This window comes from Mytilus trossulus, chromosome 1 (genome assembly GCF_036588685.1).
Source record: "Mytilus trossulus isolate FHL-02 chromosome 1, PNRI_Mtr1.1.1.hap1, whole genome shotgun sequence".
Lineage (NCBI taxonomy): Eukaryota > Metazoa > Mollusca > Bivalvia > Mytilida > Mytilidae > Mytilus > Mytilus trossulus.
Genome location: NC_086373.1, coordinates 62,348,935 through 62,614,855, shown reverse-complemented (window position 1 = coordinate 62,614,855; position 265,921 = coordinate 62,348,935). Strand labels below are relative to the sequence as shown.

The following is a 265,921-nucleotide window of genomic DNA, read 5'->3' as shown; positions in this document are numbered from 1 at the left end:
ATTATAATTTGTACAACATTACAATTTATACACAAGATATACATTTGTTTAAGAATTAGATAAACATTGTTTTTCATCAGTCATTCGTTTCATATGACTTTGAGGTTCATCAATTTCTACTCGATTTTGAATTTAAAGGAGCACTAGATGTCATAATCATTGTCACCGATTCTAATCAAATCCATATATTTGATTTATAACATTGTAAAACATTTATTCAAACTATTAAAAGTCTAAAATACACAACAGGACACGGGAATGAAAGAACGTATATTCGCTTCGTGTGTATTTCAATCTAAGTAATTATCGAGTTGACCAGTTACCTGATTAAGGATGATGTCTTGTGGATCGAATCAGTCGGGCGAATGGTTTGTTTTTCATGAATCAACGCTTATCCATTGTATCTATAACTTAAACTATTCTGATAATGTCTTTTCAAAATTAAAGCCTATTCTTAATTAGAAGGTATTGTAAGTGAGTTTAAATAACCATGTCATCGTGACAAACGATGCATTACAATAAATTATATATTAGAATTGAATAGTAAAAAAATGCAAATACATGTTTTACACAACACGTCTGCCCTTAAAGATTTTCATTTATCAGACATCTGAACATTATATGTTTTGACAAAATGAGACATATTTGATATAAATATTTCTAATAAAATTAAGAATGAAAATGGGGAATGTGTCAAAGCCGGGGACATCAACTTGACAAAAACCATATATAAAGCATGTGTCCGTAATTTCTAACAAGACTACTTATTCTAGGCACATCACGATTTTCTAGCATAAGAATTTTCGAATAAACAGATAAAATCATACAATATTGATTTATAAAACAAAAATGGACACCTATAATGTGAACATGTTCGTTTCAAACTTGTGAAAAAGCTAACAATTATACGATAATGAACGACAAAACTCTCTTTTATTAAACAAAATATTCACAATAATTTAAAAATAACAAGAAACAAAGAAGAAAAACTAGAGAATAGGGACAACTACAAAAAAATACCAGGATTCGAACCTAAGCCGACAAGTTCTAACTCATTGAGCATAACCATGAAACCTCGCGGCTACCAACTCATACTATGCGATTGCCTATTCTTGTATGTATATAAAGGTACAATCCATGTGTGTCTGTTGTACCGATGTATATCAAATATTCATTTATGTATATAAATTAGACAATTAAATCGTAACCAATTGGTAGCCAAGAGGTTTCGTCGATATGTTGATGTAAGTGACACTTAAGAGAATTCATGGACGGCTTCGACTCCCAGTGGAGTCATATAGAAATTACAAAAATTAAAGGCAAGTTTTTAAAATAATTCCATTACTGAACAGAAATCAGTTAATTTACCAATTCAACCTTAATGTAATTAGGCACACAAAGGAAACAAAAGAATATAAAATGGTGAGTCCATTTCAGCGACGAATTAAGGAAACGTTGATTCAAGAATCCACGGTAAATGAATAGGCTGACGTCACCGCAATGGTTTAACTTTGTTTCACCTTCAATGTTGACATTATTAGAACATACTCACCCCTTCTCGTCCAATGAAAAGTCAGTTTTTTGCCCTCTAATTTTCATAGTACAAGGTTTTCCATGCACTATGATATACTATACATGAACGACTTTTCATAGTCAGTTAATTATGAAAGTGAACTCTTAATAACTGCACTAATGAAGTGTACAACCACCTGAGGCATTTTCCCTTGGAAAAGAGCCTACTGATTAAGGATGAAAGAGCAAAGATTAAAACAAATTATTTAGAATTTTGCAAATTTACAAAAAAATTCTAATGATACACATAATAATAGAATAAACAAAAACAATGGGAGTAAGGATGTAGCTAAAATAACATCTATTTGTTATAAACTGGGCATTTGAGGGATTGTTTTTCTTTCAAGAAAACAATTCCAGACTGCTGATTTATAAAGCAAAGGATTTTTTTTATGGAGAAACACAATGCATATTAAGTTATCAATAAAAAAGAAAGCATTTGACGTTGAATGGTCTGAATTTAAATGCTTATACAGAGTTTTATATTTATAAAAAAAAACAAATTTCAAAAATGGGATTAATGTAACATTGTGTTGCTTTTTTAAAATAAAAAATCTCAAGATATATTAGCATTAAATTTTACCTGAAGCAAAAGAAAAACAATTTATCCATTAGGTCCTCACAAACTATATCAGCGCGATTTCATTCCATCCATTGAAATGATGATTACCTATGTTTTACATTTGGTTCATTATAAAACTTGAACTCTTTTTAAGGTTTGAATATTACAATGGGAAAGGCTAATTTTGTAAGGTCACTCGAAAGTGTAAATATGTTCTAAATTGGTCAGACAATACTTAGTCATGTTTTATGAATATTTGAGCCCTCGGCTTCGCCTTGGGCTTAAATCTTCATAAAACATGACCAAGTATTGTCTAACCTATAATTATCTTTTTAAAAATAACTTTACACATACGATTCACGTGATATCTATCTCAAGTTAAGGGGTTAAATTAAAGTTCACATTTATACAGACTCAATGAGGTCGAATTATTCACTCGCAAGTGAATAAGTCATAATCATTTTTTTTAATTTTTAGCTTATTTTGACAAAATTGAATTAAATAAGCTGCAAAAAGCGAATTATATTTTAACTATTTTCATTTCATTAATGATAGAGCAATTTAGATTATATCTCGTAGATAGTGCACCTTTAATATTGCACTTATTGATAAAAATGTCCAATGAGCAAAACTATACATTAGACCTTTATAATACTAGTATAAATTTTCATAAATATAACAAATTTAAAGAAACCAAAACGAAAAGGATAGGCACTGAGGGTTGCAAAGCAGTAGATGGAGAACACGTCATTCATGAAGCATATATCAATTATTCTGCTTATTGTGAATGAAACTAGCAAACAGAGATAGGCTCGATTATTGGTACATCAGGTTTGTGATTGGGCGTAATAACATCCTACATTCTTTATCAAAGAAGAGGGGTAAAGATACCGGAGGGACATTCAAACTATCCTTATCTTTATAGTCTTTGTTATCCTGTCATGTAAAGTTGTCCTTTTAGTGTTATATTTACTATAGCCATTTGTCCACCCACAATACCAGGTTCAACCCACATTTTTTCTTATAACGTCATGTTCCAAGTCCAGAAAATAGCAGTTGTTATCTTATAGTTCATTTCTGTGTCATTTCATTGTCGTTTGTGTTTTTGTTGCACTTCAGTGTTTCTGTTATTTCGTTGTTTTTCTCTTATATTTGATGTGTTTCCCTCGGTTTTAGTTTGTAACCCGAAATTTGTTTTCTCAATCGATTAATGACTTTTGAATAGCGGTATACTACTGTTTTCTTTTCTTTTTTTTATCAAGCTGTTGTTTAAAGATGAATTTTCTACAAAATAATTAAAATTAGTTCTCCGCACTTGCTGCTCATTTTCGTTCGGTTGTATGTCGCGCTTGGGACATACAAACAACCTAATCTAAATGAGGGACAAGTGCAGATCACTGATTTTGATTAGATTGTAGTTTTCAAATACATCTTTGTTACATCATAGTTATTATTTTTAAAAATATAGTATTTCAAGGTATCGTTGGATTTTTTAGAAAATGTATATATATTTTGTGCAATGTGTCTCATAAGCCAAATGATATGGCTGGGTATTGATTGTTCTATGTATGTTTTAATATTGTTGTATGATATGTATGTCAATCAATATGTGACACAATAATAAAATAAATTATTATTTTATTTTATTTTTTGTATTTTACAAGTAGGCTAGTTCGATCTTATGACAACTGGATATTTGCATGACACTGACTAAGGTTACATCGAAATGTAACTGTGTAACAATAATATAAGCAGGTGTTCCGCAGGGCGCAGCTTTATACGACCGTAATACAGCTCTTAATTTGGATTGTGATAAAAAAAAATGCAAACTATGAGTTTCTTACACAAGACCTTACAAAACTATTGCACATTATTGTGCTATTAAAGTTTTTTTTTGCAAAGGTTTGCGTTATATAACGCAAACATAGGAAGAAAAATAAAAAAATAAAAATGTGTGGCGCTAATACGCTATCGTACAACCCTCTACCTATAAGCAAATCAAAACAAACAGTACTTTAAGAACAACATACTAAAAGATGCAATCTTAATAATGTCATACAAGAATATCTTAAAACATTTTTTGATCGGTGGTACAACAGTTTGTCTATCCTGTTACCATTTTTAAAAGAAATTTGGGGTTATTTATTAATAAGAAAATGTTTAGATAAAATGTAAAGCTTGTTTTACGTAGCCAATTAGATGGTTTTTAAGAGAATAAACTTCTATATATATTCATTCTGTAAAATAATAGATTATTTGCCAATTTTCCAGGTTGTACTGAAAAATGCCCCTAAAAATTGGTTTTCAAAGGTTGTAAAAATTACCACCAGTAATGCAAGTCTAAGATAGCAATTTATATTGTTCGGCATTTTTTCAGCCTTTCAAACAAACCCAACCACAGGGGCTTGTTACAATTGCCGGGTTTACTATCCATACGAAACCAAAAAAAAACACTGTTTTTTAGGGTTTCGTATGGATAGTAAACCCGGCAATTGTAACAAGCCCCTGTGGTGTAATTAAACAAAATTGTTGGTAACAGCATAGACATGAAAAAAAGTACACTCTATTTAATTCACTAAATTTCTTGAAAATTTCTTTTCTCTACACTATCGTTGAAGAAACGAGGTGTTTTAAATGTAAAGATTACTATGCATTTTTGAAATCAACACTGACTGGTTCAATATTCAAAGGGAGAATAATTTAAAGGCTGATTTAAGTAGCGGTAACAGGATAGACATGTACGCTGATTGAATTTAGATTGTAGATAATTTGTTACATACAATGCTAAAATAGCTACGATTTTTCGTTAGAGTAATAATTAATAATTCAATCTTATCAAATTATATGTAAGTTGTATTTACTATTAATGTTCTGAATCACAAATCCGACAAGCTTTCATTAAAACCATTTCAACCAAAATTTCCATTAGAAATAAAAAAATGTAGCATGGGTGTACTGAAAATTTGACATTTTTTTTTAAAATGACCCATTTCTGAACAAGTCTAAATTGAAAACTACGTCCAAAATATGATTGCGTTGGATAAAAATCGCAATTTTTATACGTGTGCATGTAAAACAAATTTCGTAGTAGAAGGGTCCAACTACAGCTTAAACAACATTTTCCAAAAGACCAAAACAGTGAAAAAGTATATTTAAACAAAACGCATTTGACTAACAGGTCGAACAACTGATGCACTTAAACCCAGTTGACTGCCATTGGCGATTGTCAAATAAAATTGATCACAAGATGTAACAAACTGGATCTTAATATAAATTTAATACTAAACAGAAAACGATAAACTTGTGGCCAAGATGTTATGCCACAAACACAAGGTGTCAATATTTTTGTACACCACATCTAGATTTCGACAATATATGTCTCTTCAGTGATGTTAGGGATCGAAACGGTATTTGGAAGGCCATATAATTTACCCTCAATTTCAGATAGACTCTTGAATTTTAAGAGTAATTATTTCTGTATATATACAGAATTCGATTAACGTATATACGGAATTCGATTTACGTATACACAGAAATAATTATGTTTATACGTAAATAAGTATTTTGACCCTGATTCCGCGCCATAGGTTCCTTAACCAACCCTGCATTCCAGCAATTATTCTCTAATGTAACAATATTTTTTTTTATATATCATTGATCCATTTCCATCAAACCGTAACCAGTGCCTAATTTCATTGCCTTTATACCTAAGGCGCAAATACAAAATTTTAATACTGGTATCTATGATGAGTTTATATAAAACTATGTAAATGGTGTCATAGTCAGATTAATCATGATAGACGTACATGCCCATCTTAGTCTCGGTTATTGTATAGAAAGGTATATATGCCCCAAGCTCTTATTTTCATAGTATATACCTTTCTATACAATATCCAATTTAGCACATATTTACAACTTGATTAATCCTGTAATTAGTCTATTGATATGTTTTGGCTGACTGGATGTAGCTCATTTACGTAGTTTTGTAAATCTACTCACTGTAATATCATTATAAAATTGAATTTCAAAAGGCTTTTGACTTTAGAATGTAAAGAAGGTAGCTGCTGGTGTAAGTATATTCATTGATATAAAGCGTTGGTTTACTATACATGTACTTGGTAAGATGATATAATGAATTGACCAAGAGCAGACCATTCTTAAATTGCAGTGAAAGCTTTACATTCTTGAAAGCATTTTTTTAATTTCACATAAAACCTAAAACTATCTTGAAAATGATTTTGAATGAGTACAAACAGTTGGATCCCTCTCCCACATCTTTGGTTGGAACACCTTTTAAAAATGGCTGGATCTGCTCCTGGTATGTACCCATAGGTAGTCTAGTGTATGGAACGCCACGACTGCCTTATGTTAATAATCAGCATTATACGCAGTGTTCACAGCATTATATGAAGTGATCACAGCATTATATGTAGTGCTCACAACATTATATGAAGTGATCACAGCATTATATGCAGTGCTCACAGCATTATATGCAGTGTTCACAACATTATATTAAGTGCTCACAACATTATATTAAGTGTTCACAACATTATACGTTTTTTGTTGTATGATGAGATTGATGTATGATGAGATTTATGAATGATGAGATCATTCGGTAAACTTCGTTTTTTAGCGGAAATTACCGAATCCATAATTGGTAAATTACGGTAATGCCCAGCAAACAAATTTAAAAAGTTATTAAAATCATGTTATCATAAGGTAGCATACAATATTTAAAACTGATTGAAATAAGTAAGGAAAAGATGAAACTGAGAGGTGAATGATTGAAGTAGTTCTGTTCGTCGTAAGAAATACGAATGGCAAAATGTAAGTTAAATAATAAAAAGTTTATTTAATGAAATATCGTAGGAAAATTTGTATGATATATTCTCCAGTTCATTTCCTACTGAAGAAATTTAGCAAGGTGCCACTTTATAGTCCGTACTCAGTTTTAAAAAGCTTAATTACCTTTTAAATAAAACAGTCAGCTTTTTATAACACATAGGTGCCATATTACGCTAGCTTATATATATGTCATGATAGACGGTAATTTTTGGCATCGATTTTCAGAATTTGGCATTTTTAAATGAATAAGTATCTAACAGATATGGAAAATGTAGTTTAAAGCATTTCACTGTAGGTGTTAAACATAACTTTACATCAATTATTCCATTTTTTTACAAGCTTTTTAGCACGGCAAGTACTAAGATTGTCTTCTAAATATGATCAGCAGTCTTATATAGAAATTTATACTTTCATAGAAAAATTTACCCTTTCAAGACCCTGTTTAACATTTTCATTTAAAGTTATCAGCTCTTGTGAAAATTGAGTTTGTGGGGATGAATAAAACATTTACTACGTTTGTTCGTCAGTTTGCACGGTACATACATGTATATATATAAAAGTGGTATGCTTGCCAATGAAACAACTTTCCACAAGAGACAAAATGACATCACAGAAATTTAAAACAGCTAAACGGCCACAGTACGACCTTCAACAATGAGGAAAGCCCATACCGGATAGTCAGCTATAGAAGGCCCCGAAATGATAAACGAAAAATATTCCTAAGTTATGTACAAACAAACGATCGAAAAACTAACATGTATATAACACATTAATTAACAAACGACAACCACTGAAATAAAGGCTCCTCCTGACTTGGGACGGCCACATATATGCAAAATGTGGCGGGTTTTAACATGTTAGCGGGATGTTGGTATCCTCCCTCTAACCTGGGACAGTGGCGTAACAGAACAACATAAGAACGAACTATGAAAATCAGTTGTAAAAGGCTTGTTAGTTTTCTCGTTTGAATTGTTTTACATGGTCGTATCGGGGCCTTGTCTAGCTGACTATGTGGTATGGGCTTTGCTCATTATTGAAGGCCGTACAGTGACCTATAGTTGTTAATGTTTGTGTCATTTTGGTATTTTGTGGATAGTTGTCTCATTGGCAATCATACCACATCTTCTTTTTTATACTAACTCATTAGATGGGTACAAATATAAATACATATGATCTAACAAGAAAATAGAGTGAACGTGCATGTGGGCGGGTACTTGTATATCCCAACAATAAAAAGACACTATAAGTACTGATCTGAGAGTATATATAACTAATATAGTACCATGCTGTTGATTAAAAATAACATCACTCCAGACCCTTTTGTTTTCCACATAATTAATATTGCCAATTATTAAGAAGTTCCGGGTCGAATCGATACCAATAATATATTCATTATCTGTACGTTCCGCATCTGACAAGAGTATCACGAAACGCTGTATTTAAGATTTTGCTATATACACGGGTCGTAATCACAGGGTTGAAACTACTTAATTCAATCATTGTTACATTGTTCCCGATTGTAGTACTTTAATCAGTATGACTTTCTAAGATGACAATACGAATAATAAAAATCTGGACTTAAAATAAGGCGTATAGGTACAGCATGTACAGTTTTCAATTTGTTAGACGTAAAACAGCGAATCAAAGATTCAATTTTATTCATAACTCATAAAGGACAAAACTGTTGATTAAAAAATACTCCTTTCCAGAGACTTTTGTTTTCCAAACAAAATCAATAATACCAATATTAAATTGACAAGTTCCAGGTCGACGGGTTCAAACAGAAAGATGTTAAAAGCAGAGAAAACTTCATCTTATAATCGGCATGACTTTATCAGATGACAATACCAATACTAAAATAAGGCTTACGCATAGTTATATTCTTTAATTCAGTCACAGACCCGCGATATCACGGATGTGTTCTAGTAAATATATATACATATTAAGTTGTGAATATGGTAAAACTAATCCTCAAAATAAGTTTAAAATGCCCTGGTGTGGAATAAACTTGGGTTAAATTGATCATACTTCTTAATTTACTTATTTCAATCCGTTTTAAATATTGTATACTGCCTTAATGATCACATATATAATAATAACTGTTTAAATTTGTTTGCTGGGCATTAATTTACCTTAATTTACCAATTATGGATTCGGTAATTTCCGCTAAAAAACGAAGTTTACCGAATGATCTCATCATTCATAAATCTCATCATACATCAATCTCATCATACAACAAAAAACGTATAATGTTGTGAACACTTAATATAATGTTGTGAGCACTTAATATAATGTTGTGAGCACTTAATATAATGTTGTGAGCACTTAATATAATGTTGTGAGCACTTCATATAATGTTGTGAACACTGCATATAATGCTGTGAGCACTGCATATAATGCTGTGATCACTTCATATAATGTTGTGAGCACTACATATAATGCTGTGATCACTTCATATAATGCTGTGAACACTGCGTATAATGCTGTGAACACTGCGTATAATGCTGATTATTAACATAAGGCAGTAGTGGCGTTCCATACTAGTGGATTGTTTATATGCATGAAATATTTGTCACTGGACATTAGGCAACCAATTATCGACCAATTTATGACTAAATATATCAAATTACTTTATTAATAATTCTCCTTTAAAAGATTCATGGTCTACTCTTTTTGTGTACAAAGTAATTGCATGGAAGGTAAAGGATTACAAATTGTAGATTGAGTTGTACTTTAACCAAGGTATAAAACACCATAATTATTACTCTTTATTTTAATAAAAGACACTTTTTTAATAGTCAAAACAAAATTTAGATCAAAAGATTGATTAGTAGGATGCTAAAAATCTGTTTGAAAACTAATTACAATGTTTTAATTAAATGTGGAATACAGAATTTATTTCAAAATAGCCAGTAGCATTTTTTTGTTTAATATCGTGATTACAATACAATGGCCATTCATGCGTAGTTACTTAGTACACGGAAAAAGTATGTACAATGAAAATTAGAAGGCAAATTCAAGCAATTTGATTGGACGAGAAGTTGTAAGTATGTGCTAACAATCATTCCATTCACCAAACATAATTAATCAAGTATGTATAGTATCCGATTAACTAGGAAAATTACAAAAACTCAGCATTTACCAATGATCAACGAAATTGGGGTCAAGGTCATATGAACATATGCTTTGCCTTTTAACTTTTCCAGGTCAGTGCACAGGTTTGTCTGCACTCAGAGTAAATTTTGAGGTGAAAATCCGGCCATTTTAGCCAAAGGGTCCACATGAACCTTAAACAATCATTCTATACACCAAAGATAGCTGACCTACAGCTTAATAATAATATTGAAGAAATACTGTCCAAACCATATAAAATTAAACCATGAAATTGAAATGAAAGTAACTGGTTATATATGACACCTGTCAATCTAACATGTACAACTGTTCAATCAATCCATATACCTAATATAGCTGATCGTATGCTTATAGTATTTGAGAAACGGACTTGACCAAGTAACTTTGACCTTGATCCACGAAACAAGGTTGAGGCCAGTTCAACTTCAAACCTAACATGTAGACATTGCAAGATATCCATCTACCAATTATAGTCGTCCAGTTACTCACAACAAGCGAGTATTTGACTTGAACGAAAAATGCCAAGTCACTAATCTTGAAAATGGAGTTTAAGACAATGGACATGTGACAGACGAAAATGTTTTAACATAAAACTGTATCTGTATGCACGGCATGTAGCATCCATTTATTGTACCTTCTGATAAAAAGCTTAATACAAATAGCCGCGTAACGTTACTGCTGAATAGTAATACTACACCATCTGTAATATATTCTACTGTGGGTAAGGGAAATATTTGTTTAAATCTAAGAATCAAGACAGGATTAAATGAAAAATAATCAAGATTAGACATGCACTGGATGGAAAAGTATACTATGGTTTGCAATCAATAACTTTCCTGTTATCTAGTAGTCGAGAAGATAGTTTAGCATATCTACTCAAGAAATTCAAAAGAACCCTTTTTGATGGACTTGTAAACCACGCAAGGATCTTAAATAATTTTAAATTATAATTCCTTGAAACCAGGTGGATTTGAAGATATAACTCTTCCCAGACTTTGTCAATCTAAACATCAAGTTATTATAATGCAAATTTTCAATATAAATTACAAAATGATATCAAAGGAATACAATTCTTTACCCCAGTGGTTATCGTGACAAACGATGCATTACAATAAATAATATATTAGAAATGAATAGTAAAAAAATGCAAATACATGTTTTACACAACACGTCTGCCCTTATAGATTTTCATTTATCAGACATCTGAACATTATATGTTTTGACAAAATGAGACATATTTGATCTTAATATTTCTAATAAAATTGAGAATGAAAATGGGGAATGTGTCAAAGCCGGGGACATCAACTTGACAAAAACCATATATAAAGCATGTGTCCGTAATTTCTAACAAGACTTCTTATTCAAGGCACATCACGATTTTCTAGCATACGAATTTTCGAATAAACAGATAAAATCATACTATATTGATTTATAAAACAAAAATGGACACCTATAATGTAAACATTTTCGTTTCAAACTTGTGAAAAAGCTAACAATTATACGATAATGAACGACAAAACTCTCTTTTATTAAACAAAATATTCACAATAATTCAAAAATAACAAGAAACATAACAGGAAAACTAGAGAATAGGGACAACTACAAAAAAAATACCAGGATTCGAACCTAAGCCGACAAATTCTAACTCATTGAGCATAACCATGAAACCTCGCGGCTACCAACTCATACTATGCGATTGCCTATTCTTGTATGTATATAAAGGTACAATCCATGTGTGTCTGTTGTACCGATGTATATCAAATATTCATTTATGTATATAAATTAGACAATTAAATCGTAACCAATTGGTAGCCGAGAGGTTTCGTCGATATGCTGATGTAAGTGACACTTAAGAGAGTTCATGGACGGCTTCGGCTCCCAGTGGAGGCATATAGAAATTACAAAAATTAAAGGCAAGTTTTTAAAATAATTCCATTACTGAACAGAAATCAGTTAATTAACCAATTCAACCTTAATATAATTAGGCACACAAAGGAAACAAAAGAATATAAAATGGTGAGTCCATTTCAGCGACGAATTAAGGAAACGTTGATTCTAGAAAAAGAATCCACGGTAAATGAATAGGCTGACTTCACCACAATGGTTTAACTTTGTTTCACTTTCAATGTTGACATTCTTATCTTTTTAAAAATAACTTTACACATACGATTCACGTGATATCTATCTCAAGTTAAGGGGTTAAATTAAAGTTCACATGTATACAGACTCAATGAGGTCGAAATATTCACTCGCAAGTGAATAAATCATAATCATTTTTTTTTATTTTTAGCTTATTTTGACAAAATTGAATCAAACTAGCTGCAAAAAGCGAATTATATTTTAACTATTTTCATTTCATTAATGATAGAGCAAAATATATTATATCTCGTAGATAGTGCACCTTTAATATTGCACTTATTGATAAAAATGTCCAATGAGCAAAACTATACATTAGACCTTTATAATACTAGTATAAATTTTCATAAATATAACAAATTTAAAGAAACCAAAACGAAAAGGATAGGCACTGAGGGTTGCAAAACAGTAGATGGAGAACAAGTCATGCATGAAGCATATATCAATTATTCTGCTTATTGTGAATGAAACTAGCAAACAGAGATAGGCTCGATTATTGGTTAATCAGGTTTGTGATTGGGCGTAATAACATCCTACATTCTTTATCAAAGAAGAGGGGTAAAGATACCGGAGGGACATTCAAACTATCCTTATCTTTATATTCTTTGTTATCCTGTCATGTAAAGTTGTCCTTTTAGTGTTATATTTACTTATGCCATTTGTCCACCCACAATACCAGGTTCAACCCACATTTGTTCTTATAACGTCATGTTCCAAGTCCAGAAAATAGCAGTTGTTATCTTATAGTTCATTTTTGTGTCATTTCATTGTCGTTTGTGTTTTTGTTGCACTTCAGTGTTTCTGTTGTTTCGTTGTTTTTCTCTTATATTTGATGTGTTTCCCTCGGTTTTAGTTTGTAACCCGAAATTTGTTTTCTCAATCGATTAATGACTTTTGAATAGCGGTATACTACTGTTTTCTTTTCTTTTTTTTTATCAAGCTGTTGTTTAAAGATAAATTTTCTACAAACTAATTAAAATTAGTTCTCCGCACTTGCTGCTCATTTTCGTTCGGTTGTATGTCGCGCTTGGGACATACAAACAACCTAATCTAAATGAGGGACAAGTGCAGATCACTGATTTTGATTAGATTGTAGTTTTCAAATACATCTTTGTATTTTACAAGAAGGCTAGTTCGATCTTATGACAACTGGATATTTGCATGACACTGACTAAGTTTACATCGAAATGTAACTGTGTAACAATAATATAAGCAGGTGTTCCGCAGGGCGCAGCTTTATACGACCGTAATACAGCTCTTAATTTGGATTGTGATAAAAAAAAAATTGCAAACTATGAGTTTCTTACACAAGACCTTACAAAACTATTGCACATTATTGTGCTATTAAAGTGTTTTTTTGCAAAGGTTTGCGTTATATAACGCAAACATAGGAAGAAAAATAAAAAAATAAAAATGTGTGGCGCTAATACGCTATCGTACAACCCTCTACCTATAAGCAAATCAAAACAAACAGTACTTTAAGAACAACATACTAAAAGATGCAATCTTAATAATGTCATACAAGAATATCTTAAAAACATTTTTTGATCGGTGGTACAACAGTTTGTCTATCCTGTTACCATTTTCAAAAGAAATTTGGGGTTATTTATTAATAAGAAAATGTTTAGATAAAATGTAAAGCTTGTTTTACGTAGCCAATTAGATGGTTTTTAAGAGAATAAACTTCTATATATATTCATTCTGTAAAATAATAGATTATTTGCCAATTTTCCAGGTTGTACTGAAAAATGCCCCTAAAAATTGGTTTTCAAAGGTTGTAAAAATTACCACCAGTAATGCAAGTCTAAGATAGCAATTTATATTGTTCGGCATTTTTTCAGCCTTTCAAACAAACCCAACCACAGGGGCTTGTTACAATTGCCGGGTTTACTATCCATACGAAACCCAAAAAAAACACTGTTTTTTAGGGTTTCGTATGGATAGTAAACCCGGCAATTGTAACAAGCCCCTGTGGTGTAATTAAACAAAATTGTTGGTAACAGCATAGACATGAAAAAAGTACACTCTATTTAATTCACTAAATTTCTTGAAATTTCTTTTCTCTACACTGTCGTTGAAGAAACGAGGTGTTTTAAATGTAAAGATTACTATGCATTTTTGAAATCAACACTGACTGGTTCAATATTCAAAGGGAGAATAATTTAAAGGCTGATTTAAGTAGCGGTAACAGGATAGACATGAACCTCCCGTACGCTGATTGAATTTAGATTGTAGATAATTTGTTACATACAATGCTAAAATAGCTACGATTTTTCGTTAGAGTAATAATTAATAATTCAATCTTATCAAATTAGATGTAAGTTGTATTTACTATTAATGTTCTGAATCACAAATCCGACAAGCTTTCATTAAAACCATTTCAACCAAAATTTCCATTAGAAATTAAAAAAATGTAGCATGGGTGTACTGAAAATTTGACATTTTTTTTTAAATGACCCATTTCTGAACAAGTCTAAATTGAAAACTACGTTCAAAACTATGATTGCGTTGGATAAAAATCGCAATTTTTAAACGTGTGCATGTAAAACAAATTTCGTAGTAGAAGGGTCCAACTACAGCTTAAACAACATTTTCCAAAAGACCAAAAAAGTGAAAAAGTATATTTAAACAAAACGCATTTGACTAACAGGTCGAACAACTGATGCACTTAAACCCAGTTGACTGCCATTGGCGATTGTCAAATAAAATTGATCACAAGATGTAACAAACTGGATCTTAATATAAATTTAATACTAAACAGAAAACGATAAACTTGTGGCCAAGATGTTATGCCACAAACACAAGGTGTCAATATTTTTGTACACCACATCTAGATTTCGACAATATATGTCTCTTCAGTGATGTTAGGGATCGAAGCGGTATTTGGAAGGCCATATAATTTACCCTCAATTTCAGATAGACTCTTGAATTTTAAGAGTAATTATTTCTGTATATATACAGAATTCGATTAACGTATATACGGAATTCGATTTACGTATACACTGAAATAATTATGTTTATACGTAAATAAGTATTTTGACCCTGATTCCGCGCCATAGGTTCCTTAACCAACCCTGCATTCCAGCAATTATTCTCTAATGTAACAATATTTTTTTTTATATATCATTGATCCATTTCCATCAAACCGTAACCAGTGCCTAATTTCATTGCCTTTATACCTAAGGCGCAAATACAAAATTTTAATACTGGTATCTATGATGAGTTTATATAAAACTATGTAAATGGTGTCATAGTCAGATTAATCATGATAGACGTACATGCCCATCTTAGTCTCGGTTATTGTATAGAAAGGTATATATGCCCCAAGCTCTTATTTTCATAGTATATACCTTTCTATACAATATCCAATTTAGCACATATTTACAACTTGAGTAAACCTGTAATTAGTCTAATGATATGTTTTGGCTGACTGGATGTAGCTCATTTACGTAGTTTTGTAAATCTACTCACTGTAATATCATTATAAAATTGAATTTCAAAAGGCTTTTGACTTTAGAATGTAAAGAAGGTAGCTGCTGGTGTAAGTATATTCATTGATATAAAGCGTTGGTTTACTATACATGTACTTGGTAAGATGATATAATGAATTGACCAAGAGCAGACCATTCTTAATGGATGGAGAGTTGTCTCATTGGCACTCACACCACATCTTCCTATATCTATTAAATTGCAGTGAAAGCTTTACATTCTTGAAAGCATTTTTTTAATTTCACATAAAACCTAAAACTATCTTGAAAATGATTTTGAATGAGTACAAACAGTTGGATCCCTCTCCCACATCTTTGGTTGGAACACCTTTTAAAAATGGCTGGATCTGCTCCTAGTATGTACCCATAGGTAGTCTAGTGGATTGTTTATATGCATGAAATATTTGTCACTGGACATTAGGCAACCAATTATCGACCAATTCATGACTAAATATATCAAATTACTTTATTAATAATGCTCCTTCAAAAGATTCATGGTCTACTCTTTTTGTGTACAAAGTAATTGCATGGAAGGTAAAGGATTACAAATTGTAGATTGAGTTGTACTTTAACCAAGGTATAAAACACCATAATTATTACTCTTTATTTTAATAAAAGACACTTTTTTAATAGTCAAAAAAAAATTTAGATCAAAAGATTGATTAGTAGGATGCTAAAAATCTGTTTGAAAACTAATTACAATGTTTTAATTAAATGTGGAATACAGAATTTATTTCAAAATAGCCAGTAGCATTTTTTTGTTTAATATCGTGATTACAATACAAGGGCCATTCATGCGTAGTTACTTAGTACACGGAAAAAGTATGTACAATGAAAATTAGAAGGCAAATTCAAGCAATTTGATTGGACGAGAAGTTGTAAGTATGTGCTAACAATCATTCCATTCACCAAACATAATTAATCAAGTATGTATAGTATCCGATTAACTAGGAAAATTACAAAAACTCAGCATTTACCAATGATCAACGAAATTGGGATCAAGGTCATATGAACATATGCTTTGCCTTTTAACTTTTCCAGGTCAGTGCACAGGTTTGTCTGCACTCAGAGTAAATTTTGAGGTGAAAATCCGGCCATTTTAGCCAAAGGGTCCACATGAACCTTAAACAATCATTCTATACACCAAAGATAGCTGACCTACAGCTTAATAATAATATTGAAGAAATACTGTCCAAACCATATAAAATTAAACCATGAAATTGAAATGAAAGTAACTGGTTATATATGACACCTGTCAATCTAACATGTACAACTGTTCAATCAATCCATATACCTAATATAGCTGATCGTATGCTTATAGTATTTGAGAAACGGACTTGACCAAGTAACTTTGACCTTGATCCACGAAACAAGGTTGAGGCCAGTTCAACTTCAAACCTAACATGTAGACATTACAAGATATCCATCTACCAATTATAGTCGTCCAGTTACTCACAACAAGCGAGTATTTGACTTGAACGAAAAATGCCAAGTCACTAATCTTGAAAATGGAGTTTAAGACAATGGACATGTGACAGACGAAAATGTTTTAACATAAAACTGTATCTGTATGCACGGCATGTAGCATCCATTTATTGTACCTTCTGATAAAAAGCTTAATACAAATAGCCGCGTAACGTTACTGCTGAATAGTAATACTACACCATCTGTAATATATTCTACTGTGGGTAAGGGAAATATTTGTTTAAATCTAAGAATCAAGACAGGATTAAATGAAAAATAATCAAGATTAGACATGCACTGGATGGAAAAGTATACTATGGTTTGCAATCAATAACTTTCCTGTTATCTAGTAGTCGAGAAGATAGTTTAGCATATCTACTCAAGAAATTCAAAAGAACCCTTTTTGATGGACTTGTAAACCACGCAAGGATCTTAAATAATTTTAAATTATAATTCCTTGAAACCAGGTGGATTTGAAGATATAACTCTTCCCAGACTTTGTCAATCTAAACATCAAGTTATTATAATGCAAATTTTCAATATAAATTACAAAATGATATCAAAGGAATACAATTCTTTACCCCAGTGGTTATCGTGACAAACGATGCATTACAATAAATAATATATTAGAAATGAATAGTAAAAAAATGCAAATACATGTTTTACACAACACGTCTGCCCTTATAGATTTTCATTTATCAGACATCTGAACATTATATGTTTTGACAAAATGAGACATATTTGATCTTAATATTTCTAATAAAATTGAGAATGAAAATGGGGAATGTGTCAAAGCCGGGGACATCAACTTGACAAAAACCATATATAAAGCATGTGTCCGTAATTTCTAACAAGACTTCTTATTCAAGGCACATCACGATTTTCTAGCATACGAATTTTCGAATAAACAGATAAAATCATACTATATTGATTTATAAAACAAAAATGGACACCTATAATGTAAACATTTTCGTTTCAAACTTGTGAAAAAGCTAACAATTATACGATAATGAACGACAAAACTCTCTTTTATTAAACAAAATATTCACAATAATTCAAAAATAACAAGAAACATAACAGGAAAACTAGAGAATAGGGACAACTACAAAAAAAATACCAGGATTCGAACCTAAGCCGACAAATTCTAACTCATTGAGCATAACCATGAAACCTCGCGGCTACCAACTCATACTATGCGATTGCCTATTCTTGTATGTATATAAAGGTACAATCCATGTGTGTCTGTTGTACCGATGTATATCAAATATTCATTTATGTATATAAATTAGACAATTAAATCGTAACCAATTGGTAGCCGAGAGGTTTCGTCGATATGCTGATGTAAGTGACACTTAAGAGAGTTCATGGACGGCTTCGGCTCCCAGTGGAGGCATATAGAAATTACAAAAATTAAAGGCAAGTTTTTAAAATAATTCCATTACTGAACAGAAATCAGTTAATTAACCAATTCAACCTTAATATAATTAGGCACACAAAGGAAACAAAAGAATATAAAATGGTGAGTCCATTTCAGCGACGAATTAAGGAAACGTTGATTCTAGAAAAAGAATCCACGGTAAATGAATAGGCTGACTTCACCACAATGGTTTAACTTTGTTTCACTTTCAATGTTGACATTCTTATCTTTTTAAAAATAACTTTACACATACGATTCACGTGATATCTATCTCAAGTTAAGGGGTTAAATTAAAGTTCACATGTATACAGACTCAATGAGGTCGAAATATTCACTCGCAAGTGAATAAATCATAATCATTTTTTTTTATTTTTAGCTTATTTTGACAAAATTGAATCAAACTAGCTGCAAAAAGCGAATTATATTTTAACTATTTTCATTTCATTAATGATAGAGCAAAATATATTATATCTCGTAGATAGTGCACCTTTAATATTGCACTTATTGATAAAAATGTCCAATGAGCAAAACTATACATTAGACCTTTATAATACTAGTATAAATTTTCATAAATATAACAAATTTAAAGAAACCAAAACGAAAAGGATAGGCACTGAGGGTTGCAAAACAGTAGATGGAGAACAAGTCATGCATGAAGCATATATCAATTATTCTGCTTATTGTGAATGAAACTAGCAAACAGAGATAGGCTCGATTATTGGTTAATCAGGTTTGTGATTGGGCGTAATAACATCCTACATTCTTTATCAAAGAAGAGGGGTAAAGATACCGGAGGGACATTCAAACTATCCTTATCTTTATATTCTTTGTTATCCTGTCATGTAAAGTTGTCCTTTTAGTGTTATATTTACTTATGCCATTTGTCCACCCACAATACCAGGTTCAACCCACATTTGTTCTTATAACGTCATGTTCCAAGTCCAGAAAATAGCAGTTGTTATCTTATAGTTCATTTTTGTGTCATTTCATTGTCGTTTGTGTTTTTGTTGCACTTCAGTGTTTCTGTTGTTTCGTTGTTTTTCTCTTATATTTGATGTGTTTCCCTCGGTTTTAGTTTGTAACCCGAAATTTGTTTTCTCAATCGATTAATGACTTTTGAATAGCGGTATACTACTGTTTTCTTTTCTTTTTTTTTATCAAGCTGTTGTTTAAAGATAAATTTTCTACAAACTAATTAAAATTAGTTCTCCGCACTTGCTGCTCATTTTCGTTCGGTTGTATGTCGCGCTTGGGACATACAAACAACCTAATCTAAATGAGGGACAAGTGCAGATCACTGATTTTGATTAGATTGTAGTTTTCAAATACATCTTTGTATTTTACAAGAAGGCTAGTTCGATCTTATGACAACTGGATATTTGCATGACACTGACTAAGTTTACATCGAAATGTAACTGTGTAACAATAATATAAGCAGGTGTTCCGCAGGGCGCAGCTTTATACGACCGTAATACAGCTCTTAATTTGGATTGTGATAAAAAAAAAATTGCAAACTATGAGTTTCTTACACAAGACCTTACAAAACTATTGCACATTATTGTGCTATTAAAGTGTTTTTTTGCAAAGGTTTGCGTTATATAACGCAAACATAGGAAGAAAAATAAAAAAATAAAAATGTGTGGCGCTAATACGCTATCGTACAACCCTCTACCTATAAGCAAATCAAAACAAACAGTACTTTAAGAACAACATACTAAAAGATGCAATCTTAATAATGTCATACAAGAATATCTTAAAACATTTTTTGATTGGTGGTACAACAGTTTGTCTATCCTGTTACCATTTTCAAAAGAAATTTGGGGTTATTTATTAATAAGAAAATGTTTAGATAAAATGTAAAGCTTGTTTTACGTAGCCAATTAGATGGTTTTTAAGAGAATAAACTTCTATATATATTCATTCTGTAAAATAATAGATTATTTGCCAATTTTCCAGGTTGTACTGAAAAATGCCCCTAAAAATTGGTTTTCAAAGGTTGTAAAAATTACCACCAGTAATGCAAGTCTAAGATAGCAATTTATATTGTTCGGCATTTTTTCAGCCTTTCAAACAAACCCAACCACAGGGGCTTGTTACAATTGCCGGGTTTACTATCCATACGAAACCCAAAAAAAACACTGTTTTTTAGGGTTTCGTATGGATAGTAAACCCGGCAATTGTAACAAGCCCCTGTGGTGTAATTAAACAAAATTGTTGGTAACAGCATAGACATGAAAAAAGTACACTCTATTTAATTCACTAAATTTCTTGAAATTTCTTTTCTCTACACTGTCGTTGAAGAAACGAGGTGTTTTAAATGTAAAGATTACTATGCATTTTTGAAATCAACACTGACTGGTTCAATATTCAAAGGGAGAATAATTTAAAGGCTGATTTAAGTAGCGGTAACAGGATAGACATGAACCTCCCGTACGCTGATGGAATTTAGATTGTAGATAATTTGTTACATACAATGCTAAAATAGCTACGATTTTTCGTTAGAGTAATAATTAATAATTCAATCTTATCAAATTAGATGTAAGTTGTATTTACTATTAATGTTCTGAATCACAAATCCGACAAGCTTTCATTAAAACCATTTCAACCAAAATTTCCATTAGAAATAAAAAAAATGTAGCATGGGTGTACTGAAAATTTGACATTTTTTTTAAAATGACCCATTTCTGAACAAGTCTAAATTGAAAACTACGTTCAAAACTATGATTGCGTTGGATAAAAATCGCAATTTTTAAACGTGTGCATGTAAAACAAATTTCGTAGTAGAAGGGTCCAACTACAGCTTAAACAACATTTTCCAAAAGACCAAAAAAGTGAAAAAGTATATTTAAACAAAACGCATTTGACTAACAGGTCGAACAACTGATGCACTTAAACCCAGTTGACTGCCATTGGCGATTGTCAAATAAAATTGATCACAAGATGTAACAAACTGGATCTTAATATAAATTTAATACTAAACAGAAAACGATAAACTTGTGGCCAAGATGTTATGCCACAAACACAAGGTGTCAATATTTTTGTACACCACATCTAGATTTCGACAATATATGTCTCTTCAGTGATGTTAGGGATCGAAGCGGTATTTGGAAGGCCATATAATTTACCCTCAATTTCAGATAGACTCTTGAATTTTAAGAGTAATTATTTCTGTATATATACAGAATTCGATTAACGTATATACGGAATTCGATTTACGTATACACAGAAATAATTATGTTTATACGTAAATAAGTATTTTGACCCTGATTCCGCGCCATAGGTTCCTTAACCAACCCTGCATTCCAGCAATTATTCTCTAATGTAACAATATTTTTTTTTATATATCATTGATCCATTTCCATCAAACCGTAACCAGTGCCTAATTTCATTGCCTTTATACCTAAGGCGCAAATACAAAATTTTAATACTGGTATCTATGATGAGTTTATATAAAACTATGTAAATGGTGTCATAGTCAGATTAATCATGATAGACGTACATGCCCATCTTAGTCTCGGTTATTGTATAGAAAGGTATATATGCCCCAAGCTCTTATTTTCATAGTATATACCTTTCTATACAATATCCAATTTAGCACATATTTACAACTTGAGTAAACCTGTAATTAGTCTATTGATATGTTTTGGCTGACTGGATGTAGCTCATTTACGTAGTTTTGTAAATCTACTCACTGTAATATCATTATAAAACTGAATTTCAAAAGGCTTTTGACTTTAGAATGTAAAGAAGGTAGCTGCTGGTGTAAGTATATTCATTGATATAAAGCGTTGGTTTACTATACATGTACTTGGTAAGATGATATAATGAATTGACCAAGAGCAGACCATTCTTAAATTGCAGTGAAAGCTTTACATTCTTGAAAGCATTTTTTTAATTTCACATAAAACCTAAAACTATCTTGAAAATGATTTTGAATGAGTACAAACAGTTGGATCCCTCTCCCACATCTTTGGTTGGAACACCTTTTAAAAATGGCTGGATCTGCTCCTGGTATGTACCCATAGGTAGTCTAGTGGATTGTTTATATGCATGAAATATTTGTCACTGGACATTAGGCAACCAATTATCGACCAATTTATGACTAAATATATCAAATTACTTTATTAATAATTCTCCTTCAAAAGATTCATGGTCTACTCTTTTTGTGTACAAAGTAATTGCATGGAAGGTAAAGGATTACAAATTGTAGATTGAATTGTACTTTAACCAAGGTATAAAACACCATAATTATTACTCTTTATTTTAATAAAAGACACTTTTTTAATAGTCAAAACAAAATTTAGATCAACAGATTGATTAGTAGGATGCTAAAAATCTGTTTGAAAACTAATTACAATGTTTTAATTAAATGTGGAATACAGAATTTATTTCAAAATAGCCAGTAGCATTTTTTTGTTTAATATCGTGATTACAATACAATGGCCATTCATGCGTAGTTACTTAGTACACGGAAAAAGTATGTACAATGAAAATTAGAAGGCAAATTCAAGCAATTTGATTGGACGAGAAGTTGTAAGTATGTGCTAACAATCATTCCATTCACCAAACATAATTAATCAAGTATGTATAGTATCCGATTAACTAGGAAAATTACAAAAACTCAGCATTTACCAATGATCAACGAAATTGGGGTCAAGGTCATATGAACATATGCTTTGCCTTTAAACTTTTCCAGGTCAGTGCACAGGTTTGTCTGCACTCAGAGTAAATTTTGAGGTGAAAATCCGTCCATTTTAGCCAAAGGGTCCACATGAACCTTAAACAATCATTCTATACACCAAAGATAGCTGACCTACAGCTTAATAATAATATTGAAGAAATACTGTCCAAACCATATAAAATTAAACCATGAAATTGAAATGAAAGTAACTGGTTATATATGACACCTGTCAATCTAACATGTACAACTGTTCAATCAATCCATATACCTAATATAGCTGATCGTATGCTTATAGTATTTGAGAAACGGACTTGACCAAGTAACTTTGACCTTGATCCACGAAACAAGGTTGAGGCCAGTTCAACTTCAAACCTAACATGTAGACATTGCAAGATATCCATCTACCAATTATAGTCGTCCAGTTACTCACAACAAGCGAGTATTTGACTTGAACGAAAAATGCCAAGTCACTAATCTTGAAAATGGAGTTTAAGACAATGGACATGTGACAGACGAAAATGTTTTAACATAAAACTGTATCTGTATGCACGGCATGTAGCATCCATTTATTGTACCTTCTGATAAAAAGCTTAATACAAATAGCCGCGTAACGTTACTGCTGAATAGTAATACTACACCATCTGTAATATATTCTACTGTGGGTAAGGGAAATATTTGTTTAAATCTAAGAATCAAGACAGGATTAAATGAAAAATAATCAAGATTAGACATGCACTGGATGGAAAAGTATACTATGGTTTGCAATCAATAACTTTCCTGTTATCTAGTAGTCGAGAAGATAGTTTAGCATATCTACTCAAGAAATTCAAAAGAACCCTTTTTGATGGACTTGTAAACCACGCAAGGATCTTAAATAATTTTAAATTATAATTCCTTGAAACCAGGTGGATTTGAAGATATAACTCTTCCCAGACTTTGTCAATCTAAACATCAAGTTATTATAATGCAAATTTTCAATATAAATTACAAAATGATATCAAAGGAATACAATTCTTGCTAAAATAATAGACCAGGATCAAGACATTGCTGGTATAAATACATTTTCCATATTGAAGTTGCATTCAAAAATAGTTAAATGACACTGACGTTTGAACTTATCAGTTATTTCCATATTATTTTCATAACTAGAGTGCACACGCTGAAATTTCTCGCCTTCTTTACTAATCATTGATATTATGTTGATAGTCCTAAATATAAAGCTTTATTACAACTGTCACATAAACTTAACATTGACCAATGAACCATGAAAATGAGGTCAAGGTCAAATGAATCATGCCAGGCAGACATTTATAACTAACAATGCTTCCATACAACAAATATAGTTGACCTATTGCAATTCAAAGTGTAGATACTATTCTGTACGCTAACCGGAAGTCGCGATTTTCGAAGCGAGAACTTTTTGGATCACATTTTAAATTTGATGGATATACTGAATTAAACGGTAAGTTGATCATCTGAACATTGCTTAATGATTAAATCAGCTGACATCAATATTCTCAAATGGTTTAGAAATAAATTCAGCACATTCATTATTCGTATCTTTGCCTTAATCAAGAGATTTTCAAGTGCATCATTAAGGAAAACCAGTCGGTGAACATAAAAACAATCTTTTTAACCTCTTAATGTACAAATTAATGTATGAACCAGACTTAATTAACTAAATGAAGTAGATTTCAAGTGGGGGTAAAAGTTTCAACCAGATCTTTGAAGCCAGAAATAAGAAATTTACACTTGTTTGAATTTCTCACTGTACGATCAGTCTCGCTTGCAAATTTTGAAACTGTATGATCAGTCTTTATTTCACTGTATTCTAGTGGTGCTTTCAAAATTATATACGATACATTTACAGGTGGCATTTTTCTAAATAACACAAATATATTTCAATAAATTCACATCCTAAAAACTTATGAAACATATTTAGCTTGATAGGGTGTACTCGACTTACTACATTAAGTATAAGGATGTTTAAATATTGCTAAAATAAGAAGAAGGTTTGTTGTATATATAAGTTTTAGAAATATACTCTGTTATACTTAAAATTGTACAAACAAACATATTTAATTGTTATATAAAAATTCATGTATTTACACACATTCGAGGCCGAACTGGAGCCTTTAATTGATCACAGTTCCTTCACTTTGTTTTGGATGTAGAGCTGTCTCTTAGATGCTCAATTGTATTTCACTATCACATTTCTTCTCAACAGGTGACAACAGTTCCGAAGAAATATTACATTAAGTGTCAGTGATTCACATTGTGGAATTATGATTGCATTGTCCTTGTAAGGGAGTTCGCTTCTCAGTTTCAGAGTAATTAACTTTTCAAAGCACTAGTTTATATTGATAGGGGATTAATATAGGAATCCAAATAGCACAAAAAATATATAGGTCACCGTGCTTGTTTTCGATATATTAGCCGTTGAAATTTTTGCCGGAAAATGTTCTCTCTTGACTTTTCATAAAGCTTTATCATTAACAAGTTTATGTCCCTTAATACTATTTAAGTAATGACTGTAATATTTTTCTGTCTATGAAGAAATAACATAAAAAATATGGTGCACACTGAATAACGCGCGTTGCCAAATTTTGAAAACATAACAAGCGAGCTTCCTTAATTTCAGCAGGTATCAGTTTAAAGTTGTTTGTTCGGACATTTGTAAGACTTTCAACTTTAATTCTTTCGAATCATGAAAACTTGGCATTGGATTATCCTGAAAAAAAAATATATCTTTCGTTTACTTGAATGCATTACAGTATTTATATTGATTTGAATTTAACATGTACATTTTATAAATAATTTTCAAATAACAAAGTCAGTGGACTAAATATTAATGATGTGCCTCCCGTTCACCCCATCCCAACGTTTTCCTCAGGGTCGACTTATACCAACTTTTAGCCTGAATGTTTCTATAATGGGGCAGATATAAAAGAAAAATGAAGATAAAAAAACAGAGCCGACTCCCAAGGAAAATCAAAACAAGAGCCTTTCAGAAGACAGCAGTTCAGATTTTTTTTAATTTATTTATATCTTGGCAGTTGCATTTCAATCTTTCAAGAACCATCTTTCTTGAACTGTGAATGTGAAAATCATCAATATTATACCTGTTATCATCAGCAACAACATAATAAAGTCTGAACAGTTGTATGATTGAACGATTCAGGAGTTAACGCATGGACACGACTGGAAACACCATTTTTAAATCTTTCAAGAAGCATGCCTCATGATTAGAAACAGTGACCTCCATTTAGGCATCAGTAACGACAAATTAAACTAAAGGCCCTCAAGAGCCTGTGTCGCTCACCTGTTACTGTATTTACTGATGTCGGTCATCTTGGTTGGTAGGTGGGGTCATTAGACACTTTTTTTTAAAATAGATACCCTAGTAATGATTGTGGCATAGTTTGGTTAAATTTGGCCCATAGTTTTAGGAAAGAAGATTTTTGTACAAGTTATAACTAGAGGCTCTTAAGAGCCTGTGTCGCTCACCTTGGTCTATGTGAATATTAAACAAAGGACACAGATGGATTCGTGACAAAATTGTGTTTTGGTGATAGTGATGTGTTTGTAGATCTTACTTTACTAAACATTCTTGCTGCTTACAATTATCTGTATCTATAATGAACTTGGTCCAGTTAGTTTCAGTGGAAAATGAAAGTGAAAATCTACAAATTTTATGAAAATTGTTAAAAATTGACTATAAAGGGCAATAACTCCTTAGGGGGTCAATTGACCATTTTGGTCATATTGACTTATTTGTATATCTTACTTTGCTGAACTTTATTACTGTTTACAGTTTATCTCTATCTATAATAATATTCAATATATTAACCAAAAACAGCAAAATTTTCTTAAAATTACCAATTCAGGGGCAGCAACCTAACAACGGGTTGTCCGATTCATCTAAACATTTCAGGGCAGATAGAACTTGACCTGAATAACAATTTTACCCAGTCAGATTTGCTCTAAATGCTTTGGTTTTTGAGTCATAAGCCAAAAACTGCATTTTACCCATATGTTCTATTTTTAGCCATGGTGGCCATCTTGGATGGTTGGCCGGGTCACCGGACACATTTTTAAAACAAGATACCCCAATGATGATTATGGCCAAGTTTGGTTAAATTTGGCCTATTAGTTTCAGAGGAGAAGATTTTTCTAAAAAATTACTAAGATCTACGAAAAATGATTAAAAACTGACTATAAAGGGCAATAACTCCTAAAGGGGTCAACTGACCATTTCGGTCATGTGGACTCATTTGTAGATCTTACTTTGCTGAACATTATTGTTGTTCACAGTTTATCTCTATCTAAAATAATATAACCAATAATAGCAAAATTTCCTTAAAATTACCAATTCAGGGGCAGCAACAATTTTACCCAGTCAGATTTGCTCTAAATGCTTTGGTCTTTGAGATATAAGCCAAAAACTGCATTTCACCCCTATGTTCTATTTTTAGCCATGGCGGCCATCTTGGATGGTTGGCCGGGTCACCGGACACATTTTTTAAACTAGATACCCCAATGATGATTGTGGCCACGTTTGGTTAAATTTAGCCCAGTAGTTTCAGGAGAAGATTTTTGTAAAAGTTAACGACGACAGACGACGGACGACGACGGACGCCAAGTGATGAGAAAAGCCAGGTGAGCTAAAAAATGTTGTATGAGACAACTCTCAATCCAAGTCCCAATTTATTTTAAAATTTAAGTACAGCGGGTTTAACCGTTTTAATGGTCGCACCAAACCTTCAACAAACCAACCGATTTTTCTGTGGAAAATCCTGTTAATAAACAGCTGCGCCATAAGCGCATGATACGCCCGACGTCTTGTGTGGAAGTTTTATGCAATAATCATAAATAGTTTCTGAGAAAGTTTTAAGCAATAACCATATATTGTTTTTGGGACACGGCGGGACATGTGAAACCACCAACCCTGTTTTATTTTACAAAAAAATAAATATCACTAAAATGAAATTTTGAATCATCACCAAAAAGTATAAAGATCTTTAGATTAATATAACAAAGAAGTGTGTAAAGTTTTAAGCAATAATCATAAATTATTTTTGAGATACGGCGCGACATGTAAAAAAACCTCCCCTGTTTAACAAAATATTCAATAACTCCAAAATAAAGTTTTGAATCATCACCAAAAAGTATACAGATCTTTAGATTAATATAACAAAGAAGTGTGTAAAGTTTTAAGCAATAATCATAATTTTTTTTTTTGAGATATGGCACAACATGTAAAAAAAACCTCCCCCTCATTTACAAAATACTTAATAACTCAAAAAAAAAAAAAAAACACACTCCTGAATTAGTTACAAAGTGCCGTAAATCAAAAAGTTTAAATCTGATTTTCACCAAAAAGGATACAGATCATTTGACTATCATAAAAAACAACATTATTAAGTTTCATGAAATTTGGATAAGTCGTTCTCAAGTTATGGTGCGACATGTTTACGCCAGACAGACAGACAGACAGACGGACACCGGACATGTGTATACCATAATACGTCCCGTAAAAATTTTGACGTGCGTATAAAAAGGGTAAAAGTGTATAAGCTAAGTATTATTATTTTCACAAGTTGAAACGCAATTAATAAATGCCATCAGTACAATGACATATTTCGATTAACCCAGAAATCACTTTAAGTAAACTGATAAAATTCTTTTTATTTTAAAATCATTCGTTATTGATACATGTAATCATTTCTGTAAACTTACCCAAATTTTATCACATGAATTACCCCCCTCGACGGCGGACGGTGTAAATAGCCTTTAAAATGTAATAGCTCAACAGGTAACTGAAACGATGCACTATTTAATACAAAGTCCACAAGCTAATCATGCATTGCTTTTTAGGCATTTGATTTTAAATAAGACTGACGGAACAAAATACAATTATTTTGCCGTCTACAAAAATAATCAGACATATATTTGTATTGTCTGATGAAAAAAATTATACGTAATAGTTCCCTGGACAGTTCATAATATCACGTAGACACGTATATACCTTCAAATTGCCTTTGTTGATTTTTTTTAAAATCATGACTGGTCATAGTCAAAAAATCTGAAATCGCTTCTAGAATAGTCAGTTCTAGACTGATCGTACAGTAATTTATTTTGGGATCCTCAAGAAAAACATATTTTTTATGGGAAATACGAATATTCTACTTAAATACGAAAAAAATATTGAAACAGTATATATTTAACTGTAAACTGATGCAAATATTTGCAATTAAAGATTATTTGCTTTGCTCTACGAGAGCAAAATTGTCCATCGATTTCACTTTTTTCTATCAAGTTGATGTGATGCACACGTATATTCTATATTCTAATGCATGTTTTTGTACAGTTACTCATATTTGTGATGCTGTACATACCTCGAAGATGTTCAAAGCACTTTACAGATATAGGAGTTATCAAATGATGAGAAAAGTCACCCTAGGCAAAACCGTTCTGTTAGTCAGTTGGGAATCATTGCTTCAAAAATCAGGACTTCCGGTTAGCGTACAGAATAGTATCTACACTGTGAATTAGTTCACGACAAATAGAATAAAACACAAAAACTTCAACACTGAGTAAATGAACCGTGAAAATGAAGGTAAGACCTTCACGACTGACACATAGATCATAAAATATTTCCATACACAAATATAGTTGACCTATGGCATATATATACCGGTAGTATTAGATAAAACGACCAAAACTCAAAATCTTAACTGACCACTGAACTATAAAAATGAGGTCAAGGTAAGATGACATCCGACCACTATACATGTACACCTTACAATCATTCCATACAAATATAGATGTCCTAATGCATATAGTATCAGAAAAAAAGGCCAAACTCAAAAACTTAAGTACAACCACTGAACCATGAAAATGTGGTCAAGATCAGAAGACACCTGCTAGTTGGACATGTACATGCATACAGTCCTTCCATACACCGAATAAACTGGACAGTAGACCTATTGCTTATAGTATCTGAGATGGACTTGACCTTGTTCACTGATCCATAAAACGAGGACGAGGTCAAATGAAAACTGTCCGACAGGCACGAGGACCTTGCAAGGTACACACATACCAAATCTTGTTGTCCTATTACTTAAAATAAGAGAGAATTCAACATTACAAAAAAATCTGACCTTCTTTTTCAAGTGGTCGCTCAACCATGAAAATGAGGTCAAAGACATTGAACATGTGACTGACGGAAACTTCATAAAATATACAAACTATGAAGCATTCAGGTCTTCCACCTTCCAAGAAGTTAGCCAACGTCTCCGAATCACTATCCCTACGTCAAGCTTTCTGTAACAAAAGTTTCAGGCTCAACAAAAATCTGGAATCATGAGCAAGCTAAACATTTATTGTATGCTCAATCAGTGTTTAATGAAATTTTGCAATTGTGACACTACAGCATTCCACCTTAAAATAGAAATATCTTGCATTTGAAGCTTCTGCTATGCAAATTGTCTCATTGGGGATTACACTACTTCTCTTTGTTGTTATGTGTTTGAAATTCCATGTTACAAAGGTTAAAGTTTGATAAAACTACTAGCGATTCATTAAAAATGGATTTTATCTGCATCTTTTCCAATAAAAATGAGAGCGGTCTGCATAGCTACACCATTTATAAATTTAAGTTGCTTACACAGCAATCTAATTATTTAAGGACTTGTAACCATGGAATCTAATTTTGAATTTGTTCATCAACGTGTATAAACATTAACCACCCAATGCTCATACAAGGAATTGTGAATAAATATAAATTGTACATGCTTGCAGATTTACTGTGTTTACTTGCTGCCATAAATGTGTTATCCCTTTCCTTGAATGTCATACTGAGGATTGAGGAAACAAAAGAATGAAAATGACCACCCAAAGGCCACCAAGTGGGTTTTCAACGCAGCTTACAAATCCTGCACCTAAAGTTGGGCTTCAGCTGGCCCCTAAATAAAAATGTGTACTAGGTCAGTGAAAATGGATGTCATACTAAACTCCAAACATATTATAAATGAACTCGAATTAAAATACACACAAGACTAACAAAGTCCAGAAACTCAGGCTTTGGGACAGATGCAAACATGTGGCAGGGTTAAACTTGTTTTGATATCATTCTGCCTCCTATAACTCTAGCCATGGCATAAAGAAAGAAACACATAAATCAATAAAGTGTATAAAAATCTTCGAGAGCAGGCTCACATACCCCACATCGTCACTGGGCAAATAAAATCTCATCCAATTTAAAAGCTCGACTTAACATAAAATAGATAAATGGTAACAAATCCTAGTGGATATGCACATCTTCAAAGAATATCCTCATTAGCTACAAAGTTTCATGAAATTCTGTTCAGTGGTTTCCAAGATGCAACGACAAACTATTGCAGCAGTATATGTAGACAATAATTCTAATTTCAAAGGGGTATAATTCTAAAATAAAAGTTGAATCATGTTTTTCTGTCAATATGCACATCTACTTAGTACAATGCATGTCCTTATTATTTACATGGCTTCCTAAAATTTTGTTGCATAATGAAAAGAACAGGACCCACCGGTCAAAAACATTCACAACTTTGTTGCATGGAGTATCATGAAAAGGAATCCACAGTACATATGGCTTCCAAGGATCAAACCTAATATTTTTTCACACTAGGCATGATAGCACAAAAAAGGTTAAACAGAATTAAAATGTTGAATGATTTAATAAAACGTATAAGTAACAATAAGTATCACAAGGTTAAGAATTAATGAAATGTTCCTTAAATCATCAAAATTTGCCTTGCTTGTAAGCAGGTATACCATTACATATTGCACTATTTCTGATTTAGTTCATGAGATCTATCACAATTAACAACCATCTGACATAGTAGGATGCCACACAGACTTAAAAACATTACTTCATACAGACTAGAATTCATCACGATTAAGAAAGACTTACTGGCATATATCTTACAGTCAAAGAGAAAACCACATTACTATTCATGTAAACAAATAAGAACTGGATTTGATTAAGCACATGATTTACGGTAGCACTACTATAAAACAATAACAATAAAAAAACACCATTATCAAAATCAATTCTCATTAAGATGGAATTAAAAAATAAAACATAATATGAAAAAATGGTATAGTCTGATAAGGTTCTTTGAACTTCAAAAATAATGCCCGCTTTCTAATCAATGACAAAACTTCTTCCAGACAGGCCATTCAGGATTTCTACAACAATATCATTTGTGATCTTATAACAGGAGACCCATAGTGATAACCCAACAGAACAGATTCAGCTGTTCACTTGGTTATACTTTTTCCCTTCCACATATCCAGGACAAAATCCTATGTACAGTCTAGGAAGTCTCCAGATATTATGGCCTAATGGTTTGAGGCTGTGGCAAGACATGACCTGGTTTATAGTTCTACAGTTCTAGTCTTATACATTGTTCCTTGTGATCTTATTCAAACACCTCACTCTGTGCGACAACTGATTTTGATTTATATAGTACATTCCCACTACTAAGTCATATGGTATCAATCATTTACGTTAATGACCTTGTTTAATGAATAGTTGTGGCAACTTTTCAGATCAAGTCTGTTCTGGTAGTTGTACCCACTATAAGCTATATATTGAGAGTTGCTAGCTGATTTCTGATAATCATGATTAGGATTTTTAACAGTCAGTGTGCTGATACATAAATGGCATACTGCTCACTCTTCTATAACACAACTCCTGCTTCCTCGCAGGTAACAGCATTCATTCAAATATGAATGGAGTAAAATGATTAAAAAGAACGTGTTAAGGTTCTTCAAAGTATCTCATCGTCAAACAACTATTTACAACGTTTGGAATAACTGGCAGAATGTGATTAATCCCAGGATTCTTCATCATCACCTCCTCCAGAGTTGGCAGGTGCTCCACTGAAACCTCCATTAAATCCTCCTCCCGAATCTCCTGTGTGGTTGTCTCTAGTCTACAAATAGAATTTTGCATAATTTTAATAATAATTCTACGAGCTGAAAAAAACATTTATGACATTTTACACAATGGCAATTGATCTGTGATGGAAAATGTACTTTAGCAAAGTCAATCCTTTTGTAAGTCAGATGCCCTGTTCAGCATCCAATTCTAAGGATTTGACCTTCATAACAGTCAGTCAAATTTTTTTTTCTTGCTTCTGCAGAAAGTAACAGACCACTGGTAAAATCAATTCAAAATCCAGGAGTTATATTAACTTGACTGTTACTTAATGAATGGAGCTTTGTTTGAATCTAATTGATGTTCATCATGATATGTATAATGCTCTCAATAATAAAGAAGATTCATTTCTTGTTTTGTTCACGTAGGAATTCAAGAATTAGTCTAGTATTTTTTGCTTCTGCAGAAAGTAACGGACCACTGGTAAAATCATTTCAAAATCCAGGAATTATACTAACTTGACTGTTCCTTTATGAATGGAGGTTTGTTTGAATCTAATTGATGTTCAGGCCAAAAAAAAATATATGTCTGTTTCCTGCTGCCAAGGCAAATAAATCAGGGTCGGTAGGTGGGAATTTTTAATTTTTTTTTTTTTAAATTTCTTTTTGCACTCCCCGTCAGATTTACAGTTGGTTAAATGTCATGTTTGGTTAGGGTCCTGTACCCTAAAATCATTCTCTTTAAGGAAGCTTAAATTGAATAATTCTCCCAGTCCCGACATTTTTTAAACCTTAATTGTAGCACATTTGTGCTGGGAGCAGCCATTTTGATTGTTTGAGTATAGTAAAATACAGATCTGGATTGGACCGGAAACGATTTTCCCCCCGGAATTGAATAAAAAGATCTAGGGACGGGGGCTTTGAATCAGAGTCGGTCGGGAAACAGGAAACAGATATATTTTTTCTTGTGCTATATTTCACTAGGAGATTTATAAAATAAAGTATGCAAAATTTTCATATAATTACCCTTGGCTGGTCTTTTCTGATGTCCTTTCCACCAAATTTGCCTCCATAGTTAGAGAAGCCAGCAGTAGACTGACTAGATTTAGCATACTCCTCTAACCATAATGGGACTTCTTGTTGTGCCTGAAATATAAAATTGACTATTTTAGAGGATCAAAAAACATTTTCAGTTAGAGAATACCTGGTGGAAAAGATAATTTGCTAAGTTACTTACACAAGTATGTCATTTGGTCAGAAACTTTTAGCCTTTCTGACAAACCAAAGCTTGTCTGACAAGACTGAAGCTCAGATAAATAAGGAAATCCAAAATAAAATCAACGAAGACATAGCAATCATACCACATACTATTTATGTATTTAGACTGTTGTCTCCAAATAATGAAAAAAGACCCAAAAAAGACCCAAAAAAAACACATATTTTGGTACAAAAAATATCCCCAAAATATGCAAAACACCATTAGGCCCCAAATATATGCCTTAACTAGATTTTATAAATCATCGAAAAGAAAGAAAAAGTCCAATTCACTGGTTAAAATTTTAGAAAATTTAATTTCACAAAATCTGTAATAAATGACCAGCTGCTGTTAATTTTAATTTGCACATAGTTAACTTACATCTGCTAAGATCCGTAACAAAGCTTTTGCTATTCCACCATCTGAATCATCTGTATAGAAACTTGTAGATTTACCAACATTTCCACATCTACCTGTTCTGCCTATTCTATGTACATACTCATCTATAGATTGTGGAAGGTCATAGTTTATGACATGTTTAACAAGAGGAATGTCTAACCCTCTAGCTGCCACTGATGTAGCCACAAGAATGGGTGCTCTGCCAGTTTTAAAATCCCTCAGAGCTTCCTCCCTTTCCTGCTGCAAACGGTCACTGTAATGTAAACATGTGTTTATAAGAATATTTATATATTGACTAAGGCAGCAACTATCACCCACTTAATGATACATTGCAATACAAAGGTAACGATGAAATAAAATATTCAAAAATTTAGAATTTACACATGTAGTCTAATAGAAAAATAAGTACCATTATTCATGTTATTCAAAACCTGAGCAAGGGCAGTTTGCTATTAAATTAAACATGCCATTTGTTTACATACATAAAATACATAAAGCCAAGTCTGCTGTATACAAGAATATACAGATACGCTGTAAAAAGGTTGTTGAAAAAGAAATAAATCCGTAAACACGCCACACTGTATAGCATGGTTCTTGTTTGATATTGACTTGTCAAACATACAAATAAGCAAATTGATGTAAGATTTTCTTTTCCAAAAATCAGTTTAGTTTGTCTTTTCAGTTTATACTCCTTGAATAATTACATACCCATGTATACTTGTTGTTGGAAATCCAGACTGAGACAAGTAAGTAGCAAGGAAGTCAGCATTTCTTTTCTGTTCAACAAAAACAAGGGTTTTGTCTGTACCTAAAATAAAATATAATTGTTAGAATATTTGAATGATCTAGGAACTCCATTCGTCCCCGATACTCACAAAGGCTTCAACTGTGGATGTCAAGCAGCCTAGACTCATTGAATAATACAAGTTTATTGATGATCTTTATCAGTTCCTCAAGGGTAATGTATGATGATTTGTCCTTGTATCAAATTTAAATTCCTAAATGATAGATCTGCAAGCACTGCATAAACTATTAGAAAGGCCTAGTGGATTAACAGAATGTTTTACTACGTTAGCCTATGCAAAGTGTACAAAAACTGTTTTTATGTTAAAGGTTAAAGTATTTGGTTGAGGTAGTTTTTGATGAGGTTGAAGTCCAATCAACTTGAAACTTAGTATACATGTTCTTTATGATATGATCTTTCTAATTTTAGTTCCAAATTAGAGATTTTACCCCATTCTCACGGTCTACTGAAGATAGTAAATGATAGTCGAAAATGATTGGTCATCTGTGTACTGGGGACACATTCTTGTTTGAAAATATATTTACACCAATCTGGGGTTTTTTAACAATTAACACCTGTTGACCAAAAGTCACAAGACTTAAACAGTGTTGAACAATTGGTTTTTATTGTGATATAACATAGGCATTGTGACAAAGGAAAATTTATCGTCTTTATTTTTCTGATGTTATCCCCTTTTACTACAACACTGTTCAGAATATATTTCAATCAACTCCTATTTTTAAACGGTCTAGAATGGACATTATCTATTATACAAATGAATCATGTAAGACGGATGATTTTGCAAAGTATAAACAATTCAGCTATTAACTTTTATGACAGATTTAATCTTACCAGATTCAGACAATATATCACACAGCTTTTGACGTTTCTGATCACGGGGAACTTCATGCACATACTGTGCAACATCGGTACAAGCTCCACCAACTCTTCCAACAGTTAAAAACAAATAGTCATTTAAAAATTCAGCGGCTAGTCTCTGGATTTCTTCTGGGAAAGTTGCACTGAACATTAGAGTTTGTCTCTGTTCTTTTGGAGGTGCTCCTAATTCATGTACTATTTTTTTTATTTCTGGTCCAAAACCCATATCTAACATTCTATCAGCTTCATCCAAAATTAAATATTTTAGCTTTTCTAAACTGATCTGGAAAGAAGAAAATAACAGTCTTTAAAAATACCCTCTTGTTTAAAACAATATGTTCTTTATATCTGTTCATCATAGTTTTGTTTATTCAATTGGTATTAAAAATTAAACATTTGTAAATCTGTTGAAAAAATATTCAAAACTGATTATATCATCTGGTTTATTTTTTTTTACCTCAAACATTTTTCAAGTTGTATTGAACATTATCATCATACCTTACTTTTATACTAATGAATGCAATGTATATATTTGCATTTTGTTATGATTTTTTTATGAGGGCCTCGGGGAAAATTAGTTATAAGCGACCTGTGTAACCCTCTGAAAATAAAGTATTGCTGTTGTTGTTAATGTTTTCCAAGAGCAATAACTTCAATATATTTGTTTGTTCTTTATCTATAGATATTACCATAGGTAAACTTTATTCGACAGCAGAAAACCCTTCAGTAAAATAGTCATCTCTTATTAAAGTACCATAGCTTAATCTACTAAGCCATCAATAACATAAGATGACTGGCAAAGAATTTCTAACTCATAATACCTCTGCTAAAATTATCTAGTTAACAAAAAAATTGATGAGGGATGCATTTCAAAACTCATCACAGGGTATAAGCAAATGTAAACTCCAGCCATCTGAATAATAACAATTTTTACCTTTCCTTTACCAATCACATCAAGCAATCTACCAGGTGTACCAACTACTATATGTGCCCCCTGTTCTACATTCCTCAGTTGATGTCCAAGAGAGGTTCCTCCATATAATACTACAGGTCTTAACATTGTGCCATGGGTAAATCTTTTGGCATCTGTAAAGATTTGTACAGCCAATTCTCTAGTTGGAGCTACAACTAAAGCCTGTGGCTCCTGAACTACTGAGAATGAACTACCAGTCAGACCATTGTTCATCATTCCAGTTAAAACTGGCAGCAAGAAAGCAGCCTGCAAATAAAGACGACAGTTTCAAAGATCTTATATTACACAATGTATTATATTTCATTTAAATTTCTGAAAACTTATATTATGGACATCTTGAACAGAATATTTGTCAGAGTAAAGTCATACAAGTCAGGGTGATCCAAAGTAAAATTAAGTTGGTATGGTGTTGCCTTATGACCAATCCTTTCTCACAACTTAATTATTTTTCAATAAAAAAAAATTCTTCTTCACAGAATTTAAACATTCAATGAAAGTTCGCTTTTGTTTTCTCAATACATTAAAAGTATTCAGAAGAAATGAATTGGAATAACTATTTGAGGATACCCGCATCTCAATCTCAAGTGCTAATCATTTAAATGTTTTTCAAAAAGAAAATGCATGCATGTTGTGTAGTCAATAGCACCCAAAAGATTTTAATAGCTAAAATGTAAACTAGATGTGAAGCAATGATTTCCTTGGTAAACTAAGGATTGTTTATTGAAAATGTCTAATAACAAAATTATATTAACAGTGTAAAGGTGGGTAGTCAAAACACGCTGGATTCTAACAAGCAGATAGTCATCAAAATCACGATTTGCAAAGAAAAAATAGTAAGCATTATGTGTTCAAGTTGAACTTCATCTTGTACATACCGTTTTACCAGATCCTGTTTGAGCACATGCCATCAGATCTCTTCCAGACATTACTATTGGAATGGAATATTTTTGTACAGGTGTTGGTCTGTCATAGTTTGACTTTTTCACATTTTTAAGAAAGGTATCATACAATCCAGCATCATCAAAATTTGAGATTTTTTCAGGACAATTTGATCCTGTGACCTCAACTGGGATTTTTTCATATTTGTCAAAGTTTATGCCTGCGTGTATGGTTTTGAAAATTTCTGTTTCATCCTCAGATGGTGCAGGTGGGATATAAGGTGGTGGACGGTCCTTGTCTGAAACATAAATGCACACATAATTCAATTAGACATAATTCACATAACTAAATAATGAAACAGGATGTAACACTCTGCCCACATAAAGCAATGTCAGTCTACAAAACCCTTAATTAAATTAGGCTTGGAGGGATTTTGGGAAATAACCTCCAAACAGAAGGCATAAATATATATATATACAGTTCATTTTTTTCAAGTTAGGTATTAGTGATATTTCAGACACAAAAAATAGAGAGACATTCCTTTAGCAAACAAGACATAATATCCAAAACCCTAATAAAAATAGAAACAAGAGGCTGTCGGAGAGAAACATGATTTTCCTGCAGAGGTCAAACTCCAACAGTTGAGCAAGTATGAACAACATTTAAGCTTCAAACAGCTCTGAATTTTGATTGTGATTGAAAGTTTGATACATCGTAGGTTTTACACAAAATAAGCGTGGTTAAAGAACAGAAAGAAGACCCATGACCCACATTAAATAATTTTCCCCTTCCTACCCATATACATTTTAATGTAATAGCCTATAGTATTAACTCTCCTTCTGGTAACAGCACAAATTTTTTCTACATTTCTTAAATCAACCACACTAAGTAATATAATTGGGGACTGTGTCCATGAGACACAGATGATTCCTTCCATTTGCATATAACATAATAAAGGGACAGAAACAACTCAAAACCTTAAAAAGTGATGCTACCCATTTATGTACTTGAACTGAGTTTTTCAGGATTTTTACATTTGTAAAGGGGCATAACTCTAAAACAGTAAAAGTGGAGCCACCAAAATTCAAATTTTGTGTTTTGTGGTAATGAGCATGGTGTATAAATTTCATAACATCTGGTGGATGAAAACTAGCAAGAGAACAGAAAACAATTTTTAAGATGTACAGACAAGGGTAAAACTTAATGCTCCCGCCCACTACGACGGGGGCATTAAAATTATTTGTAGGCACAAAATTTACTTACCTAATGAAAGACCTTCTGCTTTAGGACAATCTCTGGCCATATGTCCTTCTTCATTACACTTAAAGCATGCATTTCCTACAATAAATTAGATAGCCTTTCAAATGTAAACATGACAAGAAACATGTGTAAAAATGATTACACCTCCATCTGAAATTCTTAAAAAAATATTGCACTGTACATGTTTCAACAATGGTTCTATTAAAACATACATGCTACCAACAACTTTTATAATGAACGAGCACTAAAGAGACAATTATAGAATTTCAGTTATTTCTTTAAAAATATTTGACATCACCTGGATACAATTATGTTTAAGTGAACAGTTCTTGAGAAAAATATAATGTTATATTGCTTTGGAAAGAGCAAAAATACTCAGTATAAAAAAATTAGCTAAAACTGTGCAGAACCAGACAAAGAGCATGATTTTTTTGATTTTTCAACAAACCAAGATGCACTAGCTACTAAGGCCAAATAAAAAAATATGTGTGGTTCCATTCACCCTGCCTACCCTACTTTTTAGTCATAATATTAGCCTACCCTAAAGATTTTTTTGTCATTTTCCTCTAAGCACTGTTAAAGTCAGAATGTTGCTCCCATAGACTCGATGTAAAAAAATAACATGAAATAAAAAAAAATATGCCTACCTACCTACCCCTACCCTATTTTTTTTTAGTGCAACTGGAACCACACATATTGTTTTATTTGGCCTATATAATACATCTTAATTTTAGAATCTTGCAGTATAATTCTTTTTAATTAACATCTGACAAAGCATTCAAAATAAGCTTACTTCTTATGACAAAACAATTTACAATACAAGTCCCTGGGTAGCGGAAAATATGTATGGAAGTTGAAATGTTCAATAATGAAACTTCAATACTGATGGGAAATGAACTCCCACTTAAAAATAAAATGAACAAATTTATTTCAGATCTGTTTACCCACCTTGATGTCGATCAGTAAAATTGTCAGTAGTTATGCAATGTTGTCAGTAATACTCTCGATGAGTGGCGCGAAGCGGCACAAACCATCTAGGGTGTGTGTGTTTGGGGGCATGCCCCCTCCCCGTCCATGAAATATACTTGATCACTATCATTTTGTGCTTTAAAGAGAGGCTATTCTCAGTCAAAAAAGCGCCTTTCAGACACCAATCGCCATAAAGTAACTATGATTTTTGTTTCAGATTGTTCAGAGAATCAATACTTTTATCATGATAAATCCGTATTGAGTAATTTCATTCAAAAATGCACGTAAAAAATGGACAAATTGTACATTTAAACACTTCTGCTTTCATCAATTTTCAAAATCATAGGATCTTGTTCTTTTATTTTATTATAATACCTTTACTATCCGAGTTGGGACAATCTCTGGCCATGTGACCACTTTCTTGACATTTGAAGCAGTTTCCACTTCTACCACCTCCACCACCTACAATAGTAACGTCATTAGGTTAATCGAATTATCGACAAGCAGCTGGTAAGCTGTTTCTACGTAATATGGCATTTAACACTTTACAATTGTTTTTTAACATCTTTAAAAAGACTTTTCAAACAATAATGAATTGATATAAAACACCTCACATTAGGTCTTAGATACACAGAAAAAAACATAATCTTTTGTTAATTTTACTTTACAAAACACTATCATTTCCCTCAAGCATGTCATAATTTGTTGAAATAATACTTTAAAAGATTTTAATCTCGAGTTCTTTTTTTAAAATTTTTTCATTGGGCTGCTATCTACTCATCAAACCAACATCTTTTTTGTTAACATTGACTGTATTCAAGGAAATAAAATACATAACTTGTTCAGCATTGGGACATTCTCTTGCCATGTGACCACTTTCATTACATTTGAAGCAGTTTCTACTGCCACCACCTCCTCCGCCTACAATACATGTACAGTTACAGTTCAGTTATAACTTAAGAGATTTTAATCTCGAGTTCTTTTTTTTAAATTTTTTCATTGGGCTGCTATCTACTCAACAAACCAACATCTTTTTTGTTAACATTGACTGTATTCAAGGAAATAGAATACATACCTTGTTCAGCATTGGGACATTCTCTTGCCATGTGACCACTTTCATTACATTTGAAGCAGTTTCTACTGCCACCACCTCCTCCGCCTACAATACATGTACAGTTACAGTTATAACTTAAGATTGAAAGTCAATAGCCTATTCAAATTGAAAAGTAAACATCCTAACCATTGAATTGGTAATCTGGGAATAGTAGTGAAAAAAAAAGCTGTGAAAAACTGAATAGATCAAGAATATGTCCATAAAACATAGATGCCCCCAGTCTGCGACGTTAAGCGGTAGCCCGAAGCCCCCGAGTCTAGTTTAAATAAGCTCGGACTAGTTAATGTACACTGCCGATAGTCCGACCAGTCTAGTGCATACATGTGTGCACTTTTTTAATCGTTACCGTCAGTTAACGCAGAATGGCACTCGACGCAATCAATATTAATAGACTGATACTCTCTTCCTTGCAAAAATTCCGTAAACCAGTTTTGACGGTCTCCCTAATAACCGATTGTTCAAAATTAAAAAAAAAGCGCGAAAACGGTCAGAACCACGTGTTTTGAAAATGTCAAATTTTGGTAATTATTGATTGATTTATGTTGCATAGACTTAATAAAATATATTCATAACAGAAAATAATAAAAACATTGAACATTAAAGTCATTTTTGCGTCGGAAGATATTAATTCGTAACTGCCCGCTTGACATCTTGTGTGTTTTAGACGGTTGGTTATTAGGACGACTTCAGTGACTGGTTACCGTTAATTTTATGAAGAAGTGGAACCAGTTTTGTTTTCTTTTCGGAAGTGTACACACATAATATTGTGGTCACAAACATCGCCTGATATACATGGCTTTACTGTCGGAAAGTGCGAGACCATGAAAGGCATAAAAAAGGCCGTCTCGCAAATCCGACCAAGTTACGGAGGCTAAAAAAAATACGAGGATTAACGGGTCCAAGAATTTATAACCCATTGGACGGACGGTCTTCCCTCAATCCCTGACCCTGGCTCCAGTACGAGAGTCTAGTTTAATATGTTGTGTACCTACTGTAAGGAGCAAGGAAAAGGAGGCAAATTTGTATCTGTATTTGTATTTGAACAGGAGTTGTTCAGCAAATTGAAAAATAATATGAAAAATCATGAAGAATAAAATTTTAACTGATTGATTTTTTTCTTTTCTTGGTCTTCATCAGAAAGGATGATCTCTTTAACTTCCAAAGTCAAATTTGAATGAGAAATTAATTTAAACAAAATGTGATGGCAAAGGGTTTATATCTACATGTACATGATGTATAAATTTGTTTTACATCTACGTCTTAAATTCTTGTCAACAGTTTTGAGAAGGTTTTTTTTTTATGGAAAGTCGAATTTTTTATTTTACATGGAGAAAAAACTCTATATTTTTGAAAAGTTATATACACTTCCAGATACGAAAATGTAACCTCAGAATGCAGGATTTTACATCTAATTTTCCAAAATTTTCATGGGGGGGGGCATGCCCCAAAACCCCCCTAGCGGGTTCGGATCACTTCGTAATCCTCAACCGGTGACACAGATTTTATTTGGTCTAGTACATATAAATTCGGGCTAGTAAATTTTTTTTTATACCAGCCCATAGGGCTAGTGCTTAAAATAGTTTTTGGCACAGACTGTGCCCCACTCCCAAATCATTTTCCTTGTTCAGTGGACAGTGAAATTAGGGTCAAAAATATAATTTGTCATTTAAATTAGAAAGATAATATCATAAGGAACATGTGAAGAGTTTCAATTTGATTGGACTTAACTTCATCAATAACTACCTTGACCAAAAACTTTAACATGAAGAGAGACATACTGACTCACAGACCAGAAACATAATGCTCCTGTACTATCATAAGTGGGACATACGAATGTTAAGATATAACTAGAGGCTCTTAAGTGTCGCTCACCTTGGTTTATGCGAATATTAAACAAAGGAAGCAGATGGATTCATGACAAAATTGTGTTTTGGTGATGGTGATGTGTTTGTAAATCTTACTGTAATAAACTGTCTTGCTGCTAACAATTATCTCTATCTATAATGAACTTGGCCCAGTAGTTTCAGTGGAAAATGTTAATTAAAATTTACCAATTTTATGAAGTGTTAAAAATTGACTATAAAGGACAATTACTCCTTAGGGGGTCAATTGACAATTTTGGTTATGTTGACTTATTTGTCAATCCTACTTTGCTGAACATTATTAAAGTTTACAGTTTATCTCTATCTATAATAATATTCAAGATAATAACAAAAAACAGCAAAATTTCCTTAAAATTACCAATTCAGGGGCAGCAACCCAACAAAGGGTTGTCCGATTCGTCTGAAAATTTCAGGGCAGATAGATCTTGACCTGATAAACAATTAAACCCCCTGTCAGATTTGCTCCTAAATGCTTTGGTTTTTGAGTTATAAGCCAAAAACTGCATTTTACCCCTATGTTCTATTTTTAGCCGTGGCGGCCATCTTGGTTCGTTGACCGGGTCACGCCACACATTTTTTAAACTAGGTACCCCAATAATGATTGTGGCCAAGTTTGGATTAATTTGGCCAAAAAGTTTCAGAGGAGAAGATTTTTGTAAAAGATAACTTAAGATTTACAAAAAATGGTTAAAAATTGACTATAAAGGGCAATAACTCCTAAAGGGGTCAACTGACCATTTCGGTCATGTTGACTTATTTGTTAATCTTACTTTGATGAACATTATTGCTGTTGACAGTTTATCTCTATCTATAATAATATTCAAGATAATAACCAAAAACAGCAAAATTTCCTTAAAATTACCAATTCAGGGGCAGCAACCCAACAAAGGATTGTTTGATTCGTCTGAAAATTTCAGGGCAGATAGATCTTGACCTGATAAACAATGAAACCCGAGTCAGATTTGCTCTAAATGCTTTGGTTTTTGAGTTATAAGCCAAAAACTGCATTTTACCCCTATGTTCTATTTTTAGCCGTGGCGGCCATCTTGGTTGGTTGACCGGGTCACGCCACACATTTTTTAAACTAAATACCCCAATTATGATTGTGGCCAAGTTTAGTGTAATTTGGCCCAGTAGTTTCAGAGGAGAAGATTTTTCTAAAAGCTAACAACGACGGACGCCAAGTGATGGGAAAAGCTCACTTGGCCCTTCGGGCCAGGTGAGCTAAAAAGAAATTTGCATAAGTATACACCAAGATAAATGCCCCATTGCCAAGTTCCCATTTTCAGGTATCCATGTGTTGATTTGAATTATAGTTGTGCAATACATTTTAAAAGTTTGCCTCACAATAAACATAAGCACTTAATTTTAAGATGATGTTAACCATGTGAACACAACTTCATGGCAAACTATCTGAAAAGAAAACTTTTAACACGACAGTCAGACAAAAAGTCAGAAGCACTGACCACAAATTTCAAGTGAAACTGTGAATTACTGCCCACTGATGACCCTAAAACAAAATTTTAGAAATCATTGTTGTGTTACTGTGTAGTTGAGAGAAAAATGGGACAAAAATTTCCAACTTCGCTATAATGTTTCAAATGATATTAGTGTTCAGTAAACAGTACTTGTTGAATGATGAATCTTTTTTAAAGCGGGGGTATAATAACACACATAACCATAGGCTGTGCAGTATTACCTTGTTCAGCACTCGGACATTCTCTCGACATGTGACCACTTTCACCACATTTGAAGCAGTTTCCTTTGCCTCCACCACCTGTAAAACAAATCATTTAATCTAAATTGTGTTGTTGAATTTTTTATGAAAGTATTATTTAATTTGGACTTAAATTGCATGGCCAATTTTTAAGAAGAAAAATAAAACGAACCATTCACATCTATTACCAGAGACACATGTCCTTAACAGTTCAAATAATGTAATTGACAATACCATTTGAGCCATTCTTCAAATCAAGGAAAGATATACGGTGGTGATCTAAGATGTTAATTCAGTAATTATTTTTTAATTTTAATTTAATTTTGCAAAAATTGCCACAGGGAAGGTTTTCACAATGAATAAGAACTTGCATTTACAAGTTTCACAACATTTATTATTGTGTATGTATGAACTATTATCTGAAATCACATTATTGTCTGTTCAACACTTGCCATAATAAATGCACCCCCAAATATCTGAATTAACCGTACAATTCACACTTAATATGACGAGACAAGAAAGTTTCCTTACCTGATCCTCCAAAGCCACCACCCCTACAAATAGAAAAAATATTTTGAAATCATATTTCAATTAAAAACATTTTTTGTTTAATACCACCAAAACCTTAAGTAAAAGGTTTAGGGCTGTTCCATAAAATCATACATGGGAGCGAGGATTTGATTTCAGGAAGAACAACTTTAAAATCTCAACGAATGGGGTCAACACATTTTTATTGTGAAGTAAAGAAAATCTATAGATGGACTCATGGATACATTTTGCTATGGTAGAGTCCCCTTGTTGTTTCGCAGTTCTATAAAACATAGTAAAACTGGGAAATTTTATAAGCACAAAACATTCCAATTCAAATGATATAAATTGTCCTTAAATTCAGGTTATATCATTATTTAACTGAATACAAGTGTATCCGTAAAACTGTTGTTGTTATCAAAATTAACTGATTTATAATATTACCTTGGTGGCTTGTCTCCTCCTCCGAATCCTGGAAAACAAAAATAGATATTCATGCTATTGTACTGAACATGGTCTTTTCTCAGTAATACCTGTTAAGTCGTTTCAATCCCAGCAAGTAACTCAAAATAAAATCTCCAATCCTTAATTTCATTTGAATTGAATATGCTGCCCCTCCAACTATGCATTTTGACTTAACATAATCAGACCTGAACTATTTCACCCCTTTTAAAAAACAAAATTGACTTGCAATACAATCTGTAAACTATTTAGAATCTTCCTGAATTGAAGACTGCATGAAAAGGTAATGTGTACAGATTTTAGGTTGAACATTGGTTTGAAACAAAAATTGAAATGCTGACTGACCCAATTTACTTCTGACAACTGATGTTACCATAAACAGACATCATTTTGGGGCTGAAGTTATTAAGACAGGTAAGCTTCAGTTCATTAAAATCGGAACTTGTTTAAATTTTTGAAATTGTACAACTGACTGAGCAATGCTTCTGATCATATGATCTAACATTCACGAAAGCATTTATTCTAACGAAAACATTTGTTATAACGTTTAAATATAAAATGTTCCTAATGAAAGTGCATACAAATCTTTTTTTAATAAATTATTATACTTGTTCCAGGAAACTTTTTCATGCAACACAAACATGCAGTCATTTTAGTATCAACTGCTTTTTACGTTTACCTCCTACTGTATAGGATATAAACCTACCTCCTCCAAATCCAGATCCTCCATCACCACCACCTCCTCCTCCCCCAAACCCCCCTTTGCTGCCAAATCCACCATCTCCTCCACTTTTATTTCCTCCAAATCCTCCTCCGCCACCGGAGGAACCAAATCCCCCACCACCATTTTGAGAACCAAAGCCACCAGGCTTTCCTCCAAAAGCAGGAGGTTTAGATATGCTCATTTCCTTTACTCCTTCTGTTGCATCAGAAAACCCATTTGTCTGTGGTTGCGTAGTAAAGCCCTCACGAAGAACTCCACGACCAAATCCTACATGACAGGAAGAGAAGACTTGATCAAACAAAAAAGCATTTTAACAAATAGTAGATGAATTGATTGATGGGTGCTTAATGCCCAGTGGCAAATATTTCATGCATGTTCAGGACGAGCACAAGTTAACAATAATTACAACAGGCAAGTCTTGTAAAAGAGGCCATTCGACATGATAGTTGGGGAAATTTTAACTGCCACTGGAAAATGTGTGTATAGGATAGGGACAGAAATTTTGACTTGTAACAGCCAACTTTAGAGTTGTTGCAAGGGTTCTCAACGTTCAAAGAGAGCAGCACTCTCTTTACACCAGGCTTAGGATTTAACTTCCCCATTCTGACCTGACGTGGCTGCAAACTTGTACATTCTGCACAACCAAACAGACGCTCCACTATGGCAAGTGTCGGAAAGGTGCAGGTTACCACATTTATATTCCCCCGTCAACCTTGGGGGTACTAGTAGACAGGGCTTGAAATTAGCAGGGGCCCACTCACCAATGGTCCCTGAAATTTAGTGTGGGCTACTCAAATGTCTGCTTTTCTTGTATAGAACTATATATAATGAGGACAACCATTTAAGAGGTGGGCTACTATGCCAAAATTTTAACTTCAATCCACAAGGACAGCCAATAAGTGGCAAAGTTTTACATACATCTATTATTGCAGCACCAAAAATAATTTAAACAAGCCGAGGTTTGAACATTCCAGTTGGTATTAAGGGAGCATTTACTGGTACAATCTTGGGATTTACAAGTCTGCATACATGTACATCTATGTATCTATGTATCTATCAAATTAATATTCTTTTTCCTTATTCATGTATGCTCTGTATGCCCCTTGTGGGCCCTTAATTGGAAATAAAATATGTTCTGTTCTGTACAATCCCAAAAACAAAATCAGTACTTTAGTGAATATTTAATTCATGGTTCATTGATACCAGAAAATTCACAATATTTTATCCCCTCCCAATCTACATCTATTCTATTTGAACTACTTCAATGGTTAGATATACATCCAATTTGCATGTTTAAAATGTACTTACCAGGTACAGGTGCTGATGTTGACCCTGGTGAGGTGGATCCTCTTCCAAACCTGGGAAATAATAGATCTGATATAAAATTTCAGAAGGCATTATAACAATAGCTTAGGTTTTTGACAGTAAAATTTAACTTGACAATTTTTTGTTTCACACACTTTCGAACAAGAATGTGTCCCAAGTACACGGATGCCCCACTCGCACTATGATTTTCTATGTTCAGTGGACCGTGAAATTGGGGTCAGAACTCTAATTTGACATAAAAATTAGAAAGATCATATCAAAAGGAACATATATACTAAGTTTCAGGTTGATTGGACTTCAACTTCATCAAAAACTACCTCGACCAAAAACTTTAACCTGAAACTGCACAGACCAGAAAACATAATGCCCCTCTACTATCATAGGTGGGGCATAAAAAAGGTATTAAATAATTAATGTATTATTATATTATATATATTTAACCAGTTAAGGCAGCAGGAAGACCTGCATTTTTAACAATTTTGCAAAAGAAATCCCCAATCCACACAAAAAGCCCGAGCTCATCTCATCTTTTTTTTAAATGATGTCAATCAGTTTTCAAAAATTATAGCACTATATCATATATGAATGCACAAGTAGATTATTGCAAAAACTTCACTTACCCACCACGCCCAAAACCTCCTTGAGCCTAAAATAAAGAAATAAATATTAGATATCATTTCAAATAATTTATATTTCTAGATATAAAATAGTGAAATTTAAAACATTGCTTTCAAAAGAATTCAGAAAAAAATATTAAAATCAAAGATCATTTAAAAACATTAAAAATTTTAAATTACAATCCAACAATCTCTTTAAGTGAACCTAAGCAGAAAGAATGCTAAGTGTTACATTATACAAGAAAGTTGAAAATAAATTGATTTACAAATTGGTTAGTACAAACTGTAGTTAGCAGTGTAGGATATCAAATAACATTTATTCAAGTAGTACTAGTTACTGGAAATCTCGTGCAACTTTCAAAATTAAAATAATAAACCAATGGATTTTCATGAATCTGACAATTTAATACTTGGATCTTTCCTTCTCTGCTTACATCAAATTTATTAGAAAATCACACAAATTGGACTATATAAATAGCTAAATGTGAAATAAAATATCTGAAAATAAGTTGCAAATTTTCCAGTCGATTGTACTACCTGAAAATACAACAATTAAAACAACATGCAAGTAAATTTCAAATTAAAACAGAACATCAATCATGCAAAATTAACTCATTGTAATAACCTGAACCATATAATCATCTACAAAAACACTTCCAATATACATTAATTTTGTACTTCTCATCACAAGTCCCCTGTAAATTCAATTATTTAAATTGTCCAAAGAAATTATTCCCTTCCGACACTTTCCTTTAGATTTTATTTTACATTAATCCGATTTACTTTCGCAATATATATATACAATAACATACTAAAATTTATATTACAACTGCCTTCTGATCTTTCCGTTTTAATTCTTTGCTGGAATTAATCTAGATATAATCAAGATATTTCTTCTGAATCTATGGTGCATTAAATGGTTTTAATCACTGTTCTTGTCTGCCCAAAATAGAATTTTAAAGTGTAGATGAGCAACCCAAAAATGTACCTTTTTCAAATGCTACAAGTTGTTCAATGCCCCAGATAATTTTCTTTTAATGTAGCTAGGGCATAGTTTTCCAGATCTATAATACAACAATTTCCAAAATAGAATTTTAGTGTCTGAAGCATTGGTCTGAAGCAACCAACCAAAAAGTTTATGATTTTCAGCGTCAAAGCAGTTATCTATAAAATCTAAAAGCAGATCAAGTCAGAGATGGAGCCGTTTGCTTAGCATCTTTCACATACTCCTTGGTCAATCATTTCTATTTTGTATATGCAGTGTGTTGGTATGTACATGGCAAGCATATACATTGGCTCTTCAATTATTTCAATAGGAATAATAGGCTTTGCACAGTTTTGCAATGCAAACATAATGAATTATTGGGGGAGGAAAACACAGGAGAACATCATAGAAACACAAGACACTTTGAGTCATGCAAGTTTCCCCATTTCTTTTCATTTACCCTTACATTTGAAAGATCTAATCCCAATACAATTTGGCTGCAATAAGGAGGAATTAGCCTTTTGTCCAATACCGTTACCATGAAAAAACTTGCAAGCTGAAGGTGTATATAACCCAACATTGTTTGATTAAAATTGATCAGTGAAGTTTTCCGCAATAGATCGACAGTCATCTCACAACTAGAACTTACAACCTATGCTGATGTGAGGCTGATCCTTCAAAGAGAATACATTGGCATAACTGCCTTAGCTTTCTGATAAAAAAATAGACAATGATTGACCAAGCAATATCTAGGTTTTCATCCTACCACTAAAACCTCACACCAAGAACAAACAAAATATGACTTCATCCATTAGATTTAAATGTTTAATGAAGTTTAAATTGAATAAATTAATGATGAAAATGATAGTTAGTAATGACTAGTATCGCACTACAGAAGACACTTAAAGCGAAAATAGAAATGATTTTGCACTGCATTCCAAACGACATTCATCGAATGCAAATACTTACACGGCCTTTAGTTGGTGGGATAACAATTTCATCGTCCCAGGACTCCATTGTACTGATTAAAGGTGTTTGTTAAAAACTAACTAAACATGCAAATTCATCGCACTTGTAAAATTTCATCAACCACGTGTAAATAAAAAATATGGTCACATGAATTTTAACAGTGAAAACAAACGAATGTTATAATTAGAACAGTGTAACATTTTCCTGCATGCCACTTGAAACTTTTAGAACAATATTATAGTACTTCTACTGCTGTCATTGTTAATATAAGTCAGTTTTCTTCTTTTTCAAACAGGGCTGTGTAGTCCCCTTCAACCCTTTCGTGTTCAGTCAGTTCCCTTGCCTTTTCTTCCCGCTCTGACTCATGCGCAGATTAACTTGTGTGAAGCGCCTCCTATGCTATTCTCTTCTGTTGCATGGTTACCTTCCATTTGCGGCACACCATAAACAGCTGAGTGTTTATTACTGAAATCATTGATCTTTATTGAAACAACACGTACGGTATTCATACTATACAAATCCTAGTTCATGTCAGTTAAAAGCTCATTAGAGCTAATGTTTGTCTATGTTTGTAAACATTGCCGACTCTAAATAAGCTTATTTATTATATACTTGCATGTAATTATAATGTATATTGTCATTCAGAAACTGAGGGGATAAAATTAACTTGTCATAATATACAACATATTTTACCTAAGATTGATGAAATCAGATCAAATTTTGAAAGTCTTGGAAAAACCCAAAAACCAGATATAATTGGCATGTGTGAAACGTTTTTAAATACGAAAAGATGTAAGCGGGATTCTAATAAGATAAATATATATCCCAGGGTGTAGAATTGAAAGAAAAGATATGGAAAATAAAAAAGGTGGGGGATGGATAGTTTACTTTGATAATGATATTAAATATGAAAGAATGGCATTATTAGAGAATGAAAACATAGAAACTGTATGGTTAAAGATTTTTCCAAAACACAAAGAATCATGTTTATTATGTTTTGTATACAGCCCCACCTAATAGTCAAACCTCTTGGTATACTTATTTTGAAAATGAAGTTGTAAATGGCTTATCTATAAATGATAATATATTGCTAATGGGCGATTTTAATATTGATTTTTTGAAGCCTCTTCCTTCTAAATGGTCAACTTTTATTACAACATATGGTCTTCATCAAATGGTGGTTGACCCTACTAGAGTTACTTCTTCTTGTGTCACTTTAATTGATCATATTTACAATACAAATCCAACAAGTCTTATCAATGTAATAGTACCATCATACGCCCCAGGTGATCATTATCCTGTTAGCTGTACTGTAAACAAATTTGCGAAGCTTATTAAAGATAAATCTGATTCACATTTTGAGATCAAATGCAGAAACTTCAAAACATTTAATGATGAAATGTTTTTACAAGATTTGTCAAATCAACCATTCGATATAATACAGGAAATCAATGATCCAAACGAAGCAATGGACATGTGGTATTACTTACTTGTCAATGTATTAGATAAACATGCACCTGTTGTTACTCGACGTGTAAAAAATAAATATCAACCTGAATGGTATATATACTAATGAAATTGGTAAATCAAAATTCCAAAGAGATTATTTTCACAAAAAGAAAGACACTGAAAATTACAAAAAATATAGGAATAAAACTAGTGAATTAACATGATTAATCCGTTCTGCAATAGCAACATATTTTATGGATGCAATAGATAACGATAAAAACTGTAAAATTCTTTGGAGGCATTTAAAGGATATGAATTCAACAACTAAACAGGAAATTGACATTTTAACACACGAAGGGAAAGTACTTATAAACAAAAATGATATTGCTAACTGCCTAAATGATCATTTTAGAACAGTAGGTGAGAAGCTTATTTCAAATCCTCACAAAATTTTTAAATCTGAGAAAATTAATAACTATGTCAATTCAAAAATAAATGATGATACTAAATTCTCATTATATACTGTCACAAATGACGAGGTTCTACAAGGTCTTAAAAATCTAGACACAACTAAATCAACTGGAACTGATGGAGTTGGACCAAAAATTTTAAAACTATCAAGGTCGATTGTAGCAAGCCCCCTTGCTCACATAATAAACCTTAGTTTATGTACAGGATTATTTCCTAACATATTAAAATCTGCTAAAGTTGCTCCCATATTTAAAGGAGGGGATAAAACAGACCCAAACAATTATCGACCCATTTCGATTTTACCCACTGTGTCCCGGCAAGTTATTTGAAAAGACTGTCTTTAAACAACTATATCTGTTCTTAACCACACACAAATTATTAATACAACAGCAGTCTGGGTTTAGAGAAAAACATTCTTGCCATACAGCACTCATTAAAATAATTGATAAATGGTTAGAAGAATTGGACAATGGAAATTTTACCGCCATTCTCTTTTTAGATTTTAAGAAGGCTTTTGATACGGTAAATCACAATATACTTTTATCAAAACTCAAATTATACAAATGTGATGACCACTCTGTAAAATGGTTTTCGTCGTACCTCTCTCAGAGAATGCAAAAAGTTAAGTTAGGAACCACTGAATCAGAATATCAAACTGTGACTTTTGGAGTTCCTCAAGGTTCTATACTTGGACCTTTATTGTTCCTCATTTATATAAACGACTTACCATTAACCTTAGAATATACAGAATCTGATCTATATGTTGATGACACAACTTTACATTTTTCATCTAAATCAATTGTAAATTTAAATATGTGTTTGAATAAAGACTTAGACCATGTTATTAAATGGTCTAAAGAAAATGATATGACGATAAATAGCAAGAAATCAAAATGTATGCTTGTTGGCTCAGACAGAAAACTGGTAAACTGTAATGAATGTTTATGTGTTTTATCACAAGATAATATCGCTTTAGATAATGTTGAAGTTGAAAAACTTCTCGGAATTCATATTGATAAAAACCTATCATGGTCAATTCAAATTGATAAAATATGCGAAACCATTTCAACCAGAATATATTTGTTAAAAAGGTTGAAACGTTATTTACCATTAAAGGGTCTTTTTTACAATAGCTATATATTACCCATTAATGACTACTGTTGTACAGTATGGGGTCTTACCACACACATTAATCTGGAGAGGATACATAAGCTCGAAAAACGTGCTGCAAGATTAGTTTTATCTGTTTCTTTAGATTTTCCATCATCAGTAATGTTTAAAAAACTTGCATGGATGACTATATTCACAAGGATACACTATTTTCAAGCTGTGTTAATGTTTAAGTGTATGAATGGTCTAGCACCTGACTATCTATCTATTAAATTTACTGTTTGTGCTGATCTTTATAATTATTGTCTGAGATCGACAACATCAGGACTTCTTCATGTACCAAGACCTAATTCTGATTTTTTTAAAAGAACATTTAAATATTCTGATCTAATTATCTGGAATAATTTACCAAATAATATTAAAGAAATAGATAATTTAGATACATTTAAGACCAACTGTTCAAACTATTTTCTAACTGAACAGAATAAAGATGCACGAAACTAATGCATATTTTCTTCTTCTACTGAATTCATATATGTGCTTATTCAATATCTAAGCTGCTATATTTAACTGTATTATGTATTTTATTTTGTATGTATTTTTGTCCGTTTTCTATTTGTATTTATAGTTTTTGAAGGCCTCATGGAAGATTATGTACATGATGTAATTGTTAAATGTGTTACCTTCGTTAAATAAAGAATTTTATTATTATTATTATTATTATTATTTATTAGTATAGATAGGGGTAATAGTCCATATCTGCCAACTGTTACTTTTCAGGGGATAAATGGGAATTTTGAAATAACAAATTTGTCCACAATTTATGGCAAAACAAACAATTTTACTATGGCTATGTTTATAAAAATATGAAGAAGCAGAAAAATAACGATTTAAATACATTTGTAGAACACCTTGAAGGTTTTCCAGACCATCTTGCGCACAATAAAAACCCCATGTGAATTTTGAAAAGTTGGCAGGTATGCAATACATTAAAAAAAAACTGGATTGTATACGAATGAATCTATAAAAAGTTGACATTTATATACAGTAATGAGTTAAGAGTTGTTTGTCCTCCTGATATATACATGTACATTCCTACAGTGGCGGATATATAATACGTTTGAGCCAGTGACAACTCTACAACAGATTTATCCTTATCAAACGGATCACCAGCAGTGATGGTGATACATGGCTGTGTACATTATGTATATACAACTCGTCTAAACATCAACCCAGCAATGTTAGATCTGTTAATTTGCTTTCGCCCCAGCCGGGATTCGAACCCATCCTACGGAGATATCGTGACACCAAATCGCCTGCACTGTAGCCGTTTCGCTAGACCACACGACTACCTGGGCTTCATAAAGAATAAAACTTTTCGGTGGCTTTCAACGTCAGTTTTAATATAGTGTCGTACTACAGTAAATGATATATAAGGCATGGAGATGGTTTTTTTTATAGATCACTCGGATAAATTATCTATAGTAAAGGATCCTACAAATTAATGTAAGATACAGTCACAGAAAATAATTATATTTATAAGTACGTCTGAGCATGGAAGTAATATTACCATGATTACTTCCATGGGTCTGAGCCAGTGACAACTCTATAACAGATGTATCCATCGGAATACCAGCAGTGATGGTGATACATGGCTGTGTACATTACGTATATACAACTCGTCTAAACATTAACCCAACAATAATAGATCAACCCGGCAATAATGTTATAGATATATATATATAGACTTGCCGACATATATATTACTAGAACACACCCGTGATCTCACGGGTCCGTGACTGAATTAAAGTATATAACTATGCGCAAGCCTTATTTTAGTATTAGTATTGTCATCTGATAAAGTCATGTCGATTATAAGATACACGGCAGTTTTCTCTGCTTTCAAATCTTTCTGTTTGAACCCGTCGAACTTGAACTTATCAATTATTGGTAATATTTATTATTTGGAAAACAATAGGTCCTGGAATGGAGTCAACAGCATTGTCTATATTAGTTATAAATAAAGTTAAATTCTTTGTTTCGCAGTTTTACGTCATGCCCACTAACAAATAGAAAACTGTACATATACGCCCTATTTTTAGTATTCGTATTGTTGTCTTAGAAAGTCTTACTGATTAAAATATTACAATAGGTAACAATTTGACAATTTAGTAGTGTCAACCTTGTGATTATGACCCGTATATATAGCATATTAATCCTGAAAACACCGTTTGGTGGTGCGCCTGTCAGATGCGGAACGTACAGATAAGGTAATAGGTAACAGGTGAATATACTGGGACTCGACCCGGTACTTCTTAATTATTGGCAATTTTAATTACGTTGAAAACAAAAGGGCCTGGAGTGGTGTAATTTTTAATCTACACCTTTGTACTATATTAGTTATATATAAAGTTGAATTCTGTGATTCGTCGTTTTTACGTGATGACGGCTGACAAATTGGACCTCGTAATTTTAGTATTGTAGATGGATATTGATAATTAACGTCACCCTTCTTCAATAATGCACATACAGTGGCTAAGTTGATTACAAGCTGTACAATATATTGTCACGTTTCTTTGAGAAATTGTTTTCCAAGTTTGTGACTCAATATGATCGGATGTTTATCAATAATCACCAATGCACCATGCTGTTCCGTTCTTAAAAGCCGTTTTTTCTTTGCTTGTCTTAATGATCCACGAGAGCCTGCCTGTCTAGCAAGATACGAATATCATCATAATCGCTATTAAAATCAAAGGTATTTACAAATCTGACCTGAAATTTTCAGATTAATCGGACATTCCGTTGTTAGGTTGCTGCCCCTTAATTGGTAATTTTAAGGAAATTTTGCTGTTTTTGGTTATTATCTTGAATATTATTATAGATAGACATAACCTGTAAACAGCAATAATGTTCAGCAAAGTAAGATCTACAAATAAGTCAACATGACCAAAATGGTCAGTTGACCCCTTTAGGGGTTATGTGGCCATACTCATCATTGGGGTATTTAGTATAAAAATGTGTCGGGTGACCCGACCAACAAACCAAGATGGCCACCATGACTAAAAATAGAACATAGGGGTAAAATGCAGTTTTTGGCTTATAACTCAAAAAACAAAGCATTTAGAGCAAATCTGACAGGATTTAGAATTGTTGATCAGGTCAACATCTAACTGCTCTGGAATTTTCAGATGAATCGGATAACCTGTTGTTAGGATGCTGCCCCTGAATTGGTAATTTTAAGGAAATTTTGCTGTTTTTTTGTTATTATCTTGAATATTATCATAGATAGAGATAAACTGTAAACAGCAATAATGTACAGCAAAGTAAGACCTAAAAATAAGTCAGCATGACCAAAATGGTCAATTGACCCCCTAAGGAGTTTTTACCCTTCATAGTCAATTTTTAACCATTTTCATAAAATTTGTAGATTTTCACTTACATTTTCCTCAGAAACTACTGGGCCAAGTTCATTATAGATAGAGATAATTGTAAGCAGCAAGAATGTTTAGTAAAGTAAGATGAACAAACACATCACCATCACCAAAACACAATTTTGTCATGAATCCATCGGTGTCCTTTGTTTAATATTCACATAGACCAAGGTGAGCGACACAGGCTCTTTAGAGCCTCTAGTTTGTTCTTGTGAACTATGATGTTTATACACCATCTTTTTTTGCGGGGATGGGCTCTTTTTTCATAATACATAATTTTTAACTTAAAAAACGAACAAGCACGAAATCGGATTTTTTTTTCAAGAAAAAAATTAAAGTTGAAGAAAATGTTTTGTATATAACCATAATCTCAAAAAGATACTTTGCCTAATTGCGGATCCATCATGGTCTGAACTAGTCTAGTTAACTTTACCAACATTTTTGCTTGTTTAGATCAAGGGAATTTAGATCTTCGAATAATATGATTCGGGATTTTGGAGAAAGGGATACCACCAACAAGACAGACTCAAGTTAATAGCTAAATTTTTAAAAAGTCTATATATTAACCATATACTTAGCTCAATGCAAGGGGATATGTAGTAAGACCATTGCAAAATTGGGACATCCGTTTGGTTTTTTGGAACGTATAAATTCGTAGCCATGTCTGATTACAGTGGGAAAGTTAAATCTGATGATTCATAAAGATGGCATATTTTAAAAAGGCTCATTAAGATTTAATGTATGTCACTTTGCAATATGACATCATTTGCTTTTTAGTTATATGTATGATTTGAAGTACTTTTGTCTTCTACCTTCTGAATACGAGTTAACATATGGAGATGTGGGTTGATTGACCAATGAGGCAGCTATCGACCATAGACCAAATCTAGGCATCGAGTAAAATCAGTTCAAAGTAAACTGATGTCATCTCGTCGAAATTTTTATGTACACCATCATTATTTGGTTGACAGTTGGACATTTGTCACAGTTAGCCAAAAATATAATATATATGTTCCACACTGCGATATCTGATATAGCCACGCTCATGATCCAGTTTTATTTATTGACTGGTGTGTATCTGTTAGTTTAGTCTTGACCTGTGACAAAGTGTAGTCTGCCTTCTTTAACTACATATAGTTCTTTTATTTTCCCACTGAGTATACTGTCTTTTTTATTACACTGAAATATCACCACTGTTCTCCATAGAAGATTTCATACAACACCACAGAAGAGAAAGCGATTAGTTTTAAAATTGCTTATCAAAATTGCGTGCAGCATTTTAAAAGAGACAAACAAATAGAAACCTTTTCTGCTCTCAAATGTTTTTAACAATTTAACGCAAACATACGCTCATTTAAGGCCAAAGAGCATGTATGTCACTTACGCTCCCCCATATATATCTGCAGTCGGAAGCACCAGCCAGTTGCAATCGACTTTAGATTTGTTACCAAAGCATTGTCACAAAACAGCAATATCTCAATGTTTTCTCTTTTCATTTTATTTTATTCGTGTCTGTTAACACATTCGTACTTTTAATACAAAGTAGATAGCTGCTAACAATCTACTGGCTCATCTTTTCACTCTATGGCAATATTCTGATTGAATAAGTGAAATGAAAATAAAGAAATACCGGCTTAAAATTCATCCACAGCAATTCCAGAGAATTCTAGTATAGTGACCTCAAAATCGTGTGCAAAACATTCCATAGATCTAAAGTGAAGATCAGATAAAGAGAGGCGAAAATACCAGAGGGACATTCAAACTCATAAGTCGAAAATAAACTGACAACGCCATGTCTAAATAAAAAAATCAACAGATCTAGACAAACAATACTACACAAAACATAAAATAGAAAAATAAAGAATAAGCAATTACGAACACTAAAAAAAAGTTCACATAAAAGAACTAGTAAAAACTCAGGAGATGTGATATGTTTGCTTATGAGCGATTTCATACAACTTTTCACCAAAGTCAGAATGAGACTGATTTAAGCAGCTATTGATCACCATACGGTCTTCGCCAAATTAGCAAAACCAATATCTTATATTCAGCTAGTAAATGTCACACCAACTCTTAAATGTGCAGATAATGTATACAACAAATGCCTCAGAAACACCAAGGATTTGTATAGAATCTAACTATACAAATCCTTGGAAACACATACAAACAGAGACAAGCTTGACAAATCTTAAACCATGAAATAAACAGACACAATCAGTCTGAGATGTACGTCATATACCGAAATATTGAAACGCATGTGTATGTGGATTGCAAAAATTGAATAGGCAAAACAAAGTGAGCATAAAACTGAAGAATTACAAATTATTAGAAAGAAATAGATATTCACACCATAACCTATGGAGAGAAACATTGAAAGATATAGTTGTCATTTTTGGTTTAATCAGCAGGAGAAATTTGCTGAGAGGTTTGAACCCTTGTATAAAAATTTCAACAAAACGTGGATCAAATTATAGAAATGTTAAAACTAAACTTGGAAGAAACAACAGGAAGAAGTATAGACCTAGTGAGCAGTTCCTGAATTTTTCAGAATGGTGCAAGCAAAAGTGAAGATGTTCCAGACCATATGAGTATTTGGACCATACGCGTATGGTCATGGCCATATGCGTATACTCAAAAGGTCCGACCATACGCGCATGGTCCGACCGTACGCATATGGTCGGACCGTATGCGTATAATTCTCGTTTGGTTTTTAACGGGCCGGACCATATGAGTATTTGGACCATATAGGTATATAAAAAAAAATTACATTATAAAAGTTTCAATAATAAAAAAAAACTTTATATAAAAAAAAACAATGATGGTTACATGACAATGTATTATTTTATAATTCAAATACTGCGTAAAAATTAAATATTGATGCCATAGTAAGTTTTCATTGCTAAAAACATTCTTGCGTGAAGCTTTTTTTTGTATTTTCAAGTCTAGGTTGTGTTCATTTACACTTTTTGTTTGCGAGTGAAAAGCTACCATTTTTGTAGTTGCGTACAGTGATACCGAGGTCTTGGGCCATTCCGATAGGTGTTTTTAAGAAGCTCTAGATCTCAAGTATCTTAACATGACTGCAATACACCATATTCACAAGACAACTTAAATAGACTATGTTAATTTTCAGTGAATTCTTGTGTAACAGTTCATTTAGAAATTTTTGGAATTATTCTTTTTAAGTCGACATATTGCCATTCCCGCGTATTAACAATCGGTAATGACCATTGGTAGTGACCATATAAAATATTTTTTTTATAGTTTTGACAAGTAAGTAAAATTAACTTTGTGAAACTTCTAATTTTTATTTAGCTTATCTTTTTATTATGATACTAGAACATACCCGTGATATCGCGGGTCCGTGACTGAATTAAAGTATATAACTATGCGTAAGCCTTATTTTAGTATTGGTATTATCATCTGATAAAAGTCGTGCCGATTATAAGATACAGTTTCTCCGCTTTCAAATCTTTCTGTTTGAACCTGTCGACCTAGAACTCTTCAATTATTGGTAATATTCAGGTCCTTGAATTGAGTATTTTTAATCAACAGCATTGTCCAATAAAGTTCAATTCTTTGATTCGCTGTTTTACGTCATGCCCGCTAACAAATTGAAAACTGTACCTATACGCCTTATTTCAAGTTAAGTCCACATTTTAAGTATTCGTATTGTTATCTTAGAAAGTCTTACTAATTAAAAAAACTACAATAGGGAACAATTTGACAATGATTGAATTTAGTTGTGTCGACCCTGTGATTATGACCCGTGTTTAAAGCAAAATCAAATACACCATTTGGTGGTGCGCCTGTCAGATGCGGAACGTACATATAAGGTTAAAGTTACAGGTGAATATACTAAATTGGTATCGGTATCGGATTCGACCCGGAACTTGTTACATTATTGGCAATATTAATTATCTGGAAAACAAAAGGGTCTGGAGTGGTGTAATTTTTAATCTATTCCATTGTACTTTATTAGTTATAAATAAAGTTGAATTCTTTGATTCATCGTTTTAACGTGATGCCGGCTGATAAATTGGACCTCGTAATTTTAGTATTATAGATGATAATAAATTTATCTCTATGATAGCGTCTTTTTAATGAACGGTCATACCATATGAAGAGTTTAGAAGTATTAAAAGTAAACTGTAACAGAGTGTTAATTACCCCGACCATATGAGTATATACTCATATGGTGATAACCATACGAGTATGGTCCAAATACTCATATGGTCCGGAACATATACACCACAGATAGACTGTGAACAGACTAATCATTGTGAAACTAATCCAAGAAGCAGAAAAGTGTTAAACGACATTGATTGGGTTTAAGCAGTAACATGGTCAACAAACACTTTGTCTCTAAAAAAATATACCTATGTCCCTAAACATATCACTTTAAGATTATTGATATTTTTTTCAGAGACTGTTGCTTGTGGCATTGGTGGTTAAATTGAGTGTCTTTCACAATATAGAAGTGTAAAATGGCAGAAACCAATTAGTCTAAATCTTTAATGAAAAATACAAAATTGAGAGAGGAATACAATTCATTTGTAAGACTTTTCATCTAAATGAAGAAAATTATGTCATTTTGTAATCCCGATTTCTTTGGTTGTGTTTTGTGAAAACACATTATAAAACTTGTTATCATACTTCATTTTTAAAACCTTTATTTTATAGTTGTCTTTATTTTCACACAAAATTGTGTTTTCCATCTGGGAATAGTCAATATATTATTATCTTTACAAAATCCGATAATTTTAATCATGTGCATCTTAAAATATAATTTGTTGTGACTGTAACTTACATTTTATTATAATTTTGATTATAGCATATACCATATAATAGAGAGTCTATATAATTAATATTGCTACATTACAGATTACATGATATTACCAGATATGAAGCATTTATACCATGCAATTCAATTACAAATTTGCATTATCCCATGTCTGACAGGGACATATGTAAAGAATGTAATAAGGTGGCATGTGCTTGTTATTATGATAATCTTTTTAATAATTGACTTAAATGGGACAAGTTCTAAATTTCTAATATTGTCAATAAAGAAACTGCTATTTGTATATCGCCGCGATATAGCCTTTTAGTGCTAATGCGGCGTAAAGCAACCAACAATCAATCAATCAGCTATTTGTATAATTGGCAGCTTACAATTCTTTCCTAAGGCAATTCATTTTAGCTTTAGTTGTGCTATTGAAAGATCAGAAGTTATGTAAAAAGGATGTGATCTGCAAATTAAAGACAAATATACAAATGACTCTTAATTGCTTTATTCACATAGTCTTTTAAGAAAAGGAAGTTGCATTTGCTAATCCCTATACTGAACACCTAAAGCCAAAAGATTCAAGAAAATTGGACTGCTTTCAAGGAAAATACAATTTACATATATTGGGTCTTAGAAGAACTTACTTTAATCAAGGAAACCCTGATAACTTAATTAATGTAAAAAGCCTAAGGTATGACACAATAACAAACAGTATTGGAATTGAATTCAAGAAAAAAAACCTAAAGTTTAGATATTAATTTTTGTTACTAACAAATTAATCATTTGTAAATGGCCAATGGAAAGAGAAAAGACTTGCAATTGGAGATAAGTAATATTGAACGAATTTGGTTTTATTCAATTTTTTGTCTTAAAAATATACATTGGTCCCAGTATTCTTTTGTGTTCAGTTAATATATCACCTAATATGAAAGCAATCTGAATAGACAATTCGAAACAGATATAAGTTAGTCATCAAGTTTCTATCTTTAATATAAATGATTTTAAATAGTGGCTGTTCTTAAAGTTCTAAGAGAAAGATGGACAAATTAATCAATGAATGATTTGTTTAAGAAAAAAAAAAATCAAATTTCAAATTTCCATGGAATGAATGACACAAAAATCAATAGCTATGCATTTGTCTAATGGGACAGGTCATTGAGTAAAACTTAGAATGGCCAGGTAAACACCAACTGATTCTGGGAAAGGGTATCATTTTCTTCCCAACAATATAAAATGATCACATATGATACAGTGATATGCTCTTACATCTTACTAAGATTCCGACAAAAGTAATAAAGAAAAATAAACACATCATTGATCCTACATATATATAAAACAGCATGACAACACAACTAAAACTTTCATACCTTGTTTGACTTTAAGTGATTATTATCCAGTACACTTTTCAAGGAAATAAGTCATAAGGGTTTAAAAATTTAATGACAGATATCTTTCAAGTAATATGAAATTAGAAAATGACTGACAAACATCTAAAAATATGGTATACTATAAAACTACAGATTCTTCATGATCATCACAGAGATTCAAACAATTTGAACTAGAGGCTCTAAAAACTTGTGTTGTTCACCTGTATCTTCAACAATAATAGCCACATAGGAGAGAAATTTGCAATAGTGTTTAGTCATTTGTTTTCCATCCAAACAAGTGTGCACATGCTGATATGTCACCCAGTGCTTTACTGACCATTGATTTATGTTGATAGTTCTCTGGCAGTTTTGATGTGACAAGACTGTAGATCTTGATGCTCTAAGATTTTCTCTATCTAAAGCGGCTTTCAAGATAATAGACAAACTTGCATTTACCCTTTTGTTATTGTTTGAGGTATGTCAAAATGTTGGTTGGAAGGCTGGGTTGTTTAACTTAATTTTAAAACTCAATGCTTCTTGTTTGGTTCTAATTAGGTCTTTCCACTTTTCGTGGAAAGACCTTTTGTTTTTCTTCTGATTATTTCTTTTTTTTTCTTCTGCCGTCTGAGATGCTTTTTTGTTTTACAACATATGGAATGGAGGTTTGGCCAATGATGTTGTACAGTAATGGGGATTTCAAAACTCACCCTGTGTAACCAAATACTTATTCTTATAGGAGTTATCTCCCCACGTCCCCTTTTTCTTGTTATCGCTATATCTCTAAAACCGTAAAAGATTTTAACAAACTGTTTTCCCCAAATTGTTCGTCTACTCTTAAGAATGATTTGTTTTATTTTGACTGAAGTAATCGGAAGACATCTTATGGCAGTTGTTTCCCTTTGAAAATTTAAGATAGAAGAATATGTTGGATAAATTCATAAGGTATAAGTCGTAGAGGCCTACAGTCTTTTGATATGAAGTCCTTGGTCCATTTAAAGGATATTGAGGTCAAAGGTCAAAGGTCAAGATCATGTTATAAATTTTGAATTTTGCTTGTTATCGTTATTCAAAAGAAACTGTTACAGTTAATGACATGATATGTTTGCAAAATTACTGTTTATAATAAGGCAAAACTTCATCATATTCAGTCGAAGGGTTTTGGTTAACCCTTATAGGAGTTTTCTCCCCTTATGTATTTGAAATCATTATTTCTCCACAACCATACAGGTGATTGACCTCGGACCTTCTATTTTGAGTTCACTGAACAATGACCTTGAAATTGAGGTCAAGGTCAAAGGTCAAGGTCATGTTATCAATTTTGATTTTTTTACATTATTCAAAAGAAACTGTTACAGTAAATGATATGATGTGTTTGCCAAATTTCTGTTTACAATAAGGCGCGACTTCAACCTATTTCAGTCAAAAAGTTTTGGTTAACCCTTATAGGAGTTTTCTACCCTTTTGTATTTGAAATCATTATTCCTCCACAACCATACGAGTGATTGACCTCGGGCTTTCCTATTTGAGTTCACTGACCTATGACCTTGAATTTGAGGTCAAGGTTGAAGGTCAAGGTCATATTCAAAATTTAGGAATTTGCTTGTAATCTATATTCAAAAGAAACTTGACAGTTAATGATATGATGTGTTAGCCAAATTACAGTTTACAATAAGGGGCAACTTCAACCCAATAAGGTCGAAGTGTTTTGGTCAACCCTTATAGGAGTTTTCTCCCCTTTTGTATTTGAAATCGGTATTTCTCCACAACCATGCAAGTGATTGACCTGGGGTCTTTTGATTTGAGGTCACTGACCTATGACCTTGCATTTGAGGTCAAGGTCAAAGGTCAACTTAACGTTCTAGATTTTGACCTTTGCTTTAAATTCTTTCTTGTTCATTATGAAACAATTGAGTCTTCTGGATATACCTATTAATCTTATTTTTTTATATCAGTTTGAGGTTCCAAATTACATCAACAAGGAGTTTTCTAACATCTTTTTTCTAAATTTCATTATTATCGAGGTGGAAAGACCTTCAATTGTTCTCTGAAGAATTGGTTTTTAATTAGCCCAGTAGTTTTATAGCAGAACTTTGTAAAATGTTTACAGATAAGGAACAAAGAATGCCTATGACCAGATGGGCTAAAAATGGAAAATCAAGTCACTATCACTTAAGGTTAAAGGCTATATTTTAGGCCCTTTTTTCTTTTTATTGTTCATTAAAAACTTATCTCTTGATATACTTCATCACATGCAACTATTAACTACCAGTGTTAAAAATACCAGTACAATAGATAAACTTCAAAAAGGACTGCATGAAATATTATTGAAGTAACTTATAATACCAATTCAGATATACTGTTTAAAGATTATCTTGGTTTCGTTTACTGATCAATCAGTCTAACCAATATATGTACATACCTTGACCTATAGTGGTTAACTTCTATACATTGTTTTTTTTTATGGAGAGTTGTCTCATTGGTACTCATACCATATCTTCCTATATCTATATAGATGTTTTTAAGAATTTGTTTATGGCATTAATCACAGTCTAATATAGATCATTACTTGATTTTTACATTTTCAGCAGTTAATAATTTTGATTAACTGGGCGGGTCACTACAAAAAACTGATTACAAATTTTCTAGTAACTAAACTTTAATAACGTAACTGTATTTGAGAATTTTAATATATAACATTTTTTCATGACATTTTTTTCTTCAATAAAACTTCATCTACTCTGTCTTTTGCAAGTGTGAATTGTCTGTAATGAAAATACACTAAAAATAGCACAAAATGAACACAAGAATAAGCTGAGACTAGAACTGGAAACAAGTCAGGAAGATGAACTGGTGGTTTTACTGTCAAACTCCCTATGGTTAAAACAGCCATTCCAAGTAATGATACTAAAAACTGAAATGGAAAAAAAAATCAAGGTAAATATTATTATTAGTTTACATTCACAATGTCATTCTGAATCAGGGATGGGGTTGATTACTTTGAAATGTAATCGATTACATTACAATTACTTTGCTTATTTTATGTAATGGATTACATTATGATTACACCCAATTTCAAATGTAATTGATTACATTAGATTACTTTTCTCCATTGTAATCATGATTACTTGTGATTACTTATGATTACATTGTATATTTTACTCAACATCAACAAACTAAATCTATAGAATTTTTTTAATATCATAAATATATACAAGTTAAGTAAAGTGATACTTGTACTGTTTGATAATGCAGCCATAAGTCCTTTATGCAATTGCAAATTTTTCATTGCATTTTATCATCAGCAGCATTTGAAAGGTTGAATCACTAAGTCTGCATCTATCTGGCCTAAAGAATTTTCCAGCAACACTTAAAAGTCGTTCAACTGGAGCAGAAGTAGCAGAAATTGTGAGATAAGTCTTTGCAAGTTTTGTCAGTATTGGGTATATCTCAGTATGGTCATTCCAGTACTTTAATGGATCACATGCATCATCACATGGCTCAAGAAGGTATTGCGAAATTTCCATTTTAACAATATCACCTGAGATATGCTTTTTCCTCCCCTTTGTTGGTGTCATGAAACTGAACAATCCTGTGTACCATCCTCAGATTTACTTTGAATGAAAATGTCTCTGTGCTTTCTCTGTAAAAGAAAACAAAAACATGGTTATTTATTTATTATTTATAAAAAGAATTAAACAGACAGTGACTAATTAATGATCAAGTACATTGTAGTCTTATTGTGTTTGACCTGAGGACATAATTGACATGTATACATGTTTTTACAGGTGTTAATCCCCATTTAAAATTTTATGACAATCAATAGGTGTAAGAAAAATGTGTTGTGTTAATTGCATTATTAAATAATGTTATGAATTGCTAATATTAATTGCATGCACAATTATATAACATATTTTAATATTGAACATTTAAAAAAAACATTTTGTGTAAACTAAAAATTGGAAGTATTTTCAAAGTTTATATAGATGTTTAAAGCAATGAAAACATAAAATATTGTAATATTTATAAAGTACAAATTGTAGACCTGATACCCTTGCTCTAAATTTTGGTCTCTCAAGAAATGATAATAATCATGATAATATTTCAACATTTCAATAATTATTTAAACTAACTTACCTTTAAATGTGTCACAAAGTTTGATGTTGTTTTGGCATTGCCAGAGATGTATGTTGGACAATATTTGCACTTTGCCTTCACAGTCCCAGAATTTGGTGCATGATCGGGAAACACAAAGTGTTTCAAAGCAGACATTTTATATAAATTTCAACATAACATCCAATTCAAAAATTAAAGATAAAAGCTTAGTTATAGACTTATAATATAAATAAAATCTTTCAACAAAGAAAATTTAAATATCCAATAAAAAGAGTGAAAATAACTAGTGAGTAGATTTCAATGCAAGAGTTAATACTAAGAAAATTCTAGTTTAAACCAGTGTGATCACTGAAGTATAGAAAATAAACATGTTTCACTTTTTTCTAATTAAATAGTTTAAATCTTAAATCAATCTCAAATCTTAACCATAGTTATACAAAACTTTTTCAAACAGTAATAAAGATCAATGACAATTGGACAATGTAAAACATTGTAAACCTAAGTTTAATGTGCAAGCATGATTTATTTTAAAAATAAATTATGTCTCTAAAATTTGTAATCATCAAGTAATCATATAAATGTAATCTAAAAGTAATCATGATTACACCTGTTTTTTGCAATGTAATCGATTACATTCCGATTACTTGTAATCAGAAAATGAATGATTACCGATTACATGTGATTACATGACAAAATGTAATCGATTACAGCTGATTACGATTACTGATTACGATTACCCCATGTCTGTTCTGAATTCTAAATAAATGTGATGCCTGCCCAACTTTTTGTGTGTCACACTTACCTCACACAGAGTTTTTTTTATGAAGAGTAAACATTTTTAATTCAGCTATGATTTTTTAGCATCTTTATATGTAATGACAAAGATGAATAAATGTATAAAATTTTAATACAAAAGCTGGTAAGTGTGGTTAAAGTCATTTCAATATATGGATTTGTGTGTATGTCATTTATTTCTATTTAAAATAAATGAGGAATGTGTCCATAGCTAGAATATACAGTTATAAAGGGATATAACTCAAGAACTGTAAAAGTGAAGCCAAATTTGAACTTAAACTGTCAGAGTTTAAGTCATATGAAACCTCAAAATAAAAAAAAATAAAGCATATGTCTTTTTAAAAACAAAATGGATAGTTTTTATTATTACATATACTTTTTCCTGAAAAAATTCTTTAATTTGTCCACATTCAGAAGAAGCTAACTTATTTTAATTGCTTGCTTCCAAGAATCAATTCGCCCAAATATTTTCTGTTTGAAAAGTGACCTTAGCGTGACTCTCCTCCTAAAAATCAGAGGATCACAATACAAATGGATCTGGCATTGAAATAAACCATTTATTCAAAAACCAGTTGTTGGCACGACACGGATTATGTTCTTCTCATATATGTTATGATGGTATGATACTAAACCCCTAACGGGAAGGATTGTGTCTGATGTTCATATGATGAAATCATAATCTCTCAGTCAGTTTAATTGAAGTCTGGAGCTGGCATGTCAGTTAACTGCTAGTAGTCTGTTGTTATTTATGTATTATTGTCATTTTGTTTATTTTCTTTGGTTACATCTTCTGACATCAGACTCAGACTTCTCTTGAACTGAATTTTAATGTGCGTATTGTTATGCGTTTACTTTTCTACATTGGCTAGAGGTATAGGGGGAGGGTTGAGATCTCACAAACATGTTTAACCCGCCGCATTTTTGCGCCTGTCCCAAGTCAGGAGCCTCTGGCCTTTGTTAGTCTTGTATTATTTTAATTTTAGTTTTTTGTGTACAATTTGGAAATTAGTATGGCGTTCATTATCACTGAATTAGTATATATTTGTTGAGGGGCCAGCTGAAGGACGCCTCCGGGTGTGGGAATTTCTCGCTACATTGAAGACCTGTTGGTGACCTTCTGCTATTGTTTTTTTCTATGGTCGGGTTCTTGTCTCTTTGACACATTCCCCATTTCCATTCTCAATTTTATTATTTGATTGTACATGTTTAAAAAGGACCTAAATATTCTACATATTTTGAAAGTTACACTCATGCATAGGAACTATTTTGTGTTAAATTTGTACTACTTTTTGGTGCATGCTTTCTGGGCGGGCCCAAATTAGTAGTGTTACACCATAAGTTTCATAACATTTGGTTGAGGCAAACTTAAGTAAGAGAACACGAAACAGTTTAGCATTTTTCCATTGGTAAAGGGGCATAACTCTAGAATCGTTAAAGTGATGCCACCAAAATTCTAACCCGATCTGTATTTATTATTAATAAGCATTGTGTATAAGTTTTATAACATTTGGTTGAGGCAAACTACCGGTAAAGTTAGAGAACGGAAACCAACTTTTGGACGTACGGACATATGGATGTACAGACGGACAAGGGTAAAACTTTATGCCCCCTCCGCTATGTCGGGGGCATAAAAACAAAATGTACATGCTATGAATGCAAATCATGTTTGATATAACTGTTCAATACTATCAAAGTTGATGAATATAATATGACTTGATGAATAATAAGAGTATGCTTTTTATTTTCTGTTTACTGTTAAACACAGATTTCAGAAAACTTTTCATACTGATACAGATCTAGATAATGAAAACTAGTTCATACTAGTGTGTACCTGTACCATGTCAGGCTACCTAGACCATTTATTTTTTGAGTCAGGTGTTGATGTTTGGTGTTGTCTGCTGTTATTTTCTAATTTTTTGGTAATAACTTTTGGTATAATTTCTGTTTAAATCATTATTTTTTTGTCAAGAAAAAGTGTAGATTGCATTTTGTTGTAATTTTAACATGCTGAAACTGTTCTGACCTTACCATTAATTTTTGTAGAGACTTTCTCCATCCAGTGTATTGCACCAGGTCATATAATGTGAATGATAAAATTAAATACAACAGTGAAGATCCAATAAAGGCTGTTGTCAAACCATCTTTTATAAGAAGTGGTAACATGCTGAAAAAGATATTTTTTTTGGTTATTATTGAGGTAATTATTTGAACTTTAAATACCAATTATGATGATGATGAATGGTTGTATAATATCCGGCTGCAAGTTAAATGCATCTTCATGACTAGAACAATTATAACAGGTTTTTGTGACAAAAATGTTGGTTATTGTTTTATTGATTTGAGGATGTACCGCTGGTGGTCGGGTGGGCGGCAACCAAATGTTGTCCATGCATTTACTCATGAACCTTTCAACCAAAGCTTTTAAACTGTTACTTTGTTGTTACTGTCAACAAAATGAAAGTCAAATTCAATAATGACGATTTTGACTTTTACTGTTCAGGAGTTATGGTTCTTGAAAGATTGAAAAATGGTGTTTCCGGGCGTGTCCATGCATTTACTCATGAACTGTTCAACTGAAGCTTTCAAATTTTAATATGTTGTTACTGATGACAAAACGGAGGTCAAGTTCAATAATGTTGACTTTGACTTTTACCGTTAAGGAGTTATGGTTCTTGAAGGATCGAAAAATGCCTTTCCATTCATGTTGTTACATTTACTCATGAACCATTCAACCTAAACTTTTCGAATTTTAATATGTTGATACTGATGACAAATGGAGGCCGAATTTGATATTGACGATTTTCACTTTCAGGGGTTGAAGTTATTAAACTTTGCTTAATGCTAGGAGCACAAAATCATGCTCAAAACATGAAATTCAACATTTTGATTGGTTGATTTTGGAGTATGAGTACAAAAAACTGACTCGAAAGTTTTATGACTTGCTTGAACCTTGGACCTGTTGCACTCAAGGCGAGCATGCCACCATAAGACCACAGAGATTCTTAAATTATATCAATAACTATAATAAGAAGACATGATGTAAATCATATATTATGACATCTACTTTTTTTGTATCATGATCATGTGTTCAAAAGGGGAGTTAAGTTAACAATTACTTTGCCCTAAAACTGTCCTTGCCTTGGTATCAATTCAAATCATTTTTTGGTTCCTCGAGTACTAATGACATGAAGGATTTATTTTCGTACAATTACCTGAATGTTGATAATATTCCAAACCATACACACCAAAATGGATCTTTATTTATCTGCAAACAAATAACTCTGAAAGTACACAAATATATTTATCATTTTAGATTTTACATCATTTACATATCATACTTATAACAAAATAATGATTTTTTTTAAGGTATCCTATTGAATTTGGTAGATAATATTTGAAATAGCAAACAAGAGAATATAAGCAGAAATGCTCTGCATTATTGATTATGAATAATTCTAATGCTCTGACTTTAAAATCAATCAACTTTATATTACAAGTCAAAAGTATTTTTAAGCACCTTTGTTGTAAGTGTACATGTTATAAAAAGCTTTATTTTTGGTATTCAGAGCCATCATTAATATCATCCATAGCAATATTTGTTTCAACAAGCTTGTTAAATAAGAATGACAATACTCACATTGCAGGAATTAATATACTTTTCTCATGGACTTGAAAAGAAAACAGGAAAAATACTAAAGATGAATTTATCTGCAAAAAAACAATGTAGAACTTTTGATATCTTGAAAAGAATAACAGTAAATAATCAATACTGTTCTAGCCATGTGCTTAATTGAATGTCAACAAATATAATGTGTTCAAGTTGAAATTTTCTTAACAGTGGTTTATTCATTATAGATAACAATGATTAATCAATCTAAACTTTCCTTTTGTGCTATTTAACCTTGTGGTCTAATATCATCAAGATCCAAACAATTATACTCAAGTTATTTAGTTTTCTATGTTGTTTTTTGTGCAAGTCTTATTTTAGCGATGGTGTTGTCAGTTTATTTTTGACTTATGAGTGTGCATGTCTTTGGTATCTTTCACCTCTCTTCTTTTGCCTGGAAACCAAATGGCTTTGGAAACTAACAATGATGCTGACAACAACCCCCCCCCACCCCATACCATTATACAACTGCAAATTTGTGTAGTTGTATATGTATAAAAAAAAATTCAAGCTACGGTGGAAGATCTAGTACACAAAAGGGTTAATTTCATATCACATCAACAGGTTTCTGCATATAAAATTTTGACTGGGTGGTTAAAACAGCCGTCTATGATTAAATTGCATTGCAAGCATAAGTAAACTTTAAAGAAATGACAATTTGACAACAACTGGCTTGGTGTTGCACTACTGTAAACCAATCAATTTTTGTGAGGGATTTATTTTTGAGACTTTGGCTAGAAGAAAATAACACGAATATAATTTGTTGCTAAAATTTAATACTTGGATCTTCCTTTGTCTTATTAAATCAAAAATATTTAACTATTGCAATATTAAATCAACGTGAATCGAGTTAGAAAGGGTAAAGCGCGGAACAAAGTATCCACTGAAATAAGTATATGATTTTAGAAATACAGACTAAGGATATATTAACAAGAAACATGATGATTACAAATGCATCAACATAAAATAATACTGATTAACTTTGATTTTACTGGCTTTATGCTCATTTAATCACTTTACCGTCTTGAGTTCATTTTCGGAAAATTTCTTTGATGACTATCATACTTTTCATGATTAATACTTACTAAAGCTAATTTAAATCTTTGAATACTAGGTCTTATTAACAGATCCAAAGATGATGGTAGTAACATTACTAATGTTGATACTAAACTAAAAGAAAAGAATGTTTCAAATTTAAAAAAAAAAAAATAGTTGATCTGTAAAACTAAAGGATGACACACATAAAACTAGTGCAAACAGAGAGTTTGAAAGCACTTGAAATCAACATACAATGTTTATGTGATGGACTGTAAAATTAAGGTCAGAAGACCTCAGATCAGGAGAGATTTTATCAACATTTTTTTTCTCATAATTTAACCATCTCATGCAAAAACCTTTGTTTTTTGTGTGTTTTTTTTTTGCAAAACTTTCAGGAATTTTTGGTTTCTTAATACGCTTTAACTTCATAATTTATTTGGACTTTTTAACTTTTTTATTTGAGCGTCACTGATGAGTCTTTTGTAGGCGAAACAAGTGTCTGGCGCAAATACAAAATTTCAATCCTGGTATCTATGATGAGTTTATTTTTCTTCAATCTTCCATTTGAATGTCATAACAATGTGTTGAAGTCTGTTTATTAGAATGAATAATTGAGAAGAATCTTTTTTGTTTTGTTTTACATTGTTGATTGTTCACTGCTCCTAGTTGAATTTCAAAATTGCAATGCTTACCTGTTTTCATCTTTGTATATAAATCCTTTCAAATAGTAACCTTTGCTTCTGTCAATTGGGCAAGTATTTTAAATAATATATAAAATATAATTACTACCTACCATAAAAGTATTATATGATCTGTTGTCAATAGATTTTTCAGCTTTATAACAAGTGACAGTGTACACCAGAAATTGGCAACTTTATCCTGATAAATATATGAAATAAAAACTTAGGTCTTTTTAAATTTATAGTCAATGACAATTCTGTCCTTTACAATAGTTAATGCTATTTCTTTCCTTCAAACTGAAAAATATTAAAATGCAAAAGTTCCATTTTATTCCTATTTTAAATCCTTATCTTTAGTTATAATTTTAGAAGAAAAAAAAGAATAACAATGTTTTTCTTGTCATTTTAGGAAGCTTTTATAAGTCACCTTTATCGTAAATTGATACATAAATATATTTGTATTAGAAATACAACCTACTTCATATAAACCTCTTGCAAAGGGAAATAATCTGTGTAATACTTGTATTGCTGATTCTACACTGGACAAAAATGGCAGCCAACACAGAACAAATGTTGTAATAACAGCCAATCCTATCTTAATTAATCTGAAAAATCTGTAAAAATAAAAGCTTTCTAAATATATTCATCCCCTAAATTACAGCAATTATTTTCTCTGTACAGTCATTTTCTCTGAAATAGTTGTTGTTGAAATTGAATGCAACAATAAAAAGAATAGCCACAAGAGTTTCAGTCAACTTCTCTTTGAAAATGAGACTCTATATTTCATATAAAATCTTCACTCTTTTCCATTGAAATTTTAATTTTCTTGTCTTATTATACATAATCAATAATTAATATTAAACTTACCCATTTTGATTCTTACTTCGGAAACAAATCCCAAGTAAATAACAAAAGAATGGAAGTGCATGGTAAAGTTCCATCTGTTTATAGTTCAAGGCCAAACAAAATGCAATTGATCCTAGGAGGTCACGACCTTGGCTCAAAAACAGAATCCCAAATAAGATTAAACCTAAACTTATGCAATTGTATCTGTTTTACAGTTAAGGATCTTGTTTCATGATATTTGGCTATACTTTTCTTTTTATTTTGTTATAATTTCTTAATACTGCAAAAATAAATATTTTAACCTGATTGAATATTATACAGGGTGTTTAGGCATAAAATGCACATTTTTTAACTTCAAAATTCAAATTGCCAGGCATGTTTTGATTAGAATACTTCAAACAAAACATTGTTTTTGCTTTGTTTGTTTAAGTTTCTGCCATGTTTTTTCTTGCAGAAGAAGGGCAAGAGACATGTCTGCCTGTTTTCTTATGAGTTAGTCTTTTGAGGTAGTCTTACTCATCAAGGAAGCCTTAAATACAAAGCAGGGTACATTCATGTTTTTATTACCCGTATATGTTGTAATAAAGGATACTGGAAATGACCATGGTCTATTAAAATCAATCCTGGATACATCAGTGTTAACATAGCTGCCTTTATCTGCAATGTAAAGAATTGTCACTCAACAATTTGGTTTAAAACGAAATCATTTAACAAATAAGATTAATCTTAAAAATTTTAATTCTTATGATCTTCAATTGCCATGATTACTTAAAAAATTGAACAATATTTTGTGATGGGCCAAAATGCAATCTTGTCTGCTAGTTGATTTTTTTTACACATAAGTTCTCTTTCCATTTCCATAGATAGATTCTAATTTCTTTGTTTTGGCAAAGTCTGTATACAAGCCTTTAAAAATATGAACTCCTTGAACAATTAAACTCGTTGTTTACCTGTACCCACCAATTCTGCAAAAATTGACATGGTATTCCAGAAAATAATGAATACACATTTTAAATTGCTTAATAATGTATAATTTTGTTGGTTTCATATAGCTGCATGTATAGTAATCCATTTAGCTTTACTGAATGGCACATTTTCATTACCATTTGAATCTCACCAATTTTCATCTGTTTAAAGATCAGAAATATCACTGGGAAAAATAAAACAACATCTGCAAAAAGCACTGAAAGAGAAATTTAAACAAAATGTAGTGAAAAAAATAAAATTTCCATGCTAATTATATAATGAATAAAAAAGACCACCAACATTATAAGAAAGGTAGTAAAATATAAAGAGATGTTACATACTGCTACGTTAAAACCAATGAATCAGATGTTGTTGCTTTGCTTTTTTTCATGAGATTATGTTTTAGTTTATACTTTTTTTTAATTTTCTGTCTGTATTTGACTGTAGTCTCCATAAATGTACAGTTCTTGTGACATTATTATCGGTATCCATAATACATGTAATAGATTTGTCTATTGTGATTTATTCACACACCAGCAACATTCCCTTGTCTTTGAACATGTATTCTCAACAACATAAATACAAGTTTATATACTTTACAGCCTACAAGACTTTCGGAATCTGGTGTTTTTAAGCTTGTGATCCGGGATTTTTTTTTTTCGAATTTCAGGTTAAATTTATGACCTCAGGATTTCATGTTTTTAAGCCCGGGAATTGGGATCAGGATCCCTCCTACACACACCCCTTTAGTAATTTTATGAGGAAATATATAATAATAATCATAAAGTGATGCAATGAAATTAATAATACATATAGATTTTGCTCCTCATGTTCTTGTAAGGTGTCAACCTGGACCAGACATCTAAATTGTTGAAGGCAACAAAGTGATTTGTAATTGTTCACATCTAGATGTTTGCCAATTGTCTCATTGGCAACCATATGAAACTCCTAATATTATATGTATTTTTTTTCTTTCTGTGTCTCTCATGCAATGGCAGTACCTTTTCCATTGCTATGTGTTGTATCAATACATGAATTGTCAAACTTTAAGTGACAGAAAAGGGTGAAAAATCCTTATCTCAAAACACAGAAAATGTTAAAGACGTTGACAGCTTTGTATTGGCCTCAACTTAATTTAAAACTAAAACTATCTGTAAATACATGTAATCTAAACAAAAGTTTCAATGTCACTAGACCATGACTGAGGGTGAGTGGCCAAGTAATTTCAATGGAAATGGGATGTGACAATGTTGATACACTGCATACATGTACCAAATATCATTGACCTTCTATAAATAGTTTTTGACTTACCTGTATATCTCATGAATAATTTGTGTTCATAACTCTCATATCCTCTTGAAGTATTCAACTTCACCCATTCTGGATTTATCTTATGTGATCTATGATAAAAAAAATATAACGTGAAAATGTGTTTCTCTATTAAACTGTTATAATTATCAATTTTTTAATCATACATGAATGAAAATGTAATGAAATACAGGTCTTTGAATACAGCATTCAAATAAAGGTATAAATTGATGTGCTATCAGTCCTTTTTGTGAAAAATATCTTTGTGCAAAATTCAAAACATTTAGAATGATGATTAATTACATAAATTCATGGATTAACAGTTTCAATATAATTAAGAAAAATGTTTAAATAATTATTAAAATATGATTTGCAATTAAAAAATAGGAAAAAAGTATACTTTATGTGTATTTGATATCAAAGTTATATTTGATACAACACGAAGATATATGTTTCAACTGAAGTAGCATAAACAAAATTTGTTGTCAAAACCCACAGCAAAACTTTTTTAAACTTCAGTCTTTAAAATTAAAGTCATCTGGTAGCTTTTTTTACAATTAATACAGTATTACGAATTGCTTAGACAAATCAAAACTGTGAAATTCATAGGCAACAAATCCAAATCAATTTACACTATCATAACATTTAAATATTGTAGCCCCTTTTTTTTTACATTACAATAAGTCGTTTAACTTACAAAAACCCACAAATCCAACTATGATAGGCTGTTAAAGGTGGATAATCAAGTCCCCAGTACATCAAATTATTCGCACTTGAATTGGTATACCTGCAATAAAAGGGATGAATATCAGTTATTTATTACATACAGTTTTTAAAACGCCAATTTTTTTCCAATCTAAAATATTTCCTAAGGATGGAAAAAAGAAGTTAAAAATGAAGAGAATATGGTTGCAGTTGGAAATAAATCAGGCATTAATTCAATTCCTCGTAGTTAATTACCAATAGTCCATTTACCAATTATTGATTCGATTCTGTTATTACACTTTTTTTAAACAAATTACTTTCCTTTTTCAATCTTAGAATGGTTCTATGCCATACAAAATTGGCTTTTGCCCACTCAAAGCATAATCAGTTGAAAATTTTTCACAAATTTTTATTGGAAAATAACTACTGGTATCAAAAGTACTTAGCTTAACAACAAATTTAATTTAATAATTAAGTGATTTGAAACACACATTAAACACAGATACATTTTGATCTTTCCACTAGCTATACATTGTCAATAAAAATTAATGTCAGTCCCTCCTAACATGCATAAGGGAGACAACCACAAATAAGGGATCTCTAATTACAGGAGCAATTATAGGAGCAAACAGACAGTGTGACTATTCATTTAGAGATTTCAGAGAGATTTGTCATTTAGGGACATTTTTATTGATGGATTATCTTACAAGGAAGCAAGCAAATATACAACAGCTTTCCTTAATGTAAACACATTTGATAGAAGATAAAGACTTTTTGTTGACTTTTACATGTCTTTTGTTGTTTTGTGTGTCTTTGGGTTTGTAGTCTCATGGAAATATCTCTAACGTCCCTTTATTCATTAGCTAAACAGTAATTACCATGATTGAACTGGTAAATTGTATGAAATTTCCATCCAATGCCTTTGTGCTTCATAGTCACCAAACATTGGTTTCTTTCCAGATCCTGTTGTGACAAGAAAAATAAATTGCTAATATTCATGATACATGTATTGTTCTTCAAAAAATTTATGATAACATATAATCTTTAAGGTTTCAGCTATAGCTATGGTAAACACTGTGTTTTATTTTCTATTTGTGATGCCAAACAATAGTATTTAACATGTTAAAGAGGGCTTCAAAAATGTATTCTTTCTTACTTTTTACACATTTTTTTTCCATGATCATGATTGAAGGCTATTCCAACAAATAATTAATTCATGTATTCATTTTTTCAAATTTCAGCTATATATGTATATACTACATAAACAGACTGTTAAGACAATACAATATAAATAATGAAAGAACCTAAATCATGTGTTGAGTGAGCAATATCATATATCCTATACCCAAAACATCAAGGAAAGAAAGCTTACATTATTTTATAGTAAAACTACATATTTCCTGTATAAGTAAGACAACATTGGTAAATCATTTCAATTAATGTATTTTCATCATTCAAAAACATAAAATCATCGAATCAAATATACTTTACAGTATTATTTTTCTTCCCTGTGAATACTACTGTCACTCTAATATAATTAAGAAATAATTCATGGGGGCTTGAATTTATCGTGATTTTACCACGGGTTGGCCCTTTATGACAAATATTTTACCCTGAGCGATAGCGAGGGGTAAAATATCGGCATAAAGGGACAACCCGTGGTAAAATCTAGATATATTCAAGCCCCCATGAATTATTTTGATTCTAATAGGACAAGTACGGCAATTCTTATGGATCGAAGCGCTCTAGCTGGAGGCAAATATTTGCCGTTCCCATAAATAAACGCACTATTAGATTGGCGTAAAAGAACGGAGCAAACAGAATTAGTGACATGCTTAAAGTATATAAACTATTAACAATAAGGTATTTAGATAGTTTTGGATGAATTTAAACATGATTATTTAATTATATGTTTTATATGTTTAAAAAAAATCGCTTATATCCCATTTTAGCATCGTTTGTTTACGTTTCTTTGTTGTGATGATTTTCTGTTTCACAAGCATTTATTTTCCCGTAAATTACTTATTTTCTGACGTCATTGTTCTATGACGTCGAGTCGCTCATTCATAAAAAAACATATGACGTGGGGGTACAATGGGAACAGCCCATGAAATATATTCATATTTTACCACGGGTGTGTACTCAAAGCGTTTGAAGGACATCATGTTAGAATCATAATCAATTTAACTATTGTCATTTAATTGTCTTATTTTGTATGCACCAATTTAATGTAAATGTGTTTGTGCTACTAAATATTGTCTATTGTTTTAATGATTGTAACATGAATCATTGCAAGTCAATAAAAGTATAATACAATTCATAGAGGGTTGAAATTCCCTTTATGTGTCAGCGAAAAACAATCATTATCAGCTACAGTTGCCATCAAATTGGTTATAATCTACCATGAACATATCCTTATTGTGATAAGTTGAAGGTCTCAAATAATTATCGTTATCATCATGATCATATTTCTGGGAAATTTTTTACATAATGGGTCAAATCAGTTGATTTCTGTATCATCTAAAAGAAAGTGTACATTTGATCATCTTGCTGCAAAAACTACAGTTCATATTATTTCGTTGGAAGAATTACTGTAAAAGGTACCCCCATTACGACACTCTGAAAAAGAAAATTGGCTCCTAGAATGGTGAAGTATTGTTGACCTAAAAATAGAATATGTATATAAAAGGCTGCTAAATATGAGGAGTAATATAAACAAAAATAATTAGAGGCAAAAATACCGTTCTTTGTATTTTCCTAACAAATTCATCGTAAAAAGAGATTTAGAAATTGGTAGATGTTTCGAATTATATCGGGTTTACCTGAGTATGTGTTCAAGGAAATGCACCATCTTATAAAAATAGCATATAAAGACACAATAGCAACATAAACTATATTATTCATTCTGTCGGGCACCTGCCACGAAATTTCCTCGGGGTCAAAGTTTTGCTTTTTTGAATGTGATAAAGTTACTTGTGTTAAACAGCGTGGTGATGCTGATTTGGGTTACACCGTTTGTATCTCTGTTTAAAAGATCTTCTTAAATGGATCCTTTATTTTATCAAACTCCATTTAACAATATCGTCTAGATATATGATTCGAAAGAACAAAAATTAAACAATTTCAATACAAGTTTTCAAATGCATATCATTTTGAATAGTTGATACGCAACAAAAATTACAAGGGGAGCAATTGATTATTTTTAACTAATTAAAAATGAAAATATCCCTCATTGTGCATGTCTGCGCATGTTGTTTTCTTGTAGCTTCCTGTTTACATTGACATCAATAATATTGGGAGAAAGATTAAAGAACTGAACAAGTCGGTTGGTTGTCAAGAATCAGATAAAAAAGTCATCTTCCTTTTTTGTGTGCAATGGATGCAAATTGAAAAGCTGATTGCTTTTCTTTTTTGTTTTTTCCTTCATAAAATAACTCTTAGCCTTAGGCGTAGTGCGAGTCGTTTCGGCCGGCACAAACCCGTTTAGTCCAAATAATTATGACATCTTGAAAGGCTATTATATTTTTTCTTTGATGTCTTACATCAAAAAAAGTGGTGTCAGAAAAAAAATAAAAAATAGCCTTCCAACACGTTAAAATTATTTGGAATAAAACCTGTTTGTCAAAATGTCGTTTCTGTCAAATACCAATTTGGCCATAGTCATTTTGGACCATTATAGATTTTTCTCTAAATTTTGGAGACTGTTTTACCCTGGGAACTGTATATCTAAAGGCAGTTCGAGATTACTCTGATGTCCAACAGCTGTTTTGCCAGACAAGCTGGGTCTGTGGATATTTGCCCACCCAAAATAGATGTGCAGCTTCATTATGACGTCTGGCAAGGCTATTTTAATTTTTTTCTGGGACGCCTTTGTACAACGTCATAATGCTGAAGCCATTTTTTAAGTTTGGAGCTTGAGAGCAAATTTTCAGGGAACTTTGACACCTAATTTTGACATTGCTGGTTAGAAATTTTTACGTAGTTACAAAGTCCTACCTTTTTTGTGCTTATTGATGTAAAATATTTCCAGAAATATAAATAAAAAGAATTAAATAAGATCCGATTCCATTTCAATGAAGTGGGGGAATATTTATTTTGTTTTGAAATGATTTCCACAATTACCAACGAAACTTCACTTCCGGTGAATATAAAATTTAAAATCCTCTAAATTTTAATGGATCCGAATTTCGGGATCATCGATTTACATTATTTGGAAATTTGATTCTGTCAAATCTTAAAGGATTTTAAATTTTATATTCATGTGAAGCGACGTTTACTTGGTAATTGTGGGAAATCATTTCCAAACAATATGAATATTCCCCCACTTGATTGCATGATTTATTACAACTTATGAATGGGTGTGTAAACATTGACTTCTAATCTATATGTTAGGTCTGTATCAAAAAGTTATTATGTAAACTACATGTACATGCTAATGAAGATAATTATATGAAAAAAAATAGAATTCCCGGATCCCGAAAGGATCATTTCTGAAGTCCGCAGCTAAAAAACACCAGATCCAGCAGTCTGGATAAAGGTCCATCCCCCTCTTTAAAGAATATTTCAAAATATTAGTTATTTGTTTAGTGTTAAGAATATTAATATCATATCCATATGAAATACATCCCCACAAGGATCCCCATTGACTCCAATATATATTTGTTTCAAACTACATGTACATTGATAGAGTAAGATATAGTATTATTCTAATTTTTTTATACAGAACTAGAATTCTCCAATATGTCACGCAGATCCAGTAGAAGTTCAACAATGGACCAAGGGGAATTTATCTTGGAATGTAAAGCAGCATACTTATCAATGTTTGATAGTATAAAAGAAAAGATAGAGTCACAGGATAGCTTATTAGAAGGTATCAAATGTTACGAATGAAATTAATTTCTAAAACAAAAATAGCTTCAAAAGGTAACATTAAAGAGGCAAACAAGTTATAAGGTGTAATACCATAAAATCATAGTACATCACATCCGTTTGCATACAAATTGTGTTGAAAAAAAAATATTCCCTTGGATTTTACAGTTGTGAATATTAATTTTACATAATTTCACTGAATTAAAACAAACCTGTATCATAAACATATATCTTGGGTGTTTCAAAGCACTATTATTTATTTATTCTGTGTTTCTATAGAATATTTTGTAATCTTAAGGTTACATGGTTACTTAAGCTTTTATACAGGTAAAAAAGAGGTGAAAATTCTGTTTATTGAATTCCAGTGGTGGTTATTTTCTTTATATATATGTTAGCGGCAATAAGTGAAATTAGGCATTAAGCTTAAATTCTAGGCAATAAGCTAACGCCTAGGCATTAAGTCTAATGCCTAAATGATGTTAGGCATTAGTCTTAAATCCTAGGATTTAAGCTTAAATCCTGAAAATTGTGTCCAGGCATTAAGCTTTATGCCTAAAGTATAAATGCGAGTAAATAAAAACATCTATTTAATTAAATAAAAATTATACATTTGTTACATAATAACATTACGAGAACTGAAGTTTAAAATGTCATATACTAGAAATAATATTACAGATAAAATATGTTTTTATATTAAAAGTCTTCAAATATTATATCAGTGATTGAAGAAGAAGGTTCCATATTTGGTTCTGCAATAGATTCTGCTATATCGGAGCATAGATGATTTTTCATTTTCGGTTACAAGTTGATCATTTACAGACTCTGTCTGGAGCTTAAGTAAGTCCTCTTCCTTTTCTAAGGTCATCAATATTTCTTTCAGAATTTGGTTTCTGATGTTAATCCAATTGTTGCACATTTACCAGATAAGGCTTCATAGGGGGACCGGACCGTCCAATGCCTTTGTTTAGAGCTGAATTCTTTTGAATGTGGACAAACTTGATACCAGTTGACCACCTTGTTGATTCATTGTCCTTCAGACATGCAGTTATCATGTCATGGATATCTCCATTTGATCGATCAATGCTACCCTGTGATTGGGGATGTCTCGGTTTACCATGAACGATAACAAGTTCTGGCCACATTAATATTTTAACTCAGATATGACCAAAGCAGTGAATTCCCGACAATTGTCACTTTGCCGTATATGGGGCGCACCAAAAATTGTAAAAATATCAATAAGATTAAAAGCCACCTCTGATGCACATTTTGAGGTAAGGGCTTTAATGTTACAAAATTTTGTAAATATAAAAAAGATGATGTGGTATGATTGCCAATGAGACAACTATCCACAAAAGACCAAAATGACACAAACATTAACATCTATAGGTCACCGTACGGCCTTCAACAATGAACAAAGCCCATACCACATAGTCAGCTATAAAAGGCCCTGATAAGACAATGTAAAACAATTCAAACGAGAAAACTAACAGCCTTTTTATGTAAAAATATGAACGAAACACATAAACAAACGACAACCACTGAATAACAGACTCAAGCTCCTGACTTGGGACAGGCACATACATAAATAAAGTGGCGGGGTTAAACATGTTAGCGGGATCCCAACCTTGCCCTAACCTGGGACAGTGGTATAAGAGTACAACATAAGAACTAACTATAAAAAATCAGTTGAAAAAGGCTTAACTCATCAGATAGACTAAAAATACAAGTTGACGTGCCCGGGACTTATACATCCCGACACAAAAAGACACAATTAACAGGTCTGAGAGTACTCGCAGTCATCTAGCTAGTTAAAAGCCACTAACAACTATGAACAATCATGCCTATAAGTGGTCCTGAAAAAACATAATAAATTCATAGTTTCCATCTGGGTTTGATTGAAAATCCATCAAATCAACTTGTCCTCTACTGTTAAAGTCTTTAGATAAAATGGGTTTCACTACAACTCCTTTCCCTAGATGTTTTTTTTTCATAATGCAATTTTCACAAAGTGACAGAAATTTTACTTATCCAATAAAATGGTGAGCAAAAAATCATATCTTAATTTTGTCTACTTTCGACCCGTTCAAACCAGCTTGACCAGTGAAGTGTAAACATTTTCAAATAATTATTATAAGTATTATATAGAATCTCCCTTTTTATATGGGATACAATCACTTTTTTAAATCATTTTTATTTGTTGTACTCCCACAAAAGATATGAGTTAATTCTATTTTAAATAAGAAAAGAACTAAAATTAGAAGATTATTCAGATACACATATATTAATATAAGGAATATCATGGTGTGTTCCCATTTCGCCTTAGTTGTGAATTCCAGGTAAAAAAGGTAAAAAAAATACTAAGGCCAGATGGGAATTGTACTAAGGCGAAATGTGAATTTAGATGAAAAAATTAAATAAACAAATTAAAGCTCTGTGTTTTTATAACAATATAAACATTAAGTAATTAGGGATTTGTGTCTCTTGGATTATTATTTTAACATTTATTTATAAAAAGACACTTTATGATTTAAAAAATTGTGATTTTAGAAGAAAAAAATCTATAATTAAACATTATTCAGTATCAATTGTATGAATTTCCCACTGTCTTCTTTAAATATATTACAGAAATTTTAAATAAAATAAATAAAATAATAAATATTGTTTTTAAAATTGTTTGAATTATATATAATAAAGATAATGCATGGTACTCTTTGACTTCTTAAAGCTTGGTCCAAATATTAATTTACAAATGATCAGGTCATTAGTTAGCTTTGTCTACATAATTACTGAATTTGAATGTGCATCAAGAAATGCAGTATCTCATGTCTTTCCAAACGCAGAACTCAAAGGTTGTTTGTTCCACTACGCAAAAGCAATATGGAAAAAGACACAGGAATATGGGCTTCAAACTCAGTATAAAGATGTCCCAGATGTCAACAAACTCGTCCGTCGTGCAGCAGCTTTACCATTACTGCCCTTAGATTGTGTGGAAGACTACTGGTTACATGCCTTGGAAAATGCACCACAGTCAGATGCTTGCACCAAATTAACAGACTATATAGTTCTGACATGGCTAGAGGGCAGATACCCACAACCAACCTGGAACCACCACCAAACAGAAGGACTCAGAACAAATAACCATTTAGAGGGCTGGCATAACAAGTTAAAAAAGAGAGTAAAAACTGCACATCCAAATATATTCGAAATCATCAATGTGTTAAAGAAAGAGCAAGCAGCTAACGAGGTAAAGAAGGTACAATATGCAGCAGGTGGCAAGATGCGGGGAAAAGCAAAGAAGTACATGGAACTAGAAGAAAGATTCGCAACTTTGAAGGAATCACTACACAATGGTACGAAAGACTATATTCAGTATGGTGATGCAGCATCATTCATCCTCAAACTTGGAAATTAGATGAACTTTGAACATTCAAATGTGTAAATTAGTGTCTTGTATTTCACAATATGAACTTTATGGAAATACTCATGTTTTATGTATTAGTGCTATTTCTTATGCTATTGTAATAACATTGTGCTTTGAATTCAGTGCTGATTGAAATAAAATATTTGTTTACGATAGTTTGATATTTGTCTTTATTTTTTCATTAAAATATGAAATATCCTTATCCAATTTGTCATCTCTACTAAGACTTTGTTTAAAAATATTATACATGAGTAAAAAAAAATACAATTTCAGAAAAAGAAGAACTAAAAATAACACATTTTTAAAAAGTGGGACACAAAATAGTAAACAAAGAACAAAAAAAATATATCTTTTAAATAGTATTTCAGGGTAATATTTGACATCAAAATAACAAATATCAACTAATTGCAATACAAACAAAACATAACTTAATTACAATGTTTACAGAAGCTCCCATTTCGCCTTAGTTAATTCTTGTTTACCTGAAAATTTGTACTAAGGCAAACTGGGATTAATTTTATATGTAAATTTTGACAGCTAAGGCGAAATGAGAATAAGCCAATATCATTAACCCTTTCCTCCATAATGACGCCATTTGACGCCACCCTCCTTACTCCATAATGACGCCTTTTGACGCCTGTGTAGGACCTCAGTTGAAACACTTTGACTACAAAGTGTCTGCAGTTGACTTAATAAAATTTGTATCCAATATGAAAAGAAATATCATAGGAATATCCGACTTAAATTTATTTGATGAAATAGTTGTTTTTCGCAATGCCTTGATACTTTAAAGCGTATGTTCAGCATTTTATCAAAAAAATCCTATGCGAATCAAGTATGCAAAAAAAAATTTCAATGGAGGAAAGGGTTAAGAAAATACTTTATTTCAAGAAAAATCACTAAAACACATAAATTCTAAAATTTCATTTATTGCCTTAAATCATGTTCGGCAATAGGATGAATAATCACCACCAAATTTCAGGTAATAAGCTTAATGCCTGGAAATTTCAGGCAATAACTTAATGCCTAGGCGTTAGCTTATTGCCTTGGATTTAAGCTTAATGCCTAATTTCACTTATTGCCGCTAACATATATACAATGAAATATTATGTCAAATTTTGCCTATAGTACTGGATATAGAATATAAATTGTACTCATACTAAGTAATTTTTTATTTGAAACAAAGATTAATTATGCACAATTTTTCGAATATTTCAAATTTTACAGAGACTAGTAGAGGAAAATAAATGGTGGAAAACACCCTATAACAACATTCAAACCTGCAAACTGTCAAAATTTATAGGTGACATGGAAATTCTTATGATTCTTTATGAAAATTTCGAAAAAAATTCTGTGAAATAAAACAGAAAACAGACAAACTCTTGCTTCATGTTGTTGACAGTTTTTTCAGGGAACTTCTTTTTATAGAACCATCTACCATTTATGTTGTATTCAGAGCATATCAAGCAGTGTTATAATAAATTAATATTTTTTTTTTATTATTTCAAAATATTTATACATTAAGGTGATACTAAATAAGTCAGTGGGAACACTGCCAATCTTAAACATGGTTATTTTCATGGTCAGGAATCAGGACTGACCCATGTTTTGTCAAGCTTTTAATTGCATTTATAAACCTTTTCAGCATTACAGCAAACTGGCAGAAACCCATCAGTGAAAGTATTGAAAAAGTATTGGACAAATGACATAGGTAAGTTCAAATTGGCTAAATATAATTATCATCCCTTTTAGTTTTGTACACCCATACTTTTAACTCAAGGGAATATGTGAATATGCACTTACAGATATCTATCACTTTGAATCACGTTATACAAGATCTTACTTCATATGATGATTTTTATTTTATTTTATATTTTTGGCCAAAATCATATCTAACAATACTTAAATTTCATATCAAAACTAACCTTAATGACTATGCTTTCAGTAAAAGAATTTCTTATATATTATGAAATGAAAAAGGACAGTTTTATTTACTCAGTATGTATGAACAAACATTCAGCTGAAGGACGCCTCCAGGTGTGGGAATTTCTCACTACATTGAAGACCTGTTGGTGACCTTCTGCCGTTGTTTTTTCTATGGTTGGGTTGATGTCTCCTTGACACATTCCCCATTTCCATTCTCAATTTTATTAATTTTTATTTTTATTTATTTTTATAAAGATGAGCTATCCTTTGATGACTTTGTTGATATCTGCAAAAAAGAGCCAGTTACTACGTCCGATGATTTAATGAAAGCATTCAGGAAAATTGACATCAATGGAGATGGTTATATTTCTCTGGAGGAATTACATAAAATTTTGACTTCAGTAAGATAATTTTCTTAAAAACATTGGTCGGTATATATGTAATTATGTACGTAGATTTAATACACTGAATAAATTTGCATTATAGATGTATTAAATTAGTTTTCTTTTTGTATGATAATTTGCTAATTATTTTAATTTGAACCATCAGAGAAAAATAGTAAAAACACACTTTTTATTGTTTAATATTATGACTTAAAATTTAGTAATTACATGTATTTTTGGCTGTAAAATTATTATAAAATACATAGAACAATAACTTAGATAGGAGTAAAGGAATGGAAAAAATATATGGTAAAATGAAACTGTGAGGTTATGATTTTTATTGAAATTTGAATGCAAATAAAACTCCATCAATCAAGGTAAATTATAGTAATTTTGGACACAGATTATTTTTTTTGTAAAAGTTCAAAAGAAAAGTCATAAAAAAGAGAATTTCACTTGTAGTTGTCTAGTTTTAACTTAAAGTAAGTATAGGAAAGACAAAATGTAAAGTATTTTATTGTTTTATTTTCAGAAAGGTGAAAAGAAAAGTAAAAGTGAAGTGAAAAAGATGATAGATGAAGTAGATGATAACAAAGATGGCAGACTGGATTATAAAGAGGTTAAAATTTAGAACAATTTGTTCCATTTCATTAGAACATGTGTCAGGCTGTTTTACTGATAAATATATCTTAATCAATGCCCTTGATAGAATACTGAAAAATCAAAATATTTATAAATTGGAGAAAACAAAAAAATCTCTACCCCATTATATTATAATTGCAATGACATAGCTATATAATTCCAATGGTCTTCAGGTTGTATATTTAAGAAGACTGCAGTTTGTTTTCTTTATTTTTACATTTAAGGGAAACTGTCTTTTAAAACCTTTCATCGGTAAATTGTGTTTGATTTCATTGACTGTCTGGTAGAATATTTATTTAAATCATTTAATATTTGATTATAAAAATCGTATACAAATTTCAGGAACCTGTTTTATGTTATTCTAAGGTAAAAAAAAATATAAAGAAATTCATAAGCATGTTATGTCTACATGTATGTCAGCTTTCACAGCAATGTTTTTCACACTGCCATACAACCGCTCTATTGGCAAGGTCATTTTTTACAGATGGGAAAGGAACCCTGGTGGGATAGCTCAGGCTTGTGTTTTTGTGTAGTAACATATTCCATTACACTAATAAGCTACAAATGTTTGCTGACCCTTTTTACTGTGAAATGGGGTTTCATTTAAATTATGATCTATTTTTATTCAAAGTAATATTTATAAATTGATGATCAGGGGCTTACAAGTTTATTTAAAGAAATGAATACTTTAAGGATCAGTTGAAAGGCAAACAAAATCAGGTTGTTTAGCCTTCACTATAAAACATTTATTTGTTCGTTCAATTATTCAGAGTTTGTTTTCTTAACAAAAGCTTTTTTTTAAATTAAGCCTCTATTTAAAATTCATTTGTCAAGATAAGCTTCAATTTTATCAATAAGTCATTAACCAAAAAAACAGGTCACTTTAATGTTAAGTTTTGGCCTATAATTGCTTTTTTTTGCTGGCAGGGATATATGTGATATAAATCATTTCATGCTAGTTTGGTCCTGCTTTTATAACTAATTAATATTCATCACTTTTTAAGTTTAGAAAAAGAGAGATAAACGATACCAAAGGGACATTCAAACTCATAAGTCAGAATTAAACTGACAACCCCCATGGCCAAAAATGAAAAAAAGCCTAACACACAGACAATAGTACACAAAACACAACATAGACAACTTAAGACTGAGCAACATGAACCCCACCAACATCTGGTAGTGATCTCGGTTGCTCTGGAAGGGAAAGCAGATCTTGCTCCACATGTGGCACCGGTGTATCATCACAAAGTATGTTAAACTTTCATTGTTTAATCCAGTACATGATATTTATTTTTGCTAAATAGATTTTGAAATATCACGAGCATTTATAACATGTAAATTGTTTTTAGTTCTTTTTGATCACTATTACACTTTTTTTAGTACTATTACAATAATGAATGATTCATTGTTTGTTGTTTGAAATATTGTCACATTTTATTTGATGAGCATAATAGAGTGAATGAAAAATCACTAGCAATATTGTTGTTATTCTGTCTGTTGGAATTTCTCGCTACATTGAAGACCTGTTGGTGACCTTCCGCTGTTGTTTTTTTTATGGTCGGGTTGTTGTCTCTTTGACACATTCCCCATTTCCATTCTCAATTTTATTTATAAATGTTGAATGTATAGAAAAGTATTAGAGTTAACCAAATGGGATGAAAAGCAAATACTGTTCATTTCTGCTAGACAATAAATGGTCACAGAATTTTCAAGGGAAATAATCTAATATTAGTATTGATAAATCTACTTGATAATTGTTTTATTGAATTATTAAGATAAACATTATCGTATGTACTTACATGTACAACTTAAAATTTTCAGTCATATATATTAATCTGCTGGGTTGAGATATTATAATTTTCAATTCAGACAGATTTTGGGTTACAGCTAAAAACAATATTTTAGCTAAAAATTACATGTCAGTCATATATATATTAATCTGCTGGGTTGAGATATTATAATTTTCAATTCAGACAGATTTTGGGTTACAGCTAAAACAATATTTTAGCTAAAAAGTACATGTCAGTCATATATATTAATCTGCTGGGTTGAGATATTATAATTTTCAATTCAGACAGATTTTGGGTTACAGCTAAAAACAATATTTTAGCTAAAAAGTACATGTCAGTCATATATATTAATCTGCTGGGTTGAGATATTATAATTTTCAATTCAAACAGATTTTGTGTTACAGCTAAAACAATATTTTAGCTAAAAAGTACATGTCAGTCATATATATTAATCTGCTGGGTTGAGATATTATAATTTTTAATTCAAACAGATTTTGGGTTACAACTAAAACAATACTTAAGCTAAAAAGTACGTATGATTCAAAATGGAAGCAGTGATATTTTTCTTTCAACATCCAAACATTGAATTCTTTTACTTTTTCCATGGCACACAAGTGGTAAACAAACAGTTGAGTTTTTTTTTTATAAAGCTGGTTTAAATATATATGTAATAAAATACTTAAAAAGAGGGACGAAAGATACAAGAGGACAGTCAAACTCATAGATTGAAATAAATGCCATGGATAAAAAATAAAAAGACGAACAGACAAATAAGAGTACACAAGAGACAACATGGAAAAACTAAAGACTAAGCATCATGAAGCCCAACAAAAACTGGGGTGAGCTCAGGTGCTCCGGAAGGGTAAGTATATCATGTGGCACCAGTCGTGTTGTTAAAGTTAGATGCTTGTTACATACAAAGGAGACATTAAAGAATGGAAAACAAATCTCGAACATCTGTATTTTTTGCTTGAAAAATCCAATAAGGAACCAAAAAATACATTATTGTAGTAAATACACCATTTTCTAAGACCTTTTAATGTTAAATGGGTTCATTAGAGAAATAATAAATGATGAATGAAAAAGACTGTGAATTGACTTTTTTATCGAGGTGACATTCAATTGAGGTAGATTTGGTAAGTAAAGATGAACACTAATAGATATAATATTTATTCTTATGTATTATATTTTCAGTTTTGCCAAATGGTCATGTCTACAACAGAAGAAAGCAAAAAAATGCAAAGGAAGATGATGGAAAGAAAAGAAAAAAAGAAAAGACAAGACATAGAAAGAAGAGGTAAGAAATAATTCACTCATATTTGATTGTTTTTTTTATGGATGTTTGTTGTCTTATTTATTTTAGAATTAATTTAGTTTCAGGTACATTTCCCTGAATGAATTTGAAAAGTGGAGTTAGATATTAGAAAAGGAATTTAAATTTTAAATTTTAAAACTAAAATGCTAAATATATTTTTAGAAGATATCTTTTTCAAACTCTGCACCTTAAACCTTATAAAACATTGGAAATTATGTTGAAATTGATTTTTTTTTTTTATTATATACTGGTAAATCACCGAAAGGAGAAAATCATATATAAGTTCTTTATTACTTTTAAAATCATATGATGTGTCTCATTTGTGTAAATCTTTCATAAATCGGCACTGAATTGTTCTAAAATTATATTGATTGACAAGGTTTGCAAAAATCAAATAATCAATTACCTGGAGCTCCATCAATAAAAATGGCCACCATGACGTAGCCAAGGTGCTGAAAGTTGGTTTTTAAAAGCAATAGCAAAGAAAAAAACAGTTGAAAGAGCATCTATGAGTATCTGAATGAGAATCCCTCATTTCTATATATATATATTTACCTATTGTTTATTTATTTTGCCCACTTCTCTCTATTCTTTATATTTTATCACCCCATTATTTACTATTCTTTATAATTTTTTCTAATTTTCTCCATTCTTTACTTTTTTGTCCATTACTCTCTATCCTGTAAACCCCATCCACACTCTCATCTCCCAATAATTGATACATAGAAGATAATATGGAAAGTAAAATGAAGTTATTTTCTATAGGTGATGTATCAGGATCGCAGGTTTCTGTAAGATCTGCAGCGTCTTCGGTAAAAAGTAAGATGGGTTATTCTCAAAATACTTTGTGTGAACCTTTTATTTCCTTTATTAACAAGTTGGTGGTCAAATGAACTGAGCTTATTGCTTAAATTTACTATATTTTAACAATTTATTTTTTAAAAACCCTCATGCTTGTTCCTAGTAGTCTCTTAATCCATCTATTCTACTCACTAAATTTATTCTTTGGCTTCTGCATTTTTTTTCCAGTATTTATCAAATTTTTCCTTCCAGCTATATATTTAAGTTTACAGGTGTATTGTATAACTATTAATTAATATGATATCTTTTAACAGTTTTGTGATTTTTAAATTTTTTTTATGATATAACTTATATATATTTTTTTTAAATTTCAATTCCATTTTTGGAAGAAAAGCATTTATCTGATGCTGTTTAAAAATGTGATTTTCAGTTCATCAAAATAATCTTGAAAAAAAACTTCTTTTTTTAATCTTTAAGATTGTTTTATGTAACATTTAACTTAGATGTGCTCTGAAAATAATTATAGCATGTGTTACTCTGGTTTTTAGCTCACCTGGCCCGAAGGGCCAAGTGAGCTTTTCCCATCACTTGGCGTCCGGCGTCCGTCGTCGTCGTCCGTCGTCGTTAGCTTTTAGAAAAATCTTCTCCTCTGAAACTACTGGGCCAAATTAAACCAAACTTGGCCACAATCATAATTGGAGTATCTAGTTTAGAAAAATGTGTGGCGTGACCCGGTCAACAAACCAAGATGGCCGCCACGGCTAAAAATAGAACATAGGGGTAAAATGCAGTTTTTGGCTTATAACTCAAAAACAAAAGCATTTAGAGCAAATCTGACATGGGGTTAAATTGTTTATCAGGTCAAGATCTATCTGCCCTGAAATTTTCAGACGAATCAGACAACCCTTTGTTGGGTTGCTGCCCCTGAATTGGTAATTTTAAGGAAATTTTGCTGTTTTTGGTTATTATCTTGAATATTATTATAGATAGAGATAAACTGTAAACAGCAATAATGTTCATCAAAGTAAGATTAACAAATAAGTCAACATGACCGAAATGGTCAGTTGACCCCTTTAGGAGTTATTGCCCTTTATAGTCAATTTTTTACCATTTTTCGTAAATCTAAGTTATCTTTTACAAAAATCTTCTCCTCTGAAACTTTTGAGCCAAATTAATCCAAACTTGGCCACAATCATAATTGGAGTATCTAGTTTAAAAAATGTGTGGCGTGACCCGGTCAACAAACCAAGATGGCCGCCATGGCTAAAAATAGAACATAGGGGTAAAATGCAGTTTTTGGCTTATAACTCAAAAACCAAAGCATTTAGAGCAAATCTGACATGGGGGTTTAATTGTTTATCAGGTCAAGATCTATCTGCCCTGAAATTTTCAGACGAATCAGACAACCCTTTGTTGGGTTGCTGCCCCTGAATTGGTAATTTTAAGGAAATTTTGCTGTTTTTGGTTATTATCTTGAATATTATTATAGATATAGATAAACTGTAAACAGCAATAATGTTCATCAAAGTAAGATTAACAAATAAGTCAACATGACCGAAATGGTCAGTTGACCCCTTTAGGAGTTATTGCCCTTTATAGTCAATTTTTTACCATTTTTCGTAAATCTAAGTTATCTTTTACAAAAATCTTCTCCTCTGAAACTTTTGAGCCAAATTAATCCAAACTTGGCCACAATCATTATTGGGGTATCTAGTTTAAAAAATGTGTGGCGTGAATCGGTCAACCAACCAAGAATGCCGCCATGGCTAAAAATAGAACATAGGGGTAAAATGCAGTTTTTGGCTTATAACTCAAAAACCAAAACATTTAGAGCAAATCTGACGGGGGTTTAATTGTTTATCAGGTCAAGATCTATCTGCCCTGATATTTTCAGACGAATCGGACAACCCTTTGTTGGGTTGCTGCCCCTGAATTGGTAATTTTAAGGAAATTTTGCTGTTTTTTGTTATTATCTTGAATATTATTATAGATAGAGATAAACTGTAAACATCAATAATGTTCAGCAAAGTAGGATTGACAAATAAGTCAACATAACCAAAATGGTCAATTGACCCCCTAAGGAGTAATTGTCCTTTATAGTCAATTTTTAACACTTTTCATAAAATTGGTAAATTTTTATTAACATTTTCCACTGAAACTACTGGGCCAAGTTCATTATAGATAGAGATAATTGTAAGCAGCAAGACAGTTTATTACAGTAAGATTTACAAACACATCACCATCACCAAAACACAATTTTGTCATGAATCCATCTGCTTCCTTTGTTTAATATTCACATAAACCAAGGTGAGCGACACAGGCTCTTAAGAGCCTCTAGTTATTGGATCTATTTTCATAATACATGTACATGTACATTTGTAAGCACTTGGCAACATGGTCTGTAATATGGTTTGTAGCTCACATGACTAAATGTAAGTTGTATTGTTCACTGCAGATCAAGAGAAAAGTGCTTCAAAAGCTAATGTTGAGTTTGGTAATGGAAGTAAGAGGTTTATCCTATAAATAGAAGTGATTTGGTGGCTTTTATGTTTGAATATATTTACATGCTGTTAAAGGAGAAAGAAACTTTAAATTTAAATTGCTACACATGTTTCCTAACTTTTTTTTCTTATTTGAATCTCCTGCCAGTGAAAAAGCAATGATCTTCTTGGTGTCTAATGATGTCATATTTTGCCATAGGAGCATTTAAAAAAATATGGGCAATAAGAGAACAAATAGTATTTAATCTTATTTCACATTAATTTTCTCTGACTTAGGTGTATCTAGGGGACTCTGGATGGGGCCTATAGGGCCTCCTATTATAGCAGTCAGTTGGCCCTTAAAAAAGTTCTGGATCCACCATAAAAAAACATATAGAACTTGCAGCAACATACAAAAAGTATTATGTTTTTTCAATGCAAAAAAGTAGCATTGAATTAGAAAAATATTATTTTCGTTGTGTAAGAAAAGAAATAAAAATATGAAAAATTTGCTTAATCTTATTTTACAACTTAAAAGATAAGAAAAGAGGCTATTTTCTCCCATTTAGGACATTTCTTAATTTTAAAAATAACTTATTGGTTTCTTTCTCCTTGAATTAAATGCTAAACGGCTTTAATATATGAAAGTTGAAACAATTTGAAAATAAGCAATTTTGATTACTGAATACTGGTATATTTTATTTGACTCCTTAAGGGCATACGATACAGTTTTGATCCTGTATTTACAAGTTCATAAAAATTTGCATTTAGGCTATTTATTACCTGATTAAATCAAATATGTTATAAAAAATATACCTTCATGTGCTACTTTTAGAGTAAAATAAGGTCGAAATTTTGTATATTTGCTCAAAATTCAGATTTGTGGCCGTAATTTCTCTTTCGAAAAAAAGACATAACTTTGTTGTTATAAAAGATAAACACAAACTTTCTTTTGTTAAATAATCGGCATATTCTGTATTTTATAAGTATCCTAAAAAATTATGCATTTTTTAATTCAGAATTAACTCATATTCATCAAATGTTTGTGAATTGAGGAAAATACGTCATTTTTTGCTGCATGTTTATCAAAATTAAAAAAAAAACTCTATTTACAGTTTTAAAAAATTTGGGTCACATAATCTCCCTGCAAAATGAAACAAATTGCTGTTTTGAAAAATAAGGGTCCATGAACTCGTTTTCAAATTAAATCAGTTTGAATGATAAAAATCAGTCGAAAAATGCATCTTTTCCCGATATGTCACAGTTTGACGTCGCGAAAATAACATTTTACATTAGCAACGTCATTACCAGTCCCCTGTAACTGTATCGTATGCCCTTAATATTTGTACAATATAGCAGAGTGTGAAAAAATTGGCTTGTTTAAACAAACTCAAATAGATATGCTTTGTTAGATTTTAATCAAATTTTTACAGATGATTAAAAATAATAGTTTGAGGAGATCTTTATTTTTTAAGCTTTGTCAGTGTTCTGGTTCCAAAGTGTTTCGGACTTACCTGGTCTTTATAAAGCTTGTTCAAATTAACAACAATGTAACTTGAATTTGCTATAAAGGATTCTAATAGGAATGTCGACCCAGATTTTACAGTTCATTGACCATGCAAATGTGTTAATGCAACCATGGTATATTCTTGTTTTTATTAAATTTGTCAATCTTATAGGTCAAACCTGAAGAATATAATTTTTTTGCAAGATTTCTTTTTGTTTGGTACTGTTTATAATAAATTGCTGCTACTGCTTAATCTTTGAGCGTGGTGGTGTCTCTCTATGCATCTGCTTGGCTTGATTGTCTGTTTGACAGATGACAGATATAATGTTCAAGTTGAATTATGTATGATAATACTAAATAGATAATAATATTGATAAATTTTGAAGACATAAAATAATAATTTGTAACCTAATCATCCTAATGGCAATGATTTACTTTGACTTTATCTTAATAATACATGGATTAACTTGTTATATGAAAGTAGCTAGGTTGGTTTGTGAGTATGAAAATGTAGGTAACAAGTAAAATGTAGAGGGAGGAGTGTTGTGATTATTGTTGTGAATTAGTAGTGGTTATACTGAGTATATTTGACACAGTGTGAGGAAGAGAACTGAAGGTTTGAAGCAACAGCTTATTTAGCTTTGTTAGATGCTTTTATTTTCTCCTGTTTCTGTTTAACTCTTCCAACATGCAGTTTTAATGTTAAATCTTTTTTTTTTGTATTTATTCATGCTAACTTTTTACATAGTAAGTTTTAAACTCATTATTTAAATCATTTGTTTACAACTCAATAGTAATTCAAATTTTAATTAATTTTTGTTGTTGTAAAAAGTGCATTTTTTTTTTTGTCTAGACAGATACATTTAAAGTTGGAGCAAGACATAGAAATACCATTTCCTACAGCAGTAGTTCTCAATATCTTATTATGTGTTAAAAATAAGAAAATAACATAGTTATAAATTAGATATACTTCATACCTTGCAAGATATATCTTCGTGTGGTAATTAAATTTCTAAATCTTATTTCATTTTATTTGTTTATTTTCACCTGTTCTCTTGTTAAGAAAAAGAAGCTAATAAGGAAAACAAAGACGAAGATGATGATGAAATTGATGAGGAATGTGTAACTGCAAGAAGTGGAAGTGCAAGGTCAGAAAGACCTAAACCCTCTCCTAGAAAATCAATGTCTGAGACCACAACAAGTCAGGCTCAAGATGTATCCCCCTCGAGAACATCACTTAGGGAGAAAACTGAAGATGTATCCGGTTCTAGAACCAGTCTACAGAGTAAAGATGATGTTTTACTGACGTCAAGAAGATCTTCACGTTCCCAAAATAAAGATTCATCAAGGAGTAAAAAGGAGAAAGACAGAGAAGGTTTATCTTCATCTAGATTATCAAACAGTCCAGATAAATTAATGGGTTCAAATTCAACCCTTCAAAATGTACCCGACGTAATCGGTTCTAATATTTCACTTACATCTGCTAGTGGTTTGATGGCTAAAAATCTCAGACAAAATGGTAAAGAGTTTGATTGTGATTTGTTGCTGTTATGATGTTTGTCACTTATACAGGTCTGGGATTTCCCAGAATGCATTTTGTTTTAATACACAAATGTAGATTTATTAATAACTTTTAGTTTTCATTGAAAATACTTTTGAATCATAAATTTAGTGAAATCCCAAGCCTGAGTTCACATCTGCATTTTCACCATCAATGCATGCCTTGTTTTGGAGCATACAAATGCGAGGGAATTTTCATATTCATCATCAAACAGAACTCATCTTAAATCAACATGATCATAAATTTGCTTGGTTTGCTTGATCAATCCAGCTGCTTTCCTCAGTAAAAGCCAGCCTGTTTGAGCTTACTTATATCAGGATTGTGAATGTTGGCCTTTATATATTCACTCTTTACATGTGGTATTTAACCAGATCTATTATATATATGTTTGTAAAAAGAAGCTTTGTAAAAATAAACAAATATATTATTATGGTTTTATATGGTATTGTGAATTTTTAATCATGCAGTGATATGCATAACATACCACCAGCTGCATACCACTAATATTATTTAATTTATTTAAACAATGAAAAACTTCTAATGAGTTTAATGTCCCCTTTTATCCTCTGCGTAAAGATCATGCAATGCCTATGTCAGGGATATGACAGTCATTTTCATTTTTCATGTATCAATTGATATGTATGAGCTCTACTGTTTTTGCCAGTGATTTCCACCAACTTCAGAGTTATGATTTTAGTTTAAGTTTTCTATACTCTATATTTATACCCCCGCTTTAAAAAAGAGTACCCCCGCTTTAAAAAAGAGGGGTATACTGTTTTACTTCTGTCTGTCCGTCAGTCAGTCCGTCCCATGAATATTTTTCGTCACACTTTTCTCAGGAACTGTAATACAAGGATTTCTGAAATTTGGTTTCAGGATTTATATAAGTCAGCTTTACCGTTTGATGCGTTTTCAGATTGATCACTTGAAAACTTCCTGTTTACCGAAAAACTTGCATATTTTTACACTTTTTATTTTTTCATCCAATTTTTTTCTCAGGAACTACAATACAAGGATTTCCGAAATTTGGTTACAGGGTTTATCTAAGTCAGCTATACCGTGTGATGCGTTTTCAGATTGATCACTTGAAAATTTCCTGTTTACCGAACACTTGTATGATTTTACACATGATAGCCAAGTTGAAAATTTTCGTCACACTTTTCTCAGGAACTACAATACAAGGATTTCTGAAATTTGGTTTCAGGATTTATATAAGTCAGCTATACCGTGTGATGTGTTTTCAGATTCATTATTCGACAACTTCCTGTTTACCGAACACTTGCATATTTTTACACTATTTATTTTTTTGCCGCATTTTTCTCAGGAACTACAATACAAGGATTTCTGAAATTTGGTTTCAGGGTTTATCTAAGTCAGCTCTACCGTGTGATGCGTTTTCAGATTGATCACTTGAAAACTTCCTGTTTACCGAACACTTGTATGATTTTACACATGATAGCCAAGTTGAAAATTTTCGTCACACTTTTCTCAAGAACTACAATACAAGGATTTCGAAATTTGGTTTCAGGATTTATATAAGTCAGCTATACCGTGTGATGCGTTTTCAGATTCATCACTCAACAACTTCCTGTTTACCAAACACTTGCATATTTTTACACTATTTATATTATCCACTTGCGGCTGGGGTATCATCAGTGAGCAGTAGCTCGCAGTTTCACTTGTTTACACTGGAATATTTTATGTTAAAGTTTTGAATTCATATCTGATATAAATTACTTATGGTTTTATATAAAAAAGTAGATTTTTTGCAATTAAAATTTTCTTACATTATGCAAACAATACTTTAACTTCAGTTACACGCATGTTTTATTTTTAGTTCCATGATAAAAAGAATAATTTAGAAAAAAATTGGAACAAAACTCAAACCTCACCCCAGAATCAGTTGATCTTTGTCAGGCCATTTAAATTTTTGCAAGTTGAACTGTCCCATGGAATTAATTGACAATAGCTATTGTTCTCTAGACTATATGGGGTTTATAAAAGACAGTCACATCATTGTATATGTGGGTTAAACTTGTTTTGTCTTCTCGTTTTAGGGTATGTTTGCACCATTGGTTTGTTGTTTGTAAACTTGGTTGTGGATGTTTTCTGTAGAAATCATGCATATTGTCTTGTAATGTGATGTCATTTATTCATGGCAATAAAAGCAAATGTGTTGCTAGTCTTATTGTAGAGTACAGAATTAATGTGAGGGACTATTGTCAGTTCTTGAGTATATGGGCCTACTTTGATTTGTTGTTGGTTGTTGACAACTTATTCAATGATTTGATCAAAATAAGACATAACTGGTAACCTTGAATCCATCAAAAGAATATTTGGTACTTTTGTTTGTAGGTTGAGCTTTAAATAAAAATGTACCAAATGTCTGTCAGGACAAATGTATCTTTAGTTTGACCATTGTTAATTTATAATACAAAAAGACCAACCTATTACAATAACACTTGATAAAAAATACCCCAAAATCACTAGGAGCATTAAATATTTTGGATTTTTGTAACCTTATTTTCATGCTTGCCATATTATTGATAAATGAGTACAATATTGGGGCTTGAAGATTACATTTTTACACAGTTGGATGCATTCAAGTTTTAATGGTAGTTTATTACTATATAATCAAACTGATTCTTCCCTTTACTTGATTTTGTAACAATTATAAATAAAGTTTCTACAATATTGTTGGTTGTATGCAATGATTTATTTGCATTACATGTATATCTTTAGTTAAACATAACCTGCATTGAAAATACTGAACACTTTATGTTAAACAATGTTCACATTTGTTTAGTTCACTTTATGTGTTTAGACAAATGTCAGATGTTAGTTAACAGTAGTAAAGTTACAAAAAACAGGCTATTATTTGAACTTTGAATTATTATTAATTATGGAATTTGAAAAATATCTTGTGCTTGATTTTTTTGATAAATTTCATGTTAATTTGGAATTATAATGATTTGAGCTGTTCATAACACTTTCCATAAAATGTATTTTGTATAGATTGTGTTGTGCGTGGCACAGTACATTCTATTGAAAATTTACTATCTTCTTTGTAATAGGAAGTGTTGTGCGCGGCATAGAACATTAAAGTACAGAATAAACATGGAATTTATTAAAAATTTCAAGCACAAGAAATTATACAAATTCCATAATTAAAAATAATTCCAAGTTCAAATAATAGCCTGTTATTAAAGTAGTATTGAGTGTTCTTGTGGGTATGACTACAAATAGATAAAATAAACTGTTATGATATTTATGTACTGTGGATGCATTTATTTTCAAGGATTGAGAAAAAAAGTTTTATTTGGAAAGCTGATGACTGTGTTTTCAACATATTCTGCAAAGTTGATATCAAATTTGTGTTTTTTGAACGCTTAAAATACCTAAAATTTTTATTTGTGAAAATTTAGTACAGCATTATTTATGAATAATAATAACTTTACAGGAAGTATAATTTGGCACTGTTAAATGTTATGGTACGTTTGGTGCCCTTCACTGAACACCACTTAACCTATTCTGAACAATTAACTTCCCATACCCTGGTGCACTAATATGGATATTTCATTTTCAGGAGAGATAAAATCATAACATGCTTTTTTTCTGTGTATATTTTTAAATGGAATGATATGATTTTATCTGAAAGGAGAAATAAATGGTTCTTGATCATGTGTGTTAAATTAATGGCTTAGCTTGCAAATTTTATTATTCCACTTGTTAACAACTTACAATTTTTTATGCCCCAACTACGATAGTAGAGGGGCATTATGTTTTCTGGTCTGTGCCTTCGTTCGTCCGTCCGTCTGTGCGTCCTTCCGTCTGTCCAGCTTCAGGTTAAAGTTTTTGGTCAAGGTAGTTTTTGATGAAGTTGAAGTCCAATCAACTTGAAACTTAGTATACATGTGCCCTATGATATGATCTTTCTAATTTAAATGGCAAATTAGAGTTTTGACCCCAATTTTACGGTTCACTGAACATAGAAAATGATAGTGCAAATTTCAGGTTTAAGTTTTTGGTCAAGGTAGTTTTTTATTAAATAGAAGTCCAATCAACTTGAAACTTAGTGTACATGTTCCCTTTGATAACATCATTCTAATTTTAATGCCAAATTAGAGAATTTATTCCAATTTCACGGTCCACTAAACATAGAAAATGATAGTGCGAGTGGGGCATCCATGTACTGTGGACACATTCTTGTTTTACACAAGTTTATAGTTGTCTCATGATAAAAAGATAAATGACTCCTTTCAAAACAAGCATTTATTCAAAAAAAATTAGTGCATCACACTTTTGATTAGCTGGCATTGCTCATTATTACTAAACAAAAAGTTTCATTTGAAGCAAAGGCTGATTAGTTCATTAACTTTGAGTTTTCCCCCTTAAGTGTCATAGCAATATATTTCAAATGATAAGTTTCACTGTTATGTTTTGAATATTTCTATATGAAGATATTTGAATTCTTTTAACTTATTTCAGCATGATCACCAGATGGATTAATTTGAAGAAAAATTTTAGAACATGATTTGATTTTGATTTGATTATATTTTTGTTCTTATTACTTATTTTGTTTACTTTTGTAAAAGAATTATTCATTTTGTTTTGTTGCAATAATTATTTAAGATTGAATGAAGAACAAGATTATAATTCTGTATGATTTGGTTTTCAGTTGGAACACCGGCAGGATCGAGAAAATCATCATTATTAAGTATTGGTACATATTGTTGTTCTTTTTGTGTGTTTTTGCACTTTGTTTGAAAGTTTTTGATGTGTTTGTTTGCTTTAGTTTTTCATCACAGGTTCTGGTTGCACTAACTTTATCTGTTATAACACTATTCAAGAGAACTGTTAGTTTATTTCTGTACATTTCTTTCACACATATTGTCTTAATACATTTATTTTATATTTTTGGGGGCGGTGAGTGAAAGGGTTAATTATAGCATGGCGCTGTTTCATAATGATTAACCAAACATCAAGAATACGTTTGTGTTTACCCACAAAGTTATTACCGACCTTGTAGAAGGAGTACTTCTCTAATTTTTACGTATTCATAATTTTTTTATTTAGTTAAATAAAATATGGATTTTGTTTTAGTTTTGTTCACAATCATATATTTCCATATTTTTTTTTATCACAGCTTTAATTTAGCTCACCCTCTTTAGATGTATTAAAAATCTATAAACAGAAATGAGCTTGCTTTTTTTCCTATTTTGCAAGCCACTTGTGTATTTGTTCACTACTGGAAATGAACTGTTTTCTGTCATGCATGGAATGCATTGTCTTCAACTTGTATTTTTTTCATTGATCATTTGACAAGTGAAATTATGCTATAGCTAAATATATTTAATTTATGTTTTTTTTTTATCAAAGATGATTTAAAAATGTTAAGAACATATTGTGATTTTTTTTATTTTGTATCTTCCATGGTTATTTTAATAATTTAGATTTTTCATTTTTGACAGAGATGAAGTCTAGTAAATAGAAATATTTAAAAAATAAAAAAAATAAAATTCAGAGACAATTTAAATTACATAAGTTAATTGAGCTATAGAAATATTTTTACAAATTTACTGATCTCTTGTGATAGACTAGGGAAAGAAGAAATTAATTTCATGGGAAAAATATTTTTAAATTACAATTTAATTGTATAAGAAAAAGAAGACAATTCATGAGATGTTACTTTTTTTTTTACCTTGTAACCCTCATTAACAGGTGAAGGAAGTCCCCCTATCCCTGCACAAAGAAAATCTTTATTGCACACTGCTTCTCCTTCAGATCCAGGTAAACAACTCTTCTATATTTGTTTTACAACACTAATCATGTAGTTTGCACTTTTTAATTTAAGGTGGAGATTTGTCTGTACAGAAAGGTTTCAAATGAACTAATTTCAGTTTTATTTCCCTTGTCACTTATTTTTGAGGGATAAGCAGTTGATTTTCCTATTTGACTTCCCAAATTGAAACATGCAGTTAACACTGACTGCTGATCATAGAGATGAATTAAACAAGGCTAAGATAAATAAATATTGGTCAGAAAAATCCTTTAACAATAAATTAAAAGTCTATCGGTCAATTTTAAAAGATGAAATTTTGTAATTTATAATATGAAGGAATTTGCACAATAAGACCTTCAGCATTAGGGTGTCAGTCAGACACAATATCTTTCTATGCAGGTTTGCTAGATTTGTGCTTAAACTGCAGCTCTATACAATAACATCAGACCAACCAAGTTATCCATTATATGAAATAAGCAGTCAAAACAATTGATAAAAAAATCGGAAAAAAATTTCTATGTGGTGATTTACGAGTGGGTCAGCAATTGCAATGGAAATTAGGCTTTTGAGCTGTTACTAACTATAATTAACCAATTTATGGTTTCAAATTTGTATTTACCCTTTAATAGGTCGTAGAGGTTATAAATAATAGTTGCAGCAATCTCATTCAGAATTTTGTGTATTCATTTGCCAGACTCATTATTTTACAATTTTAGAAACTTACTTATTTCAATATTTTCATGGTACATGACAGACCTGGGGTACAAATGTAATTGATATTAGCTGTTCTACATGTACCTACAATAGTATGAACCATCAGTACTTTCAAAAACTTACAGTTATAGTATATATTCTTTAATACATGTATTGTGATTCAGAGAGTAAATGCAAATTGATAAAGAAACATTTGTTGAAATTGCATATTGCAAACAATTTACACATTTTGTATATTTAAATTTGTGTCTAACATTAAATTAATATTCAAATGGTTTATATTTCTATTATGCATATACCAGTGATTTGTTTATTATCATGTGATTGTATTTTCAGATGATTTACCTAGACCATCTCCTAGAGTTAAGAAGGATAAAAGCAGACAAGGTTCTGCCTCAAGGGCTCATAAACTTGACGAACCTAAAAATCTAAGGGTAATTTATAATTTGAAAGTTATCAACCAGATTGTATTAAACTGCATAAATGAATAAGATGGAACTTTGAACCCCCTTTTTTTTGGACGATCAGTGAGTTGAATTGGGAAATTTGTTCAATTTGACATTTAGGTCATTTCTACTGCATCAAAATTGTTATTCAGTCAATATTTTAGAATCATAACTGACTATTACTTAACACAATTTTCTACACATCTGAATATTTTTTTAGGAATGGACACATACTAAAAGTAAGGGCAGCTTTTTCATGGAAGATGGAAGTTTGATATGTCATCAATATGATTTCAACCTTCCAGACGACAGTAAAATCTGGATTACTATACAGCCACAGAAAGGAAGTAGAGGTAAATTAGGCACCAATTGATTGACAAAATAATAAAACAAACATTGTTGTGATTATTCTAGCTATTTTAGTTTTATAATATAGTACTTGTGTTTCATTGGTTGATTTTGTGAAAATTTGCCCAAAAGGGAATGAAAAACTGTAAAGGGTATGTTAATAAAAGGAGGTATTGTTTCAGTTAGATGTTGGATGGTTGATTTTAAAAACCCATAAAAAAAAAATTCCTTAAATTATAATTTGGTATTTCAGATGCACTTTTCATCTACATTAGACCCATCAGTGATTCTTGAAACAAAGACGTAAAAAAAATAATCTAAAATTAAAGGATATGAGGGGTAAATATCAATGAGAAGGCAAACCAAAAATTAAATCTACAGGTCCTCAACAAGAGAAAGTTGTTTGTACCAAGTAAAGCTAATTCTAGAAACAAGTTTTCACGTATAATAATACTTCATAGTATAATAGTACTTCAAAAAAGAATTGATTCAATGACTGAGTCATAAAAAGGACAGTTCTTGGCTATGTTTGCTAGAGTGGAGCCATGAATGCATATTGTGAAACTATATACCAAACAATTACTAACGATTGTGAAAATCAAGTGTAAAAAAAAATCCTTGAAAAAAATCACAAATTGACAATATGTTGAATTTCTTTAAGGTCATTACAAAACTTTGGTTAATAAGTAATTTTTAGAAGATTAAAGTTAATACTTACAGATTATTTTAAAACACCATATTATATTGACATGTATATTTCAGGAATGGATAGCAGTCCTGTAGATACTTCTGTGTTTATATTGAGAGACAGACCAGATGAAGATGGTAACTTACTCGTAGCTTTTACAGAACACAGAGATTCCAGAGGAGTAAGTTATAAAAAAATAAAAAATCATTTGTATAATATGGTCAGTATTCTCTGGTGATATTTGATCAAATTAAGAGGAAACCATAGTTGAGTGTTGTAAACACTGTTTAAACTAAAATTGTAGCTACCAAACTACGTTTTAAAAGCCAATAATTGTTCTCTAATCATGAATTTAATTTTGAATGCCAGAGATAATAAGATAAGAGAAAAATATAGATTCATTTATTGACATGTACACTTTGAAACTGTAGTTGGTCATAAGACAAACCTGATGGATGCAACCATCAAATTTTTATTTCAATAGATATAAAAAGATGTGGTACGAGTGCCAACAAGACAATTCTCCATCCAAGTCACAATTTGTAAAAGTAAACCATTATAGGTCAAAGTACAGTCTTCAACACAGAGCCTTGGCTCGCACAGAACAGTAAGCTATAAAGGGCCCCAAATATGACTAGTGCTAAACCATTCAAACCAGAAACACAATTGTCTAATCTATATAAAAATGTGTAAAGAGAAATACTGATGAACCACATCGACAAACAACAACTACTGGACGTAAAATTCTTGACTTAGGACAGGTGCAAAAAATACAGTGGGTTTAAATGTTTAATAGGTACTAACCTTTACCAATATCTGAAACAATAGTGTAACATCACAACATAGAAAGACACACTATAAAATATCAATTGAAATGGCTTAACTCAATCAAAAGAAATATTAACACAAGTGAACATACACTGAAGGCATAAATTTGATCTATGACACAATGTAAATACAAAATCAATAAATTAAGTGGTGAATAAATAAAGGCAGCAGTAGGATACCGCTGAGAGATGTTAAACAATTTCAGAAAAACAACAATAACCTTTAACATAATGCCGCCAAATAGAAAAAGATATGCAGGTAAATGAAAATAATTTATTGTAAGGTATACAGTATAAATGTGTATTTTTGTCTGATGATAAATATTGAAAATTCTCAACCTATACATTTAATTTCCTAATTTTTTTTCTATTTAAAGAAATATGGTGTAAGCTGTGATTTGAGTGCTGGTAAATATTACATTATGCCATATACAACAGGCTGTAGATTTAAAAATCGAAAATCAGAATCAGGAAAGGAAGCTAAACTGGTATCCCAAGACAAAGGAGGCAAATATGTTATAACCAAATCTTTCAGGTTAGACGCTAGTCAAATAAAATTTATCTTCCGGTACTCTGATTTATTTATGTTGTTTCCTTTTTAGCTCACCTGGCATGAAGGGCCAAGTGAGCTTATGCCATCACTTGGCGTCTGTCGTCGTCCGTCGTCTGTCGTCGTCTGTTGTCGTCCATCGTTGTCTGTCGTCGTAAACTATTTCAAGAATCTTCTCCTCTGAAACTACTGGGCCAAATACTTCCAAACTTTAACTGAATGTTCCTTAGGGTATCTTGTTTATAAACTGTATCCGAAGTTTTGATCTTTTGACAAACATGGTCGCCATTGCTAAAAATAGAACATAGGGGTCAAATGCAGTTTTTGGCTTATAACTCAAAAACCAAAGCATTTAGAGCAAATCTGACAGTGGTAATATTGTTAATCAGGTCAAGATCTATCTGCCCTGAAATTTTCAGATGAATCAGACAATCCGTTGTTGGGTTGCTGCCCCTAAATTGGTAATTTTAAGGAAATTTTGCTGTTTTTGGTTATTATCTTGAATATTGTTATAGATAAAGATAAACTGTAAACAGCAATAATGTTCAGCAAAGTAAGATTTACAAATAAGTCAACATAATCGAAATGGTCAGTTGACCCCTTTCGGAGTTATTGCCCTTTATAGTAAATTTTTAACCATTTTTCGTAAATCTTAGTAATCTTTTACAAAAATCTTCTCCTCTGAAACTACTGGGCCAATTACTTCCAAACTTTAACTGAATGTTCCTTAGGGTATTTAGTTTATAAATTGTATCCGAAGTTTTGATCTATCAACAAACATGGTCGCCATTGCTAAAGATAGAACATAGGGGTCAAATGCAGTTTTTGGCTTATAACTCAAAAACCAAAGCATTTAGAGCAAATCTGACATGGGGGTAAAATTGTTTATCAGGTCAAGATCTATCTGCCTTGAAATTTTTAGATGAATCAGACAACCTGTTGTTGGGTTGCTGCCCCTGAATTGATAATTTTAAGGAAATTTTGCTGTTTTTGTTTATTATCTTGAATATTATTATAGATAGAGATAAACTGTAAACAGCAATAATGTTCAGCAAAGTAAGATCTACAAATAAGTCAAATTTGACCAAAATTGTCAATTGACCCCTTAAGGAGTTATTGCCCTTTAAAGACTTTTTTCACAATTGGTTCATCATGTTGACTTACTTTAAAAAATCTTCTCCTTTGAAACTGCTGTATCAATTTCAGCCAAACTTAGGCCAAATGAGTTTCAGAGTATCTAGTATAAATTTTATATTTTATTTCCTTGTATGTCAAGAATCAAAGCTCCTATGGCTAAAATAGAACATAGGAGAAAATGATTATTTTTTTTTGCTTTTGAAGAAAATAGGACGATCCAAAGAACATTTAAATAAATTGAAAAGCAAAAATAATCATTGATGAGAGATTTAACTAAAAGAAATAAGGTGAGCGATTCAGGCTCTTGAGAGCCTCTTGTTTTTATGCCCAAGCTAAGGCAGTACATGTACATCCCAATTTTTTTTCTGTTCTTTTACATTAATTTGCATCAAGCTAATGCTATAAAACTTATACACTATATTTATTACCAACAAACATGATGGCATCACTTTCACAGTTTTCAAATTATGTCCCTTTGAAAATTAAAATTTTCAGAATTTGTCATATATAAACAAGCTGGGGCATCTGTGTCCGTGGGACACATTCTTCATTTATCTTATCTAGATTCTAGAACTCGTAAGTAGCATTTGACAGTCAAAAGATCTATTTATCATCATTAAAAAAGAGGTATGAGTGTTGGTTCATATATATGTAGTTGATTTTTAGACTTTTAGCTTCTATTGACATGTGAAACTGTTTGTTGTAAATATTTTACAGAAATGTATACAAGATCATTTAAATGTACTAAAGTTTCTCTTTTGACCCCAACAACAAATCTATTTATTAATATTAAAAAGTGCCACTGTTTAGATATAGAAGCAACATTAATAATAATAATAATATTAATAATGGTTTCACTCAGATAAAAAAACAACATCTTATGATAATTTAAATACTTAATCTAACAATCATAACATGTTTCAAAACAATGTAACAACAAAAACATAGATATCATTTGATAATTTTGTTTTGACAAAATATTTAATTACATGTATCATCATCTATAATTGGCATTTGTAGGAAAGTGTTAGAAGACATATTTGACTACAGTGATTTAGATGGAAATGGATTTATGAGTAGAAAAGAATTTAACCTATTTAACATCAGAACAAGTGGTGAAGAAGTAGCTGACGAAGAATGGCAGGTTGTTGAAGGTAATTGTTATAAAGATTCACTTCATAATATTTTTCTATTAGTATTTGATGTATATAGCTATTTTAATTGCTTTTGAATCTTTTATCAGATTTTAGAAAAATGTAAATCATTAAAGCTAACAACTAGGAGTATAAACATATATATTAAATATTTCAAGATGAAAAATTAATTCCATAAAATCTGATCCATAATTTTGGGAAAATTTGGGACAAATTCAAAATTCTAGGGGAAAAAAGGGGAGTTGATTGTTAACGTTATAAATTGCTATAAATACATGAAGTTTATTTTGTTGTAACTAATCTTGGTTTCACTTGCATGAAGAACTATTTCTTGGTGTTTTGTAAACTTAAAATCTGTTCCACTCTTTCCTTAAAAACCCATTTATATTGGAAATTTATACATTATAGACAGGATAGATTTAGAAGATGGAGAGATAACAAAAGCAGGGTTCCTACAACTGAATGAATTGGAAGCTGAAGATTCTGAGGGTGATACTGAAGACTTATGGACCACACTTGTCAGTATGGGGTATAACAAACAGCTTGTCATGGACCAGGTATATTTTTTCTATAATATAATTTGCTGTTTTTTTTTATTCAATTGAATGAAAAATTAAACCAAATATTTTTTTAAGTGTTTGACATTATCCTGATAAATTGTTGCCATTCTGATTCCCAAATATTTTAAGTTGATTTAATATCTTTTGGTCAGATTACTTTCACTATCTAATATGAACACACAGAGTTCAACTCCTTACTCTGCTATATGTTGGAATGAGGATGAAAATGGCCAAAATCAAGCCAGAAAGCTCATTTAAAATGTTCCTTGGGTTACAGGGTTTCTTCTCATAATGACAAAATTAATGTAACAGATCATGTTCACTTGACTAAAGAAAAAACTGATATTGGTATTTTATTATGAAAAAGAAGACAAATTTTTCGAGTATTTGCAGGAAATTTAAGATAGAATTCTAGTCATTGATGTGTCCACTTGGGTTACTAAGGACTGACACTCAATTGTGTGAATGTCTCCCTTTTACCAACTCTAGATAAGCACCTGCTTCTCATTTGAGAAAATAATAATTTTTTCACTTTCCAGGCATGTCCCTTCCAACTTGATGTCTACACAGAGGATTGTGATGATGCTGAGTTAGATGTTGTGCGAGTAGACAGCTACCCAACATATCCAGGAGATCTCTCATTTGATGACATTATCAGCAAATCATTTATAAAACATGTAAGCTTACTTCCCTTGTTTAATTTTCATATACATAACACAACTGGCTTTGTCATTTGTTTGATATTTGCTTTGATTTGATACTTTTTAAAGTATCCTTTATTCAAAAAAGATTGAACTATAACTTCAAAACTTAAATGACTTTAAATAAGTAAGGTTTAGTTCTATAAACTTAAGTTTAACAACCTCTTACCAATACTTAACAGAGAATTTAACTACAATGTTTATTTATTTCATTTTCATTAATGATTTTGACATTTTATAAGATATTTTATTTTTTTATTTTATTTTGGAAAATGAAAAATCATGAAGCGTTTTCTGACTTCAGTATGTTAAAGTAACTGAGAACTTTGAACTGTAGTTATCTATATATATTATATATAACTTTTTATGCCAACCTACGATAGTAGAGAGGCATTATGTTTTCTGGTCTGTGCCTCCGTTCGTCCGTCCGTCTGTGCGTCCGTTCGTCCGTCCATCTGTGCGTCTGTTCGCTTCAGGTTAAAGTTTTTGGTCAAGGTAGTTTTTGAAGAAGTTGAAGTCTAATCAACTTGAAACTTAGTACACATGTTCCCTATGCTATGATCTTTCTAATTTTAATTCCAAATTAAAGTTTTGACCCTAATTTCACGGTCCACTGAACATAGAAAATGATAGTGCGAGTGGGGCATCCGTGTACTTGGGACACATTCTTGTTGTTATATATAATATAGATATACTTTATTGTAATAGAAGTTTATTTGTTTGTTTCAGGGTGAGATTTCAAGGGTAAAAGGAATGAAGGACCTTTGTATGTACACATACACAAATGATGGATGGGCAACATTAGTACTTGATAACAAGGTAAAATAAAATATTATGTTTAAATACACCAACATATTCATGTAACATTATTTATTTTCTGTATATTTTAGGATTTCAAGTAAAGAGGGAGGGTAGGAGGGGTCCTGATCCCGAAATCCCGAGCTTAGAAACATGAAATCTGAAATCCCGGGCTAAAAAAACACGAAATCCAGATGTCCCAAATTTGAAGAAAAAAAATCCCAGAGCCCGAAATTGCAATCCCGAATTCCCAGACTTAAAAACACCCAATCCTGGCGTCCTGATAAAGGTCCTATCCCCCTCAGTAAACATGTAGAAATCTTTATATACATGTACATACAGCTGTCATGGTAAAGGGATAATATAGTTGATTTTACAGCCTATCTTTATAATTCCAAGTTTAAAATACCAAAGTGAGTCTTATAAATACATCCATTACCTATAAATATACAACTTTTGCAATTTTGATTGACATGTTTAAAAAAAGTCTTCAAACATTGTGTACAATAGTAATAAAAAAACTTTTATTTTAATTTTAAATGAATTTATAAATTTCAGTCTCACACCAGAGTACGAGTTGAACTAGATTGTAGTCGAAGTGAAAATGTTACCAGCAATCACGACAGTTTACAGCGAACACTTAGAGTGGACCCAGGTTCAACAGTTGTAAGTTTTTTACCATTAGATTCGAATTTATTACTTTAAAACAACTTTTTGTGTTCACTAGCTTTCACAGGTAGAAAAATAACTTGAATATAAATTTTGGCAAACATGTAAAACTTAGATCTATTAATTCTTATTTATCTGAATCAAGTAAATTTGTAAATCATAAAATTAAACCGTGGTGAAGTGGGCTTGAAAGCACTAATCAGAAAGTATTTCAAGGAAAATTAGTTGGATAACAATAATTTAATTAAATTAAAGCTTCATGGAAAGTTTATAAGGCTAATTTTTAAAGAGTTAACTCCCTTATGTGTTCTGTATTCTTAAAAGTGGGTCTCATTCGGGTCTAAGGCTGAAGCAGGATTGACAATTTTTTGTGCCATGAAAATGAGAAATGAGGTCTTGTGGGACCTGGGAAATGACAAAAAAATGAGAATTGCTTACGTACATAGTGTAAGCGGGATAGGGAATCTGACAAAACAGTAAGCGGAATCTTGGATCGGAACCCCCCAATGAGATCTCCTTAAAATGGAATCAAGCTTAATGTGAGAATGCTATACTGTGTGATGTGTTTTTCCAACCATCACACATAAATCCCATTGTTCAATAATTTATAGAAGTTTTCTAAAGAATGTAAAAAAAGTGACATATGAAATGATTAATTGACTGGGGGTTGCTTAATGTCCAGTGGCAAATATTTCATGTATGTTCAGAACGAGAACAAGTTAACAATATATACAAGTGGTAGGTCTTGTAATAGAGGACAACTGAAAAGATGGTCTAGAAGTGGCATATGAAAGGTATGCAGTACTGAAAAAGTTTTCCTTTTCTATTTTTAGATTGCCTATCACCTGATGCCAGAAGACGATGATCGTGATTGGCAGGTGAAATGTACAGAGACAATACGTTGATAGTAGAAGATGTTTAGTAACATTTTAATATTTTCCGTCCTGTGATAATGTAGTTCAGTTTTGTATTTAAGAAATGTTGTTTATTGTAGAATGGTATAGAAAACAGGTGTAGAAATGAAATTTAGTACTTCGTACATGTATTATGAACGTAAAAAAATCAAAATATTTAGTCTAATTATTTACTGTAGAATGTGAAATAAATATCTCTATGAAAAGAGTTTTTTAACATTATAACATGTTATACAGATAGATTAAGACATATTGCTGTATTAGATTTTTATATTGCTTAAGCTTATGAGTACAATATATATTTTATGAGGTATAATATTCACCCGTATTCATGCAATAACCTTTTTATTGTACATGGACAAACTTAAAAAGTTTTTAAAAACATTGTTGTCTTTGATTTCTTCACTACTTTTAAAGTTTAATCGCAGTGGTGCAATATTATAAATTATTGAAAGCTAAATTGGGGTTACAATCTGCATGAAATATGTTGCTGTTATAGCATAAATTATTTTTCAGAGCAAGCATCTTTTTCAGCCCAATACTTTTAAACAAGATATTATTGATTGCATTTATTAATGCAATTATCAAATAGGGTCAAAAATTTATCAATGTTATAGCAGGATTTGCCAATTTTTTTTATCAGCACTTAGAATGCAAGTTATGATTAATCTGATATTTCGTTTTTTTAGCATTTATTACAAGGTTGCAAAAATGTCTGACAGAACAGACAGCACCAAAGTTTTCAGGCCATAATTAAAAAAAAAGAGCATTTTTAATGGCCAGTCAATAAAATTTCATATGTTAGATACATCAACCACTGCACTTCAATCCTCAATCTGTCGTATCATGAAACAATAAACTTTTAAGACTGGAGGAAATTATATAAATATCAAAGAACATGCATTCTCTCTGATTTCTTAATGTTTCAGTGTTGTTTTTTTTTATAGGTTGCATATGGTTTGTAAAAGATTTACATTATATTTATTACTCAAGCTTTTTGTATTCTGGAAATATGGAAAAGTTTCCCATAAAAATGTTGAACTTATTTTGTAGTTTGATTAGAGTAAATGTTGGAAAGTAGTTAGAGACCTTCCTATGATAATGACAGGAATGCTTATAAAAATGCTATTAATTGTAACATTTCTTGATAAAATTGGATAGGTATGTTCAAAATTTTCAGACAAAATGCAGCACTTTATCATTACATGCAGTTTTTAAGTATGCCTGCATATTATCATGAACAGATCTATTTTTAATAATATATTGAATCATGTAAACATTCCATTACTAATATTAGTGATCATAGAATAAATTATGATAATATTGCTTTGTTTTATTATTTCATTAACAGCTGTTTAGAGTTACTTTCTGATAGAAGTGAAATAAAATGTTTACAAACAAAAAGGAAATAACATATTTCTATAAATATAAATCAAATCACAACATTTAAGACTAAATAAAAGACAAAAAACCTAGAGGAATTCCCAAATTTAAGATTAAAGGTGTTGAGTTGCAATGTACCTAAACATTTTTTGCCAAAGTATAGTTACAGGATTATGACAAACTTGTGTACAAGTTGAGGTGATCCGAATAAGGCAGTATACAAAATAAACCCATCATGTAAATTGAGGGCTAACCTCCTATATATATTTTTTTTCATTTTAAGATTGTTTCAATGAAAACAGTTGAATGTACCCCATGCTTAAGATGTATGTTCCTATATTTTTATATTTTGTCCCTCCATACATCCCCAAGTTAGTTTCTGGTATTGCTTCCACCTATGCGGACCGTGCAAAATTCTCATGGGTAATCAAGGTTGTTAAAAACAAAAACTTGTCCCCCCCCCCCCCCCCCCCCCCCCCCCCCCCCCAAGTTGTGAAACTTGTACACAATCCTTATTCAGTTATTGTATTAAAATACAGATCAATTTCGAATTTAGGGGGCATCATCTATATATGTCCCTTTATAACCTGATCCGCAAGTGGGGGCATCATCAGTGTCCCATTCTCCATTTATTTTATTTTACTGTTAGTGTTTAAGTCAATTAAGTAGAAGACTTTTGTTTGATCCTCATGGTTTGGGTCAATTGAGGAATTTTATGTAGGTGGCAGATCTTTGATAGCCGGTTTAATTTATTTTCTCCAGACTGAGCTAGTAGGACATTAAATAGCAGTAATCTTTTGTTTGTCTTTTCTGTGTCTGGTGACTTTTTTTTTTACTTTGAAATGTCTGTATCAAAATTTTTCCCTTTTCTAACCTTGAGTTGTAGCATTTCACTGAACCAATCTTGTTGGGAGCATGAAAAGGTCAAATTGAATTTCTCCATCAGCTACTTGGCACTCCCTGTAAATTGATTTGGCATTTTAGCTCATTACACAAAATTCCTATTCACACTTAAAATAAACTGGAAGCAAAGAAACAGTGCTTTTATTGTAGTTCTTTATCTTATGTCACAGCGAGGCCTTCAAAGTTATAAATATAAGAAGATGTGGTATGATCTCCAATGAAACTTCTCTCCAGAATAGACCAAATGACACAGAAGTTAGTACCTATTTGTATGGCCTTACAACAATGATTAAAACCCATAACTGCATAGTCAGCTATAAAAGGCCTCAGACTTACAAATGTAACACATTTGAGCGAGAAAACTGCCTGATTTAGGTATAAATAAGGCAAATACTAGTACCATAGTTAGATGGATTGTATACAAACAATTATCTTACATCTGATGGTCCTAGACCTGAAACTTTCATGTTAATTTGAATCAACATCAGTAGAGCTGATGATCAACTTTATATAGAGGACCTAACAAATAATTGAATAATAAAGAAATCTTGCAGCACCCAAGATACAAAATTACAGAATCAGTTAGTGTTTTACATGGCCATTTAAACTTTTGCCAGCTGAAAATATACAAATGCTATTGTTTTCTGTGACTTATTAATTGAGCTAACTTTTTACAAAAGTGGCACCAACTCTTTCACAAGTACAATCTATCAAATATGGGACTTTTTAAAAGTGTCAACCTAAAAATTTCATTATGACTACATCTATGTTTATCCTTAGTGTATATAAACAGTACTAAGATGACAGGATTGATGTATCTTTAGTTTGTAGAACAATAGTGCACACGCTAAAATGTCTGGCCTTCTTTACTAATCATTGATTTTATACTGTGAGTCCTAAATATAAAGCTTTACTTCAACTAAATGTATCACATAAATTTAACATGATTCAAGAAAATGAGGTCAGGGTCATAACAACCAAACAAGAAATACATGTACACCATACAATCATTCATAAAATATTTCCATACACCAAATATAGTTAACCTATTGTATATAGTATTAGAAAAAAGCACCAAAACTCAACCAAATGCTCCACAGGGCGCAGCTTTATACGACCGCAGATGTTGAACCCTGAACAGTTGGGGCAAGTATGGACACAACATTCAAGCTGGATTCAGCTCTAAATTTGGATTGTGATTAAATAGTTGACACAGCATAGGTTTCTGACACAGAATGAATTTGGTACAATGAACTAAAAAAAAATGTTTTGCCTTTGAGCAATTCACTATGCTGTTGAATATTAATCCTCTCAAAAAAATGTTTGAAGAAATTTTCTTTTTATTTATGAAATTTCAAATGAGAAAAATTGAACCCCCCCCCCCCCCCAATTTTTTTTTTTACATCCCCATATCCTTTATTCCAAAACTGATCTCAATTCAAATTTCTAATGGAGTTTGCAACAATGATTACTCATTTAAATATATCATAAAATATTAAAATGTAAAAAATTGCTTGTTATCACTGAATGGTAAAGATTGTTTTAATTTATCAGTTGGCAGTAAAAGTGAATATACATTGTATATTGAAAAAAACAATGATTTAAGTTGATTCAACTACCTATTCTGGACAAAGAAAGATACCTCCAATTTAAATTATTGCTATTGCACAATATTGTGCAATTAGATATTTCTCGCTATTGCGTAATACTGTGCAATTGAAAATACTTGCTATTACACAATACTGTGCAATTTAAGATTTCTTGCTATTGCGCAATACTGTGCAATTGATAAATTTTTTGCTATTGCACAATACTGTGCAATTGAAGATTTCTTGTTATTGCTGAGGACTGTGCAATTGAAAATTTCTTGCTATTGCACAATACTTAATATAATAATTTTAGATCCTGATTTGGACCAACTTGAAAACTGGGCCCATAATCAAAAATCTAAGTACATGCTTGGATTCAGCATATCAAAGAACCCCAAGAATTCAATTTTTGTTAAAATCAAACTAAGTTTAATTATGGACCCTTTGGACTTTAATGTAGACCAATTTGAAAACAGGACCAAAATTTAAGAATCTACATACACAGTTAGATTTGGCATATCAAAGAACCCCATTTATTCATTTTTTGATGAAATCAAACAAAGTTTGATTTTGGACCCCATTTTTGACCAACTTGAAAACTGGGCCAATAATAAAAAATCTAAGAACATTTTTAGATTCAGCATATCAAAGAACCCCAAGGATTCAATTTTTGTCAAAATCAAACAAGTTTAATTTTGGACCCTTTGGACCTTAATCTAGACCAATTTGAAAACGGGACCAAAAATTAAAAATCTACATACACAGTTAGATTCGGCATATCAAAGAACCCCAATTATTCAATTTTTGATGAAATCAAACAAAAAGTTTAATTTTGGACCCTTTGGGCCCCTATTCCTAAACTGTTGGGACCAAAACTCCCAAAATTAATACCAACCTTCCTTTTATGGTCATAAACCTTGTGTTTAAATTTCATAGATTTCTATTTACTTATACTAAAGTTATGGTGCGAAAACCAAGAAATATGCTTATTTGGACCCTAATTCCTAAACTGTTAGGACCAAAACTCCCAAAATCAATACCAACCTTCCTTTTGTGGTCATAAACCTTGTGTTTAAATTTCATAGATTTCTATTTACTTATACTAAAGTTATGGTGCGAAAACCAAGAAAAATGCTTATTTGGACCCCTTTTTGGCCCCTTATTCCTAAACTGTAAGACCCAAAACTCCCAAAATCAATCCCAACCTTCCTTTTGTGGTCATAAACCTTGTGTAAAAATTTCATAGATTTCTATTTTCTTCAACTAAAGTTAATGTGCAAAAAACAAGAAAATGCTTATTTGGGCCCTTTTTGGCCCCTAATTCCTAAAATGTTGGGATAAAAACTCCCAAAATTAATCTCAACCTTCCTTTTGTGGTCATAAACCTTGTGTTTAAATTTCATATATTTCTATTCATTTTTACTAAAGTTAGAGTGCGAAAACTAAAAGTTTTCGGACGACGATGAAGCCAACGTGATAGCAATATACGACGAAAATTTTTTCAAATTATGTGGTCGTATAAAAACTTTACTGTGACCACTGAACCATGTCAAAGGGGTCGAGAACATTGGCCATGTGTCAGACAGAAAGTTTGTAACATGAGGCATCTATATATACAAAGTATGAAGCATCATGGTCTTCCACGTACTAAAATATAAAGCTTTAGAAGTTAGTTAACAACATTTCCAGATCACTATCCCTATGTGGAGCTTTCTGCAACAAAAAGTTGCAGGCTTGACAAAAAAAAACCTATTCTAATATTTACATTTTTATTGTCCGATAATCACAGAGATTTATACAATTCTTTCATTACATATTTTATATGTACACAAATGAATATAATAAATAACTTAAAATTATTTCTTATGATATCAACATCAGTATCTTTATATTAAAGTAATTAATTACACATATTAGATAAAATACTTAAGTTGTTCTATTTATTGTCAATATTGACAGTTAAAATCCTAGTCATTTTTTTGGGTAAATTTTTTTAATTAAATAAAAATCCTTCTTAAAAAAAATAATTGATGTTTAAAAATATAATCTGCAAACTGTAAACTGCAAACTGTAAGTTAACTTTGAATAAAAAAACTCATTTTATATACCTAATGACTTTCATGAACTTTCTGCCAATTAAACACCTACTTTTTCCATAATATCTTGTAATATTCTTCTATGAACACATATTTTAAGACAAATACATTATAATTTCTTGAACACATATATTGAGACAAATACACTCTTATTTCATGAACACATTTGGCTGTTTTCAAATTACAATGTTTATCAAACATTTGTCTTTTCTTTCAAAGCAAACAAAATGTCATCTTGACTGATGTTGAGTCGAACTCTCATTTGAAGGTCATGGCGGCCATGTTCTACTAATAGCAGTCGTATACTACCAAGTCTTGAACATATAGATGCTAGTTGTGAAGTTGTTGGTGGGGTTAAACCTACAAAATAAAATAAGGTTAGATCGAGTTGAAAGTTGCCTATAAAAAAGAAAAAGCTCTGATTACAAATGTATACCCACAAGCAATCCACATCTGAGTTACTGCTTTGGAGTTTAAGAGTATTTATACATACAAGCAGGAAATTCCCCTAAAAAATCAATTCAATTTAAAAATAAATTAATAAGGAGGTGCACAATGCTATGAAAGTATCAAGAAAATCCAGTCTATAGTTTAGGTATTACAGTTTAAAAGTCTGTATTTAGAAAAGCATTTTCGAAAAAGAACTCCTGTTAAGGCAAGTTCATGTGTGTTACACAGTGGTGTTCATCATATTTTCAACCTTTATATGTTCAATTAAAAGTTCAATACAACCCCTCCTTTTATTTGGTGTTTTCCTGAGATTTCAATTTGACCAAGCTATATCAATTTATTATAGTTTACCATAAATCATTTACCTTCAAATCTACATAGTGATATATGTTGTGTGTAAATTCTTGAAAATTCAGCTTCCTCTAACCCTGACCTTGTGAACTCGGCTACAATTGCTCTCAGGAACAGTTTCTCTTGGTTTGACAGTCCTCTGATATGAAAAAAAGAAACAATTTTTAAAAGTTTTGGAACAAAACTAAAATTTCTTTAGGATGAAAACAATTGTCATATTCTACTATGGCAATCAATTGAACACTTTTTACTTTATATAAACAGTAATGATAATATAACTAACTTTTCTTTGTCTGACAACAGAACCATCAGTGTTGACAATAATATGTGAAACCTCAGACTTATTTATTAAAGAATGAAAAATTAATTTCAAATTTACTAAGCAAATCAGATTCAAGTTTATTTCAAATTTACTAATACTTCATCTACTCAAATTGCAGATCAGATATATCAAATTTAAATTTGTGAGAAATTTTCCATGAAATATTTGAAATTAAGTAGAAAGAGACTTTAAATAATGTTGCTAACACAAACATCGTTTGGTCTCTGTCTGGAAAACTGTACTATTGGTAATCATACAACATCTTCTTATCTTAATAGATTACAATAAAGTGAAATATTCAATAATTTCTTAGTAACATGCAATAAAACAAACCTGATTGCAACAATTTTTGGAGAAGAGAACATTTCCTGAAGTGCAGCATCAACATGTGACATTCCAACTAAGATGTTGCTTTTCTTTGACGGAGACCTTTTTTCAGCTATCTCAGTAGATCTACGACAGATGTCCAGAGCTCTCCTAGCATCACCAGACACAGCCGCTACTTTCCTAGCAGCCAGCTGTATAGCATCTGAATCAAATGCTTTCAGCCCTTTCATTCTAGATACAACAATCTCCTGTAACTGTTTAAAAGTGTAGGGCTGGAATGTCATCCTTGTCAGTCCCTGAAACAGAATAAACATCTTATGATAATGACGGCTGTTCAACTTCCAGTGACAAATTAAATGCATAGAAAACATGTTAATATGCATGAGGAATAGACAATTTATTAAAAAAAAATTATGCACAATAAATTAAAGTCATAAGAAACGAGTGACCGGTGAAAAATAATGATCTTCCAATTCTTGAACCAATGCACACAAACATCATTAACTTAGTCTTCTGTGCACGAATTTATCAATTTTTTAGTGTAAATTTCGTATAATCATCAAATTTTTTTTCAATCGGTCAGTGTTGTTGTGAAAATATGGCATGTAATTAAAGTTCATGATTTGAAGCCGAAGTTTAACGATTGTCACCTGTTTGTCAATAATCGACAAAAAATCAACAAAAAGCATGGAAATTGAGCACGTGTTTAACATGTAAATTCAGATAATAGTTTATTTAGTACATACACACTTTAAATGTAAGTTGTAGATGGATTTCTATATGTACATCTTGATTCCAAAGGTCTATTATTTTTATGTTTCCCTTTTCCCTGTGTATTCTAAGTTTCATGATGCTAATAATGTAAAATTATCCATAACGCTACATTTCAAGTTGAAATATTAGGACCAATTCACTAATTAATTCAATACTGTTAACTAAGAAATTATTGCTATGTTTTTTGGTCGAAAAATGCACCAATATCAGGTTCTCAATATTACAAACTTGATTTAATAATATACGTATGGATTTTCCATGAAACAATTTTGAAATTGCATAAATAAAACCTAATCAAATAAAAACATAATGAAAATAAAAATCATTTTAACATTCTACTACTTGATTTTAATTTTCTCAAATAATACATACAATTCTACTGGCAACTCTTTTCATCATTATTCTCTCTGGTAAATCCATAGTATTGGCAACAGCTAGGACAACTAACCGAGCATGTCTCTGTGAGGGCCAGTCAAACAAATTATACATAACATCTTGTTTTCTTGTCCATAGCAGATCAAGCTGAAATAAAAAAGAAATATGGTTTTTGTGTAACCCTGTGTGTCAGATATAATTTCATATAAATGACAGAATTTCCTATGATAGATTGATTCAATCGGAAAATGGAAGTGAAGTCATTCTTAATGTAGTGGAATTTAAGACCTTTATATAGAAACTGTACATTTGTACATTATAACATCTGACAAAATAATACTTTGGTTGTAGTTATCATAGCCAGAAAAGAAATTTTAATAGGTTCATGATCCTATATCAGTAACTGATTCAAAACATTTACTGTCAATTCAGAAATTATTGCGAGGTTATTAACATGATTAAATAGGATTTTTCTCAAAATCGTAAAAATTAAAATCGCAATTATAATACATGCACGCAATAATTTTTGAATTTACAGTAATCACATTAGCTTTCAACATTAAATAAAGAATGATATTGTTCTAAACATCAAATAAAACCATCATGCAAAATATAAATATAAAGTAACATTGCACATTCATAATTTATAATTTTCGGTGGGCTGCTGTCTAATTAATTTTATCCCACATCTCTTATTTCATTAAAGCATAAAATAAGATAGATTTTCCAAACAAACCTCATCAGCCAACATAACAATGGTTTCTTTTCTTGGCCCAGGAGTTGTAAACTTTTTATTCAGTAAATCAGCAGCATGATCAGGAGTAGCTTTCTGTCCAGTCAATTGCTGGAAATTAAATTATAAAATGTAATCATGTAATATCCAGAAAGTTGCTAACTTGTGTGTTTGTTGCTTAATCTTTAATTGCATACATACAGTATTGTTTGTCAAGATGATAATCTTTGTATTTCTTAAAATCCTTTAGTAAATGTTCCACTCAATTTGTTATTTCCATAATCATGATAGTGTGCTATTTAAAAACTGATAAATTAACATACAAAAGATTCTAGAACATGCAAGTATCTTACAAAATGTTTTCCAATTGAGAGGTTTCATATCTATTTCAGCAAATTATATACACTGCTTTTGAGTAAATCTGCTTTTCTGAAAAATCTTTTTATTTGATGTTATGTTTGTGAAACAATAAGACTTATCCAATGAACTACTAGATATCTTAACTATATTTGAAAAGAAAAATGTAATGACTTGGAAAATACATAACTATTAAGTAGTGTACCTTAAGTATCTGCACATAAGCCTGTCTTGGTTCTGTTAATCTCATTCCATTTATAGATATGTACTTAAACTGGCTTAATTCTCCATCTTCATATGCCTTATTAAGGGCCCTAATCACCTCATGGACTGTAGCTGTTTTACCTGTTCCAGGTACACCAGATATGTACATACACCTGTAAAATAATCACAAAAGATACTCATCATACACATCTAATTCATGCCTTCTTTTTTTAATAGACCATGATGATGAAAGTTTTTAACGACCTAGACTGGTTATACAGTCTTCAACCACAGTCAACCAAAGACCATAGCATGCATAGTGACCAGTTGTTGTTTATACAGATTTTTAAGAAAATACCACTAGACAAGTAATTTGTGTGTATCTGTTTTTTCAAATGTACTGAAAAAGTAGAATTGACAATGCATGTGATCTATTATTATTGCAATATATTTTTTGGATGATTGCATTTCACAGAAGTTTATACAACTACAGACCACTATGACTAGTTGTTGTTTTATACAGATATTTTTTGAGAAAAATATCACTACAGAAGTAATTTATATACACTGAAATTCTCCATGCATGTGATCAAAATAGGTTTTATACACATTGTGTAGTAAAGTCAACAAATAACCTTACCCTCCAGTTCCATCTAATATTTTACTCTCTACAAAACTGAAAATATCTTCAAATTCCTTTTCTCTACATGGCAATGAATCGGGTACTGCTGACACATGTAACCTGTAAAACATATTTTCAATACATTTTTTTTCTTTCAGAAAACAAAATTTACTTTATTTGAATTACCTTAATTACATTGAATTTGAAATTTAATAAGAGTTTCCTTGTTGGGTTTATGCACTCAGCCTCCTACAGTATTTAGTACACATTTTTCCAAAACCTTTAGCTAAACAGTAAGTGTAGGTATATCTTAAAACATTTTTCAATGTTTGAACAAGATTAAAGTCAAACCTTTGTATCATTGTTACATTGTTCCTGGAAGATTTTTTTGTTTTAAGCAGATATCATATTTAACGTCATATGAAACGAGTGAGTGGTGAAAAATAATGTTTGTCCAATTCTTGAACCAATGCATGTATACATCATAAACTTAGTCCTCTGTGCCAATTTTATCATTATTTTCACAAATATATCATATAATCGTCAATTTTTTTCTCTCTTTTTGTTATGATTTAACAAATATGGCTGCTCATTAAATGCCGTGTTTTGAAGCCGAGTTTTACTGATTGTCACCTTATAGTAAACAAATCACAAAAAGCATGGGTATTGAGCACGTGTTTAACATATAATCAGATATTTGTTTATTTCAATGACAGATCCATGCGTATTGTCGTCACCTGATTTTTACGAGGAGGGTTACGCTTGGGTCACTATGCATACGGAAAATATGTCGGCGAATTACTTTTGGAAGCAAGCAATTAAAAATAAGTTAACTTCTTCTAAATGTGGACAAATTAAAGAATTTTCCTCAGAAAAAAAGTATATGTACATAAGTTGTATAATGACAACTATCCATTTAGTTATAAAAAACATATGCATATTTTTTTTTGAATTTGAGGTTTCTTATGACTTTAATGTTCACAATATATTAAAACAGTTTTAGAAACAAAAGTTCATTTCAGCCTGTACATGAATAATTGATCTATGATGTTATACTTTTTAAACATTGTTTATATTATTTTACAAAAGATCAGCATTTGCTTGAAATTCCATATTGGTATCATTTGAAATATAAGTCAATGTGTGTTAAGCAGGCAAAAATCAATGAATCAATAGAAATACAAGAAGTAATTTTTAATCTTGATCAGTAAAGACTTATTAAAGTTAATCCATTTACCTAGCTCTTGCCTCCTCCAATACACTTGTCGGTGACATCAATGGCCGAGATCTGCCAGGGATATGTGGAGTTACTTCACTTGCAGTAGATCTACGATTCTGTTAAAAACATAATATATTAATAAGATTTGGTTGAAAATTATATCAAATTCTTGTCCTTTGATGTTTAATTCATTTTTGAATTTACTGTGCATGCACCATAATTTTAATGACACAAATTTTCTGTGGGATATCAATCAATTTCTTAATATTTACACTTGATATTTACCTTCTTCACAAAGATTAGAAGTAAACAGTTTTTATTGATGACCAGTCTATAATACATAAAAATGCAGTCAGAAAATTACTTTGTTTGCCTAAAAATACAAATAAATCTATTTCTGGCGGCACAAACATTCAATACCATCCTGTCCAATTTATTTTAAGAAATAGCATCCATGTTAAAAATCTACATGTAAAATCAGTGTTTTAATGTGTACAACTGGAAGTAAAAATTATAACGTTTGCAATAGGAACAAGTTATTTTGATACTTGAAAAATTAGAAAATATCCGACAAATATTATTTTGCATAGAGATCTATGTTCAATAATGTGTCATTATGTAAACTTCAAGCAAACAAAAGTATGAATATTTATATACAGTAAAACTAAATACTTATAAAAATTAACTATGTCTTGTTAGCAAATACTCACTGGTGTTGATTTACTCTTTGATTTCTTCTTACTACTCCGTTGTTTGAGACTAGCATGGCTATCAGAGCCACTATCACTATAGCTATCAGGCATTGATTTACTTCTTGCATTCTTCTTATTACTTCCAAGTTGTTTGAGACTAGCAAGACTGTCATTGTCACTATCACTTTCATTTTCTATTACAAATACGTCATTAGAATCATTCAAACCAAAGTCCACTTTTCCTGTAGCCTCATTATAATCTATCTTCCTGAAAAAAAGCCATAAATAAAAATTAAATTATTTTTCCCTGTGATGTTTACCCCTATTAAATCATTATGAAATGCAATTTTTACCAAAATAGGTATATTTCAAAAACAAACAAATGATTGAAAAGTCAGAGAATGATGAGGTAAATGCATTTTTTTTTTTTTACTGAATTGGACTAGTTGAAAAGTGTTCTTTATTAAACTTTATTCTTCAGGACAAGTAACTTGCAGACAAATATGTAGAACAAGAGCAGCCAAAATTACTCAAAATATAGAAATTTTACAAAACAAACAAATGTATCTCAAGTAAAAATACCTTCTTTGTCGTAAACTCCTGTTTTGTTTTGGTGTGATATTCTTTATAAATGTTTCCCCTAGACTTCTTCTAGTTGTAACAGGCCTGTCTACACTTTCAGGAGTCTGATTACGGAATGAGATATATTGATCTTGAACTTTTCTCAATACTACTGTTGGCACAACCTTCTGTTTTTGTATTTTACTAACAGTCTTTGCTTTTGAATCTGCACTGGCAAATGAAACCGATCGTCTTTTTGGTTCAGTCCGACATTTCTTCAATGACAATGAACTTTCTCCTGAAGATGAACTTAGTTTTCTTTTAGGTGTTTTCAAAATTGCTGGACTTGATTTAGTAATTGGTTTAACAATCAAATTCTCATTTGAGGTCGAATTTTCATTTTGAATGTTACTATTAATAGAAAGTCGTGAAGATCTCCGTGTAGCACTAGATGTACTACTGGCATGACTAGTAGTACTACTAGTATCTGATATAAGTGACACTGTATCAAAAGCATCATCATCCATGAGAAATCTTGTGACATCCTCTCCCTTGAAACATGCATATTTATTTCCATAAGCTTTTGGGCTAATTAGTTCTGAAACAAATAATTTCAAATTAAGATTTTGACTAAATGTCATGCATATTTATTTCCATAAGCTTTTGGACTAACAAGTTCTGAAACAAATAATTTCAAATTAAGAGATTGAGAGCTTGACAAACTGTAATAACATTTGTTTGTTGATGAAAACAGTATTTCTTTTGTTTTAATTGTGTCAGACTGTTGGAACTCAACACTTTAATTGACATACCTTATTTGAGATCCTTCCCACTTTCTGTTGAATTACCAGACAGTATATTCATTCTCTCTTCTTTATTGTTCTTTAAATTGTTAACTGTCTTTTAGTCATTTTTCTGTCATGACATTATCAGTGTGTATTATCATTTTGCAAGTTTAATTATCCTTACAATATCTTTTATTTCTGTTTTAAAAAGACACACTGTAAACAGACTTTTTTTACCCAACCATGTTCAAGAAGGGCAAGAAGGACTTTTTTACCCAACCATGTTCAAGAAGGGCAAGAAGGACTTTTTTACCCAACCATGTTCAAGAAGGGCAAGAAGGACTTTTTTACCCAACCATGTTCAAGAAGGGCAAGAAGGACTTTTTTACCCAACCATGTTCAAGAAGGGCAAGAAGGACTTTTTTACCCAACCATGTTCAAGAAGGGCAAGAAGGACTTTTTTACCCAACCATGTTCAAGAAGGGCAAGAAGGACTTTTTTACCCAACCATGTTCAAGAAGGGCAAGAAGGACTTTTTTACCCAACCATGTTCAAGAAGGGCAAGAAGGACTTTTTTACCCAACCATGTTCAAGAAGGGCAAGAAGGACTTTTTTACCCAACCATGTTCAAGAAGGTTAGTTGATACATCTTAGTCTGCTAGTCGTGAAAGCATATCATATTTATATATACTTACTTTTTTCTACTTCTTTAACAGCAACAGACTGCAAAGGTTTTACTGGAGATGAGGATCTTTTATGTTCATTGTCATGAATGTTTATATTATTTAAACTTCTCCTTGAAAATGCTTTAACTATATTGTCACCTCCATTAATATGTGCAGGCATAGATTGTCTCCTTATCCTGCTATTGTCTTTTTCAGTTTTCTTTGGTTGTTTTAGAGGAATAAAATATTTTCCATTATATGATCTTGTTACATAAAATTTCATTTGTTCATTCTTTTTCTGACGACTGCTCACAGTTTTCATTTCCTCCACAGCTTTTGTTTCTATCTGCAATAATAAAAAAAACTACATCTAACACAGTACTTTTTTATGCTTTCCCTGAACAACTTTTAATGTCCTATGTAAATTAAAGAATAAATCTAATTAGTTATACCTAGGTCAGGAACCTGATGTTCAGTGGTTAATGTAGTTCATTATAAGTGTTTCTAATTCCTTTATGTAGATTATACCATTGGTTTTCCTGTCTGAATGGTTTTACACTAGTCAATTTTGGGGCCTTAATAGATTGCTGTTTGGTGTGAGCAACGGCTCTGTGTTAAAGACCATACTTTGACCTAACATGGTTCTTCAATTACAAATTGTGACTTAGATAGAGAGTTGTCTCATTGGCACTCATACCACATCTTCATATTTCTTCATGTGATATAGTCCCTTGTTCATTAACAACTTAAGCATACTTGCCTGACATTTTCCTAATATAGTTTCCGGATCAATCTCCTCGGGGATATTGGTTAAGTTCTTAAAAACTTCAAATTGATGAGCTTCAATTGTCGCTAGATGTGAATCAGGTAACTCTTCCCGTCTCCAGTACCAAGTAACCACTGCAACAACATCCTTCTTCTTTGACTTAGACTTGTATTCTGAAATATTAAGCAATTAATATAACACGCCTCAATGTTTATGTAGGGATTCATTTAAAAATTCTTCACTTGACCAGTAAATGTTCAGCAAGGTAATCTAGTAACCTTTTAGCATGTTTCAAATGAGTAAATGTTGATGAGTAAGACTTTGCATAAGGACATATCATTTGTCACTGCAATTCATTCTTCCAAATACCTGCCTTCCAGTTCAGGACTCTATAGGCAAATAAATTTAAAAAGATTCAGTTATGTATATAATACATGACATCTTATTTCTGAAAATAACAAATTGCTGAATAAATTCATCCCTGCAGTATTCTAAGTTATAAATTCAACTGATTATTTGCAATTAAATCAGTATGCCTATTAATTAATAGGCCCTTAAATCAGTTGTCAAGTTCATCAGTAGGCCATCATATTTGTTCCTGCTCCTCAATAGACCTTCAAATTTGTGTTTATATTTATCAAAAGGCCATTTAATCAGTGTTCATAATATCAATACATTACTTCATATTCCTACCCTTTTCAATGACATCTTTAATTTGTGCTGTAAAAGCAGTGTCTTTAGACTCCAAGTTTTCATTTCCATTTTCATCATTTGCAATCAAAACAAAATCACCCACTACGTACTGCTCATCATCTAGAGTAAATGATCTGTAAATATATACAACATAAAAACTCACAAATCTGTTAGACAAAATTGGTTTGGACCACCAAAACATTCAGATTCAGATACAGGATTTTGAAAAAGGAGGGTCCCCTAAACAAAGCCAATATTAACTAAAGCTGTCCTAAATTATTTTGATTATACATTAATCTTAAGTCAGCCACTAACTTTTTTTTTATAATATCCTTAACAAGACTTTTCAATAGAAAACTTTTTCATGAACTAATTTTGGAAATGACATCTCTCATATACTGTAACACTAGGACCAATCTATACTATTAAACGAGAAGATCTCATTTTGGGTGTCGCTTCTCTTCTTTCCACAATAAATTGATCAACACGCCTCTGTGTCCTATAGGTACAGTGCATAGTGCCATTTGTCATCCATTCATGATTATTCAGATTGAGTTATTTTTAGAGGAAAACGAGAAAAAAGGCATCCGGATATTGTCCTGTCATTGGACGAAATTTTAAGTCAGATTAGACTTCCGGTTTGCGTTTTTCTGTATACTTTGAACATATATATATACAAAGAATAAAGTGTATTTTCAAAATTCTATCAGCTATCATTTTCAAGTTTACTATCCGCGGCAGTCACAGAGTTTATTAAATGGAGAGGGTCTGTATGCTATATCAATGACCAATATGGATCGATAAGAAAACCTAGAATTGAAAGTAAACACACTATATTTATATAGAAATGAATGTTCATAATAAACAGATAAGCGCTAAAAATATTCTTGTGAACTTTTGATACCTTTTCTGAAATTCTCCAGTCATTAAATCTTCTCCCAATAATAATTACCCCCCTGTAAATTTGTACAACCAGAATACATTAAGTCAAAAATTGAAGGCAGCAGAAAAATATTAGTCAATAATCTAATAAAATTCCAATAGGCTATATGTATTTCTAAAATCATGTCTTTCCCTTAAAAATATTTATTTTAGCACACCCTTCTTGGCCTTCTGACATTTACCAGATAGAAGTTGTGCCTGTATTGCTGCAATTATATCAACACGATCAAAGTTCTGGAAATATAAAATCTCAATACACTTGCAACCAAAATGAGGGTAACCATCTAAGACCAAATAAAATAGTATGTGATGTTCCAGTTACATCTGTAAAAAAGTTAGGGTACAAATGTATGTAGGTAGGATGTTTTTTTTTTAATTTAAGTCTTTTTTTATACATTGAGTCTATGGAAGGTAACTGGAACCACACATTTTTTTTTTATTGGCCTAATTAAGATTTTAATTTCAAGAATATTTTGTGCGGTAAAACATAAAAAAAAAATTCAAAAAAATTCGCTCAACATGTGTTGGAAGTAACCATTACTACATTTACATCATGAGACAGATTCAATTACCTACCATATCTGGAAACTAGCTTATTGTACTTATTAAGATTGCTTGAAGTATTATTTCAAACAATTGAAGTGGCTAAATAGACATAAAAGTACAATTTAACATAGGCTTCACAATAAAAAGCCATGATTTTAATCATTTAGTAAAACAGCCAGTGGCAGTGGGTCTCATTTGGGGTCTAAGCCTGACGCAGGATTGCCGATTTTTTTGTGACACATGAAAGTCAAATTATTGTGCCGTGAAAACGGGAAATAAGGTCTTGCGGGACCCAGGAAAATGACAAAAAATTAGAATTGCTTACATACATAGTTTAAGTGGGATACGGGAATCTGACAAAACAGTAAGCAGGATCCAGGATCGGAACCCCCCCCCATGAGACCCTGTCGCAGGATCCAGGATTGGAACCCCCCAATGAGACCCTGTCGCAGATCCATAACTTTTTGTATTACCTGTATAATCAACCAAAATTTTCACATGAAAGGGGGAGTGACTGCCATCCCCCAGATGGATCCACCCACCTATGACAGCATATCAGCAATATGATTATTTTTTCTCCCTCTTTGTTTTATTGCCATATTGGTCAGATATTAATAGCATGACTGTTGGACGGAATGCCAGACAGTTAGAGTTTATAACAGATAATGTTGTTGGTATTTCTTTACATCTTTTGACATATTGTTGACATGTGTTTGTTTTTTGTGTGTCTTTTTAATTTTTTGTTATCATCTTAGATCTACAACTTTTATTGAGGATATTATTTTCTGTAGTGCACTAGTGCATGGTGTGTCAAAAACTAACTTATAATGTTTATATGAAGAGTGCCTCTTGTCCAATTCAAATTTTCCAGTCAAGCTAAGCCTTTTGATTTCTTTGCTGGGAAAATATTTCTTTACAGGCATCTTGTTTATCAATCAGCTGTTTCTCCAGAAATTTCCCGCCATACAGGCTATTCCAAGAAACTAAAAAATTCCACTCAATATAACTAAACGTGGGCTATATTTATAATTGGTGTATCAAAACTTGAACAAATAAATGGATTTATCTCTTTTGAACACTTTTTGAAGTTAAATTTTGATCTTTTTATAAGTTTTATCATTCGTGAGATATATTAAAAATAGACTATAACTATGCGCAGTTCTCTAGACTATTCAGTTCAGACCGAGAAAACCCAATAGCTTTCATTCAAGTCTTAGTTGCGTTTTAAATTACAAAGATTTATGAGTATCATTCATCATTACATTTGACATTGAATTATTCGTTTTGTGAAAGAAACACTGTTTTAGAAGCATTTTTTGCTTCTGAAATGGCTAATCGAACAGTTAAAGATGCACATTCCATTAAAGGAACAAACCCACAGTACCTTGTGGAGAAAATTATCCGTACTCGTATTTATGAGTGTAAATACTGGAAAGAAGAATGTTTTGCTCTTACAGGTAAACATTTAAAGAAAAAACTTAATGCCACTCGCACACACACACACACGATGAAAGCAATAACATGGTGTGATGTACACACAATGGAAGCCATAACATGGTACAATATTCTTTTTTTATATTTGATTACCAAAAACTTATATTGAGAGCATATCAGGTAGCACAGGGTAGGTCTTTTCACCATTGAAAACCACACATTTGGCGGATCCAGGGGGATCTGGGGGTTGAAACCCCCTCTTTTTGGGGGGCGATCAATGCATTTGAATGGGGATATGTAGTTGGAACCCCCCCCCCCCCCATGCGTCGGTGATAAATAGATTAAATAAATTCAACTTCTTAATCACTTTACAATATTATACGTAAAAAATTAAGAAGTATTGTGTAACACTGTCACTCTCTTATTTATTAGATTAAACCAACAGAAGGTTGAACTGTTTGATGTTATCAAGAAATTGATGTCCTGTAATGACAATTGTTGACATTCATAGTGGTACCGTGAATTGCAAGATTTACATGCCTTGTACTGCGTTCTTGGTGCAATTCTGTCTAATATTTGGTCTCTTAATCTCATCATCTGTTGAATTTAGAATATTTTCAGTCACATTTATAAAGATAAAAAAAGTAAATAAATATTAGGCAGGTTCTACCCACATGACCCCGTAGGTCTTGTAAAAGATAAAAACAAAAATCAGGGTGTGCGGTGGTGTAAAGACTTCTGGGTAGAATATGCCTATTTATCAATTTAGTTTTTTTTATCTTTATAAATGTTTTACATGTATGTATTTGTGTAACATATGTCCAGGCTGATATTCTTGTGATAATCTCAACAATGACAGCTTATTTACTTTTTAAAATGTTGTTGGATATCTTTCATTTGTCTATTTATGATTAATAATATATTATTATTTTTAAAGCGGAGTTAATGGTGGACAAAGCTATGGATTTAAAATTTGTAGGAGGTGTTTTTGGAGGAAACATCAAACCAACACCATTTCTATGTTTAATTCTAAAGATGTTACAGATACAGCCAGAGAAAGATATTGTGGTAGAATTCATCAGAAATGAAACTTTCAAGTATGTTCATATTACATTTTTGCCTTAATATTTTTACATGTACTTTGCAAGGAACACAATTTGTTTATTCAATATTGTTTTATCAGTTTATGGGAAAGGGGAATTGTTGGCCATTGAAGTGGTCTTAAAAGTTCATATACACTCAATACAGTGATCACTGGTATAAATAATGAGCATGTGGGTTTTGTGTTTACTTCTTATATAGAAAAAGAAAATATATACAAGATACATGTAAATTTTAAAGGCAATTTAAAATTCAGAGAGAAAACAGAAGAATAGTATTTTTTACTTTGGAAATTAGTATGACGTTCATTATACCTGAACTAGTATATATTTGTTAGGGGCCAGCTGAAAGACGCCTCAGGGTTCAGGAATTTCTCTCTACATTGAACCCTGTTAGTGACCTTCTGCTGTTGTTATTTCTATGGTCGGGTTGTTGTTTCTTTGACACATTCCCCATTTCCATTCTCAATTTTATTGTCAGATGCACAGAGCTTGTTATAATTACAATTTATATAATTTTTTTTTATAGATATGTCAGAGCATTAGGTGCCCTTTACATGAGATTAACTGGGACAGCTTTAGATTGTTACAAATACTTGGAACCTTTATATTATGACTACAGAAAAATAAAGAGACAGAATAGATCAGGAGGTACGACATACATTAATTGGCACCAGATCAGGAAAAAACATATTTGTTAGTGTTGAAATATTTTTTATAGACATGATTAATACCTATTACCCAGACAAAAATGGTAAAAAAACGAATAAAATAAGCAAATTAGATTTTAAGGCAATAATCTTACGTATATCTATTCAACTCCAACAAATTATATTAAATACTGGTACAAATGCACACTGTATAACAAATGAATGTTGTGTGTGCCCAATGGGTTGTCATTATCAGCATCAATAAAAGATGATTGACACTAATTTACAAAAATTCCTCATTGTTTTTGTCGAGCCTGCAACTTTTGTTGCAGAAAGCTCGACATAGGGATAGTGATCCCACAGCGGCGGTGTTAGCTAACTTCTTAAAAGCTTTATATTTTAGAAGATGGAAGACCTGGATGCTTAATACTTTGTATATAGATGCCTCATGTTACGAAGTTTCCGTCAGTCACATGTCAAATGTCCTTGACCTCATTTTCATGGTTCAGTGACCACTTGAAAAAAAGTTCAGATTTTTTGTAATGTTGAATTCTCTCTTATTATAACTAATAGGATAATTATATTTGGTATGTGCATACCTTGCAAGGTCCTCATGCCCCTCAGACAGATTTCACTTGACCTCGACCTCATTTTATGGATCAGTGAACAAGGTTAAGTTTTGATGGTCAAGTCCATATCTCAGATACTATAAGCTTCAAAAAATGTATAGGGCTAGTATATTCGGTGTATGGAAGGACTGTAAGGTGTACATGTCCAACTGGCAGGTGTCATCTGACCTTGACCTGATTTCCATGGTTCAGTGGTTATAGTTAAGTTTCTGTGTTTTGGTCTGTTTTCCTCATACTTTATGCAATAGATCTACTAATTTGTTGTATGGAATGATTGTAAGGTGTACATGTCTAGCGGGCAGATGTCATCTGACCTTGACCTTGTTTTCATGGTTGAGTGGTCAAAGTTTAAGTTTTTGAGTTTTGGTCTTTTTATCTAATACTACATGTACTATATGCCATAGGTCAACAATACTTGGTGTATAGAAATATTTTATGATCTATATGTCAGTCGTGCAGGTTTTATTTGACCTCAACCTCATTTTCAAGGTTCATTGCTCAGTGTTAAGTTTTTGTGGTTTGGTCTATTTTTCTTAAACTATAAGTAATAGGTCAACTATATTTGTTGTATGGAAGCATTGTTAGCTGCACATGTCTGCCTGGCATGGTTCATCTGACCTAGACCTCATTTCCATGGTTCATTGGTCTTTGTTTAGTTATCTTGGTTAATGTTAAGTTTATGTGACAGTTTTTAATAAAGCTTTATAATTAGGACTATCAACATAATATCAATGATTAGTAAAAAAGGCGAGACATTTCAGCGTGTACACTCTTGTTTTTATTAAAACATGAGCAAGATTGATGTTGTTCAAGTGGTTGAACCTATGGTCATATAAATCAATTATTGAACAATCCCTAATTGATGAATTGTATCACCCTAAATATGCATGAAATATTTGCAACTAGATGTTGAGCAAATATTAATAAATCTGTAAGTCAAATATTTTTGAATTAAATACATGCGTCACTATTGTGAATAATATCTATCACATTATGTATTTTGTAACTTTCAGAATTTGAGCTTGTTCACATGGATGAATTTATAGATGAATTGTTACATGAAGAAAGAGTTTGTGATATTATTCTTCCAAGAATACAGGTACATTTGTATTTTATTGTGTATTTTTGTATAAGTTTCAAATATAAATCTTTGCAATGAAGAAGAAAACATACTTTCCTTTTTTAATCAGGTTTATATAAATAACTGTTCTTTACAGACCATACCATTTATGTGACCCACAACATAGTGAAAGTGAGCATGGGTTGACAATGGATTTTTACTAGATTTTTTTAGCAGATTGTTTTTGTAGATTGACCATAGATGTAGAAATTTCAGGTTATATACAAACAGCAGATCAGCAATATATTGTTTCTTTACATTTTCGTTTTATTCATTTTTGTAAAATACTTTTCCAGCAATTTTATGATTTTTAAAGATATCAGAATATTCTTTAATTATTAACAACAATATGTAATGTTTTCATATTTCTCATAAGTTAACTAGATGTTTTAAATTAATTAAACTTGTAAATACTGTAACTGATGTGATTCTCTTTTTTCAGAAAAGAATGATATTGGAAGAGAACAATCAGATAGAGGCTCGAGTGAGTGCTGTTGAAGAAGACTTAGAAGAAATGGAAACATCTGATGAAGAAGAAGCCATGGTATTAAATTTCATATATCAAAATCAGCTATTCATTCATGCATGAGGGCATGGGAGGAACTTTATAAGAGACACACCACCTTAAAAATTACATTTGACTTTTGAAATTCTTCCAAATTTTAAAGGGAAACTTCGCAAAAAAATCAAAAAATTATATTATGTTCATTCTGTATAAAAATGCTTAAATTCATAGATATTAAAGTTTTATTCCGCTAGATAAGTGATCACCAACGATTTTAAATTTGGAGTATCAATTCTCTGCTATCCGCCATTTTGTCTTCTTTCCCGATTAATGAAACGATATGTCTATAAACCACAAAGAAGCAAAACTACAGTAACCGATGTAGTCGTAATTGCGTGTCGATATCTTGTCAATCGTACGTTTGTTTTATCCGACTAACTAACTTGATACGGAAAATATTCTTTAAATTACCATGGTCTGTTGTTTTTAAACTTGATATTGGAATAAGGTGAAAAGTCAAAGTTGAAATCATAAATAAGTGTTCCGTGAAAATTGTTTTCGAAAATCTAATTTGTTCATAATTCTTAAAAGTAATAAACTGTTTTCAAATAAATTTTGATCTTCCCTCTTCTGATCACCAGCATGGCTAAAGGTATTACTTCCAAAGGTATTGTGAGGGGTGTGCGGTGACACCTCCAGGTATTCAAGCGATTTCCTGTCGGGCTTGCAAGTTCACGCATCGTTTCACTTCTGCAGGTATTGATCAGTGTACACGGCTGATAACTTTTAACTTTCCATTTTGAACTATCAGATGTATAATATACAACTCTGTCTTACTTGTCATTACCAAACTCATACGCTTGTTTATAAATAACATTTCTGGTGTAAAGAATATTATTCATAAAAATATAAATAATACCAAAAAATAAGATTTGATGAAATTAAAATCTATTTAAATATTTTTTCCAAGGGTGAATTTGGGAAAATGTAATATATACTCATTGTCAAAAGTGAAGGTCAGATTGAAACATACCAGAAATATTGATTTAAATAAATGTACGCACTTGCCGACGATTCGTTTATACGACTGGATAGAAAGTTACGGAACTATAGCGCAATTTAAAATATATACATGTATAATACATTGAACATAAGAAAAAAACATATATTTTGAATAAATAGGGGTAAAAGTGTTGTAAATAGACTAGTCCACGTATGCCAACAGTATGTAATCATGAATGTCGATAGACTATTGTATACCAGAAGAAGAAGAGAACCAATTTGATTTAAATACAGGTGGATGTATAACTTTTGCTTTGGTTCATTGAAGTTGTGGACATAGATAAATCACAGATTTATATTTCAATAAGATTGTTCTCGAACAAAGGAAGGAATTCGTCATCATAATTGTTATATATGCCACTGGACGAACACTAATTATCCCAAAGGGATGTGAATATTTTGCTGGGAAACTTTTGAGTATCAAAGTTTCAAATTAATTTCGGGATTTATTATTTTTCTTGGTATTCAATAACAGAAAAAAGAATAAATTACTTGTCTGCTAAATAGGGGTATTCTTGTCAGATGTAAGACTTTTAGTTATATTTAAAAACAAGGGAATAATATTCTTGTCAGATGAAAGACTTTTAGTTATATTTAAAAAATAGGGAAATATGACATTTAATTGGTTCTGTCTTTTTTTAAACATCGTTAAAAAGATGTGTGTCTAAGGTGAACGCCACAAGAACCCTGTAATACTAGTACGAGAGTATAGCATGTAAACATTCCTTCTCAATAATATGGTTGTATTGGAAATCTTTTCATACAGATTGACAACTCATTGTCCAATATGCATGTAATATTTGCCACATGACGCCCATAGTTCTTTCTACCATCATCATCTTATACTTGATATTGCTGTCAACATCGATGATTCACACCCAAACAAAATGGGAGTAATGGACCTTCAGAGCTTCTCCGTGTTATACACTTGTGAAATATATAGACGAAATTTCTATATTGAAATGAATATACATCTCACAAACAGGATTTTCAAATAACGATTTTGAGTAATCACCTTACAAACCAATATAAACGTATGGCAAGATATAATCATGAAGGAATTTAGTTTTTGTCCGACACAAGAACTCATCACTATCATAAACGTATACGTATATATGCATACAATTTCAAATATCAAGAACAAGCGGTCGATGTCGATAGTCCGTTTTCTAACTGTTCGAGTTAGACATGTCACTTGTTCATTCTTGAAAGCCTTCATATTCCCCGTGTAACGATGGGAACTGTTTCTGATTGTGTTGACTCTAAATGCTTGTATGGTAATTCTGTCGTTTATCTGTACAAGCGGTTGCATTTCCTCTCCTTTCCTAACAAACAAACGAACGAAACGCTACTTGTCTGCTTTCTCTGGAGCTCATCCTTAATGGCTCATATACGTCAGGAAACTTACATATATACTAATAATGATTGTTTCAAGAACAACGATGTATGGACGGACTATTCTAAATTCGTCAAAATCAGTTATGCAGGACTAAAATATAACTTTTATTATAACTACTGTACTACTTATTTGGATTAATGACGGCTATCATGTTCAACATTGCACAAATATTATCATAGAATTAAAAAAAAAAATCCTCAAAAATCCTTAAAAAAAATAATGCCTTACCTAAGATAATTGGTATTTTTTCACAAAAAGTTTGTGTAAATGATTGTCAAATGATTTAATTATGTAAGAATAAAATGTTAAAAAGAAACTAAAAAAAAAATCATGTATGTTGTATTTTTTTGTCAATTAAAAACTTTAAAATTGCAATAGTTTTATTAGCATTTAAACAGCCAGATTTGAATACAAGTTAAGAAATTCCGGTAAAGTCAATGATATCAAACAGATGTACAATGGTATATCAAATTGGGTAATATTGCATTTAGTTTTTATTAAAGATTAAAACTACTATTTTTTACTTAATATTTGAATCTTTCCACCAATTGCCACTAAGAAAGTAATCAAAAATTGTTTCCTTTTATTTTTATACATTTTCGGATTTACGAATCTGAATTTTATTTTTAATTAATTTACACAATTTAATTATTGAATCTTTATTCTCATCGTGTATTAAATCTTAGTGTATTAACATCGTGACATCATACTCTTTCTAATCCTTTCTGTTTATCCTTTCCAAATAACAACATTTATACCTGTGTACGCTTGAACTCACACCTGCAGCTAAATAGCTACAAGGTAAACGAATTGACCTCAAGCTGAGAAATATACAGTGACCTTTACAAAATAATATACACACTCTGCTCACACATTAGTTGCATTGAAATGATTATCAAAACAATAACGGTAAATAGAACTGAAATATTTTCAGTTCAATATCAGTAAAAATATTCAATAAATATTTTAGGAATAAAATCTCAACAATAATTAATTAAATTTATTCAAAAACATTTACTAGAGATAATTTTATAGGAGTTTAATTCAATCAATACAAAACGGTATATGCATATTCATTTTCTTTCATTCTTATATTGTGGTTAATAACTATGACCATTCGTCAGCTGTGCGCTTTTAATTACGTATATTGTCGATAAACTATAAGAGTTAAACAGATTTTATTTTCCCCCAGAATTCAATAAATCAGGCTAATACGTCACGACCCACTCGAGAATTCAACCAAAAAAGTTACAAATACTTGATTTTCTCCGTTATTAGAAGGAATATAAATTTAAAACTTTGCAAATGTGTTTTTTATGTTAAGATGAACATAATTAGATGATAAGTAAAAAATCGCGGAATTTCCCTTTAAAGAAAATGCAACCAGTCTTAGTTAATTAGTTTGTGTGCCTCCCATCCACCCACAAAACAAATTTGGGAACAGCCCAGCAATATTTTTCAGAACTTCATTCATTATGGAACTTCACTGCATATAATGATTTTGGGAATTAATCTCTGTGTTTTTTTTCATTTTTCTGTAATCAAATTATAGTATATATTATTCTGCTTTTTTTCAACGTTTATTATATTTTTTGTGTAAACTACCATTTGAGCTATTTTGTCTTATTTTAGCATTGTATAAGGTCAAATTATGTTTTCTTTCAGCTATGATTAATTATAATCTCACATGTTTACATATTGAAATGTTTGTTATTGTATTTTCAGGAAGACAAAGATCAATCAGCAGACAAAAGAAAAAACTATAAAGATTTAGACAGACCTGATAGAGGGGCATCACCAAAATATCGACGAAGTCCATCTCCTTCCAGGTAATTGCTTGTCTAAAGCAGAGTGAAAGTTTTCATAATCCTGTCAGTTTTTTAGATTTTGAAAATAGTACTGAACTTCTTATTTTCTGCAATTTGCACCTTGTTAAAAAATTATCACTCATCTCAAATTATCATGTGAAGAGTAGATATATGGCTAATTTTGTCAAAAGAGGCTGTCAAAGCACACGAAAAACATATGTGTATATAATTTGTTGATACAGCTAACCCTAGTCTTGAATTTGTTCTCCATTTCTTGTTAAAAGACACATGTAGAGGTCATCAACCAATGAAAAGGTCCATGGTGAACAGACCAAAGGGGTTCCATAAGAAATTTTATTGAGAAAATTTAAACAAACATTAAATGCTTAAGTGAAGATTTAAAAGGTTGTATTCCATATTACACAATAAACAGTTGCATTTTAAAATATAATGCTAATCATTGCTCTAGAAACTCAACTGTGTTTATTTTAACAGGGAAAGAAACAGAAAACGATCTAGATCAAGAGACAGAGAAAAGAGAGGTATGTTTTATATGCGTTTTGTTTTATATTTTACATCAATACAAAACACATAAGTCAAAAACTGAATTCACATCACTTTGATACCCAGCTTGAACAAAGCAAAAAGTTTGAAATTAAGAGCACATGCTTGCCAGCTGCACATAACATAAGCCATCATCAACAATACAAGATCTACAAAAATTAGAATATAACTGAAAATAATGGAACTCTTATAGTTACTTACTTAAATGACTATATTAAGCACTGTTTTCCTTTACACAGACTATTCATTATATTATAATTATTTGGCTCAAATGTTTCTGAATCATATCACAAAATAAATTATCCATTCAGTCACAGCACACCTTTGCATGTTTCATCAAAGAACAGTGCTACAGCCTAACTTACAGCAATATAATAAAATGTTTGAATTAAATTTAATAATACACCTTGTCACTATTTGTTAGCCATTACTGGACTATGCAAAGGTTCCAGTAAAATTAGAAAATATCAGATACCACAATGGAAAGGTGATTGTATGACATTAAAAGTTCAACTGGTGAAGATTCTCAGGTCAAGTGGAACAGATTTCCAAATAGCTATAAGGTGTTTTCTATTAGAAGATATAAATATAAATGATATTTCTTTTAACTTTTATAACTCCTTACTTATAGTCCGAGATTACTCTGACGTCCATCGGCTGTTTTGCCAGACAAGCTGCCTTCGGACGTCAGATTAATCTCGGACTACTTACTTATTGAATTTCTTTTGTAGAACAAAGACACAGAGATGATGATGAAAGGTAATATATTTTGAAAATTGTATAACTCGTTAATGACTTTTTCACTTAAATTTATTCCCCCCCCCCCCCCCCCCCCCCCCCAAGTTAAAAAGAGATGTCTATTAGTTGTTTTGGATAAATCTCCTGTAAAAGGTGTCCATTTGGCTGTGAAGGATGTACATGTATAAATATGCAGACAAACCCAGTCAGAATGGGGATACACAATCAGATGCCTCTTTTTAGGACAGTGCTAAAAATTATGCGTGTTAAGGTGTCTAAGGATTGTCAGGGGTCTATAGATATGGTAACTATCTTGATTCAGGCAGTAATACCCAGGTGTTGGTTTGGCTAGAAGATATACAAATATGCAGCCACATGAGACATTAAATTTAATGCTCCGAGTTTGCAGAGTTCTACCCTCTCTTCATGTAGATGAACTCTTACAATAATTCTCTTAAGTTTAAGTAGACCTTTTGCAGGGCAAAATGTATGCCCTTTATCCTACACACCCTCTTTTTTCATTGGGAGTCTAAATTTCCAGCCCTAACTCCAGGTTTGAAGAACTAACCTTATGTAATTGTTTTAATATTGAATTGGGCCTTTTTGTGAATATGCATGAATTATTTGTTACTGGACATAAATTAACAACAATCAACCAAGTTGATATATAAAACTATTGTAAAATCTAAGACAGCTATTCTCTCAAAACCACAATTTATTTTAAATCTAATATTTTACAGTTTTCTTGTGTGTTTAAAATGTTGTTTTTAAATTTTATTATAGGAGAAAGAAAAGAAAGCACAGACATGAACACAAAGAAAAAGATAAAAGTAGAGACAGTGATCGACACAGAAGACATCATGGTAATGACAGACATCATCATAAACGCAATCTTGGTCCATCAAAGGACGAAATTAACATTGAAGAAGCAAATGAACTTAGAGCTAAACTAGGACTTGCTCCTCTTAAACCCTAGTTTTTAAAACTTGTATTGTATATGTATTATTTGTAATTAAATAAATGAATGATTTTATTCATTGATTCATTTTATTTATAGAAATAGAATACCATAAATAAATATACATAAATGATATTATTGGTATCTGCTGTTACAAAATTTACAAATTTCATATAATTTGAGGGGCAAACTTAGGTTATTGTGATAACCCAAACTTTTGCTAATTTTTGCTGTATCTAGGGGCATAATACAAGTAGAATTCCTGAAGTTTGAGCTGGCTCTGTAATAAGGTATCCTTAATAGTTATTCCAAATTTCAAATGATTGGTAGAGAAGTAGTTAGGTTATTGCTTGGAAAACAAAGTCATTTGCAATTTTCCACTTTTCAACTGGGTATTACTGTCGAGAACAATAGTGAAATTTGTAAAATTCTAATAGGATCTGTGTTTTGTTCCCCTGAACAACATTTAAAAATTTCAAATGATTGGTTAAGTCTGCTCAAAAGAAAGTCTGAAAAACAAAATATTTACAATTGTCCTACTCAAGGGGCATAACTCTGGAAGTACGAAGTGAAGTTGCATTACAAATGCGAATATGTTCATTAGTAAAACTATATAGTAGGGGCATACAAAATTGTGTACAGAGGCAACAACAGCACATATCACATGGTCCAGATAGCAAGACCTGTTCCAGCAACAAATGGTAGTCTTTGGTTATGTTTTCATGTCGTTTTTAATTTAAGGAAGATAGCAGATCTTTGTTTCTCTATTAAAAGAATTAAGAACTTTTTTACACTATGGCCAATTAAGAGATGGAGTTTTTTTTAATAGACATCTTGTCTATTGTTGAATAGCATATGCTGAAATTATTTTGTCCCTTTAAATTTCTGTCTCATTGATCTGATTCCAAAATCATCTTGTTTACTGTCTGTTTCATAAGACAGGAAAAATCCTACATCTTTGAATAAAGGTGTAAAAAAACCAATTCAAATGTTTCATTCTTTTTTATTTAAAATGAATTTCACAACATTAAATCAACAATATCTACCTATCTGGTAAAATATAAATATTACATTCATTTCCATCAAAATTAGTACATAATCTTCTGAACACATCCTTAATTTATTTTTGAGACATTGTGATTTAATCTTTCACTCTGATCAAACATTTTGTAGTAAAATAGCACTTTTCAGCAAACAATAAAATAGCACTTTCCTGCATACAATCTTATTTAAGTACAAAAAATGGCTGCAGTGCAATTCATTATGCAATGCACTATTCATTTTCTACTAAGTAGCAAAAAACCATGATAGAAAAAAGCATGATTTATTTACAGTATGGTCATTTTGGTATTTGCAGGGGTTTGTGATGCTTAATCTTTAGTTTTATGTTGTTGTTTTTTTTGGACAATTTTGTCTGTTCTACTGTTTTCTTTAAGCCATGGTGTCCATAATTCTTAGAATTGATGTGTTAGATGCCCTCTTTTTATCTTTGTTTATATATTCAATTTCCCCAAATTAAAAAATCTATGGATTTGTATCATGGAATCAATTAATAAATTCATGAAATTACCAATACAAAAACACGAAATGTTCTTTAAGTCTGGCCTTATATTAAGAAATTACTAATGTCAACAACTTATAGAATATTAGTCATTGTGAATTTGGGAAATGCTACATATACATAATGCTTTCAAAATAACAAATGCAATTTTTGTGTGACAATTTTCCTGGTACAATTGAAAAAAATAAAGAATTATGAGTTTACAAATTCTACGTAAGACAGCCTCATTTTATTGGCTATCTGAACTGAAAATATCACAGTATATCCAACTCATACAAAACATTTCTTAAATCTAAATGAAGAGATATCAAAATAAAATTAATCGTAGCAACATCTCTGACATGCTTGAATCAAAGAAAAAGTTTGCAATGCCTAATTTTTCACACCCTGTGTGTATTTGCACAATGCCTTTATTCACAGTTGGTTTAAAAGTAGTAGGACAAAATCTACTTGTTGAGTTTTTAAGTCTTTAATGTCAACTGTCTATATTTTGTGGTTACAAACAGTTATTTATTATTTACCAAATTTGTAGCATTCTCAAAAGAACAAGATCATATATTTGTTTTCCAAGAAACAATACTTGTAAACAAACAAAACATAACAAAAAATTTACCAACAAAACAAAGAATAATATAATTGACATAATTAACAAACTCTATGTTTTGTAAATACCTTGTCAGATTGCAAACTAAAACAATTTAATCAATCTTATTGTAAGTCATATGCATTATGCTTGATAAAATTTCACGGTAATTATTATGCTTAGAAATAAATAAATAAGAAAAAGGGAGTGAAATAAACTTTTAAATAGACACTAAATGAAATGCATTGTGTACCGGTAGTTCTAATGATCCAATGCCACTTTTGTTCCCCCTCTTTTTTTAAATGTAGTAAGAGCAGTGAGGAAATGACCTTATACACTAGCTGAACTATGAAGTGGGGTTTAAAATGCATACTTATTACTACACAACAGGACAAAAGATAGTGATTTGACATGACAATTTTTTTCACTTTTTTCTTGGTGCATTTTTTGTTATCCCAAAATTTGATCTTCCTTTAGGATCAATGTTACCAAAGGATTTTTTTCACCATTACATTTTAGTCACAAAATTAATGAAAACAAATTCCACAAGAAAATTTTCATGTTTACATTTATATTATTTTTTAAAACAAGCTTCAAATCACACACAATTAATTCTATTTGTCATTTTTCAAATCTTTACATCGCTTTTAAATACAAAGAATCTTGCTTGGTTGGTAAACAGATCAATAATTCTTTTATAAGAATTGGAGTTAAATTTAAAATGCAACTACTTCAATTGAAAAAATCCTTCTTCCTTTTGAACCTAAGATAGAACAATTTTGTACCTTCTTCTAGCTAGTACATGTACAAGTTATGAAATAAAGTGAGATACTTTAAAATAAAATACTTGATAAACAGAAGATTATACATTCTGTTATGAACGGCTGATCTGTTATTTTTTGGGTGATACATGCAAACTTAACAATATACATAAAATAAATCAACAAACAGATACATTTTTGTATTAAAAAATCCAAACATTACTATGTATACATCTTATATGTATGAGGACCTGGAATGCAGTGAAAAATCAGAACTGACAAGAAAAGCAAATAATAGACACTCAAAACTATACAATTTGATGAAGTTTATGTATGATATGTATATCTTGCTGTGAAAAAAAGGATGAGAAAAAAAATATTAATAACTGACTTAATGTAGCTACACAGTGTTGAATAAAACCAGATGACTAGTGGTAAAATATAATTAATAAATTACCATACCTTTCCAAAAATTAGACATAAACATAAAGAAATATACCAAAGTAACTGAAATGTTGTGAAATTTAGTTTAGCATTACACTTAGTGACTAAAAGTGAAGAATCATTAATACATCACCATAGGTTTTTGTAAATTTAACAGCAGTTACTCTAGCATGAAATAAAGGCCAAAGTGACCAAAATAGTTTTGAACACCTTTCATCTGTAGCAGAAGTTTATAGTGGTGAAAGATCAATGAAATATTATCATGCTTTATTTTTTTAAATTGAGCTTTTAATGCAAACTTAACCAAAGTCATATAAGCATTGTAACCAGTGGCAGTGACACAACAGTTGCAAAAAAAAAAGTATTTGAATAAAAAAAAAATAGGTCTCTGAAAAAATTTCAGTTTTGTATTGTTGGGTTGCTGTCCAACTGATGTATAACCAAACATCTTTTATTCATGTTGAATGAAAAACTTTGCCATATCAAAATGGTCAGACAGAAGAGTGTACATTTATATGCTTTGTTTCTTGCTACAGCTGGGCCTTAAAACCTTTTGTTCAATCACAGTTGTTTTGGCAATTAAAGTTAAGATGAAGCACCAAAAAGTTTATATATAAATAAATACAAATTCAATGGTAAAATAATATAAAATGGCAAGTTTAGCTTCAACATAAAGCTGTATTTTGTCAGGTAACGAAAGATAATAATACATACAGTGAAACCTATTTGAACTGAAAACCTGGATTACAGGTACTGTTTTACGTAAGGAACATTCACTATTTCTGATTCAATGGTCAGTTTAGACCAGTTTCAATTTTATTCAAGGTTTTGTTCAGACAGGTCTCACTATATATACTGTAAACCAACTTATTTTCGCGGATACTTTATTTCGCGTTTTACCCTTTCTTGACCACTTCGCGGCTATTTAATTTCGCGATTATCTGATTCAATTGATGAAGTTTATTAAGGAAAGATCAAAGATTGACATATTCGCGACGATTTATATTTGCGTTATTTTTCTACTCCTGAAAGTCGCGAAAATAAATCGCTCGCGAAAATAAGTTGGTTTACAGTATATATATATAAATATAAGTACGTCTGAGTCAGTGACAACTCTACAACAGATGTATCCATCGGATCGCCATCAATGATGGTGATACATGGCTGTGTACATAATGTATATACAACTCGTCTAAACATCAACCTGTTAGATTGATGTTTAGACGAGTTGTTACTTGTATATATATATATATATAATAGTTTGACTATAAATTCTACAAAACTATTCATATCACAGAATTTACTTTTTCTAGTTAGCGCAATATGATAATTTCATTTTGATAATTTCATTTTTTTTCAATATGATTTCTGTAAGTGCATTCCTTTCAACAAAATATGACATTCCAGTTTCCATCTCCACTCTAGTATGGACATGTAATTATGAATCATAACAAAATATGACATTCCAGTTTCCATCTCCACCCTAGTATGGAATGTAATTATGAATCATAATGAGTCAACATATCAACTTTTGTGAAATGATTCAATGGAGCACTTATCTGATATACAGCTGTATCAAACCCATAAAAGCACTAGAATGTTTCTGTAAAAGAAGCTATAACTAATGTACAGAAACAGCTTGGTGTTTGAATGACGACCTTGACATGACTGATGAGATACACAATGAGATCTTATGACCTTGACATGACTGGTGAGATACACAATGAGATCTATTGACCTTGACACATTCATCACGACACTGCTGTATTATGAATCTGTGGTGGTTGTAACTTTTTCAGTTCTTGTTTTAAGTTTTGAAACATTCTGGTTAGTCGACGATTGTCATGTTTGTCAACCCAACCTTGAACTTCCTGAAATGGGAAAATAATACATTTATTGTCAGACTATTATTAAATGATTGAGCCTGTTGTCTACACTGAATTTGAGATAAGGAAAACAATCAACTTTTAAGCCCAAGAATGAAAGGGAGAGAATGTTTCACATCTTCCCTTAGATTCATTACATGTAATAAAGGATGATAACCCACTAATGTCAAACGTTAAAAATAAATATTTTTCATTCAGAAGGAATTTCGTGTAAGAGGTCAACAGATTTTAGTTTTTACATTATATATATATCAAAAATTCACTATTTCCAACCAAAAGATTGTCTTCTGGACATTTTAAAAAGTACAGTACAATAATTTTTTTATGAACTTTGAAAATGAATATCTTAATCATCTTCAATTGTTACAATCTATACATTATGTTCTTTTAATGCATGCAATTCAATTTATATCAATACCATACCTTTATCATTTTATCTTTCTTCATATAAAAATGGGCTTTGATCACTTCTGAAAACTCTGGTGGTGGGTTCTGTAAATTTCCTATCATTGCATATTTTATATTGTTGTAGCAAACATCTGAAAAATAAAATAAAATATAATAGCAGTTTACCTCATGAATAAGTTAACAGTTACAAAAGGCATAGTGTTCTGTAAACAAGAGTCCAATTGCTTAAATATCTGACCTGTTTTACTTTTCATGATTGAATTCATGGTGGAAGTCTTAGAAAAATGTTTTACAACAAATATTGTCTTTTAAACTAGTCTTACTTTTCAAAATGGTTGAAAAACTAAAGCTTACCTAATAATTTTGACAAAATTTTATGGCAAAGAGTCCATAAAAGGGAAATTACCCCACACAAAAAGTATAAACTACAAACCTTCATTATATTCATCGCTGTGTTTCTGTCCTGCATCTGTGCCTATTTCTTGTTCAAAACCTGGTTCATTAAAGTAGGGATCAGGAACTAATATCAAAGACTGTATAGAAACCAGAATCTTCAATGTAAATACAAAGTTTTTTTTATCAATTCCCAAAGCCTTGTGAAAAAATAAAGTATTTCTCATCCCTCTTATCAGTTTTTTTATCATTGTTACATGTCCAGGAAATAATATTTTCTAATATAAATATCATTAAAGTACAGATTCCACGATATGTCTAATGAGTTTCATCCAGTTGCATTTTAAAATATTATATTTGGTCTGAGGAATTAACCAGATGCTCCGCAGGGCGTAGCTTTATACGACCGCAGAGGTTGAACCCTGAACGGTTGGGGCAAGTATGGACACAACATTCAAGCTGGATTCAGCTCTAAATTTGGATTGTGATTAAATAGTTGACACAGCATAGGTTTCTGACACAGAATGAATGTGTTCTAATGAAATTAAAATTTTTGTTTTCTCTTAGAGCAATTCACTATGCTGTTGAATATTATTCCTCTCAAAAAAAATGTTTGAAGAAATTTTCTTTTTATTTATGAAATTTCAAATGAGAAAATTGAACCCAATTTTTTTAATCACATCCCCCTTTCCCTTATTCCAAAACTAATCTCAATTAAAATTTCTAATGGAGTTTGCAACAATTACTACTCATTTAAATACATCATAAAATATTAAGATGTAAAAAAACTGCTTGTTATCACTGAATGGTAAAGATTATTTTAATTTATCAGTTGGTAGTAAAAAGTGAATATACATTGTATATTGTATATATAACAAGGATTTAAGTTGATTCTGGACAAAGAAAGATAACTCCAAATAAAAAAAATTCTTACAATTAGATATTTCTTGCTTACTATTCTGGACAAAGAAAGATAACTCTAATTAAAAACAAAATTGCTATTTCACAATATTTTGCAATAAGATATTTCTTGCCATTGCGCAATACTGTGCAATTGAAAAGACTTGCTATTGCACAAAACTTAATATAATAATTTTAGATCCTGATTTGGACCAACTTGAAAACTGGACCCAGAATCAAAAATCTAAGTACATGTTTGGATTCAGTATATCAAAGAACCCTAAGATTTCAATTTTTGTTAAAATCAAACTAAGTTTAATTTTGGACCCTTTGGACTTTAATGTAGACCAATTTGAAAACAAGACCATAAATGAGGAATCTACATACACAGTTAGATTTGGCATATCAAAGAACCCCATTTATTCAATTTTTGATGAAATCAAACAAAGTTTAATTTTGGACCCCGATTTGGACCAACTTGAAAACTAGGCTGATAATCAAGAATCTAAGTACATTTTTAGATTCAGCATATCAAAGAACCCAACCGATTAATTTTTTGTCAAAATCAAACGAAGTTTAATTTTGGACCCTTTGGACCTTAATGTAGACCAATTTGAAAACGGGACCAAAAGTTAAAAATCTACATACACAGTTAGATTCGGCATATCAAAGAACCCCAATTATTCAATTTTGATGAAATCAAACAAAGTTTAATTTTGGACCCTTTGGGCCCCTTATTCCTAAACTGTTGGGACCAAAACTCCCAAAATCATTACCAACCTTCCTTTTATGGTCATAAACCTTGTGTTTAAATTTCATAGATTTCTATTTACTTATACTAAAGTTATGGTGCGAAAACCAAGAAAAATGCTTATTTGGGTCCCTTTTTGGCTCCTAATTCCTAAACTGTTGGGACCTAAACTCCCAAAATCAATACCAACCTTCCTTTTGTGGTCATAAACATTGTGTTTAAATTTCATTATTTTCTATTTACTTAAACTAAAGTTATTGTGCGAAAACCAAGAATAATGCTTATTTGGGCCCTTTTTTGGCCCCTAATTCCTACATTATTGAAACCAATACTCCCAAAATCAATCCCAACCTTACTTTTGTGGTCATAAACCTTGTGTCAAAATTTCATAGATTTCTATTAACTTAAGCTAAAGTTATAGTGCGAAAACCAAGAAAATGCTTATTTGGGCCCTTTTTGGCCCCTAATTCCTAAAATGTTGGGACCAAAACTCCCAAAATCAATACCAACCTTCCTTTTGTGGTCATAAACCTTGTGATAAAATTTTATAGATTTATATTCACTTTTACTAAAGTTAGAGTGCGAAAACTAAAAGTATTCGGACGACGACAACGACGACGATGACGCCAACGTGATAGCAATATACGACGAAAATTTTTTCAAAATTTGCGGTCGTATAAAAAATATTTGGTACAGCCTTCATACATGTATCTATATCTTTATGTTTAAGTAGAAGTATTGAACTTTTTTGTTCAATTTGGGACACCACATTGTAGATATGAGACAATTAAATAAAAATGGATACTTTACCTGTAGAACAGTAGAGGTTTTTTCGTTCCACTGTTCCCCCTTCTGTCCCTCCCAAGTTCCAAGTAATGAAAGACACACTTTTCCACATCTGTAATATAAGAAATCAAAGAATCTTGGTATTAACTTGGTAAGTACAAACTATATTTTCTCTGGAAAATTTACAATTTTTACAAAATCTTTTTTTTACATGAATTTTCTATTGTACCATACAAATGTGCTCATGACTTTTATCTACCATGTAATAATGCAAAATTGTTAAGTTTATTCATAATGAATCCTTTCTTTTGAAGATTTTGACTTATTAGTAAATAACTCTAGCAAATATAATAACAAGATGGCATCAGGAATGACAGATATTTCAAAAGTTTTTTCTCTTATCAAAACTAATCAACTCATTCTATGATTGAATGTAGATGTTCATTTGTAGTTGAACATGTATAAGATGGTATATATTCCCAGTATCCATGCACATAAAAAATGCCTATTGTTGAGAAATTAACAGAAGTGAAACCACTCTGATATAAATAAATACCTGTTTTACTCTCTCTACTTACGCATACAAATTTGGGTTAAATCTGACTTTTCCACTTCCTGTTGTGTGAAGGTTAACTTGTGGAGGGCATCGTGGGTAGGCAGGAGGGAAATATATGTCAAACAGGAAACATCCACCAGAATAAGGGGTTCCTTCCGGCCTAAAAATGAGTGTATTAATTATAAGAAAATACTTAATGCATGAAATTATAGAAACCTTTTTATCACCCAAATAATTTTGTGTTTATTGTATTTAATGTATCAAAAGTTTCCAGTTTTATATAAGGAATCCAAAAAACTTTATTTTAAGCAGATTTTGCAATAAAATAAAACTAAATAAATGCTTTTGGTTTCTTATGGTTTTCTGTAGCGTTTAAAAAAAACTTTAATTTAACATTAAACTAGGAAATAATAAAAGGAAATATGGGCTATACGTCAATGAGAAAGCAACCCAACAAAAACAATCAAACTAAAGACTTACCCTGTAATTAATGCTCTCATGACTTACCCTGTAATTAATGCTCTCATCAAAGTTATCTTTTCATCATCCTACAATGGAGTAAATATAATTGATTATAATTACATTAGATGTATGTTTCATTATAATTCGTTATTCTGATTGGCTAACTGCACATCACTTGTTATTCCGTAAGCAATTGCATCAGACAATAACATTTATCATTCGTGATGACACGAGGTTCCACAATAAAGTGCACAGGTGAATTAAACAAAACTTGATAAAAATCGTGCTTTCATGATCCTAGCTAAAAAATGTAATTATAAGTATTGAATGCTTCTTTTTGTAACTTTATAGGGTTGTAAAAGCGTTGACCGTGCGTACATTTTTTGAATGAAGCGCTTCCACGCTTCATCAAAAATGTACTTCGGTCAACGCTTTTACACCCCAATAAATTTACAAAAAGAAGCATTCAATTCTTAAGTAAAATTTTGTTTATTAACATATAATTTTGTTTCAACTATTAGAATTTGTGGTTGTCCCCTTTTAACAAGTTAAAATCTCCAGAACTAGTATTCAATGAATATTAATGATTCCACAGTAAATAATATTTCTAATTGCCAAATTATTACTACACTGTATATGTAATTGTCAAAAAAGAAATTCAATAACAGCATGACAGATCTACTACATTTTTTATCAGATGAATAATGAATTTTATTAAATGAATGTGATCAAACAAACAATAACATCATCACTGAATGGTTTAAAGTGTAGAATGTTATTTATGGACAATTGTGTTTATAAATTAGAAGGGCTAAGGATGAATTCAATAAGTGCAGTGTATTGTATACTTACGGTTCTGACAAATATAGATGAAGAAAGATTAAGTGGTAAACTTGATGATAAAGATGTTAACTCCTGGGCTATTCTGAATATCTAAAATAAACAAAAAGTACTTCAAATTGCTTTTCCATCCTTCATCTATGAATAAATGAGATGCAGGGGGTACTTCAAGAAGACAGAAACCAAATCCAAATGCAAATAAACCCCAAAAAATCAGCTAGAGAGCAACAAATGACAGGTGTCTACATGGTATTTCAAGGTGTAAATAGTTCAGACTTTTTAAAGTTGTGAAAGAATTAAACCGAAAGAATCATAGTTTGCCATCAAAATGAAATTCAGCAAGAACTCTAAATAAATTGAGACAATAAACAACCATTGACAATATTCTTGACTTGGGACACACACATGAATATGTGGCAGGTCTAATAAATTTTTGCAAGCCTTCCCTTTTACATCTCAATCAGTAATCAAACAAGTGGTATAAAGAACTTTAAACAAAATTCAGTGCAAAACTAGCAATTAACCCCCATGCATTATATATGAATTTTCGAAGTATTAAACTCCCATTCGTAATAAATGACTTGAACATGAGTAGGTTAACCTACCTGTTTCTGTCCTCCAGCTTGATGTGACTTGTAAAGATTTGCATAATGGTGGCCAAGGTTCCCCTCCACTAAAAAAATTACATACCATAAATATTTACTTGTTCTTCCAACATTCGTATTAAGTGGTGGATTTTCAAATATTTCAGTCTCAATCATCAATGAGGACACATTCATTATTGAAATGCGCATCTAGTGCAGTTAAAATTGAAAATGTTAATGTTATTATTTTACATAATTAATACAGATGAAAATCATGAGAAAAGACGTCAGAACATTTTTATAATATGAACTTTATACTAGCGTTTTAGTTATTTAATATTAATCTGGATTGCCAAGTTAACATGTACTCAGATGAATTCATGCATCTTGAAAGCATTACACAAAATTGAATTTTATCAGCCATTCATCTTGAATCTAGCGGTACTATAATTGGTTTCCTTATGAAATAGCATGGACTCAAGAACATTCTTCTATGATTCTCGATTCTAGAAATTTGTCATATTTGTAATATTTTCCCTAGCAAATATAATTCTGACTTACATGGCAGATCTGAACTACCAAATTGCATGCTCTTTAGAACTTGTTTATATTGCACTTCTAATTCTGCATCCTGAAAAATAACACAAAAGTTATTTTTTTTGTAAGCATGATATGTGAAAGTCAAATTATTTTAAGTGAAATTAGATATAAAGTCAGGTGGGACAGGATCCTGACAAAACAATACGCAGGATCAGATCAGACCCCCTCAATTCTGCTAGTTTTCTATTCTATCAGTGAAATTTCCACTAATAGCAATACTTAATGAAAACATGGAGGAAAGAGTTAAAAGGTATAAAATTACCATGACTGAATGTCCTTTCAAATTTTTTTTTACATTTCTTAAATCAATAAAAATTTGAGAAATACTCACACATTTAGTATTAAGTACATCATAGGGAGGAATCTGTTCTCCATATATGGTGGGATCATTATCATTACTATTATTTCTGTTACCCAGTAAACTATTTCTCTCTAAGGTATCTGTAAATAGCATGAAATAGATATGTATTATTATGTAAGATACTGTGACATATATGTCTTTCAAATAAACAGAATGTGCTCATTATTGTATTCTTATGTAGAAATCTGTTAAGTAACAAGGAATAAAATTGAGAATGGAAATGGGGAATGTGTCAAAGAGACAACAACCCGACCAAATAAAAAAACAACAGAAGGTCACCAACAGGTCTTCAATGTAGCGAGAAATTCCCGCACCCGGAGGCGTCCTTCAGCTGGCCCCATAACAAATATAATGGTTTACTTTTTAAATTGTTATTTGGATGGAGAGTTGTCTCATTGGCACTCACACCACATCTTCCTATATCTATATACTAGTTCAGTGATAATGAACTCCATACTAATTTCCAAATTGTACACAAGAAACTAAAATTAAAATAATGTTTGTTTAAAAAAATAGAGGTCATTGTATTCACATATTTTAAATCTATTCTCTAGTAAACATATATCATATTTTCATAGTGTTGAATAAATATCATTATAGTTTACCCTACAACTACTTTTAACCATAACCTAAGACTGAGAGTATTTGTTTTGTTCATACATAAAACTCATTAAATATACAAGGCGTATAAATTTGCATGCCCGTCATGTGTTTCTTAAAATACTCATCAGTGATGCTCTAATACAAAAGTTAAAAAACAAATAAAGTATGCATAGCAACTTAACTTAAGTTGATTAATTACAACAGTGACATGCACTAATTGTCATTTTTTTTGCTATCTACATCTTTACTTTTAAAATTACTGGTAAGTACTTTATTTTACTTATCTTTTCATTTCTATGTCACTTTTCATTGTTCTTCAATCATGTCACCCCAAATTTACAGTAAAAAGTGCTGTTTTTTCTTTTCAATTTGTAAAACACTTTATAAAAGTTTAGTAGTACTTATTCATTTCTTACCTTTAACATTGTTAAATAACGAAACCATTTCCCTGAAACAACAATTGATAACTTCATTCAACAATGATTTTGTATGTTTGAAAGAGTTCTACACTGTCATACAAAATAATTTTATTCTCTTATTCTAAAGAAACTAAAGATGCACTGTACATATATGTCTATTTTATGGTTTCCATTTTTTGTCGTGAAGTATTTGTGTGCATTTGAACTTTTTAAGTATTAAAGTGTTACTTCCATTATACATTTTAATCTGTCTTTACAATGAATTACAATTCAGGTGGAAAATTAAAACAGAAAATTGCTACTTGCATTTGATTTTTATGTCAACATCTTGGTCCACCCTGTTTAAGGGTCACTTCATATTCTCAATCTTCAATTTTCTGTGTTCTGTTTTTAAGCGTTATGTTTTTTTCTATTGTGATGGTGTTGTCAGCTCATTCTTTTAACAAAATTTTGTATAACAATTTGTATAAAGATAAGTCTAATTATGATCACTGACATCAAAATCAGATTGACAAGCAGCAAATTATTTGAACATAAATACCTTGCAATTTTCTCTTCCTCCCCATCTGAATCAGAAGAGGAACTATGTGAACTACTCTCTCTACATCTACCGAAACATTTAGGTATGAGACCAAAGGCCGAGGTCTCTGGAGGATCATCCCATGATTTATGAGATGTTGGTATACTGCCATTACCAGCTTTACATAGATGCTTTAACATCATTGATGCCTGCAAAATCATTTAACATTTAAAATATTATAATTCCTATTGTATTTTTATCAACCCAGAAAACTGAATGCACTTTTAATTCTTTTTTGTTTTGTCCGGAGTAAGAATCAAAATGAAACAAATATATGTTACCTGATAAATCATATATTTAGAAATAAGGCTATTAAAATTTTAAAAAGAACACATATCAATGAATAAATATAGGTTCTACCACTGCATCGAGTGTAATACGATATTTATCCACTTGAGACAGTTAAATTTTCAAATTTCAAATTTAACTGTCGAGAGTGGATAAATATTGTATTACACGAGATTTGGTGGTGGAATCTGTTTCTTTAATGATTTTCTAATATTATGCAGGCAGACTTATTCCTTCTTTTCGAATGATCTGCACAAAGATGTGTTCTTTCTATGTGACGTCATCAGGCATGGTCGCCTTTTTCATGCCGTCACAATAGGAATTTTAGAGGAGAGCAAGAAAATTCGACATCATAATCGGATTTTAACCAATAAAGTACTGAGATCAAACGAACCACACGTTGATTAATTTTTTTTTTATACAATGGGTGCAGAAAGGGATAAATTGACGAAGAATTAGAGAAATACATTTATACCTTCTTTTCAAGTTGTTCCAGCAACTTGTAGACAGACAACTGTTGATTTGGTAAAGATACAAGTAATGGCAGTAACTGTTTCTGTCGAGCTGAAATATAGTATAAAAGATTTTAGTCTTAAATATATAAATAAATAAAATTGAGAATGAAAATGGAAATGGGGAATGTATCAAAGAGACAACAACCCGACCATAGAAAAAACAACAGCAGAAGGTCACCAACAGGTCTTCAATGTAACGAGAAATTCCCGCACCCGGAGGCGTCCTTCAGCTGGCCCCTAAACAAATATATATTAGTTCAGTAATAATGAACGCCATACTAATTTTCAAATTGTACACAAGAAACTAAAATTAAAATAATACAAGACTAACAAAGACCAGAGGTTCTGAATTGGGACAGGCACAAAAATGCAGTGGGGTTAAACATGTTAATGAGATCTCAACCCTCCCCTATACCTCTAGCCAATGTAGAAAAGTAAAAGCATAACAATACGTACATTTAAAATTCAATTCAAGAGAAGTCTGAGTCTGATGTCAGAAGATGTAACCAAAGAAAACATAATACCCCCGCTGCAAGTGGATAATATTAATTATCTAAAAATATGCAAGTGTTCAGTAAACAGGAAGTTGTCGAGTGATGAATCAGAAAACGCATCACACGGTATAGCTGACTTATATAAATCCTGAAACCAAATTTCAGAAATCCTTGTATTGTAGTTCCTGAGAAAAATGAGACAAAAATTTCAACTTGGCTATCATGTGTAAAATCATACAAGTGTTTGGTTAACAGGAAGTTGTCAAGTGATCAATCTGAAAACACATCACACGGTATAGCTGACTAAGATAAACCCTGAAACCAAATTTCAGAAATCCTTGTATTGTAGTTCCTGAGAAAAATGCGACGAAAAATATTCATGGGGCGGACGGACTGACTGATGGACTGACGGAAGGACAGACAGAGGTAAAACAGTATACCCCCCCTTTTTTAAAGCGGGGGTATAATAAACAAAATGACAATTATACATAAATAACAACAGACTACTAGCAGTTAAGCCAGCTCCAGACTTCAATTAAACTGATTGAAAGATTATGATTTCATCATATGAATATCAGGCACAATCCTTCCCGTTAGGGGTTTAGTATCATACCATCATAGCATATATGAGAAGAACATAACCCGTGTCATGCCAACAACTGTTTTTTGAATAAATGTGTTTAGTTCTGATGCAAAGACCCTATAAGTAAATCAATATTTACGCTAAAATATGCAAAAGGATAGATATAAATGCACCATTTGATTATAACTCACCTATTTCCTTTATTATATCTATTATCACTCTATAAACCTGCAAAAATAAACATATTGGGTTTTATATATCTTTGACTCTCTGAAGTTACATGATTTTTATTTTTTTATCCATAATCTTACATTAGAAATTGTATGAGAAGTGTCATGATAAGTGCAATTGTTTTCAGAATAAGGACGGATTTATTTCATGTAACATTAAAGACTCAAACAAGTTTCCAAGGCTTCATAAATTTTCTTTCTATTGTCTGACTGATATATTTTCTATCCCTTCAACATCCCCTCCCCTTTAACAGAAGCTTGTTTGAGCACATTAGTATTGAAGTCAATATGTTAATTTCATCATCAAACAAAGCACTTATAAACATACCATAGGACTCATTTGCTTTTTTCAAAAAGTTTTATAGTTTTAAAGTATTTCAAAACATAAAGTTTTTTCTTAACCACAGAAATTGAAAGCAAAGAAAGATACTGTAGATTCATTATTATTTCTTGGATACCAATTATACTGGGTTTCTAGCTTACAGGTGAACAAAAAATTTAAATGAAATACCATTTTCTATAGACTTTGTATGCCGAGATTGGCAAAACCATGAAATCTACTATCTAAAAAAAATTAAAATTTTCCATGATCCACAAAATAAATGAACCTTCAGTAACCAATATAATATAATCAATATCATACTTACAACTGAATGTCTACATATTTCTAAGAAGGAATCAGCTGTTAAATATTGCTAAAAAAAATAAATAACTCTGTTAAGGTGGTACCTAACACTACAGGGAGATAACTCTGTAAAATCAGCTAAACTTTTTAATTACATTGTGTTGTTAAAGGAATATTAAGCTTCTCAATGATCAAAATAAGTGTTTGTCAAACTGCTATATAACCAGTGTAATTTTTCTAATAAAATGGTTGGTTCAAATTTTTTGAAATTTTCATATTTTTTTTAAGGGTCAAAGTTAATACTTTGTCAAAATGTTATGACAATCAAACAAGCCAAATTAATTTTAGTGAAAATGTTGGGTACCACCTTAAATACAAAATCTCTATAATGAGATCATCAATGATTAAGTAGAAACAAAAAAAAAAGTCAAAATACAATTAAGTATTTTTTTTTTTAGTGCAAACATTACAGCAATTTTTTTCAAATTGTATACCCTTGGTACCAACATCTGCGTCGCCTTGTTTTTTATAAATGATTATTGAGAACAAACACAGTTCTGGCATGTCCTTTAGGACCAATCAGTTGAGATAGAATTGTATTTAGTAATACCAATAATAATCAACCTACACAATACAATGAAAATTTGTATTTCTTTAAAAACCTACCCCATTGCAATTATTGCAAAAATAACAAGAATGAGTCCCCAGTACACAGATTCCCAATCCACACTATCATTTTCTGTGTTCAGTGGACCGTGAAAATTGGGGAAAAATCTCTAATTTGCCATTAAATTAGAACCAGATGCTCCGCAGGGCGCAGCTTTATACGACCGCAGAGGTTGAACCCTGAACGGTTGGGGCAAGTACGGACACAACATTCAAGCTGGATTCAGCTCTAAATTTGGATTGTGATTAAATAGTTGACACATCATAGGTTTCTGACACAGAATGAATGTGGTCTAATAAACTTAAAATTTTTGTTTTGCCTTTGAGCAATTCACTATGCTGTTGAATATTAATCCTCTCAAAAAAATGTTTTAAGAAATTTTCTTTATATTTATGAAATTTCAAATGAGAAAAATTGAACCCCTCCCCCCCCCCCCCCCCCCTCAATTTTTTTTTCACATCCCCTTTTCCTTTATTCCAAAACCGATCTCAATTCAAATTTCTAATGAAGTTTGCAACAATAATTACTCATTTAAATACATCATAAAATATTAAAATGTAAAAAAAGTGCTTGTTATCACTGAATGGTAAAGATTGTTTTAATTTATCAGTTGGTAGTAAAAGTGAATATACATTGTATATTGTATAAAACAATGATTTAAGTTGATTCAACTACTATTCTGGACAAAGAAAGATAACTCTAATTGAAATTGTGCAATTCGATATTTCTTGCTATTGCGCAATACTGTGCAATTGAAAATACTTGCTATTGCACAATACTGTGCAATTGAAGATTTCTTGTTATTGCTGAGTACTGTGCAATTGAAAATTTCTTGCTATTGCACAATACTTAATATTATAATTTAAGATCCTGATTTGGACCCACTTGAAAACTGGGCCCATAATCAAAAATCTAAGTACATGTTTGGATTCAACATATCAAAGAACCCCAAGATTTCAATTTTTGTTAAAATCAAACTAAGTTTAATTTTGGACCCTTTGGACTTTAATGTAGACCAATTTGAAAACAGGACCAAAACTGAAGAATCTACATACACAGTTAGATTTGGCATATCAAAGAACCCCATTTATTCAATTTTTGATGAATTCAAACAAAGTTTAATTTTGGACCCCGATTTGGACCAACTTGAAAACTGGGCCAATAATCAAAAATCTAAATACATTTTTAGATTCAGCATATCAAAGAACCCAACCGATTCATTTTTTGTCAAAATCAAACTAAGTTTAATTTTGGACCCTTTGGACCTTAGTGTAGACCAATTTGAAAACGGGACCAAAAATTAAGAATCTACATACACAGTTAGATTCGGCATATCAAAGAACCCCAATTATTCAATTTTGATGAAATCAAACAAAGTTTAATTTTGGACCCTTTGGGCCCCTTATTCCTAAACTGTTGGGACCAAAACTCCCAAAATCAATACCAACCTTCCTTTTATGGTCATAAACCTTGTGTTTAAATTTCATAGATTTCTATTTACTTATACTAAAGTAATGGTGCGAAAACCAAGAAAAATGCTTATTTGGGTCCCTTTTTGGCCCCTAATTCCTAAACTGTTGGGACCTAAACTTCCAAAATCAATACCAACCTTCCTTTTGTGGTCATAAACATTGTGTTCAAATTTCATTGATTTCTATATACTTATAAACTAAAGTTATTTTGCGAAAACCAAGAATAATGCTTATTTGGGCCCTTTTTTGGCCCCTAATTCCTAAACTGTTGGGGCCAAAACTCCCAAAATCAATCCCAACCTTTCTTTTGTGGTCATAAACCTTGTGTCAAAATTTCATAGATTTCTATTAACTTAAACTAAAGTTATAGTGCAAAAACCAAGAAAATGCTTATTTGGGCCCTTTTTGGCCCCTAATTCTTAAAATGTTGGGACCAAAACTCCCAAAATCAATACCAACCTTCCTTTTGTGGTCATAAACCTTGTGTTAAAATTTCATAGATTTCTATTCACTTTTACTAAAGTTAGAGTGCGAAAACTAAAAGTATTCGGACGACGACGACGACGCCAACCTGATAGCAATATACGACGATTTTTTTTTCAAATTTTGCGGTCGTATAAAAACTACCTTGACCAAAAACAACGAACGGATGAACAGACAGACCAATGAACGAATAAACGAATGGACGGACAGACCAGACAATATAATGCCCATTAATGAGGCATAAAAAACTTAACAAAAATTTCAGAATTTTCAGATATTGAATGCTCACCTCAATAAATGGTATTATGGCTGAACCTTCCAACACAGTAAACATATCCTCAACAGGATCTATAACTGCTGTCTGACCTGTGTCAGGCTCTGGTTGACTTCCTAAAGTTCGAGGTTTTAACTGTGGTGCATGATTTGTATATAATAATTTCAGTTCTTCTAGAATCTTGTGTAATACAGTTTCTACCTGTAAAGAAAAGCCCATTCTTAACAAAGCACTTGTAAGCACTGATGGATAAAAATTAAATTTATTTTGCATTGTGAAATGCATTGTTTGAAGCAATGGAATAAACTCAAGATTGTGTTATCTTCCTGTGTCTGTAATTGTAGGTAGAACAGATACACACTATTTTAGTTATTTAAAATAAAACTGTTTTCTTGCTTACATTAGGTATTATGATGCAAAACAAGAAAAATGTACGTCTTGCTTGGACCTTTGCCAATACAATCATAAATAATTCTCACACGTGAATTTTGCTAAAAATATTTTATCAAAATGTTAAAACTTTAACCAATGAATGTAAAACAATGAATGACAAAAACTGACAATTTTCCATTATGCAAAAATAACCTAAGTAACAAACCTTATTATCCTTCTCTTTCTGTGCTGCTATATAAGCATTTATATCCCATTCTGAAATAATGAGCAGAAATATAAAAAAACAATCAGTTAAATATGTATCCACTGAGAAATTATCATCTAAAGTGAACAAACACAACATTTGGCATTTGATACAAGAATCTAAATCAGTCCCAAAATTAGCAGATTTAAGCAAAGAACTAGACTTATATTAAAGTGCTATTTGACATCCAGAGATGGCGGTACACAGTTTATCTAAAATAAAATTCCCAATGACAAATTTCTATTCTGCATAACAATGCAAAACAAGGAAAATTCAATCAATAATTTGACATAACTTTCAATTTGAGGAATAAACAATGAAAATACACAAAACCCTTGAGATTAGGATTTAATGAAATATGTCTGTTCAGCTGACAGGAACCAGAATTTTTACCCTTATTACATAGTTTCTATGTGGCAGGACTCTATTACTATAAGTTTTGTACCAGTTTGGACATCATAGAATTTAGAAAGCACCAAATTTTTTATAATTAATTATACATGTTACTCTTTTCCATCAAAAACCTCCTCAGTAAATAACTTACCAGATCTATAATGATGTCCATACCCTGTACCTTTGGCCCAGTACTCTGGTTTGTTTTTGCCAGCAGGTCCTCCTGACTTATCAGGCTTAAATGGATAAAATTTAACACATTATTTTATAGTTAAATTCTTTATTAAAATTTATGTTATAGTTATAAAAAAGTTGTTTAAAACTACAAATAAATTGTATCAAACAATTTGAAGCAAGCATTCAGTGAGTATTGCATGGCAATACATAGTCCCCTGTTGGTTAAAATAATCATTGTAATGAAGGAAATTCTAATTGATCTATACTTTGTAATGGTTTAAACTGCATAAAAAATATGAAGTCAAAGTCTTCTAGCATGATGAAATAAAGGGCTGCGCTTTAGCGCATGATACGCTCGTTGCTCTTTTATGCTTTAAATGAATTTAGTTGATGTAAAATCTGATATTTATACAAATCAAAAGGGATGTTACATTAATATATTCACCAAAGTTTCATAAAATCCCCCTTTTAATAAATTTATAAAAATGGAAAGAGAGCTTATGTCAATAGATATAAACAATTTATCAAAGTTGCATAAAATTTTGTGAATGTGTTAGTTATTGTCCCAAAATTGGAAAATCCCCCCTTTTTTAAGCATAAAAATTCATAACAAGGAACTGTAAAATCTGAAATTTATAAAAATTAAAAGAGAGCTTACATCAATAGATATAAACAATTCACCAAAGTTTCATGGACATTGGTGAAAGCCTTTTTGAGTTATTGTCCGAAGTGTTAAAAATCACCCTTTTTTTATGAATAAAGCTCCATAAATCCAAAACTTAAAATCTGAAATTTATAAAAATTAAAAGAGAGCTTACATCAATAGATATTAACAATTCACCAAAGTTTCATGGACATTGGTGAAAGCCTTTTTGAGTTATTGTCCGAAGTGTTGAAAATCCCCCCTTTTTTATGAATAAAGCCCCATAAATCCAAAACTTAAAATCTGAAATTAAAAAAAAAACCAAAGGGAGCTTACATCAATAGATATTAACAATTCACCAAAGTTTCATGGACATTGGTGAAAGCCTTTTTGAGTTATTGTCCAAAGTGTTGAAAATCCCCCCTTTTTTATGAATAAAGCCCCATAAATCCAAAACTTAAAATCTGAAATTAAAAAAAAATGAAAGGGAGCTTACGTCATTAGATATAAACAATTCACTTAAGTTTCATGGAAATTGCTGAAAGTTTTTTTGTGTTATTGTCCAAAGTGTGGACAAAGGATGGACGGACGGACAATGGTATACCATAATACGTCCCGTCTAAAAGACTGGCGTATAAAAATCTGTTGAAAACTGATTATTTAAGTGAACTTTCTATGTCCAAAGACCACAACTCTGCAAAAAATCAAAATTCCAACTTGATCTGTAACTTGTCATGATAAAACTATTTAATTAATCGGGACATATATACTTACAGACAAATGAAACATATTCTGACTGCTGCTGCTGCGACAGCCTCATAATAAAGATTTCCAGCTCATATCAACTTTTGAAAATTAATCACAAACTTTGAGGTAGAACCTTTCCCACTGTTATGCCAAAATTTGCCCCCGGCTTGTGATTCAAGATGATGTAAATTACTTGAAAGATCTTTTGTAGAACTTCTGGTTACAAAAGAAGACTTTTAAAGATACATTTCAGTGATTTTTCTGTGGAATTTCTGTCTATCATAACTTACAGGTGTGTTAGGCTTGTTGGTTCTTTGTTCTGTCAGCTGACTGATATCCATATCATACAGGTAATTAACACGTGGATTCACTTCACTCACCTGAAATTCATTACTTACAGATAAATAAAATGCAATCAGACATACCCGGTAATATCATATAAATGAGAACTGATAATACCCTCCTTTACACTGGCTTAGCATGTTGCGTCACATTTTAAACTTGCAATATACTGCAGGAAAAACAAATTAAACCATTTCAAATATATTATTCAAACTCAGAGCTTCGACCTATAATGGTTTACTTTTACAAATTATGAGTTGAGTGATGTCTCATTGTCACGCATACCACATCTTCTTATATCTATCTTATGAGTATTTTGCTCTCATAATGACTACTTCAGAAGCATGCAATAAACAATAAACTGTGTTACACCTTTGCAATTTATGCTTCTGTAAAACTATGACACTGAACATACCAGAGCAAGTGTTAAGAGATGATGTTCTATTTCTACATAGGCTCCATATGGATACTTCAATAAATCATTCCTTGGACTGTTTACTTCTAACCTACAACAAAACAAGTTATAAATTAGATACCAGTATACTAAATAACTGAAAATATAGAATAAAACAAGAATATTTCCTTAGTACATGGATGCTCCATCGCCACAATAAATTTTCTATGTTCAGTGGATCGTGAAAATTGGGTAAAAACTTTAATTTGGCATTTAAATTAAAAGATCATATCATAGGGAACATGTGTACTAAGTTTCAAGTTGATTGGACTTCAACTTCATCAAAAACTACCTCAACCAAAAACTTTACCCTAAAGCAAAACAGACGGACGAATGAACAGACATACGAATGAACAGAAGGACGAATGAATGGATGCGTGATCAAACGGATGCACAGACCAGAAAACATAATGCCCATAAATGGGCCTTAAAAATATCTGAATATCCACTTAAACATATTGAAAACAAGTGAAAAAGTATAGTTCCTATCAATCTATATTGAATGAATGCTATCTATTACTTCATTATGCCCAAGACCTGTCAACATAAAATTCAGAAATTGCCAGATTTCATTTAATAAATTAAAGAATATCTTGTCTTTTAATATTAAGTTTAAAAGCCTTACAGATTCTCAAATTGTAAAGGACTTTACAATATAATGTTTTCTGCTCTAAAATGGGAATAACTTCATTTTTCTACAATATTAAAGTAGTAATCCCATCTTCTCCAGAGGAACTTTAATTCAGATTACCTGGCCCATTGCTGAAGAAATGTTTTGATATCCTGTATAACAGATTTCATATCCTTTGTAGGGATCCAGTATGACAATTTCAACATCTCCATATTAGTTACTCTTTGCATCATAGAACACTAAAGAAAGAAACAAAATACATGTATAACTAAGGAATATATATATATAGCAGTTTGTTCTTTAAAGAAGATTATTAACAAACTTATTACAATATGTATGGAAATGCCCATGCTTTATAACAGGTTAATTTCGACAACTGGTCATTATGAACGGAGAACTTGCTACAGTCAATCATTACGAAATCTCAGTCATGCATTATGGACAGATGAAACCGGACATGGATTAAATTAAAATGTTGTTTTTTCTTTAAATAAGTGAATTTAATTTTTTTTTATCTAACTAAATATCATAAGAAAAAGTTTAAATGATGTTCAGTGTTTTGTTAAGACTTGAAATGGAAATATTTCACAGGCTTTATGAGTATGACTTTCGATTACTATCACTGTTTTATTTCCATTAAACAATTGTCAGAACCCAGGACTACTCAAAGAGTAAAAATAGTCAAACTGTCTGATTTATTCTTCCCAGCTACTTTATATTTGCTCGATGAAATGAATTATAATAGCATAAATTTAAGTACTTGGATGAATAATCAGAAATTACATCCAACAATGTTGACTAAAAATCCATCATGAATGCGAAAGAACAAGTTCAGCTATGAATTCATGTATCTTCTTCACGTTAAGATTCTAACCCTCTTTTTAATCGAAGAATCAAAACCATTTATTAAAAGTGTTATAAACTGGCTTTTTCTGTATTGGTTCTGATTTAAATTTGTGGTTAGCTGTATTTGGATCCTATTTGGAAGACTGTTCTTAAATGAAGTTGCCTTAGTTGGTTAATAAAAGCATCAATACAGGACTATTATCATATTGGCCCTGTAACCATGGTAACATGTCCTTGGTATAAATAATGGCCTTGGACAGTTGAAATGGTCCTCGGCGTTGCCTCAGGACCATTAAAACCATCTTTGGTCATTATAAATACCTTGGGCATGTTACAGGGCCAATATGAAAAAGTCCATACATTAACACTATAATAGTAACCCCCCTTAAGGTAGCACTCCACAGTTAGGTGTGTAGTTTCGCATTTTGGCCCCTGTGGATTTTTAAAATATGAGAGCTAGTGTGAAATAAAATTTATTTTTGGATAGCTGAGTTCTAAAATAGCCTTCGTATTGGGTTTATATGAACATCAAGATTATGTTATGCATGTAATATAGGCTGTTTTCTGTATGACAGTCCGTATTTGCATGCCCATACCCTACATTGGTCCAGCAATTATTGTAATGTTTTTTTCCAACTTTTTGTGGCACGAACTTTGTGATTAGATTTTACGAAAAAATGAGGAGAAAGATACCCATTTTTTATTTGATCATTAGGAAGATCTATGCAAACAGTTTTTAAAAAGGTATCACTCAAAGGCATTGAAATTCTAGTTTGATCCAAATTTTGGGGGGATATGTGACATGTTTACCCCCCTTTTTGCAATATTTTATTGTAAATAAATGCAGAATGTTGCCATGGATACACATAAAAGGAATTATTTTTCACCCTTTAACTTTGAAAAATCAATTCTATGGAAGATACTGTTTACATACATATGCACATGTACAACACAAACAGTAAGGTTAATGTATTAGAAATCCAGGAATAGGAGATGAAAAAACATTTTGTGGCTAATTTTTAATTTTATTTTCTAACTGTGGAGTGCTACCTTAATGCTTCATCACATCTAGAAAATTTTAGTGCAAACATTGCCTGTGATTTCTTTTATAATTTAGTACAGATAAATATGTTTCAAATGGTATTACATAGAATTTAGAGGAGTTAACATTGGTAAATTTATATAACAGTTGTTTTAATCCTATATTGCTGAAGCCATTATACATATCCATGCTGTTTTTACTTGTAAGTGACATGTTCTTAAGGTAACTGTACCTGAAGTCTTGGCCTCATCACTTTGACTAGAGGTGGGTAAAATGGATACAAATCTATTTCAAATGTCTGAAAAAAATAACAATGTAAAATAGAGTTATTTCCCTTTAACATTCCTTGTTGAAAGCTTGATGTCTTATACTTTTTTATACTATGTAAAAACTATTTTAAGGATGTCTGCTAGTCATGTTTTGGAGTTTTTGTCAGATTTTCGGAATCCTCTGGTTTAATCAATTTGAATGCCTTAAAAAAATTCTCCATGAACCCCCATTTTTCTTTTGATAAATCTTTTACATATATAATTATAAGTCATTTGTAAAAGTCTTATAGAATTTATTTTTTAATAGTATTTGAGAACTTTAACTGGTCAAAGATAAAGCTATGAAAAATCAAGAGAGAATATTTTCCCGCCAAAACTCCAATTGCTTATATCTCAAAAACAAGCACATTGACCCCTATATTTTTTTGGCCTTTTTGCTTCTTTAATTTATTCCCTATCAATACATACTAGTTTTATGAAAAGTTATTTATTTTGAAACTGAGCAGCGAACATCCTTAAAGAAGCAGTAACATTTTGTGCTACATGTCATATCTCACTACGCATTTCTTAAAATTTAAAGACATAAAGAGTATTGTTTATGAATGTATATATATATTTAAATTTACAATCTGTATATAAAAAAGAAGATGTGGTATTATTGCCAATGAGACAACTATCCACAAAAGACCAAAATGACACAAACATTAACAACTATAGGTAACCGTACGGCCTTCAACAATGAGCGAAGCCAATACCGCATAGTCAGCTATAATAATATACATTACCATTTCTAATTCTATATAATTGTATCCAAATTTGGACTGAATCTGCAGGAGATCATCAGCTAAACCACTGAAAATGTATAAATTTTAAAATTGTAATAATTATGTATAGAATTACTTGTTGGATAGAGGTTTAACTTCAAATGAGAACAAGGAATCTTTCAACAATCTTAATAAACCGATATCTTGCTGTGCTATGTGGATGTCTACATGTTTGAATTATTTATTTTTATATTTAAAATTGTGTTTGTCTGGCAAATTGACAGTATTGCTTCAAATGTCTTTTCCTGTAATAGTCAGTCATTTATTGATATTGTCCCACATCTCTGTGCTTCAATGCATAGTTAACCTTGATGGGCAAGCAACAACATTGTGAATAAAATATTCATTAATTTTCTATGGTAGGTTTATTTGACAACAAAAACAGCACTTTCAGGATATAAAATATCAATAAGATAGGGAGAAAACTTAGACACTTGTAAATTTGGTAACAATGCAAACTAGAAAGAGCTTTGGAATCATACAATAAATCAAATGTATATAAATTTAACCCAAGTACTGAAGATTTGTTGTATTTGCCAGATTGTTGAGTCTAACTTTTGATATTTTGTCTGCCTACTGTGACAACGTATTTGAAATGATCTGTATTGAATTAACAACGCTCAGACTGGATTTAAAATGTCAAAAATAATTTTATGTAATTACCATTCAGCATCAAAACGAAATATTTTAACCCTCCAGTTGTATATATTATCATCTATAGGTTCTGCTGTAAAACTTAATTCCTGAAAACAAAAATTTTATAATATACAAATGTATAACTGCTTCTATAAGGTTTATATTATGTGTAACATGCCTTCGGCTGTTGTTTGCTCTATAGTCGGGTGGTTGTCGCTTTGACATATTCACCATTTCCTTTCTCAATTTTATAACTATAGATTCAACCACTGCATCGAGTGTACTACAATATTTATCCACTCAAGACCGTTAAATTTTCAAATTTAAAACATGAGGCTTGCCTTAGCGTTTTAAATATTTAAAATTTAACTGTCGAGAGTGGATAAATATAGTATTACACAAGATTTAGTGGTGGAATCTGTTTCTCTAATGATTTTCTAACATTATGCAGGCAAACTTCTTCCTTCTTTTCGGATGATCTGCAAGAGATGTGTTCTTTCTTTGTGACGTCATCAATGCCTTTTTTCATGCCGTCACAATAGGAAATTCAGAGGAAAGCAAGAAAATTCAACGTCATAAAGTACGGAGATCAAACGAACAATTTTTTTTTATACAATAGGTAAAGGGATAAATTGACGAAGAATTAGAAAAATCATTATATAATACTTTTCATTTCAGTCTTTTAACATTTTAATACATTAACAATGAAAACTATAAGTCGTCCAGATGATTAAAAAACAATTAACTTTGTTTCTTCAATGAATTGTGTTTGCAATGCAATAAAATAATGTAGGGGCAGCAATTACATAGAGGGTTAATCAAGAGGCAGAAATTTCAATATGTATTTCTCTGGCCTAACGTTTTTTGCAATTTTCATTCCTCATCAAACAAGTGTGTTTTCAAAATGTCAATGTTTACATACATTTCTTTCATCAATCATCATGTAAATTTCAAGTTTAGAATTTACCTGTTCTTCTTCCATGATTCTAACAAGATCATTGGTTAATATCCCTGCTGCAGCATTGCTGGTAAATATATTCTCTGGTGGTTTTTTATCCATACTACTAGCACCTGAAGTAAAAATATCAATATAATAACATGGTTGTGACCCCTGAACAGTTTGTGTCACAAATAATAAAGGTAAAACATTAGATATAGGTTCCACATGTGGTGCGAGATATGACTACCATTTCAGATCAACTGGGAACCTCCCTATTTTAGATCAACTGGGAACCTCCCTATTTTAAGGGGAACCTCCCTTTTTTAAGGGGAACCTCCCTATTTTAAGATAGTTTGTTCTGCTCATGTTTTGTTTCTTATGTAGTGTTTTGATGACTGTTGTTTGTTTTGTCATTTTTTTTTTGTATTTTGCCTGATGGTTTTTCTTCTACTAGTTATCTTTATCGTCTCTTTGGCACAATTATTATTGTTTTGCAAATTGCGAAAATGGCGACGGCCAGTGGAAACCCTGCTTTGGTAAATTCCCCCTCTTTCTATATTGCATTTCTTAAAGAAATCTCAAAAATATGCATTACCTTGAGAAAGCTTTGCCTTTTTCATTTGGTCTCTTATTTCTGCTTCTTTCTGAGCCCACCGTTTCTGAAATAATAAAGTATCTCAATATATAAAACTTTACAATATGAATAAAAGTAAAATGACTACCAAATGTGTCACAACAAAGTTTACAAATATAAAAGTGTGAAATTTCTGAAAAGTGCCAGATTTCTGAATCAAAATGATTTGTACCACCATTCAGTCTATATTCCATGAAGATTATTCAAGAAATGAGCATTTCAAATTTATATGATATCAGCAGTTATTATTTTTAAATCACTAACCATCACTGGTTTTAAATGTCAAATTACCACAATAGAATCACAATTTATTGATAAGACTGTATAAATTGATATATCATGGTTCAAATTAAACCGTGTATTCAGGGAACTTAAGTAATGAAGATAAATGTTCCCTTTAGAAAGTTGTAAATACTTATAGAACTTGCATATACCTTCTTTCTAGCAACCTTTAAATCCCATTCTGTTGTGAAAGCATCATCATCAGCCATCATACATTCCTATGTCATAAGAAAGATTGAAAACAATTATAAAACACATGTATATGTGCATGTCATCTTTATTTTTCAAAAAATGTGCAGGAAATCATAAGATAAAGGACATGAATCAAAATACAAAATGCTCTGCTATCACATCAAGGACCAGCATATTTTTTTCTGACTAAGAAGTGCTTTTTGAATTTTAAATTACTAAAGCATTTCCCTAACAAAAGTCCACCTCATTCTTGAACATCTTCTGTATCTATGAGACCATCACTAGATTTAACTTGTTCTCAGCGATATGGCAGTGTTCCTCCTTGGAGCAAGAATAACATAAGTTCATCCCTGTTATGGAGTGCATGTTACTACTCTTATCTGTTTTGACTGCTGAAAATTCATTTTTCGTCATGGGGATTGTGAATTTGTGACCCCCTTTCATAATTATTGATTTTAATATTTTTTGCTGCCCCTTAATATTGTATCTCTAGCTCCATACAAAGAAAGGTAAAAACAGTGCAAAATATCAAAAAGAAAGCTAAAAATTATCTGAAATTATCTTTAGTTCAAGAACAGTAATTCCATTGAAGAAAAGTATGCTTATTTATGTTAGAACCTCCTCCTCCTCTTCTTCCTCCTCAGATTCCTCATCCTCTTCCATAATATCATCATCACTAGACATCTGTAAGAGTAAACATAATATATAATCAGTGTTGCAAACGCATATAGAGCAGAAACTGTTTTCACTTTTGAAGCACCTGAAGTTTCTACCAACAACCCCCCTTTCCCCTTTTTCCCAAATTAATTTTTATTTGTTAAGTCAAGTTTTGGCTATTCTCTTTCACTTATAAAAGTTCATTGTTCCTTGCGTATCATTCCCCTCTTTTTTTTCATAACTGACTCTTAAAAACTCCTTTAAATGCTAGCAGATAAAGTGCATTTAGATTTTTTTTCAAAAGGCTGGAGCAAGTTTTGCAAGAACACAATAATGTTGATAGATTGAAACAATTCATGTAACATTTAAATGTTGACCACCATGGATCCTAAACCTACATGCGATATGCTGCCTCAATCAACACCTAACAATTCAATTGTATTATGATTAATTTGGAAAACCTTACTTATACTTGAAAAAGATCTAAATTTATTAGTGATGGTATTTTCAAAAGTTTTTGACTACATGTATACGTATTTGACTGTATGGAAATTTGTCTATTCAACCATGGATAACTTACATGTCTTTGTTCAGATCTTGTGTTCTTGTTGGTATGTAAAACAACAGCCCTGTATAACACAGCAGAAAGGTTTATTCATTATATAAATCACACAGATTACAGCAGAGCAGTCAACACAGCAATAAACAATCAACAGCAAATATCAAACAATCATTAGAAATTGATGAAATATGTCTTTTTCAGAGAATGCTTTGCCCTAGCACGAGTCTTCTGTGACCATGAAATTTTGTTGTGCATCCTGGTAATTTCTTTTCTTATTCATTGTACTGGATCAGTTACTTTTGTACTGTCTTAATTTACATTTTTTTCCTTTTTTTATTATGAAGCATGAAGACAAACTTTTCACAAATACATGTGTACATTGGTATTAAATTGTACTTGGCACACCAATACAAATGTACTTTAATGTGTACACAATGAACAAGTCTCTCCAGTTACCATCATATGTATATTCAACACATTTGATATTTGGTAATGAAAATTTACACCTTTTTTAACCAGATGCTTCACAGGGCGCAGCTTTATATGAGTAACGACCCCAGATTTCAAAACCTGAACAGTTGGGGCAAGTATGGACACAACATTCAAACTTGATACAGCTCTGAATTCGGATTGTAATTAAATAGTTTTTCTGAAACAGAATGAATGTGGTCTAAGAACTTTACTAAAAAACTAAAAAAATCTAAATTGGATATTTACCTTTTATGGTCCAATATCTAAATACATGGTTAGATTCAGCATATTAAAGAACCCCAAGGATTCAATTTTTGTTGAAATCAAACAAAATTTAATTTTGGACCCTGATTTGGACCAACTTGAAAACTGGGCCCATAATAAAAAATCTAAGTACATGTTTAAATTCAGCATATCATGGAACCCCAAGAATTCAATTTTTGTTAAAATCAAACTAAGTTTAATTTTGGACCCTTTGGACCTTAATGTAGACCAATTTGAAAACAGGACCAAAAATTAAGAATCTACATACACAGTTAGATTCAGCATATATCAAAGAACCCCAATTATTCAATTTTGATGAAATCAAACAAATGTTAATTTTGGACCCTTTGGGCTGTTAATTCCTAAATTGTTGGGACCAAAACTCACAAAATCAATCTCAACCTTCCTTTAATGGTCATAAACCTTCTGTTTAAATTTCATAGATTTTTCTGTTTACTTATACATTTTGTACTAAAGTATTGGTGCGAAAACCAAGAAAAATGCTTATTTGGCCCCTTTTTGGCCCCTAATTCCTAAACCGTTGAGACCAAAACTCCCAAAATCAATCCCAACCTTCCTTTTGTGGTCATAAACCTTGTGTTTTAATTTTATAGATTTCTATTCACTTAAACTAAAGTTATAGTGCAAAAACCAATGTGTCTTGGGATGACGAAGACAACAACTAAGACACCAACATCATAACCAATATATGATAAAAACATGTTGGAAGTCAAAATTCATCCAAATTTTACAAGAATTAAAGCTGAGTATAAATGAACAAATTTTAACCTGACCTTTACAATAACTGCTGTGGTATTAAAAATACTCACTTTTTCAGGAAATCAGAAAGTTTTATCTTGTCTTTCAAATCAACCAAGAACTGAAAGAAATAGACGTTAGGTGATGCAATTTTGAGCTTTTTTTCATGTAAATACAATTTAATGTCATGCAAGAGTAAGATATCTGAACCTTTATGCACTTAAGTTTAAGTTGATTTTTACATTATCTTTAAATACACATCCAGGTAACAACACCATCACTGTATGAAAATTGAAACTTACCAAGAATCATTTTAGTCCAAGTATCGACTCAATTACCTTGAACCTAAGTGAATTGGGTAATTTTAATCAAAGAAAAAACAACCACTAACATACATTTCAGTTTTACAAAAGATTTATACAGAATAGAAAAGCCTACAGTACTCAAGATAGTGTATATAAAGGCAGCTAGAGTTATCTCCACTTGAAATGATGTCTTCTGCAGATCAACAATGATAAAGATTTTGTAAGAATATACTTACACTTGTTATAAACTAAAATGAACTAACAGATATATAATGTTTATTTGTGTTCCTTATTTTGTTCATAAGCATGATATGGCCATTAGTTTTCTCTTTTGAATTGTTTAACATAAGTCAATTTGAGGCCTTTTATAGCTGACTATGCAATATGGGTTTTGCTTATTGTTGAAGACCAAAAGGTGATCTTTAGATGTTAACTTAGAGTTGGCAATTATACCATATCTTATTTCTTTTAACATTAATCAATACAGCTTATATCTATACAGCTTAATTGTCTGATTAAACTATTTAAAAAATAAACCTGTTTTTCTGTCTAAATAATCTGTATATAACACTTACATCTTCATTTGAGAAAAAAAGCAAAGACTGTCTCCATACTATACAGCTATCGGTATATAAATTCTTTTTAATATTTTAAATACAGTCAATGTCTGGATTGAAGTGAGTATAATTCATGAAAATAAATAATTTTGAAGTTTCCCCTGATATTTTACCAGTTCTGGATCATGCTGAAAGGAATGAGTTGAATTTATCTATGTTTGAAAATGAGCCCCCTCCATGCAAACTCAATCTGTAAGTCATCATCTGACCAAAAATGTACCAAAAATCTGATGAAAAGTCAGGACAAATGTTTGATAACAGAATGATAAAATAATGCATGGAGGTTACACTATATGCCAATATAAAAAAGAAGATTTGGTATGATTGCTAATGAGACAACTCTTCCACCTTGTCCACAAGAGATCAAATGACACAAAAATTCAAAACAACTATAGTTCATTAAAATGCCTTCAACTATGAGCAATGATGAGTAAGGCACAACATTTTTGTATCTACTATTAACTGTCTATTTAGGTGTGAAACAATAAGAATTAATGCAGAATGTGTCCCCATAGACACAGATGATGCCCCTGCTTGCATACAACATTTTTAAGGGACATAACTCAAGAACAATAATATTGATGCTACACAAATTTTCACTTGATCTGAGTTTTGAGGTTATAAGTACTGTATATAGGTCTCATAATGTTTGGTTGGGACAAACTTAAGTAACAGAACAGAAACTTAAAATTTAGCTTTTTTTCAATTTATAAAGGGACATAACATGATAATAATTAAAGTGACACAACCAAAATTCAACTTAATCTGTATCTAGTGGTAAAAAGCAATGTGTATAAGTTTCATAACATTTGGTTGAGGCAACTAAAGTAAGAGAACAGAAACTAAACATTTTGTATTGTTATCTATTTCTAAAGGGGCATACCTCATGAATTGTTAAAGCATCCACACCAAAATTCAAATTTGATCTGTGTTTTGTTGTAAAAAGCATTGTGTATAAGTTTCATAACATTTGGTTGAGGCAAACTTTAGTTACAGAAGGGAACCTAAATATTTTGTCATTTTTCCATTTATAAAGGAGCATAACTTTAGAATGGTTAAAGTGACCGCACCATAATTCAATCTTGATCTTTGTTTTGTGGTAATAAGCATTGTGTATAAGTTTCATAACATTTGGTTGAGGCAAACTTAAGATAGAGAACTGGAGCAAATTTGCAGATGTACAAGGGTAAAACTTAATGTCCCCTGTGCTATGGGCCTATGGCGTGGGCATAAAAATTTATAACAACAAATCCTCCAAAAACTGAAAGTGGAAAATCTATTCTTTTAGAGAGAGAAATATTTCAAAACAAAATATCAATCCAAAATAACAGAAGAAGATTGCAGTAATATAATGTACAATTTTCTGTATCAATATATCTTATTCAATTTATTAAATGTCAATTAAACCAATTAAATTTCATGATTAGCTGGGATACATGTATTTCACTCCAGAATAATATTGTAAAATTTGTTTTCTTTGTCAGATGACTAAACATGACTGTCATACAATACTTATTTTAATTAGCAAAACATCTATAATATCATGATTTCACGCTTAGGAAGAGGATTTTCATAATCAATTTATTATCTTATGCTAAGATCAATACTTCATCTATCAACTTATAGTATGTTTATTAAATAACAATAACTTGATAAAATGTATTTTAAAAGTATTTTATGTGCCTATATATTACAAGTATCACATCTTCTTATTTTTTCATATTATACGTAAGTTTGTGTTATAATATGTCCACTTCATCGTGATAAAATTACAAGTTATTGTACTGTATCAATGCTCTAATCCACTTAATTAAACATTCATAATTATAATTTCTCAAGTTTGATTGCATACTTCACAAAAATAAATTATACACCAATGACTAAAATAAATGTGATTAGTTGCAGTCATGAAGAGTATGACAATGATAAATATCTCCTCTTAAGGTGGTACCTAACACTACAGGGAGATAACTCTGTAAAATCAAAAGAACCTTTTAATGACATTGTGTTCTTAAGGGAATATTAAGCTTCTCAATGATCAAAATAAGTGTTTGTCAAACTGCTATATAACCAGTGTAATTTTTCTGATTAAAAGGTTGGTTCAAATCTTTTGAAATTTTTACATTTTTGTCAAAGGGTCAAAGTAAATACTTTGTCAAAATTTTAAGAAAATTAAACGAGCCAAATTAATTTTAGTTAAAGTGTTAGGTACCACCTTAATGTAGAGTTGTCTCATTGTCACTCATACCAAGATCAAAAATATAATATACATGATATATGAGAATGGATTTCAACAAAAGACATATGCTTACATCATAAAGTATGTGAAGCTTTCAAGGGACGACATCAAAAGATCGATGTAGGATAAAAAAAAATAAATCAAATAGTTTGGGGGTGGGGGGTCAACATTGCTGCAAGTTCTGTTTATCCAAAATAGATTTTACATATATCCCTATTGGTGAATCAATTTTTCCCAAATTAAGTTAAGAGGGGGGTGCGGGGGTCAGTGAAAAAACTATGTGAATTAAGTTTTTTATCCTTCATAGAACTTTTGATGTTGTCCCTAACAAAACAAAAAAATGATTTGAATACATCAACTGAATAATTCAAAGTTTCAAATCATTCTGAATGTCATTTACCTCATTCAAGGCTGTGCTCCATAGCTTGACTGCAGGGTCTGCTTCCACAGAAAATGTACCATCATAGTCAGGATAACCTGTTTAATCACATTGTCAATTACGTATACAAGACCAACATTTTACATTTGTTTTAAACTATGTGACAGTCACAACAGTCCCAAAAATACTTTGAATGAGCTAATTCAACATGGGCAGAATTTAAACATAAATTGTTCTTGACAGTATGCCTGATTGTTAAGCAACTGTAATAAATGTATATTAAGTTAAAGGTTTTTATTACTTTATACAAAAATTTGTGAAACTATCATTAACAAGAAATACACAGAAAATATAAGTACTACATTGTACATCATGAATACTGAATCTTATGGAAATAATAACTGTATCAAACTTCAAGGATTTTTTAAACATCAATATGTTATATCAAATTGAGAATGGAAATGGGGAATGTGTCAAAGAGACAACAACCTGTCCAAAGAGCAGAAAACATGTATATCAGAAATACATTTATATGTACATACTGGCAAAATTCTGAAGAAATCTTAAACTTTCCAAATGATAAATTTTGGTATTAATCAGTGGTCGACTATGATCATGGTTATATTCCTGAGTTTGCAAATCAATGTGATTGGTTGAATTAATTTTTCAGGCATTTTATACATGTACCTTTCACTTGTATGACAGTTTTTTCAGACCCAATCAATTATTTAAATCCATAGTATTGGGGAAATAGCCCTAGAATTCTGGATATAGTATGGGTGACATTTAACTAGAGGCTCTCAAGAGCCTGTATCGCTCTTGAACCTGATTCTACCTGGGTTTTTGAAATCATTTAAAAAAAAGATACAATTTGGCTACAAAGTAACAACACTTGGCCAGCACCTCATTAAAAAAGGAACATTTATGCTATGTTTGGTTTTATTCAATTCAGCGGTTCTCTAAAAGAAGACATTTGTATGTATTTCCCATTGGGTCCTATGTAAAACTCAGTCCCCCGCTGGTGGCCATCTTGAATGATGGATTGGCTACAAAGTAACAACACTTGGTCAGCACCTCATAAGGAACATTCATGCCATGTTTGGTTTCATTCCATTCAGTGGTTTTCTAAAAGAAGTCATTTGTATGCATTTCCCACAGGGTCCTATGTTAAACTAAGTCCCCGCTGGCAGCCATCTTGGATGATGGATCGGCTACAAAGTAACAACACTTGGTCAGCACCTCATAAGGAACATTTATGCCATGTTTTGTTTTATTCCATTCAGTGGTTCTCTAAAAGAAGTCATTTGTATGCATTTTCCATAGGGTCCTATGTTAAACTAAGTCCCCCCGCTAGTGGCCATCTTGAATAATGGATCGGCTTCAAAGTAACAACACTTAGTCAGCACCTCATAAGGAACATTCATGGTATGTTTGGTTTCATTCCATTCAGTGGTTCTCTAAAAGAAGTGATTTGTAGGCATTTCCCATAGGGTCCTATGTTAAACTAAGTCCCCCGCTGGCGGCCAGTTTGAATGATGGATCGGCTACAAAGTAACAACACTTGTTCAGCACCTCATAAGGAACATTTATGCCATGTTTGTTTTCATTCCATTTAGTGGTTCTCTAGAAGAAGTTCTAAATGTAAAATGTTAACAACGAGGAAGGAAGCCAAGTATTGAGAAAAGCTCACTTGGCCCTTCGGGCCAGGTGAGCTTAAAATGAGGTACATGTATATCATGTATATACATGTGTTAACACTGTAGTTTTATGATAAATTGGACTCTAGTATACTCTTTACCTTTTGGTATATGGAGTTTAAATTCATGTTCTGAAGCCAATAACATCAGCATCACAATGTCATTATTTTCATCTGTACTTGTCTGAAGAAAAATAATAGCTCATTCTACAAATTCTGAACTTCAAACATCATTTGAACATGTAAATGTTGAAAAATGGACAAAACAGAAAATTATAATTAATAAGATATTTAACATGTTTAAGGTATAGCTATTATTGCGAACCCTATTGAACCTTTCCATAAATTCACCTGATAGTTACCTGTCCGTTTAAACTTTTGGCAGTTCTATTGTCCCATCTAACAAATACAACAGGTATTGTTTTCTGTATAGTTTATTCACTGGGACCTTTAAATTTCTTGTAAGAGAAATCTATCATTCATTGATTAATTTACCTGAGCAAAAAATGTATCTGCTTAATTGATGGAAATACATGTTGACTATTAATATTAAAACTGTATATGAGTTTGAATGTATTATATTTTCAATCTGTTAAAAGTAAACACTGATTCAAACATTAATTAAAGTTGATTTCTGAAAAAAATCAACATTATTCCTATTTCCCAAAAAAATTGATAAAAAAAACCCTAAAAATGGTGATTTTTATATATTAAAAGTATTCTTTAACTAAATAAAAAAAAACTAATAGATGCAAATTTTCATACAAACTTTTTCTGATTAAATTATTATCTTTTTTGAACAGATTGAAAAAATATTATAAATGTTTAATAAACACGAAATCACAGGCATTTTTTTTTTTTTATGTAAAACATGTAAATATCCATCAGTTTAGCAGATAAACTTTTTACTCTGGTAGATTAATCAATGAGTGATAGATTTCTCTTCATGCTCTAAAAAAATCTAATTTGGCATTAGAATTAAAAAGATCATATCATAGGGAACATGTGTTCTAAGTGTCAAGTTGATTGGACTCCAACCTCATCAAAAACTACCTTGACACACTTTTTTAACCTGAAGAGGGATATACAGACAGACAGACGGAAGAACAAAGGATTGGACACATAGACCAGAAAACAAAATACACCTCCGCAATGAGTTGCTAATTGCAAATCTGTGCAAATTGGAGGTCAGTTGTAGTTAAATCCTAAAAACTCTCAAAATTGGTGTATCAAATTGTTACATAAAAAAAAATCTTTGTATAAGTGCATTGTATGAAAATATATGACATAATAAAGCATATATAGCCACGTCTTAATGTTCCGTTAACTATGTCACCTGTGGTCATTCATAATTATATTGAATTTAAAATTACTCTATATATCTGTCAGTCTGTTTTTTAGCAGTGTAGTGGGGTTTTTTTGTTAGTCATTCAAAAAATAATATTCCAAATTATTCAATTGATTTCAATTAGAATTAGTAAAAAGTAGGTTTAGTCTGATACTATCATTCAACATGTTTTTCAATTATATATTTATCCTATTTATATTTCATTTATTGTGTTTTCCTGTCGCATGATATCAATGATGTTATTATGCTTTAAATGACAATTTATTAATCAAATCTGTATTGATATTTGATCTTACTTCTAGCAAAAATATTGCCTCTGAAGATTCTGATGCTTGCCATTCTTCAAATTCGCCGATTAACACATCTGTAACTGAACTTTCACTTCCAGCTGCCATTTGGCTGTTTCGCAAATTTCTGAAATATTGATGTTTAACCTTTTACATCTTCTACATTGAAGAGTTCAAAACAAATAATGGTTTCGAGGTTTTACATTACTTGTAAGGTTAAATTCAGAAACACTCCGAAATCAAATTCGGACTATGGCTACTAATAACATGTCAACAGAAGAAATAGCCACTGGGGACGAGAACGACGAGGTAAGATTCCTATATTTACATCAAACATCAAAGTAGCAAATGGTTGTCCAACTAATATTCACAAAAATGACTGAAAAAGAGGCACTGACTGTCAGTAAATGACAATATGTATAGCCTATACTAGGAATATCCGAATATTATTCCAAGACATTTCAAGATGTTCTTTCCAGGAACAGAGTAAATCATATTCACAGAACTTTGCAACTTCAACGCATAACATGTACTGTAGTAGTTATTATACAAAGATTTAAGTCATATCTTTTTCTGCTTGATAACCTGGCATCCATGTCATGCATGTTGTTCATTTGCTTGATGTCCAGTGGCAAATATTTCATTCATGTTTCGGACCACAGGCATTTGTCTCATAATTTTTTTTCCTATATACCTTTATATAACACTAGGTACCTAACTTTTGATTGTAGAAAAATGTCAGCCGTTGGCGAAATCCGTTATATGCTGTTTTCTCGGCAATGTCGGCTTTCAACACAACTTAAAATTGTTTCAAATAATTACAATTGACATTCTTGGATAGGATTGCCAATATTGACTATATAAATTATATGTAAACATATTTTTGTTCTTCAACATTTTCAATTGAGCCCGCAAAATGTCGTACGCGTTATGACCTGAGATTTTTTTTCTCAATGCAGGTCATGACCTGACTTTTCATTTTCAGAGGTTGACAGGTATGTGCCATGGATAAATCTGACAACAAGAGTAGGCGTGTTATACACCATTGTGAAGATAAATCAATTTAGATTTACAACATAACAAGTTTCAGTTGTGTTGACAGCTGAGAAATCATGGAAATAGGCATATATAACGGAATTTTGCCACCGGCTGATATTTTTCTAAATCACAAGTTAAGCACCTTGTGTTAGATAAAGGCATAAATGTAATTTTTTTCTGAGACAAAGTGCTTGTGTTTCAGACAATAATGATTTAGGCTATTATAGTGGTATAACGTGTAAGGTAATAGGTAGCTGGACTAAAAAACATGATGAATATCTCAAGTCTGGTATTAATTTTGTCAATCCATTAAATATGAACAAAAACAGATAAATGTTAAATGGATAGAATCGAAGGATGGGCAAAATTATCTGCCTTGCATGGTATAGTTTAATAATTCATTATCTTAAATAATCGCAGATATTTCATCAATATTTAATTATATTTAAAAAAATCAAAACTTCTGAATACAACAAAAAAATGAAAAAAAAATAGTATTAAGGTTTATATGCTTTTAAAACATTTTTTCTTAGGCTATAGAAATGTACAATGTATAAAAATATTTGTTAATTTACAGATGAATGTCATTATTTAGTTTTCTTTTTAAACAAGTTCAGACTTCATACATCAAATATCAACTACAATGAATTTTATTTTCTATTTAGGATTTTGAAGATGCAGAAGAAGAAGTTTGTTTGTAAGTATTACAACAATTATGTATATTTTGTTGTACTTAAAAAGATTAAATCATTTTCCTTGATCATGGCTATGTGATATTTGTGATATTTGGTTGGGTAGTGTAAATTTTGAAAATCTCAAAGCATCCACATCCTACACCCCCAAATAATGTGTTTGTAAATCAAAATCTAAACATTTTTATGTTTGAAGACAAACAAGCATTATCCTATATGTACAAATTGCATGAACATGTACATGAACATGTGAATTGTATAAGTGTCTTTTTGTGAGGTACAATGTAGCATTCCACTATCATGACTACATTGTATACTTCCATACGATAAGTTGATTAGCAGGACAGATTTCATGCACAAAACAGGTCAATATTTCCATACCAAAGAAATTCCAAAGTGTTGAAACTAAATTTGTATGCACTGTACACACAAGGTGTTTGACAGAAAATTATGATTGCTGGTTTGAGTGAATCACTGTGAAACAGGAAGAAGGTTTGGCACCAAAGTTATTTATGTATCATATGTAGTTATAGTTGCGGAACCATAGCTCTTAGGTCCAACTGTTATTTTATGTTACCTATGGTCTGCAAATAATAAGAAAATAACACAAGGGACAAAGAGCTACAGTTCCGCAGCTAATGTAGTTAAAATATCAATGCAGTTAGAATTTTTTTTATTTGAGTTATTACCTGTTGAAATTTGTGATTAATTGAAAAAATTAGGTACTCTTATAATGACAAGTGGAAGATGATCATACATTTTAGCAGACATGTTACAGAATTGCCTTGTCACAACTGGAGATTAGAAAATCTTCAACTGTAGTTCTGGCCTCTTAACTGGAGATTAAAATATCCTTTTTATCAAAATTAAGTGTCCATTTTGATAGAAAAAATAAATATTTCCAATTTTCGTTGTTTCTTAATTATTATTTATAACTGTTGATGTAAATGTCCTTTGGTTTTGTGAGTCTTTGTTTACTCCTTGGTTTTGATTGTTATTGTCTTTCAGCTCACCAGGCCATCAATTGACATCTGTCGTCCTCTGTTGACTGTCAAGATCATCTATTTCAAGAATCTTTTTCTCTAAAACTACTGGGCCAAATACCTTCAAACTTTAACTGAATGTTCCTAAGGGTATCAAGTTTTTAGTATCTAGACAATGTAAAACAATTCAAACGAGAAAACTAACGACCTTGTTTATGTAAAAAAAATGAACGAAAAACAAATATGTAACACATAAACAAACGACAACCACTGAATTTACAGGCTCCTGACTTGGGACAGGCACATACATAAATAATGTGACGGGGTTAAAGATGTTAGCGGGATCCCAACCCTCCCCTAACCCGGGGCAGTGGTATAACAGTACAACATAAGAACGAACTATAAAAATCAGTTGAAAAAGGCTTCATTTTTGTCGAGCCTGCAACTTTTGTTGCAGAAAGCTCGACATAGGGATAGTGATCCGGCAGAGGCAGCTACGGCGGCTGCGGTGTTAGCTTACTTCTTAAAAGCTTTATATTTTAGAAGCTGGAAGACCTGGATGCTTCATACTTTGTATATAGATGCCTCATGTTAGGAAGTTTCTGTCAGTCACATGTCCAATGTACTGTCCTTGACCTCATTTTCATGGTTCAGTGACCACTTGAAAAAAGAGTTCAGATTTATGTAATGTTGAATTCTCTCTTATTATAAGTAATAGGATTACTATATTTGGTATGTGCGTACCTTGCAAGGTCCTCATGCCCATCAGACAGTTTTCATTTGACCTCGACCTCATTTCATGGATCAGTGAACAAGGTTAAGTTTTGGTGGTCAAGTCCATATCTCAGAAACTATAAGCAATAGGGCTAGTATATTCGGTGTATGGAAGGACTGTAAGGTGTACATGTCCAACTGGCAGGTGTCATCTGACCATGACCTCATTTTCATGGTTCAGTGGTTATAGTTAAGTTTTTGTGTTTTGGTCTGTTTTTCGTATACTTTATGCAATAGGTCTACTATATTTGTTGTATGGAATGCTTGTAGATGTACATGTCTAGCGGGCAGATGTCATTTGACCTTGACCTCATTTTCATGGTTCAGTGGTTATAGTTAAGTTTTTTGTGTTTTGGTCTGTTTTTCTTATACTTTATGCAATAGGTCTACTATATTTGTTGTATGGAATGATTGTAAGGTGTACATGTCTAGCATGTCTTTTCATGGTTCAGTGGTTGTAGTTAAGTTTTTGAGTTTTGGTCTTTTTATCTAATATTAAATGCCAAAGGTCAACTATATTTGGTGTATGGAAATGTTTTATGATCTACATTGTATATGTCAGTCCCGCATGTTTTATTTGACCATGACCTTAATTTCATGGTTCATTGCACAGTGTTAAGTTTTTTTTCTGCTCTATTTTTCTAAAACTATAAGTAATAGGTCAACTATATTTAATGTATGGAAGCATTGTTAGCTGTACATGTCTGCCTTGACCTCATTTTCATGGTTCATTAGTCTTTGTTTAGCTATCTTGGTTAATGTTAAGTTTATGTGACAGTTGTAATAAAGCTTTATAGTACTTTAATAGCACTATCAACATAATATCAATGATTAGTAAAGAAGACGAGACATTTCAGTGTGTGCACTCTTGTTTTACATAAATAAGGCCGTTAGTTTTCTCGTTTGAAATGTTTTACATTGTCTTATCGGGGCCTTTTATAGCTGACTATGCAGTATGGGCTTTGCTCATTGTTGAAGGCCGTACAGTGACCTATAGTTGTTAATGTTTGTGTCATTTTGGTCTTTTGTGGATAGTTGTCTCATTGGGAATCATACCACATCATCATTTTTTATATTAACTCAGCAGATGGTCAAAAATACAAGTGGACATGGCCGGGTACTTATACATCCCAACACAAAAAGACACACTGAATAGATCTGAGAATACTCACAGTTATCTGACAGCTAGTTCAAAACTTAAGCCACTTACAACTAATAAAAAAATCATGCATCAAAGACAACGATTAATCCGTACACATCCAACATCCAATGGATTTAGTTTAAAGACATCATTAACAGCCAGAGAAAAACATGACCTTGTGCAATGCCAAGTAACAGGTATCGACAGATTGTAGATACATGAATATGTATCTGTATATAACATACTAGTAATATTTAGTTAGCTTTTAATTTACTGATAACAAAATCAATATGTATACCAATAAAAACAATATTCAATGATCTTATTACAGTGTTGCATAGGTAACCTTTTAGAATAAGTTTATTTAAAGGAGGGACAAGATAACATGGATCATTCATTTCTTAATTTCCTGGCATGGTTAACAACATTTCCATAAAAATGAGGATGTGCTATCCCGTTTGAAATAAGTTTTCTACAGGTACAACCAAACTTCAATACCAAATCTTTATATCTATGGAAAAATTTAGTAAAGGTTTTAAGTAATTTATGGTAACGATATCCCTGGTTTGATAATTCACCTAGGAACACTTTTGAGAAAAATGTTTGACATGGAAATAAAATCTTCTTTCCTATAATGTCATTTAATAAATAATTAGTTCAAAACATTTTTTTGGGGTTTAACATTTATTGTTGTGTTATCAAGCAGGAAGTTATTATGTAATTTTATTTTTTATTTTGGATATTTTCTCTAAATTGAAGTCAATAAAAGGTTAACATCACTTGAACAGTTCATTTCATGTAAGGATTATCATGTTCAATCCTCTTTGTTTGCATAAACAATGCCAGCAAAGTCTGTAGACTTCTTCAATTTCAAATAATGAACACAATTATCTGAAACAGAATTATGTCATCCCTTCAACACACGGAGATCTTATGTTTTTTGTGGTCTTATATTCGAAAGGTTAAAGGACAAAGGTTAAATCACATTGAAGATGACCTCTGGCCTTGTCATTTATATTCAAGATTAAGTTATTTAATTTTAGAAACATTTACATGGCCACTCAAATTTATACTTGTTTGCCATATAGCATATCCTTTTCGATACACCTAAGGCATTGGCCCATAGGTCCATGCCCCACCTCTCGTACAATGAATGAATCAGACATATTCTTAATTGTCTTGATGAAATCTTTTCAGAGTGCTATAGGATTAGTTCTTGTGGAGGCCTGTGTTATGAATATTTTCAGACAGCACCCTGAAATTTGAAGTAGCAATTTTCTGTAAAATTGTGACACCAGATTTAGAATAAATTTTACTGTAAAATGTGTCATATTTATTTATGGTGCTAGAAGGCCTTGTGCAGACCACAGAATTCATGCCCTTCCTTATGTCTTTGATTGTTGAATTAATAAAAAATGTTCAGATTACCATTCCTATAAACCATTAAATAGAAATTGTTAAATATCAAATACTGTTTAATTTCCCCCTTATCTCATTTATATTCATAAAGCCTTAACCATTTCTTTGCAATGCTTTTTCACTGGAGAGACTTCTATAGATGAAGGGGAGATGTTAGTCCGTTTATTCTATATGGAATATACTGAGATATTTTTCAGATATAATGCCCCACAACAACCAGCATTGATGTGAAAATTACAACCAAGAGGGAATTTTTAGTGAATGACTGTGTGTGTACTGTACATAATATAATGATTTAACTGTTAAATCAAATGTAAAATGAATACACGTGATGTGCTACCAAAAAGATGTAAATGAAGAATACAATGAGTTGGAAGTATGCATCAGCAACAGAATTATTGAATTTTTCTATGTTGCATATTTTGATTAGCAGAATTGATTTCCTTTATTGATAGAAATCAGCCATATTGACATTTCTATTTAACAATCTATTGGTAAAAATCAGCAATGATTGTTGCACTTATAAAGCTTAAACAATAAATAATCAATAATTTTGTTTTTCTGCCGATTCCACCACATGAAGTATTATGATCAATAAAGATTCTCATTGAAAGTAGATACGATTGCCTCAGTTGTTTTCTTGGATAATGAAATGATACATCTGGTCAATATATAAAGGCTTAGGATGGCTAGTTCTGTAGGAAATGTTTCTCGGTAAGTCATAAGAATTTGATCATGCATTCAGGATCCTATTACCCGTTATCATACTTTTATTAATTTGAAATGCTAGCCAATACAATGAAAGCATATGTTTTTAAATGTTTTAAGGTAGTGGTATAAAGTTTTATTTACCATAGTCCTCAATACTATTATGGATATAAAAAATAGTCATGAAAAATTATTGATCTAATCTAAATTTGTGAAACTATTTCATAATGAACGCTCAATTACTATTAAGCATGTTATTCTACGATTTTCCACACAACATTACATGACCTTTCCTTTTACAGGTCAAACTTAGACCTATCAGATGCTATAGAACAAACCAGTACAGCTCTCAAGCTTTTCCTGAACAACAAGTTCACAGATGCCAAAGCTAGGATGGAACCAGGGTTCGTAATTAGATCTTCAAAACATAATTTCATATTGAAAGTTTGTTTGAAAGTTACTGAAAGCCAACTTATTTTTGGGGGATACTTAATTTCTTGTTTAGTCCTATCTTGTCTTATTCATAGCAATTTAATTTTGTTATTTTCAAATGTACTCGATGTTATTAGACAAGGATCCACGTTTTAAAATTTGCAATGATTTATATTCATGTTATTTTCTTCTTGCTAAAACGGCTAGAACTAGTTTGTTTACAATATTTTACACATACAGAGAATCTTTGAAAAGAATTGGATTTTTGTTTTATCATCAACAACTGAATTTAAAAAGATCATCTGCTAATACTGATTTTGCTTACATTTAGTCTCAATTAAGCAATTTATGTATCAATTGTTATGATATAAAAAAAACATAAGCCTAGCAAATTGCCTTTTGGCAGACTTGTCCATGTGATATTTTGATCTAAAGGAGTTAGTTCATTTTAACTTTTATTTTGTAGGTCAAACAACAGTATGTATCATGCCCTGGGATACGGGACCATACTTTACATTCAGGCTGTCATGACATTTGATATGGTAATAACCAGTAATTTATTTTTATCAGTGTACAAGACAGAAATATCAATACTAGAATTATAGTAGTACTTTGGTTTAAAATATATTTTCAAAGTAAACTAAAATATTCTATGACATGAGAAGAACAGATAAAGAATATGATTGAGACCATAAAAATACTTTGTAGAATTTGTATCTACGGGATTTTCCATTTATCTTGTAAATAGATACCACAATAAAGGTTTGTATACTAAAAACTCATTAGTGACTCTCTTATAAAAAAATCTTAAAAGGCCAAACAAAGAACAAAGTCAAAGAGCATTTTTACTCACATAACATATAGAATGTAAACTTACTTATTTGCTAGCTTTGTGATGGCTGGTACATCTCTTGCTGTGACTGACTTCTGAAAATTTACAGCCTGTCCGTTAAGTTATATATTAAATATTATGTTTTTAATTTTTCAGACTGATATTGAGGCAGCTATTCAGGCATTGAAAAAATCATTGCATGTTTGTGATCGACACAGGCGTAAATATTCCTTCACCGAAACCATAACACGTTCTGGAATGAAGCCATCTCTTCTTAAAGAAGGTAACACTTAATTATATTTTTTTTGTTTATTTGTATTAAAGCATTTGTAGAATTATGTTGAACCTACTGATTTTTGTTGAGCCTGCGACTTAAGTCGCAGAAATCTTGACATAGAGATAGTGATCCAGCGGCAGCGTTGGTGGCGGCGTTAACATAATTCTTGAAAGCTTTATATTTTAAAAGGTGGAAGACCTGGAGGCCTATTATTTTGTATATAGATGCCTCATGTTACAAAGTTTCAGTCAATCACATGTCCAATGTCCTTGACCTCATTTTCATGGTTTAGTAACTACTTGAAAAAAAAGTTAATGTTAAATTCTCTCTTTCATTATAAGTAATAGGATAAAAATATTGGTATGTGTGTACCTTGCAAGGTCCTCATGCCCGTCAGACAGTTTTCACTTGACCTCAACCTCATTTCATGGATCAGTGAATAAGGTTATGTTCTGGTGGTCAAGTCCATTACTCAGATACTATAAGCAATAGGTCTAGTATATTCGGTCTATGGAAGGACTGTAAGGTGTACATGTCCAACTGGCACATGTCATCTGAACTTGGCCTCATTTTCATGGTTCAGTGGTTATAGTTAAGTTTTTGTGTTTTGGTCTGTTTTTCTTATACTGTATGCAATAGGTCAATAATATTTTGTGTATAGAAATATTTAATGATCTATATGTCAATTGCACAGGTTTTATTTGACCTTAACCTCATTTCCATGGTCCATTGCTCAGTGTTAAGTTTTTGTGGTTTGGTCAGTTTTTCTTATAAGCTATAGGTCAACTATATTCGTTGTATGGAAAAAATGTTATTTGTACGTGTCTCCATGGCATGGTTCATCTGACCGTAGCCTCATTTTCATGGTTCATTGGTCAATGTTTAGTTTTCTTGCTTATTGTTAAGTTTATGTGACAGTTGTAATAAAGCTTTATATTTAGGACTATCAATATAATATCAATGTTTAGTAAAGAAGGCGAGACATTTGGGCTTGTGTACTCGTGTTTATATAACAGAATGGTATTGTCTTTACAAAATGTAAATTTAGGATTGATTGATAATAAATCGATGGCTACTAAATGTCCGGTGGCAATATGATACATACATATTCATGTGCATGGCATTGTTTGTAAAACCTATATATTTACCTTTAACTCATTGTGACTTAGATGGATAGTTGTCTCATTGACACTTACATATATACCACGTCTTCTTATTTGTATATTTATTTTGATATGAATATATGCTGCTTTATGATAGACTATAAAACCTTTGGCTTGACCAAGACAGGGATTGAACCTTTTGCAGTTAAGCCCAGCAGGCCACCATAAGACTAACAAAGTTGTTATATGGCTGCACGAAATTGTTTGTAAAACCTGTAGTTGTTTTTTTTGTATAGCTGCACAATATTGTTTGTAAATCATTTAGATTTCTAGTATAAGAAAATATAATATTCTTACAGAGACATTAAACACAAATTCACTTCCAATAGTCCATCATTGAATATAAATGTAATAGTTATTGTTTAAATAGCAACATGATATTGATTCTGTAGTATATTGTATACCAATCACATTATCTTTACAAGTACATTTTTTTAAACATTAATCAAAATACAATATACCAGTATTCTGAATCCCTAAAATGTTGAAATCCTGTTAATTACCAACATGAAATGCATGATTTTATTTCAGATGAAATCCATGCAGAGTTATGTTATGCTGAATGTTTACTTCTGAGAGCATTGTTGACCTTTGTACAGGATGAAAATCTCATTAGTTTTGTTAAAGGAGGGTTGAAAATTAGAGAATGTTATAAAGTTTACAAGTAAGTTACATGTAAAAGCTACCAAATGATGAATTATTTAGTAATTACAAGCTGGACACCATAACAAATCCTTAATTAAAATGAAAAGTTGTATACAAAACACCTGCAAAAGTCTGCTCTGCTCTAGTCATCTAGATGTCTTTTTTTGCAGTCATATATTGATATCAGGTTGTCCTTTTTGTTGTCATCAATCGCGTTGTCCAAAGACAGTTGGTTACCAGACAATAACTTCAGTATAAGTAAATAGAAATCCATAAAATTTATACACAAGGTTTATAACCCTCAAAAGGAAGGTTGGGATTGATTTTTGGGGTTTATGGTTCGAACAGTTTAGGAGTAAGGGGCCAAATAAGCATTTTAGTAGTTTCCTGACAATAACTTGTGTTTAAGTGTATGAATCTCTCTGAAATTATACCACAAGTTTCCACACCTCCAAGGAATGGTTAGGATCAACTTTGGTGGGTAATGGCTCAATTTGAAACAGCATAATGTATTGCACAAAAACCAAAAATGTAATATGAATTCAAATCATACAACCAATCTAAGTTGTTTGACTACAGTTGTTCTGTGTCAGAAACCTATAATGTGTCAAATATTTAATTACAATCCAAATTCAGACCTGTATCAAGTGCTAATATTGTGTCCATTTTTGCTCCAACTGTTCAGGGTTGGACCTCTGAAGTCTTATCCAACTGCACTCAGTGAAGCAATTGTTCTTTTTGTGCTGGTTAGTGTAAGCCTCATTTTTTTTTAAATGTACTTATCAAAGTATTTTTTTTTAAAAAGGGGAACATAGTTTTCCATCAATAATTGTATTATTTAGTATAGGGAAATGTTTCATCTTGCTGTCTATATTATTCTTTCTCAGATCTAATTTGTGTTTTTAATTTTTATACAGGGAGTGCAATAAAATTTTACAGAAGAGAAATTTTGCAGATGAGAAACAAAAACTTCATTTTGAGAGTGGTGTGTTAATGGGAGTTGGTGCTTTTAACTTGGTATGATAATATTTATGACACAGCAGTATTTACTTATAATTTTTGATACTATTTATGACACAGCTTTTTTTACTTATAAATTGATTATTATTTTGCCATTCCTTGGTTGTTTCAGCTTGACTCTCTGTTTTTGTCGAGCCTGCGACTTTTGTCGCAGAAAGCTCGACATAGGGATAGTGATCTGGTGGCGGCGGCGGCGTTAGCTCACTTCTTAAAAAGCTTTATATTTTAGAAGGTGGGAGACCTGGATGCTTCCTACTTTGTATATGGATGCCTCATGTTACAAACTTTCCGTCAGTCAAATGTCCAATGTCCTTGACCTCATTTTCATGGTTCAGTGACTACTAAGAAAAAAGCTAAGATTTTTTTTTTAATGTTAAATTCTCTCTTATTATAAGTTATAGGATAACTATATTTGGTATGTGCGTACCTTGCAAGGTTCTCTTGCCCGTCAGACAGTTTTCACTTGACCTCGACCTCATTTCATGGATCAGTGAACAAGGTTAAGTTTTGGTGGTCAAGTCCATATCTGAGATACTATAAGAAATAGGTCTAGTATATTCGGTCTATGGAAGCACTGTAAGGTGTACATGTCCAACTGGCAGGTGTCATCTAACCTTGACCTCATTTTTATGGTTCAGTGGTTATAGTTAAGTTTTTGTGTTTTGGTCTGTTTTTCTTATACTGTATGCAATAGGTCTTCTATATTTTGTGTATGGAATGGTTGTAAGATGTACAGGTCTACCTGGCAGGTGTCATATGACCTTGACCTCATTTTCATGGTTCAGTGGTCAAAGTTAAGTTTTTGAGTTTTGGCCTTTTTTCTAATACTATATGCAATAGGTCAACTATATTTGGTGTATAGAAATATTTCATTATCTACATCTCAGTCGCACAGGTTTTATTTGACCTTGACCTCATTTTTCCAGTTCATTGCTCAGTGTTAAGCTTTTGTGTTTTGGTCTGTTTTTCTTAAACTATAAGCAATAAGTTAATTTTATTTGTTGTATGGAAGAATTGTTAGCTGTGCCTACCTTGCATGGTTCATCTGACCTTGACCTCATTTTCATGGTTCAAAGGTCAATGTTTAGTCTTCTTGGTTTATGTTAAGTTTATGTGACAGTTGTAATAAAGCTTTATTATTAGGACTATCAGCATAATATCAATGATTAGTAAAGAAGGCGAAACATTTCAGTGTGTGAACTCTTGTATTTAATTACAGTTGATTTTCAGAATATGTTAATTGGAATTGAAATTCATGAAAAGTTTTCTCTATATAAGTTTTGAGCACTGACGGGCAGACATTATTTCAAATATTTTGTTATTGTATGGACACTTCTTATCACCGGGGAAAGGTAGTAGCAAACTTCCTCTCTGCAAAGGGGAGATAAAAAGTTCAAAGGCAGTAATTTGTCACTGGGTAAAAAAAGTGCAGAAAAACCTTTTAAAAAATAAACCCACTAGAACTCCTTGATAGTTTTGAATTACTTGTACAAAATGCAGATAGAATTCCTGAAGTTAAATAATTTCATATGTTTAAAGAAAAAGATAGTATGCTTTAATCTTAAACATGTGACTTTACATATATATGTGTGTTTTATTGATACTTCTGGTTTGTGTAGAGATTCAATATCACACATTTCAAGTTTTGTATTTGTTTTACAGATGATTTCACTTCTTCCAAGCAAGGTTATGAAACTTTTAGAATTTGTTGGATTCTCAGGAAATAAGGTAATATTCAAATAAGAAATCAGATTTTTTGAAGACATTGAAAGAGTTTCTTCTGCTTACATAAGACAAGAATGGCTTTGGTGTCCAAGTCGTTTTTAATAAAAGTAGATACAGTTCTTTAGTACTGTATCACTAGCCTGTTAACACTGAGAATTTACGTTCAAATCCTGCACAGGGTAGGTGCATTTGACACCAAACTTGATTGACTAGAATTGTTAGATTTCCTACTGAAGGTCTGAAGTTCTCTTCAAGAACTCCAGCTTCCTCTAGAAATAAAAACTCAGCAATACATGGCAAGACTTGCAGTAGTAAGTGATAGACTCAAGATTGCTGATTCAGATTTTCAAAAAAATGACACACCCTTCATCCAATATAACCTTCACTACAGAATATAGTTTTATATAACATCTTCAGGGGCGTAGCTGCCGTTAGGCACTATAGGCACGTGCCTACACATAATTTTTGCACAAATATTTTTTTTATTAAAAAACATTATAAACAATGTACGTTATCTGTAGATGAAAGCCAGTGAAGTTGTCAATACTCTTTCATTGAATGTCATTTGCACACTAGTCTCTCGTCCTTAGTGAATGGAATATTGGATAGAATTTAATGTTTTATATGATTTTACGTACTTCTATAGAAACTAAACAAGAACTTTGGTTCAGATAGTTTCACTTCTGTCAATAAAAACTTGAATGAAGCTCAATTTAGACACATGATTTTTTTAATTAGTTGTTGTTAATTTTCAACTAGCTTTCCACTTTGTCTTCACCCGACCTACAATAAAAACCCTTGCCAATGTTGTTCGTCTGTTTGGCTGTGCAGGATGTATAAATACACAGTCACGTCTGGTTAGAATGGGGACATTAAATCCGACGCCTAGCTGTAGAGAGAATGCTACTCTTTGATGAGTTCGTAGTTGGTCTGCCGAAAGGCAAAATTTCTGCTCCTATCCAATATAAATCCATCATTTTTCAATTGCAATGCATGGCATCTTAAAATTTCTAGACCTTCGTCCCGTACGACACTTATAACAGGACCTAGATCCCTGTTGTATTTATTGCTATAAACAAATTATGCTTAACTTGCATGAATATTTATTAAAATCCTGAACTCGCATAAATATTTATGAATATCAATCAATCAACTAGTTTCCAGTAATTTTGGGAACTCCCTTATCTGCGTTGATGACCACAATTTTCAAACTCCTAAGCAGGTAGGGATTTTAAAGTAGAGGATATAAAGACATATGAATTTCTTGAATTATGTTACGATAGTATGAACAGAACAGAAGTTGAACTTTTGCATAAGGCATCGACTATTGTGTGCATATATTTGTGTGACTTCGGTGAAGGTTTAAGAATCAAAAGATTGATGGTTGATGTCTAGCCAAAAGGATAGTTTTATTATAAAGTAATATCATTGTTTACATGCCTTTTTTTTAAGGAATGATCGCCAATATGTACTGTTAATTAAATTAAAATCAGAGATATAAAAATACCAAACAGGTTGTACTGCTTAATTAGAGGAATACGCTGATCTACGCTGGGCAATGCATATTGTATTTTTTTTTTTTAATATCATTTCCGATTGTACTGCGTTTATATTTTTAATTCACCAGTCAGATGTTATGGTAAATTATAATTCATAATTCTTCGAACTTTTCATCATGTACATTATAATTTTCTTGATTAAACAACCAGTAAATTTAACATTTTGTACATAAAATTTTGCAGCTAAAACGCTGAAAACCGTTTTCCGTCGGGGGGCTTCGCCCCCCTGAACCCCCTACCAGGGCTCTGCCCTGGACCTACTGGGGGCCTTGAGCGGCCCCCAGACCCCCTGCTGATTGGTGCCTACAGTTGACTGAGTACCTAGCTACGCCCCTGATCTTATTCTTTTTAAAACCACTGATCTAATTGACATAAAAAATGTACTGGTTCATCTAGAGGTCACCCATTTCCATTGTTATCTGACCAGAAATGATCTGAAGAAGTTTATATCATTTTTTCCAACTTTGAACTTTGGGTCATATTCTAAGTTTACTTTGGAGATTGAAAAAGAAAAACATTTCTGCAATGTATATTTCTTCCGGATTTTTTTTTTTCCATGTGTCTAAATATTTCATGGTAATTCTGTTGAGTTCTAGAAGTGTAATTAATTGAACTGCTACAATAATTTTAACAGATTTGTGACTTTTGTTGTAGCAGAAAAGCTAATATTATTATCTGTTTCTGTTTTCAGAAAGCTGGATTACAAGCTTTACTTAAAGGAACAGAAGATTTATCAAGTCTAAGAGGCCCTCTGTGTTCTATTATTTTAATAGCATATCATACAGTAGTTTGTTATGTTCTTGGTTTGTATATTTCATATATTTGTAAGTTAAGGATTATATTATAATGGGAGGTAACTCAATGATCTAAAAGTCTCTGTTAAAAGGACACTTAGGTCAACAAAACTGGACAGTGGCCTGAAACAATAAACAACAAAGCGATATTATAGGCACATTTCGATTGGTCCTTTTACTTGTACAAAATGTTTTGCCTTACAGTGGTAAAAAGGTTATGAAGAAAATCTGAAAAAAAAAAATAAGATAGGAAAAATTTGATTGGATCTTTTATATGTACAAAATGCTCTGAATAGCTTATAGCCACATACCTTATTTGTTTATGCCTCACAGTTGTAAAAAGGTTATGAAGCAAATCTGAAAAACACAAGCTGTTTCTTTTCTTTGAAGTTTATGTTGTCTTAGGAGTTTTAAGAGTTAGTGTAAATGGGGCATATTTACCATGATTGGTTTATTTATACATCAAGATTGTATTTTGTTTTTTGTTTAAGTCAATTTTCAGAATCTTATAACATTATAGTTATGATGTTTTGCCATTTTAGCCCTCATCATGCTCATGTGTAGTATAGTATGAATCAACAACTCCCCAGTCTATTTACTAATTTTTATGCTACATTGAATTTTAGTCTGTCAATTTTAGTGCTTATATTGAATTGTGTCAATATGCTTCAAATTAATTACTATTTTCCATATGTCTAGGTTTAGCTGATGGTGATATTGCTTTGGCTGAAGAACTATTAAAACCATGTCTCAATCTTTATCCTAAGGTAATCACTGTGAAAGACAAATGGAGCTTGAACTTGTACCACTGATACACGGCATAGTAAAGCAAATTTCCTTAATGAAGTTAATAGTTATCCTATTTTTAAACAGTATTACTGTTATTTTTTAAGGTACAAATTATGATTTCAAATGTTTTTGACAAGAATTTTACCACTACATTTTTTACCACTACATGTATCTGAGCTTTAACTTAAACAGATAAAATGATAATTTAGATCTAGCTTGTGAATATTTTGGAGAAATGTACAGATTTTGTGTCATAACAAGTGAAAGTGAGCTCTTGTTGTTATGATAAACATTGTTATGAATAATTGAAGAGAGTTTTATCATGTTGCATTGGAAAAAGTCATTTTCGTTTGGAAGTTTAGTGTTTAGTATGTGTCTAAGCAGCAATCTTGCTTCAGTTATGCATTCATATTTAAAATTCTGTGTTGGTAAAAAAACAATATTATAGATATTCTGTTTTTTCTTATTGTAGGGTGCACTTTTTTTATTTTTCTCTGGAAGAATTGAAGAAATAAAAGGAAATATAGATAATGTAAGTACTTATAGCCAACAGTAGATTACATTTAATATACTTTCAATCTTTAGTTGCAGTCCAAATTTCCCTGACCTTCATCCTGGATGGCCTTTATTTAAGGACCTACCTATTGTATTTATTATTAATTTGTTCCTGTCCTGAACATGCAAAACATATTTGCCACTGGATCTGGTCTTGTCTTGTCTTTGACGCTTAGCAACCAAATGACATGTGCCCAACAGTTTCTTTTATGAATAAATAAATTAACACATGACAGTCATATGATAATTAGTAATAATAGTCTTTTTCTGTTCTTAAATGTTTTGTTTTAAAAATACCAAATGTTTGTATAATTGCCAATGTTCACTATTCATTTGTCATGTAGGTTTAGGCATATGCTTTCTTCTTGACAATGGAAATATGATATGCAGAATTTTTCAACCTCTTAGAAATGAATCTTTTATGATTGATTTTAACTTATTTTTCAATGATGTCCAATTTTAAGTGGCTTCCAATTGATATGCACTAAATGCGAGTTATTTTAATGTAATTGAAAAGTAATGATAAATTATCTGTTTGAAAGAGATTTTAGTAATACTTATATCATCTATATATTTCTATTTCAGGCTTTATTTAGATTTGAAGAGTCCATAGATTCCCAGCAGGAATGGAGACAGTTTCATCATTTATGTTTTTGGGAGTTGATGTGGTGTCATTGGTATGCTTTGCTTTGATGTTGCCATAGAAATTTGAATTTAAACAAAAAAATGTTTTACATTTCTTTTCCCCTTTGACTTTTCTATGTAAAGCAATTTTTTTTACAGTCAAATAGAGTATGTGTATATTATATTTTAAACCCAGTTATCCTAAGCCAGTCTTATAAAAGAATACTTTCAGCATCATAACAGGTGCTATTTGTGAACCAGGAACTGTTTACCTTTCTGAAGCATCTGTTGAACTATTTCTATTGGCCAGTGGTGTTGGTTTTTCTGATTTTATATTATAATACATCCACTATCAGTTTCCTGGTTAACCGCCAGAATCATTGAATCACAGTTGATAATTTTGGGTTATAATCAAATTTTATGCTTTAATTGGCACTACATTGCTATTTAACTACTTAACCCTTTCCTCCATAATGACGCTTTTTGACGCCACCCACCCAGACTGTGACTTCTCACATTAATAAAAACACTCATTTATTCATAACTGAAAAATTCAAAGCTGTGATAGAAAAATTTCTTCTATTTTATTTACTATGAGATATCAGATTTTTACTTGTTTAAAATTGTGAAACATAGAATGTTAAAGAGTATACAATTTTATAACAACCTTTGATAATTTTAGTTTCAAGGGTGACTGGTTAATGGCCATGAAGTATGCTGAGAGACTATGTAAGGAGAGTAGATGGAGTAAAGCTACATATACATATCAAAAAGCAGCATTTTTACTCATGTGTGACGATCAAACTGAAGAGACAAAAACTCATCTTCATTATTTATTTAGGTAAGTTGTCTTCACATAAATAAGCTGTGACTACAGCTGCATAAAGATTGGCACCTGTTAAAACAATATTGGAACGTATACAATACTATTTCTTTGTACCTATTTTATTTTTCTAAAGCACATAATGCATAATATACAACTTTTTACAAAGAAATATTTAAGGAATGACTGTAATATTTTTTCTGTCTATGAAGAAATCACTTAAAAAAATTGGTGCACACTGAACAGTGTGCACCACATTTTTTATGTTATTTCGAATAGACAGAAAAAATATTACAGTCATTTCTTATATAAATTTTTAAATTCTAAATTCCATTTTAAACAGTCATTACAGTAGAAAACCATGAAAAAACCTTGATGACGCCACGGTCACATGACTAAATTATGTCTATGGGCTCATAACAATTAACGTCAGCCAATCAGAAGACCTGTTACATCCAAAATTAAATTATTAAGGTATGAAGGTGAAAGAACACTTAGTCAAATAATTATGATTTATCAGATTGTAAGACTTTTCATAATTAATAGAAAATGTATGAAAAATTAACAGGTCAAAATAAACTGTATGCTACATTAAAAGAGTTAACATGAACAATGATGAATTAAGAGTAAAATAGGAGATTATACAAAAAAATAAACAAAAATTTTAAGGGAAAAGTTGATTTGGTCTTCAATGGTCACTTCATTGCTGCTAACTCATTAAACTAAAAAAAGGAAATATAAGGAGACAATGAATGCCAGATTTATAAGTATCATGTACAAACTATGAGAAAGACAATTGAGTTTTTTTATGTTTTTATTGTCTGTGTGTTTTTAATATTAACACACAAACTGCCCATTTTTCAATTCCTCTTAAACTCTATTCTAGGAAAAAATACATTATTTACAGTACAGAATATACATTTTAAAATTATTTTAAGTGCCTGAATTGATAAAAATCTTTTTTTTAAGTATCTACTTAAATAAATACAATAGTTAATAGGAAGCAGTATATTTAATTTGTAATTTACAATTTCAAGCATAAAATCCCAAAACAGAAGTCTTCAAATTTTAATTGAGTGTTATGTTTACTGTAGATAAAAATCCATGTATCAAATTTTTACAAAACATTTGTACTTTTTTATTTGAAATTCCCATGATAATGTAACAGTATCTTGTTGTACAATGCAAAAAGTGTGTAATATAGGTTAAATGATTTATTTTTTCCCAACGATTATGAAGAATTTGTAGTCTAAGCTTGGTGGTGAGCTTGTATTGTAAACACTATAATATAGGTTTTTATTACACTCCAACTCCACCAAGGGGGATATATTTCATTCACCTTGTGTCTTCATTTGTCTAGTTATTCTTCAGTCTGTCCATTTGTCCAACAAATATTTTCATCAACTTCCTAAGGTACTACTGAACAGAATGACACAAAATTGGTCAGCAGCTTTCTGATCAACTAGACACCTATTTCCGGTTTGCAAATACTTTGATTTTTTTTCTTCAATATTTCAAATGAATTTTATTTTTTTTCTCACACTTTTCTCAATTTACAAGTACTACTGAACTTAATGACTTCAAATTTAGTCAGCAGGCCTGGCAGAAACCAACTTCCTGTTTTCTGATACTTAGAGTTGTGAGTGGGATATGTTTAACACAACAATGTGTGCATTCATTTTAAAATAGTTTGATGAGTTTCATTTTACCATCATTGATGTCAAACTTTTCCATGCTTATCTTCCCTTTGTGTGTCAAAAAAGATCTCTTATATGGCCTATTTTATTTTACTAAGTAAATGTTTTGACACACACTCCAAACTGAAGTTTTAATTAAAGACTGATTCCTTTAGAAAATGGGTCTGGAAATGTCATATTTGCCGGACATGTCCTAAACTGAATGGTCTTTGACCAAATTAATAGATTTGTTTATTGGTCAACAAATTTTTTTTTACAGAAATATTTTTGTTCATTTCCTAAAGAGCAGGTTCATTAATCACTTTTGTGCACACATTTTTGTTCTGAATCAGGAATGTGGTGTAAGTAACATTTTTTTCAATACCTCTATTCATATCATAAACTTTGCTTAGTTTGATTTGTTCTTTTAAAAGGGCACTAGCTACAAGATATATAAAAAATCTAAAATATGATATTTATTTTTCAATCATTAATGAAAGTGGAATAGTGAAATAATAATTTACTTTGAGCAGCTAGTATATTATGGTTCAATTTTGTCAAATAAGCTAAGAAATATTGATGATGAATTATTCCCTTGCAAGTGAATAATTCAACCTCATCAAATCCATATTTATGTGAATTTAAATTTTAAGTTTGGATAAATGTTTTACATTGTTATAAATCAAAGATGAGTCAAGTCTGTGAACATGAATTTGACAGCTAGTGCCCCTTTAAAGATAAGAAATTTGGCATATGTGGTTTTAATAATATTTAGGGTGGGATTCCGTTTACTGCAATTAAAGCAAACCCCAAGATAATTTTTTGTTTAACTGTTGTATTTGTGTTTCTAATTTTGAGGGACATAACAGGATTGACCTGATTAAGCAATTGTAAGACATTGAAATCAATTGCAAAGATTAAAAAATATTTCTTCATTTCTTAGATTTTACTTATTCCACCAAATCAATTTTCATTTAGAAATTTGCATGCGTTTTAAAATATTTTTTTAGTAAAGTTGGGAAAGGGTTGACTTTATTTTGTTTACTTACAAATTCATGAATGGTTTTGGTATATAACAAGTTCACATATGTGAAATGAATGTTTATGATATAGATTTAATACTCTTCACAAACAAACCAAAGAGAAATAAAGTCACCACCCGTGGTCTTGAATAACAAGCAGAGACTTGAATTGTTATGTATCCCTCAAGATCTGGGTTGACTTCGCAATTATTTATTATTATGTTTCTTTTTTTTGTACATTTAATATATTTATTTTAGGATCAGATTTTTTTTCTGTAATGAAAAGAGCATTTATATAAAGAACTTTACGCCAATAGGGTACTTTAAAAAATGGAATATAATGTGGAAGTTTTTAAAGCTTTTTTTTTTGGCGTCTACCATTCTAGAGATATGTCCATGATGTTACATGTAAGCTGGACACATTCCCTATTTATTTTTTCTTTATGTCCTGTATTTACAGAGTTAATCGTTATTTGATTATGATAAAAACAAATCTTATATTCTAGTGAAGTTCCAAGACTCAAACAGAGAATAGCAGGAAAATCTTTACCAATAGAAAAGTTTGCTGTGTTTAAAGCCAAAAGAGTCATTGAACAGGATTCAATCCTTGTTCTCCCAGCATTGGTAATAACACTATTATATGTATACTTAAATTAAGCAAATCAATTCATCGAACAGGATAGTTCTCTTATTATTGATAATAACACCTGAATAGTTTTACAAAGCAAAAACCAGTCATAGAACAGAATTGTTATCTTGTTTTCCAAGCAATAGTAAACATGAATGCTTGTATTTCAATAAAGACAAATCAGTTATAAGACAGATCAAACCTGTACAGAATTTCTATGTAGAAAAACAATCAATTTTTTGTTTTATGAATTAGAGTGAAGGTAAACCGTATTTATTTCCAAAACTACACAATGATTGAACAACAACCTTTATCAAAAAGTCCAGAAAGAAGATTTAAAGGACATTTCCAAACTTGTTAGCTTTATAAATAAAATAACCATTTAAAGATTGATGTAATATACTGGTACACATTTTTATTGGATTCTTGCAGGTGGAATGTTTTAGACATCAAAGGTAAAATTTGAATAGACTTAATTACCTCCTCTAGGTACAAATTAAATTTTGTTTGTAGGAGCTGATATATGTTTGGAATGGTTTTTCTATACTGGGAAAGAAAGAAGAACTTCTAAATCCTGTGTTGGAGAAAGTAGAGAAAACATTAAATGACATTGTGAACTCAAAAGGTATGTTGTCTTCTATGAATTATAACTTTGTACCAGTTGATGTTGTCGTATATATATCCAGCTGATTTGTCTACAGTTTATCAACTATATCCAATTAAAATTTTGGTGAAAATACAGTTCAAATTTTTAGATGGGAAACTTTGGAGATTGTTTGTTATGGAAAACATAAAAGTAAAACTAATACATGCCCCTATCCACTTTCAATTTATATGCTTAACTTAAAAACTTCAAGTGTCTCTGGGTTTTTTTTATAACCCTTTTTTCAATTCAGCTCTCAGATTATAACTAAGCAACTGCATCCTTGCTGAACTGGTCCATAATACATCAACATGTTGAATCAAGTATACTTTAGGCAGAATTTTTTAATGTACCTTGTACCATGTATGACAATACATGGGTGCCACACGAGGAGCACGATCTGCTTACTCTTCCAAACTAATCATGATCACCCATGGTTTTAGTTGAGGTTCATGTTACTCAGTCTTTAGTTTTTATGTTGTGTTTTGTATACAGTTGTTCATCTTTTAATTGTTTCTTGCCATGGTGTTGTCAGTTTATCATTGACTAATGAGTTAAGATATCCCTATGGTATCTCCTGACTCTCATTTTGAAAAATTGCATAAAATAGGGCTTGTAAATGCACTAATGTAGAAAATAATCAGACCTGCCAACAATCTGGATTTCTGGGGGATATTCCCATGAGAGGGTTTGACTTAATTTTGTAAATCTTTATTTCATAAACTGAGGAACCTCAAAACAAACATTCAAATGAGATAAAAAGGTATATTAGCACATGTATACACATTCAAACACTATAGTAGTACATGTACATTAAAAACTCTTTTAACAATATAAGAGGAGCAGTAGGTCCCCATTTGCTTAAAATTCCTCGTGGAGATTTTGAAAAGTTGGAAGGTATTAAATAGAGCAATGGGCAATTAACAAGTGCTTTTCATGTACAATCATTATTAAATGTTCTTTCCTGTACCTATTGTTAGTCCATTTGTCAAGATTAAGAATAGTAGGTTTAAGATCTCAAAAACTAGCTTAACCCCATCACATGTATATGTACCGTGCATGTCCCAAGACAGAAATCCCTCTCTGTGTACTCTATATCATATCTACATGCCTTTTTGTTGATTGGAGAATGTAAGAGATGTAGAAAATAAGGTGTTGATGGCATATTCTTTAAAATAGTTTCTGTTGGATTCATTTGTTTTTGTGAATACCAATTTTAGTGGATTGCTGAAAACTTGTCTTTTCATGGATATTTGATTTCGTTGTTTTGCCAAAGTCTGCACACACACTAAAACCATGAAAATTGGTATCCAACGACAAATAATGAATTCACAGTATCTATAGATCAAATTTTGGTTTTTATACGCCCGTCAAAATTTTTTGACGGGACGTATTATGGTATACACATGTCTGGTGTCCGTCCGTCTGTCTGTCCGACTGTCTGTCCGGCGTAAACATGTCGCACCGTAACTTGAGAACGACTTATCCAAATTTCATGAAACATATAGTTGTTTCTTATGATGGTCAAATGATCTGTATACTTTTTGGTGAAAATTAGATTTAATTTTTTTGATTTACGGCACTTTGTAACTAAAACAGGGGGGTGTTTTTTTCACATGTCGCACTGTATCTCAAAAACGATTCTTGAATATGGCTTAAAACACTTCTTAGTTATATTAATCTTAATATCTGTATACTTTTTGGTGATGATTCAAAATTTAATTTTTGAGTTATTGAGTATTTTGTAAAAAAAGGGGGAGGTTTTTTTTACATGTCGCGCCATATATCAAAATCGATTTATGATTATTGCTACAAACTTTACAAATGTCTTTGTTATATTAATCTTAAGATCTGTATACTTTTTGATGATGATTCAAAATTTTATTTTTGAGTAATTGAGTATTTTGTAAAAAAGGGGGAGGTTTTTTTTTACATGTTGTGCTGTATCATAAGACGTCGGACGTATCATGCGCTCATGGCGCAGCTGTTTATTTTTAAGACTGAAATTTGACCTCCAGAAGTCTTTTGGTGATTTTATATAGTTCATAGCTGTCTGGAGGTGACAAACCGCCAATTAAAAGTCCCTACACTGATATGCAGTGAAGTTTAGCATTTGATAGTTCATTGATAACATTCTGGCGTATCATAAACAAACAACTTGTAACGTCTCATTTCATTGGCCGACAGATTTAAATACAACAGCAATGTAGTCAGTGTGCACGTGAATTGACACAGGTGACCGACAATGGAATTTACTATGTTTACTACGAACATAAAAACAATGATTTGTATAGTTTACAAACCTTTGACCCAAAGATTTAAATAAATGTTTTGCTAACTTCAAATAGTGGGGTCGAAATAGTATACTGATATTCTAAGTTCTTTATGCATGCAGCAACTCAATTATCTTGTACCCGGCATGATGAGAAATAGAAGGATAAAATAAAATACATGTGCCGCTTTTATACGGATGAATAAATGAACCACTTTTAATTTCTTTCATACCTACGATAGGTTATAATCCTTACAATGTCGTAGTCACTTATAAAGTATTTCATAATACTGACCCTGCTTTAAAATAATTAATGATGGGTTGCACTGACAATCCTCCTTTATTATTTTTATGCTAAAAACATACACACAGTAGCTACCATAAAAGGAGGAAGTTGTCCCCCAAAGGTAGAAACAAAATAACTCTTATCGTATCATTTGTGCACCTGAATGAATTCAGTGAAGATTATTTCTTTCGCATGTTTGGAACTAAATAAATATTAATATTTGTGAGAAATGTCGTAGTTTATAAGGAACAACTCCCGTTTGAATTGTTTTTACATTGTCATTTCGGGGCCTTTAATAGCTAACTATGCGGTATGGGCTTTGCTCATTATTGAAAGCCTTACGGTGACCTTTAGTTGTTAATTTTTGTGTCATTGTGGTCTCTTGTGGAGAGTTGTGTCATTGGCAATCATACCACGTCTTCTTTATTACATATAAATGTACTGTTTTCGATTATGAATGGGTGAATATTTATTTTTTTAAATTTATACTGTAACAATAGAGTTGCATAACATTGTTGAACAATCCGCTAAAGTATATGTAGTATGTATTCGTATTTGAAATAAAATACAAAACGAAACGTGTATGATAAACTGATAAAAAAAAAATTATCAAGAAGTTAAGGATGACTAAATGTATGTACAAGATGAAACTCATCTTTTTATAAATACATTTAAATGATTTAATGAATACCGACATTGTTTGTTTCTATTTACATAGATATAGGAAGATGTGGCGTGAGTGCCAATAAGACAACTATCCATCCAAATAACAATTTATAAAAGTAATTCATTATGGGTCAATGTACGGCCTTCAATACGGAGTCTTGGCTCACACTGAACAACAAGCTATAAGAGGCCCAAAATTACTAGTGTAAAACCATTCAAACGGGAAAACTAACGGTTAAATATTTACAATATATAATTTACGTTCGTTTTTCAACCGAGAATAGCAAAACCTCATGAATTATATCGTTTGTATTTATAAACTTCATTTAATTATCCGCTGTGCCATGATTGGCCATCTCCATTTTTTCTTAACAAAGCGTGTTACATGTTATGAATTTACTTACAATTTCGGAATTATTTTTTTTTCTTCAAGTTAATGGAATCAGAAAAAAATATCACTATATCTATGAAGAATACCTAAAACTTGGCAAACCATATGAAAAGTGTTTGTAGTAAAGTATACAGTTTCATTTTTCAAGTACAACGTTAATTCATCGAGTCCATTGAGTAAAATAGAAGGCAGGATAAGCAACTTGGGTGTGTCAATGAAAAAAAATATGTGAATTGAGTTTTTTTTTTATCCTACATTAAACTTTTGATGTCGTCCCTTGATTTAGAGGAGATATTTAAATTGAATATTTTAACTGTTAAGATTTTAAAGTTTAAACTTTACTACCAATTAATTGCAGAAAATTAAAACACAAATGAATTTCACATGCACATTAAGCAAGAATTGTGATTAGAATCATGTATGTGAATACGACGATAGAAGCTCTAGACGATCTTGACCAGCTACGTGAATATTAATCAGTCCATTCAACGTTAAAGTATGTGTGTTCTATTTTTGCAGGTGTGAGGTCAAAGGTTTGAATTGACCAATGAAAACGATCGTTCCTTAGAGAGTTAATCTAATAAAGTTTGTTTGTCTGATTATGTCGCACAACCTATCGCGAAGCTTGGCCGCAGTTGGGTATATTTGTTCAACCAAATTTTGCAATTTTCACAGCTTTCTAAATATTTTACCTTAAAGGGGCACTAGCTTAGAGTTATTTTAAAAATCTTAAGTAAGATTTTTTTTGTTCAATCAATAATGAAAGTGAAATAGTGAAATAATAATTCGCTTTTAGCAGCCAAAATGGTTCAATTTTGTCAAATTAAGCAAAGAAACATTGATAATTACTCATTCACTTGCAAGTGAATTAGTCGACCTCATTAAATCTGTATTCATGTGAACTTCAATTTAACCCCTAGCTAGAGATTGACAACGCATGTATTATATGTGTACAGGTTATTTAAAGAAAAGGAATGTCAACAATGAAAGTGAAACTACGGTAAATCATTTGATTACTAATACGGTGCACATAAAATCATTCTTAAACGGTTAAAAACAAAGATAAACATAAATTTTTAATCTATAAGATTAAATCAAACAGACCTATAAAAATCCAATTGCATGTGTCTTTTTTATCTATTCATGTCGTTATTTATGTTCACATCGCTTATATGGTCATCTGAGGTCAAATCAATAGTTTTAAAATTAGATGGCGTCAAATCAGTGACCATGAATTTGACAGCTAGTGCCCCTTTAAGTTTAACTTCATAGAAACTAGGTATATCCTGAATTGTACAGGTGTAACCTTTCTGCATGCCAATTTTCAACATACGTTCAAAATCATATAAGAAAGAAGAGAGCTCCCGAAAGGAGGTACCACTAAAAATAACCCCTGGTTTTCTGGAAAATGTTAAATTAGTATACCATGGAGGCATTGGAGGGCATTTATCCTCAATTTTAAATGCAAACTCCTAGACAGGTAAAATTTGGCTCAAAATGGATTTAATATATTTCTCTTTCAACAAAAGTTTCATTCCTGCAAATTTGTTGATTAGTTTAGGTGAACAATGACATCAAATGCACTATTTTTGTCCGAGTAGGCCTACTTTCACATACTCTCTAAATTTCTAAATTTGAGGAAGTAATTGGTGGTATGACACCTGAATGGTGTATACCCTGCTGTTAAGATGATGATTATTTCAAATCTAACTCTGAACTTATGAAAATATGACATGATTTCTTACACTTCATCATTTATTTTGCCTTTAACCTTTTGATATGAGTGCATTGAAGAGTATTTTTGAAGATGAAACACATGTTTGGCATACAAAGGTATGAGCCTGGTACCTTTGAGATTTTTTTTGTACAAAATACATATATATTAGGAAGTCGGTTAATTTGATAAGTTGCAGTAGTAACAAACACTTAGAAAAACAAGGATGTTGTGTGTAGATATTACGTATTTGAGGAAAACTTCTTGAACAAGGACTTAGTCTACTCGGATCGTAAGTAGATGATAAATATGTTAAAGTTATATCATCAGTTCCTGGTACGTGTGAAATTTTATATGATAAATATAGCTTCTTCACACTCTGATCACAGTATTTATCCACTCCAGATAAAATTTTCAAACTTTTTTTATTTCTTTCATAAATGTTAAAACATAAATTCTCAAGAGAAGATAAATATTGAAGTCAATGAGGGAATGTTCTCAAATGACTCAATGGAGCATGTTTAGTGCAATGCTTTGATCTAAATGGTGGGAAAAAATTTGAGACAAACATTTATATTTTGTTTACCATAAGTCTTGGACCATTCATCCTTTGTGGAGGAGGTAACAGTTAATTTTTAGCTCAATCATCATTCGGGAATCTAGTTTGAAAAATGTGTCCGGCCAACCAACCAAGATGGCCGCCATGGCTAAAAATAGAACATAGGGGTTAAGTGTAGATTTTGGCTTATAACTCTGAAACCAAAGCATTTAGAGCAAATTTAACATGGGGGTTTATTTGTTTATCAAGTCAAGATCTATCTTCCCTGAAATTTTCAGATGAATCCGACAACCTGTCATTTTAAATAATTCCTTGATATGAAAAAACGTTACCTAATGATAGCGTTTCTTTGTTTACATTGCATATGACGTCATAACTTTAATAACATCACAACTTAAATTCCTAACAAACGTTACGGTATTTCCATTTTGAAATTAAGATACCTGTAGAGTGGGGGTCTCTTATTCGCCGGGGAGTGGGGACACAATTTCCCCGTTTTATGATTTTTGGGTGTAAAAACTTCAAAGGATGGCTGAAATGGAAGAAATATGCCGATAAATTATGATTTTATAAAAAATATGATTATTTTTTAAAGTTACACAAAATTATGGCACTAACTGAAAAAGAGCCGAAAAATGGACAACTATTTTCGGTCAATTTCCTGAATGAAAAACAGGATTTTCAAAGAATTTTTTCTAAGTAATTTTTTGACTGATTGGCCTAAATTTACGTTTTTTACATTAATGGCTGCTGTTCATCTAAAATGAAATTTATTTGATAAATATTATATAAAGCAGAAGTTATTGCGTTTTAAATAGATGTGTAAAAACGACGAATATGTGTCCCTCATTGACAAAACATCAGGAACTTTCAAACACCCTTTAATCTAACTTTACAGATGATTATTTTCAAACCAACATGTATGTATTCAAGCTTAGGAATGTTTTGCATTTGAAGTTATCTTCATATAGAAATATCAGTATACTTCAAAAACATATAGACCTGCACATAAACTGTAGAAAACATGGAAAGATATGGCAAAAATGAGCACCCCACTCTATGTTTGAATTAAAAAAAAAAATCATAGACTTCGTCCCCTTTCACAGCTAATATAAAAAAGAAGATGTGGTATGATTGCCAATGAGACAACTATCCACAAAAGACCAAAATGACACAAACATTAACAACTATAGATCACCGTATGGCCTTCAACAATGAGCAAAGCCCATACCGCATAGTCAGCTATAAAAGGCCCCGATAAGACAATGTAAAACAATTCAAACGAGAAAACTTATGGCCTTATTTATGTAAAAAAATGAATGAAAACAAATATGTAACACATAAACAAACGACAACCACTGAATAACAGGCTCCTGACTTGGGACAGGCACATACATAAATAATGTGGCGGGGTTAAACATGTGAGCGGGATCCCAACCCTCCCCTAACCTGGGACAGTGGTATAACAGTACAACATAAGAACGAACTAAAAAAATCAGTTGAAAAGGCTTAACACATCAGATGGACAAAAAATACAAGTGGAAGTGGCTGGGTAATGCCTGCCTCATATTAGATACAGATAAACTGTAAACAACAATAATGTTCAACAAAGTGAGATCTAAATATAAGTCCCCTAAAGGAGTTATTACTCTTTATAATCAATTTTAAATAATTATCATAATTTTCGGTAAAATTTTGTAAATTTTTACCAAATATTTTGGGTGGTAGCTTAAGGGCCAAGTTTATTATAGACAGAGAAAATTGTAACTAGCAAGAATGTTCAGTAAGATCTAAAAACACATCACCATCATCAAAACACAATTTTGTCATGAATCATCTGTGTCCTTAGTTAAATATGCACATAAACTAAGGTGTGTGACACAGGCTCTTTGGAGCCTCTAGTTTGTTGTTGGGGCAAACTATTTTCCCCAATTACACACAGAACAATAATTTAGACAAAAATGAACTAATTATTTTTCAATGACCTATACTAATGAAACACAATGTTTAATGATTTCCCCCCTAATTTTCAAGAAAAAAAACCACATTTTTTGGCATTGTTCTGAAACAATATTTTAATGATTTCTATGAGTTTATGTTTTAAATCTGATCATAATGCATGGTTAGTCTGATTGTTGAATGATAGGCAGTGATTTCTTCCCTGTTCCTTGCATATTTAATAGGTTTAATATTAAATGGGATAAGTTAGTGATTTCACTGATAAAACTGATTTTATAATAAAATATTTCCAGGAAATATATAAATGAGAAAACTGATTTCATATTACCTGGTAATTATTTCCACGAAATATATAAATATCAAATCAGTTTGCTACTTCAGATTTGTGACCTAATAAGATTAGATTGTTATTTTTGATTAGATTAATTACCTCTAAAGTTTACTTCCCCATTTTGAATTGAACATGACATAGTCTATCAAGAATTCACCTACTTTTGAAGTTGTACGCTAATGATTTCAATACGTGTAGTTAGACATAAAAATAGTTAATACAAAAATACATATAAATTATAAAGAAGGCATGTTTCTTATAGTACTGTGGATTCATTATCTTATTTGCTGATATCAATTTTTCTTGGTTTTCATGGGAATGTCTGGTGAACCACAAATTTAAATTTTCAACAAATTGAATTTTTCCTATTTGGTTGTAAGCAGACTTAAGCATAACAATGAAATCAAATATCCATGAAAAGGCAAGTTTTCCTCAGTCCTAGAAAAATTGATACCCTAGATCACTAAACTAAAGGAATCCACACATTAACTAAAATAAAACTGTTTAACACAAAGTATGTTAGTGAAAACTGTCAAAGTAATTATAAGATCCAAATGTTTCTCCAATATTCATGTTGCAATAGTACTGATCGTGTGTGATCTTCTTGGAAACACAGTAGCTTGTTTATTTTGTTTTTCACATCTGAACATTTTCACTAGAGCTTTTTGTATCTGCTTGTTTAACACTGCATAGATTATAGGATGACAAACAAGATGTATCCAAGCAACATAAACTGTAATTACAGGTATTTTTGGATCAAATTTTTGTCCCGAAGGGTCCATCACTTCAACGAGAAAAAATGGAACATATAGTAGAATGAAGGCTGTCAGGATTGTTATGATTGTGACGGGCATTTTGGTCGGTGGTGTGACCTGAGATTTTGATGGTCTTACCGTCGACACTCTTCTTGGTCTTACTTTCCTCCTTGTTGAAACAACTTTCCATATAATTGCAATATAGCAGTACACTAAAGGCGGTACCGAGATACTGATAGAAAAAATGTTGAAAAATTTGGTGAAACTGTCTTGTGCTAGAAATGGATGACAGATGAATCTTGTAGGATCGTAGAGTAATTTTCCCCAAACTTCGGTGCACGGAAGTAGTGCCAAGATGAAATAGATAAACCAGGAGCCTGCTAGCATTGCAATGACTTTTTGATTTGAAGTATAAATTTTCCTGTATAGGTCCAAGTGTACTATGAGAAAGTACCGATTCAATGATATCTGTATGATAGCAATAATTTCCGTTCCGAGTAACGCATAAGTAATATAACCAGTGAATCTACACACTATAGTTGTGTGCAGCATGGCTGAATCTACCGTGAATGATTGATATGCAATATAAGTTAAAGAAAATCCACTCGACAAACAGTTGATTACAGCAAGATTAATAATGAAAATTATGTAAATGTCTCTGTAGAGGCGAAACCGAAAAATAGCGATTAATGTCACAATATTGGCAAAAAATCCCAAAATTGAAAAGCTGGTGCCTAATATATTATGTATCAGACGTATGTCCTCAGGAACTGTTAAATTATTTTCCATTTCGTTCTGTTATATCTGTTTCAATGCTTATCTAAAGACAACATCCAATTTTTCGGCATTTGGGTATGTCACTCAGTTCAGTTTTGAAACTTTCAATACATTGAAAAAAATATTCCTAAAAATAATCCTTGATAATGTTTTTAATTAGATTTTAAGCTATTATATTCTGAATACTTTTCTGTTTTAAATCTGATTGTGCTATTATATAAATCTCTATTCCTGCAAGCACTATAGATATATGAGAGCTAATGGACTTTTAACTGATTAATGATTTTAATGATATTTATAATGAGATAATTAATAAAGTGGGCAGGGCTTATGGAGATGAGTATCCAATGACACTTGATGTTTATAAATGATTAGCATCAAGGACATGTTTTGATCTATATCATTTCAAGGAGCTAATTATCTTTCTTAATTATTTTTGCTAAAGATAAAATTGAAACATATTTTCAGTTTCAAATATTCTTTTAATCTGTAGCAATTTTTTTTTATGAATTAATGCAGATGAAGAAAGGAGAAGAGATAGTCTGAAGTACATCTGATGAAAGTTTTTTTTAAATTTTCAAAAGCTGAAGTGTCTATTTCATTCGATTCAATTACTTTATGTTCAAAATTTGAACTGATTCGGTATTGAAAGCTAGACCCTCAAATTTAAACTTCAACATGAAAAATCTATCAAATATGACATATCTTACATTTTTATCAGAATCAGCATTTAAATGGAGGTTATTTAGTTCTGTACCTTCAGAGACATGGTTCATTGACTTTAAATGTTTTCATGTTCAGGTGTTGCCATTTTAAATTTAACATAAGCATTATTCTATCAAAATTAGATAAAGGCTAAACATTTCTCTGTGTCAACATTTAATTTTATGTTGCTTAGCAATGAAGCATATGTATTTATTTTAACTTCCTGATAACTTTTAGAGAATTAAAAAAAAAAAAATCAGGTTAATAGCTATGTCCTTTATTTTCACTTAACAGTACCTAAAAGGAAGCATTATTTATAAATAAATCAATTATCTTTTGTTCAGTAAATATTTTTCTTAAACTATGATAAATGTGCATGTTAGACTGACATTATAAAAGACTGTTGAATTTTTAATAGTCTATAGCTTTACAAATATTATGAGGAAATTATGTTTACTAAAGTTTAATTTTATACCCCATTTGAATTTAATATTGATATAGTGTGTTTGAAGGGCATTTTATGCTGTATTATTTTAATGCATCATCGTCAACATCCTATTTTTAAGTACAGGTGACGTGACATAAAATAATAGGTTAAATTGGTACTTGTGTTATAAGCTATGGTAAATCAATGATTCACATTATTTTTCCCATTTCTTTCCCATTTTGTTTCCAAATATTCAACCTGTCTTATCATTGTTTTACAAAAACTGTAGGTGCTCTTCAATTAAATCAGTGGTGAATCCAAACCTTTTGTAAAAGTGTAAAAGGGGGAGGGTTGCTCCATTCATTCTTCAGTGATTCCTTGAATATTCAACCAGATTTCCCCCACACAGATGGAAGGGGGCCCAGGCACTCGGCACCCTAGACTCCCTTAATCTGCATCTGAAAATTAATTTTACAAGAATACTAGGCTTATAGACATATTCTATTTTATGTTGACTTTTGGTTCAAGAAATAATCACTGTGGTACCACTGCTAATGGATGTCCCCCCTAAGGAAATTACAAGTCTAGTAGTCTGCACTTTGGTGTTATATGAAATAATAAGGTTTATATACCCCCGGAAAACATTACCGTAGCTGTATTAGTGAGTGTATTTGGCAAAACTTATCAGATGTTTTTGTCCCCTGCAATGCTCTTCAGCTTTATTCTGCTGGTATCTTGGTAGTTTTTTTTTCTCCTGGTAAACTTAGCAATTGTGGCATGGAATGTGTGTCTTCATTTTATTGTCCATAGCCCAATCAGTTTTTTGTAAGACAAAACAATAGTGCTTTGAATCTTGTTGATACTAAATTTTATTTCTAAAGCAGTGAAAAGTAAAAATAACAAAACTACCGAACTCCAAGGAAAATTCTAAATGGAAACCAATGAATTACAACTTTCATATTCCTGACTTGCTACAGGTATTTTCTCATGAAAACATGCCATTGTCATGTCATAGCTAACATGATTTTATGGCTATCTAAACATCTCACTTGTATGACAGTGGCATAAAATAACATTCTTAATTTTTTGAGAAAACATTACAAAGTTGGAAAACTTGTGTCTAATCCATTTGTCCTTCTTGAACAATAAAATATGTTTCAACTATAAAATTCCATTATATTGTGTGAACAAAACATACAGACATAATAGGTAAAACGATTGAATAAGTTCTCTCAAAGATGTCTCAATATAGCTCAATATATTATAAAAATCCAAATTTTACAATTTATATATATATAAATGACTACTTGTACTACATGTACTAAGAAAATAAAACCTTTGATTTTTTAATTTTTTTTATGATTTTCTTTTTTTACAGATGACAGAATATATTATGCTGATGACTATTGTTTAGCCTTATTGTTGAAGGGAGTATGTTTGAAACACAAAGGAAGTCATTTTCAAGCAGAGCAGTGTTTTACAGAAATCCTTACATAGTGAGTAAATATCTCTTCTGGAAAATTTATTAAAAACCCTTTTGCTTGCTTATATTCTAGGAGTTTTTATTTTTGTTTCATTACCAGAAATGTTGTACCAAATTCTTTACAATTGTTCATTTGGTATTTCTTTCCAAAACTATGAGCATTTAGGAATATAGACAAAGGCTGGTCCTCTTTGATTCAGAATAGTGTAAAGTGTGATTTATGGATAAATGGAGATTTTGGGCGTAAATCAATTAGACAGCATTCCGATACACATCTTTGTTAATCAAGGGTTGCAATGAGGCCTGCACCTCTTCATCCATGACATTTAAGTCAGAATTTCAGATCCTTGAGGTAAGGATTTCCATTGATCACAGTTGTAACTGGCTGCATCCATTGAAAAAAGTGTGAATAAACAATTGCCAGGAGTCTTTATTTCCAAGAAATTGTATGATATTTAGTGGCATTTTTAAAGTTCTTGGTCAACTTCTTGAAGTTTCAAGGTACGTTCTTCATGAAAATGTTTGAATGTCAATGTATATATATGCAGTTTAACAATGAACTGTCGTTTTTACAGCTCCAAACAAAATATGAAACAAATGCTGCCAATTATCATTTATGCTTTAGTCAGAGCAGACACAACTTCTTTTTATAAGTCACAATATACATAATTTCTGTATAAATGTGTCATGGGTGAAGAGGAGGGAGTTTGATCGTTATATTTGTTGCTTGCAAAGATTATCACAATAATTCAGAGAATTAAGTTAGAGAAAAGTATGTGGTTTTGAACAATAGTCAAGAATGTTAACAGTATGGAGTCTACAAACTTTAGATAAATTCAACATAGACTACTAAAATTCTACCATCAAACGATTCAAACCTCATTCATGATTCTTAAGGGGCAAAGTACACATAAGTTATAAAGCAAATATAAACACTGACTTGGATATGACTTATGTTTGGATTAGAGTTTTTCTTTTCAAAGAAATAATTTGTTTACATGCTTAATAAAATTGAGAAAGGAAATGGGGAATGTGTCAAAGCTACAACAACCCGACCATTAAGCAGACAACAGCCGAAGGCCACCAATAGGTCTTTAATCTTTGTTTTCAAATTAAACTAGCTACTGTGGATTCATTTATTTTCGTGGGTACCAACTTTCGTGGATTAAGAAAAACTTGCATATTCGTGGATATTTAATTTCGTGGTTTTGCTGAAGTCTGCATACAAACCTTTAGAAAAATTATCATTCGTTGAATATTTTATTTCGTGGTTTGACTGTGCCCACAAAATCCATGAAAATTGGTATCCAACGAATAATAATGAATCCACAGTATATGTTGTTTCTTATAGTTTGAACCTAAGGTGCATGAAATCAGGATTGGTGCAATGGCAACTAGTAATTACTGGCTCACACACATGTTACTTAGTTATGTATTATGTATTATATAAGTTAAAAAAACTTTGTGACATTTTTATTTATTGTACTTTTTACAGTGAAAAGAAGATAAAACAAGATACGTTCCTATTACCATATGCTACAGTAGAATTAGCCATGTTGTTTCTGTTAGAGGAAAGACTAGATGATGTTAAAAAATTCCTAGACAGAGCCAAGTATGTTTTTATATTTATTGTTAAGTTAAATGTATCTCCATCTAGAAGTTAATTTATGCCTCTTATAAACCTTCTGACACAAAAAAAATTATTACTTTGTTTTCTCCCCTCTTCAGAGGTAGTGGGCTCAAATTTAAGTATGCAGTTTCAACAGTGTTGACAGCAGTGGCTGTGTCAACAATTTTTTCAAAATTTAAGATAATATCAGTTTAAGTGGAACCCCCAATGATAAGGCAATGGCATGCATGCATAATTTGGTATGCATTGAGTATTAAAATTTGCACATTGCTATTATTTAAATTATATGGCCCTATCCTCTCAGTCATGGTCTTTAGTTAAATTTTATATATAGTTTAGATTTTCAAGTTTGTATTTATTTAAGGTGGCAGTATTTTACATTTGCTCAAATCTTGGAAATGGAAATGGAAATGACAATTTGCTCTTCAATTAGCATACATTGTCATGAAAATACTCATAAATCAAAAAATAAGGATTTATATTTTGTTCACTTTTCAGAATTATGTTGAATTTTAATCTTTTCAAAATGATAGTATATTTTCAAGCCTGATTTAAGTAATATGACACAAAGGAAAATATAAATGTAAGATCATAAAAAGAACTAAGGTTGTAATTTTTACCAATTTTTCTTTGAATTTCAGAAAAAACTACAAAAGCTATTTGTTGGAATCCCGACTCCATTTTAGAATCCATGCTATACGTCTACAAGTGAACTCCATGCAGAGTAGCGATAGCAGCAGTAACAATTCTAGTCAGGTATTAGAATCACCAACTGATGATATACCTTCACCATCGTTAGAACATACAGAATCCATAGAATCAACCAATCTATGATCGTTTTATAGCTTTAATTTGTTTTTGAATTCAACACTGTGTTCAAATTTCTGTGATAAATATCATGACATTATATTATATCTTTGCTCACTTTATTGTTACTTAAATTGTGTTTTTTATTTTTTAGATTTAAGATTTTTGTGTATTTTCTTTTATATTTATACTGTTGGTCTAGTATTTATATTTGTTTTATAAATTTTCCCCAGTCAATTTTTTTTTGGTCACCCCTATTTTAGTCAGCAGGGTAACATGATGTGTAGCATATAACAATATTGTTCAACTTTGACTTTGTAAATGTATTTCCCTTACACCTGATATTGCTTTTTCGCTGATCATTCACTTCTTCGCAATAATTAAATAAATCTACCAATTAAAACTGCTTTATGAGATAAAGGATCTGCATTCCCATCATAAATATCTACAGTTTTGACTTAAAAATGTGATAGTGCAAATAGGGCATGATGCATATGGACATATTCTAGTTCTTTCATAAGTTCCAAACCTGTATCCCATGGTTTTGTTGAAATTATAAAGCTCATTTTCTTTTATAAACTCAGGGAATACTTATCATTTTTGTTTGCCATTTATTAAAGATATTTAAAACGCACTTTAAGACATAATGAATTTAAAAAGCACATATGTACATTATAGAATACTAAATATTGCACATTTGCACTTTTAAAAAAAATCCAGTGTGGTCTTTGCTCTTAGATAAGATCTCTTTCAAAGGACAAGCTGTAAATGCACCAGTTGGTTGATAAAATTTTTAAATAAATTCCAAAAAGATCAGCTATGCCTCCTATGAGGTTCTCAGAGGCGGATTTAGGGGGGGCAAGGGGGCCCAGGCCCCCCCTTTTTGGAAAAAAATTTGGTTGCTTATATAGGGAATCACTGAGTGTAACTGGAGCGGGCCCCCTCTTAGGTCAGTCAGTGGGCCCCCACTTATGAAAATTCCTGGATCCGCCACTGGTTCTGGTTATAATTGTACAGTCAATCCTGCAGACATCTGAGAACTTTTGTAGTGTATTCTAGTTATAAAACTTTCTAATGATATTTTATGTTTATCTGTCTCAATTTTGTATATAACCTAATATTTTACAGATATGCATTAGTGAAAAGTAAATGTGCATAATAATTTTATTCCACTATGATTGTCAATCACCCTTACAGTACGATCAAGTAGATTTTTTATACGACCGCAAATTTTGAAAAAATTTTCGTCGTATATTGCTATCACGTTGGCGTCGTCGTCGTCGTCGTCGTCGTCGTCGTCGTCGTCGTCGTCCGAATACTTTTAGTTTTCGCACTCTAACTTTAGTAAAAGTGAATAGAAATCTATGAAATTTTAACACAAGGTTTATGACCATAAAAGGAAGGCTGGTATTGATTTTGGGAGTTTTGGTCCCAACATTTTAGGAATTAGGGGCCAAAAAGGGCCCAAATAAGCTTTTTCTTGGTTTTCGCACTATAACTTTAGTTTAAGTTAATAGAAATCTATGAAATTTTGACACAAGGTTTATGACCACAAAAGAAAGGTTGGGATTGATTTTGGGAGTTTTGGTTTCAACAGTTTAGGAATAAGGGGCCAAAAAAGGGTCCAAATAAGCATTATTCTTGGTTTTCGCACAATAACTTTAGTTAAAGTAAATAGAAATCAATGAAATTTAAACACAATGTTTATGACCACAAAAGGAAGGTTGGTATTGATTTTGGGAGTTTTGGTCCCAACAGTTTAGGAATTAGGGGCCAAAAAGGGACCCAAATAAGCATTTTTCTTGGTTTTCGCACCATAGCGTTAGTATAAGTAAATAGAAATCTATGAAATTTAAACACAAGGTTTATGACTATAAAAGGAAGGTTGGTATTGATTTTGGGAGTTTTGGTCCCAACAGTTAAGGAAAAAGGGGCCCAAAGGGTCCAAAATTAAACTTTGTTTGATTTCATCAAAATTGAATAATTGGGGTTCTTTAATATGCCGAATCTAACTGTGTATGTAGATTCTTAATTTTTGGTCCTGTTTTCAAATTGGTCTACATTAAGGTCCAAAGGGTCCAAAATTAAACTTAGTTTGATTTTAACAAAAATTGAAACCTTGGGGTGCTTTGATATGCTGAATCTAAAAATGTACTTAGATTTTTGATTATTGGCCCAGTTTTCAAGTTGGCCTAAATCGAGGTCCAAAATTAAACATTGTTTGATTTCATCAAAAATTGAATAATTGGGGTTCTTTGATATGCCAAATCTAACTGTATATGTAGATTCTTTATTTTTGGTCCAGTTTTAAAATTGGTCTAAATTAAAGTGCAAAGGGTCCAAAATTAAACTAAGTTTGATTTTAACAAAAATTAAATTCTTGGGCCTCTTTGATATGCTGAATCTAAACATGTACTTAGATTTTTGATTATGGGCCCAGTTTTCAAGTTGGTCCAAATCAGGATCTAAAATTATTATATTAAGTATTGTGCAATAGCAAGTCTTTTCAATTGCACAGTATTGTGCAATGGCAAGAAATATCTAATTTCACAATATTGTGAAATAGCAAATTTTTTTTTAATTAAGAGTTATCTTTCTTTGTCCAGTATAGTAAGCAAGAAATATCTGCAATAATTTTGTTTAATTGGAGTTATCTTTCTTTGTCCAGAATCAACTTAAATCTTTGTTATATACAATATACAATGTATATTCACTTTTTACTACCAACTGATAAATTTAAATAATCTTTACCATTCAGTGATAACAAGCAGTTTTTTTACATCTTAATATTTTATGATGTATTTAAATGAGTAGTAATTGTTGCAAACTCCATTAGAATATTTTAATTGAAATTAGTTTTGGAATAAGGGAAAGGGGGATGTGAATAAAAAATTGGGTTCAATTTTTCTCATTTGAAATTTCATAAATAAAAAGAAAATTTCTTCAAACATTTTTTTGAGAGGATTAATATTCAACAGCATAGTGAATTGCTCTAAGAGAAAACCAAAATTTTAAGTTCATTTGAATACATTCATTCTGTGTCAGAAACCTATGCTGTGTCAACTATTTAATCACAATCCAAATTTAGAGCGGAATCAAGCTTGAATGTTGTGTCCATACTTGCCCCAACCGTTCAGGGTTCAACCTCTGCGGTCGTATAAAGCTACGCCCTGCGGAGCATCTGGTTGTGTTAGAAATGGGATCTTTGAATATTTGCAATATGGAGCGGTTGATACAGTAAATATTGTACCGAGAAGAATTGAGGGTAGAATGATTATGATATAAATGATATTATTACACGTATTTTATTATAAAAATTGAAAAGATTAAAAACAAAAAGGCAGGTCTTATCTGAACAACATTCCACTCTTAAAACCATCTCTTCATTCTGTGAATTGATTCATTTTTATGGGTTCCAAATTTTGATATTTTAATTTGTGGTTTTGCCAAAGTCTCCACACATTCCTATAGAAATTTTTTAATTCCTTTGATATTGGAATTCATGGTTCCAGGTAACCATGAAATCCAGAAAACTTAAAATCCAATCAATGATATTGAATCCACAGTTTATAAAACCTACTAGTAGTAACCTTAATAAAACCACAACACATGCACAAATTATAACTGCTGTTCAAGAGTTGAAGCATAATTATTTTATATCTGTTGCATAATAGTCGTTTAAGTTGTTTTGTAATAGGTAAATATGCTATCATTTCAGATGAATCTTTTTTACAGTGATTTAGTTTTATAGTTAGCAATCAATATGTAAATTGTTTGTCTTCTTCTAAATTCTTATGATAAAGGTTTTAATATCATGGTTTAGAATTTAGTTTTGTAAGGTTTTGTTGTTCATAATCAGATTTATTGTAAAAAATACTCTTATTTATTTTATGATGTATATGTTTAGTTAATTTGAAAAGGTTCGAATTTGTTATGAATAATATAAACACTGATATTGCAGGCAATTTATTTATATATTTCTTTGAAGAAGATAATATTTTTTGTTGTTGTTATATTCACTGTAAAAATACATAAATGTGAAAGGTCACCGATTTGGGAAAGGGTCTATATCAAGACAAGACAAAGACAAAATATTTTATTTCCTCATACACAAACGTGTACAAGAGGTCAAATATAAAAGGTCACAGATTTGGGAAAGGTATTTCTCTAATTGCCTTTGTCAATTTATCTCTTTCTGCACCCATTGTATAAAAAAATTATTCAACATGTGGTTCGTTTGATCTCAGTTCTTCATTGGTTAAAATCCTATTATGATGTCGAATTTTCTTGTGTTCCTCTGAATTTCATAAAAGGCAATCATGCCTGATGATGTCACATATAAAGAACACATCTTTTTGCAGATCAGTCGCAAAGAAGGGATAAGTTTGCCTGTGTGTTGTTTGAAAATCATTAGAGAAACAGCTTCCACCACTAAATCTTGTGTAATATGATATTTATCCACTCTCGACAGTTAAATTTTAAATATTTAAAATGCTCAGTGAGCTTCGCATTTTAAATTTTTAAATTTAACTGTCTCGAGTAGATAAATATCTTATAACACTCTATGCAGTGGTGGAATCTATATATCGGAATATCATGGGCCTCAGTGTCTGAGTGTTCTAAGTAGTTCAAATTCTGTATCACTATCCTATTAATATAGAGTTGTGAGTTCAAACCCATCAGATGGGGGATACATTTGACTCCAATTTTATCGTTGCATTGTCAGTATTCTAACTGAACTTTGTGGTTCTCTCTATTAACTCCAGTTTCCTCCAGCAATAAAAAATGACCACCACAATAGAACTGAAAATAGCATTAAACATTTATCAATCAACCACTATATAAAAACATCTTGAGGCTGATTGAATTTCTAAAGTAATAGATTCTAGAAAATCCCTCAATTTTCCCTCTTGTATGTGCTTTGGGTATAAATTGACAGTCATTATCTTTGTAAAGTGTTTTTTGTCAGTTAATGTGCTATTTATGTTCAAGATCATGCCATTTAAAAATAAAATTGTATATAAATTCTTAGAAATATTTGTTTATGATTTGTCTTTTGATTATTTCTAGATTATTTATTTTTAGTTTTGTTGATAATAAAATTTCTTCCTTCATTATATGGTGTAATCTTTTTTTTGTGGTATCTTGAGATTGAATAATCTCCCTTTGTGAATATTTGGAGAACTCAAATCAGATAATTTAGAATAAATAGATATGATATACAGCACAAACAGGATACATTTATAGCTGAATGAATAGCATTTTATAATAAATAACAAGAGAAAAAACGTAACTTCTTAGAGAATAAAACCTCAACAGATGTCATATTAAGATTGATTTTTTTAGTTGCTTTTCTTGTAACTATGTAGTTGTCGTTTCTTTATGTAATATATACGTGTTTCTCGTTTTGTTTATATAGATTAGACCGTTGGTTTTCCCGTTTGAATGGTTTTACACTATTAATTTTGGGGCCCTTTATAGCTTGTTGTTTGGTGTGAGCCAAGGCTCCGTGTTGAAGGCCGTACTTTAACCTATAATGGTTTACTTTTTAAATTGTTATTTGGATGGAGAGTTGTCTCATTGGCACCCACACCACATCTTCCTATATCTATGAAATCATTCTATCACCTAGATACTTTAGGGACTGCATTTAATTGTTCTTTAGAATTTATATTTATTTTCTTGTGTGATTGATTCACATTAAGGTAGTAATAAGGTTATTTTCTAATTTACTAAAGTTGACCTTATATCTATAGTTGGTTATATGATTGGCATACCACTTTGTAAGTTTTACACATGAAGAAATTTCGCTACCTTATTCTCAGATATAATTACATTATAGTTTCAAGTCATGAATATGCAGGTACCACACAAGTATATTTTTTTTTATCTGATAATAAATACAAGACAAAAACAAAGTAAGTCTTTTAGGTTTTATCAATATTTCAATGATTATTTTGGCAAAAATTCCAAAATGAAAGACATGTTCCTACGTGAGTCATACCAATGATGGCTACCTTAGTTCAAGTAGGCCAACCGTTAAACCAAGAGGGAATTTCAATATATTTGTTTGAATTTTAAGCGGCGATGGTCTCCATCGTTTTGTCTTATAAAATGGACGAAGTGTTCAAAATAGCAATCCACGACTGGACAATGATGGAGCTACCATAAAAGGATAGATTTCACGTCTCGACGAATATCGTTTAATATTTGTTCCAGTCGCAGTAAAAAAAATCTGATTCACAGCAGCTGTATATATTTTCACTTACTTTGCATGTAGCGTCTATAGTGTACAATTTATAAACACTTGTATTAACGTTGCATTATTTTTGTCTAAGTGTTAACAAAGAAAACAAATAACGTGTCAATAATGCTAAATTAACCAAGGATTTGTATAGTTTGACTATTATAGTTGACTATACAAATCCTTGATTAAACAACTATACAATATTTTCTGCTGATGGAGATTTTAATCCCCAAGGATATCACCAGCCTAGTAGTTCACACTTCTGTGTTGACATGAATTGTCAATGATATGATCATAGTCATAAATTAACTGTTGACAAAACTTTGATTTTTTGAAATACGATACCTTAGGAATAGATTACATTAGCTGTTTTATGCAAACTTTTAGTAGTTTTTGGTCCTCAATGCTCTTCAACTTCGTACTTTATTTTCCCTTAAACATTTTTTGATTCGAGCGTCACCGATGAGTCTTTTGCAGACGAAACGCGCGTCCGACTCAAATATAAAACTAAGAAAAGAAGGACGCGATGGTGGCCACCATCGTATCGGAAGATATAAATGAGTAAACCAAACATGATAACTGAAAGCAAAACAAATAAATCCAAGTCAAACAGCTATATAAAAAAAAACATAGTTTGATGCTAAAACTGATTAAAGAAGGACGTAATGGTGGCCAAGACCAACGGAACATATTCTTGGTCATCTGTAACATAGAAATTCCAAAATTGCCAACTCAATCATGATGGTGTCCATACATTTTTCAGACAGATGACTGACATTTTACCAGTTTATGTAAGTAATCTTGGGTTGAAAGCTTCCTTGTAAGCGGCAACCTTTAAACAAGGATATGTAGGGGACCCAAGTCCTGGAAATTTATATCAACATGAGTTAATATACTCAATATATATTTTTAAACTCGACCAATCCCGTTTCTCCATCTAGAAGGATATAAACGGATCCACCAGAGGATTGCTGACATTGCTGTTTTATCGTGAAGTTTTTATCTAGAGGTCTGCTCAATATATAGATGTCAATGACGTATTATTTATCATAAAGTTATTCATTTATTCAGTAAGTTTGATGTTATTAATGTTTATGAATTTTAAAGAATATACCACAAAGTTAATTCTTTCGTATCTTTATTTGAAAAATATATATTACCAATAGTATGAAACAATCTTTCCCCGTGGATGATTTATACTCCTAATTATGATTCAAACGTTCAAATATCATTGTTTTACAATGTTTGCAATACTAACCTACTTGGCTGGACAGAAGTCAAATGTTATATATCAATGACAATAAAAGCATTTAAAAAGGTATAAACTCAACATTTTTATAATGTTGACAAGTTCACATTTTCAAATAAGACTACGATAATTAAAGGTATTATTATTGAACTGAACCCTCATGTCCCCCATTATTTGTAAAACAGATATGAAACTGAAAATTGTCTTGATTGAAAGATATATGAAATCTTTACAAGTTTGGCCTATAAATTGTCTTACCTGTATTTACTTTTTTTAAATGCCTTGTTTTGAATGTATTTATAATGACTTCTTGGAAGTTGGTTTAAAAATAGAGAGAAGTAAATGTCATCTTTTGTTTTCTTTGGAGATGACTTAAGGAAATTATTTCCCATTCGTTTCAAGAGAAATTTAAAGAATTGTGTCGTAAAGTCTCACCGACCATTTTACTCTTTAACTATGGAGAAACAGGGCAAATTGTGAACATTTGTGTGTGTAACAATTAACTGGAAAAAAAACATTCTTAACACCAGATGAACTGAATAGATATAATATGCAGTATCCGATGAGGAGGTGGAAATCCTAGTCAGGTAAATACAATATGAATTGTTCAAGATTTTAAAAGTTTAAAGCTCAATTAGGTCATTATAATTTTTAAAATGAAATATGTATCAAGTGCCCTTGATTAAAGTGTGTTTGGAACTAAAGGTTTTGGAAAAGGAAAAAAGAAATGTGAAAAAAAAGAAATAGAAAAAATATAATATCTAGGCTTTTACTTACTAGTATTGTCTTTTTAAATGTAATAGATACAATCTTTTTCCGAATGCGTTGCAAACATTTGTACTTCAATATCATCAAACGAATAAATCCTTTTTTTCTCTCGGTTTTTTCTATAACACCACCACCCCACCCCCACCCCAACAAAATAAAATAATAAATTGAATTAAACAAAATCAATTTTAATTTTTCATTGCACAACGTTGCAGTGATCAATGATTTTTCTGTTTTCAACCGAGTTATCACGGGGAAGTAAAAACACACCTGTAATTGTGTAGAGATCTTTATGAAAATGATTACATTTTTTATCCTCAAAAACCTTGTTGTTCCTTTACGTATTTCGTTGTTCATAGTTCTGTTTCATCCATAATATATAGAAAAAAATATCATTTACTTAAAATTTTGCTAATTCAATTTCGATTTTACGTGGATTCATATGATAACAATACGATGCAGTTTTTGAGAAAGGAAAAAAAAAGAATCCGTAGACAACTGTACGGGTTATTAAAAATTTACCGGAATATATTTATTATTTTGGCTATGTGTCTAAATGTGTTGACAGGCGTTTATTTCTATAAGGATAAGGTTTCGAAGTTCTAAAACTTTTTTTTTATTCGGTAACCATTGAATCCAAGCAAAATCTTTTGGGGAAAATTGTAACCTTACCACACATCGAGCAAATTCATTTTACACATAATTGTTATGAAAAGTAACCGCCTTATAATTTGATACGTAAGACGTGCTATACGTCCAAAGTAATCTATGCCTGGGATATGAAAATCTTAAGTATTTCGAATAACTAATACATTTGTCAACAGGATATATATAAAAATTACCATACAATTGATATTCATGTAAACACCGAAGTGCTGACTACTAGGATGACGATACCCTCGGGGACGAAACATCCTCCAGCACTGGCATCTACCCAGTGGTGTTAATAGTTATCAAAGATGCCAGACTTATATTTTGACACGCCAGACCCGCGTTTCGTCTACATAAAACTCATAAGTGACGCTTAGTTCTAAATAGGTATAAAGCCAAACAGAGCAATGTTGAAGATAAGAGGCGAAAAGAAGAAATGTTTTCTCGTTTTCCTTCAAGAATTAAATAAAACTGTGTTAATACCTTTAACCCCCCTTTTTTTTTTTAAAATAAATAAAAAGAAAGACGCTGAAATATCAAAACATTTTATAGAGTAAAGAGACTGGTCTACTATCAGCATGCATAGATATTTGACAGATAGATATCCTAATTTCATTTAATATTCTTGGCTTAATTGTATAGTAATCAAAAGTACCAGGATTATAATTTAGTACGTCAGACGCGCTTTTCGTCTACATAAGACTCATCAGTGACGCTCAAATCGAAATATTTATAAAGCCAAACAAGTACAAAGTTGAAGAGCATTGAGGATAAAAAAATCCAAAAAGTTGTGCCAATTACGGCTAAGGTAATATATGCCTGGAATAAGAAAATCCTTAGTATTTCGAAAAGTTCAAAGTTTTGTAAACAGGAAATTTATAAAAATGACCACATGATTGATATTCATGCCAACATCGAAATGTTGACTGCTGGGATGGTGATACCCTCGGGAACGAAACGTCCACCAGCAGTGGCATCGACCCAGTGGTTTAAATAGTTATTAAAAGTACCAGGATTAAAATTTAGTACGCCAGACGCAAGTTTCGCTAAAATTAATATTAAGCAACGCGCTTGTTATGAATGGCTTAGTATGATTAGTCTGAAACTGTTATCATAAATAACCATAATAACACCCACTTTCATTTAAAAAATGCATAAACATATATAACTTGACTGAGAGCAAAGAGTCTGAACAGTAAATGAGTGTACCGCAATGGTCATGTGTGAAACTGGACTCCGTAACTGAATATGTCCAATATGGCTTAGTGATGAATTTGTGTTATCAGATCAGTTAAGTTACATATCGCTATTTCAGGTTGACGTCTATTAACTTGTGAAGTAAATGTGCTATATGTCCTATATCTATCCACATAAGTTATTGTATACACATATGGGATATTGATAATAAATAAAATTATTCAAGGTAAGTTTATAAATCTTCCTAGTCTGTGGTGGTCATTTTGCATATTTTTGTCAAAACCTTTTATAGTATATCACAACTGATCGGCTAACTACGTGCATGTAATTGAAGAATGTTTCCGTTAAGAAACTTCTAATTGTTATGAGGGTAGGTTCAAATTTCCCAGAACTTTAAATTATCTTCTTAAATAAGATTACATTCAAGCAACTGTCAAAGTAAGATAAATTATTCACTACACGGGAAACAATTGAAAAGGATTTATCAATTGTCACAAGTTGATCTTTACTTTGCTGACTTCTAGTTTAAATCCCATGTTCGCGGCGACTACTACTGTGGTAGTCTCAAGTGATTGTAAAAATAAGTTACTAGTAATGCAAATTCAAATAAAGTATATAATATGATTACATTTTTTCCAGTTTTGGTTATTGTAAAATCTTACGACTCTTGTCAAAGCCAAAATACACTAAAATCTTACGAAAAAAAAGGTCTACGCATATAATTCTTCTAATACACCGTTCCAGGGAGAAAATTTCAGACACTGAATAATCAATTTTCGACTCTATCTTTAAACCATTTGCGAGTATGGTCTTCATACACGAGGATAGTTCGTCGGAAGGGGACGATAAATGGCTGACCCGTGTTTTAGAGTAAACGACACCCTTGTAGATTTAAAAAAGAACAGGATAATGTCGCTACAAGGCAGCTTTAACACCTGCAAAGTGGAAAGGTATTGATATACGTTGCAATAACTTGTTTCCCAACCCACTGTAAAACAAATATGTTTAGACTTAACCTCTTTTACAGCATGATTTATTTTCCCCTTGTGTTCAAATAGACCGTTTCTATGCATTTTTTGCGTTTGTTTTTGTTGCAATTAGTGTTTTTGTTGTATCCTTAAACATTGACATTCCCTCGGTATAAGTTTGTAATCCTGATTTGTTTTTACTTAATCGATTGGTGACGATATGAACACCCGTGTATTACTGTTACCTTAATTTAACATATACATATATAGTCTAAAAAGATATATGTATCGAATGTGTTATATTCAATATCATCAAATTCACAAACATTTTATGGACTTTTATCCCTATATCATCATTTTTTATGAAATAACTTCCGAACATATTGTATGACAATGTTTTTGTCCATAATTGAATCCAATAAATTGATTAAATGGAAACAAAACATTTTTTTAAAAGATTTATCTCAAAGTATAAAGAAATTTAGGACTTGTTTTGTATTTTTGCTTTTGTATCAACCAATTCATAGTTACTTAGTACACGGAAAAAATACAATATACAATAAGAAAGAAAGACAAGCATTTTTATTGGACAAGGAGATGTGGAAATAATAAACTGTTATATAAATACCTGATACCACTAGTATATTTTTTTGTATACAATATACAATTCTCATATAACGCTGTATTGTTTTACATAACGTAAGTTTCATTATTGAAAAGGGATAGCGTACATAAAATTTCTACATCTCACAAAGCAGTACATTTAAAGCATGGTTTCGGCAAACAAGTTTATTGTAGATTCTGTAATAGAGAAGCAAAAGATACCAGAAGGACATTCAAACTCATAGATAAAAAAATAAACTGACGATGCAAATTAATAACAGATTTTTCAATAATTTATTCTAATACTTGGGAGCGGCTGTGCAACATCGTATCTTCGTTAACTTTCCTATATGTTAAAATGTAGTATCAACGTGTGTAAATGGTCATATTTTTAACGGTGAGTTCAAACTAAATATTTGGCTAGTAATTTGGTGAGTTACACTGGACTTGTAGTCGATGTTTAAATCGATACACTTGTAAGGCGAATTCAATTGAGAAGTGAAAGACCAGTGCAAAATAAATAACACATGCATATCTTATTTATAATTAAAATGCAAATGCGTGATTCCAAAAAAAATGTTTAGCTGTTGTTTAAGGGCGACCGATTCAGTTTTGATCCCGCAGTGTTTTTGGACGAAAATCAGCATACAAGCTATTGTATTGACTGACAGTTTAAACATATACTAAAAATAGCTGTTCTTTTGATTTTCTTGTCTTTGGAAAAAAAATGACACTAGCGGAAATTTTGAAATATCGTTTGGAATATCTTTGGAGCCATTAATTTTGTTTTATTAAATTTTGATGATGTTCGGCTTTTTTGCTGTATCTATCTATTTAATGTTGCAAAAATCATTGGTGAATTGTTCATACACATTTGTCCGAACAATCTATGAACATAATCAAGCCAAATGTAATTCAAAAGGGGAGACATGTTCTCTTTTTCAAGCTACTTTTTTAACCCAGTCGAAATGCCTCTCTACACATAAGGTCACATTTTGACGTCATCAAAAATATAGTTTACGTTTGCGACGTCATTACTATCCTTGTAACTGTATCGTATATCCTTAACTCAATAATGTTTATCTCTTCGACGTACAGACAACTGATTAATGATACATATACTAATTTTTGTCCCTTATATTTTATTAACTGTGCATTTGCATTCAGATATCGCAAATCAAATTTATTCGTTCATAGTGTATTAATTTGCCTTTTAAATTGAGTTAAGCCTGCCAATTGATATTTTATCGTGTGTTTTTCTATGTTGTGATGTTATGCTATCGTTTCAGAAAAGGGGTAAGGTTTGGTACCATTAAAACGTTTAATCCCGCTGCCAATGTTTGCACCTGTCCTAAGTCAGGAATCTGATGTACAGTAGTTGTCGTTTGTTTATGTAATTTATACGTGTTTCTCGTTTCTCGTTTTTTTTAATATAGAATAGACCGTTGGTTTTCCTGTTTGAAGGGTTTAACACTAGTAGTTTTGTTCGGTGTGAGCCAAGGCTCCGTGTTGAAGGCCGTACATTGACCTATAATGGTTTACTATTTTAAATTGTTATTTGGATGGAGAGTTGTCTCATTGGCACTCACACCACATCTTCATATATCTAAGCTTCCATAATACAAGGAAAGTTTGTCGCAGAACTGGTTTTTTATATCAACTTTGATATGAATTCAAAATGTCTATTTTTGTATTAATTCATGCTCTCTTATGTTTTTTTTCATGTGCAAACTTACTAAATTTAGGCAATTTTCAACTACTCATAGGTTGAAAAATAGCACGGTGACCCATACTTTTTATTATATTTTTGAAAAAAGCACAGTAAAATTTTCATCTTGACAAATTATAAGAAAATTCTGTCTCAAAAAACATTTACTTATGATCTACCTTAAAGTCATAAGAAACCTCAAATAAAAAAAAAAATATGAATATGTTTTTTTATAACTAAATGTATGGGTTTTACTATACAACTTATGTAATATACTTTTTTCTGAGGAAAATTCTTTAATTTGTCCACATACAGAAGAAGTTTACCTAATTTAAATTGCTTGCTTCCAGGAAGCAATTCGCCGACATATTTTCCGTATGCATAGTGACCCGAGCGTAACCCTCCGGTGATCGCAATACACATGGATCTGTCATTGAAATAAACAAATATTTGATTATACATGTCAAAAACGTGCTCAATACCAATGCTTTTTGTGATTTGTTTGCTATAAGGTAACAATCGGTAAAACTCGGCTGCAAAACACGGCATTTAATGAGCAGCCATATTTGTTAAATCATACCAAACAGAGAGAAAAAAAATTGACGATTAAATGATACATTTGTGAAAATAATGATAAAATCCTGCACAGAGGACTAAGTTTATGATGTATACATTCATTGGTTGAAGAATTGCATAAACTTTATTTTTCACCACTCACTCGTTTCATATGACTTTAAACTGAATTTGGTTATTCATTGAAGGTCTATTTAGGTCAAATAGCTTCCAGAATTCTTCATGATTATACATATCTGAATTTCAAATGGGTTGAGTTGAGCGTTCTAGACGCATACAAAGCCAGAAAAGCGCTTCAGTCGTACGAAGTTTAGTAAGTGTTGTTACTGCAATATGATCAGGCAAATATTACATTTACATGCCTGGTTTAAATTTCAAAGTTCAATGACCTGAAGTGTTATCAAAGTCAAATTTCTTTATGAAGCGATGTTGTAAATAAAAGAGGTGCAATTACAAAAGCTTTTGTCAAAAGGAACGTATGTACTGACTCAATGCAAAAGATGTATACCCGATATGGATCACTGATCCTTGTCTTTGGTCTTATATCATTTATACATGCATTCATACTTGGGAGACTTTAAAATGCGAGTGCAGTTCTGTGTCACAGTCACTACTATATGAAATAGTTTATAGTTTGAACTTTATTATGCATGCCTGTTTAAAAGGATTTTTTTGGTGATTATACTCTTATTTAAGTTATTCACACTATGTTTTATCATTTAATCCAGTTGTCAATTATATATGAATTTTCTACTTTTGAGATCTGTAGGATTATTATTCTAAACAGACTGTTTTCAAATTACGTCTTTTCTATCGAAATGGTTTATAACGATTTGGGTTTTTTTGTAACGACTAGGTGAGTTTTTTCATTATGCTACAGATCACCTATAAACATATTTGGCATGCGATATTAATGAACATTTAACTTTGCTTTGTTACAGATTCCACCTCGACTGTCCTCCATCGAGCATTTTGACATCACGAGTATTTTTAGTTTTGTACGTAATATAACTTCGACATTCAGTATCATATTTTTAACAGTTGCTTCAACTTCGTACATTATTTGGCCTTTTTAACTTTTTTGGATTCGAGCGTCACTGGTGAGTCTTTTGTAGACGAAACGCGCGTCTGGCGTATATACAAATTTTAGTCCTGGTATCTATGATGAGTTTATTTACTTGATGTGTTTTTGGAATCGTTTGAAGGTTGAACTATATGTGCCTGGTCTTGAAGACCACACGACTTATTTCCCTTCGTTTTATTTTTCGTTGTTAACGTCTTAATGTACAATCTTATCAGTTTGTAATAGCATTTGAATATTATAAGACTTAACTTACAATAATCCTAATAAATCTTGGTTATTGAACTTGTCATTTTTACGGCTGGTGATATTTTTTTTGCATTTCGTACACGTATCAATTGTTTATGATTATTACTAAAACATTCAACCTCGGAATTTTGAAGTTCGATATTCAATGAAGATATGATGAACCTGTCAAAAGTACTATTGTTTATTCAAACCAAGAAGTTTAATATCAATTATCTATACACCAACAGAGTGAAGCATGCAGGAAGAATTTAGTGAACTAGAATTGAAATTAGAAAGAGATAACATTTTGCTACATATTGAATTTTAGTTTTTGTAAACAGTAAGTTTCCTCCCCGAGTACGTCACAACTACAGTAGTCAGGACTTCTATGCTGACATGAATCATCATTAATATGTTCATATTGATAATGGATTAAATGTTTATAAACATAAAATGTATCGAAATAGTATAAGGATAATTCTATTGCAGGAATAATTTCCTATAGCTCAGTTGGCCAAATAACTCGAGTGTTTGGTCAGAAATGATCTTCAAATTCGTACTTCATGTAAAAATTTTCATCGGAAGATTGAAATTGATCCTACACAATTAATACTGTGTATTGGATGAACAAAATAACTAAAATCACCGCCATTTTTTTATGGTGTTCATGTACTGACTGTCCCTCTGGTATCTTTCGTCCTTCTTTACTAAGCTTTTTATGTTGTTTTTTTGTGTACTATTGTTATCTTTTTTTTTTTTTTTTTTGGTTCATTATTGTTGAATTTCCCTTTTGTTTCTTTCGGCTCTCTTTTGATGAGTTATTATATGTTGTTCGGTGAAATTAACCAATGCTGCAACATTCTATGGATAGCTAGATTAACAAAAAAGTGATCATTATAAGTAAATTGTTTTCAATCTGATGAATTCATATATCAACTAGAACTTAAGTTTTATGTTTGGGTTTTATTTGTTTAAAAATTTCATTTTATTTTAACAGACGATATGTAACGTTGCAGGAACGAGTATTGAAGGTTTGTATGATAAAGATTTTCAAAGAATTTATATGGCCAGATATATTTCTTTTTGCTACATTCTCATAACTTGATCATGTTTTACCGGCTTCTTTGATTTTCAAAGTTCAATGCTGTTCAAAGTCTTGAAATTATGTTCCAGATACTTCTAATGATACCAGTAAAACAAAATATCCCCTTTATGCTGATCATTTCAGACGTTGAACATTTCATTGCGGTTTATTTGACGTACTTTTCAAATCTCTTTTGACTTATTTCTTGACTGTAAAATACAGGCGAAAGATACACTTACAATGCAATTGAAAAAATAAATAAACCCGAACACCCCGCAAAAATTCCCAGGCTTGATCTCATGCCGAAAGGTAAGCACAACCTGCTCCACGGAATAAACCTGTGCAAGGCTGTTGTGTTGCTCATGCACGTACATACCCAGTGATACAATTTATATATTCGGTAGGTCATAATTGAAGAAAGAGAACGCCGATTGAGGATAATTGTCTTTGCGGTCTATTTATTTTGTTTGCATTGATGTTTTATTGACTATCTCAAATCCCTTTACAATAAAGGACTTCTGACTATTACCTCTAAAAGGTAATGGGAGTCTTATTTTTTGTTCTTTGATAGTTTTCATAAAGATCACAGTAATTTTGGCGATTTTAATTGGAGAGTTAGAGGAAAAGCAGTATATGACTTTGATGATTCTCGTTGTAAATCTGGATTTTCATCATTCGGTAAGATATCTTTGTTTTGTACTATAATATTGATATGTATATTGTGTGTATTCCCCAAACTTTGTAGAACAATATGACGCTGATAGATAAAGATACTAGTATGTAGTTTTTTCTTTTAAAAAATAATCATCATTATCATCAGCGAAAACCAACGACTATCTTTTGCTTTTTTATTAACCTTTAGGTAGTGCATGCTATAAACTTGTCCATGGCAAATTGAACTGGAAGCAATCAAAGAACGAGTGTCCAAAAGTTTACGGCCACGAATAACTCCTAGATGCTATAACATGTCAAGAGGAAAAAAGTATGTGTAATTAGTCACAGTTTTTGTAAATATTTGCAGTATAAGTTTTATTTACTTTTTTCTATCTTAAAGTATTAGGTATATGTAAATTTTAATAAAGCACTTTACACTGACAAGAAGTTTATTGTAAAAGTTCGTAAATTCTACTTTAACAGTTATGATAAGTAAATGTATGGAGGCTGAATATTATAGTTCATGATATTTATAAGGTACTTTTATTAAGTTATGGAAAAATTAACAACAAATGATACGTTTCCGGAGCCATCTACTGCCCTTAAAAAATGAAGATCATTATCCTCGAATGTGATCTACCAAATTTCACTTTTCACTTGGTTTTTACTATTATGTATAACTGTTCTTCATCTAAACATTTTATAGACGGAGTTCATCGGTGAACTGCAATGTTCATTTATTACAGTGAGGAACTAATTATCTAGAATCACCTTGAGAAGGGAAAAAACTTTTGACGATCGAATTTGAAATATATAGACAACATATGTAAACAGGTGTTAAATCTGTCGAAGCGGATATGCTGAGGTGCTCCTTTGAAGTTTTGTTTGGATATTTATCAAAATGAATGCACGAGAATACCTTTGCTGAAATTACTGATTGTTGTGCGATGTCATTTGAAAATAACACTATATTTATTGCACTACAAACTGCACTACTGGGGATCTTGATTGCCTCTAATAAAGACATTTCTCTACAATTACAATTAAAACAGAATAAATCAACAAAAAAGAGATTTAGATTTCATTTCAACTCCTCTTTTTAAATGAATGCAGTGTGATAAACTTGTAAATATTCAATAACATATAAAATTGCATTAATATTTCTATATATATGCATGTTCTAGTTGCAGAGTGGTATGTTTATAACGATATGGCATGTAAATTTCTACCGCTTGGTCTGTATACTGATGAACGTGAATTAATTTTTGACAAGAATCGATACTTTAATAAAGACAAGCATGATATATTACACCGTCATATCAAATCGACCTCATGAGGGTTCTAGATCTTAAATAGACAAGCATGATATATTACACCGTCATATCAAATTGACCTCATGAGGGTTCTAGATCTTAAATAGACAAGCATGATATATTACACCGTCATATCAAATTGACCTCATGAGGGTTCTTCAACAGACAAGCATGATATATTACACCGTCATATCAAATCGACCACATGAGGGTTCTTCAACAGACAAGCATGATATATTACACCGTCATATCAAATCGACCTCATGAGGGTTCTTCAACAGACAAGCATGATATATTACACCGTCATATCAAATCGACCTCATGAGGGTTCTAGATCTTAAATAGACAAGCATGATATATTACACCGTCATATCAAATCGACCTCATGAGGGTTCTTCAACAGACAAGCATGATATATTACACCGTCATATCAAATCGACCTCATGAGGGTTCTTCACCAGACAAGCATGATATATTACACCGTCATATCAAATCGACCTCATGAGGGTTCTTTAACAGACAAGCATGATATATTACACCGTCATATCAAATCGACCACATGAGGGTTCTTCACCAGACAAGCATGATATATTACACCGTCATATCAAATCGACCTCATGAGGGCTCTTCAACAGACAAGCATGATATATTACACCGTCATATCAAATCGACCTCATGAGGGCTCTTCAACAGACAAGCATGATATATTACACCGTCATATCAAATCGACCTCATGAGGGTTCTTCAACAGACAAGCATGATATATTACACCGTCATATCAAATCGACCTCATGAGGGTTCTTCAACAGACAAACATGATATATTACACCGTCATATCAAATCGAGCTCATGAGGGTTCTTTAACAGACAAGCATGATATATTACACCGTCATATCAAATCGACCTCATGAGGGTTCTTCAACAGACAAACATGATATATTACACCGTCATATCAAATCGACCTCATGAGGGCTCTTCAACAGACAAGCATGATATATTACACCGTCATATCAAATCGAGCTCATGAGGGTTCTTCAACAGACAAGCATGATATATTACACCGTCATATCAAATCGACCTCATGAGGGTTCTTCAACAGACAAACATGATATATTACACCGTCATATCAAATCGACCTCATGAGGGTTCTTCAACAGACAAGCATGATACATTACACCATCATATCAAATCGACCTCATGAGGATTTTTCAACAGACACAATTCGCCGTTTGAGAATTGAATGCATTCTGGGTAATATTTTAAAAAATGTACACCGAAACGTCGTGATTGGTTGAAAACGTCCAAAACAATGGAAATTCGACCAATGTTGTGACGTTATTTTCATTTTTGGGGTACGAACAATAAAATTACCCATAGTCCTTTAGATTCTGAAACGGCCAATTATGCAGACTGATATAAATTTCATATGTTGAAAACTAACGTTCTATCCGATTAATACTTTGATTGAAAAGTACTCCCGATATGATATTGGTAAAGCGTGAAAGATCATTTATGAGGAATAAAAGATAAGCCAAAGATACTAAAGGCGTAGTCAAACTCATAAAAAGACAAAAAATGACAATGCCATGAAAATATCTGTTGAATATAACAAAAAAACAGTACTGAAACCCAAGACTGAGAAACACGATCTAGACGATCATTGTCAAATTATCGGCCTCGCTGTGCTTACTTAAAACGACTCTCACTATTTTCATCCAGCTGTTTTTTATAACTTCAATTCTTTTATTGATATATTAACAATGATTTATACAATATACATATTTTACTAAAATTCGCAATAATAATGTTATTTTCAATATATGTTTCTGTAATTTGTTTCATTTCTGTATCCTGTTCTTTCATATACAAGCTGATAGATACCAACGAACAGTCGTATTAACATGGTTGAATTTTCAACAATCACAATAATTTTAGCATGGATACTGTTAAATCACAGAAAAAAAATCAGTTTTAGACATAACAATGCAAATTATAGAAACTTAGCATATGTATATCAAGATAACAATGTACGTGCGGCAATTGAATTACTTATAGTAATGCAAGTGTAAATGTGTGTTGCTTATCTTTAAAAACAGAAAAAAAATATGCTTTATTGGAGGCAAGTTGCCAACAGTAGTAACCCGATGTTCAAATTTCATACATCCATTAAAATAATACAAATTAAAGAAAAACAAACAACCGAGCAAATTGTATGAACTCCAAAGGGAGAGAGACCGGAATCATCAACATACAGTCAAAATATTACAACAAAGAATCGTTAATTTTGCATATCGGACGAATATACTGGTATCCGAAGATCTAAGCTCACGTAAATATCGTCGTAAGTTGTACCGACAAAATCGTATCGATCAACCAATTAAGATTGTGATGTTAAACAGTTAAATTGTTTTAGTGTTAAGCGTGGTGTAATGTGATGTTTTCTTCCACAGATCTATCATGATATATATATTAGAAGATTTTATATGATTGCCAATGAGATAACTCTCCACAAGAAACCAAATGACACAGAAATTAAAAACTTTAGGTCACCATACAATGTAAAGCGTATGATGTCAACTGAGGATAAAACAGAAACTTTGTATTAATTAACATTTGAATTTTACATTAAATAACAACTTGTTTAACTTTAACAGCTATTTATTCCAGTACATATAACAATACAATACAGGAACCAAAGAAAATTCCAGAAATAGATTGGAGTCGTCTTCTGTCCTGCCATGATTTTTTGGATTGCAATGACCGGGTGATAAATTAATAGGACTACGAAATGAATGAACAGACCATATACAATGCTCTCTGTGAAACAGCATGGGAAATTCAGCAAGTCCAAAATTAACTGATTTTTACTGCTAATTGCTGATCTTGCTTATGACTAACTATTCTGATGCTTAGCAAAACCATTTTATTTAGACATTCTTATTGTTTTCTGGCTTTGTTTGTTTGTTCGTATTGATATATGTTTATTTGGTTTACTTATGGAGTTAGAATGTTAAGATGTTGGTTAATTTATTTCATTTCGTTTTATAAATAACATCCTTTATAACATTTCGTAAATTTGCAGTTCAACTGATAAGCAACATTAGTCTTGATGTCGACGGACAGCTATCCGCCGTGGAAGGAGGAACATTTCGTGTTAGGTGTGAGGCAACTACAGAGTCAGATTATAATGTGACATATAGATGGACATTGAACAGCACAGAGATAACATCATCCAGATTTCGAATTGAATCCACAAAAAATTATTCAGAACTCTCAGTTATAAATGCGAATCGGAGAGACAGAGGTAAGAGAAAGTGTTGTGTGCATAATACTGTTCTCAAAATTACTTCTTTTGAATACATTTTATATGTTTTGTGAAAAAAAGAAGATGATGAGAAAAACTCATAAACTACAAATTTTATAAATTCAAAATCAGAAAAAGATCAAATGACGAAGAGATTCGTGATCTACGAAAACATATTTGATTTGGAATTTATCAATGCTTTACATTTAATCTTACAACTCAATTGTAAATAAGAAAATGTGGTATTGATGAAATAGTTGCCGTCATAAAATTGGAAACAAAACAGTTACTAAATTTGTTTTGAAATTGTATTTAATTCAAAGTGGATTTTATACAATATTCATGATGAAACAAAAGCGATTGATGATCTATTAAAAAAACAATTATTCAAAAGACAATGCTTCAAAATATTTTTTTTGAGAGAGTGAGAGGTTTAGCTATCGAAAAAAAACTAGGTCTTTTGATTTTGCCTTTTGATAAGGGACATTTTTGTTTGTTTGTTCTATTATTTTACTTTTTTACTCAACTGTTATTGTATCTGAATTATGTTATGGTCGTATATACAATCAATAAGAAAGGTTTAATGTATATAATTGTTTAAATTGCAGGCAATTTAACGTGCAATGCAACTGTTTTAGATGAATCTGCATTGTCAAGTGTTGCTATTGTAGTTTTCACTCTAAGACTAATAGCAAATCCTGAAACAGTTGATAAAGGATCTGGGACTGAAGTTGTATGTGATCTCATTCCCAATACCCTCCATCAGTTAGATACTAACTTCACACTTTTCGGAAATGACATCAATGGTAAGTTCTACAACTTCTAAAAATGTATTGCGTATTCATTGATATCTTTATAGAACAGTAGGGTGGAAATGGCAACACATTAATCACAACTTTTTGGAGTTTTGTTATTCAATTCATCCAAAATGTAATGTGTAGTTATTGGAATTATGCAAGCCCATTACATAATGACCGTTATACATCGCATGGAAGCAATTTAAATAGATGCCATAACAAAACACTTCAGTTTGAACTAAATAAGTCATCATGATGAAATGGCATGTTATTATATTATCAATCAGCAGATATAAATTATATAACCTGTAACGTAAAATAAAACTCATGGAATATAGCGAAACAACAAAGAGTACCTTTGCTCCACAAGGACACAGAATTTGAACAGAATACCTGTTGAAATAGTATGCCGATATTCACATATCTAACTGTCGTAGACAATGAAGTTGGTATACCAATGTTTTAAGCCATTTAATTCACATTTTCTTTTTGTCTCGCTTGACTGAGTTAAAAAGCGTGACATATGTATGCTGTTTCTGGTGTCGTCGTCGTCAACAATGTATTATTTTGTAAATAGGTCTACTTAATGGTGAACCACCAGTGGTTTGTCAAAGATATTTGGTATGCAGTTGTATACTCATTGGCATATCTCATTGCCATGGGGACTATTTGGCTCCGTTCCCTCAGTCATGGTCAAGTGCTTTTGAAATTTTTGCTATATTTTCATGTTTTAGTTTGTGATTAGGTCAGTTTATTGGGAACCACTAGTAGTAAGTTAGTGATAATTGATATGCAGTTGTACATGGTTGGCATATCTCTTTTTCATGGTATTATTTGGCCCCGCAACCTCGGTTATGGTCTATTGATTTTGAAACTTTTGCTTACTTTTTTGTGTATTGTTTTAGATTTGGCTGGTTAATGGGGAAAAACTTGTGGTAGGTCAATAATATTTGGTATGCAATTGTATAAGCATTGGCAAGTCTCATTACCATGGAGAACATTTGACCCCGTCCCCTCAGTTAATTTCTATTGACTTTTTGCTAAGTTTGTGTTTAGGGTTGTTTTAAGGTAACTACTTAAGATAAGTTAATGGTATTAGGTGTGCAGTTGTATTAGCATTCGCACATCTTATTTCCATGGAGATTGTTCAGCCATATACCTTCAGTCATGGTTCAATGGCTTTGAACATTTGCAAAACTTACATGTTAAGGTATGATGTTATTTTAATTTCAACATTTTCATTATAAAAATTACAAAAAAGCCAGACATATCTCTATGATAACAGTTTATTGTGTATTATTATCAATCACAAATATACAATCGTTATTGCAAAACCCTAAGATAATAAGGTTTGGAAAAAAAAACCAATGGATAAGAGATTAAAGGAAAAATGCAGAGGTCTCAACCAGCCACTTGCATATCTCTGTTATCATGCCTTCAAAATTTTGTTTATTATTATTCCTAGCTGAAAGTCAAGACAAATACCAACATGGAGTAAAACTGAATATCACTGAGCTAATGGACAGTACTACAATTAGATGTGAAATGCAGCTTCAGAATCAGTCAACATTTACAAAAAACATCCTTATTACAGTTTTTGATGAAGGTATGACATTTACGTATAGTTTTAACACCGCTGGTCCTTTTCGTCATCAGGTTGGCAAAGATACCCAATATTTGTGATAATACAAATAACTCCCTATACATTTTGTTCCTCCGAATCGCTTTTCTGGATTTTAAACCTGTTCTCGAAACATTTAAATCAAATGATAAAAAAGTATAAAGGCGAACGGTTTTAGTTACCTGAAAATGTTGGTAACTACCTGACCAGTACATAAAACTACTTCAGTCTGCAATTTTAAATGACAACTGTTTCTCAAACCACGCATCTTTTGGGGAGAGATATATATATATTCATAGATATTTTAATTTGTTGACATGCAAGATAACTATATATGTTTCATTGAGACATAACGTGGTACTGTTACCAGTATAAAAAAATACTATTGTAGTGAACATATAATATTAAAGTAGGCTTTAAGAAAATTTAGGGGTAGTACATAATTTTTGTTGAGTATATGCCGCACAACCATATGTTTTGCCCTTTGAATAAAATAGTAGTGCATATCAATTTTCCGTTCTAGGATATGATTTTTCACGAAACTTCATAATAAAAGCGTCACTGTTTTAGCCGCAAAGGGATTTCCTATGGAAAATTGCGTTGTTTATATTTACAGAAATTCAACCTTTAAGATCAGAACGAGAGCGAGGACATTTGCTTAACAAGTTTTAATTAAACAACGGAAAAGGAAAACAAAATCTATGAGTCATGTCAGTTCCAAAGCTAGTAATGACTATGGAATGGTTATACTCTTAGTATATCTATCATGTTTATCTATTATATAGTCATTTTCTAAAAATTTACTGAGTGTAAAAGTATGAATTATTCTAAATTATAAGTATGCTCTTATCCCATGCAGAAAAACCTATACGTATTAGACTCAAATTTGTCGAGCTTTTGGTCCTCAATGCTCTCCAATTTTGTACTAGTTTAGGCTTTCGACCTTTTTGTTTTTTATCTGAGCGGCAATATCAAGCCTCACAAGAATGAGTTGGTAGGTTTTTGAAAGAATGATGGTGCACAGTAAATGTATGAAAACTTTAACAAAATATGTATTAACCTTCCTTTGTTTTATAAAATGTAAAATATTCCAAATATTGAAAAACAAAATTGCCCCCAAAAAAACGTGTTTTAAAGAATTTGAGTCTAAACGAAAAGTTAAATGACATTTTACATGTGGACATGAGTGCAGATTACCTAGTAATGGGACAGTCCTACCAACAAATCATTTTTTTATTGCAGCTATCCCATTCTGTGCACCTGAAACAGACACATATACTTTTGGAACACACAATATGACTTGGAACGCGACAAACGTAGGCCTTACAGCATTCTTGTCATGTCCTGAAGGATTTGATGGTAGGATTAATATAACACTTGTATTTAATTTGTATTATCCTATACAAATTAACAGTATCAAATATTCTACATGCCATTTAACAACAGACAGAACCGTTGTGCAAAATAATAAATACATTTGCAATTGTATTTGTCAAAGCTTCATGTAAGCTCAACAAATAAGAAAATCAAGAAATAAGAAAAATATTTATTTTTATGGATATGCAAACTCTTCTGTCAGAACCTTTGACGAGTGCCACATGTGGAGCAGGATCTGCTTACCCTTCCGGAGCACCTGAGATCACCCCTAGTTTTTGGTGGGGTTCGTGTTGTTTATTCTTTAGTTTTCTATGTTGTGTCATGTGTACTATTGTTTGTCTGTTTGTCTTTTTCATTTTTATCCATGGCGTTGTTAGTTTGTTTTAGATTTATGAGTTTGACTGTTCCTTTGGTATCTTTCGTCCCTCTTTTGAACCACAATACGATCGATATTTTTTGATAAATGAATGATGATATGTAGAACGCTTATTTGTGATATTGTTTTGTTGAACAAAACAACAAATTTCGAAAGTTATCATTGTCTCTGACAAAAAAGAAGAAGTACAAATATATACGTTGCCCCTGAAATTGCAAAAGTAGTTAAATTATTCAAGACTTTATAATTATATTAATAACGGTATTCAGACATGAGGATTTTCACAGTTGAGCGAATGCTTTCACTATGACTGCATACATATAACCATTACTAATGTAAGATTTTTTATATTAGTTTCTTGTGTATAAATCAGAGATAGTATGAAGTTCATTATCACTGTACTAGTATGCATATTTTTTAAGGGGCCAGCTGAAGGACGCCTACGGGTGCGAGAGTTTGTCGCTACACTGAAGACCTATTGGTGGCCTTCGCCTGTTGTCTATGGTCGGGTTGTTGTCGGTTTGATACATTCTCCTTTTCCTTTCTCATTTTTATTTCTAAAATTGCCTACTAGTAGTTGACAAATATTTCATTTTAAACAGGTTTAGGACAATATTGATACAAATTGTACGTGAACGTTTATTTTCCTATTATGATCTGAAATCAAGTTTATGTTTAAAATTTGCCTTTAACATTGCTTATCTTTATGATTGGTGAACGTCTCCTTGACATGCACAACCTTTTTTTTATTTAAATAAAGCGTTCTCACTTTTTATTCACCGTTTTAAAATGAATCTCTTTATATGACTAGCTGTTCGTTATTGGTCTGTTTGTTGACACTAACCATCCCTTTTCTTCAACGTTGATGTGTTAAAACTGATTGATAAGTGCATTTCTTTGTAGGGATGGTTTCACGCAAATGTAATCAAAAAGGAAATTCCGGAGTGTGGGGATCAGCAAATGTAACTAATTGTGAAAGACGAATCTTCAGAAACCTGATAGATCAAGTAAGACTTAATATCAAACTGGGATAAATATTGTTTTTTTGAAGAAAGCGCCTTCTGCAACTAACAAGCAATTAAATTAAAAAGGTAATGTCGAATAGTCATCAATCTGACCTTTTCTATTGACCATTTGACGGAATACTTGAAAATTTTCAGAAACTGTTATCTTTAATTATAAAAATTAGGTTAACCAAATCAATATATATAATTCCAATACTTTATATTTAGAACCAGTATCAATTTACTACGAGGGAAGGAAAGTATATGCCTTTTAAATTAACTTCATTTGTCTTCTGACCCTTTTCCTAGTTCCAAATTAAAAATGAATCGTAAATTCAGAATGTACAATTCAGCAACAAATAATATAAAGTACATACGAATGGACAAAACAAAAACCGTTATAGTAAAGCGGAATGTGACTTAATTTACTTTATTCTAAAAGTGTGGCCCTTGGTAGATGGTGCAACGACACCTTTTCAAATCGGACGTGACTACATTAATATTTATAATAAGTAACAGCACTGTCAGATGCTTGATATAACAGAACACATATTTTCATACTCTATATATCTATAGCTTATGAATCATTATTCAGAAACTGTCAAACTAAATCATACACCCATAAATACCAGTTAAAAACAGAACTAGAATTCTGTCCAATAATAACAAGATTTTTTGTTTCTTTGGGTAAATAAATTATGATTTAATACCTTACATCTCAATGTGTTAGTGGATAATTGATGTAGTACTGTTCTGGTCAATTATATTTATCCTGATGAAGGAAGCAGCAGATCAACAATCATTCAGACGCATGCAATTATTCTTTTAGCTAGAAAATGTAAATGATGGATTTCAAAATGTGTCAATCGAAGAGATCCTGAGAACATATTCGAATACTACATATTCCTTAAACAACCAGTCTTCGTTGATCACTGGAGATATCAACAGTGGAGTTATAATTCTGGAGAAAACCACTGATATTTTCTCCTCAAAAAGTAGAAATATATCATTCTCAGAAACAGAGGTAACTATTCTCTTCAAAAGATATACAATGTTATATTTGCCATGTGATAAAAGACAGTCACGACAAATTAAGACATTACGAAGAGATGAAAAAGAAATTTTTGTCTGAACTATATGTATCGATAAGTCTTTTTTTATTTCGTCTTTATTTGTTTTGTACAAATATAAATATATCAAAGTTCATAGTAAACTCTTATTAGCAGACTTTCATTTAATTTGTCTCTAACGTCTAACAAGATCTGTTTTAATTTTATGTTTAGTTAAAAAGCTATGTCTATTTTACTAGAAGGTTTGAATGGAAAATGCCTATATTCCTAAATACCACACCGTGCTGTGTAATTTTCAAAAGTATAATGTATATCATACGTACAGAACTATTACCTTATATCATGTGTCAGAAAAAGGAAAATCGCAAAAGATGTGAAAAGTCTTCAAAGTTATCCTATGAAAAATATAAATAAGAGATAAATCCGATAACTGGCACAAAAAAAGGAAAATGAAAGAAATAGCAGTTATAGTTTTTATACAAGAATATGTTCTTTGTATCTTACTAAACGATAACTTGGAAATAAATTTCATTAAAATATAGAATTAACTGTATTTTGTTAAATTATGTTTATCGTTTGAATAAGTATATCTTTTGTATATAAAAATTCTGTGAACAAGAAAAATGAGACACATGTCTCTGTAAATAACTCTTATTAAAAAGTAAAATCACAAAAATACTGAACTCAGAGGAAAATCAATTCGGATATCCATAATCACATGGCAAAATCAAATAGCAAAACGCATCAAAAACGAATGGACAAGAACTGTCATGTTCCTGACTTGGTATATGCATTTTCAAATTTAGAACATGGCGGATTAAACCTGGTTCTATAGCGCTAACCCTCTCACTTTAATGACATCATACACATGTACTATAATTTTGTTTTCACATTTTACAGTAGATAAGTCGCAATACAAACTTGTGTTTGCAATGTAACATGTAAACGGTTCTTAATTTCAAGCTCTTTTTACCAAATGGTAAGGAAGAAACATAGTTTGATCTTAAAAATGTACATATACAAAATATTACAGAAACAGTGATCGCATAATAGTACAAGTACACCATGCTTTCCCCTAACAAGATGTATATTATGCACTTAATATAAATACATTGTTTTTTCCTAATTTTCAGGCTTACTTGTCAGCTACAAATACATTATTGTCAAGTGATACGGCAACAGATTTGTGGCAAGAGGTATCTATAAAAAAAGCTCATAAAAGATTCAAAGCTTATAATTATATATGACTGACGTTAATCATCATTTAAATAAGCGATTCTGTAGATACTATTACCAATATAATGAGTATAAAAATTAACCACAGATCACTGGATTTCATAAAGAGTCACATTGAGTCATGCCAATCGTTTATGTAATTCATAAAATTACTTCGTAGTATTGTTTTAATTACAGAAAGCTTTTATGTTGGAGTTACTAGTAATGTCAAGGTCAACCACGAATCGAAAAATGTACAAACTGGAAATGTTTTATGAATTTGTTTTACCTTCATTATCGTTGTTTCTTATTCCATTTTTATTCAACACTTGAACACATTGTGCTTCGTATTCTGTTGATAATATATATATATATACATATATACAACTCGTCTAAACATCAACCCAACAATGTTAGGTCTGTAAATTTGCTTTCGCAAATTTTTGGTTCTTCCCTCGCCGGGATTTGAACCCATGCTACTGTGATATCGTGACACCAAATCGCCTGCACTGCAGCCGTCCCGCTAGACCACACGACCACCTGGGCTCTCAAAAAAAGAGCTTTCGGTGGGCATGTGTTACCTTTCCACGTCAGTTTTATATATATATATAAGAATTCCTCTTTTACAGGTTGGAGATAACAACGCAGCTAAAGTAATGAATATAACATCAACATTTGCTGGTGTTGCATTTAATTCACTTCAAAACAACAATAAAACATTGAAAATTTCAAGACCATCTTTGGGTAATTGAGTTATTTGTACATTATTTTTATTAAGATTAAACCAATTTTACCTTTAAAAATCTGAAAAAAAACCCAAATAGACTTAACGCTTCTTTAAGACAAAAACAGATCTAGATCATGATATATCGCTGCAAATACTTTATCTAAGATTATTAAGACTTTTGTTTAAAGAAAGGCTTGAAGACATTCATTCAAACATATAATGTTGTAATATATTTAGATGTGAATATCATGAATATCGAATGGAATATAACTTTTATCATAGCTGAAAGTTGATAGATTAAATATACATCGAGATCACATACCCTTTCTTCAGATACTTTCTAAATGTGTTAATGTCGTAACCTATATAATGTTTAACATTGCTTAACTTTAATCATTCAACATTTTCAGTTGGTTTAAACATTATTTATTTGCAACTTTGTAAGTAACGTGGTCTTTTTAGATGTAGAAATAAACCAAAACAACGAAGGAAACATAACTTTCCACGCATTTAATCAACCACTTGGCAAGGACGACCGTCTTTTCCTAGATAAGGAGAGCTTGAGAGGTAATGATTTTTTACTGTTTTGTGCCGTTGGGTTGTATCTCATTGACATATACTAGTAGCTCAACTCTTTATTTCAACAAAATGATTTTTAAATCATGGTGATTTATACCTGATAGTATAATAAATAAACTCATCATAGATACCAGGACTAAATTTAGTATATACGCCAGACGCGTTTCGTCTACAAAAGACTCATCAGTGACGCTCGAATTCAAAAAGGTTAAAAGGCCAAATAAAGTACGAAGTTGAAGAGCATTGAGAACCAAAATTCCTAAAAGTGTTGCCAAATAAAGCTAAGGTAATCTATGCCTGAGGTAGAAAAGCCTTAGTATTTCAAAAAAATCAAAAATTTGTAAACAGTAAATTTATAAATATAACCATATCAATGACAAATAATCTTATTTATCGTTTTATTTAAGATCTTTGAAATTATCAAATCATCATAAATTAGTATTCGAAATTTCAAATGATAGTGTTGCTTTTTCAGGAGAAAAAAAAAAGATTTGCATTTATTAATTGAGAAAATTTTTGCAATGAACTATTATGGTATAAAGTTAGAGAATAATTATCTTTCAATAAAGATAAATGAAAAGTTACAAAGACGATTAATTGCTGAATCGCATTCTTAATAATATATTTCAAATTAATGGTGTTCAATTATCAGTTTTAACAGATGTTTTATATTTGTAGAAAGAACAAATACAACAGGATACATTGCAATTCATTATAGTACAATAGCACAGTTATTGCCAAGGAAAACAAGGTGATATTAATTAAAATAATCCTGTAAATAAACGTATAGTCGTTAATATGTATCTTCAAGCATCATTAAAATATTTTTCTGGATGAGATGTTTTGAATTTTTTAAATGCTTATGTTCCTTTACTGTTCATGATATTTCGTCATGACATGTTATATGAAGTACAGCAACGAATGGCAGGTGTTCAGCGACTTTATTTGCTATTAAAATGAGAAATATGCATGATTATGATGTTGTTTATTTTGTTTTATTTGTTTTTTTTGTTATACAGTTATGTTTGATCATGAGCTTTCCTATAACGATTTTTAATGTCTGTTCTGTACTGTCGGAATTGTGATAATAAAAATGAAACCTCGCATCATTTCGCGTGCATGTCGAAAATTAGAAGACTAATATCTTCTGTCATGCTGACTTTCCTATTGACAGTTGAGGCAATTTCCAGTTTAAACAAGTGTTATTATTTTTTTCTGCTAGCTTTAAGAAAAGTTAAACGTTTTAAGACTTTACATGAAATACACAAGAAATGCTGATACATATAATCGAGCCAATGCATCGTCAACTGTTTATTTTAGCCTTTTAAAATTTGGATATACTTTTCAATATCTTATACATCAAATATGAGAACTTGAGTCTAATCAATGAACATGAATTTGACAGCTTATGTTCCTTTAAAAATAAGAAATTATAATGTTATCAATGTATCAATAGAATGTATATTCTATAGTTTAAATACATTTGTTTTGTCAATTTTTGAATAACAGTGTCGATAATCAGGAAATTACAGTGATAACGTCAGTTCTGTCACTGGCTCTACCAGGAATCGACATGCTTAGTTTGAATCCACCATTATATCTATACTTCAAATATGATCAGGTAATATATATAATAGCATATTTCATAGATACATAATAATAAATGATAGATGTTTTGAAAAACGTTTTGATTTAAATAACAAAACAAAAACATAATAAAAAAAATGTTTAAAATCATATGCAGAAGGAATATATCAAGGGGTTAAACAGTGGTAGACAAAGAGGCTTCTGAAGTTCTTGAAATACAAAATACCTTACACCTTGACTTCCTCACCTATGTAGCAAGTAGAGTAGAGATTTTTATTTAATGTGTATAATATGCTTTAATTTATTAACATTCATCATTTCGAATTTTTCGAAGATTTCGCAGTTAATAATATTTCATAATCGCCAAATCATTTGTTTGCAGATTCACGACGAAGGAGTTAGATGCTCGTTCTGGAATTACACTTTGGAGTAAGTCTAATTAGTTATCTAAAGGGAACCCCTCGTTTCAAGTAGTCGTTCAAGTAAAACAGAGTCATTTTATTTTAATGAATAAAAATAACAAATAAACATACTTTTCAGCACCTAACGACATTAAAAAAAAACCCAACAATCAAAGTGCTATTACATTTAATATTATTGCTGCTGCGTGGAGAAGCGATTATGTGTTTAATAATGTGTCGACTTTTAAAGTCGAAAGGCACATAAACAATCTGAATCGTATCACCTTCAAAAAGAGTTTGAGTATGTGCCACAGTCAAGCATCAATGCAATAATTCGTCATATGAACCTATATATGTTAGTTGAGGCAATGTGTATAACAACAACTGTTCAGCCATACATTAAATAAACAATATTTTCCCAAAGTTTGGATAACGATAACATCTGTTATAATTTTGTTTGAATTCTGTTATAAAAAACTTACTATGTATGAAATAGCAACTAGGAGGTATGATATACAAAGGGTGGAATCTGAAACCGCAATCTGATTACAACAGACATAGAATGTTTTACAAATGAAAAATAATTTTGAAAACACAATCATTGTTCTGCACAATACCACACCTGAAACTAAAATAATAATAACCGAGAAACCAACCAAAAATGCATGAAATGAAATAAAAACATTAGAATCTGTAATATGTCAAGGGTTTGGTGTTGAAATAAACCAATTGTTTTTTCATACCCTTATTGAAGTAGTTTATGAGTTATAGGTATATCTGTTAAAGATATGGCGATACTGATCAGTGTAATGTAATAATTGGAACAATGCAGCACACAAAAATAGTTTTATCATTATCAACGTAACTATTAGATTTCCTTTTTTTATACGGGACAATTGATTGCCTGTTGTTGCGAACACAAACTTGTTTGATTAAAATCAATTGAATAAAATTATTTATCATTAAAGGACAAATGGTTTTTGGTCAGCAAACGGATTAAAGACTGTTCATCAGAATAGTACCTATACAGAATGTACAAGTACTCATTTGACAAACTTTGCTGTTTTATTGAGTTTATATGAAATAGTATGTATTCATTCTTTTATTGATAATAACTATATAAATATCGAATGATCGACAGCTTAATTGCAGGAATATATTCATAACCACAACATGCCTGTTCAAATAATATTTTTTGTATTTGCACAGAATAACGATTTTGAATTCTTTTATCATGTTTAAACATAAGTTTGATAAAACTTTACTCTCGATATTGACACTTTAGTATGTTATGTTTAGAACCTGTTTACCAGTTTTCAACTCACTTTGATGTTGAAAGGTTCAAGAGCTAAAAAGACAAACTCAAACTTTTTATTGCCCACTGTTTTGAAGAACCAGAAATTATTCAACTATATCGATGCTTTAAAGCAGTTTCATTTTCGAAAGATAATCCGTACTAATGGTTAACAGAACGGATTGAGGAGGAAAACTTCAGAACAAACAACAATAAGGCTGGCTTGAAAAGTTTGAAGTCCATCGATAAATGTATCTATACTGACGATCTAATTCGGTCAGACTCCAATAAAACTGAGTATTCCACACCATATCTAATAAGAAAGATAATTGTCAAACTGTTTGACTTCTTTTCTTATAATTTCAAAAAGCATTAAAAGAACCCTAGATTGTATGCGTACAAAGGACGAATAAGGGGACAGTGAAAATCCGGAACGCATTTGTATTCTGATTGCTATGCGATTAGAATTATATTTACATATCGATAAATCTGTATGATATTCGTTATTTAGCCAGTTTAACTGAAGAGCATATTGGATTGTTATGGCCACGCAACGAAGTTGTCGGTGCCATTTAGTTTTACCCTTGTCCGAAATTTCAAAATTCCGTAGTTCTGCCATTCCGTCATTCCACAACAAACTATTATACGGAGTTTTTTTCTAAACACCTTCAGATATTGGGCTGATTTTTGGTATGTGAGTTAACCACGATGAGTTACACATCAAGTTTTTTTCCGCTCCACTAATTTTTGACGAAATTACGGGCTTTGGACTTTGATATATTGTTGAAAATCACAGTTATACGGTTTGTTTTCTAAACGATTTCAGATATTGGGCTGATTTTTGGTATGTGAGATACCCATGATGAGTTACAGATCAAGTTTAAGTTTCCTTCCGCTCTGCTAACTTTTGCTGTAATTATGGGCTTTTGTCTATGATACATTTTTGAAAATCACAGTTATACAGACCTTTTTTCTAAATGCTTTCAGATATTGGGCTGATTTTTAGTATGTGAGCAAACCATAATTAGTTACAGATCAAGTTCAAGATCGTTCCGCTCCACTAAATTTGGCCAAAATTATGGGTAAACAACCTTGAAAATTGTTAAAAATCACACTTACACGGATTTTTTTTCTATACGTCTCCAGATTTTGAGCTGATTCTTGATATATGAGACTACCATCATGTTTGTGTCCACATGTTTTATTGAAATTGCAGATTTTTCTACTTTTTGAGACGGGGCCATTCGTGTCGCTTTGATACATCTAGTTTTTGGTACATGGCCTGCTCATCTGTTATGTTATATATAATGTTAAAGATTACAAAGTAACGCAGCTTTGAACACACGTATTATTGTTCACCATATTTAGATAAGTACTTTAACGGCAGTGTCCCATTCATGCATACTAATATTTTTTTTTTATCAAAGGCTTATAGCTATCAATAAAATGAAACCCTCGAGATTAGCATAAAGTAAAGCCAACTTATCCTGGTTTTCAAAATATCCCCTGCAAATGTGTCAATGCAAAGTCTGATAATGTATTCGGTGATCTTTCAAATTACTTTGTATATTCAAACTCATCTTATTCAAGATAAGGTGGAGCAGGATCTGCTTACCCTTCCGGAGCACCTGAGATCACCCCTAGTTTTTGGTGGGGTTCGTGTTGTTTATTCTTTAGTTTTCTATGTTGTGTCATGTGTACTATTGTTTTCTGTTTGTCTTTTTCATTTTTAGCCATGGCGTTGTCAGTTTGTTTTAGTTTCACGAGTTTGACTGTCCCTTTGGTATCTTTCGCCCCTCTTTTATTCAAAATAGAGTTATAAATTGGATAGTCAAACACGCATTTCTTTTATACAAGATTCATCTATGGCACTCAATTTAAAACAATGTTAAGGTCAAATCATAATTATAAAAACTCACAAAAAACAATCATTGGTCATATCCCATAAGATATTCATCAATATGCACTTTTTGGATTAAATACAGCCATTTATCATAAATAATATATGTATATTGAAGGTCAAAATCAACTGGAAATCAGAGAAACTGGATAACAACAACTGTATCCCAGAAAATTTAGTATCTTCGAACATTAGTAAACATTATTATTGACCCTTAGTCTATGAGATATACATATATAAAGTATCAAGTTCAAACAATACAAACCAGGCTCTGTTGAATAGTTGTTCCGTTGACAATACCATTTTATCTAGAAAGTCTTTATTTACATTAATTATTGCATATGGTTTTGTTTGCAGCCAGAGAAACACGACGAGGTTCTTGCGATTATTACCCAAATTGGTTGTTCAGTATCCATTGCTGCTCTTGTCGTATTGTTAATAATATACTTTATGGAATGGAGGTAAGGTTATATTTTGAATGTATCAGTCATTTTCTTGTTTACAAACATACTTATATTGCGCAAGGAAAATCTGTATTGAACTAGTGTTGCAACTCTCAAGAAACAATTGTAGAATACACGGAAAACAGTTCGGACATTTATGAAATTTTATATTGTGTTGCATTCATAGAATCAACGTTTCAAGTTTATCCAAGCAAACCAATTCAATTGTCATTCAACATAAATGCAAATAAATTTTATTTACAAAACTCTCCCGATACCAATTATTTATCATTCAAAATAATTTAATTAATTCATCAGCTTCATTTGTTTGGTTCAGAATTTTAAGGATCCTGGTATCGAATACATATTTTTATGATAAGATACTCTAAGTAGTGTTTTTTTTATGTCTTTAGAAATTAGTTGGACTTCTAGACTATCAAAGAATGAAGATTTGAACCGGTCTTAACACCCAATTTGACAATTAGAACCTATCAAATCCTCTCCTGTTTCGCCGATACAAGAATGTCAACTGGTATTCAAATGACGATTAACACACAAATACACAATTAGATCAATTATTATATATCATATGTCATCGTAATTTTTAGATATCCGCTGTTTGACACAATACGAAGCCTTTATGAGTTCGTTTAATGCGTTCAATTGACAAAAAAACGTAATATTGTGAATCAAAGATGGTATTTGCATTTTCAATGTGAATTAAAATAAAATAAAAAAATAAAACAATTATTTCTCGAAACAGAAGGATACCGAGTGTTTAGACTTATTAGAATCCCTTTTATATTTGATAGAATCCAGTTGAATGGCTTTCATCGTTATATATAACTGTTGTTGTTATCATTTTTCAGACATGTTCCAACTGATAAGTCAAAAATTCTTGTCACTATGGCCGTAGTGTTCCTACTAGCGTATGTGGTATTCTTAGCTGGAATAGAAGGAACGGAGAATAAGGTGATTTGTATCCTTATACTTGTTTATCGCTTACTTTCTTACAATCTAAAGAAAAAAAATGCACTTTTATTAAGTTTTGATTATCATTAATTTGATGTTTGAGCTTTTGATTTTGCAATTTAATAAGGGATTTTCCGTTTTAAATTTCCCTTGGAGTTCCAGTATTTTACTTTTTGATACCTATTATATAAAAAAAGAAGGTATTTCAAATTCAAAATAATTTTGCCATTGCATGTTCTTCATTATTTTAAATTAAAATCTCACGGACTTCTGCTCAATGCTTACAGATCGCTTGCAAGGTAGTAGCTGTTGTACTTCATTTCCTATTCTTGGTTGGTATACATATGATGGTTGCAGAAGGTATTGTGCATGGTAAAATGCTGGCCACCGTATCCAAAGAACCACGTTCAATATCACCTATTTTGCTTCCAATAGCGTGGGGTGAGTATCTGTATGATTCTTATGCTATGATATTCACCCAAACATCATGATATGATGTTGCATTCGATAATTACTTAAGTAAATCAAATTTCATGAACTGTCTTCAAACCTTAACATTCAAAATGATAATAAATGATATAATTAAAACCAATCAGAAGTCAGTTGAAATATCACAAATCGAAGTACATAGATTGCAACAAAACCATGGCCTATCGAAAAAATGATGTAGGTAGCAAAATGATAACCAGGTTAGAGAAAATATCAATTTTTGGATAATGCAAATGGTTAGAGAGCTATTGATTATAAAAAGAGCACACCAACATTTTTATAATACACCAGAAAAACAATTTGGTACGTTTTAAGACTGATAAACCCCAAATATCTGTGTCGACTCGTAAATAGGATGGAGAGTTGTCGCATTGGCACTCACACCACATCTTCCTATATCTATCTATTAGATATGCTATTGTTTTCATAGAGTATTATGAAAGCATATGCTCTTCTTTATTTTTGCATGATTTGAATGGGCTAGTTTACTATTACAAAAATAGACTTCTTATCCTCGAGCGAAACAATAAAAACCACAACCAACAAACAAAACAAACAATTTTTCCTCTTATCCGTTATTGTTATATTATAAGAACTAGACATAAGTAACACGATGTATGCAAATAATTAATTAGGACATGCTTACGCTTTCCATGTGAATTGAATCCTGTTTATTGGAAGCGTCTGCATTGCTTAGTATTTAGTTTTCTATGTAGTACTTGGTAGACTGTTGTTTCGTCGTTTTTGACATGTTGTACAAGTTCTTCAAGTTATGGTTTCGATACTGCTTTTGGTGTCTTTTGCTTCATCACGTTTTTTTTTACTTCTGATTATTTCATACTTGTAATGTCATATGTAATAGTTCAACAAAAACGAAAATCTGTGTATAAATTGAGGCAACACTGAAATTTGGAAAAAGTCCGAAGTTCCAAATCCTTCTTATTAGATAATTTGACATTCTAATGCGAAGTATTGTTATTTTGATAAGGAACTTTTAGAAATTTTTAACAGTCGCATGGGGAAGGTAGTGTGGAAACCTCTACTTGATCTATTCGATGCTTTTGTTTTGTAAGTCACAAGTCTATGTTCATGTTTATAATTTTAAGATATTTAATGCAGTTTCTTTATTTATAGGAATACCTGTTCTTATTGTTGCGATATCGATGGGAGTAACTAAACTAGAGGGATACGGCGATGGAAAGTAGTAAGTATAAAACATAAGCCAAGAAATTTATAAAAATACAAATCTGTAAGTACAACTATGTTGGGAAAAAAATAACCTCTGCAGTTGATTCTTCCATGCGGTCTTATATCATATTTATATTTGACAAATGAAGGAATCATGAAAAATATTACTCTAAAATTTTTGGATATTGTATATTCGAACCACGATCCGTTTGGTTTACTAACAGATGAGGATCCAAAAGTACAGTCGCAACAGTTAGACATGATTGTATAAAAATAAGTTATGGTGTTCAGTTTGAAGGCGACACGATAAATAAGAACTACATCAAGAGCAGCAGTACGCATAAACGTTTAATAATACAAACAGACAATTAATAGAAAGAAGTCAGCAAGATCGTATGCCTCAGTTTCCACAATTAAGTGCATATTCCAGCAGCACCTGCATACGGGGTATAAATCTCCCAATTGATACGATATGCCTGTGCTTGCATTCCCTATCATGATTTTCTTGATAGAGGGTTGCTGCTCACAAGTAAGCTATTATACCAAGAGTTTCAAATGGTGAAGTCGAAATCATCCCTTCCTTCGTAGATTTTACGGACGCCATCACGAGTTGGTTGACCGTTATGGAATAACCGTTTCATAATTGATATCGGATATGTTCCTTACGTCGTAACTACAATCCCCTTCCCTTTCATGAAATTGACAAACCGAATTAGACTATTTACCGGATTTGTTATCACGTAAGCAACACGACGGGTGCCACATGTGGAGCAGGATCTGCTTACACTTATGGAGCACCTGAGATCACCCCTAATTTTTGGTGGGGTTCGTGTTGTTTATTCTTTAGTTTTCTATGTTGTGTCATGTGTACTATTGTTTGTCTGTTTGTCTTTTTCATTTTTAGCCATTGTTTTAGATTTATGAGTTTGACTGTCCCTTTGGTATATTTCGTCCCTCTTTGGTATTACGAACAGTATAACAGCGAGATTAGTTCTGTTGACTCTTCACACCTTTGCATATTGAAAAAGAGGGTCGAAAGATAACAGAGAGACAATCAAAGTCAAAGATCCAAAATATACTGACAACATCATAGCTGACAAAGAAAAAGACAAAGAGACAAATAATAGTAAACAAGACACGACATAGAAATTTAAAGATATGGCACCTGTCGTACTGATTTATGTCATGAATTGTAAACATCTTTCTAGAGTGCTAGTTGTCTTGTTATATAGATGTTGTTAAAAATTTATGTTATCTTGTTTCCATAAAACCAAACAAGATCAATAATATTTCCTTCCCTTTTAACCAAACAAGATAAAATAAAACCAATTTCTTTATTTTAATTAGTGATGTAAAATTTTCTGTTCGACAAAAGTAAGCTTATTCATAATGTAATTTTACAACCAAATTGTCGATATTCAACACCACAATAAAGACTTCAAAAGTCTAAATAATTAAATAGAAGGTGCTGTTTGATTAAACCTAAAGCTATTCAAGATGTGAACGATTGCACTGTTGAATGTCACAAGCCTTGCAGTTTCATCATGTAATGTCAATTTTGCGAGATATTCAATACAAGACCTGTTGGTGACCTTCCGCTGTTGTTTTTTCTGTGGTCGGGTTGTTGTCTCTTTGATACATCCCCCATTTCCATTCTCAATTTTTATGAATGTCTATACTTATTTCTTCTTACAGTATTTGGGTTGCACTTATCACTGACAATGGGGATTTCAATACATTTCAAACATTACCTTTGAAACATTTAGCTAGTATATAACATAAATCTAATGTTGAGGTTTTTTTTTAAAACCCTTATACTTTTCGAGTATTGTACTTGAAATTTGTGATTTTGTTTATTAGAAATAAATTTTGAAAAACTATTGGCTTTTTTCAGTTGTTGGTTATCAACAAGCAATGGACTAATTTGGGCGTTTTTCGCTCCTTGTGCAGTAATAATTGTTGTGAGTAGCCTTATTATTTCATTTTTTAAATATACTAGTTATACCAAAAAATCATTATATATCAACGACAAATTGTATACTTTTGTTGCATTTCTTTTCAATTATAAAAAGAAAATACTTCATTAAGATTTATCGTTTAAATACTTATTTACCAGTGATAATTTTTATCATCAAAAATAAATAAAAATAAATAAATACAAAGTTTTATTGTTCCTCGAATTCTGATATTAAATAATTGATAAATATATTATAGTTCATCATTTCATTGTGAAGAGGACTTTAAGATGTCTTATATATGGCAACTAATATCTATATTTTAGTTACACTTGGTGATGCTCTTTTACAGTGCATGCATTTTATACCTTTCTAAGTTTAACGAAAACTTTTCTTGTAAGTAAGCTCAAAGTCTTATCAGTTTACTTTAAATTTCAACCCACATGCAATCTGTCTAGTAATTTTTTTTTAAGATCATATAATAACATATTAAAATTATGTGTTTTCTTCCAGATCAACTTTGTGATTTTTGTTTTTGTTGTGAGGAAGCTGTTCTCTATACAAGCTGTAAAAAAACAAACAAAACTACAGAAATTTATGTGAGTAATCCCATATAAATGCATATTGTGTAGTCTTAACAGAATTTCCGGCAGAATTCCGATTATTCATATATATTGTACTACTAGTGGTTTTGAAGTGTTAATTTGTTGTTACTGATTACAAAATTGGGGGGGGGGGGGTAATTTCGTTTATTATAATTACGATTTTCATTTGTTATCAAGATTGATTGCAATAAAATCATTGGTACCAATTTTAATGCTCCAATTGTGCATTTCAACAATTACTATCTCTTTAGTGATGCTCATTTAGATCTTTAAGCTTTTCTACCTCAAAAATAGATTAATCTTAGCTGTATTTGGCAAAACGTCTAGGTATTTTTGGTCTTCAATGCTCTTCAACTTCGTACATTATTTAGCCTTTTTAACATTTCTTGATTCACGGATGAGCGTCACTGACGAGTCCTTTGAAGGCGAAACGTGCGTCTGGCGTAAATATAAAATTTCAATCCTGGTATCTATGATGAGTTTATTTATCTTACACAATCATTCCGTGATTGCTAACATGTACTGCAAATTTCTATAATCGCAACATTTGTTTAAAGTTTCGGCTTGATCAGCTGACTTATTTGTAAGATACTAAGATATGACTCGGACGCCTTTTCTTGCTCCGCTTCATGATTTGGTTCGAATTCTCTCTCTCGACGACGAAGGTTCTTTTGTTTGAATTGTTGAACATGTCAGTTTTGTTTATACAGAACTGTATGGGAGACGAGGTGTCACAAATTTTAGAAATACTTGAGGTGTCAGACCACCAATTACTCCCTCCAATTTAGAAAGGTAGCCCTACTCTGATACAAAATAGTGCTTTTGTTGCCCTTGTTTACTTAAACTAACCAACACATTTGCAGAAATGAAACTTTTGGTGAAAGAGAAATATATCTAGATCATTTTGAGCCAAAATATACTTGTCTATGAGTTTGCATAAACAATTGAGGATTAGTGCGCTCCATAGTATACTAATTTTAGATTTCCAGAAAATCAGTTTTTTAGTACCTCTATTTGAAGGTCAGTTATTTTGTTAGAAGGCTTCAAAGGTATGGTGAAAATTGGCTTGTAGAAAGCTGAAACATGTACAATTAAGGATATACCTGGTTTCTATGAACTTAAACTTAAGGTAAAATATTTAGAAAGCTGTGCAAATTGCAAATATTGGTTGAACAGATAGGGATTTTTAATTGGTGGTCTGACACCTTGAGGCGATCGGAAATGTATAATAGTGTATATAAATGTACCGAATTCATTGCCTTCTGGATTTTTCCTTCCCGAAGGAACAATGTTGTATGACTTCTTTCATTAGAAATAGATTCTATGTATATCATAACAAAATTCGATTCGATTTTTTCTTGAAAATATGTTTGGTTGCTTCTAATCATATCTTATATATGTTATTAAATCTGTGTTCGGAAATTTTTTTGTAGAACTGGATTTAGGTGTTTTTCAGTTCTAGCACCCCTTTTTGGATTTACATGGACTTTAGGATTCTTTTCTATAAATGAAGATACTATCGTGTTGAGTTATCTGTTTGTTATCATCAATTCATTTCAGGTACGTACATTTATCAATGGCTATTATCGTACCATGAATATAAAAGTTGTAAAATATATACCAAAAATTGAGAAATAAAATTCAAAATTTACAAAATATACAAATCAAACAATAAACAATATTAAAATATAACAGAGTAAAATTGGAGAAGATACATGTGAGACAATCGAATACAGACTGAAAACCAAAAACCAGGGTTGGCAGTTCTATCTCCAATACTGATACCTGCTGTCATGATCATTTAGAAAAGTAATGACGAACTTTAAATACAATACAAAGTTTAAAAACTATTATGCTAGTTGCCAGTGCTTGTGTTGAATATATATAATTTCCAAAAAAAGAAATAAGAGCAGTGCACGAGAGATATTCCTTTTGGATAAGAATATAAACAATTCAACACACTTTTAATCAACAGGACAGAAGAAAACCAGCATTTTCTATAAAATAACTTGTACCCTAAAGACTTTCGTACTTTATTTGGCCTTTTAACATTTTTTGATTCGAGCGGCACTGGTGAGTCTCTTGTAGACGAAACGCGCTTTTGGCGTACATATAAAATTTTAAACCTGGTATCTTTGATGAGTTTATTTATTCTAAACAACAAAGAATTATTTTATTTCGCTTTTCAAATATTATTCAAATAAATAACATGAACATAATATCATCCTTCAACTGATTAGTTAAGCCAACATTAATGTGTTTATTTTATTTTGTCAATAGTTGTAAGGATACTTATAGATTATCGTTGGTCATCTCAACTCGATTGCTTTTCTCGTTTGAACCGGTACGACAAAAGTGAGAAAAGCAATCGAGTTGACATGACCAATGATAATCTGTTTATCGCTGTTTTACCTATGTCATTGTAATTTTCATTGACAATGGGCAGGTGCGCCCTTACAAACTATCGATGATTTTTCATATCCCTCTACTGTGCTGAGAAAGGAAACAACCAGACAGTAGAATCAAAGGTGTTCCTAAAATAGAGATAAGATCAGAGATTTGAATATGTTAATATACCCGAAAAAGCATTAACAATTACTCAAATCTTTTATATTTTCAATCTAAAGTTAATAATTTAAAAATTGAAAATATTTAGCTTTGAAGCAGACCTAGTTTTGGCAAATATTATATGGACATGCAAGCATTTGGCATTTATCATATGGAAGATATGACATGCAAGTATTATGTGAAATTATGGTTATTTAGTAACAAGACATCATACATATATCGGAAAGCGAAGCAAAAGAACTATGCAAAGTATTTTTTTGTTTGTCTTTAGGAGTGCAATTAAATAATTGAATTTAATGTTAACGCCATATCAAACTATTATTTTAGGGATTGCTGATATTTATTGTACATGGATTATTAAACCCAAAAGTAAGTTTCTAGATGCTTTCATTTGTATCAACAATGAATTTAAATGCTATGCAAGATTTTGTTTCATATTTATCAGCTTTAAGAACAAATATATCAATACACAGAACAACTTGTAATAAGCACAGCTTTAAACTATAAGTTTAGATCGATTTACATAGATTCAAATTTTAAAGTAATCTATTTGAGAATTGAACGCATGGCGATTGTATAGCAAAATAATCCACAAATTAATAGAATATAATCTTTTAAAGATATTTTGCAGAATACATTTTTTTCAATTAATCGTTATGATATCCCATCACCCCAACTTCATTGATCAATTGGTGCTTCAATAATCTATTAATTCTAATAAACAAATTGACCATGACCGCCCTCTTATTGTTAGGGAATCCCGCCAAACCTTCGTCTTATAAGTTATCACTTACAATTTCTGGGAATAGCATTGTAAGTGTAGATAACTTGACATTTTTGTCATGCTAATTTTAAAGTCTTCTCAAACAGGAAGAACTTAAATTTGTATTCGGAGTAAATGATTCTGATTTAGACTGGAGCTTCTCTCTACTAATTTTTGACAGAACCGTCCAAAAGTTCGTATAACAAATCATGACTTACAATATCTAAAAATATAATTATACATGTATACAACTTGATTTATGTGAATTAAATATATTTCAGATTCAAGGTTCATGGAAACGGAAAATATCAGTGTTTCGAAAGAGAGAAAAGTTTACATCTACAACAAAGACAACCGACGAAATTGCTTTTGTAAGTATTTTTCTATTTGTATTAAAACATAGTTTTTAAATTTTCTATTAAGCAATATTTTATTCTTCTGAATATTCCTGTATCTTGGATCTCGTGTTCTTCTCGCGTCCAGTAGGTCGTGTCTTTGTGGTCATATAAGAAACTTAATATAGCACTTGGCATATAGAAAGCGAAAAGACTTGTCGTCTCGGAACCAGAATAATATGTCCGGGTAGGGTAACAGTTTTTTTTACAGTTAATTGCTTCTTTCTAAACTAGTATGTGAACATTCAGGCTCATCATGTCGACCTTTGTCAACACACGGTTCACATTCATAACACATCAATAGGTATTCATGTTGTCTTACAAATGTACGCTGAAAAGCCATCCATATATCTAGATAGTCTAGCTTTTTTTGTTTCCATCTTTTTTATTGAAATTATTTCGATAATATTCATATTAATATTAGATTCTGAAATTATGCTTTCGAAAACTTGCCATCCATTGAAAGACGTTCTTCTTCTTTTACAGGACGACATTACAACTGTCTCGAGTAAAAGAGTTTATTCAAGTTTAGAGCCTACAGAAGGTAACCAGTATTCAGGTTTAGAGCCTATAGAAGGTAACCTGTATACAGGTTTAGAGCCTACAGAAGGTAACCTGTATTCAGGTTTAAAGCCTACAGAAGGTAACCTGTATTCAGGTTTAAAGCCTACAGAAGGTAACCTGTATACATAGCTATATGTATATATGACCGTTTATTTTGTACACAAAAGATCACGATTTAAGAGCATATCAGTTAAGTTTGTAAAAAATAAATATCTCTGCTGGAAGAATGTAAGCCCCTGATGTATTAAATACCATCACAGTAGCCGACTGTTTCGGTACTGGAATAAGCATACGGATATTGTTTGATTTTAGTATAGTATTTAAAATTTTATAAATCATTTCAAATTAAGGAATGTAGCTCCCTTATACGTACATCTAATTTAAATATTCGGATGTTGATTATTTTGTTCAAGGTAGGTTTTTGTCAGCCCTTTAATGCTTTTTTCAAGTTTTCAAAATAAGACGTTCAAATTTGATAGGTTTTGAGCATCGATAAGAATAAATTGATTGTCATAATGCGTAGCTGGTGCACTGAAATCAATTCCGATAATGTTATCAACCCAAGTTTTTGGTGCGGTTCGTGTTGCGTAGTCTTTAGTTTTCTGGGTTGTGTCTTCTGTACTATTATTTGTTTGTTTGTCTTTTTATTTTTAGCCATGGCGTTATTAGCTTAATTTCTATCTATGAGTTTGACTCTCCCTCTGGTATCTTTCGTCCCTCCTTTGTCATTATCAACCTTCTTCGTTTTCATAATCCAAGTATCAGTTCCACAATAATATTCAACAAGGTTCCATTTTGTGTTTTTAAATCTTCAGAATTCTTATTCTGAGAGACCACGTTATACACATGTTTGTAATTGCAAAAACCAGGCTTATATAATGCTAGAATGTTGCTATAAAGAAGCGGACAGTTTGCATTTTGGAAGATAAAATACCTCTTTTGTCGAAATACTTTATTAGGGAAATTTCAAATCTTTCAAAAATTAATAAGCATCATCTTAAATTCTAAATCTTGCAAAATTAATAAGCATCACCTTACCTTTTAATAAGATATCTTTAATAAGACAATTGTTGTCATAGAAGTTTGGACGGCAATCTTAGTGTTATTAAAAAAGGTATTCAATCAAAAATAATTTGTAATTTGAACTTATGCTTAACCTCACGAACTAAATCTCCATGACGACATTACATTCACATAGAATGTAACCAACGATACAACATCGCTAGCAAGTATCTGTCTGAGAAAAACTGTCGTCAAAGAAAAAATAGAGCGACCACGCATCGTTATAGGAAATTCATATGAGACTTACTTAACAAATGAAGTACCATTAACAGGGAAATTATGCAAATGAGAGTTTTAGATTTATTCATCCGCCATATTTTTTGTCTTTTGAATTTTAACCGCGTGTATATAAAATAAGGATATATAATATGAATGTCAACTATTTCGAACAAAAGGACGCCGAACGTCCTATTCAATGCAAAATAATAGAGAAAAACAAATATAGCAAACAAAGAACAACAAACAACAACAATTATAGTATTACAGGCTCATGACTTTGAACAGGCACATTTAGCAACTGATTAAAACAAAAACCCTTACGTTATGATTTTTTTTTAAATTAGATACGGATACAGACTCCTTAGTGGTATTTGATAAACATATGTTGCGTTTTCATCAATCGACAAATAAAATGTAACATAATGATCCCTTTTACTTATAGTGCGATAGAAACAACAATTACAATTGTTTTATGACTTTGTTGAGGGTATACATGCATGATGTGTCATAATAATACCCGAAATCCCATTTATTTTTAAAATAAAACGCAGATAGCTTTCGTCAGTTTAGAACACTGCAGTACGTGTCCCAACTAAGACAATGTTACATGCGTTTCTTTTTTTTTATTTCCAGGCATTGAGACTGAATCATGACTACAAAACCCGAACTACAAATATAACCTGATTGTTATTGCATGCATTTTTCATAATAATTTTCTTGGAAATACCATGTAAGACATAATCGAATCTAATGATATTACTATTTTTGAATTATGGAATGTTTCTTTGTATTAGCTTTTTTGATGTATTAATGATAGTGAAGAGTTATGTTGTATTTTGCTGTTGAATGTATGTATCAAATGAATATATATAATAAATAAAGTGGCTGAAATGAAAATTGTAATTCATATAAGGTACAATGTAGTTAGTTTAAATAATACTTATTTACAAGTTTCAGTTCTCATGTTATTTATTATACGATACACGAACCACACTTTCAATGTAAAATATGAACGTAAAAGTAATGGCA

General features: G+C 31.3%; 8 protein-coding genes and 2 long non-coding RNA genes across 26 annotated transcripts; 6 read left to right on the top strand and 4 right to left on the bottom strand.

Annotated features, from left to right (window-relative positions):
- Positions 1-31,998: 31,998 nt before the first annotated feature.
- Positions 31,999-51,367, bottom strand: LOC134681260 (ATP-dependent RNA helicase DDX4-like). Of its 4 annotated transcripts, none has more exons than XM_063540817.1 (18): positions 51,192-51,367; positions 48,997-49,022; positions 48,359-48,408; positions 47,033-47,317; positions 46,309-46,336; positions 45,868-45,890; positions 45,319-45,396; positions 41,698-41,781; positions 41,462-41,543; positions 40,998-41,086; positions 39,657-39,731; positions 38,390-38,691; positions 37,476-37,760; positions 36,515-36,824; positions 35,587-35,686; positions 34,861-35,131; positions 34,251-34,370; positions 31,999-33,280 (listed from the first exon to the last, which is right to left on the bottom strand). In XM_063540817.1, exons 1-18 carry the CDS (start codon positions 51,204-51,206, stop codon positions 33,176-33,178), a joined length of 2,328 nt encoding a protein of 775 aa, XP_063396887.1. In that variant the 5' UTR covers positions 51,207-51,367; the 3' UTR covers positions 31,999-33,175. The 4 variants fall into 4 exon arrangements, with proteins under 4 accessions (XP_063396887.1, XP_063396877.1, XP_063396898.1 ...); XM_063540807.1 differs by having other exon boundaries at positions 50,948-51,200; XM_063540828.1 differs by lacking the exon at positions 41,462-41,543 and having other exon boundaries at positions 40,998-41,084.
- Positions 51,368-66,265: 14,898 nt separating this feature from the next.
- Positions 66,266-80,695, bottom strand: LOC134686118 (dolichyl pyrophosphate Man9GlcNAc2 alpha-1,3-glucosyltransferase-like). Its single transcript, XM_063545824.1, has 14 exons — positions 80,505-80,695; positions 78,561-78,645; positions 77,675-77,764; positions 76,981-77,069; positions 75,807-75,886; positions 75,296-75,360; positions 74,725-74,907; positions 74,336-74,471; positions 73,971-74,056; positions 73,225-73,309; positions 72,110-72,180; positions 71,685-71,753; positions 70,501-70,636; positions 66,266-66,475 (listed from the first exon to the last, which is right to left on the bottom strand). The coding sequence occupies exons 1-14, from the start codon at positions 80,584-80,586 to the stop codon at positions 66,266-66,268; spliced, it is 1,467 nt and encodes a 488-aa protein (XP_063401894.1). The 5' UTR covers positions 80,587-80,695.
- Positions 80,696-80,908: 213 nt separating this feature from the next.
- LOC134681206 (EF-hand calcium-binding domain-containing protein 7-like) lies at positions 80,909-114,991 on the top strand. 11 transcript variants are annotated; one of them, XM_063540714.1, is made up of 21 exons: positions 80,909-81,007; positions 82,406-82,552; positions 87,618-87,683; positions 88,154-88,299; positions 88,814-88,900; positions 91,908-92,010; positions 92,794-92,847; positions 95,285-95,332; positions 97,880-98,335; positions 103,056-103,100; positions 104,099-104,167; positions 105,210-105,307; positions 105,540-105,672; positions 106,430-106,536; positions 107,560-107,717; positions 109,890-110,023; positions 110,432-110,580; positions 111,123-111,260; positions 112,014-112,103; positions 112,641-112,748; positions 113,585-114,991. In XM_063540714.1, the coding sequence occupies exons 2-21, from the start codon at positions 82,423-82,425 to the stop codon at positions 113,654-113,656; spliced, it is 2,391 nt and encodes a 796-aa protein (XP_063396784.1). In that variant the 5' UTR covers positions 80,909-81,007; positions 82,406-82,422; the 3' UTR covers positions 113,657-114,991. The 11 variants fall into 11 exon arrangements, with proteins under 11 accessions (XP_063396784.1, XP_063396802.1, XP_063396823.1 ...); XM_063540724.1 differs by having other exon boundaries at positions 80,930-81,003; XM_063540732.1 differs by lacking the exon at positions 95,285-95,332.
- Positions 114,992-119,337: 4,346 nt separating this feature from the next.
- LOC134686007 (uncharacterized) lies at positions 119,338-181,508 on the bottom strand. The gene is made up of 47 exons (XM_063545739.1): positions 181,379-181,508; positions 179,837-179,918; positions 178,060-178,136; positions 174,570-174,619; positions 173,023-173,071; positions 172,404-172,469; positions 171,746-171,811; positions 171,273-171,336; positions 170,705-170,808; positions 169,765-169,844; positions 169,063-169,129; positions 168,241-168,306; positions 166,241-166,359; positions 165,451-165,541; positions 164,984-165,073; positions 163,278-163,362; positions 162,695-162,744; positions 162,112-162,297; positions 159,223-159,270; positions 158,537-158,573; positions 157,229-157,317; positions 156,427-156,614; positions 155,883-155,914; positions 154,834-154,943; positions 154,464-154,533; positions 153,924-153,991; positions 153,331-153,411; positions 152,524-152,564; positions 152,039-152,176; positions 151,485-151,572; positions 149,064-149,181; positions 148,646-148,761; positions 148,091-148,207; positions 132,972-133,051; positions 129,533-129,666; positions 128,771-129,012; positions 128,104-128,419; positions 126,645-127,221; positions 126,081-126,330; positions 125,389-125,486; positions 124,170-124,271; positions 123,531-123,702; positions 122,972-123,079; positions 122,233-122,382; positions 121,093-121,382; positions 120,452-120,576; positions 119,338-119,996 (listed from the first exon to the last, which is right to left on the bottom strand). Exons 1-47 carry the CDS (start codon positions 181,475-181,477, stop codon positions 119,830-119,832), a joined length of 5,643 nt encoding a protein of 1,880 aa, XP_063401809.1. The 5' UTR covers positions 181,478-181,508; the 3' UTR covers positions 119,338-119,829.
- LOC134681198 (uncharacterized) lies at positions 128,589-132,190 on the bottom strand. The gene is made up of 3 exons (XM_063540701.1): positions 131,843-132,190; positions 129,533-129,666; positions 128,589-129,012 (listed from the first exon to the last, which is right to left on the bottom strand). The coding sequence occupies exons 1-3, from the start codon at positions 131,941-131,943 to the stop codon at positions 128,765-128,767; spliced, it is 483 nt and encodes a 160-aa protein (XP_063396771.1). The 5' UTR covers positions 131,944-132,190; the 3' UTR covers positions 128,589-128,764.
- On the top strand, positions 132,201-143,023 carry LOC134681189 (pre-mRNA-splicing factor 38A-like). Its single transcript, XM_063540691.1, has 9 exons — positions 132,201-132,477; positions 133,392-133,551; positions 134,084-134,205; positions 135,847-135,932; positions 136,396-136,497; positions 140,645-140,748; positions 141,223-141,269; positions 142,023-142,050; positions 142,813-143,023. The coding sequence occupies exons 1-9, from the start codon at positions 132,348-132,350 to the stop codon at positions 143,003-143,005; spliced, it is 972 nt and encodes a 323-aa protein (XP_063396761.1). The 5' UTR covers positions 132,201-132,347; the 3' UTR covers positions 143,006-143,023.
- Positions 181,509-181,535: 27 nt separating the features above from the next.
- Positions 181,536-219,304, top strand: LOC134681177 (tetratricopeptide repeat protein 39B-like). Of its 2 annotated transcripts, XM_063540668.1 has the most exons (18): positions 181,536-181,678; positions 183,073-183,104; positions 188,427-188,528; positions 189,023-189,098; positions 189,545-189,671; positions 191,360-191,492; positions 192,391-192,490; positions 194,156-194,221; positions 196,469-196,580; positions 197,271-197,338; positions 197,833-197,892; positions 198,501-198,592; positions 199,222-199,380; positions 202,567-202,684; positions 203,202-203,313; positions 215,552-215,669; positions 217,152-217,268; positions 217,928-219,304. In XM_063540668.1, exons 1-18 carry the CDS (start codon positions 181,622-181,624, stop codon positions 218,118-218,120), a joined length of 1,842 nt encoding a protein of 613 aa, XP_063396738.1. In that variant the 5' UTR covers positions 181,536-181,621; the 3' UTR covers positions 218,121-219,304. The 2 variants fall into 2 exon arrangements, with proteins under 2 accessions (XP_063396738.1, XP_063396747.1); XM_063540677.1 differs by lacking the exons at positions 181,536-181,678; positions 183,073-183,104 and adding an exon at positions 188,008-188,130.
- Positions 219,305-226,095: 6,791 nt separating this feature from the next.
- LOC134709377 (uncharacterized) lies at positions 226,096-235,169 on the top strand. Its single transcript, XR_010105956.1, has 4 exons — positions 226,096-226,176; positions 232,999-233,055; positions 234,364-234,397; positions 235,022-235,169. It is a non-coding gene; the product is annotated as an uncharacterized LOC134709377 (long non-coding RNA).
- Positions 235,170-238,237: 3,068 nt separating this feature from the next.
- On the top strand, positions 238,238-258,993 carry LOC134685856 (adhesion G protein-coupled receptor L2-like). Its single transcript, XM_063545687.1, has 19 exons — positions 238,238-239,721; positions 240,330-240,527; positions 241,984-242,124; positions 243,382-243,498; positions 244,796-244,899; positions 245,726-245,920; positions 247,100-247,162; positions 247,811-247,925; positions 248,371-248,475; positions 249,166-249,238; positions 249,997-250,108; positions 250,457-250,503; positions 251,444-251,561; positions 254,027-254,130; positions 254,982-255,084; positions 255,372-255,525; positions 256,708-256,777; positions 258,656-258,722; positions 258,976-258,993. Exons 3-19 carry the CDS (start codon positions 242,037-242,039, stop codon positions 258,991-258,993), a joined length of 1,653 nt encoding a protein of 550 aa, XP_063401757.1. The 5' UTR covers positions 238,238-239,721; positions 240,330-240,527; positions 241,984-242,036.
- Positions 258,994-259,229: 236 nt separating this feature from the next.
- On the top strand, positions 259,230-265,561 carry LOC134709363 (uncharacterized). Of its 3 annotated transcripts, none has more exons than XR_010105954.1 (6): positions 259,230-259,315; positions 260,755-260,881; positions 262,217-262,258; positions 262,934-263,023; positions 263,534-263,591; positions 265,526-265,561. It is a non-coding gene; the product is annotated as an uncharacterized LOC134709363 (long non-coding RNA). The 3 variants fall into 3 exon arrangements; XR_010105952.1 differs by having other exon boundaries at positions 263,534-263,723; XR_010105953.1 differs by having other exon boundaries at positions 263,534-263,690; positions 265,526-265,560.
- Positions 265,562-265,921: the final 360 nt, after the last annotated feature.

What these genes read in the sequence shown, in the direction of transcription:
- LOC134685856 (XM_063545687.1), top strand. Translation starts at nt 242,037, where the DNA reads ATGGACAGTACTACAATTAGATGTGAAATGCAGCTTCAGAATCAGTCA. An exon ending in TATCATTCTCAGAAACAGAG is followed by an intron (nt 245,921 to 247,099) that starts GTAACTATTCTC and finishes CCTAATTTTCAG; the next exon opens with GCTTACTTGTCAGCTACAAA. An exon ending in TTATTGCCAAGGAAAACAAG is followed by an intron (nt 249,239 to 249,996) that starts GTGATATTAATT and finishes TTTGAATAACAG; the next exon opens with TGTCGATAATCAGGAAATTA.
- LOC134681198 (XM_063540701.1), bottom strand. Translation starts at nt 131,943, where the DNA reads ATGCCTGTAAAGAAATATTTTCCCAGCAAAGAAATCAAAAGGCTTAGC. An exon ending in TCTTCATATAAACATTATAA is followed by an intron (nt 129,667 to 131,842) that starts GTTAGTTTTTGA and finishes ATATATTTACAG; the next exon opens with ATCATTTACTCTAGATGATG. An exon ending in TAAAGATGTCATTGAAAAGG is followed by an intron (nt 129,013 to 129,532) that starts GTAGGAATATGA and finishes TTAATATTTCAG; the next exon opens with AATACAAGTCTAAGTCAAAG.
- LOC134681177 (XM_063540668.1), top strand. Translation starts at nt 181,622, where the DNA reads ATGGCTACTAATAACATGTCAACAGAAGAAATAGCCACTGGGGACGAG. An exon ending in GAGTTGATGTGGTGTCATTG is followed by an intron (nt 198,593 to 199,221) that starts GTATGCTTTGCT and finishes TGATAATTTTAG; the next exon opens with TTTCAAGGGTGACTGGTTAA. An exon ending in TTTACAGAAATCCTTACATA is followed by an intron (nt 215,670 to 217,151) that starts GTGAGTAAATAT and finishes TACTTTTTACAG; the next exon opens with TGAAAAGAAGATAAAACAAG.
- LOC134686007 (XM_063545739.1), bottom strand. Translation starts at nt 181,477, where the DNA reads ATGGCAGCTGGAAGTGAAAGTTCAGTTACAGATGTGTTAATCGGCGAA. An exon ending in TTCATAATACAGCAGTGTCG is followed by an intron (nt 133,052 to 148,090) that starts TGATGAATGTGT and finishes TAAATTCAACAG; the next exon opens with ATGATGAGATTAAGAGACCA. An exon ending in TTGTTATGTTGGCTGATGAG is followed by an intron (nt 122,383 to 122,971) that starts GTTTGTTTGGAA and finishes TTTTTATTTCAG; the next exon opens with CTTGATCTGCTATGGACAAG.
- LOC134686118 (XM_063545824.1), bottom strand. Translation starts at nt 80,586, where the DNA reads ATGAATAATATAGTTTATGTTGCTATTGTGTCTTTATATGCTATTTTT. An exon ending in AGTTGGATTTGTGGGTTTTT is followed by an intron (nt 77,070 to 77,674) that starts GTAAGTTAAACG and finishes TTTTTATCATAG; the next exon opens with ATCACATAAGATAAATCCAG. An exon ending in TTGCAAGAGGTTTATATGAA is followed by an intron (nt 74,057 to 74,335) that starts GTAGGTTGTATT and finishes TATATTTATCAG; the next exon opens with GATAAAGTTGCCAATTTCTG.
- LOC134681206 (XM_063540714.1), top strand. Translation starts at nt 82,423, where the DNA reads ATGTCACGCAGATCCAGTAGAAGTTCAACAATGGACCAAGGGGAATTT. An exon ending in GCAGACTGGATTATAAAGAG is followed by an intron (nt 88,901 to 91,907) that starts GTTAAAATTTAG and finishes TTATATTTTCAG; the next exon opens with TTTTGCCAAATGGTCATGTC. An exon ending in GCAAATCATTTATAAAACAT is followed by an intron (nt 111,261 to 112,013) that starts GTAAGCTTACTT and finishes TGTTTGTTTCAG; the next exon opens with GGTGAGATTTCAAGGGTAAA.
- LOC134681189 (XM_063540691.1), top strand. Translation starts at nt 132,348, where the DNA reads ATGGCTAATCGAACAGTTAAAGATGCACATTCCATTAAAGGAACAAAC. An exon ending in ATCAGAAATGAAACTTTCAA is followed by an intron (nt 133,552 to 134,083) that starts GTATGTTCATAT and finishes TTTTTTTTATAG; the next exon opens with ATATGTCAGAGCATTAGGTG. An exon ending in CACAGAGATGATGATGAAAG is followed by an intron (nt 142,051 to 142,812) that starts GTAATATATTTT and finishes ATTTTATTATAG; the next exon opens with GAGAAAGAAAAGAAAGCACA.
- LOC134681260 (XM_063540807.1), bottom strand. Translation starts at nt 50,995, where the DNA reads ATGGAGTCCTGGGACGATGAAATTGTTATCCCACCAACTAAAGGCCGT. An exon ending in AACATCAGCACCTGTACCTG is followed by an intron (nt 47,318 to 48,358) that starts GTAAGTACATTT and finishes CCTGTCATGTAG; the next exon opens with GATTTGGTCGTGGAGTTCTT. An exon ending in TCAGAAAAGACCAGCCAAGG is followed by an intron (nt 33,281 to 34,250) that starts GTAATTATATGA and finishes TTCTATTTGTAG; the next exon opens with ACTAGAGACAACCACACAGG.